This window comes from Mesoplodon bidens, assembly GCF_964165515.1.
Source record: "Mesoplodon bidens genome assembly, chromosome: 10".
NCBI classification, from domain to species: domain Eukaryota; kingdom Metazoa; phylum Chordata; class Mammalia; order Artiodactyla; family Ziphiidae; genus Mesoplodon; species Mesoplodon bidens.
Window position 1 is genome coordinate 5,238,537 of NC_138172.1, and position 215,642 is coordinate 5,454,178.

The 215,642-nt window shown below is 45.1% G+C and overlaps 4 protein-coding genes across 7 annotated transcripts; 2 read left to right on the forward strand and 2 right to left on the reverse strand.

The window, feature by feature from the left end:
- The first annotated feature begins 10,035 nt into the window (after window positions 1-10,035).
- On the forward strand, window positions 10,036-82,362 carry RAF1 (Raf-1 proto-oncogene, serine/threonine kinase). Of its 2 annotated transcripts, XM_081246003.1 has the most exons (17): window positions 10,036-10,381; window positions 52,064-52,296; window positions 59,965-60,077; window positions 62,836-62,938; window positions 63,231-63,388; window positions 64,997-65,095; window positions 66,786-66,939; window positions 70,053-70,080; window positions 70,188-70,315; window positions 70,669-70,786; window positions 76,765-76,849; window positions 77,630-77,806; window positions 79,034-79,080; window positions 80,238-80,356; window positions 80,735-80,866; window positions 81,000-81,134; window positions 81,357-82,362. In XM_081246003.1, the coding sequence occupies exons 2-17, from the start codon at window positions 52,090-52,092 to the stop codon at window positions 81,498-81,500; spliced, it is 1,947 nt and encodes a 648-aa protein (XP_081102129.1). In that variant the 5' UTR covers window positions 10,036-10,381; window positions 52,064-52,089; the 3' UTR covers window positions 81,501-82,362. The 2 variants fall into 2 exon arrangements, with proteins under 2 accessions (XP_081102129.1, XP_081102130.1); XM_081246004.1 differs by lacking the exons at window positions 10,036-10,381; window positions 59,965-60,077 and having other exon boundaries at window positions 52,092-52,296.
- A 138-nt stretch (window positions 82,363-82,500) lies between these two features.
- On the reverse strand, window positions 82,501-117,965 carry MKRN2 (makorin ring finger protein 2). Of its 2 annotated transcripts, none has more exons than XM_081246005.1 (8): window positions 117,851-117,965; window positions 97,328-97,456; window positions 96,205-96,386; window positions 94,900-95,204; window positions 93,781-93,995; window positions 91,997-92,107; window positions 83,783-83,927; window positions 82,501-83,603 (listed from the first exon to the last, which is right to left on the reverse strand). In XM_081246005.1, the coding sequence occupies exons 1-8, from the start codon at window positions 117,874-117,876 to the stop codon at window positions 83,466-83,468; spliced, it is 1,251 nt and encodes a 416-aa protein (XP_081102131.1). In that variant the 5' UTR covers window positions 117,877-117,965; the 3' UTR covers window positions 82,501-83,465. The 2 variants fall into 2 exon arrangements, with proteins under 2 accessions (XP_081102131.1, XP_081102132.1); XM_081246006.1 differs by lacking the exon at window positions 117,851-117,965 and adding an exon at window positions 117,596-117,668.
- Window positions 117,966-128,287: 10,322 nt separating this feature from the next.
- Window positions 128,288-134,308, forward strand: MKRN2OS (MKRN2 opposite strand; the record flags this gene model as incomplete). 2 transcript variants are annotated; one of them, XM_081246676.1, is made up of 4 exons in its annotated part: window positions 128,288-128,595; window positions 131,774-131,823; window positions 132,822-132,984; window positions 133,781-134,308. In XM_081246676.1, the coding sequence occupies 4 exons, from the start codon at window positions 128,297-128,299 to the stop codon at window positions 134,019-134,021; spliced, it is 753 nt and encodes a 250-aa protein (XP_081102802.1). In that variant the 3' UTR covers window positions 134,022-134,308. The 2 variants fall into 2 exon arrangements, with proteins under 2 accessions (XP_081102802.1, XP_081102803.1); XM_081246677.1 differs by lacking the exon at window positions 131,774-131,823 and having other exon boundaries at window positions 128,538-128,595.
- A 7,395-nt stretch (window positions 134,309-141,703) lies between these two features.
- On the reverse strand, window positions 141,704-176,296 carry TSEN2 (tRNA splicing endonuclease subunit 2). The gene is made up of 12 exons (XM_081247425.1): window positions 176,222-176,296; window positions 174,593-174,807; window positions 173,017-173,098; window positions 168,509-168,545; window positions 161,372-161,897; window positions 160,111-160,188; window positions 154,149-154,199; window positions 151,916-152,054; window positions 145,560-145,596; window positions 144,099-144,210; window positions 142,970-143,059; window positions 141,704-142,083 (listed from the first exon to the last, which is right to left on the reverse strand). Exons 1-12 carry the CDS (start codon window positions 176,232-176,234, stop codon window positions 142,024-142,026), a joined length of 1,440 nt encoding a protein of 479 aa, XP_081103551.1. The 5' UTR covers window positions 176,235-176,296; the 3' UTR covers window positions 141,704-142,023.
- Window positions 176,297-215,642: the final 39,346 nt, after the last annotated feature.

Here is a 215,642-nt window from a genome sequence, read left to right on the forward strand (position 1 = left end):
CTAACTCAATGGTTTTAAGATCAAAACAAGGGAATATCACGCTGCATGAAACTGAAAAGCTCAGGTCTGGTTGGTTTCAGTGCTCAGCAGAGGTCAGCAGGGCCCTGCAGGACTCCGGGCTCAGCTCTGTAAAGGTAGCTGAGGCATCTCCAGCCTTCCCTCGCCTCAGGGTTCAAATGCAGGCAAAAACTCAGAAGATGTATATGGGAGCTTCCTCAAAAATCCTGAGATTCACTTTGATAGGATCCAGTTGGGTCATATGTCCATCCCTGAACCAATCACAGTGACCAGGCTGAGTCAAGTGCTCTGGGAAAGGTCAAGCCCCGTACACACTATCATGTTTGAGTTGCTTGCATGTGGCTGTATTTCATTTGTTCCTCCCCCTCCCCCAACTGCACAGTAAGCCCCTTGAGGGCATGGAGCACTCTGGGCATCTCTACATCTCCAGTGGCTAGCTCAGCATGTGGCCCCCATCACGCTCAGTAAACAATCATTGAAATAAACTGCACTGTAGGTAATGGAGAGTGAACTGGAGAACTGAGATGATTGTCCACATGATTTATGCAAAACAAAGCAACACAAGCACACCCGTGGTCCTGATTATCTGGCTTTCATTCTCCCTTTAGAGTCAGCCAACCCAAGCCAATGAAGAAATTGTACCCATTTTAGACTCTGGATAATGGTGACAGTGAAACAACCTGAAATTAAAGTTTTAGTCATCCAGTAAGTCTTGCTCCTTTAGATTTGCCTCAAAGCTGGAGCCACAGTTTCTCTTCTGTCTTAATGAATAGTGAAATTGGTGAATATTAAGCACCAATTGTGTGCTCAGTGCTACACGCTGGGGGATCAGGGTAGTAGAATATTACAAAAATAAATAATTAGGTCCTTGTTCTGGAGATTGAGAGAGACCCGAGACACTTCCATTTTTTGAAGCTCCTGTTATTTATAGTTTTAAATGTAGAAATGCCAAAGCAGATATTAAAAAATGGCAATGATGTGTTTTAAATGCTCATATTTAGCAAATTGCTTTATTGAATATAATGAATACGATGCTTTTAAATCATAATCCCGTTACAAGCATAATACAAACTAATGATGCTCTTCACAAGATAATCACAATTTATTTTAAAACTTAAATCATAGTTGTAGCTGATTGTACTTTTCAAAGATGGCTGCAACAATATCTCCCATTGCATATGAGTTTCTATCACCTTGTCAGTCCCCCTTCAAGAGATGGAGTCTGTGTTCCCTGCTGTTGAATCTGGGAAGGCTTGTGAATACTTCAACCAGTGCAGTACACCATACGTGACCCTGGGTGACCAGGTCATAAAAGATGGTGCAGCTTCTGCATCTATTGCTGGTGCTCTGAGCTGCCAGGTAGGAATTCCGACTACCCTCAGGCCGCCATGCTGGAAAGGCAGGAGGTGCTCAGGCAGACTGTCCTGGCCAACATCCACCACCCACCCACTCCCCGACACACACACACACACACACACACACACACGCCTTCCAGACATCCCCATGGACGTACCAGACATAGGAGTAAGGGAACCATCTTGGAAGTGGACCCTCCAGCCCCAGCTGGTCCAGCCCTCAGCCATTCAGATCACCTCTAGCCACTGGAGTCCTTCGTCCTGAGGTCCCAGAAATTGTGGGACAAGCCATCCCTGCTAGGCCCTGTCTGCATTCCTACGCCACAGAATCTGTAAGCATAACAAAGCAGATCACGTTTACACCCCTAAGTTCACAGTGGCTTGTTACACAGTGGGGCGACTGGAATGATAAACCAGCATGATGCACTGGCAATTTTTAAGACCCCTCCAGGGCCATATAACCCTGCTGGCCTCTCTCCAGGGTCACCTACATAATTTCTGGGGCCCAGTGCAAAGTGAAAGTGTGGGCCTCTCGTTCATGAAGCAGGAAAAGTTGCCATTAAAGGTACTAAAATGTAGAACTTTTTCCTTTCTCTAGACCTGTCACTGCGTTCTGTATCTGCTATTAAACACCGGGCTCCCTGAGGTGCGGGGATGCTCACAGCGTGAGTGCAGACCCCAAGAGAGGCCCACGTGGGCCTCCTGGCTGCAGGGTCCATTGTCCCATCAGATTCACTTACCGAAACACAGATTCAGAGATGAAATTATCAAGAATTTCAAGATGGGGCTTCCCTGGTGGCGCAGTGGTTGAGAATCTGCCTGCCAATGCAGGGCACACGGGTTCGTGCCCCGGTCCGGGAGGATCCCACGTGCCGCGGAGCGGCTGGGCCCATGCGCCATGGCTGCTGAGCCTGTGCGTCCGGAGCCTGTGCTCCGCAACGGGAGAGGCCACAACAGTGAGAGGCCCGCGTACCGCAAAAACAAAAAAAAAAACAAAACAAAACAAAAAGAATTTCAAGATTAAAAAAAAAAAAGAATTTCATGATAGAGACCACAGAGCATTAAACCCCAAGTGCTGGGCCTTCTGAGTGCAAGGGGCCCTGTGTGACTTCCCCAATCTCATGCCCATGCCGCCCACCCTGCCCCTCATAAACACAAGATAAGATGCTTTAATAAGGATGTCAGCCTCGCCCAAGCCCTGTGAGGTGGGCCTTTATTATCCCCGTGCACAGATAAGAAAACCTCTCAGAAAGGTGTATCTGCTTGTTTGCCTGGCCCAGAGTCACACAGCTAAAAGGATAAGGAGATGGAAATTCAGTGTCTGGTTCCAGACCTCAGGCCTTTTCTGCCAGTTGAAGCAGTGAGAGCCTGAGAAAAGGCAGCCTGATGAGGTGTGGGGCTGAAGCAGGAAGTGCACAAAAATGCAGAGAAAGGACAGAACGCTGAAGGTTGCAGGTGCCAGAGGCGGCTCTGTGGAGACGGGGCCCTGGAGCTGGGATGGAGAGGAGGGAAGAGCGTTTCCAGCAGAGGGAACAGCACGAGCTGCTTTGCCATGTGCTCTGGTTTCCACAGGCCTGAAAGGAGAATGGTGGCCGGTCCTGTGACAGGAGACGTCAGGCAGAGGCAGAATTTCAACAGGAAGGGGATGATGCCCTTTACCAAACGTCATAAAGGGCACTGAGGCCTGGGCTTGGGAAAGCCTCCTGGAAGGCGCGCTCAGTGACAAGGAGACCGTGGGGCTTCGTGGAAGGACGGGTGAGAAAATTGAGCCTGAGTCTAGACCATTTTTGGATAAATTTGACCCTAAAAGGGAAGAAAGAATTACGGTGGTAACTGGAAGGGGGAAAGGGACATTTGAAAGTACGGGTGTTTTCCTTTTCCAAGACCTGGCAGACTTGTCCATTGAGGGCAGAAAGCAGGAAGTCAGGAAGAGGTGTGGGAGAGGGGATGAAGGGCAGTGCTCCCTGATCACCCACTGTGTGCCAGGGTACCTACTGCGTGCCACCTTCCCATTTCCTTTCTTCCCAGTAACCCTTGAAGGCAAGTGTTTCTACTCCTACATCACCTGAGGGAGGTGGTGGGAGAGGCCCTTGGAGGCTGTGTGACGGCCATGCTCAAAAGGCAGGTGGACACCCCAGCAGACACTGTAGGTGTGGCTGTGTAGGCAGGGCACCTTTTATCTCCAGGCCCTGTAGCTGAGGAGCTAGAGTAGAAAAGTATGTGGTCCTGGGAAGTGTGGAGAAGCTGGTCAGGCATCCAGGGGCCCAGGCATCCCAGAGGGCACTGCCTCAGGCCTAGCCCTAGAGTCCTGGGTGATTGGTGTCCTGGTGAGGGTCACGCTGAGTTTGTGGGTGGTGGGGAGTGTGAACAATGGAGAAGGTGGTGGGGCTGCCGGACACACTGTTGACCCCCTCCATCTCTTATTCTCCCATTTCCAGTGTGGACCATTCCATTTGACCTCCAGACCTGTTTTTTTAATTAAATTTTTGAGTGGGTAACATGCTCACATGGTTCAACAATTTGAAACTATAAAACGTTTAAGAAAAAAGATAAGAAAACTAAACAAATAAAAATAAGATATACAAAAGAGGGGCTTCCCTGGTGGCACAGTGCTTAAGAATCCGCGTGCCAATGCAGGGGACACAGGTTCGAGCCCTGATCAGGGAAGATCCCACATGCCGCGGAGCAACTAAGCCCGTGCGCCACAACTACTGAGCCTGCACTCTAGAGCCCGCGAGCCATAACTACTGAGCCCGCATGCCACAACTACTGAAGCCCGCGCGCTTGGAGCCCATGATCTGCAACAAGAGAAGCCACCACAATGAGAAGCCCATGCACCGCAATGAAGAGTAGCCCCCGCTCGCCGCAGCTAGAGAAAGCCCGCGCACAGCAACGAAGACCCAACACAGCCCAAAATGAATAAAATAAAATAAATTTATAAAAAAAGATATACAAAAGAAACCAAAGATTAAATTAAAAAGAAAAAACAAAAAAGTAACAAAAAAAGAAAAAGAAGGAAATAAAAATTATAAAAAGTTAGGCAGTGAAAACAATTTTTTCCGCCCTGGTACTTCATCTACTGGGATCCCACCCTCCCCCTAGCCTGTGATCACCAGTGGTAGTATTTTGTGTGTCCTTCCCAGGTAATTTAAGCCTTTACCGGCAAATGTCTTCCTTTTCACAAAAAGTGGCATACAGTTCATGCTGTTTTGTCCCTTGGTTCTTTTTCTTTTTCTTTCATTCAACCGTATTTCTTGGACATCTTTCCATACACACATCATTTCACACGTTTACAAGTCCCTCTGTAGGATAAATTCCCAGAAGGAGAATTTCTGGGGCAAAAGGTTTACGCATTTGTAATTCTGATATTGCCAGACTGACTTACGTAGAGATTGTTGCAGTTTATAAGCCCCAAGTAATCTCCGAGGGCGCCCAGGCCTTGATTGTTGCTGGCTTCCAAGGTGACTGCACTAGGCTTTCCTGCATGTGACTCCACAGCGTGTACTGTGGTTGACCCCCCGAGGAGGCAGCTCCTTACCTCCCCATTACAGACTGCCCTGTTATGGCCTGTGGGAGGCTGACTCTGGCCAGACATCCTTTGCCCTCCAGGTCTCCCCTTCACCATTCCCTCTGGGCACTCCGCCCCACCCGAGGGCTGCTTGCGGTTTCCCAAACTTAAGTCACACCTCTACGCTTTGGCCCACATCGTTCCCACCTCCTGCCCTGCCCACCCTCCACTCTCAGTCTGGAAAATTCTGACTCTTCCTTTAAGACTCAGCTTCAAGGTTGCCTGTGCAGAGGCCTCCCTGACCCTCCCAGGCAGAACTGGTCATTGCCCCCTTCCCCTGGGCGCCCTCCCCCAGAACGCGGGCAGCTCCTTGCCATTCGAGCACATTTGGACCAGCCGGTGGGGTAACTGTCTGTTTACATGGCTCTGTCTCTCCAGCACCCAGCCCAGGCTGGGCGCACACGTCCAACTCATCTATGACTAAAATTAAACTCGCTGGAGAGGTAGGATGGCATGGAAAGGGCACAGGCGTGGGAGTCAGGCTGCTGTGACTCCATCCTCTGTCCAGTCCCCACTGAGCCAGCCCCAGCTCCCCCTCCTTGGCTGTGTTCTGACCACACTGGCCTACACTCCTTTCCCACTCATGGCCCTTCACGTGCTATTCCAGCTGCTTAGAGTTCTCTTCTCCCGGCTCTTTCTCACCTCCAGTGCCTAGCTTAACTAACACCTCCTCCTGAGAAAGGCCTTCCTTGGCCCCTGAGTCCAAAGGCACACCGCCCCCCATTCCTTCATTCTCTGGTCATTCCCTTCAGGGACTTACTACAATCCTGAGTCTCACTTTGATATGTTGGTTTACCTGTTCGCTGCTTGTCTGCCCCGCTGTGACCCTAAAGGCCTTGAGGGCAGAGACTGTGGCTTATTCGCTGCTATGGGCCCAGAGCTAACATGGGGCCTGGCACATAGTAGGCACAACAGAAATCTTCAGCAACTGGATGAGGAATGAACAGAGGAATGGGTCCTGACCCCCACTCCACCACTTCCCAGCTTTGTCCGTAGATTAATTACCCTCTCTGAGGGGCTCCTCATTTGAAGATCAGGCCTTTTAAGTTGTGATGTGTATTGAAGATTATGAGAAATGCCTGATTACATGAAGAGGCTCCATAAATGGTAGCTGTTATTTGTGAAGTTTTTCTTTCTTCTGAAAAATGCACCCTTTTTGGCCAGGTTTGGAGACCTTATCGCCCATCTTTCCAAAGAATTCTGTAATGAGGTGTAACAAATGTATAGAAAACTACATACAGCCATTTCTACATACATATGTATATCTACACACTCATGTAACCACGTCCCAAATTAAGAAGTAGAACATTCCAACACCCAGGAAAGTTTCCAGGTTAGCCTCCTCTCATCCCCTTCCCCCCACCAATGGACCCCTCCCATTCTTTCCCTGTTCTCTTTGACCTGAGCTCACGGCATGTCCATTCTTCAAGCCGTTTCTGACTCATTCCTTTCCCCACTTCCGTTCGTCTTCTGAGACCTTTCCTAGTAACTCTAGCTCCCCTGACTTCTCCTATCACCAAACCAGAGGTCTGCAAAGTAGGGGACATGCAACCCAGTGGAGTGCAAGATGGCCCAGCAGTTCCACTCCTAGGTATATGCCTGAAAAAAACTGAAAACACTTACTCAAACAAGTACATGTACACGCATGCTCATAGCAGCACTATGCACAAGAGCTTAAAGATAGAAACAGCCTAAAAGTGTCCATTGATGGATAATGGATAAACAAACTGTGGTATATACTTACATACTCAGCCATAAAAAGGAATGAAGTACTGCTATGTGCAACCACGGGGATTAACTTGGAAAACATTATGCCAAGTGAAAGAAACCAGAGCAAAAGGCTATGTATTCCAGGATTCCATTTATATAAAATATCCAGAACAGAGAAATCCATAGTCATAGAACACATAGTGGTGGTGGTCAGGGGCTGGGTGGGGATGGGAGGGGGAGAAACTGCTTAAAGGGTAAGGGGCTTTACTTTGGAGTGATGGAAATATTTTGGAAGGAGAGGTGGTGGTTGTATAACATTGTGAATGTACTAAATGCTACTGAGTTGTTCACTTTAAAATGGCTGATTCCGGGACTTCCCTGGTGGTCCAGCGGTTAAGCCCCCGCCTTCCAGTGCAGGGGACGCAGGTTCCACCCCTGGTTGGGGAACTACGCTCCCACATGCTGCAGGGCAACTAAGCCTGTGCGCTGCAACTACTGAGCCCACATGCCACAGCTACTGAGCCTGAGCGCCACAACGAAAGATTCCGCATGCTGCAATGAAGATCTTGCATGCTGCAACTAAGACACGATGCAGCCAAATAAGATAAAATTTTAAAAAATGGCTAATTTCATGTTATGTGTACTTCATTCACCTCAATAAATTATTTTTGAAAAAATGTAGTAGCCACTCTTACTGGTGAGCTGGGAAGTTTGAATGAGGCACAGACTCCAACTTTCTAAGCTGTGAAGTGCTGGGCAAATACCAGCTGGGGGTGGCTGAAGAAAGGAATGGCCTAGGGGTCAGGGGTCGGCAAGTGTGGTTTGCTGCTCTGCCCTAAGCAGTAATGATAGGATGATAAGAGTTAACTGTAATAATTACAGCTAACACTAATGTTTAATGTGAACCAGGCACTGTTCCAAGTGCTTTACATCTTAAACTCACTAAATCCTTACAACTCGTAAGAGGTGAGTGCTATCGCTTTTTCATTACAGATGAGGAAACTGAGGAACTGAGGTTTAAATGACTTATCCAAGTCACAGATGAGGAAGGGATGGGCCCAGATGAGAGTCCAAATTTGAACCTTGGCAGTCAGCCTCAACCCCCAGGCTCTGTGCTAAGTGCTTTTCATGTTTTATCTCATTTAATCCTGTGAGGTACGTATTATTGAGACAGGCTGGGACATGTGATCTGGGACCTGGGACCCTTTGCTGCAGTACACCTGGACAAAATACAAAGAAACTATAAGGGACTAAAAATAACTGCGTGCATGCAGTTGGGGCAAATTATAGAGAACAAGATACAAACGACCAAAAACCCAGCTGCGGCTTCTGAGGTGTCGGGAGCAAAAGCAGGGTACTTCGCATGCCCTCTGCATACAGCACCACGAGCGGGGCGGGCAGACCACCTAAGCACCCCTCCAGCCTCACCCTGGACCCGCCCCTACCCTCATCCCTTATAAGGAAACAGCTCGCCACCCCCCTGGGGAGCGAGCCTGTTTTCACTCCCCCTTGCTGCAGCAGGGGCCCCAATAAATCCTTGCCTGAATTTCTTGTCTGGCCTCTGATCAATTTCTATTGATTAAGGAGGCCAAGAACCCTGGCAGGTAACATCATTATTCCTAATTAAAAAAAAAAAAAATCCCTTCATGGTCCCTACATGTTCAGTGCCTTCCAGTCTTTCCCCTGCATTTATGTATATTTATGTGTATTTACATATTTATGTATTATTTTATTATTATGTATTTATATATTTATGTATTTATATATAGGTCCAAATACTCCTGTCATTATCTCCTCTTCATCTTCATTTCCCTTTATTTATTATTATTTTTTTGTGGTACGCGGGCCTCTCACTGTTGTGGCCTCTCCCGTGGCGGAGCACAGGCTCCGGACGCGCAGGCTCAGCGGCCATGGCTCACGGGCCCAGCCGCTCCGCGGCATGTGGGATCTTCCCGGACCGGGGCACGAACCCGTGTCCCCTGCATCGGCAGGCGGACTCTCAACCACTGCGCCACCAGGGAAGCCCTATTTATTTTTTTAATATTTATTTATTTGGCTGTGTCGGGTCTTAGTTGCCACACGTGTGAATTTTCCTTGCAGCACGTGGGATCTTTCGTTGCGGCGCAGGCTTCTTTCTAGTTGTGGCATGCAGGCTTAGTTGCCCCGTTGCATGTGGGATCTTAGCTCCCCGACCAGGGATGGAACCCGCGTCCCCTGCACTGGAAGGTGGATTCTTAACCACTGGTACACCAGTGGGAAGGGAAGTCCCTTCATTTCCCTTTATACTGTACATATTACTACCTGAATTTATTATTTATATTTTCTTTGGGTTTCCCATCTCTGCAAAACAGAGCTTTTGATTACTGTTGACTTCCCAATACCCAAAACAATGTGTGGTACATAACAAGCTCACAATAAAAATTTAAATGAATGACTTGTACATGGTATTGGGTAGCTTTGTGTGCCTGTGTTTGAATGAATAAAATCATTCTGTACATGTTCTACTTTTTAAAATTTAATGTCCTGGATTAAAAAAAAATCAGTACATAAATCTAGCTCATTCTTTTTAACGGATGGATATCCTGTACTGTGGAGCTAGCACCCTTTATTTAACCTGTTTCCTATTTAATTAATCCACATTTTTTCCAGTGTTATCTCTAACACAAACAACATGGTAATAAACATCTTAGCAGGTGCCTTTTTGTGCGTATGTGTACCTATTTCTCTAGCATGAGTACCTAGAAGTGGACTTGCTGGGAGGAATAGTATATACATTAAAATGTCCATAGATAACGCCGAATTGCCCTCCCGATATCCATTCCTGCCAGCGTTGGATGAAGGTACACGGCAGGTTTTCACACATCTTGCACCAGACTGGATATTATCAGTCTTTTAAAGTTTTTGCCAGTCTGACGGGGGAAAAGGAACCCTCAATTTACAGATGAGGAAACTGAGACTCAGAAGTTTAGGGACTTTCCCACATGATGGGTTGCGATTTGCCACTTGATGTGTCCCACTCCAGGGAGGACGGGCCAAAGGTGGACACGGTCCTCTATGCTATGTGTCCTCGGGCACGTCTGGTTATCTCTGGGCCTCGAGATGCCGGCAAGCTGGCCTTCCTCCCCCCGCCAATTCTCAGGCCCCTTCGGTGCAGCCAAACCCTAGCCCTTCCCGATTGCCAATCCGGGGCCAGGGAAGACCCGCCCTACTGCCTTGGGGGCTCCGAAATGGCGACCAGCGAGATGGCGAGGCCACGCCCCTGGGAGGCGGGGCCTGAGTTCAGGCCAGAGCGGTGGATACCCGAGCCAAGTTTGAAGTCCGCCGCCAGGCGAGCTCGCGCAGAAGCAGAAAGCTGGTGGCGTCGCAGGTCGGGAGGAGGAGCACCGAGTGGAGGGCTCGCTTGCCGGGGCCGCCCGAAAGCGTCTTCAGTGCGGGCGCTGGGGCCGCCATCTTAGATGGCGGGAGTAAGACGAGAAAGAGCGTGAGAAGCGAAGGCTTCCCTGCCGCTCTTCTTGGGCCCCGAAGAGGGCCAGCTGGCCGGGCTTTGGGGTGTGTGCCCTGAGGTGCGGAGGCGAGAGCGACGATGCGAGGGCTGCCCGGGGCCCCGTCCCCTGGGCTGGGGACGCGCCGAATGTGACCGCCTCCCGCTCCCTCACCCGCCGCGGGGAGGAGGAGCGGAGCAGACGCCACTGCCGGACGACTGGACACAGAGGCGGCCGGGCTCCCTCAGGTAGGCTGCAGGGCCGGGCCCGGGATGCCGGGGGAGCCGGGCAGCGGCGGGGCTGAGGGGGCCGGGTTACTCGGAGGCCCGGCCAAGGCGGCGCTGACGGAGCGGCCCCGCGGCTGCCGGGCGGAGGGCCCGGGCCAGGCCGCTGTCACCCCGGGTGGCGCTGGGCGGGCGGGGGCCCTGGTGCCCGGTGTCATGGCCGGCGAGCCGAGTTCCCCACATCCCCACTCAGGTTTCCTTGTGTTCTGGGGAAACGTGCCGGCACTACCCCTGTACCCGGTGCACATTCCTTATATTTTGGCCACGGGAAAAACCGCCCAGAGCTGTCTCGGATCTGTGTTGTTACTCAGATGGGCTAATGTCTTTTTGGCCGCGGAGTGGGGGACCCGGGCTTGCATCTTCTCTCAAGTGACACCCTTTTCCGGAAGATGAGAGCAGTCGGGGACGGGAGGAGGAAATAGGTCGATGCCCCACCACAAAGGCATAGGGGCCTCCCCTTGGGTCTCAGGACTCTGCGGGTACCTAATGAGACGTTTGCGGTGCTTATACTGACGATTGGCCCCCGGATGCTTTGGAATGAAGATCCAGGGCTCTTGTGTGTGAAGTGAGAGCCTCCAGGACGCTTCAGTTCTGCAGCTGCAGAGGCTCTGCAGAGCTAGTCGATGCCCAGAGAGAGGAGTTTGGACATCAGGAGAGGCGAGGCGGCTGTGTTCATTCATTGTTCTCTTTCAAGGGCTCTGGGTGTGCCCCCTGGTATTCATTCTCTGGTGGGAAGAGTGATAGGGTGTCCTGTGTCTCCTCGAGATGTGTGGCCGGGTTCTAGAGGATCACCCAGTCTAAGTAGGGAATGGATTCAGCGCACGTTCATCATTTCTGCTTGATTCGTCCTCTCCGGGCTGGAGGGAGTCTGCCCTCTGTTAGCTCCCGAGGCATGAACACAATGCGCTGTGATTAGGATGGATTTACCAAGTGTCTTGGGAATTTGGAACAACTAGTTTTGCCTGGGGGAGTTGAGGAAGCTTGTAGACTGGAGGGGACTTCTATGCTGAGGTTTGGGCTGATGAGTAAGTGCTCATCAGGTGAGGAGGAGGGGAGAGCATGCTAAGTTGAGGGAACAGCTGGTACAAAGGCACGGAGACGTGCCGGAGTTTGGGGAGCAGCAAGCAGTCTGGGGTGCAGGAAGGAAGTGGTGGGAGATTAGGGTCTGATACAAAAGTTGGCTAGCTTGTGAAGGATCTTTGTTGAAGATAGTGAACTAGTTGATTTAATTGGGATTATTTTAAACGAGTGTTGCTAATTCTCTTTTCTTGCTGATAACTTTATTTCCTCCTTCTGTTGATGTTAAAGCTGATAGTAATTGCACAGATTGACTTTGTTAAACCCAGTTAAGAACATTTTGATAAGGGCTTTATGTCAAATGTTTTGTACTTGCACTGTGGTGAACGAACTGAACTCATATTCCTAGGGATTCTTGCAAACGTTTCTTCTAAAGTTACACTTGCTAACAAAAATGTTGATTTTATAAATGTAGTACACTCTACTAATGCTACATTTTCAGTGGCTGTTGACAATGTAAACCATGCTCCGCAGTCATTTAGAAATTGGTAGATTATATGAAACATCTGAAAAATTGTAGAATGTAGAGTATTTTTAGTTAAGTAAATGTTTTATATAGTAAACTGTTTCTTTGGATTGATTCCGTGGATTCCAATTCTGTTATAAAGTCTTTAACTCTATGAACATAATTTCCCCCAGAGATCTGTATTGTGATTAATGTTTATGCTAAAGTGGTTATTATGGTATTAACAGACTTAATCTAGCAGTTCCTAAACATTTCTTGGGTCGTAATGATTATATACCACTGGAGAACCTTTTGGCTTGTTTTCACCCTTATCACTTCAAGGGATAAGCTGTTGAAAATGCAACAGAGACGTTTGACCCAGTTGAACACTGGATACTTGGGAAAATTAACCTGTTACTCTTTCTGTTGTAAAAGCTTATCTTTTAGGTATGCGGTGTTTGTGATCGTAAGGTTGTAGTGGAACTGCTTAGTCTTGTTAAACTCTTGTCAAATTGTTTAAAAGATGTGCATGCCTTCAAAATAGAAGGCTTAAGTGAAATACATTAGAACATATTTTATGGGATTTGGTTTAGCAGAAGAAAACAGCGAGAAGCAGGTTAAGCTGGTCACTTATGATGAAAAGTATCTAAAAGATGAAATGGAGAAAGGTTAAACATTAAGTATTGTTATTGTAACTGCTTTGAGACTGGTTCCTTTTAGTTTAAAACATGCCGTTTGTGAAATCCAAAGTAGGAGTTTGCTCTGAAGATGAAACAACTTCTTGGAAGTTGAATTTGACTTTTCCAGAAGCACCAGATTATTTATTAAATGGAAAATATAATTAATAACTTGAAATTACTATTTCAAATAGCCTGTTAGTAGTAGGTGCATGATTCTATCACATTTTAATTCCAGGTAAAACTTTGTTAATAACCTATTGCTTAAAGTAGAAAAATGTTACATGGGAGAGTGCTTTTGTTTGCATGTTAACATAGTAGGCCATATATAATAATCCTGGTCTTGGGAGGAGCTTGTTAGTCAAACAGCATGCCTCAATGTTGACTTGGAGAAAAGACTTTTAAATATTGCCTTTGAAAGGCAGTGGACTAATGTGACAGCGGGACGGGGGTTAATGAAACCACAAAATTGAGCTTTGACTTATTAAAAGGTCTTCTGTTTTTTAAATTGTGCGTGTCATGGAAGTCAGTTCTCCATAACAAATGTCTGTAGTTGGAAAATTGCTCACCTTGGCTAAATTAATTGGGAAATCGAAGAACACTTGGGTTCATTTAGGATAAGGTTGTTTAGGATTTAGGTTGGGGTGTGTGTGTGAGGGTGTGTTTATATTTATGTATGTGTATGGATGTATAAGAATGCTTATTTGCTAAACTGACCAGGTTGAAAATGTGATACTAGATATTTGTGTTATAATTCAGTTAGTATTTCTGGTATAGGGCTTAACTACCTTGCCTATAATCCTCAGGATAGTAATGTCTGGGTATTTTATTCTTGCCTTAAAGTTGTGAGTAAAAATTCCTTAATTACATATCAAAGTTTTCATCTTCAGTTTTACAGTGGTTGAGTCATTCTGTTCCTCCGTTTCTCTCAGAATACTTGTGTAGCTCGCAATGATTTTAGTAGTTAACTTCAGATCTGTTAGCTTTTCTTCTAAAACAACTCCTAGAATGTCAGTTTAACCAAGGAATATGTCAAATGGGTGTTGTTCCTTTCTTACTGGTTTTGGCCCAGGCTATCTCAAGTCTCTTTGGCAAATCACTCAAGAAGTGTGTTAATTGCTTCACATTCCAATCAGTGTACATAGTTTTTCTTGAGGAACACTTGACACAGAGTTTTATTTTTAGATCAGATTCTAAGGGATTTTACTGGGTGGGGATTAACAACCCTAAAACTAGTTTGGAATCAGAACTTTTGTGACTTAGAAACTGTTTACATTTTTGGTTAATGAATGGGAAGCCGCAGGCAACGACAGTGTTTTAGGGAACCAGATATGGCTAATTGCTTCTGAGGACCCTTGTAGACTATACCGATGGCATCTTTCTACCTGTTGGGTTTCACTTACTATGATCCAGTAGCAAGAGTAAGTACATCTTTACTGTTGTAGTCAAGATGTTGTCTCCTATTTATTTTCTTCCAGCCTGCTAGGCAAGGCAAAAGTAGTCTGATTTCTTTGAAGCTACTTCTTTCTAGGCATCATATTTGGACAAAGTATTTACCTTTCTCCACCCATAAACATTTCTGATGGAAGAATCAGGCTAGTTAATGTTTAACTTTGTTAATAGGTCTTTAAAGTTATGACATTCTTAATCTGGGTTTTATGGAGGCATACTTTTCAATCAGATAGCTTTTAACATCTGTCCTTTACCTAGGTTTGGGGTAGATGAAATACTGAGTTTTCCTTAGAAGAACATGATTCTTGTTCTCTGTGGCAAATCTCATTAGGAGGCTCAGAGTTTTGGGGAGAGGCATTTCCCTGGATCCAGATAGATCATTCAGAAAGGAACTCCCATTTGCATTTAAGAAAGTTTGTTTACAGTAGAAAAAAACTAGAAAAAGTTCAAATGTACAATAATAATAAAATGATTAAGTAAACTGTGGTACAGCCACTTATGGGGCCCTATGCTTTTCATTAACTGTGCGTATATGAAGCATTTATGACACGGGAAATGCTATATCCAAATGATTACAGTTGTGTTAAAAAACAAAACAATACAATGGAATATTACTCAGTAATAAAAAGAAATGATGTACTGATACATTCTCCAACATGTATAAACCTTGCAAACATTATATTAAATGAAAGAAGCTAGTCAGAAAAGACCACATATTGTATGATTCCTTTTATATGAAGTGTCCAGAATAGGCAAATCTGCAGAGAAAGTAGATTAGTGGTTGCCAATGGCTGGAGGGAGTGGGCAATGGGCAGTGACTGTGACAGGGGTTTCTTTTTTGAAGTATTGAAAATGTTCTAAAATTGATTCTGGAGGTGAATGCACAACTCTGTGAGTATAATAAAAGCCATTGAATTGTACACTTTAAATGGGTGAGGTGTATGGTATGTAAATTATATCTCAAGCTTTTAAAAAAAACTCAAGACCTACCCATTGGAAGAAAACACATATAGATGTTAACAGTGGTTGTTAAACAGTAGAAATACGAATAATGTTCCTCTTTATACTCTTCATATTCTCTGAATATATTGTCTTATAATAGAAAAATACATATAATAAAGTTAAATTCAGTTCATGGTGTAGGCCCTTATGTCCCTCCAAACATTCAGTCACTCTCAGATTACACTGACAACTATATTTTTGAGCTTCTTTCACCTGTTTTCTACTTCCTCCAGATTAGTTCAGGCTTTTGTGCTGTATTTGCCTTGACTGTTGTTAGAACCTCTGAATTGAACTCCTTTTTCTTATTTCTTCCCATGCCAGTACACTTTTCACATTATTGCCAGATTCACTTTTTAAATGTGTAGAATCTTAAAAATTGAGTTTCACTAATTTTTTATATAGATAGTACAGTCACATGCTACAAAATTCAAAGAATACAGAAAGTTATGCTGTGCAGAGTAATTGTGCTTTCCCCTTTGTTTCCCAGATACCCAGCTTTTTTTCATGGAGGGAAATATGTTATGGGGTTCTTATGTTTCCTGTTTTGTGATGATACAAGAATATTCAAGTGTAGATGTGCTGGCCTTTACTTCCTTTGGCAAATTGTCCAAGAGTCTCCATTGCTTTTCAGACTGAGCATACAGTTCTTGCTTCTATGTCTTGCTAATGTGGATTCCTCTTACTATCTTCAGTGGAATTCAGAAGCCATTTTTTTTTTAGCACCTAAATAGGTGCAGAAGGCTAGTGTGGTGGAGGGTGAATTAGGCAAGTTCCTGCCTTCAGCGACCTTATCTAATGAGGAGAGATTCACAGGATTTCCTCACTTTTATCTGTTCCTCTTTTAAGAGTCATTTTGAACACCATCTTCTAAATATCATTTCCCGATCTTTTTCTTTTCTTCTCACTCATTGTTTCCTTCTTTGAACCCCACCTTAAAACCCTTGCATTTATTTTTCTTATGGTCTTTATCATATAGTCATTTGTGAGCTTATCATCCCATTAGGTTATCAACTCAAATTAATGCTTTCTAGTCAACATGCAAGTCCTTCTTTATTGATATTTGTGAAAAAATTTGAGAGGCTGAGGGACCAGGCCTGTGTGCTTTGGTGAAAGCATTGAATCTAAATTACCACATTTAATATTAGGATTTATAATAAGACCTTTTATTTAAACTTAACACGGTTTGTGTATGTACTTTTCGGTACCATGCACTGTAGACTTTATATGTATTTATTGTGACGTATTGATATTTTATTAAAGTATTTGTTTACCTCTCATCTTTTCTCAGAGGACCGTATCTTAATTATCTTTGAATACCCAGAGTTTAGCAGTGGCTGGCCCCCGTGATTTCAGTTCAATTTGTTGAATGTAAGGTGCTAAATAATGTTTATTGAATTGAATTTTTTGTATAGATTTCTTACATCTCTGGCTAAACTTAAGCTCCTTAGAGCTGAGCCATGTCTTGTTTATAAATCTCTAGTTCTTAAAACTTTCTCTTGATTATGTAATAAACATTAATTGCATGAGTAGAGATTCACAGGTTAATCACCTGTGGATTTAGTTCCTTCCTACTGCCCACCACACACAAATGCTTGCAATTAAAAGGGTATACTACTTACTAAACTCACACTCAGAACTTTGTAACTTAGGACATCTGTCGAAGGACTTACCTTGTTTAGCTTTCCCTTCTGTTTTGCTTTATCAGTAGAATGCTCTGGGTTCTCACTGCCAGCTCCTTGAGGACATTTGCCTGCTTTGGCAGCTCACTCATTGGTTCAAGCCACTCTTGCTATACTGGCTATTTTCTTCTGCATTCATAGGCTTTATACGTGGAGGAAAGTTTTAGCTAGAGAGAATGAGGGGATAAATGATACTCTTCTACCTTCCTTGATCTTAGTCTGGACTGGAATTAGAGAAGTGTGAATGTGAGAAAAGATATGTCCTTCATGACTAGTATTTATCTAGCTGTCTGACAATGCAAAATGGACCCTTTAGGCTTTTTTGGGGGGGGGTGGCGGTGTTGGTGGTAACTTATACAAAATATAAAATATACCATTTTAACCATATTTAAGTGTATTGTTCAGTGGCATTAAGTGCATTCATAGTGTTGTGCAACCATGACCACTAATCTTTTTCCAGAACTTTTTTATCATCGCAAACCGAAGAACCCTGTAACAATTATACAATAACTCCCCATTCCTCCCTACCTCCACCCTCTGGTAAACTCTGTTCTACTTTCTCTCTGTGAATTTGCCTACTCCAAGTATCTCATATAAGGGGAATCATACAGTATTTATAATTTTGTATCTGGTTTATTTCACTTGCTGTGTTTTCAGGGTTCGTCCATATTATATTGTGTGTGAGAATTGTATTCCTTTTTATCGTTGAATAATATTGCATTATGTATGTGTGTGTGTGTGTGTGTATGTATGTGTATGCTCCCATGTGTGCACACATAAAATATTTTATTTATCCATTCAATAGTTGATGGGCTCTTGGGTTCCACCTTTTGGCTTTTGTGAATATTGATGCTATGAACACTGGTTTACAAGTATCTATTTGAGCCTCTGCTTTTATATACCCAGGAGTGGAATTGCTGATCATATGGTAATTCTGTTTAACTTTTTGAGGAACTGCCAAATTATTTTCCACAGCAACTGAACCATTATATATTCCCACCAGCAATGCATGAGAGTTTCAATTTCTCTGCATCCTTTGCTAACACTTGTTATTTTCTGTTTTTTGATAGTAACTGTCCTAATGGATGTCAAGTGGCTCTAGGCTTTTTTCTTACTGCTGATTAGATCGAATGGTCAAACCAGAAGGTTAAGAAGTTGGCTGTATTTGCATCGGATGGACTTTTTCCTTCCTTATAAATGTATTTGTATACAATGTTCTTGAAAGATAAATTAATTACACAATTAGTGACTCATTTTTTGAAAAAAAAGTTTTTTGTTAAGCTGGTACATATAGTTGTTGTAATTACCTTCTTTGTACCCTTATTCCCCCCCACTTTTTTTTTCTTTAATTTTCTTGGCGGCCGCGTGGCATGTGGGATCTTAGCTCCCCAACCAGGGATCAGACCCGAGCTCCTTGCATTGGAAGCGAGGAGTCTTAACCACTGGACCTCCACGGAAGTTCCTACCCTCATCCCCTTTTAATCTAAAATGTATTCAGTTTCAGTTAGTCCTGGATGGTAAGATATATTAAGTGAAAAAAGTAGGGTACTAAAATATGTACACTAAGACTCCATTTTTATAAAGAAAAACATTTACATGTGTCTATTAAAATGCTACCCCTTCCAAGTTCAAATACTACAATGAAATCATTCTTTATTGTCTACCTCTTCCTCCACTTGAGCTATAAGTGACCTTTCCACGCTCCGAATTCTTATAGTTTTCTTAAGAAGTTACGCCTCTCCCCCACCATCACCACAAAAAAAAAAAGCTCTCACATCTTGTTGTAGGCCTCTTTGTCATCCTGAAAGCTCATAGCACATAGTCTTTGGGAAATGATGATTTTTTTCTTCTACTTTAAAAACTCTTGGAAGGCAGGGTCTGTCTTTCTGATTTTTATATTCTTCGAAGCAACTAGCAGTTGAAATAGATTCTTAGAAATTGTTAAATGATAGTGCTCCTTATACTTTTCCACTCAGTTCTCTGCCAGGTTGCAGTATACAGAGAGGCATTCTGGTTCTTTAGATTGTATATATCAGTACTTTTATGTGGTAGATAGTGATTCAATATCCATGGAAAAGAATTAGGATAAATGTTGTAATTATAGCTTTTCTCCTTTATTATTATTATTATTATTTTTTTTTTTTGCGGTACGCGGGCCTCTCACTGCCGTGGCCTCTCCCGTTGCGGAGCACAGGCTCTGGACGCGCAGGCTCAGCGGCCATGGCTTACGGGTCCAGCCACTCCGCGGCATGTGGGATCTTCCCGGACCGGGGCACGAACCTGTGTCCTCTGCATTAGCAGGCGGACTCTCAACCACTGCGCCACCAGGAAAGCCCTCCATTAATATTTTATTCTGATACTTAAGCATCTAACTTTGTGCGAGGTACTATACTGGATGATGGACTATAACAAGATATAGGAAATGCGTAGACTTCTTTTCCTTAAGGCATTCAGACTTTGGTGTATAATTACATAGGTTACATTTTCATATTTTGTTTTTTTGCTCCTGTGGCAAAGTAGCTGGGTATAGTTTAGGGCTTTAATGAATCAATGGTCTAATTTACAGAGAAAACTTCTGCACATTTCCTTAAGAAAATTATTCTTGAAAAGTTGATTTAAAATATTTTCTGAGAAACAAGTGATACTATCAGTTTTACAGGTATACCTTATTGTAATTGTTACTAGTTCTTAAAACAAGCAAGGTGATTGATTACCTTTGGGGGTATCATTGAAGACTAGGGTATCTTTCTGTGTATGAAAGCCATTGACTCCAGAAGGAATTGTAGGAGAAATGGCCGAATCAGATGGTTACTTCTTGAAATAGCTTTGGCAAGATTGTAAACCTGGAGGAGTACCTCCTATCTTGAGGATAAATCTCAGTGTCTGCCCAATTGAGAGATGCTAGGGTGCAGAATAGTGGATTCACTTATTTTATATTTCATGTCTTTATTTTTGAGGAAAGCTAATGCTGTTTTTTAAGTCACTTGTTGATTATGCAGGACTTGCCACTGAAATTGATGCCTTTTATGTGGAACAGAAATTATTGGTACAAGGTTAAGTCAGTGTTTCCAGGCATTAACTTATTAGCAGGATGAGATGTCTGCGTGGTTTTTATTTCCTCTCCTTCCCCTTCCACTGACTAGGCGTTTTTTACTTCATTATTACCCAGCCATCAGAATGATCATTCCTAAGCCATATTTTATTTGTGCATTGATGCATTTTCATGCTTGTGTTAATAGTTTTACTTTGTAAATGGCTCTGTTCATTTAAAAATGAGCAGTTGCTGCCTAAATGAAGAAGCAATGACTCATTTGGAGATGAAAAGTAAAACTTGGGTTAAAAAAGAGTTCAGACAAAGTGACTTAAAATGAAAAACTAAGAGTTAAAAATAAAATTGGCTCCAGATGTCTTTCATTGTGGAACTGATTGCTTTAACGTAATTGTTTGGACTAGCTGATTAACTTGTTTTGAAATTAATTATCCTTTTAAAAAGTTAGACTCTTTTCTAAACTCGGGCGGCCCTGCTTGCTAACTATTAGAAGGGTAGAGTATCACATTTTTTCATGTTCCTGTATGCTGGCCAGTCATCTGATGAAGTTACCAGTTTGTGGTCAGAAATTGAGAAAGAGGGGTGAGGAAACTCAAAATATTGACACACACACCACCTTGCAGTGCATCAGAGTGCCCTTTTGAACTGGTTGGGAAACTGTAGCTAAGCCATTTCCAAACTAGACATATTATTGTTTCCTAGCTTGGACAAGATAACATTTTACTTTAAGTGTTTGAGCGTTTCTGTTCAGCAGAAACTTTTTATGTGTGAGGGTGGGTTTTTTACAGTGTTGTGTGACCAACTGAATTAAAACAAAACAAAATAAAACACTTAATCCTTAAAGGAAGCTTGGAGTAATCTTGAAAAATTGATCACCCAGTCTCTCAGATGGACCAAGGCTGGATTGAACAAAGGGAGGAGCTTAAAGGAGAAATGAAGAGTGAAGTCGCATTATAAATACATTAAAATACGAGTAGGAAATTACCTGGTGGTCCAGTGGTTCGGACTCTTGCTCTCTCACTGCCCAGTGTTCAGTCCCTGGTTAAGGAGCTAAGATCCCACAAGCCACATGGTGCAGCAAACACAAACAAACAAAACAACCAAACAAAAAATGAATATTCATCTATGTTTTTGCCCTGCCAAAAAAAGTGTTTTAATAATGCAGGCAATTTTAGCCACCATTCCTCATACTGAGTCTATGTTCTTGTGAGATTTTGATTGCATTTGAAGAAAGTGAATCTATTCTTTTGTCATTTTCAGTTCTCCCAAGCCTTATAGTTTGACCATCTCACAATTGAGTGTGATTGTTGTGTCTAAAGATACATTTTTAAAAAAAGGTCCCTAAAGATAATAGCTTACCTTTATTGACTTAACTACTATATGCCAGGTTCTTTTGAGAGTTTACCTTAATTCATTTAATCTTCCCATCAGCCTGAAGATGTAGGTACATTGTGATCCTTATTTTAAAGAGGAAGAAACACAGAGACGGAGTAAATACCCTAAATATAGGCCATCTACTTAAGGAGAGATTAAAGAGAGATTTTCTGGGTTAGTTTTGACTTCATCCTACATCCTATCAACACCTTAGAATTTAAATTCTAGATGTGATGCAAACTTACTGTTCTTGTTAGGTTTCTGGGAATGCTGTCTGCCTTATAATTTTCTTTATGACTTAGAGTAGTTCCATTTCCTTCTTATTATAGGCCTTATATGATTAACCCCACTTCATCCCTGTATTACTTCTTCATCTAAATTATAAATTTATTGAGGGCCGGAATCAAGTCTTAATCAAATTTGCCTCTCCCAAGTACTTACTTTTCATAGAGCCTTCAGAGGTATCCCTTCTGAAGAGTTGTCTTTCCTAAACTTTTTTTGACTTGAGTAGAAATAATTCCATTACTTTTGTTCTGTAAGTTGATAAGGAATCACTTTGTTATGACTTTGTATGTGAAAACTTTTCTTCAAATCTTACATATTTAATTTAGGGATTTAGTTTAAAATAGCACTTTAAGAAGTATTCTTCTTGGGGCTTCCCTGGTGGCGCAGTGGTTAAGGATCTGCCTGCCAATGCAGGGGACACCGGTTCAAGCCCTCGTCTGGGAAGATCCCACATGCCGTGGAGCAACTAAGCCTGTGTGTCACAGCTACTGAGTCCGTGTGCCACAACTGGTGAAGCCTGCGCGCCTAGAGCCGGTGCTGCGCAACAAGAGAAGCCACCGCAGTAAGAAGCCCGTGCACCGCAATGAAGAGTAGCCCCTGCTCAATGCAACTAAAGAAAGCCCGCATGCAGCAATGAAGACCTAATGTAGCCAAAAATAAATTAAAAAAAAAAAAAGTATTCTTCTTTCCAAAATGTGTTTCTCTCCACCACTAATCAATATTTCATAAAGTTCTAGGACCTTTTAATCACTTGTATAAAACAATTGTGGGCTCACACTGAAGCCTTTAATCTAAAGTTTGGAGTGATTAGGGATACCCGTCTAATGTTTTATCTTAAACATTTACCATTTAATGGGGAGACTTCCCTCTCTGGAAAGTTTTCTGTGCAGATTTGCCAGTTCTTATGAGAATGTTTAAGATGCTTAGAATTTTATATGATAGGTAAATATTCTGAAGAGTGAGCTTAGTGGAAAGAATTCTGAAATGATTTATTGGCTTTTCTAATTTTAAAGGTTCATTAGACAATTAAGTAATCAAAACTGAGTAGACACAAGTCTTTGGAATAGTGTTAGTGTTCTGATCAGAATGGCTGTTGGACTTATTAAAAATTAATGAACTAAATAAGTTTATTTCATTGCTACCATTTCTGCTACTCTATACTTAGCCTATTTTCTAATTTTCTGATTTACCAGGAAGATACAGAGTTAGAATATTTTAATTAACTGATTAAAATATAAATTGACATATACTTCAAATAAAGTTGTATACCATATGTAGTTAATAGAGCTACTTCTAATTAGCTACTTCTAACTGTATTTTACTTAAAGAACAGTGAAATAGGGTATTCTACATGTCTTTTAAGCATTGTCACTGTAAGTTGTACATAGCATTTGATTTATTTGTCTTTGATAGGAAATCTTATAAATCTTGTCTAATTTCTCCTATCATGGGGAAAAAATAGGCTTTTTGAGGAAATGATAAATCCAAGCAGAGAGAGAGGTATTTTCCAAAAAGTTACATTGGTTAATTGTAGGTAATTTAGGAGCGTGCGATGTTACTCACAGGTTCCGAGTTATAGACTAATGGGTAAAGCATCTGGAATTATTACTCCATGCAGTCTCTGCAGAGGATCTCTGGGAATATGGAGACAATTTGCAAAGATCAAATGAACAAGATAGCATATGGCCAGTGTTATTCCCCCAAGTAGTGTGAGAGCTAAACAGTTGATCTGTATTTTGGAACCTGGGACTTAATTTTGGAACACAGTACCAGTAGCGGTTAAGAGCTTTAGGCTTTGAACTCAGAAAAACCCAGGCTGGAGGTGTAAGGGCTATCTAGAAGAGTTCCTCTTTGTTGTATATCATGATAATAGGGAACATTTACTGTCTCAGGCCAACGCTGTGTGTTTCACGTGTTATTTAATCCTCACATCTTATAAAACATGCTGAGTAGAGGAGAATGAAATACAAGTAAATCTTAAGTTTAGGTGTCATAAGTCAAAGGCTGCTTAAAACTATAGACACCGTAGTGGATTCAGGTCAGGTATACCAGTCGTAGTCTTTTAAAGCTCTTGCTACCAGTTCCTCCTCCTCTCTCTGCTTTCAAACCAAGGAGAAACTCGCAGCAGCTAGATAGTATTACAACAGAATTTTAACTCTAGGGCAGTGCCCAGGTTATTTTGATGTATAGGAATTCTCTTGTATTGACTAATCTTCAGAAATAGTGAGTCATGGTTTGTAGTTCAGAAATTCAGCAGTCTTCTAATTACATGGAGATTTTATTTTATCTAAGCTGTATTTATTACCAACTCTGGGGAGAAAAATTTTGGATTGAAGATAAAGAAGAATGACTTAAAGACAATTTACAAGACCAGTGCTCTAACCCCTGAGCTACAGAGCTGTAAAAAGCAATTTAGACTTCATTATTTTTGTCTTAAATCCTTATCCATTTGCTGCAGATTAAAAGAGTTAGCTTTCTGAATAAAAGATTATATATTTCATACATTCTCTATTCTGTATCATTTAGTGGATAAGAAGAAAGGTCATGTGAGAAAAAGCATTAGTAATAACAACTGCTCTAAGGTAAATCATTTATTATTTAGAAATGACATAAAACTCTCTTAAAAAATCTCTAGTAAATTTAAATTGCTTATGATATATAAAACATACTTTCCTTTCTTCCACATACAGGTCCGATGCATTACTTATAAACAATAAACAGTAATTATTTCAAAGTAGTATAATAGTAACAATGTTAAATAATTATTTTTTGTGTTTTAAATCAGTGTGTTAACATAGAGCTGTAATTTAAGAGTCTGAGGACCTGAATTGTTTGTTTTGCTTCCCTTATTGTCACTAAATCTTTTGAACTTCACATTTTCTTTATCTACAAAGAGGAATAATACCTGCTTTTAGCCTGTTAATTCTAACAGCACTATGAGATAGTGGAGAGGAATAAACTGTAAAGTTCTGTCAAATTTTAAGTTGTCCTGTTTGAAGTAAACTATCTGCAATCAATCTCAACCACAGAATGCATTGCTACATTCTCAGAAACTAGATTTTAGGTAGATTAAGAATTTCTTTAGGGCTTCCCTGGTGGCGCAGTGGTTGAGAGTCCGCTTGCCGATGCAGGGGACATGGTTCGTGCCCCGGTCCGGGGGGATCCCCACATGCCATGGAGCGGCTGGGCCCATGAGCCATGGCCGCTGAGCCTGCGCGTCCAGAGCCTGTGCTCCGCAACGGGAGAGGCCACAACAGTGAGAGAGGCCCGCGTACCGCAAAAAAAAAAAACAAACCCAAAACAAAAAAAAAAAAACAAAAAAAGAATTTCTTTAAAATCTCATTTAATGCCAAAATGCTAGCTGCCATAGGTGTTTTTTGCTCTACCACTTTAATTTTTTTTTTTTTTTTGCGGTATGCGGGCCTCTCACTGTTGTGGCCTCTCCTGTTGCGGAGCACAGGCTCCGGACGCACAGGCTCAGCGGCCATGGCTCACGGGCCCAGCCGCTCCGCGGCATGTGGGATCCTCCCAGACCGGGGCACGAACCCGTATCCCCTGCATCGGCAGGCGGACTCTCAACCACTGCGCCACCAGGGAAGCCCCTACCACTTTAATATTTTTAAGTGAAATAAAAGATAGTAGTATTTGAATAAAAACTCAAAAGCGAGGGCTTTTTTTAGACTGATTTTAAATACTGATTTGCTGAGGCATTTTGAAGAAAATTCAAAATGTCTCTGTGTGAAAATATTTACATTGTTTTTGTGTGTGTGTGTGTGTGTTTCCCTAGTCAGGAAGGGGTAGTAAAATTTATTTGGCTGTTTGGCTTGGCTGAGGTAGGGAGAGGGTGAAACAAAGTCAACCTTAGCCCCAAGTTTGCCCAACTGCTTCTTGACTCTTTTAGGCAGAAGTTTTAGGACTTTTTGATTCTTGCACACTGAACTCCTGAAGAGCTTCCTGAATTAATCAGGGTTGTTATAATTGGTTTTTCTTACCATGGTCCAAAGGCGTCTAACCCTTCGGGAGAGTAACTGTGACAAGACAATGGATGAGGAATGTTGAGTGAGTGCCCTGCTGAGGTATCTCCAGAAGTTGATAGAAAAACATTTCCAGTCAAACATGTATGCCTCAGATTAGGCTTGGTAGATGGAGCTTAAGCATAGGACTCAAATCGCTTAAAAAAATTATACCCTAAGTAGTGGTGTTTTCATAATTGTGGTCTTATCAGGTTTGACTTGTCCTGGGGCTCTTTAATAGTACTTGGTACGTGTGCTGCTCCCTAATAATCTTGCACCTGAAACAGTCTTGCTTTCAAAATGTTTTTTATAGCATCTGGTAAACTAAAAAAGCAAAAAACAAGACTCTCCCAGCATAATGAATCTCTTAATAATTACTGTTTTATTAATCTGGTGCTATTTATTCATTTTTAGAAATGCCTCTGAATGCAGCAGTTCATTGAAATTATTGCTAGAGCTGGGTCACAGGGTGAGAAGGCTGAAATGAATGTGTTGCGTTTAAAATGCCTTATCACAACCTGGTATTCTGGATTTTGAGTTTAGAATAAACTATTCAAGTGTCCTTTGTAATATCACTTGTTAGGAATTGTACTAGGAAATAACTTGATTTCTCTGAAATTTTTAAACAAGTCAGTTTTCACAAACATAGTAGGACCCTTATATTTACTACTCGCTTACTTTGTTTGCATATCCAAGAGTGTCCCTTCCTGCTATAACCAGTTTCTCAGTCACATGGTGTTTTGTGTAGATTGGGGCATGAGGATTGTGGAAAGAGTGCTCAGAACTCTGCAGACTTTGGTAATACAGTAAAGCTTTTTGCCTTAGCTGAGAGAATGTTTGTGACTTCTCTGTTAATGCCTGGGAGTTGAGTGGTAGGTACCGTGCTCTTACTGCCCATTTGATTTGTTGCCTGATGACAAAAGTGCAATATTATGGGGAGGATTTGTACCTTGCTTTACCAGTGTTTAGACTTTTAAAAAGATAAACTTATTTCTTGAAAGTGTAAGATGAGAATTCTGTTCTCTTTCTTCAGAGCTTTCTGCTTGGCTGTCCTGGTGCATATTGTTCATGGAAACCCTCAGGAATGTGTTCTTGATTTTAAGAAATATGAATTTGCTGTAAAAGCTGAGTTTTTTTTTTAACATTCCTATATTTGAATTATTTAAAAAAGAGTTTGAGAACTTTATCATTTTAATCATCTAATTAGCTGTGGCATGTAAAACTTGTTGACATTCAGCAGTCGCTTGTTTTTTATTCATTGAGAAATCGGCTTCATCATTTACTAAGATGGAGACTTATTTTTAGGGCTACAACCTTATGGCCTGTGGTATTTGGCCCATAGCAAATACAGAGAAAGTGGTGACTACTGTCTGATTCTAGAATCATTTGCAAACCTGATGTGAAAATGTAGCAGTTTTCCCAGATTTTAGCTCTTGCATATTCTGAAATTGCTGAAAACTAACAAAATTTTAAGTTTGTTTTTCTCTTTAATTTTGCTGATCGGTTTCATGGTTGACAACTTATGTATATGAAGAATATTTTAGATTAATATCCAAGAATCTAAACTATAATTTGGTTATGCTTAAGAGAGTATTCTTGTTTTGAGACATGTACTACAAATATTTGTTAATTATTGTATTTCCTTTAAGCTGAACAGTCCCCTCCTTCCATCTGAAATCCTCTTTCTACACATTCTTTTGCATTCTACATGATCTTAGGCATGTTTAAAAACACACTTCCACATTTCTTTAGCAGGGGCACTGTGGTTTAAAACGACTTTTTATTTTCAGTAGTGTATATTTAGGGCAAATGGATGTGTGTGTAGGTGGAACATGTTTATAGTTTCGTGTGACAGAGCAGGTGAACAAGAATGGTGCTTGGTTTTATTTATTTATTTATTTTTTTCTTTTTGTGGTATGCGGGCCTCTCACTGTTGTGGCCTCTCCCGTTGCGGAGCACAGGCTCCGGATGCGCAGGCCCAGCGGCCATGGCTCACGGGCCCAGCCGCTCCGCGGCATATGGGATCCTCCCAGACCGGGGCACGAACCCGTATCCCCTGCATCGGCAGGCGGACTCTCAACCACTGCGCCACCAGGGAGGCCCTTGGTTTTATTTTTAAAATAAAACAACTATGAAGAAAAATGCCAAACAATACTAGTAAATCAAACTTTGGAAATAACTCAAGCATAGTAGAATTACATAATGGCTTCAGCTGGCTCTTATCAGCTGGTTTTTGTCTGGGATTTGTCTGATGGAGCTGCTATAATGAATTTAGCTGACTGCCAGCCAGCAGTTACACTGTGCCGATTCTACAGTTGCAGAATTCCACAATTGTCAGTGTTCTAGTCCTAGGGTGTAGCCCCTCAGCATAGTGTGGTTCATAAATGACTGCACTGATGATTTCTGTTAGAACTCAGCACCCATTGGACCCAGGTGCCAGCATTTGTTACTCATTCAGGATGTGTCTTAACGGCCAGTTGTATGCTAGACACTGTTAGAGGTGATGGTGTTTTTAGGGTGAACTGAACTTAGTTTCTTGGAGCATACTATCTAGTAGGGTAGGCAGACAATCATTGGCTAGGCAGATATCTAATATAATTTCAAAGTATTAATTAGATGGTAATAAAGTATTACGAAAACAACAAAGCTGAGTAAAGAGAGAAGAATGATGGGGAGGGGCAGGATACACTTAAACAGAGTGGTCAGGGTGGTCCCCTTTGAGGAGTGACATTCGTGTGGAAACATGATTGACGAGAAGTGACTAGCAACGAGAAGGCCAATATGACAGAAATAAAGTGAACAAGAGAGAGAACAGTAGGAGATAAGGTGGAGAAAGAAGATAGAGGCCAGGTCATCACGTAAGGCTTTGTAGGTCATAGTTAAAGAATTTGGGTTTTATTTTGAGTGTGATAGGGAACCAGTCACACTTAAAATAAGGATTTTAGCGGAGCAATAGTGTGACCAGATTTGTGTTTTAAGGTTTCTCAGTAGAGAATAGATTTAGAGGCTTTGGGAGTGGACATCGTGACTCCTGGTGTAATCTAGGCAAGAGAAGATGGTGCTTTAGGTTAGATTGGTTGGGTTGGGTTAAAGTAGTTGGATTTTGGAGGGTCTGACAGTACATGATGGATGATTAAATTTGGTGGGTGAGGAAAATACTAAAGGAATCAAGGATCATATCTAGGTTATTTTGTTGTGTGGATAAGCACTGTTATTACCGAAAATAGTAATATAGCTATCATGTGGTAATAGCTGTCATGGATTAAGTGACCACTGCGTACCAGACAGTGAATTTTTCATAGTTTGTAGTTTTACATTTACTTCTCATAGCCACCTCTTAAAATATAGTTGTGCTTATTTTACAGATGAGGAAATTAAGGCTTAGATGTTTTTTGCCTAGGTTCACACAGCCAAAAAGGTTACTTATCAACAGGTCTCTTTGACTTCAAAGTGCAAGCTCAGTTTATTTAGTCATTCAACAAGTACTCTTCTAGGAGTTAAGTGTACAGAGGTTATCAAAGCTGAGTCACTGTTCTCATGGAGTTTAAGAATTTATAATTTGGGTGTTAAAAAGTTTTACCGTAAGAGTCTGTACAGTTTTGTGGACCAAGTGTGTAGGAGGACCTTGCTTATGGGAATGTTGGATTTCTGGTAGCCTTAATCTTCTGGAATGTAGCTTTGACCATGCACATAAGCCTGTCCTGAAGCCTTTTCATTACTCTGTAGGCTAGGCCCTTTCTAGCCAGTAGGCTAGGTTCTTTCTCTTCTGTTGTGCTCCTTAGTACACAGGCTTGATTATCTCTCTTTCTCATATCGGGTTGTCCATAGCAAATGCTGAGGAGTAGGGGAGTCCATAGAGGTATAAATACTATCAAGGCAGAAGTGGCACTGGAAACCAGAGTGTAAGAAATACCTGAAGAATAGAAAGGAGACACAGAACTCTGTTGTCTGTTACATTCATTACCATTATTGTTTTGAAACTTTTCCATCAAACTACCACTAAAATTAGATTAAATGCCTACTCTTTAAACCTGAAAGTTCTTTGAAGTTATGTTTTATCTTAAATCTTTGGTTTTTGAATTTTACTTCAAAACAGGTGTATTATAAAAATATTTTAAAATATTAGTTACTTTATTGACCTCCCTCACTCAAGTCTGAGTAAAATTGTTTTCTTAGGAAAATCTACTATATTTATATTCTGTAGATAGCCAGAGGTTACTCATAGTAATTTATAAATCATTAAGAGAAAGTTGAAGTATAGTCTGTTTGGAAAGCTAGGGAAGGATATTCTATATCAGAAAAGTTTAACATATGTTAGATTTTCATGGCACTAGAATCATCATAATGTGTTAGAGCTAGAAGGCTCACTATAGGTCATCTTTTCCAACTCCATATTTTGCAGAGGAGGCAGGTAACTTGAGGTTATGTGGATTAAATGAAATAACATATAAACACCTGTGTGCTCAGGGTGTTGCCTAGCTCATAGTAGATGCCTAAAAGATGCTGGGTTTTGTTTTTCTTTATCTGTCAAGTCTGTTCCTTTTTTTTTTTTTTTTTTTTTTGCGGTACGCGGGCCTCTCACTGTTGTGGCCTTTCCCGTTGCGGAGCACAGGCTCTGGACGCGCAGGCTCAGCGGCCATGGCTCATGGGCCCAGCCGCTCCGCAGCATGTGGGATCTTCCCGGACCGGGGCAAGAACCTGTGTCCCCTGCATCGGCAGGTGGACTCTCAACCACTGCGCCACCAGGGAAGCCCAGTCTGTTCCTTTTATATTTTCTCATATTTCACTTTCTGGAAATTTTATTTTCCTGGTCCTAGAGATAGATGTGTTCCAGAGAAGCCACTGAACAAGAAAACATCTGGTATCTTGTCCCCTGCCTGCTCAAGTGTCTTCCCTTGAGACTTGCTGAACAGAGCTACAAGGGCTTAAGAAGACCCATGTTGCTTGCCTGATTGGTCACGTGTGTGTGTTTTATAAACAGTGGCAATGTCTGAGAAGCTTGAATTTAAATGTATCACCTGAGTTTTGATTGTACCTTTAAGAATATGTACAGTAGGTCAGTTTAAGGATTTCTTTAAGTGCCTTCCTTTAATCCCTTGATCTTGGTGATTGTCACCTGTAAACCAGTGAACACCTGTTAACCAGTGAAGTGAACACCTGTTGTTTGTTTCTGTTTCCCCCTTTCATTGTAACTGTATCCCATATTTTTCTCTGAGGAACTGTCAGCCCTTATTCCTTATTACCTAGCCATTCATTTGAGCCATTTTAATGAGATTGACCCCCATCTTTGGCTCTAGTGGAGAGCCTGATTAGCTTCAGTCAGTCAGTAAAGGCCAACCATTTGGACATAATGATTTGTTCAGAGTGACTCACTGGAGGCCGGTGAGATGTGAAGTCATGTTTGGGGCTCCTTACTCTGAAGAGCTTCCCTGGGAAATGCTGTTTACCTGAAGGCATTACCAGAAAGTTCCAAAAAGCAAAACTTGAATTTGTCCTATCGGCAACTATTTACATAGCATTTACATTGTATTAGGTATTGTAAGGAATCTAGAGATGGTATAAAGTGTATGGAAGGATGCGTGTAGATCATATGCAAATACTATGCCATTTTGTATAAGGTGCTTGAGCATCCTTGGACTTTGTTATCTGCAGGGGGTCCTGAAACCAATCCCTTGCAGATACCTAGGGAAGATTATACCACATTTTAGTTATTCATTCATCAGTTGGTGGGCATTTGGGCTGCTTCTACCTTTTGGCTATTAGGAGTAATGCTGCTATGAACACTCTGATGTCCTAAGGTTCTAATAACCTGCAAGTCTACCCTGAAGTCCTATAATTCCAGTCTGCAGGAGAGAGAGAAGCCTGATGATTTTTGTTGCTCTGGGCAGACTTTTGAAAGGTTAAAGAATAATTTATTAGGTTTTATTTGGAAATATTGAAATAGAAATAACCAGAGTTTTTTTTTTTTGGCTGCACAGTGTGGCTTGCGGGATCTTAGTTCCCCTGCCAGGGATTGAACCTGGGCCCCCTGCAGTGGAAGCACAGAGTCCTAACCACTGGACTACCAGGGAATTCCAGGGAGGATTTTTTTTTTTTTTGCGGAACGCGGACCTCTCACTGTTGTGGCCTCTCCCGTTGCGGAGCACAGGCTCCGGATGTGCAGGCTCAGCGGCCATGGCTCACGGGCCCAGCCGCTCCGCGGCATGTGGGATCTTCCCGGACTGGGGCACGAACCCGTGTCCCGTGCATCGGCAGGCAGACTCTCAACCACTGCGCCACCTGGGAAGCCCTGTTTCTTGTATCTTTTTTGGAAAAATGTGCTGATCCTTTACCTGTTTTTAAATTGTGTTGTCTTTTTTATTATTGAGTTCTAAGAATTCTTTATTCTGTAGTCTGTAGAATATTTGTATTCTAAATGCAGGTCCCTTATGAGATACCTGATTTGCAAATATTTTTTCCTCATTCTTTGGGTTGTTTTTTACTTACTTTATAGTGTTCTTTGAAGCAGAAAAGTTTTTAAGTTTGTTGAAGTCCAATTTACCTTTTTTTAAAAAAATATTTTGTTTACTTATTTATTTGGCTGTGCTGGGTTTTAGTTGCAGCATGCATGTGTGATCTAGTTCCCTGACCAGGTATCAAACCTGGGTCCCCTGCACCGGGAGCACGGAGTCTTATCCACTGGACCACCAGGGAAGTCCCTATCTGTTTTTCTTTTGTTGCTTGTGCTTTTAGTGTTACATCTTAAAAACTACTGCCAAATTCAAGGTCATCAAAATTTACTCCTTTGTTTTCTTTTAAGTGTTTTATAGTTTTATGGTTTTAGCTCTTACATTATGTAGGTCTTCATCCATTGGGTTAATTTTTGTATATGCTCTGAAGTAGGGGTACAGCTTCATTCTTTTGCATGTGGATATCTGAATTGTTTGGCACCCTTCTCAGTTCTGTTCTGCTGATCTATATGTCTATCCTTATGCCCGTTCCACACTGTTTTGATTACTGTAGCTTTGTGTAATAAGTTTTGAAATTGGGAAGTATGAGTCCTCGAATTTTGTTCTTTTTCAAGATTATTTTGGCTGTTTTGGCTCCCTTGAATTTCCATATGCATTTTAGGGTCAATTTCCATCTGCATTTTAGCTTGTCAGTTTCTACAAAGAAGCTGGTAAAGAAGCCTATTCTGTTAGGGCTTGTATTGAATCTATAGGTCAGTTTGGAGAATACTGCTGTCTTAACAGCAAACTTGCTTTTACTGCTTTGGACATCCATGGACCAACATTCTTATACCTGAGTTTATATGTTCTCTTATTCCTGAGTTTATATGTTCTCTCAATTTCAAATCAAGTTCCCAGCTTGGATCCTTGCTTCATTCAGTTGTAGTGGGTTCTAAAGGGGCAGGATCATGAATATAAACATGTAAACATTGCTGCTCAGGGCTTATTCCTATGGGTGAAGGAAGGATGTTCTCAAAAGAGGAGTGTGGGATTGGGAGAACAGCGTAGAGTTGTCCACCACACTTTTCGTTGATGGAGGCAATGTATGTAGGCAGGTTGGAAAGGCTGTGGAACACTAAGAAAGTATAGCGACATAGAAGCCTTGAGGTACATCCATGGTTGGAGCAGGAAGAAGACTAGAAGCTAATAAACAAGGTAGAGGGGATACAGTTGGAGACAGAAGAAACCGCTGCAAGTGCAGTATAATCAAAGTCTCTTTAGGAGGAAGGGAGAAGGAGCATTAGGCTGAGAAGCACTCTAGGTTTGATTACTAGGATTTTATTGATCAGACTTGCTTAAAAGCCTGATAGATAAGTAATGGAAGAGTACAAGGTCATTAGTTTAAAGAATGCATTGTCTCTGATAGGCGGAGTCCTAACCACTGGACTGACTGCCAGGGGATTCTCTGGAACTTTAAAAAAGGTGAAGTAGTTTGAGGCTGTTGAGTTATAGAGATAAAGCCTGGGTGATAGCCTCATCCTAAATTGCAGGAGCAAAGCAGGTGCAAGCTTCTTTGCTGGAAATGTAGTGATGTATCATGCATGTTGTGACTCACTCTCTTGTGTTGACTTCTTTTGCACAAAAGTGGAGAGAATTATGTTATAAGCACCTCCAAAATACACAGTCAAAATGAATCCAGAAGAAGCTGCCAGGAGAATAGGAATCACATATAGTACTAGATTCCTTTGCTGCTATTTTAATAAAATAAAACCAGTATTAATTTGTAATTAGATATTAGGGTCTGTAGTGGCTTTGAGTTTGAAAACTATATTTTTTAATTAAAAAGGGAGATTAAGAAGTGTTATAGAGGTATTAAAGATACCAAACTGATAATTCTTCCTTATCATAATCTTCATCTGATTGATTTAGTGTTATTTTATGTCATGTCCACAAATCCTCTAAAATTATTTTTGTAAACCATGAATAACGTATGGCCCATGCTTTGGGAAACCCTATACTGCTAGACTGACTATTCTGTTCATGTTGATCAACCACCCAGAATATCTCAAGACCCAGCACAGGTCTCACTAACTCCTCTACAAGGGAGAATGTGCTTAAAGGGGTATAGGATCATGTCATAAATTGTACCGATGTTTTCTTAGGTCAGTCTCCCAAGGCAGTATAAATAAAAGGAAAAATAAACGGGAGCTAATCAAACTTACAAGCTTTTGTACAGCAAAGAAAACCACAAATAAAACGAAAAGATAACCTACAGAATGGGAGAAAATATTTGCAAATGATGCGACCGACAAGGGCTTAATTTCCAAAATGTGTAAACATCTCATACAACTCAACAACAAACAACCCAATCAAAAAATGGGCAAAAGACCTAAATAGACATTTTTCCAAAGAAAACATACAGGTGGCCTACACGCACATGAAAAGATGCTCAACATCGCTATTTATTAGAGAAATGCAAATCAAAACTACAGTGAGGTACCACCTCACACCGGTCAGAATGGACATCGTTGAAAAGTCTGCAAATAACAAATGCTGGAGAGGGTGTGGAGGAAAGGGAACCCCCCTACGCTGTTGGTGGGAATGTAAGTTGATGCAGCCACTATGGAAAATAGTATGGAGGTGCCTTAAAAAACTAAAAATAGAGTTGCCATGTGATCCAGCAATCCTACTCCTGGGCAGATACCTGGATAAAACTATAATTCAAAATAATACATGCACCCCTATGTTCATAGCAGCACTATTCACAATAGCCAAGACATGGAAACAAACCAAGTGTCCATCGACAGATGAGTGGGTAAAGAAAATACACACACACACACACACACATACACAGTAGAGCAATAAAAAAGAATGAAATGTCATTTGCAGCAACATGGATGGACTTAGAGATTATCATACTAAGTGAAGTAAGAAAGAGAAAGACAAATACCATATAATATCACTTATAGGTGGAATCTAAAATATGACACAAATGAACTTACATACGAAACAGAAACAGACTCACAGACATAGAACAGACCTGTGGTTGCCAAGGGAGTGGGGGAGGGATGCAGTGGGAGTTTGGGGTTAACAGATGCAAACTATTGTATATAGAATGGATAAACAACAAGGTCCTATTATATAGCATAGGGAACTGTATTCAATATCCTGTGATAAACCATAATGGAAAAGAATACAAAAAAGAATGTATAGATATGTATAATTGAATCACTTTGTTGTATAGCAGAAATTAACACAACATTGTAAGTTAGCTGTACTTCAGTTAAAAAAAGGAGAGTATAGGATCATGTAAAACTTTAAAAATGTGAGCTGTTTCCTTCCATCCCTTCTCTCCCCCCACTTCTCTACCCCCCCTTTCCTCTCTCCCCTCTTTCCTCTCTCTGTCTCTGAAGAAAAGAAAAAGGCATCGTCTAGGTGAGTGTTGTTGGTGGTAGTTTGAGGTTGCTAGAAAGGGTCACAGAATTATGGATTCTTGTCCTTGATGCACAGATGTCATCCAGAGATTTCCCTCCACTGACCTCTTGGGGATTTTGTTAGTTTCTTTCTTGTGTTGGATCCCCTTTTTCCTATATGCCATCTCTTTCTTGATTTACTCTTATTCATGTAAAAAACCCCTTGAGACAGGGATCGTGAAGGGTAAAATATTTTTGGTAATGAATGGCAGAAAATATCTTTCTACTACAATAGTTTTGCTGATTATTCTAAATTTGAAATACTTTTCCTTCAGAATTTAGACGACTTTGCTTCATTATGTCTTCTAGCTTCCAGGGTTGAGAAATTTGAAGCCATTCTGATTCCCGATCCCTTTTTCTTTTCCCCTGTAGAAGTTAGTAGAATTTTCTGTTACCTCATTATTGTAAAATTTAATGTGATAGGCATTTGATGGACTACGTTCTGGTAATTCCAGTTAATCTGATAGTTGAAGTCATTCAGGTTGTGTGTGTGTGTGTGTTGCCTGTGTGTTTTGGTCTTTATCATACATGTTAGAAGCTTTCCTAAAATGTCTTGTAATCCTTGGCAGTCTGTCTATTTTTATTTTTTTATTTTTATTATTTTTTTTTGCGGTATGTGGGCCTCTCACTGTTGTGGCCTCTCCCGTTGCAGAGCACAGGCTCCGGACGCGCAGGCTCAGTGGCCATGGCTCACAGGCCCAGCTGCTCCACGGTATGTGGGATCTTCCCGGACCGGGGCACGAACCCGCGTCCCCTGCATCGGCAGGTGGACTCTCAACCACTGCTCCACCAGGGAAGCCCCGGGGCCACCTTTTTAGAAGGGTTTCAGAGAGCTCTTTGGGAATTAGGCTGTTGAGTTCTACTTTTCTTCGATAGAGTATTAAAAAACACAAAATAATCTCACTTAACACCTAACCTGCTGTTGGAAAGCTGACCCAATGTGAAGTTCTTAAAGTTACACCCACTGGTGTTGCCTTTATCAGTCGGTATCTTTACCCTCTCTAAACTTCTAGAAACCTTTGTCACTTCTAAGAAAATGAAACAACACAATCTTCCTTTTCCTGGTTAAACTTACCTTACTCTCCTGCCTCAAAAAAAAAAAAAAAGATCAGAGAAAATAAATAGCAACTAGTTGCTTCAGCAAATAAGCTTATCTTAAAACAAAAATTCACCCCAGACCAATTTTAAAATATTGAAAACATGACAGTAGCAGCACTCATCCCTAATTCTTATCTTTTGACCCAGTAATCTCATACCTAGTTGTTAAGCAAAATACCTGTATATCTGACGTGTTCATTTAAGGTTCTCTGTTAGGATAAATAAGGCACAGCATTGTTTTTAAGATGTGTTCTGATTTCAGAGATTTTAAATGTGAAAAAATATGTGACTTAAAAATAGGTTAAGGATGCATATATACAATGGAATATGTACTCAGCCATAAAAAGGAACGAAATTGAGTTATTTGTAATGAGGTGGATGGACCTAGAATCTGTCATACAGAGTGAATTAAGTCAGAAAGAGAAAGACAGATACTATATGCTAACGCACATATATGGAATCTAAAAGGTACTGATGAACCTAGTGGCAGGGCAGGAATAAAGACACAGACATAGGGAATGGACTTGAGGACACGGGGAGGGGGAAGGGTAAGCTGGGACGAAGTGAGAGAGTAGCATTGACATATATACACAACTAAATGTAAAATGGATGGCAACTGGGAAGCTGCTGCGTAGCACAGGGAGATCAGCTCAATGCTTTGTGACAACCTAGAGGGGTGGGATAGGGAGGGCGGGAGGGAGGCTCAAGAGGGAGGGGATATGGGGATATATGTTTGCATATAACTGATTCACTTTGTTGTACAGCAGAAACTAACACAACATTGTAAAGCAATTGTACTCTAATATAAAGATATTAAAAAATAGGTTAAGGATGAATTACATCCAACACAGTGGGGTATGATTAGACAAATAACTGTGAAATATTTAAAATTGGAAGGAGAATAATGTAACATAGGATTTGGATTGAGACTGCAGTTGTGTACATGTACACATACGGACAAGGATTAAGGCCGCAATTAGCCCCAAAGACACCATTGCTAAATAGCAAAAGGTCCATAGCTCAGCTAGCAGGACTGTCCCCCTCATGTGATTTAGGAGAATCCCTTTCTTTTAGGCTGATGCTGTCTGTGTACAACGCACATTGAGGCATAGGCTCATTTTCTACCCTCTCATTTCCTATGCTGAGTGTCCTTGTCTAAGGCAGAAGCTATAACAATATTAGTGTCAGGCACAGTGCTAAATGCTTTACAAACATTGTTGAACAATTTTCATGACAACTCAGTATTATTATCCCTTTTTACAGTTAATCCTTCAGCGCAGACATCTTCTGAACTCCGTAATTGTGTGTCTACTGCCTACGTAGTTTATTTGCAATATAGCAGCTGGACTAGTCCTTTTAAGACCTTAGGCAGATTGCGTGTCTCCTCTGCTCAGAACTTTTCAGTGGCTTCCCATTTCAGTCAGTAAAAGACAGAGTCCGTACAGCGGTGACCTGCAAAACAGTATGTTCACCACATTGTTCCTCCTCCCCCAACTGTACTCTCACTTCACTGAACTCCATGATCTCTTTGCTATTCCTTGTACACAGGACACTCCTGCTTTAGGGTTTTCACTGGCTGTTCCTTCTGCCTTGAGTGTCCCCCCCAGCTACTTGCAAGTCAAACTCGTGGACTTGTGATCTCAGCTCCTACCTCCTCTATGAGGCCTACTCTGACCTCATTATGTAAATTGCAACTTGTCTCCTTTCCCCCAGCACTTATCATCCGCTGTCATGTTACATAATTCACTTCATTGTGTGTCCTCCACTGGAAGATATGCTTCTCCTGAGATCAGGGGTCTTTGTCTCTAATTCACTGAATTAACCCAAGCATCTAGAGTAAAGCAGTGTCTGGTACATAATAGTTGCTCAGTAATGTTTATTGCATGAAAGATTGAGTGAGAAAATAGGTGTGGGGGAAGTTAAGCAATTTGGCAAAAGGCCACACAGCTAATAAAAGGTGGAAGTAGATTTTGAACAGATACCCATGTATTGTGCTTCTAATATTAGAAGATGATATCCAAAAAATGTTTTGTTAGGATGAATAAGGTTATGGATAACTTTTCTCCTCTATTCCCCTGCCCAAATTTAATTATATCATCTTAAATAAAAGTGTAATAAAAACAAATGACCAGAGTGGAAGGAAAAAGCCAGTATCAGGAAGCTAGAGCAGGCAGCCACAAGGTTGAAATCTGGCACCTCATCTGAGCAACAGCCTGTCTCACAAATGCACTGATCTTATCTGCCTTAAGAATAAAGAATGATGGTGTGATAAAGCTCTGTTAAAACTTGTGAGTGCTTTTTAATTTTTTTTTATTTTTATTTTTGCGGTACGCGGGCCTCTCCCTGTTGTGGCCTCTCCCATTGCGGAGCACAGGCTCCAGACGCGCAGGCTCAGCGGCCATGGCTCACGGGCCCAGCCGCTCCGCGGCACGTGGGATCCTCCTAGACCGGGGCACGAACCCGCGTCCCCTGCATCGGCAGGCGGACTCTCAACCACTGCGCCACCAGGGAAGCCCTGTGAGTGCTTTTGACCTTAGATATTCTGTCAGTAATCTTGGCTCTCTAGCTTACTGTGTAATCTTGGGTAATTTTATTTAACTTGTGTGGTCTTCAGTTTCCTCATCTCCAAAATCAGAATAATAGTATCTTTCATAGAGTTCTTGGGAGGCTTAAATGAGATACTATGTTTAAAGAACTGATACTAACATAATGATATGTTCAATATCATAAAATTCAATATTATTATACATACTGTAGTATGTACTCAGTAGTATTGTACATACTGAAATGTCAAGAAGTCAGTAGCTGTTAGCTAATATTACTATCATTTTTACTATTTAGTTGGTACAGAATTTTAAGAAATTAATTATTTGGTGACTGTATCTTGTTTCCTAGTGAGTTTTGGCAGATGTCAAAACAGCAAACCACTATTGTTATTGTTCAGATAGCTAGTCTTTGTTAGTATTTGTGTTTTTCATGAATGCTTGCTTGTGGTTATAATTTTATATTACATATTAAAATAGCCATTTTCCTTAATAATTTACATAAATTTAATGTATTATGGATTCTGCAACTACCATCACATTGGTTTTGAAGTCTTGGTGAATAACTCCTGTGAGTCACATGTCCTGCTAAGTTCTGGGGAAACAAAGGAAAACAGAGAGGCATGCATGTACTCTATCCTCAAGGAGCTTATAGTCAGGTAGGGAGGCAGACATGTAAATAAATAATTACAGTTCAGGGTGGGAAGGGCTATTAATAACATACATGTGAATAACATAAAAAACAGGAAGGAGCGGTAAATTCTTTATGAGTAGGGAGCAAAGAAGGGAGGCTTTATGGGGAGAATTTTACCTGAAGAACATCACAGAGGACCCAAAGCCTCAATAGAGGTGTATACAGGGAGATCAGCTCGGTGCTTTGTGACCGCCTGGAGGGGTGGGATAGGGAGGGTGGGAGGGAGACGTAAAAGGGAGGGGATATGGGAACATATGTATATGTATAACTGATTTAATTTGTTATAAAGCAAAAAATAAATAAATAAATTAAAAAAAAATAGAGGTGTATAGAATTCTACTCAGGGGCTGCCCTCAAAAGAAGACTTCCAGAAACCTACTTTGTACCTTTTAAGGTTCTCATGCTATACAGAGACTGGATCTCTGAAGATCCAGAAGAGAAGGTTAGGGCTTCCCTGGTGGCGCAGTGGTTGAGAATCTGCCTGCTAATGCAGGGGACACGGGTTCGAGCCCTGGTCTGGGAGGATCCTACATGGCGCGGAGCAACTGGGCCCGTGAGCCATAACTACTGAGCCTGTGTGTCTGGAGCCTGTGTGTCTGGAGCCTGTGCTCTGCAACAGGAGAGGCCGCCATTGTGAGAGGCCTGCGCACCGCGATGAAGAGTGGCCCCCGCTTGCCACAACTAGAGAAAGCCCTCGCACAGAAACAAAGACGCAACACAGCAAAAATAAATAAATTAATTAATAAACTCCTACCCCCAACATCTTCTTAAAAAAAAAAGGTTAAAAAGAAAGTTACAAGACTGTGAGTGAGTATACTCTTTGTTGTGTGCACTTTGGAGAAGGGTTTAAATTGGGAGTGGCATCTACATTAAGTTTAGTGAAATAGATGTAACATCACACTCTTACTTGGTATTTTCTTTTAAAAGCAGAAAAGAACAGGAAACAGAAGACCTTACAGCAATAAAGATCATTATAAGAATTGATAAATGAAAAGGTAAAGAGGAATGGCTATTTTGAGAGAGAAGGAAATGCTGGAACTTCTACATAGGGTAAAATAATTTAGTAAATGAGACGTCATAGTGTGAGAACCATGGGTATATAAGTTCTGTGCCTTAAAAATGTCATATTTAAAAGTTAGTGAACTATGTAACCTAATCAGCATTAGAGAATGGTCTCAGGTTACTGTCAGTGAATCCATTAAAGTAGATATCGTCACAGTAAATTTGAATGATAAAGTCACAAAATAACTAATGGTCCCTGAGAAAAGAATGAAAACTTAGTATACTGAGTTTTTTTGAGTCTACTTGGCAATGAAATATGTGCAAACTGGAAGGAATCACATGAAGTAGCAGAAACGATTATTTTTTCATATTAATCTTTTATTTTTATTTATTTATTTATTTATTTATTGAAATTTGAATTTTATTTTATTTATTTTTTTATACAGCAGGTTCTCATGAGTTATCCACTTTATACATATTAGTGTATACATGTCAATCCCAGTCTCTCAGTTCATCCCACCCCCCCGCTTGGTGCCCATACGTTTCTTCTCTACATCTGTGTCTCAGTTTCTGCCCTGCAGACTGGTTCATCTGTACCATTTTTCTAGGTTCCACATACATGCGTTAATATACGATATTTGTTTTTCTGAGTTACTTCACTCTGTATGACAGTCTCTAGATTCATCCACGTGTCTACAAATGACCCAATTTCATTCCTTTTTATGGCTGAGTAATAGTCCATTGTATATATGTACCACATCTTCTTTATCTATTCATCAGTCGATGGGCATATAGGTTGTTTCCATGACCTGGCTATTGTAAATAGTGCGGCAGTGAACATTGGGGTGCATGTGTCTTTTTGAATTATGCTTTTTCTGGGTATATGCCTAGTAGTGGGATTGCTGGGCTATATGGCAATTCTATTTTTAGTTCTTTAAGGAATCTCCATACTGTTCTCCATAGTGACTGTATCAATTTACATTCCCACCAACAGTTCAAGAGGGTTCCCTTTTCTCCACACCCTCTCCAGCATTTGTTGTTTGTCGATTTTCTGATGATGCCCATTCTAACAGGCGTGAGGTAATACCTCATTGTAGTTTTGATTTGAATTTCTCTAATACTTAGTGATGTTGAGCAGCTTCTCATGTGCTTCTTGACCATCTGTATGTCTTCTTTGGAGAAATGTCTAGGTATTCTGCCCATTTTTTGATTGGTTTTTTTTTTTAATATTGAGCTGCATGAGCTGTTTATATATTTGGGAGATTAATCCTTTGTTGATTTGTTTGCAAATATTTTCTCCCATTCTGAGGGTTGTCTTTTTGTTTTGTTTATGTTTTCCTTTGCTGTGCAAAAGCTTTTAAGTTTCATTAGGTCACATTTGCTTGTATTTGTTTTTATTTCCATTACTGTAAAAGGTGGATCAAAAAAGATCTTGCTGTGATTTATGTCAAAGAGTGTTCTTCCTATGTTTTCCTCTAAGAGTTTTATAGTGTCTGGTCTTACATTTAGGTCTTGAATCTATTTTGAGTTTATTTTTGTGTATAGTGTTAGGGTGTGTTCTAATTTTCATTCTTTTACATGTAGCTGTCCAGTTTTCCCAGCACCACTTATTGAAGAGACTGTCTTTTCTCCATTGTATATCCTTGCCTCCTTTGTCATAGATTAGTTGAGCATAGGTGTGTGGGTTTATCTCTGGGCTTTCTATCCTGTTCCATTGATCTATATTTCTGTTTTTGTGCCAATACCATATTGTCTTGATTACTGTAGCTTTGTAGTATAGTCTGAAGTCAGGGAGTCTGATTCCTCCAGCTCCGTTTTTTCCCCTCAAGACTACCTTGGCTAGTCGGGGTCTTTTGTGTCTCCATACAAATTTTAAGATTTTTTGTTCTAGTTCTGTAAAAAATGCCATTGGTAATTTGATGGGGATTGCATTGAATCTGTAGATTGCCTTGGTAGTATAGTTATTTTCACAATATTGATTCTTCCAATCCAAGAACATGGTATATCTCTGCATCTGTTTGTATCATCTTTAATTTCTTTTATCAGTGTCTTATGGTTTTCTGCATACAGGTCTTTTGTCTCCCTAGGTAAGTTTATTCCTAGGTATTTTATTCTTTTTGTTGCAATGGTAAATGGGAGTGTTTCCTTAATTTCTCTTTCAGATTTTTCATCATTAGTGTATAGGAATGCAAGAGATTTCTGTGCATTAATTTTGTATCCTGCAACTTAGCCAAATTCATTGATTAGCTCTACTAGTTTTCTGGTGGCATCTTTAGGATTCTCTGTGTATAGTATCATGTCATCTGCAAACAGTGACAGTCTTATATTTTCTTTTCCAATGTGTATTCCTTTTATTTCTTTTTCTCCTCTGATTGCCGTGGCTAGGACTTCCAAAACTATGTTGAATAATAGTGGTGAGAATGGACATTCTTGTCTTGTTCTTCATCTTAGAGGAAATGCTTTCATTTTTCACCATTGAGAATGATATTTGCTGTGGGTTTGTTGTATATGGCCTTTATTATTCTGAGGTAGGTTCCCTCTTTGCCCACTTTCTGGAGAGATTTATCATAAATGGGTGTTGAATTTTGTCAGAAGCTTTTTCTGTATCTATGGAGATGATCATAAGGTTTTTCTTCTTCAGTTTGTTAATATGGTGTGTCACATTGATTGATTTGCATATATTGAAGAATCCTTGCATCCCTGGGATAAATCCCACTTGATCGTGGTGTATGATCCTTTTAATGTGTTGTTGGATTCTGTTGGCTAGTGTTTTGTTGAGGATTTTTGCATCTGTATTCATCAGTGATATTGGTCTGTAATTTTCTTTTTTTGTAGTATCTTTGTCTGGTTTTGGTATCAGGGTGATGGTGGCCTCGTAGAATGAGTTTGGGAGTGTTCCTTTCTCTGCAGTTTTTTGGAAGAGTTTGAGAAGGATGGGTGTTAGCTCTTCCGTAAGTGTTTGATAGAATTCACCTGTGAAGCCATCTGGTCCTGGACTTTTGTTTGTTGGAAGGTTTTTAATCACAGTTTCAATTTCATTACTTGTGATTGTTCTGTTCATATTTTCTGTTTCTTCTTGGTTCAGACTTAGAAGGTTATACCTTTCGAAGAATTTGTCCATTTCTTCCAGGTTGTCCATTTTATTGGCATAGAGTTGCTTGTAGTAGTCCCTTAGGATGCTTTGTATTTCTGTGGTGTCTGTTGTAACTTCTCCTTTTTCATTTCTAATTTTATTGATCTGAGTCCTCTCCCTCTTTTTCTTGATGAGTCTGACTAATGGTTTTTCAATTTTGTTTACCTTCTCAAAGAACCAGCTTTTAGTTTTATTGATCTTTGCTGTTCTTTTCTTTGTTTCTATTTCATTTATTTCTGCTCTGATCTTTATGATTTCTTTCCTTCTACTAACTTTGGGTTTTGTTTCTTCTTCTTTCTCCAACTCCTTTAGGTGTAAGGTTAGATTGTTTATTTGAGATTCGTCTTGTTTCTTGAGGTAGGCTTGTATTGCTATAAACTTCCCTCTTAGAACTGGTTTTGCTGCATCTCATAGGTTTTGGATCGTCAGAAATGACTATTTTAAAATGTAAGGTGGAATTAGCACACACATAGAGTTTATTGGTAGAGCTAAGAAAGACAATTTAAGACTAGATGGATCCTTAAAAAAATTTTATCATTCAAGTGCAAGAAGATGTCTTTTGTGTGGGTAAATGCATTTGGGAAATCAGTGGAAGCTCTGATAGGAATTCTGAGCTTTAGAATGACATGAATTGCTTTCAAACTTAGTAGTGTTCCACACTAAGGAATACATTTTATAATGTGTGTGTACCTGAATTAAAGCTTTCTCAAAATAGTACTTACCTGTACCATGTGGATATATTGTGCTCTGCCTTATTTTTTAAGAAGGCTGGTCCTGACTCACCACAATGATTTTCTGAACACTTACGGGTCATTCTCCACAGCTTGAAAAAGTGCTGAGTTACAGTCTGGGAAAGAAAGAGACTTGAGTTTTTGAAGTCTTCCTTGAAGAAGCTGGCTATTAAGAAGGTACTTATTCTGTCCTTGTTTGAAACATATTGGGTGCTATTTTAGTTATATGGTAGTTCCTCCTTATCTGTGAGGGATGCTTTCCAAGACCCCCAGTGGATGTCTGAAACTGCTGATAGTACTGAACTGTGTACTGTTTTATCCTATACATATATACCTGTGATAAAGTTTAATTTATAAATTAGGCACAGTAAGAGAATATCCGAATTTCCAGCATCACTACCCTTGCACTTTTGGGCCATTGTTAAGTAAAATAAGGGCTGCTTAAACACATGTACTGCCATACTGAGACAGCCCATCTGATAACCCAGAAGGCTGCTAAATGACTAAAGGGCAGGTAGAGTATACTGTGTGGATGTGATGGACAAGGGTGATTTACATCCCAGGCAGGAGGGAGCGGGTTGGTGTGAGTTTTCATGACACTACTCAGAAATCAAAAAGCTTAGAAAAGCATGCAATTTAAAACTTAGGAATTGTTCATTCTGGAATTTACCATGTAATGTTTTCAGACCGTGGTTGACCACTGGTAACTGAAACTGCAGAAAGCAAAACTTTCTAAGGTGGAGCACTGCTGCACCAACCAAAAGGGCCCAAAGAAGGCAACTGAAATGGATCTCAAGATTCAGGGGTTTGGTCTTTGACTCTTCCTTGAGTCCCCTTGCTGCATAATTCAGGGCTATGTGTCTTTCTATTTTGGTTATTTTGTTTGCTCCCAAACTCAGTACTATTTAGAATTTATAAACCACTTTTTAACTTAGATGTAGAAAAGGTATCATTCTCTAACTTTCTAAAAAGGAATATTTATGTAGAGAATAAATGAGGTTGAATGATTATGAGAGGTGAACTATGATAATAAAACAGACATTTTGATATAGAAAGATGTAGCTTTGAAAAAGAGTTCAGACTGTAAAAAATCATGAATTACATGGCTGAAGTGAATGTATCTTCAAACTCCAGTGTGACAGAATGAAGCATGAAGTCAATAAAAGGCAAACTTCGGTGAACCTATGGAACCTGCCAGCTTCAGAAATTATGCTAGAAAAAATAAATTTAGAGAAATTTTGATCTACTCATTATTGACAAATGTTGAGTGGGTGACTACAGAAAGCTAAGGTATCTAGCAATTAATGAGTTGTCCCTTTTTCTGTCATAAGATATCCATCCCCTGGTGTCTCTCAGAGACTGAATCTGGGGTTAAGCCCATTGTGGCACATCTTTAATGGAAGAGTAGTGGAGGAAGCAAAGTAGAGTAGGATCTAGGCTTTTTGATTTCTGAGGTGCTCTGGAATGGGGTGGTTGGAGGAGAGGAGGGCTGAACGCAGAAGGAAGCAGCTTGAAAACCAGTTGAGCCTAGCCTATTCTAGAGTGTTTTAGAATATCCTATTCTAGAATAGGCTAGAAGAATTCATGTTAAGTAAACTGTAGACTTCCTAAATTTATAGAATTTTCCTATCATAATAAGTGAAATTATGAGTATGCTGTGTTCTTTCTGGTAAAAGGTAAATGTGTAGTCTGTTGAATACAAATTCTCAGGCTGTCTCACCATATATAACTATAAACATGTAAGTGTTTAAGATCAGCGAACTTTTGTCATAATAAAGCTACTGTTTTGTATATGTGAAGAGTTATTTAAAAAAGATTACTTTTTAATTATTGGACAGAAAAGAGCTTTTAAAATTAGATTCCATGTAACTTTTTGTTACCAAAGTTATCTTTTTTAAAAAATTGCTCTGAACATGAACAATTTCCTCTTTTTATTTGTTTGTTTGTTTATTTATTTATTTATTTTTGGCTATGTTGGGTCTTTGTTCCTGCGTGTGGGCTTCCTCTAGTTGCGGCGAGCAGGGGCTACTCTTCATTGTGGTGCACGTGTTTCTCATTGTGGTGGCTTCTCTTGTTGTGGAGCACAGGCTCTAGGCGTGTGGGCTTCAGTAGTTGTGGCTCACGGGCTCTAGAGCACAGGCTCAGTAGTTGTGGCGCACGGGCCCAGTTGCTCCGTGGCATGTGGGATCTTCCTGGAGCAGGGATCAAACCCGTGACCCCTGCATTGGTAGGCAGATTCTTAACCACTGTGCTGCCAGGGAAGTCCTGCTGTATGGTATGTATGTATTTGTTTGTTTATTTTGCGTTACGCGGGCCTCTCACTGTTGTGGCCTCTCCCGTTGCGGAGCACAGGCTCCGGCCGCACAGGCTCAGCGGCCATGGCTCACGGGCCCAGCCGCTCCGCGGCATGTGGGATCTTCCCAGACCGCGGCACGAACCCACGTCCCCTGCGTCGGCAGGCGGACTCTCAACCACTGTGCCACCAGGGAAGCCCTGCTGTATGGTTTTTAGAAGATACTTCTTTCTTGTTTTTAGATGTGTACCCTTTCTTGTTAATTGATTACAGAGTACCTTGCCTTAGAGCTTCCTATGATAAACAGGTCAGTCCTGGGGCAACTGGTAGGGGCCTTGGCCTTTCTGGGCTTGTCTGCTTATGTAGGCATGCCTTACAAATAGGATCCATCATTTTCTACGAGTGAAATGAAAAAGGTTGGGAGGCACTGCCTTAGTGTGCTTCTCAGCCTGTAAGTGGTCTTGATATAGACATGGAAAATTAAAAATTATGAATGGTAAATAATCAAAAACTTGAGAATTAAGCTGGATTTGCATTTTTTAATCAGTTTTTATTAACAGTTATTGTAGTATGTTCTCTCCTACGCACCAGCACTGTTATTTTCCAAGTGCCTACAAAACTTAGAATTTGTCATAAAATAACTATGGTCTTGGACTTAGTCTACAGTTAAGTCTTGTAAGTGGGTTCTTTAACCAATAGATTGTAATAGTCTTCCCTCACAATTAAATACAGAATGCAATTTATTGCGGTTTGTCTTTTGCTGAATAATAGGTATTTTTTAAAGGTGTACTACCAACTGGAGATTTAATTCACATTTACTAGTTCTTGACAGGTCTTTTCTATTAAAAAAAATTATATTTTTTGCAACATTATTCTGGCTCGTAGCTGAATTCATTTAATAAATATTTGAGTGCTTGTGTTCCAGGTACTGTGTATTAAGGGCTAAGAATACAGTAGTGAACAAGATTGGCAGGAGGTCCTGGCAAGCTTGGCATGGAGCAGAAAGGGGGTGGGAGGTACTGACCAAAATCTGTAGACAGTTAACATTAGTGGTAAGTGGCATGAAGAAAATAAAGGTTATTTGATGGAGGTAGGGGAGTGGGGTCTTCTGACTGGGTTGGAGAGAGAAGATGTCTCTAAAGGGATCTTTTAGGTGAAGACCTTAAGGATGTGAAAAAGCCAACTTGCTTGTTTTTGGAGGTTTTTGTCTTCTAGATGAAGGGAACAGGAAGTTCAGAAGTGCTGAGGTGTGAAGCTTGGCATGTTCAGAAAGAAGTTTAGCTTTTATTCTGAGTCTTACACAGGGGAGGGAAATGATAAGTTGCATTTTTAAGATTGCCCTTGCTGCTTCTATGAGCCACATCATTTCAGGCTAGTGAGTTGTTCAAAGGAGTCTTCCTCTTTAATTGGGGAAAAAGGTCTAGGGAAAAGAGAAGCTTGTAGATGCCCTTAAAAAGTGACCTCATGGTAATGAAGGGATAGAGTTAGGAGTGTGTTGGGGCTTGGGTAGAGGTGCCAGAGATGGGAGGCAGTGCGTCATGGCCCTGCCACTTGAAGGCTGTAGGATTTTGTCCTGCCCCTCCCCCTTGCATAAATAAAATAGGCTTATAGATGTTTGTAGTAGATAGTAAAATAAAAAAGCAAAAAGTAAATAGATATGTAAAAAGTAAAAATTCCTTAATCATCTTGCTGAAATATTGGTACTTTGTTTATTATTCTATATTTTCTCACTTCTTTATTTTTATTTTTTTAATTAAAAAAAATAGGTTTGTGTTACCTTTAAAATATATATATTTATTTTACTTATTTTTAAATTTTTGCCTGCGTTGGCTCATTGCTGCGCGCAGGCTTTTCTCTAGTTGCGGCGAGCGGGGGCTGCTCTTCGTTGCGGTGCACGGGCTTCTCACTGCGGTGGCTTCGCTTGTTGTGGAGCACAGGCTCTAGGCGTGTAGGCTTCAGTAGTTGTGGCACGCGGGCTTAGTAGTTGTGGCGCACGGGCTTAGTTGCTCCGCGGCATGTGGGATCTCAGACCAGGGCTCAAACCCGTGTCCCGTGCATTGGCAGGCGGATTCCTAACCACTGTGCCACCAGGGAAGCCCCTCTCCCTTCTTTATGATTCTAGATTTCCCTCCCTCTTTCTAGATGAGTATGAAAGAGGTTCAAACTACATTTGTCATTTTTTGTTTTGTCTTGGGTAGCTTTTTCCACCTTTGCACCTACAGATCTACTTTACTTATCACGTGGGAATTAGCATGATTTGTTTAATTCCTTATTGTTAAGTATTTGGTGTTCTCCCCAATTTTTTAAGGATATGAACAATGCTCTAATGAAGATGCTTATGCATATATCGTTATACACTTGCCTTATACTTCTGTAGGATAAATTCCTAGAGTGACATTGAATTACCAGATCAGTCTTTAAGAACATTTCAGAACTTTAATAGTTTCTTACCATATTCTCCTCCAAAAAAGTTGAGCCAAGACTGTGAGAGTAATGCCAGGTAGTGATCTTAAGTCTCTAAACTTTTCTAGTTTTCTCAGCTGTCAGCTAAGAATAGTTATATGTATTGTCCCCTTTTGCTTCAGGCATGTGATGTGAGAAAGAGCATAGTACATAGTGGGTATTCAGACAGAAACTTCTGGTTAAGAACAAGACATTTGGATTAACTCTAGGCCATTTTAGCTCTGACTAAATGATTTCAAGTGTCAGTGTTATATATGAGAAGGTTAAGGGCTTTGGAGTCAGATAGAGCTGCGCAATTCTGAATCCCACCTCTGCCCGCTAAAGCTCGACTGTAAAAATGGGGATGTAATTCCTACCTAGAGTATCCTCTAAGGATCAGGTTGGGTAATATGAGTGGGCTGTATGCAGTATATACTGTTTCATAATAGTAGGCACCTAGTAAATGGTGACTATTGTTAATAATGCTAATAATAAGATAAAACAAGTTTCTGAAGGAGTAAGGCTTGGGAAGGATGGGATTCCCTGTCAACCTCACTGTTTTCTACAGGAGGAAATAAATACCTCTCACTTCTGCATGGTTGCTGACTCCCAATCAGCGTCAGGGCATTGCACGTCCTCACTGCAGAGTATCTGACTTATTGTCATTGTGTGACGATCTATGGACTTTCATTGCAGTTTTCTTGTTGCCCGATTAAAACATTTGATTATTTTTTGTTAGGTAACTGTCTCTCCTTGCTTCGGTTTATAAGCTTTGTTTCTGCACTAAAACTGAACTCCGAATGTTATGTTGGAAAGTTCATGTACTTTAAATATAAACAGATACAGAATCTGGTTATTTTACCTATCTCCTGGGTGTTCTTGGGCAAGTAGCATGGTTTTTCTGTGCCTTATTTGTTTAAAAAATAAAGGGTGGTTGGAGGAAGGGATTTAAAATCTTTTGGGGTGCTTACACAGATTAAATGAGATTATATATTAAGTGTCTAACACACATCCTAGAATACTAGTTTCTTTTCCTTCTTCAAAGGCAGAAAGTTATGGCTTACACTTTTTTTTTCTCATAGTACTAATTGTTACTCATACTCAAGTATAGTTGCTCATACTTAATATACAGTAACAAAAGAAGGAGAGAAGTGGAATTGAAAAAGTATTGGGTTGACCAAAAAGTGCTTTCGGTTTTTAAGTAAGAGTAAAAGATAACATTTTTCATTTTCAGCAAGAACTTTATTGAACGGCATATTCACCCTTTTGTTCCACTACCTTCTGCCAGTTTTTCAGGCAACTTCATAATTGCATCTTCCCAAAACTCTTTATATTTCTGAGCAGAGAACTGTTCCAGGTGCCTTTTACAGTCTTTCAGGGAATTGAAATTTTTTCCATTAAGAGAATTTTGTAAAGACCTAAATAAATGGAAATCTGAAGGTGAAATGTCTGGTGAATACAGCGGATGAATCAGCAGTTCCCAGCCAAGCTGTAACAGTTTCTGCCTGGTCATCAAAGAAACATGCAGTCTTGCGTTATCCTGATGGAAGATTATGCGTTTTCTCTTGACTAATTCTGGACGCTTTTTGTCGAGTGCTGGTTTCAGTTGGTCTAATTGGGAGCAGTACTTGTTGGAATTAATCGTTTGGTTTTCCGGAAGGAGCTCATAATAGAGAACTCCCTTCCAATCCCACCATATACACAACGTCACCTTCTTTGGATGAAGACCGGCCTTTGGTGTGGTTGGTGGTGGTTCATTTCACTTGTCCCACAATCTCTTCCATTCCGCATTATTGTACAGTATCCACTTTTCATTGCCCGTCACAATTTGTTTTAAAAACGGAACGTTTTCATCACGTTTAAGTAGAGAATTGCATATGGAAATATGGTCAAGAAGGTTTTGTTCGCTCAACTTATGTGGAACCCAAACATCAAATCGATGAACATAACCAAGCTGGTGCAAATGATTTTCAGTGCTTGATTTGGCTATTTTGAGTATGTTGGCCATTTCCCAGGTGGTATAACGTTGATTGTTCTCAGTTACTGTCTCGATGTGATCACTATCAACTTGAACTGGTCTGCCCGACTGTGGAGCATTGTCCAGTGAGAAATCGCCAGCATGAAACTTCACAGCTTTTGACATGCCTGATCAGTCACAGCACCTTCTCCATATACTGCACAAATCTTTTTTGGCATTTCAGTTGCATTTTTACCTTTTTTGAAATAATAAAGCATAATATGCCGAAAATGTTGCTCTTTTCCTTCCATCTTCAATATTAAAATGGCTACACAAAAATTCACCAATTTTGATGTCTTGTTTTAAACGCACGCTGATATGACAGCTGTCACGTACAATCTAACAAAATTGTTTCGAATGACGTTAAAGACAACTAAGTGCCACTAGAGCCGTCTTATGGAAAAAACCGAACGAACCTTTTGGCCCACCTGATATTAGAATAAGAAGTCAAGAGACCTGGGCTTATAGTTCCAGGTTGGCTTTTAACTGGTGGTATAACTCTTGATGAATCTTTAGACCTCTAATCCCCATTTTGTTAATTTTTGAGTTGTCTATGAAATATTCTATGGAAATATACTAAAATAGAAGTTTTCTGAGTAATTTATTTAAGCAGATGTCACCTACAAGAAAGCCCACATACTACTGTTTTCACAATTACTCTGTATATTGTATTGTTGAGTTAATTACTTCTGTTCAAGAATTCTAATTATTTGTCTGTTTATTTATTTATTTTTACCAGGTTTAAGTATTGTGTAAGCTGCATCAATGGAGCACATACAGGGGGCCTGGAAGACGATCAGCAATGGTTTTGGATTCAAAGACGCGGTGTTTGATGGCCCCAGCTGCATCTCCCCTACAATAGTTCAGCAGTTTGGCTATCAGCGTCGGGCATCAGATGATGGCAAACTTACGGACCCTTCTAAGACAAGCAACACTATCCGTGTTTTTTTGCCAAACAAGCAAAGAACAGTGGTACGTGAACATTCCTCTCAGAAAATGTAGTTGTCCATCACCCTATAGAAAACGTTATGGATCATGTTGCCCATCTTATAGGCAGGCAAAATCTTCACTGTCATTTTGAGTCTTTATTTATTTAAAAATTTTATTTTAGTGTTTTGTAGTTGTACCTGTTTTTGTTTTGTTTTGTTTTTAATTGAGGTATAGTTGATTTACAATATTGTGTTAGTTTCAGGTGTAAAGTGATTCCGATATATATATATTTCAGATATTTTCCATTATAGGTTATTATAAGATATTGAACAGTTCTTTGTGTTATACAGTAAATCCTTGTTGCTTATCTATTTTAGGTATAGTAGTTTGTGTCTTTTAATCCCATACTCCTTATTTATCCCACCTTTCCCCTTCGGTAGCAGTAAGTTTGTTTTCTGTATCTGTGAGTCTATTTTGATTTTGTGTATAGATTCATCTGTATTATTTCTAGATTCCACATTTAAGTGATATTCATATAATATTTGTTTTTTCTGTCTGACTTCACTTGGTATGATATTCTTTTTTTTTTTTTTAAGTATTTATTTATTTGGCTGTGCTGGGTCTTAGTTGCGGCACACGGGATCTTTAGCTGTGGCATGTGGGATCTAGTTCCCTGACCAGGAATTCAACCTGGGCCCCTTGCATTGGGAGCTCAGTGTCTTAACCATGGAACCACCAGGGAAATCCCAGTATGATATTCTTCAGTGACAATATTTCATTTCTTTTTTATGGCTGAGTAATATTCCATTGGTGGGCACTGGGCTTGTTTCCATGTCTTGCCTATTGTAAATAGTGCTACTGTCAACTGGGGCGCAGGTATCTCTTCGAATTAGAGTTTTCATCTTTTCTGGATAGATGCCCAGGAGTGGGATTGCTGGATCATATGGTAACTCTAGTTTTAGTTCTGTTTTTGTTTTTAATACATTTATTTATTTATTTATTTATTTTTGGCCGTGTTGGGTCTTTGTTGCTGCATGCAGGCTTTTTTTTTTCTAGTTGTGGCGAGCGGGGGCTACTCTTTGTTTGTAGTGTGCAGTCTTCTCATTGCAGTGGCTTCTCTTGTGGAGCGTGGGCTCTAGGGCACGCGGGCTTCAGTAGTCGTGGCGTGCGGGCTCAGTAGTTGTGGCTTGAGGGCTCTAAAGCTTAGTAGTTGTGATGCATGGGCTTAGTTGCTCTGCAGCATGCGGGATCTTCCTGGACCAGGGCTCGAACCCGTGTCCCCTGCATTGGCAGGTGGATTTTTTTAACCACCGCACCACCAGGGAAGTCCCTAGTTTTAGTTTTTTAAGGAACCTCCATACTCTTTTCCATAGTGTGTGCACTAATTTACATCCCCACCAGCAGTGTAATAGGGTTCCACTTAGAGTCTTTGTTAATTGGCTTTCCAGTTGCAGATTTTATTGCTTTATGTTCCTTTCACACCCCTTGCTTTATCCCAGCTCTTGGCCTTCATTCTGTTATTAGTCTTGCCTGAAATGTCTTCTTTACTGACATTTCCTCTAAACATATAGTACATTCTTCTTTTTTAAAATTTATTTATTTATTTATTTATTTATTTTTTTTGTGGTAAGCGGGCCTCTCACTGTTGTGGCCTCTCCCGTTGCGGAGCACAGGCTCCGGATGCGCAGGCTGAGCGGCCATGGCTCACGGGCCTAGCCGCTCTGCAGCGTGTGGAATCTTCCCAGTCCGGGGCACAAACCCATGTCCCCTGCATCAGCAGGCGGACTCTTAACCAGTGCGCCACCAGGGAAGCCCTTTTTATTTTTATTTTTATTGGATTACAGTTGATTTACAATGTTGTGTTTGTTTCAGGCGTACAGCAAAGTGAATCAGTTGTACATATACATAGATCCACTCTTTTTTAGATTCTTTTCCCAGATAGGCCATTACAGAGTATTGAGTAGAGTTCCCTGTGCTATACAGTAGGTCCCTATTAGTTACCAATTTTATATACAGTAGTGTGTATATTATGTATAGTAATGTGCATATTTCAATCCCAGTCTCCCAATTTATTCCTCCGCCCCTTACCCCGGTAACCATGTTTGTTTTCTACATCTGTAACTCTGTTTCTGGTTTGTAGGTAAGTACATTTGTACCCTTTCCTTTTTTTTTCTCTTTTTTTGCAGTACGCGGGCCTCTCACTGTTGGAGCCTCTCCCGTTGCGGAGCACAGGCTCAGCGGCCATGGCCCACGGGCCCAGCCGCTCCACGGCATGTGGGATCTTCCTGTACCGGGGCACGAACCCGTGTCCCCTGCATCGGCAGGCGGACTCTCAACCACTGCGCTACCAGGGAAGCCCTGAACTCTTTTTTTAGATTCCACATATAAGCAATATCATATGATATATATCTTCCTCTGTCTGACTTACTTCACTCAGTGTGATAATCTCTAGGTCCATCGGTGTTGCAGCAAATGGCATTATTTTGTTCTTTGTTATGGCTCAGTAATATTCCATTGTATATATGTACCACATCTTCTTTATCCATTCCTCTGCTGTTGGACATTTAGGTTGCTTTTATGTCCTGGCTATTGTAAATAGTTCTGCAATGAACATTGGGGTGCATGTATATTTTTGAATTATGGTTTTCTCCAGATATATGCCCAGGAGTGGGATTGCTGGATCATAGGGTAGTTCTATTTCTAGTTTTTAAAGTAATCTCCATAGTGTTCTCCATAGTGGCTGTTCTAATTTATATTTCCCCCAACAGTGTAGGAGGGTTCCCTTTTCTCCACGCCGTCTCCAGCATTTATTGTTTGTAGATTTTTTGATGATGGCCATTCTGACTGGTGTGAGGTGAAAATAGTACATTCTTATGGGGATATATTTCAAAGGGTTCTTTGAAAAATTCTGTTAGACATTTCTGGTGATTAAAAAATTGTTTTGTTCTGAATATTAAAGCAAACTGTTCATTTAAAAATTTTTTGATATTACAGGTATATTGAAGGAAATAAAATTACCTAGGAAAATTATTTTGGTAAATTTCCTAGGACTCGTGGCAAAGCTGGAGGTAGCTTAAAAATCACAGCTCTGGGCCTCCCTGGTGGCGCAGTGGTTGAGAGTCCGCCTGCCGATGCAGGGGATACGGGTTCGTGCCCCGGTCCGGGAGGATCCCATATGCCGCGGAGCGGCTGGGCCCGTGAGCCATGGCCACTGAGCCTGCGCATCCGGAGCCTGTGCTCCGCAACGGGAGAGGCCACAACAGTGAGAGGCCCGCATACCGCAAAAAAAAAAAAAATCACAGCTCTTTTCCAAGGGCACTAAACTAGCCAGTTATTCCTGCATAGTTTCTGACACAAAATCTCAACTTTTCTATGAAATTACTGCTCAAAAAGTTTCTTACTATCCTGGGAGGGGAAAAAAAAACACCTGGTTGAAACAGAAAAGTGAAGTTGTGCTAATTTTGCTTGGCGTGGGACATTTGAGAAAACCTTCCTTCAAAACGTCCACACCTCCTCCTTTCCCACCCTCTGTTTTTTGTGTAAAAGCAGTGCATTGTGTTTATTCTGTGTACCTAGGTGAGGCAAGGTTCCAAGGTTGGCAAGTACAGTCCAGAGTTTTCTCAGTTTGTTTCTAACAGTTCAACTCTCTCCACTTTACTAAAACTTCCTTTATACTTCTTTTGTGACCCTAAAGAGCCTTCCAGTGACAGTGTTGTACATTTAGGTACATTCTGAACTGAAGGCAAAACTCAAAGGCATTTTAAAGTGTGAGTAAATTTATTTTTGTTCCCTTTCCTGAAAATGAAAGTTTAATGGCTGGCAAAATAAATAATCCCCTTATATTTCAACAGTAGTCTTTCATTTGCAAACTGATTTTTACCCATTATTTTCTCAATAATTTTCTTTCTTACCTTAAGTGGAGAGCCCAGATGGGAAGTCTGAATGTGATGGGAAGCTGAAGATCATCTGGTGCTGCTTCTGGGCGTTACTGCCACTGTCTTCTCCACCCCCATCTACTAGTTTGCCTGGAAGAGTGGGAAACTTAGTTTGGCTTAATAATTAAGTGTATGGGCCTTTAAGACAACAAGGCCCAAATTTAAATCCCTGTATTGCCTTTTATAAGCTGTATCATCTAAACAAATTACATAATATTTTGAGCCTCTGTTTCCTGACCTTTATAAAATGAGGCTCATGCTGACTACAGTGGCTAGTTCATAAGTAAAATGGCAGTTATGATTATTTCTGAGTGTTTTCTATATCTGTGTATACTTTTAAAAAAATTTTTATTTTTGGCTGTGTTGGTTCTTCGTTGCTGTGCATAGGCTTTCTCTAGTTGTGGCGAGTGGGGCCTTCTCTTGTTGCAGAGCACGGGCTCTAGGCACGTGGGCTTCAGTAGTTGCAGCACACGGGCTCAGTAGTTGTGGCACATGAGTTCTAGAGCGTGCGGGCTTCAGTAGTTGTGGTTCGCGGGCTCTAGAGCGCAGGCTCAGTAGTTGTGGCACACGGGCTTAGTTGCTCCACGGCATGTGGGATTTTCCAGGACCAGGGCTCGAACCCGTGTCCCCTGCATTGGCAGGTGGATTCTTAAACACTGCGTCACCAGGGAAGTCCGACATGTGTGTATACTTGACAGCCTTCATTTGAGCACAACTGGTGGTTGGGGATGACTGATTTGGAAGCTTGACTTCTCTCTTGACAGCTTTTGAGAAGGTTCTGTCAGAGAAAGTTAGTTTCTTCTGTTTCTTTGACCAGAGATGGACTGTTGTGTCTCTGGAAGAACCACCTTCTTTCACTAGGCACCCAGCTTCAGGGGAGCATTGAAGGAGGAAGGAGTCATTTGCTGGCCAGCATGGCCAGTCAGCTGTTTCTAATCATCCCCAGATTGCTTCACTGCTGGAGCCCAGAATGACTGTCATAATCACTTAGTGGGCTCCAGAGATTAGTCAGATTTAGCTGATTACAACCTGTGTCCGAGGGGAGTTGTAGAGAGAAGAGTGATAGAGAGGATCTACGTCTGATTTAAATAATTTTAGAATAATTAGTAGTGGCTTGTTTTTTGAATTTTTCTTGTCATTTGTTTTGTAAACATGTGTCTCTTTGACTAACTGCTGCTGCTAATTATTATTGGATGAGTGATTGGATCATAGCTGAGGCCCATTAATTACCACTGGAATCACCCGAGAAGCAGTTTAAAATACAGATTCCTGAGCTTCATTCAAGATGACTGAATCAGATGGATGTGTTAGAGGGGGCAGGCCAGGAAAATATATTTTCACAGGCTCCTCAGATGATTCTAATACCAGCCACGTTTGGGAACCCCACTGGGTTAGAAGATATTTAAAGAACTGTCTACCTCTTGGAGCTGTGACTTTTAATGAAGATTAAATAGCACAGATACCACTTTACAGTTTTCAAAGTACTACTGCACAGTATTTGATACAGGTCATGTTTCTGTTAATGTGTGTGTTGATTTACTTTTTATTGTCCTCATTCTTGGTGTATTCATAGTTCAGATCATTCTCTCTCCCTTTACTTTGTTGTTTTGTGTCTGGAAGCTGGAAGTTAGTGGGATATTTCTAAGGGTATCACTGCTTCAAGAAACCTTTAAAATAAACTTGTGAAACACTGTAAATGAATACTTAAAAATATTTTAAACCTTTAAAATAAGTACACACATCACTCACCTCCCTCTGGGAAGGGGCTGGGTTGACCACTGTCAGATGTCACACTTTCACCCGGTGGAAGGACTCTACTTGGGGCAGTTTGCAAGCACTGCTGATCTACATTCTGCTCTCTCTACAGCCCATACTGTCTAGTTGCCTTACTTTTGATTAACTTTATTGGCTTTAAAAACAAAATGTATAGAGCTTTTATTGAAATGCTTAAGAGCTTAGGTGAAATTTTTATATAGCTGCCATTATTAGCACTCTGGCACTCACACTTTATGTTAGGCTTTTTTTTTTTTTAAGATATATTTATTTAGTTAGTTTATTTTTGGCTGCATCGGGTCTTAGTTGTGGCATGTGGGATCTTCATTGAGGCATGCAGGATCTTTTTATTTTTTATTTTTTAATTAATTATTTGTGGCTGCGTTGGGTCTTTGTTGCCACATGCGGGCTTTCTCTAGTTGTGGCGAGCGGGGGCTACTCTTCGTCGCAGTGTGTGTGCTTCTTGTTATGGTAGCTTCTCTTGTTGTGGAGCACGGGGTCTAGGCACGCGGGCTCAGTAGTTGTGCCTCGTGGGCTTAGTTGCTCTGCGGCATGTGGGATCTTCCTGGACCAGGGATCGAACCCGTGTCCCCTGCATGGCACGTGGATTCTTAACCACTGCACCACCAGGGAAGCCCTAAGGCATGCAGGGTCTTTCGTTGCAGTGTGTGGGCTCTTCGTTGCGGCACGCAGGCTTCTTCTCTCTTCTCTTCTCTTCTCTCTCTCAGTTGTGGGGTGCAGGGTTTTCTCTTCTCTAGTTGTGGCGCACAGGCTCCAGGGCGCGTGGCTTCCAGAGCCCGTGGGCTCTGTAGTTTGCAGCACTCAGGCTCTCTAGTTGAGGCGCATGAGCTCAGTAGTTGCGACGCGCGGGCTTAGTTGCTCCGCGGCATGTGGGATCGTAGTTCCTGCGTCCCTTGCATTGGAAGGCGGATTCTTTTCCACTGGACCGACCACCAGGGAAGTCCCTCTGTTAGGCTTCTGAGTGCCTGCTGAGTTTTTGAGGATTGGGTACAGGGGAATGTGAAGGGGCGTATACTGCTAAGGCTGTCTGGAATGGGTGTGCAGATTTATTTAAACTAGCAGTGATGTTTGTCCTGACAGCAGGGCAGAGGCTTTATTTCCTCCACTTCCTGCTTGCCCTCCCTAGTCTGAAGTGCATGTGAGATGGAATTTTTGTTAGGAATATCAACCATTTTGTTGAAAATAGGTTGAAATACAAAGTTTTGATGAGAAGAACTCATGTTTGTTTATAGATTGGGTTGGCTTATTTTCCTTTCTGGTGGATATTTATGCTTGCATGAACATTTCATTGAGTCAAACAAATTAGAGATGTAGAAAGGGAAAGTTGATCATTTCTCTCTCCCAACCACTTTCTCATAGGGGTAACAGCTGAGTGTCTATCTTTTCACACTCATATAACATATATAGGTTCCCCACCCTTTAAATAATCTTACTCTTTGTATTATTCTGAAAAATATTTTCCCCCAGTTAATATGAACACCCTCTGATGAGTCATTATAAGTAATATATCAGCAGCACCGTGTGACACATACAGATGTTCTGTACTTTATTCAAGCACTTACCTATTGCTGGACATTCTGGGTGCTTCCTCTGTGTGTGTGTTTGCCATTATTGTTGACCCTTGGATACCTCAGGGGGTTATGGGCGCAAGCCCCATGTGCACTTGAAAATCCGAGTATAACTTACAGTCAGCCCTTGGTATATGTGCTCTGTATCTGCTGTTCCATATCCTCGGATTCAACAAACCACAAATCATGTAGTACATGTAGTACTGTAGTATTTCCTATTGAAAAAATCCACGTATAAGTGGACCTGTGCAGTTGAGAGCCGTGTTGTTCAAGGGTCAACTGTACAAGCAATGCTGTCATAAAATCTTCTACATATACCCTTACAGACTGATGGATTTATTTCTATATTCCCCTTTCCAAGGGATGTGCTTGTGCAACCTGTGTTGGTTCTAAAGGTGACCCTTTGTTTGTAGGTCAATGTGCGGAATGGAATGAGCTTGCATGACTGCCTTATGAAAGCTCTCAAGGTGAGGGGCCTGCAACCAGAGTGCTGTGCAGTTTTCAGACTTCTCCACGAACACAAGGGGTAAGAACTCAAAAGTCAGCCAGCTCTTCCTTCATACTAGTAAGGATTTCCTAGCTTCAAATAATAACTGTTTTCATAAAAAAAAGTTGTACTAGCTTCCTATAGAATAGTGAATATTTGAATACCCTTGTTTATAAAGAGACAGTTCAGAAAAATAAGATACCAAGAACTTGAAAATTTTGCTTGAACATTGCATTGGAATATAAAATACATGTTAGTTGTTGGATAGTGTTTCCATAGAAGGAAACAGTAATGTCAGCTTTCTCTAGAGCAAGATTTTTGTGTTTGCTATATTGCAGTTAACAGAGTGGGTACTCAGAAAGTGTTTCATTATTATTTATAGTTAAAGAATACTGTCTTTAAGAGATTAACTTTTATAATTCACTCATGTTGATTCAGTTAATATTTACTGAATCCCAGCAGTTTGACAGACACAGGGCTAAAAGATGCAGGAGAATTTCTGCTTCAAGGAGGATCAGTGTAGTTCATCCTATTCCTAATGGTGGTAGCAAGATAGAGGCATTGCCTCAAAGTCTAGGAGTAATAATACCCCGTAACATCAGAGCCATCTGTGACTATCTGTTACTTGTTACTGTTTCCCCCCAAATCTGGGATAATAACCTTAATTTTACCTTCTTCTTGGAAAGTACTGGTTCTGTTATTGATCTTTAGCTTACATCTTTTATATTTCAAGGGGCTCCCCAGCTTGAGAGACTAGCCTAGGGGATGAGTACTCAAAATGTTGCTGGAATTTGGCTCCCTGTTCACTGATGCCAAGTAAAAATACGGAGACAGAGATTTGGAAGATAAGAAATAGAGAGGCTTTTTATTTTCTTTGCCAGGCAAAGGGAAGACACAGCAGGCAAGCGCCTCAAGAACTGTGTCCCCCTGTCCTGGGGATTTACAGGGGGTCTTACAGGTGGAACTAGCAGTCCAGGGTAAGTGATAAGGATGAAAGTGGTGAAGGTCTTTTATTCTTCTTCTTGCAGTATTTTAAAAACAGTCACCCTTGGCATCAGGCAGCCTGGTAATTGGGGCCATTTATCTTTGGGTTATCAGCCGGGTGACCTTCTTTATGAAATGTAAACAGCTACAAGGGGTGATTTGCTACAAGAGAATGCAGCCAGAATAAATGCCAGGTGCAGGGAACAATTCATATGGAATAAGAGAGTAATTAGCTTTGTTTAGTTTTGTGAAGGACAAGTCTAGCTACAAGTGTTTGTTAGTAGTAACGGCTAAAGAATAACCAAGATTGCTAACTCTTTCAGGCCTGTTTATGCTGTTTCCCCAGCCTGTTCATTGTTTATTTTCCTTGTTTATCAGAAAAGTTTCATTTCTATTTTTGCTGCAACAAAAAGGGTGAGCATAAATTCATCTGTTTATGTTATTCCTATCAGCTTAGGGTTTTTTTTTGCTGAAGTGCAAATCTTTGAAGCAGATGCCAGTTTTATGTGGGTACAGTCCCAGGTTGGTCCCAAAGCCAGTGCCTAGTGCTCCCTAAAGACTAGAGAGACTCTGAGACAGTGAGGGGCTTGAGCCACTCTTGTCCACGGCTGTATTTGTTTGGAGCTACCCTAGGTTCTCTTTTGGATGGATGGCACCTCAAGACTGATCAGGAAACAGGACTCACCCTCTCCCTCTTCATTAGGGCAAAGCAGGACTTTGGAGTAATGTTGGGTTTCCCAGACCTTGTATAGGGAATTATATTAAGGGATGGATTATTTCCTGCCATATAATCAGAAAGATGGCTCTAATAGGCTTCTCGTAGGTGAAAGGAGAGGTTAGAATGGTGCTGTATATGTGGTGTTCTCTCCCTACCTGAGAATATTCTTCCTTCAGGAGTTGGGCCAGATAAACTAGATAAGGCATGAGAAAGGAACTGGGAATTAATTTTTACTTAAATGTACCCATTTTTCTGTCTTATTTAGGCACAGAAAGAGTGGTTTCAGAGTAAATTTTAAGACAGTTAAGTCTTTCATCAATTTATATGTATAGACTCTGCAGACAGTTCTACAGATTTGAGCCCAATCGTCATAGAAAAGTGCATTTTATTTGTGATTCCTTTCTATTTATGTATTTTCTAGATTGAAGTAGGCTAGTGAAGATTAAATTTTGCTACTGTAGCAATATTTATAACCCATTTTATAGGATTTTAGGATTTTTATAGGATTTTAATGTTATAAAGTCCAATTTATTGTATATTTCCTTTATCATGAGATTGTTTTATTTCATTGTTTAAAAAAGCTTTATTCTAAGAGTACAAGCTTTGGAGTCTGACTGACCTGGATTCCAAATAGACCGTTACACTCTGTGTGTGGCCTTGAACAAGTTACCTTCTTAGAGCCCCATTTCTGTCATTTTTAAGATGGGAATAATAATGCCCACTTCATAGGTTTTTTGTTTTTGTTTTTTTTCGTATTTATTTGGTTGTATTGGGTCTTAGTTGTGGCAGGCAGGCTCCTTAGTTGCGGCATGCGAACTCTTAGTTGCAGCATGCATGTGGGATCTAGTTCCCTGACGAGGGATCGAACCCGGGCCCCCTGCATTGGGAGCACGGAGTCTTATCCATTGCGCCACCAGGGAAGTCCCTATAGGTTTGTTGTATGAATTAAATGTCAGTGTTGTATGGGATTTAAGTTAAGTTTTATGTTTATGTAGCATGAGCTAAATGGTAGCTGTTGTTATTACTGGTATTCAACTCTTTCACCTAATTTAAGTATTCCCCTTTCATATTATGTTTTTTTTAAATCCTCTTCAGTAAAAAAGCACGTTTAGATTGGAATACTGATGCTGCCTCGTTGATTGGAGAGGAACTTCAAGTAGATTTCCTGGATCATGTTCCACTCACAACACACAACTTTGTAAGTTGCAGATCTCTTCTCTCTTTGTGGTGTGCTGGGTGCTTTGGCTGGCACAATAGGAATTTCTCAGAGATAATAAGTATATATGTTGTTGGATTGTTTAAAGCTGTGCCATTGTTTACAGTAAAGCAATTTAGGTGTCATTAGATCACAGATGTACTTTAATTTCTGTGTATGAATTTTACAGATGTTGGAAGTATGATTCTTCATTCTAATAAAACCTCTTGGGGGTCAAGAAGGAAATTATTTTGTTTTTTATTCAGTATAATTTACACCTGTGTTCTTGTTCCAGGCTCGGAAGACCTTCCTGAAGCTTGCCTTCTGTGACATCTGTCAGAAGTTCCTGCTAAATGGGTTTAGATGTCAGACTTGTGGCTACAAGTTTCACGAGCATTGTAGCACCAAAGTACCTACTATGTGTGTGGACTGGAGTAATATCAGACAACTCTTGTAAGGCATTGTTCTTTTTTCAAAGAATATAAGGGGGCAGGGAGATATAAACCCCTTTTGAGGATGCATACTGTATATTTGACAAGTCTGGGTTTTAGACTTATTAAATGAATTGTCATGATCTGGAAACGATCTACTTTAGAAACATGACAGCTCCGAAACTAGCAAGTTTTGAGGTGGTATATAACACTCTTAAACGAGCTGGTAGGAGTATTACCTGTCAAATAGAGATTGATATACTGTGCTTCAGTAAGGCAAAGAGCAGAGGGATATGAAACCCCCCCCAGACTTTTTTTTACTAGGTTGCTAGTAGACACTACTCTGTCTACTCTTGAATAACACCGAACAGACCTCTGACATCAAGAAGGAGCAGAAAGTTGGTGCTGTTTTCTTCACCTCAAACTAGGGAAAACATTAATCTTAAAATGATATTACAGTAAACCTTAAAAAACACATGTATCGGGGCTTCCCTGGTGGCGCGGTGGTTGATAGTCCGCCTGCCGATGCAGGGGACACGGGTTCGTGCCCCGGTCCGGGAAGATCCCACATGCTGCGGAGCGGCTGGGCCCGTGAGCCATGGCCGCTGAGCCTGCGCGTCCGGAGCCTGTGCTCCGCCACGGGAGAGGCCACAACAGTGAGAGGCCCGCGTACTGCAAAAACAAAACAAAACAACAACAACAACAACAAAAACCCACATGTGTCCCTCAGGAGACAAAACCAGTTACTAAAATATATTCCATATAGACAAACTGGTTTTTTTAGTAAGGTTTCAATTAAAAATTACATATTCCAAAGAACCTCTTAAAAACTATTAACAGGGATATGAAAAGTCAAAGGTGAACTTTTATCCTATTTTGAAGGTACTAGAAAAACTAAGGGAATGTTATCATTAAACTACCACGGGAACATCTTTTTTGCTTTCGTGGTAGTCACGTGTTGCTTTTGCAAAGAGAGCTTGGGTAGCATAAACAGCACAAACTTGGAGTCTAGCAGAAATTGGTCAAAATCTCAATGTTGCCATTAACTATCTGTAATCCCCTCTGAGTCTAAGCTCACTCATCTGAAAAACGGGGGTATTACCATGGTTGCAGTGTTCTTTGGAGGCTTAACTGAGATAACATGTGAACTTATCGGGCACCAAGTGCTCATCTCATGGAGGGAAGATGCCCAGTTAAAGTTAATATCACTTTTCCTCTTATTTATGACTTTTGGTGCTGAAGGTGATCTATCCTTCATATTTCTGTCTTCTCATTTGTGCGTTTCCAAGACAATGTTTCTGAAAAGCTCTATGTGATTTAGGTTATAAAGTGCCCTACTCTAGCTTAAAAGAACACATTATTTTGATATGGCTGGACATTGGGCCAGTATTTCCTAGAAATGCATACTAGAGACTCTGTGCTCATTGGCCCGTCAAGACTGTTCACATTCTGTAGTCATTCAAACCCAGTCACTTGGGTAGCCCCTTACCCTGGGTAGCCTGAAATGGTCCAGGAAAATGTGACTAGGAAAAGTTGAGTTTGAGTAGCTGTGAGTTTGCAAGGCCAGGCAGGCTGACTGTAAAATTACTACTGCAAGTCTATGAACCAGTCTTCCTCTGATTTCATTTAGGCTGTTCCCAAATTCCACTGTTGGTGATAGTGGGGTCCCAGTACTGCCTTCTTTGACAATGCGTCGGATGCGAGAGTCTGTTTCCCGGATGCCTGTTAGGTATTTTTTTTACCTACTGCTTTTCTTTTGGAAAGTTGTATTGGGGCAGGTGGGATTGAAAGCATGAATACAAGAGTTCCCTTGCGTTCCCTCCTTTCTCTGTGTAAACCCTTCGCTGCTTCTGTGGAACTCAGCATTGGCGTTAGAGCAAAACTCTAGAACTTTTTCTCTGTGGTCCTCTAGTTCTTAAATTCTGGAAAGTGACTCTGACTACAATTTATTCTATTATCCTAGCATGTCCCTTGTATCTCATTACATTTTAAAGAGTTTGAGATTTTGCCTTCCTCAATATGCAGTGAGCCTCAGGGAGAGCATCCTAAAACGATATACAATGATTCGGTAAAAATAAAACCCTCAACTTTGAAATGCTTATATATGGCCTTGCATTGCTAAAACCATGGTATTGGGTTGGCCAAAAAGTTCGTTCGGGTTTTTCCATAACATCTTACGGAAAAACCTGAACGAACTTTTTGGCCAGTCCAATATTGAATAAACTGCTATCTTGAAAAGAATCTAATTAGATTTTTAATATAAATATCTCTTTTAATGTGCCTGTGAGTTTGCACATAATTTGTCTTTACTCTGTGTTCCAGCTTTAAAATCAGAGTTTTGTTGAGTTCACATTCCTTACTGTTACACATGAATTTGGAACCTAAAATAAATCTACATCTTTGTCCAAAATATGTGACTTTAATTTATATATAATCATATAATATTTACTGGCCTTTGTAAGACTATCATGGAAATTGTTAAAGGCAGTATATCTCAGAACAAGGAATTTGTACTGAAGTGATACCTGGATATATTTGTATATGACTTTTATTTTTCTTGATAATTTGAAAAGCAAACCTGACCGAAAAACTGTACTTGCTTCTGAAGATTTAGGTAGAAGAAACCAGGCCTCTGAAGGCATTAATGTTGAATTGCCTGGAAAGGCAATTGCGATAGAGCAATTTCTCTTAGAAGAAAAGTCTTTTATCTCTTGAATCTATGCATGGTGCTACTTGAATTTAAACAAAACTCCGAGTAATCTTTGGAGCAAATAATGAAAATGTTATGCCTAATGCGTGTTCCCAGTTTGGTTGGTGGGAGAGTGGCGTTGGGTAGAAAAAGCCAGTGATAAATTTCACAGTTAGGTATTGAAACCTAAAAACTGAATTCACATTAATTGATTTTGTGAGCTGTTTATGGGGGGAGAGAATGCACAGTGGATAAAATGCTGGCCTGTTTGCAGACATGCTTGGCAGATCTAACCGTCTATCAAAAAATCTTCCTTAAAGTTTTCTAATTTAGTCTCTAAATTAACCTGGGCAAGTTCCAACTAGCTTTAGTAGGGGGTCGTATTGGTTGACAAATGCTAATCTGTTCTTTCCCAGAGATGGTCTAAAAATTCGGAGTATCCTGTAGAGGTGATTTATTCAATAAAAGAAAACTTATAGCGTATCATTTCTTTTCACATGAATTCTGAGCACATATATTATTTACTTTTTAAAAATTTGCATGCAAAGGCATCTAAACAGAAGAAACATTTTAAGTGGTGCCTATTGAAAGAAAGGAATATTTTTGTCAAAGTTTGTAGTATAAGTAGGGTTTGCCCCCAAGTATCTTAATGAAATAGGTAGTTGAAAGACTTTACCAATACGGAGGCCTGAGTGTCAACCATGGAATTTTCTTTCTCCTTCTCACCTAGTTCCCAGCACAGATACTCCACACCCCATGCTTTCACATTCAACACCTCCAGCCCCTCCTCTGAAGGTTCCCTCTCCCAGAGGCAGAGGTCGACGTCCACACCTAATGTCCACATGGTCAGCACCACCTTGCCCGTGGACAGCAGGATGATTGAGGTAATAGGGTCCTTTGCGGGTGGTGAAGAGTGTCAGTTAGTTAGTCGGGTGGGGTTGATGGTTGTGTCAAGAGAGTTTTGGGTTTCAAACCTGATAAGGAATGTTGCAGCACTTTGTCAGGTCTCTGGACTTTTCGAATTTCTTATTCACTGCATCTTGAGACTAGCTTAATTAATCTGGTTGGTATATCATTCAAGTGGAGAACTGAAATTTCCTGAAGAAATGTTAACATTTGAACTGATTGTTTCCATGTTAGATTTGAATAGGATCTCATTGAGCTAGTGAATAGGATACATAAAGAGTAGTTTCTTTTTCATGTGGCAAAGAAAAGAATAGTGATAGAGGACTACAAACTCTCTGAAAGACTTTAAGTGATTTTATTTAGAAATAAGAGGGTGGAGTCACAGGATTTTAATAATCAGGTATTTAGGGAGATATAAATGCGCAAAGCTAGTGTTTTCAAACTGCTTTTTCTTTTCTTGGCTTTATTGTATGTTCTGTTTGGTTTGCTTTCTAGTTCATCTTTATTAACAACTGAATACACTTAAAATGCTTCCTTTGTTCTTTATTCTTCTTATTTCTCATTGCTTTGGACTAGAATAACAGCCTGAATGCCTCTCCCAGGGCGTGGTCCAGACGATTTTGTTTGAGGGGAAGAGTAGGTATTCTTCTTCATGCCTTTGCTTTCTTGTAAAGTAGCAGGATTGCTATAAGACTGTCAGACAGTAGCCTATCAAAAATGAAACAATCACTAAAATTTATGTTTCTTGTCAGACTTGGTCTCATGTTTTCTTTTTTGGCCATAGCATATTTGGGAGTAAAAAAATAACTTTATGTGGTATTGCTGATAGGTGAAATCAGTTTCTCAAGTGAGATATTGAGGCCAAGGGTATTAAAAAAATTTTTTTAATCATTTTCAACTAAAGACTAATGCTAGATTTGTTTAGTTGTTACTCAACAGCATCACTATTCTATTTATATTTTGCTTAGAAACAAAGTGTCAGTTTGGTTGGTATGCCTTGAAAATCCTTTGATAAGCTTTTATCAAAGACAGCTGTGCTCTATCTACATCATGAATTGTTCCTTGAAAAACCTCAGGGCCACCCACTACCTCAGGCACAGCTTTACGTACCTCACTCAGACCTCAGATCATTTTCAACATACTTGTCCTACTGATCAGACATGGGAGGGGCTCAACAAAAGAGTTGGCTTTCGAATGTGGGGCCTAATATGGTCATTTGGGGGCACATTGGTTATCACAAGATTATTGTGAGGGGGTCATGTGTATGCAAGCTATGAGTTTTATTGTCTCTATTGTATTGTCACTAGCCCTGATGATAATACAGTAATATACCAGTTACTTTTCTTCTGATATATGATTTAGTCCTGTATAAACACTCTAATACTTAGAGGGAACATGAAAAGTGAAAATTCTTGAAGTTTTATTATAGAATAACTGGCACATCTGTGGTGCTTAATCCTCTCTGTACTTTAGAAGCAGACCAAATTTTGATTCCTGTTTTTTAAAAATCACATATGATTCAGCATTTTAAAAGTACACTTTCTTGCTTTGTTTAAACCATCTTAGTTCTCTTTAATATTTAGATTTCGAGATGATGATAAATCAGTCCAACTGTAGAAATTAGCACAGAATTAAGTATGAGGTATGTAAGTGGATACAGGGAAGAAAATTATGATGACATTAAAAAATCCTAGTGCATGGGAATGTACTTCTGGCCAGTAAAAATACATTGTGCCACGCTTTGACTAAAAACAAAGAATAGATTAGTTGAATAATAAAGCTACAGCTGCTAAATATTCTCCTGAAATTCAAGTTATTTTTGGACAAAGTTTTGTCTATCTGGCAGTCATCCTGTCATACTTAAAAGCATGCAGATTCCTAGGTTTCCCGCCTTCCCTCCCAGACATATTTCAATCAGTCCTAGTGAGGTGGAGGGGCTTGGGAATCTGTATTCTTAAACACCTCTCCTGGTGATTCTGAAGACTGGCCAGGTTTGAGAACCCCAGAACCAGGCTTTATTGGTAAATTCTGAAGATGTTTGGGTGGGGCTGTGAAAGTGGGGGAGGGGCAGCTTGGCCTGTGATTCTTCTTACCTCTTGTAAAGATGTCATAGAGTGTGAGCATTCTGGTAACAGTTGTGTGAAAAAAAGGATCCTGTCTTTACTGTGGTTACACAAAGAAAACAGAGTAAGACTTTCAAGAGAAATAATCCTCTTTGAGGATATGGGGACCAAGTGTTTTTCTGTTATTGTTATTTATATACTCCAAGTGAGGATTTATAAAAATGAGGATTTAGGTCTCATGGAGAGCCCTGTGATTTAAACTGTTGCAACTAAACAGTTTAATAAATTCTAAAGGTAGCCTTTGACCTCTCACCTGAGTAGAATGTAACTAGTTTCAGAGCTTACCCATAAGATCTGAGGAGCATTTTGTGATGAATGAGCTCATGGCTGAGATCCGTGGGTGGTGATTTTTAGTTCTGTTTCTGCCACCTACTGGTTGTGTGACACTCGCCGTGTTCCTTTATCTGTTCACATGTGTTTTCTTATATGTAAAATGTAGGTTTTATATTAGGGGATTTATGGTCCTTCCAGCTTTCTATGATTTTAGGTTTGGATAAAATATGTAGTCGTGGTGCTTACCCATAGCAAATCCAACTCCTAGAGGAGTAACGGTGAACTTGCCACTGAACCCCTCATTAAAAATATTATTATTTTTTTGAGCTTCAGTGGAGCAAGATCCCCAACCACTGGAAGGATCTCAGCTTGACAGTAACTTTGCCAGCCTCCCTTTAAAGAGTATCAGTCTGCAGTGTGCACTGCTTTCTAGAGAGAAAAAAGAATGCTGCTTTATTGTATATGAGAAATTAGCATCAGTCCTCCTAATATCTGATGATAACAATCTTGGAGATATTGGCCACAGACATTTGATGAATTTAATCAAAGAAAAGTTAGAGTATGTAATTAGACCTTTTGTGTTTTAGAGATTTTATAATCCACTTTGCTCCTGTAAATCCTTCTCCTCCCTTTCCCTCCCCCAGAGAACATCTTTTCTAGTGCAGAAATTGACCAGCTTTCCTTTTCTGTTTCAGGATGCAATTCGAAGTCATGGTGAATCAGGTACTTGTCTAAGTCATTTAGCAAATAGTCATGGGCTTTTTCTCTTTATGCTGTGCATCTTCTGTTGGCTTACCCATGTGTGAATTCTGTTTGTCTTGTCTATTAAGCCTCACCTTCAGCCTTGTCCAGCAGTCCCAACAATCTGAGCCCAACAGGCTGGTCACAGCCCAAAACCCCTGTGCCGGCACAGAGAGAGCGGGCACCGGGATCCAGCACCCAGGAGAAAAACAAAATTGTGAGTGTGATCAACAGTACCTCTTGCATGTTAGGGTTCAATAAGAAAAGCTTAGTCAGAAATGAGAATGCCTTTAATTTTAGGGTTGGGGGATTCTAATTAAATGAATACATTATAAATGTCAGTGCCATTTTTGGCATGCTTACATTGGAAAACTTGCTGGGTTGTTGCAAGGCAGGGCACAACTAAAATGGTATTTTCTCAAAAGACAAAAACTAGAATTATAGTTAATATGTCTATCTTTGAAAGATATGGGAATGGATGGAGCTGGGTTGATCTTTTCTTTGACACTCTCGTTAAACAGACTTTTAACAGTCCATGGAGTATATATCAGTGATCTCTGCTTGTTTTAGAGGCCTCGTGGACAGAGAGATTCAAGCTATTACTGGGAAATAGAAGCCAGTGAAGTGATGCTCTCCACTCGGATTGGGTCAGGCTCCTTTGGAACTGTTTATAAGGGCAAGTGGCATGGTAAGTTTGGGGCCCCCCCTTTACTACCAGGGTGAAGTCACGTTTCAGTCCAGAGAGGGCCAGGCAGGCTCACGGCAGCACTCTCCAAGGGTACTTGATTGCATCTGAAGATTGAACTTAATGGTATCTCAGTGACGTTTCATACTGTTCTTTCTAAGACTCAACAGTGCTATAATTGGTATGAAAACGTTTTCAGGATAATGAGAAATTGGTGGAAAAGAGTTGAGCACCATAGTGAAGTGTCACAGTCTCTTATAAACTGATGAATGAATACAGTGTGCGCCCGGGAGGAACATGCTTTGAAGCTCCTTAAATGTGTTTAAGAGTCTGTTGCTTTTAGGAGGGGCATGGATTCTGGAAACTTAAAACTGGAAAGGACCTTAGAGATTTTATATACCAGAAAACCAAGGTCCCCAAGAGGGGGAACTAACATACCCATGGTCAAACCGTTGGGCACAGGAAAGCCAGGAGCCTCCTAAAACAGATTTTCTTTGCTCTGCCCTGGGATGGATTGGTTGTGGGAATCTCTATCAAGCAGGAATGCACAGACTTAATTCTTGAATCTGTGGGGAGTTGACATTCTTATTTTAATGGAAACACTCTGTCACTTGGAAGAAACTTTCTATTTTAAGGTCTGTAGCCAAAGCTTCTGTATTTTGTCAACATACTTAACATTTCTGTCAGGTTTTTAATGCCTCTGGCTTTAGGATGTCAGCCAGAAAATAGACTGTTTTCTGGAAAATGCAACATTGTTCCCCAAAAGACATCTCTTCTAAATTCAGATTTTAATAAAGCAAACAACAACAAAACCATACACAAAACCTAAAGTGCCTAGATGCCTGTGTTTCTACTTTGGATGCCACCGTATTTATCTTTATACATAAATGGACAAAGTTATGAGCGTAAAATACATTAGAGCATTAAAATTCAAGTTGTTAAAAACTGAGAAACACTGTGGGTTTTCCACCTATAACTAATCATCTGACAAATTTCTCGTTCTTTGCAGGAACTGGCAAAGGACTGAACATTTGTAGATACATGTAGGGTGATTCCTTTACTTTCAAAAATTGCATCTAATATACTACTGGCCTGCCTCCTGGGTCACTGAGAAATTATGCTGTTGCAGAATATTTTCTAAATAGATGTCATAAATGTCTTGGTGATCCCTTAGAAAAGAAAAACACAATTTTGTGAGATTGCTTGTATCTGAGACAAGAAGGCTATAAGTAATTGCAGGAAGTGGAGCAGAAAACACTGCTTTTAATGCTTCTCTTAGGAGCATTTTATCATTTTTATCCGTTTTTAAGCCTCAGCTAAAAGCCAATACATGCAGTTTAAGCTGCGCCCAAATTTAAGCTTCCTCTGATTGAGCACTTTTATTTGGGGGTTCATAGTTTTTCAGAGCATTAGATTTGCCACAGTACTGCCTTGAGCTTCCGTTTTGTCTCAGTCTTGAACTTTTAGATTATGGTAAGGAGATGTATTTGCTATAGTGTTACTTCCATAAAGACAACTGTCAGGATGTAGCTAACATCTAATGCTTTAGGATTCTACTTTTTCTAACTTAAGAGTGTCAAAAGTTGGAGGAGTGAGGAGCAGTGGACTTTTAGCCCCTCAGAAAGCAAGCCGTGGTATGTGAATGAAAAGGAAAATGAGAGGGAAGGAAAGCGTAATTTCTAGATTGAGTATTTTGTGCTATATTTGCTTCCTTTTTTTTCCCCCGTTGCTTTTCTGATTCCTATATATAATAGAACGTTTTATTCAATTTCTTAAAAAATACAGCTGTTTTGGTGATCTCCCCCCCCGCCCCCACTGATTCTGCCTGTAGGCTGTGAACAGAAAAGGTCTTAAAGCAGCCAAAGTGGAGGCCTCAGATCCGTGAACTAATAAGTGCACTCACTTTATGTACAGAAGAGACCCTTTTGGGCCCAAGTGCAGAGTGCCCTTTTGGGCATGAATTTGGGGTCTGATTTGGCAGCCTCTGCTAATTACAAACAACACATTAAAAGAGATGAAGATAGCAGTTGAAGCTGTCAGACTGTTAGCAGCGAGGTCACTTACAGCATGAGAAGAAGGCAGCAACCCCCTCAAGAGCAGATCCCCAAACCTGAGAACACTCTTGGGCCACAGTGTGAAGTCAGCAGCCTGGTATAACCATGTATGGGGATCCCCAGCCCAGCCTAAGGCTGAGGTTTGTCATTTTGACTGAGTCAATAAGAACTGGAGGAATGGCGTTCATTCTACTTCTGTTCTAGAAAGCAGGGGTGTGTATAATAAGTTTTAGACAATCTCAGATGATTAAAGCAGGGAAATTAATTGGTGTTTAAAAAGGTAAAAACAGGGCTTCCCTGGTGGGGCAGTGGTTGAGGGTCCGCCTGCCGATGCAGGGGATGCGGGTTCGTGCCCCGGTCTGGGAAGATCCCACATGCCGCGGAGCGGCTGGGCCCGTGAGCCATGGCCGCTGAGCCTGCGCGTCCGGAGCCTGTGCTCCGCAACGGGAGAGGCCACAGCAGTGAGAGGCCTGCATACTGCAAAAAAAAAAAAAATAAATAAATAAAGGTAAAAACATTGGAAATTCACCAGTGATAGTAGCTCTTCCTTCTTCAATGGTAGATGAATAATATTAACTTAATATCTTACTAAAAACATGATAACCAGTAGCCATGTATCTTAAGTTGCTTGTACTACATTTGCCTCTGACTTTACTATGAAGGGAAAGTAAGAAGTTCTGGTTTGACGAATAATGAGTGCTTCATGTAGTTATTAAGCAGTGTTACTGAATGCCTATTGCACGGAATGCTGGAGAGGTGGACTTAGTCATGATGTGCTTGGCGCCGAGGACTGCTGAGCGACTAAGTCCCCGGTATTCCCTGCTAGAGGCTGTGCCCACTTCCAACTCCAGAGCTTCAAACAGATAGCTTTTCAATTCATAACTTGCCTTGCTGACAGTTGCATCTTAGAATTCACTCATTTCTTCAGCCAGTGTTTCCTGAGCATTCTTCTAATACCGAGCATTTTTCTAGGGGCTAGGAATGAAGTCCTGAGCAAAACAGATAAAAATTCTTTCTCTTACGGAGTTGATATTCTGGTGGGGATAATAACCAAGAAAAGCAAAGTGGATACTGTGTGCTAAGGAGAAGAATGGAGGAAAGCAGTTATAGAGTGGCAGGCCTGGTTCATAGTTTTTAGTAGATTGGTTAGGGAGGAATCTGCTGAGGAAGTGGCATTTGGGAAGCAGCAACAGCAGATGCAAAATGGGCCACTCACCTGGCCTGTCCGAGGAACTCAAGGAAGTCTGAATGGCTTTAGTAGGATGAGAGAGGGAGAGGCTAATAGAAGTGAGGTCTGGGGTGTGGGTTATAGGGTACCATAAAGACTTTGGATATCATTTGGGTGAAATGGGGGTCTCAGATTGTGCAAGACCTTTAGGAGGTTTGCCCAGCCTTGGCCTGAAAACCAGAGTGATAGGGAGCTCATGAGTTACCTGCAAAGTCATTCTAGTTCTGGGCATTTCCTACCAGTAGAAAACTGTTCTGTATAGGAGTTGAAATTGGTTTTCCTATGGTGTTTGCCCATTGTTCCTAGCAGACTGAGTCGCTGGTATGGCAGTCCTTGGAGGGTACACATACAAATGAGGGTGTGCTGTAACGCAGAGTATGGTCTCTGGGTTTCAGTAAGAAAGTGCGCATAATCTGTTACCATAACTGTTAACCGTGAGCTGCCTGGCCTCTGGATCCCTACGGTGCTGTGGGCTCTGTTTTTAGTTTGACCCTGTTCAGTCTTCCCATCAGTGACTTGCATGACTCAGGTATTGTGGATGACTTACACAGCGGTGTCATGCAGATTTGGATAACAGGATTTGGATTTAGAAAGATGGGAGGATTTGAAGTGTCTATGATGATAGAACAAAGAGAAGATGAACTTTTAACAGGAATAAGTCTTGTTCACGAGTCCAGAAAGTAGATGCTAGAGGTGGAGGATGTTCAGCTGACAGCAGGTCAGAGCGAGTCACTGTGAACAGGCTTTGGCTGCTGATGGATCATCTGAGGTCTGAGGGAAGGACTTGCAAAACTAGGCTCATGAACTAGGAAGCAACCCCTTCTGAGGGACCACCCAGCATCTCCCCAAGTCTTTCTTCTGCATCCCTGTCTCCAGCCTGTCCCTTTAAACCTCCATCTGATGCCTGGCCATCTGGCCCTTCCTGTCAGTTGACTGCCACATTGAGTCAGTTCACCTTCTCAGGGTTTCTTGCCTCCATCTCCTCCTTTTTATCCCTACAGTCACCAATGTGCCTGCATTGCACCTGCGTTCTTGTAGCAGACTCCTCCTCCCTGGCCTCCCTCCTGTCCTACAGGTGTCAGATCACATGCTATGTTAGAGTTTCCCAAACACAACTTGGCGTTTCTCTCATCCCCCTTACCTCACCCCTGTTCCTGGTGTACCAAGTCTAGAATAGCCCCTTCCTTTGGCTTATATCCCATTTCCTTCAGAAAACTTTCCTATATCCTCTCTGCCAAGATATTGACTCCCCTCCTCTGTCATCCCCCCACCCCAGTCCTGTCTTGGCTCAGACTGCTCCAGAATGGGCAATTATGCAGAAGACTCTTGTCCCTCTACTCAGTCATAAGGAACTTGAGGTTGGGGCTGCATAGTTTACCAGGTCCGTCTTCCTAGATATAAGGCAGCTCTGAATATAGCAGCAGCTCTGCCATCCAAAGTCAGCAGCACCTTCCAGGCAGCCCTGGGCCCTCAGTAAGTTCATGCGCCAGTGAACTGGATAAGAACCAATTTGGAAGCTGCTGCTAAGTGGGGATTTTAGCTGTAGATGATACAAACAAGAGATCACAGGGCAGCAGTTAGGGACCTATCATAAGAACCATCTCTGTACCATGTAGTGCTCCCCAAAAGTGGAATGAGTGCTCCAGCAGGCTGCAGGGGGGTGCTGCCAAGGGCACATGCTCAGTTGTGGAGGAACTAAGTAAGTCACCTCCAAGTGCCACTGAACTTAACTCCTACTTTTGTTTGACCATTGTATTTAGTAAAGTTATTTGTCATGAAAAGCTGAGGTCCTAATAGGGCTTCAGGTAATTTATTATCATTACAACTATTATGAGTATGACATAACACTTCTGAAAGTGGCTTCTAAATCGGTAGCACCTATAAAGTAGAATTGATCTCTGGATGTTTCTGAAGTTTCATGAAGAGGCTGGTTTTTACTCACAGTGATGACAGTCAGTTACTAGTCAGTATTTAGTTAGAAGTACAGCTCTTGGAGTCAGACTTAGGGTTCTCATCCTAGCTCCAGCACTTTCTTTTGGCTATATGACTTTGGCCAAGTAACTAAACTTCAGTTTGTTGCTTGTAAGATGAGGACAACAGTATTAACGTCATAGAGCAGCTACGAGGATTAAAGGAGGTAACACCTGTGAGAGCAGACAGTGCCAGGGTATAGTAAGCAATCAGTATTAATCATTAGGATTACTTTCTAACGGCACTGAAGGCCGAGAGGCATAATTTCAATATATGTCTTTGAATTTGTACAAGGGAGCTTCTCAGGTCTCATTGAAATGTGGCTGCTGAGTTTAGCATCAACTGCTTACTAACTGGCCTGCTTCCGGGCCCCAGCCTCCTGGCCCCGAAGACTCAGTATTTGCTGGGCCATTCATATCCATCTGCTGATGTCATCCTCACAGGCCCAGGTTTTGACCTGTCACACATGACCTCACCACTGGGGATGCCAGGCTTGACAGGAACAGTTTAAACCAAGCTGGTTCAAGGCCTGTGGGGCGGTATTTTAAGGAAAGTAGTATAATCTAATCTTTTAAGCTACTTGATAATTCAGAAATTTGCATAGTATTTGTTCCATCTGGTATATGATTTTTGAATAAGTGATTAATTATATCTTCCTCAGAACTAGTGTACATGAAAAATAACAAAGTAAGATCATTCAACTGCACTGACTGTAAACTAATTTGCAGGAGACGTTGCAGTAAAGATTCTAAAGGTTGTTGACCCCACACCAGAGCAGTTCCAGGCCTTCAGGAATGAAGTGGCTGTCCTTCGGTGAGTAGAAAGCTGGCCTGTCCCTTGGTGTGGCAGGGGCGGGGTGTGGATGCTGGTACAAGCACTGTAGAGGAAGTAGGCTGCGTGGCATGACCTGTCTCTGAGGGCTGATGGCTGGGACTGGTGGTGAGTGTTCACTGTGGAGTCCCGTGGTTGAAACAACTCCCTCATGAGTGAAAAGGAGCGGAAGGTTTCTTCCAGCTTATGCGCTTGTTAAGCCTTTAGAAGAGCCCCTTTTGATGAGCATACCCCCTTCCACGGCCTCAGGTCCCTGGGCTCACCACGCTGATAGAACAGCCCAGGTTCTATCTCTGGGTTTTGTTTTGACGTAGGGAGAGATGGGTTCTGTTTTCACATTTATTTCTAAGAACTCTTTATAGCTAAGTTGCCTTAATTTGGACTTCAAAACCGTCAGCTTTGAAGTCTTTGAGTCACTGTTTAGACTTGTAGGAATAAACTGAATGATGATGGATTCCATAGATGAGGGGTCCTTGTGACCCCTGTGGGGAGATTGGTGAATATATGCTGATGAAAGAGAACGTCCTCTGTACGATCAAGGCCAGCACTGAGGGCAGTGATGGCAGCCCCTTTGTCAGCTCACAACACCAGCTGGATCATCAGCAGTCGGCTGTGTTTGCTTTGCCAGCCCCTGGACTGTGAGCATGGGTGGTGTCAGGAACATGCAGGGTCTGGTCAGAGACAGTGGGAAAGCAGACTAGATCTCCCTATTCTGCAGCAGTGGAAGGTTCAGAGCCTTTTCTTCTCTCCTCCCCTCTCCAGCAAAACCCGGCATGTGAACATCCTACTCTTCATGGGGTACATGACAAAGGACAACCTGGCAATTGTGACCCAGTGGTGCGAGGGCAGCAGCCTCTATAAACACCTGCACGTCCAGGAGACCAAGTTCCAGATGTTCCAGTTGATTGACATTGCCCGGCAGACCGCTCAGGGAATGGAGTGAGTGAATGGCCTGACGCATAGAAAATCTGGGGTCCAAGGATCAACTTGTCCCTAAATCAGAACCAAGATTAGGAAAAGCCAAGCCCATTAAGTGACTTCTGTGATATTTTTGCACAGCGGGAAATGAACCTGTGTGGTGGGCCAAAGGAACAAGAAATTCAGGTTTATTGCCCACGCTGAGGCCTACCCCCTTAGGGCTCAGATTCAGGTTCCAGCAACTGCCCTCAAAATTCAGCCAGATACTCAACACAGTGCGGGTTGCCACCTTCTGATGGGCATCGTGTCTGAGGCGTAGCCCATCAGGTGTGCTTATTCCACGTAAAGGTTTGATCAGATGTCACATTCTGTGTAATTTTTCCTTTTGGAGAATGCTTAAATTAAGGTGATCCATAGCACCTCCATTAACTACTATCGTTTTGGGTCTTTGTGCTTGACACATTTCTCTGTGAAAGGGGTGTGCGTGTGCGTTTCATTCTTGGCTAAGCCAGGGCAGTGCTTCTCAAACTTTTCCTTTGAAGTACCCCTAATGGGGAGCAGGGGGAACTCCTCATACCCTCCGACGACTAGGAACTTAACTAAAGCTGTGCTTGCAAGTGGCTTATAAAACCTCATGTTGTATTTTTAAAATTCATATGGAATTTGCATTGTATACATTTTCAGAAATGACTAGTCAGTTATTTTTTAGAGATGAAATTCACTTTTAAAATTCACTCCTTTAAAGTGTACAATTCAGATTTTTTAGTATATTCACGGAGGTGTAAACCATCGCCACTGTCTAATTTTAGATTTTCAAGATACTAGATGAAGCCTTTTGTGTCTGGTTTCTTTCACTTGGTGTGTTTTTGAGAGGTTCATCCATGTTGTAGTGTGTATCAGTATTCCATTCCTTTCTGTGGCTGAAGAATATCCCATTGAATAGATATACAGCGTTTTATTTGTTCATCAGTTGATGGATATTTGGGTTGTTGGAATTACTTTTTGAATAAAACTGATGCTTAAAGAAGACCTTCCCTGTTTGTGCTGTGGCCTCACTTTCAGGTGTAAGTCCTGGCGTGGACCAGGCTGAACCAGTGCAGGGCCAACCCCCGAAAGTGAAAAAACTAGGAGTTTTTTTGAGAAAACTAAGAGTCAGGCCTTGAAGTGTTTTAATTCTTAGATGTAATTTGAAGCTGCTTTCTACCAATGTCTCAAACTGGTTTTAATAGACTTATTTTCCCTTCACAGCTACTTGCATGCAAAGAACATCATCCACAGAGACATGAAATCCAACAGTATCCTTTGGTGGTAGTTTCATCTGACTGCTCAGTTCTAAATTTAGGACACTTTTAAAGTTTACCTCAGCAAAAGTGACTCTGGAAAGAGTTCCACAGAAGTTGAGATACCTGTTTGGGTTATGCTTGGAACAGGCCTAATTTTTAAATGCTCTTTATTACTAAATTTAACTTGGGAGAATGGGCCTTTTGTCTTTTATGCTTACTTCTAGTTTGTGGACTGTATATCTGGAGTTGCAAGATTTAAAAAATTACTACTTAAAATTGTGTTTCTTGAATGCACAGAAATGGTTTCCTTAGAGATTACTGTTGGAATCAACCTTTTCCAAGACTTAATGCGCTTTTACGGAAGGGGAATGAATAAAGGTTTTTCTTGCCGTAGGGTGTGACATGTAACAATTTTATGTCCGCCTCCCTCCCCGAGCCTTTCTCTTTGAAGGGAGTAATGGCATTACAGCTACACTTTGCTTCTTGGCCAGTGAGAGCCACAGCCGTTGTGTTGGGTCTCATGATGGGATGTGGCCTATTCTGGGCATGGGTCTGAGACATAGGATACCTTTTAGTGGTGGGTTTCTGGGGACAAACATACCACGAAGGCAGACACCACCGATTTTAAGGAGGTATGAATTACTGGGCATCAGCAGATCACACAAGTCGGCTTTAAACCGCCTGGCTTCTTTACTCAGAACTGAGGTGTTTGGTTTTGATTTCGAAGTCACCAAGTGGTACCTATCCTGTGAGAAATGCCTTCAGGCAGACAGCATTCAGGACTCAGGGTGTTTCCGTTAGCCATTGGAGGGCAGGAATCAGGCAGAAATGGATGTAAGCAGTCAGTCAGCAGGCCATGCTCAGAGTCTTGGGGCATAAGGCACCTATGTTATGTGGCAATGTCACAAGGCCAGAGACCTGGCTCCTAGGTGTGTAAATGGAGGGAGCAGCAGCAGCGGGGGGCAAACCGGCTTGTTGTGGCTGGAGCCAGAGAACCTGGTGCCTGGAGCACCTCCTGGAAGGAGCTGCGTTCTAAAGCACTAGCAAATCCAGTGCAGACAAGGCTGGGGCAGATGGGAGGCCGAGATGGTGCTAGTAAGAACTTTGGCAAGTTTTTCAGAAGTAACTTGACCATTCTTTTAAAACCAGAGTCCTTAACAAGCATTGAGATATATTTCTCCACGAAGGCCTGACGGTGAAAATTGGAGACTTTGGTTTGGCAACAGTGAAGTCGCGCTGGAGTGGTTCTCAGCAGGTTGAACAACCCACCGGCTCCATCTTGTGGATGGTGAGGTGGCTGGGCTCCCTCCAGCAGGGTGCAGGGCCAGGATGGGTGATGGGAGGTCTGTATGCAGGCTTCAGGCATTTCTCTACATTTCCCGACCACCTCGGTGACACCTGTAGTGTTGGCAGCCCCTGGGCAAATTTGGGTTTCCTGGAGGAAGCTGGCGATGAGGAAGTGCTGAAGCACAGCTCGGGGGAGTTAGGTGATGGAGAGTGCTGGATCTCAGAGACAGGATTCCTGAGCTCCTTTGAGCCTGAGAGTGGGAGCCCTTTGGGAAGGAGCAGGGCTGAGGTGGGGACTTTCATACCCAGCCCAAGGGACAGCCTGGCTCCTGCATGTCTGTGGGGCGCAGATGGTGACAAATGCACTTTGCCCCCGTAGGCCCCAGAGGTGATTCGAATGCAGGACAATAACCCGTTCAGCTTCCAGTCCGACGTCTACTCGTACGGCATCGTGCTGTACGAGCTCATGACGGGGGAGCTGCCCTACTCCCACATCAGCAACCGCGATCAGGTGCGTCACTGGCGCTCAACAACCCGCTCGCCGTGGAAGCCCCCGGGCTCTGCCCGTCTGAGCAGCACAGGGTGAGGTGCTGCTTTCACTGTTGTTCATCTACCTGTTCCCTCAACTGCTTTCTCTCCCTTAGATCATCTTCATGGTAGGCCGAGGGTACGCCTCCCCAGACCTTAGTAAGCTGTACAAGAACTGCCCCAAAGCAATGAAGAGGCTGGTAGCCGACTGTGTGAAGAAAGTTAAGGAAGAGAGGCCTCTTTTTCCCCAGGTAAGACGTGGCTCAAGGTGCTAGAACTGATTAAAGCAGGAGTTCTGAGTGATACAAACAAGAAGTTTCTTGCTTTTTGTTCTATAGGGAGGGGCTTGTGTTCTCCACAAGGTGATGCAGGTGGGGTGGGGAGAACGGCCTGTGTCTTTGGGCCAGATTGAAAGCTGCTGCTGCAGAATGCCCCGCCCCCCACCACGAGACCATTTTATGGCCTTGTTTCAGATCCTGTCTTCCATTGAGCTGCTCCAACACTCTCTACCGAAAATCAACCGGAGCGCTTCTGAGCCATCCCTGCACCGGGCGGCCCATACCGAGGACATCAATGCCTGCACGCTGACCACATCCCCTAGATTGCCTGTCTTCTAGCTGACTCTGCACCTGCACTCAGGCCACCAGGTGGGAAGGGAAGTGAGCAGGCATCACCTTTCTGCGGGGACAGAGCTCGTCTTCAGAGAAGCTGCTGCTAAGGACCTTCTAGACCACTCACAGGGCCTTAACTTCACGTTGCCTTTTCTACCCCTCTGGCCCTGGGAGGAGGAAGCCATTCGCAGTGTTGGTTTGTCCTGCTCCCCCGCAACCCCTGTGCTCATAAGCCGAGCCTCCTTTAGATGCACCGGGGGCTGCTGATGGCAGTACATGATCTGGGGCCCCAGCTGTTGGCTAACGAGTATTTTTAGGGCAAGAAAAAGCACTCAGAGGGGAAGTGCAGGTAGCAGGCAAACCAGCCGTGACGTGGGGACATGTGGATTTTGGAAATCAGCTCCTATGAGGAACGCTTATACAGAAGGACTTCTCTTCAGAGATACGTGGTGTGGCACCAAACAGGTAGTTTTGCACATAATGCACCAAACAGCCCAGGACTGTCGAGACTGTGGCAGCCTGGAGGAGCCTGCTTTGGTACTATGGACTTGACTTTGGGGACACTTCCTTTTCTTGAAGGTCTCTAGTGCTTTGGGATGGTTTTCCAGAAGAGGTGCTTGGCCTGCCCCTCCCAGTCTCCGCCCTCTCAGGGAGCAGTCTTCCATTGTGCTGAATTTGTCTTCCAGGAGCTGCCCCTATGGGGCGGGGGCGGGCCCCCCCACCCCCGCCCTGCCAGCCTTGTCCCTACATCACATCCTGTATGCAAGGAAGCCAGGTTTTCTTGGGTTTAATTTTGTTTTTATTGCGCCTGACAAAATACAGTTATTCAATTTGTTATTTTAATAAAATAAATTAAATGTAGGTTTAATGGCTGTTTCCTCCTTTTAAAGTAATCCTGAGCTCACAGCTTGAACTCCATTTGTTCATGCCTTTGGGAGCAGAACTCAAGAAACAGGAAATGGGCTCAGAGCCTCTGCTGGGAATTGAATTCAGCCTTTGTCACCCTTCAGAACTCCAAACTCAGGTAAAGAGTTTTGCATTTTATAAAACACTTGGTGTCTACAGCTTTCTATAAAAATAGATAATTTAGGCTTGGATTGCCTTCTGATTCACAAGGTTATGCTCCTTCAATTAAAATCACTACAGAAGACTTGTACTCAGTTCTCTTCAGGACCACCGCTAGGTAAGAACCAGAAACTGTTCTTGGGTGCTGTTTAAAATTTCAAATCAAAGCCAGGTTCTACAGATAAGAACACACATGAGCCCTCGGGACACAAGCCAGCAGGTGAGAGTTTCCCTGGAGGCATGTGTGCAAGATTACTCCGACTGTGACCCTAACACAAACCGGAAAAGAGGGGCCATATCTCTGCTTCCTGCTACTTCAAGAGCCCCACCCCCACCCCCAGGTAAGAAGGTTTATTATACCTGTCTGCTGAACGTCCTGCAACAAGACTTCGCCCCTGATTTGGGACACTGCGGAGCCCTAAGTCAAGTTTTGTGCTAAGGTGTGCAGCACTCACTTGGTTTCTGAAAAGCAATATACAAATCCAGTGTTGACCACACTATTTCAGTATACTAGGGAGGTTCACCACACAGGAATCCTTTGGTAAGATAAATGAATCTGCTGCTTTAGGGGCAGCTGCACGGTCCTCGAGGACCGGAGCCAGGCTGGTCTGAATCAATCAATGAAAACTCTGGCTGGTCAGCTGGCCCCCCTGAGGAGTTTGAGGTGCCAACAAAGATAAACAGCAACTAGGGAAGCAGCAACTCCATATATGTGTTCAGGTTATTTTATATCCTCACCCTTCCCATGGCTGTAATAATGGAGTGGATGAGACCAAGGTTAAATACAACCCCACTCAAATCCAAGTGACGCGCCACCCCAGGCTGCCGTGAAGGAAGCTCTGCACACCCTGGCGTGGGGGAAGGCTCAGCTGGTGGAGCCGAAGACGCAGGGCGACCACCTACTCTTCAGGGTTCTGATGACTCCACTCCGGAGAGGTGCATGAAGAGGTCCCCAAGCTCTGTCATGTCGACGTCTTCAGTGTTGTGGACATGCTGGCTCTCTCGGTTCTCAATGAAATCCCAGAGGCGCACTGAATTAAAGAACTGCAAAAACAGCCAGCAAACATGCCTGGTTATTGCTAAAGGCAACGTGAAAGCTGAGTAGCTTCTACTCAGCTTTGCCTACCACACGCCCTTCTGCCAAAGCTACGAGGAGGGGCCAGGAGCGGTCCCCAGAAATGCCTACAGGTGGTGTTCCTGACTAGAGATGGCGAAGTCCTTACCCTCACGGTGCCTTCAGAACTGAGCTGTTTCCGAGGTTTCTCTGGTTCTGCTAGCCGCCCATCAGGGTAAGCATGGCGGTAAAGGCATTTGCTTCCAAATGGGCAGGTCCCTTTGCCTTGCTCAAAGTATTTACAAGCTTTTTTCCTGAAAAGCAGAAAGAAAGGATCAAAAGAACAGTGGGAAAATCTGGGGTGCAGATGAACCACTGTCTTCCTCCATCCCTACCAGAGCCAGGTCAGCCTCAGGTCAGAGGGGCTGAAAATGAGGCTCAGAGAGGGTGGATGCTGACTTCCAAGCTGGACGGTACTTACACCACGATATGCTGCCTCACGTGGAATTCAACGTGCACGGGGCCCCCACTGTGTTCTGAGCCTGCAGTGCTCCAAAGGCCTCCAGGGGCAGGTAGGCCTGAGCATTCCTCTGGGCCAGCTGTCTGGGCTCCAAGGTTCTGAAGCTGGGCTACTTGCCTCAGCTCAAAGTCCTAACAGGAGCTTCACCCAGGAAAGTTCCCCTTCCTCTTGGCCAGCAATGACGTCAAGGTGACCACAGGAAGCCTTCACTTAGGAGTCAAGAGGGAAAGCAGCAGGCTTTAGCAGCTGCCTAAAGTTACAAGTCTCATTCCAATTTTCCTTGGTCCCCACCCTCCAGAGCAGGGCTTCTTAACTCTATGTGCTACAGAACCCTTCTCGGAACAATGTTTTTAAATGCATAAAAGAAGACACATAGGTCTACAAAATACAGTTATCAGAAAGTTAAAAAGATTTTCCCCCCATCTTCAGTTTCTAGCTACAGACCCCTATGTTACGAACCCCTGCTCCTGAGGAAACGCAGAACCAAACAGAGAACCAAACAGACAATTCCCATTCCTTCTCGCTGAAATGAAATTTGGCTTATGTAATCGCAAGTGATCCCACGTTGCACAGGAAGAGATGCCCGAGAAGCCAGAAGGGCGGGGAAGGTGCAGAAATGAAGCCAAATCCCAGCAGAAAGGGCAGGCTGCCGCGGGGATGGGGTACGTGGCGGTGGCAGACAAGGAAGGGACCTTCTTGACGTCAGTGTTCCCTGTTTTCTCAGACGAGGGGACAACGGCAGAGACGGTGGTGAAAGCCCCTGAGGCAGGCCTCAGAGCAGCACAAAGAAAAGCTCCCCAGCAGCTGTCCACTCCCACCAGGTCTGACTCAAGCACAGGTGACTGGGGAGTGGATTTGAGCAGAAGTCTGTGGACCAGACGCCATCCATGGCCCACTGTCCCCAAGGTTCTGAGCAGATCTTCAAATGACCGCTCAAGTGGCGAGTTCTTAACAGGGTCTGCGGCACGCTGGCTTTAACAAACTCGTCAGGTTCAAAACATTATCTGGTCCCCACCCCAAAATGATTTCCCCCCCAGCCTTATCTGGTTACCAGGGACCTAAGCCTCCAGATCACTCCGACTCCATCTTTGTTCTCAGCGCCCACATCCAATTGTTACTTCTGCCTACAAAGCACCTCCCCAGTCGACCATCCTCTCGGTTCCCACACCGTTGACGCATTCAGGGCACCGTCCTCTGTTGCCTGCCTGCCTGCCATGGTCCGGTCTCAACTGGCCTCCCTCTCACCACCTTCACACACCTCAGAGGAGCTTCCCCAGTGTGTCCCTTGTCGTTCTGTTCTTAAAGACCACTCAAGGCCCCTTCAGACTTGTGCCTGTGTCCCTGTAGGTCCCACGTCCTTCGACACACTTCTTTCAACCACAGGGACCACGCCCACTGCTCCCCAAACACAAAATCTGCACCATTCTGCATCCATGTCATCCCATCTGCCATCCCAGCCCCCAACCCCGACGCACGGAGTATTCATGCTTCAGGGCTCAGGGTGCCATTCCCATCCTGCTTTTCCCTGACACAACCAGGTGGATCCCAATGCCTTCTCTATTGTGACGTCTGGCTAGGGCCTCTCATGATGAATCTGTCACCAGATAACCTGTACCATAACTGTCCTTCTGTAATTTCCCATGAAATTTCTGATTTTTACTCTATATCCCACATTGGTGTTTAGCTTGAGGGAACCTGGCCTGCAGCTCAGTAAATGTCTGTGGAATGCATGAAAACACTGTCATCAACAGAAAGCAAGGCCAGGAAGACCCAAACAGCAATAATGTGACTTTTCGGACAACCGCAGCAGAGCGCCTTTCTGCAGGCTGGACCCCTCTGCCTTGCCACTCCTGCCCTCTGGTGGACACACAAGAACATCGCAGGAGGTAAAAATGGTAAAACAAGATATCAGCCTTTAGTAATCAATATGCAACTTAAAGGAACTATTTAAAAAATATACACAGAGTTTCGCTTTTAGTACCCTTCCTGCAGATGAACTAGAAATACAGACACTATTAAAAGACCTGAAGGCACTGGAGAGTGAACAAAAGGATTCTTCAAGAGATTAGACACCTGGAAGAATGGAATGGCAAGAGACTGAGTTATCTTTTTAAGAAGAAATAGCACTTAACCTAGAGCAGGCTCCAGGCAAGTATCTACGTGGGGTGGCTAAAACTCCAGTGGAAAAATCAAGTCTTTCTGGCCTGAAGAACAAAAAGACAGAGTTGGTGGAAATCAACCATTGGGAGGGAGGAAACAGTCCCCCAAAGAAAAGGGCCTGAGAGGGACCCATCCAAATACTGCATACTAACTCCTCCCAAATCCTGGACCAGTCCCTAACCCACACATCAATGCAGCAGGCTCAAGGCAACTCAGCTAAGGATAAAAAAACTGAACTGAGATTTGAACTGCTGCCCAAGAGTTTGAGTCTAAACAATTTCTCTGCCTATTAAAACAAAAACATTAATGTTTTATAAACGAACCTAACAGAATCCAGAGTCTCTACAAGGTAAGATTTACAGTGTCTAGGTTACAATCCAAAATGACTCAACTCCATGAAGAATCAGTAAAATGTGACCCATTCTTAAAGGACAATCAATTAACAGAGTCTAACTTCAAGATAACAAGGATTTCAAAGCAGCTACTATACATGTGTTCAAGAACATGAGCAGAGAGGAAAAAAGATTGAAAGAAAAAAAAAAAACAGAGCCTGAAACTTATAGGACAATATAAAAAAGTCTATCACCTGTAATTAGAATCCCAGAAGAAAAGCAGGGTAGTAAAAAATGTGATGAAACAATGGCCAGAATTTCTCTAAATTTGGTAAATAATATAAACTTACAAATTCAGAGAAAACCAAGCAGTAAAATATGAAAAAAATCACTCCTAGGCAAAGTATCAAACTGCTGAAAACCAGGATAAAGACCCAGAAAAATGACATACTACAATCTGCATCACACACGACTTCTTATCAGAAACTACAGAGGCCAGATTATATAGTGGAACGACATTTGCAAAGTGCTGAAAGAAGAGGGGGGAAAACCCCAAACTATTATCTCAGAATTTTACTCATTGAAAGAGGAGGCAAATGTGAATAAGACCAATTAGACCAATAAATTCAATGAAAATATCCTTTAAGAATGGGGGGGGGCCTCCCTGGTGGCGCAGTGGTTGAGAGTCTGCCTGCCGATGCAGGGGATACGGGTTCGTGCCCCGGTCTGGGAGGATCCCATATGCCGCGGAGCGGCTGGGCCCGTGAGCCATGGCCGCTGGGCCTGCGCATCCGGAGCCTGTGCTCCGCAACGGGAGAGGCCACAACAGTGAGAGGCCCGCATACCGCAAAAAGAAAAAAAGAATGGGGTGGGGAAGCTATTTCTGATGAAAAGAAAACCTTCAAACTCATCACCAGCAGATCAGCAAAATGATAAAGGCAGTTCTTGAGGCTGAAGGGCAACTGTATCAATTGGAAGGAATTACATACCAAATGAAAAATTATATATCTGAGTAAATATAAGCAACTTTTTTACTCAAAAAAATACACGTTTTAAGGCAAAAGTTATTATTACCTTGTGAGGTTCTAATGCATGTAAATATTACATCCCATACATTACAGTAAAGTTGCAGGATACAAAATCAATATACAAAAATCAGTTGTTTTTTCATATACTAACGATGATGTTGTTACATCATGATGTTGTTACATCATGATGATGATACTTTCTGATGAAGTATCATCAGAAAGAGAAATTAGGAAAACAATACCATTTACAATTGCATCAAAAAGAATAAAATACCTAGAAACACCAAGGAGGTGAAAGAGTCATACACTTGGAAACTGCAAGACACTGATGAATGAAATCAAAGATGACACATAAATGGGAAGATACTCCATGCTTATGGATTAGGAGAATTCTGTTAAAATGTCCATACCACCCAAATCTCTACCAAAATTCCAATGGCATTTTTCACAGAAATAGAAAAAACAACCCTAAAATTTGTACAGACCCACAAAGTCCTGAACAGCTAAAGCAATCCTAAGAAGAACAAAGCTGGAGGCACCGCACATCCTGATTTCGAATTAGCTTACAAAGCTATAGTGATCAAAACAGTATGGTACTGAACCAGACACACAGATCAATGGAACACCATAGAAAGCCCATAAATAAACCTGTTCATATATGGTCAATTAATTTACAACAAAGGAGCCAAGAATATGCAATGGGGAAAGGACAATCTCTTCAAAAAATGGTGCTGGGAGGGCTTCCCTGGTGGCGCAGTGGTTGAGAGTCCGCCTGCCGATGCAGGGGACACGGGTTCGTGCCCCGGTCCGGGAAGATCCCACATGCCGTGGAGCGGCTGGGCCCGTGAGCCATGGCCGCTGAACCTGCGTGTCTGGAGCCTGTGCTCCGCAATGGGAGAGGCCACAAAAGTGAGAGACCCGCGTACCGCAAAAAAAAAAAAAAAAAAAAAATGGTGCTGGGAAAACTGGACCACAATCTTGTACCACACAAAAATTAACTCAAAATGCATTAAAGGCTTGAATGTAAGAAATGAAACCATAGGCAACAAGCTCTCTGACATCTGTCTTGGAGATGGTTTTTTGGATTTAACACTGAGAGCAAAGGCAACAAAAGCAAAAATAAACAAGAGGGACCACATGGAACTAAAAAGCTTCTGCAGAACAAAGGAAACCATCACAAAATGAAAAGACAACCTACTGAATGGGAGATAATATTTGCAAGTCACATATCTGATAAGGGGTGAATATCCAAAATATACAAAGAACTCATACAACTCAGTAGCCAAAAAAAAAAAAAAAAACCAATCAGATTTAATGGGCAGAGGAACTGAATAGACAGTTTTTTAAAGAAGACACACAAATGGCCATCAGGCACATAAAAAGATGCTCAATCTCACTAATCATCAGGGAAATGCGAATCAAAACCACAATTAGATATCACCTCACACCTGTTAGAAGAGATACCTGCACCCCCATGTTCATTGCAGCATTATTCACAATATCCAAGATACGAAAACAAGTTGTTTAACAGATGAATGGATAAAGAATATGTGGTGTGTGTGTATATACACACACGCAAACACACACACACACAATGGAATATTATTCAGCCACGAGAAAGAAGGAAATCCTGCCACCTGTGACAACATGGATGGACCTTGAGGGCATCATGCTGAGTGAAATAAGTCAGAGAAAGACAAATACTGGACAGCATCACATATATGTGGGAATCTAAAAAAAAAAACCTCATAGAAACAGTAGAAAAGTGGTTGCAAGAGGCAAGGGCGCAGGGAAAATAGGGAGAGGTTGGTGAAAGGGTGCAAACTATCACCTATTAAGATGAATAAAGATAAAACATAGTGACTGGTTGACAACACTGTATTGTACAACTGAAATTTGCTAAGACAGAAAAAAAATATGTGAGGCAATGGATGTGTTAATTAGCTAGATGGGGGACTCCTTTCACAGTGTATATCAAATTACCATGATGTACACTTTAAGTATTTCATAATTTTATTTGTCAATTATACCTAAATCATAAAAAATTATATTATTACCTTGTGCAGTTCTAATGTATGTAAACATAATGCATATGCATTATATCTGTAGCACAAAGATGGTAATGAGGAAGTAACTGCATATTATATAAGGCAGCAGGAACATTAATTCTGACTTAAATATTAGGAGTATATTGTAATCCCAAGAAAAAACCATTTTAAAAAAACCGATAAGCTAAAAAGCTGCAAGTTAAAATGGAATTCTAAACAATATTCAAAATAGCTAACACAGCAGAAACCGCAGAGGTATCCATCAACAGGGGCACAGATCAGCCGGGGTAAACAGGTGGCACTTGCTTTGCAAGGTTCTGATCATGTGCTATGGTCTGAATGTTTGGATCCCCCTAAAATTCATATACTGAAATCCTAATGTCCAGTGGGATAGAATTAGGAGACAGGTGATTAAGTCATGAGGGTGGAGCCCTCACAAATGGCATTAGTGCTCTTGTAAGAAGAGAGCCCGCGAGCTCCTTCACCCCTTCCACCATGTGAGGACGCAGTGAGAGGATGCTGGCCCTCACTAGAACCCGACCATGCTGGCACCTTGATCTTGGACTTCCCAGCCTCCAGAACTGTGAGAAATAAATGCCTGCCGATTAATGGGGAGACCCTTACACGAGAGTCAGAGGGGAGAGAGAGACACAGAGCAGACAAAGGCAGAGACTGGAGTTACGCTTCGCCCAGAAGCCAGGAGAGGGGCCTGGAACAAATTCTCCCTCAGAGCCTCCAGGAGGAGCCACCCTTGCCCACACCTGGATTTTGGACTTCCAGCCTCCACAAGTGTGAAAGAACAGATGTCCGGTGTTTTGAGCACCCAGCCTGTGGTAATGTTTACAGCAGCCACAGGAAATGAATCCACCATGGTTTCGTTAAGTGCCACTGGTCCCCCAGCAACACAGTTCAAATCTGTCATCACAACACACAACTGTGAGTGACCATGTGAAGCATACACTGTCAGCTCTTCAGTCCAAACCATCATACGAAGAACACAGGTGCACCATGGTCAGTGACTGACCATCTTAACTCTCCTCCCAAGTCTGTCGGTGACTGGTCACTGTGCATCTGTTATTCAGTGGAGCTGTGTTGCCTCCTTGTTTCCCAGTGATACATCCACAAGACATTTTACAAAAACAGATAACTGAAAGAGGAAACTGGCCAACAAAGTAGAAGTGCAGCAAAGAAATGAAAAGTGGTAACACTGGAAGTGAAATCGGAATCCTCCACCCCTCCACCGTATTCAACGCATCAGCAAATCCATCCCAGTTCTTCTAAACAGATCCAGGATCCGACCACTTCCCATCACCTCCATGCCTTCTACCCTGGTCCAAGCCGCTGCCACGTCTCGCCTGGACTGTTGTAACAGCCTGACTGGTCTCCCCATTTCCACTTTTGCCTCCTCTTTCAATATATTCTCAGTGGTTCAGCCACAGTGGTCCTTTCAGAATATGTATCAGATCATGTCACTCCTCTGGTCAAAATCGTATGGTGGCTGCCCACCTCAGCCAGAATAAAAAAGCTAGTCTATCCAATGACCTACAGAGCCCGACACAATTCACCCCACTCCCCCTGTCCTCGTCTCCAGTGTTCTCTGCACCTGCTTCTCTCCTGCAGCTCCGCCTTGCTGTTCCGAACAAGGCAGACACGCTCCAGCCTCAGAGCTTTCTCTGCAGTGACAGCCCCCTCCCCCTCCCTCTGGAGCGCTCTTCTCAGTCACATGGACATGGCTCGCCGCCTTGCCTCCTCGAGGTCTCTGCTCACAGGTCGCCTTACTGACGTGTCCTCTGGGCTCCAGCATGGAAACTGCAATCCCCTCATTTCCTATCCCCATTCCCAGGCTTATTTCACTCCTTAGCCCCACCATCTAATAAACATTTTCCTATTTTCTTGTTTGTTTCTTCTTCTTCTTCTTTTTTTCCTTCAGTAGAATGTGAACTGTGTGAGGGCTGGGATTTTTGTCTGATTTGTTTAATGCTGTATCTCCAGCAACTAGAAAAGGCCTATCAGACAGATCTTTCATCTCTATTTGTTGAACGAATGATCAGAGATAAAAAGGCTATCTTAGCACTACAAGCAGGATTTCTAAGGGATACTGCTCAGCTTAAGAACTGTTAAGCAAGTCCACTTCACCACGGCCTTGCTTGCTCATCTCTGTGTCCCCAGAGCCCAGCACGCTGCCCAAGAGAAAAGACACTGAGTGGCCTCCCCACAGGGGAGGCCCTGCATGAAGCAAAGACAGAAACAAGAGCCAGGCCCGCACCAGATCACGCTTGAGCACAGAGCACTTACCCCATCCCCTGTTTGAAAGCTTCAATCAACTCGTTCTTTTTATTCTGATCTTCTACCCAATACACACTTGGAATCACAAACTCTGATATCACACGGCACTCTGGACAAGACCTGAAATAAGAATCGGGTTAGTAAGGGAGAGATTCAGTTACAAATCCTGTGCACACTCCACCACTAAGCCTTGTGCTCAGATGCATGACTGCTCCAGGTGTTTGTTTCCCACCCCGGAATTCTAAAAGGTACAAACGCAATCCTCTAACCTAATTTACTGTTGAAACATGCTCTTCTCAACAATGAAAAAGACAACCTAATTTTAAAATGGGGAAATGATTTGAGTAGGCGTTTCTCCAGAATGGCCAATAAGCACAGAAAAAGATGCTCAGTACCATTAGTTATCAGGGAAATGCAAATCAAAACCACACTAAGGCACCACTTCACACCTGCTAGGATGGCTGACATCAGAAATCAAGACAACTAAGTGCTGGCAAGAATGTGGAGAAACTGGAATCCTCCTATGTTGCTGATGGGGATGTAAAATGGTTCAGCCACTTTGGATGGCAGTCTGGCAGGTTCTCAACATGTTAAGCACAGAGTTCCCATATGCCCAGCAACTCCACTCCTAAGGGTATACCCAAAAGTTCTGAAAATAGTGTTCAGACAAATACACAAATGTTCATAGGCACACTAGCCATAATAGATAGCCAAAAGGTGGAAACCACCTAAATGTCCATCAACTGATGAATGCACAAACAAAATGTGGTCTAGCCATACAATGGAATATTATTTATAGTCACTAAAAAAGAGTGGAGTACTGATCCATGCTACAATATGGGTGAACTCTGAAAACATGCTGAGTGAAAGAAGCCAGACAGAAAGGCCATATACTGTATGATTCCATTTATATGAAATTTCCAGAACAGGTAAATTCATAGAGAAAGGAGATCAGTGGTTGCCAGGGGCCGGAAAGAGGAATGAACAGGCAGTGACTATAGGTAGAGGTTTCTTTTTAAGATGATGAAAATGTTCTAAAATTAGACTACAGTAACAGAAGCTGCACAACTAAGAATATATTTTAAAAAAACCCTGAATTGTACATTTTTATCTCAATAAAGCTGTTATTTTACCACACGAATGTGTGACTTCAGGCAAGTTACTTGACCTCACCATACCTGAGTTTCCCTACACATAAAATGAGAATGATGATCAGAGGGTCTCTGAGAGAATTACAACTTCATGTATTTGAAGTTTCTGACAGTACACCGCACGTGGTAACTTCTCACTATGACTTAGCTTTTCTCCCACCCCACTGCGGAAGTTAAGAATTCTATGATGTTATGTGTCAGTTATCTCTCAGTAAAGATGGGGGATAAAACCCTGTGTTGGCTCACTGAGTACATCCCATGTATCAGACATTACGTGAAATGTGTTACATGCACTATTTCATTTAGTCCTCAAATAAGCCCTACGTTACAGATTAAAGAAAAAAAGGCAACCGGCCTACGGGCGGACCACCAGTAACTGTGCCAGAGTCAAATGGGCCTTCTCACAAAGAGGATCCCTGCGGAGTGTCCCCCCAACACCCTAAATGCCTGGCAGGAATTGTCACCCGCGTTTTAAAGGAAAAGGCAGTTGGGCTCAGGGAGGGTCTGCGACTTGCTCAAGTCCTTGCTCAAGGACTCACCACTCACCTGTGGAGGACAAGGGAAGGCTTCCCTGTGGATGGAAGAAGATCCCAAATCAAACCTTCTCCCAGATTCTATAGGTAAGATCCCTGCTGCACTTACTTGATGATTGGGTTCTCAAACTGCTTGGCACACCTCCACTGCCGGATGCAGGACAGGCAATACGTGTGGTTGCAGTTGGAAAGGATCCCGAACCTCCGCTCCGAGGCTGACGCCTTCTCGAGGATAACCTCCATGCAGATGCTGCACACTTTGTCCTGACTCGCCTGGAAGGCAAAGGCCTTCTCCATCTCGTGTTCGAATGTTGACATGCAGATCTGAAGTACAGGGAGGGAGGAAGGAAACCTTTGGTTCTGGGCTGGGGAGTGGTGAGAGCCCAGCGTGACTGCCAGCCACACAGTACAACCAGGATCGGGAAGGAACGGGGACTGTGGCTGCTTCAGGCAGGCCCGGCCATGCCCTGCATTCGGGACACAAAGCTCTCTCAAGACCACCACTGGCTCGCCCCCCTGCCTGTCGGCACTGCTTCACGGTCACTTCCAACTTAAAGCCGAGACCAGAGGCCCAAGAAGATTAGAGGGCCACTGTGGGGTCAAGGAAGTCCCAAAGACTGGGACCCTGGTCTCCTTGCCCCTCTGGGTACCGCCTTTCCCAACACCAACGCCGTTAATGCCAAATAACCCTTAATCTAAAACACCAGGCTGACAGGCCAGGGTCAGAGGTCAGCAGCATCACTTCTTTCTACGAGAACCAGTTACTGAACGAATCCCTTCACTCAGGAGGCAGGTGAACAGAGCATGTCCCCTGCGCAGCACCATGCATCAGGCACCAGAGTCAATGCGAAGGACCTAGGACCCAGGCCCTCGCACAGTGGATGCACACATGAGCTGAACCCACAGCACAGCACCCGGATGTCACGTCCCTGGGGAGGAGGGAAGCTCTAACCTGTGCTCACCTGAACACCCCCCGGGAGACGGCAGAGGGTTCAGACAACCTCCACAGCCCTGTGCTGAGCAGAAGCCCACACAAACACGGGAGCCTAATGACCTGCAAGGTCCCTTCCAACACTGAACTCCTCAAATTCTCCAGAACTCGGCCTGGCTGGCCAGGTACAGAATGCAGGTATTACTGGCAGAAAGATGCTTACAGAAGTACCGATTTTGTCACTTAGTGCACTTCAAATTCCTTAAAACGAGTTCACATAAAGGCTTGCAACTGTACCTTCTCGTGAGCTTTCCTTTGCTCCGGGTCGAAGGGGTGCAGGACTTGTAACCTACAGATTTCACACACTTCCCCATGCAGGTAGACACAAGCATCCCCGAATCGGCACTCCCCGGCAGCTGCATAGGGGCACAGCTGCTGCTCGCTGCTGTAGGAGCTGCTAGCTTCTGAGCTGTCCAGACCACTCCTGATTGCTTCTAGGTAGGAATGCGGCTTCAGCTCCGGGCTGCTGTGCGGGTCACTGCAGCCTCCGGGATTACTCACCACACTTGGGCAAGTCTTTTCTTCAGCCATGCCAGAGAGATCTTAAAATAAAACACACAGCACACACACACACACACACACACATGAAAACTGGCCCAACCTTTCTGGTAAGCAATCAGTCAAAACCTGACAAATTAACCCTGACTTTGGGAATTTCACTCTTGGGATGTATGGGAAAAAACAGGCCAAGAGGGGAAAAATAAAAGGAAAAAATGTTCAGAGTGATATTACTTAGAATCATAATAAAAAACAAAGAAACATAATTGGCAACATAGGGAAATAGCAAACCAGACCATGATATGTTTATATAAAATAACACTAAAGTTCCTTTTTAAAAATGCCAAGTATGCAAATCTCAACACATGGACCAGTTACACTTAAAAAAAAAATTTTTAAGAAAACAAAGTATAAGTCAAAAGGAATTCAGAAAGAGGTCAATAGAATACAGTGGTTTCCTTTTTACCAGTAAAGTTACCAATCCTTTTAAAGTGAAGGAGAATGAAAATCTGGAGCAAGTCTCTGGGTCCTTCGGCTAGAGTCAAACTGTCCTTCGGCCACCCACCCGCTTCTCACTCGGGAGCTGCCGCCTACCCATCATGCTTCTAACATTTACCCTGCTCCAGGGTACAGATCACACCCCAAACCTGAACATGCTATTCTATTTCCAAAGGTGGAACTGGCTCAGCCTAAGAACTAAGACTATGAACTGACCAAGAAGACAAACAGTGAAACGTGCTCTTCAACAAAATATGTAGCTTTGAAATGAACAGCTTGGTGCTTCTCAGAGTTGGGCAACCACGCTATGCAGATGACAGTTACATGGTGACAAAAAGGCCACGTTCAATGTTTTGCCAGGCAAACCTGGCGCTCCGCCCCGCCACGGACACGAGGCCTAATGCGTCATCTGAACGCTCTGCAGCCAGATGAAGCCTGTTCTCAGGACTGTTCTGGGTATGAGGTTAGGAGCCCCCTTGACAAGAGAAGGCCAAGGAAAGCAAGAGTGCTATTCAGAAAGGCAACAGAAGGATTCTGCTCACTCACTTCGGTCTCTAAGTACCAACGTCCTCTTTTCACGTTTCCCAGGCTCGTGTAAGTTAGTTTTCACGATTGATGCAGTGAGGTCGGAAGGAGGGTGAGGACTGTGGAAACCCAGGGAGGGCACCCCGTGGGGAACAGTGCCCACGGCCCCACCAGTTGCAGCAGAGGGCCTCGTGTGATCGTATCTGAAAACACACAGCAGATGCGTTACGGACACACCACACGCACGTGCCTCCCGCATTCCCCAGACCTGGAACATCCCTCCTTCTGCTCCATCTGTAGACGTGGACAATGAGACAATCATTTCCCGTATTTTAATTGATAAAAGTCTTATCAATTAGTAAGAATTACCTGGCAATTCAGAGTGAGTAGTACACTGCTGTCTATCACCTCCACTTAAGTGTCCTGTGGGACTTGAGTGGGACAGATGTACTGCCCAGACCACACAAAGAGAGCCCGACGTTTCCGGAGATGCTGACTGACTGGCTTCTCCTGGACTGTCTCTTGGGGGCGCCCACTGGCAGGGGGAGGGCAGAGTGGGCCAACTTCCCACATCCCAGGCAGCACAGAGGAAGGACTGAAGGGAGCTCTGCAGCCCAGGAAAGCAGAGCAGCCCTTCACTACAACACCACAGGAACAGGTTTTGGAATGTTCTCCTGTCTAGAAGTTACAAAACTTGCCTACAGATGTCGGTAAAAAAGGAAGATTCTACATGCTCATAAATGTTCACTGCACTCATAGCAAAAAATTGGAAGCCCCTTAAGTATCTAATAGAGGGACAGTTAATAAAATGATGGTACATCAACATTATGAAGAATTATAAAATTACAGGTAAGACATAAAGTAGCAGCACTGGAAGGAGCTTATGACATGTTAAAAAAAAGGCAAGACAGAAAATCTTATGTATACTGTGAGGGCAAATTTATAACTATAGACTCATAAGAATAGGCATGAAAAGTGACTTTGAAAAATTAAAATTATTTTTATGGTACTAAATTTGAAGTTTCAAAATTATCTTTGTAACATTACTTTTAAACTAAAGTTTTCCCATCATCAAGACCCAGGATTTAAACCCCTGAAGGTAGTGAACTCAGTGTAACAGCTGGCGACAGAAGCGGGTTCTTGCCTGCAACGAGTTCCATAGGCGCAACAGCCCTTCTGGTAGTATTTGCAGATGGTAGATGGCTTGCTGTTTGCCAAGTCATGTGAGAACAGGCACTGGTTTCCTTCACGACACACACCATGCATAAAATACCTGATGAGACAAGCAGAGGCATAAAACTTTTTTTTTTTTTTGCTGTACGCGGTCCTCTCACTGCTGTGGCCTCTCCCGTTGCGGAGCACAGGCTCCAGACGCGCAGGCTCAGCGGCCATGGCTCATGCGCCCAGCCGCTCCGTGGCATGTGGGATCTTCCCGGACCGGGGCACGAACCCATGTCCCCTGTATCAGCAGGCGGACTCTCAACCACTGCGCCACCAGGGAAGCCCCGGCATAAGACTTTTAGAAGCACACTTTGCTTTATAAAATCACCAAATTCTTGAACCCAGCATATAAACACACACTGTGCATATGCTATGTATCAAGGCTCTACTGGGCACTGGAGATACACTTATGTCCTTGTCTCTAGGACAGTGATTTTAGATGCACCGCATCTATTTCAATGACAGCTTTTCTGGAAGAAAAATGATCCCATGCATTTGTCTTAAGATATATCCTCTTGATTTAAGATATGCCACATACGTAAAATGTGAGCCTCAGGATTGAGAAAATGCACACTGAAAGACTGCTCTGTTCTCGTGGATTTTAAAGGGTATGGTTGTAAAGGAGTCAGAGACCTGGGCTCAAGATCTAGCTGTGCCACGTGTAAGCAAGTCACAAAACCAACCTCCCTGGGCCTTCCTACCTTCACCTATAAAACAAAAATTACACTGCCTACTCTACTATCAACTGTGGTGAGGCTCAAAGAAGACAGTGGAGCACCAGGAGACACGTGTAAGAATGTTCCACTTAGTTGTCCCATTCTGGCCCTGAAAGAACAACTGGGAGGCAATCTAGTTCTGTCCAGCCAGAGCAGAGAGGCCCGGCTGAATACTCAGAGGAAACTGTAGAGGGACATGCCTTGGCATTAAGGGTAAACAAGTCCCCAAGTAAAGAGATTTTAGACCTGCCCTAATAAAGTTTTTTTTTTTTTAAAACAAGCTTCAACACGATCTAGCTGATAGCAAATAACTTATTGTCAACTAAAACAAGCTTTAACATTCTTTGAAGGAAGACAAAAAAATCCAAATGCTCAAAAATACAATGTTTGGCATCCAATCAAAAATTACTAGACATACCAAAAAGCAGGAAAATGTGACCCATAACCAGGAGAAAAATTAGTCAATTAACAGGAATGACAGATGACGGACTCAGCAGACTAGGACTTTAAAACCAGCTATGACAGGCTATCATCAAACAATCCACAAACAATAAATGCTTGAGAGGGTGTGGAGAGAAGGGAACCCTCTTGCACCGTTGGTAGGAATGTAAATTGGTGCAGCCACTAATGGAGAACAGCATGGAGGTTCCTTAAAAAACTAAAAACAGAGCTACCATATGACCCTGCAATCCTACTCCTGGGCATATATCTGGAGAAAAACATGGTCTGAAAGGATACATGCACCCCAATGTTCATTGCAGCACTGTTTACAATAGCCAAGACACAGAAGCGACCTGAATGTTCATCGACAGAGGAATGGATTAAGAAGATGTGGTACATGGAGGGATGGGATGGGGAGGGTGGGAGGGAGGGAGATGCAGGAGGGAGGGGATGTGGGAACAGATGTATATGTATGACTGATTCAAGAAATAATAAATAGAAAAAAAAAAGAAGATGTGGTACATATATACAATGGAACATTACTCAGCCATAAAAAAGAATGAAATAATGCCATTTGCAGCAACATGGATGGACTAAGAGATTGTCACACTGAGTGAAATAAAGTCAGACAGGGAAAGAGAAATATCACATAATATGGCTTATATGTGGAATCTAAAAAGAAATGATACAAATGAACGTATTTACAAAACAAAACAACCCACAGACTTAGAGAATGAACTTATGGTTACCAGGGGGGAAGGATGGAGGCAAGGGATAGTTAGGGAGTTTGGGACTGACATGTACTCATTGCTATATTTAAAAAGGATAATGAACAAGAACCTACTGCATAGCATAGGGAACTCTGCTCAGTGTTATGTGGCAGCCTGGATGGGAGGGGAGTCTGGGGGAGAACGGATACACATATAGGTATGGCCGAGTCCCTTTGCTGTGCACCTGAAACTATCACAACATTGTTAATCGGCTATCCTCCAATATAACATAAAAAGTTAAAAACGAAACAAAAAACCCCAGCTATTACATATATGTTTTATATAACCCAGCTATTACAGATATGTTCTATATGAAGATTTTAAGGAAAACACAAAAATAACATGGGAAGAAATGGACGATATAAAGAAGAACCAAATGGAACTTCTAGAAGTGAAAGCTACAATATATGAAATGAGAATTACATTGTAACGGCAGATTAGACGCTATATAAGAAAATCTCAGAAAACTTGAAGACAAAGCAATAGAAACTATTCAAACTAAAGTACAAGAAGAAGAAAGAGAAAGAACAGATTTTGGCTTCTAGCTTTGGAGGAGCATGGAACCTGCCCTTCCACTGTGAAAAACTAGAAAACAGAACAAAATATATGAAACAACTGCTTTCAGACATGGACAAAAGGCAACACAAGACTGGCCCTTGAAGAGAAGGAAACCAAGGGAGGCGGCCGGGCTTCCTGCCTTGAGGCATATGTTGGACCTTGGTGCAGTCTCACTGAGGTGAAGAGACAGAAACTGGAGCTCAAGGAGGCTGAGGAAAGCTCTTTAAAAAGCTTGTCAGTAGAAGCACACATGCACGATCAATTAACTTTTGATAAACGTGTCAAGGAAATTCAACAAATGATGCTGGACCCAGTATCTATATGGAAAAACAACAAAAAAAAAACCTCACACATTACATATCTGCTGATGTTACCCAACATGAATGAAGTATACAACATAACCTGCCACGTATCCTAGCCGAAAACATTTAACTTGAATCCAACAAAACTTCAGATCTAACTTCTAGTTTATAGGAAATACAGGGGGATTGGGAACAAGCTAAAAGACCTCATGAGGAAGCACCCAGATAAATATAAAAGAAGAGGCAGTATGTGGGCCAGATCTCTTTACCAAGGAAGTGTCGTGGAAAAAAATAAGGGGAGGGGACCCGGGTTTGGAAAATGATTTGGTGGTTTCTTAAAAACTTAAACATAAATTTACCATATGACTCAACAATTCCAGTCCTAGGTGTTTACCCAAGAGAAATGAAAACATATGTTCACACAAATACGTGTATAATACGTGAATGTTCATAGCAACATTATTCAGAATAGTCAAAAAGTGAAAACTGACAATTCCATCAACTGGTGAACGGATAAACAAAATGTAATATATCCATACAACGGGGTATTATTTGGCAATAAAAAGGAATGAATAATGATACATGCTACAAGGATGAGATGTAAACACACTATAGTAAGTGAAATAAGTTAGACACAAAAGACCACATGTTGCATGAATCCATTTACAAGCAGTGTTAAAAAAAAAAGGGGCAGGGCTTCCCTGGTGGCGCAGTGGTTGAGAGTCCGCCTGCCGATGCAGGGGACACGGGTTCGTGCCCCGGTCTGGGAGGATCCCGCATGCCGCGGAGCGGTTGGGCCCGTGAGCCATGGCCTTTGGGCCTGCGCGTCCGGAGCCTGTGCTCCGCAACGGGAGAGGCCACAACAGTGAGAGGCCCGCATACAGCAAAAAAAAAAAAAAAAAAAAAAAAAAAAGGGGCAAATCTATAGGAACAGAATGGTCCTTATAAAGACTATTATACAGCCTATATAGGCTACATATAGACACAGTCCCTACATATGGTATGTAAATTATACTTCAATAAAGCTGTTAAAAGAAGAAAATTTAAAAAGGAGGAAACTGCACTAGATTAGTAGACAGAATAAGGTATGTAATAACCAATGCAATATTTGGCCCTGGATTATATTCTGGTTTGGACAAACCAGCTGTAAGAAACATTTGTGGGACAAATGGGGAAATCTGAGTACAGACCAGGTATCAGATAATTTATTGACATGGCAAGTTGAAGATTATTAACTGAGAAAAGCATATTATATAACAGAATATACAGTAAAATGGTGTAGCCGCTATGTAGAACAGTACAGCGGTTCCTCAAAAAATTAAAAATAGAATTACCACATGATTCAGCAATTCCACTCTTGGGTATATACACAGAAGAACTGAAAGCAAGAACGCAAGTATTTGTACACCCCTGTTCATAGCGCATTATTCCCAGTAGCCAAAAGGTGAAAACAATCCAAGCGTCCATCAGAGGATGAATGGATAAACAAAATGTGGTCTACACGTACAATGGAATATTACTCAGCCTTAAAAAGGAAGGAAAGTCTGACTTGTGCTACAACAGGGATGAACCTTGAGGATGTTATGCCAACTGACGGAAGCCAGACACAGAAAGACAGCACTGTGTGATTCCACTTATGAGAGGTGCCTAGAATAGTCAAATTCAGAGAGAGGGAGGAGAACGGGTGTTGTCAGGGGTTGGGGGAAGCAGAATGAGGAGTTAGTGTTTAAAGGGGACACAGCTTTAGGCTGGGAAGACGAAAAGAGCTCTGGAGGTGGATGGTGGTGATGGCTGCACAACAGTGTGATGTCCTCACTACTCCTGAACTGAACACTTAAAAATGGTTAAGAGGGTAAATTTATGTTATGTACATTTTACCACAATTAAAAAATTTTAAAACAGCATGTACAGTATGCTCTCATTTTGGTAAACACTAACTACACACACGCACACATCTGCATTTTAACAATGTGGAAGGACAGACAATCGCCTTTTTAAGAGTGGCAATCCTTGAGGGTAAGGCATATGGTGTTTTCTTTTTTTTTTTTTTTAACACCTTTATTGGAGTATAAATGCTTTACAATGGTGTGTTAGTTTCTGCTTTTTAACAAAGTGAATCAGTTATACATATACGTATATCCCCATATCCCCTCCCTCTTGTGTCTCCCTGCCTCCCACCCTCCCTATCCCACGCCTCTCGGTGGTCACAAAGCACCAAGCTGATCTCCCTGTGCTATGCGGTTGCTTCCCACTAGCCATCCATTTTACATTTGGTAGTGTATAGATGTCCATGCTGCTCTCTCACTTCGTCCCAGCTTACCCTTCCCCCGTGGTATTTTCTTATTTTTGTTGAGCTGTACTTTCTAATATTTCTACCAGGAACATATACTGCTTTTGTAATAGTAAATGGTTGCTTTAGTTTTAAAACATTATGAAGGGCTTCCCTGGTGGCACAGTGGTTAAGAATCCACCTGCCAATGCAGGGGACACCGGTTCGAGCCGTGGTCCGGGAAGACCCCACATGCCACGGAGCAAGTAAGCCCGTGCGCCACAACTACTGAGCCTGCGCTCTAGAGCCTGTGAGCCACAACTACTGAGCCCGCAAGCCACCTACTGAAGCCTGCGCTCTAGAGCCCGTGATCCGCAACAAGAGAAGCCACCGCAATGAGAAGCCCGCGCACTGCAACGAAGGGTAGCCCCTGCTCGCCGCAACTAGAGAAAAGCCCGCGCGTAGCAACAAAGACCCAACGCAGCCAAAAACAAACAAATTTATTTAAAAAAAATTACGATAGGTATCGAATACTGGGGAGAGTATGGTTTAAAAACAACACATAAATGCTCAGTACAATACCTATCTCACAGTGGGTACCCCCAAAGTTCAGCTCTTATTAAAGTTTAGTAAAAAAACGCTGCCGATTAAGCTGACAGTTAGTTACAAGAGGGACCTGTGCCTTATCACAATGCACGCAGAGGGCTGAGGAGTCACAGTCCACGGACCGAGGCAGAGAGAAGGGGGCGCTGGCCCAGGGGCCGCCTCGCCAAGCAGTCTACAGAATGCCCGGGTGCCGATGGGCGGGAGGAGTATGTGCCAGAAAGACACAGAAAGGCAGGGAAGCGAGGCCCCATGAGGGTGCGGCAGGCCTGCTGAGACAGATGGAGGATCAGGCCTGACTGGGGCAGCTGGAATACTGATGAGTGCGCCTCCCAGGAAGGGACAAGGGGCCCAAGTCAAGCCCCGAGACACACTAAACCCCCTTCCTAGGCCTCTTGCAGAAAGGCCAGTGGAGCTGCAGGGTGAGGACAGACTGGAGAGGCTGGAAGTGCAGGTGAGAGGAGCCCGTCAGGAGGTTGCTCCGTAAAGGGGCTTTATCTGTGAACCCATGTTTTAACTTAAAAACTATACTATGGAAAGTCTCAAACATATACAAAAGCAGACAGTGGTAGGGCAACTCCCAAGACGTCTCCACGCCAGCTTTCACCGTATCAACTCCCAAGCACTCTGGTTTCACCCATTTCTCCCCTCTCCCGTATGTCTGTGACAGTTTATCGTTTTAAAGAGGGGAACCCACACCTCTTGAATGAAGACTTCGGGGCAGGGAGGGCTCTCCCTCCCTCTGAACAAGTATGTTATCAGAAATAATATATGAAACGAGGGAAAATACAACAGCTCCAACAAGCAGTACCATCAGCACTCTGTCTAGCACCTTTACTTCTTTATCTCACTGAATCCTGATACTACTCTGAGGAATGTTAGCTCTATACCCATGATGCAGACAGGAAAGCGGAGGCTCAGAGAGGTGTGATGCCTCAGAGAAGATCTAATTGCTGAGTAAGGGACCCCAGCTCTGGTCTTCCCAAGACAGCCCTGACCTTTTCCCACCAAAACTGACTTTCCTGTCACTCTGCCTCTGTCCATACCGTGGCCCCTTTCTACAACACTGTACCCCATCTTTCACTGTACTTAACTGTGCTAACCCACCTTCCTTCCCTCCCACCGCTCCAGCCCACAGCGTGCTTTCCTGGCGGCTCCACGGCATAGTGCTTCCCAACTTGGGGCCCCTGACCCAAGAGAGCTGGGGCTCTTGAACACATGGTTGGGAACACCTGGTTAACACCATACACAAAAATAAACTCAAAATGGATTAAAGACGTAAATGTAAGACTGGAAACCATAAAACTCCTGGAGGAAAACATAGGCTGAACGCTCGTTGACATCAATCGTAGCAATATTTTTCTGGATCTGTCCCCTAAAGCAAAGGAAAGAAAAGCAAAAATAAACAAACTAAACATAAAAGCTTTTGCACAGCAAAGGAAACCATCGACAAAATGAAGAGACAACCTACTGAACGGGAGAAAATATTTGCAAATGATTTGGTAGGGGGTTAATATCCAAAATATATAAACAGCTCACACAACTCAATATCAAAAAAACAAACCACCTGATTAAAAAAGATGGGCAGAAAACCTGAAGAGACATTTTTTTCAAAGAGGACATGCAAATGGCCAACAGGCACATGAAAAGATGCTCACATCACTAATCATCAGGGAAATGCAAATCAAAACCACAATGAGAGATCAAGTCACACCGGTCAGAATAGCTATCATAAAAAAGAACACAAATAACAAACGTTGGTGAGGATGTGGAGAAAAGGGAACCCTCCTACACTGTTGGTGGGAATGTAGATTGGTGCAGCCACTGTGGAAAACAGTACGTACGTTTCCCAACTAACTAAAAAGAACCACCAGCAATAACCCAGCAATTCCACTCCTGGGTATATAAAAAAACCTCCAAAGCACTAATTTGAAAAGTACGTGCAAAACACTAATCTGAAAAGATGCATGCATCCCAATGTTCACAGCAATATTATTTAGAATTTCCAAGATGTGGAAGCAACCTAAATGTCCATCAACAGAGGAATGGATAAAGAAGATGTGGTAAGATGGCGGAAGAGTAAGACGCGGAGATCACCTTCCTCCCCACGGATACAACAGAAATACAGCTACACGTGGAACAACTCCTACAGAACACCTACTGAATGCTGGCAGAAGACCCCAGACCTCCCAAAAGGCAAGAAACTCCCCACATACCTGGGTAGGGCAAAGCGGAGAGATTCCCGCACAGAGGATCGGTGCCGAGCAGCACTCACCAGCCTGAGAGGCTTGTCTGCTCGCCCACCAGGGCGGGCGGCGCTGGAAGCTGAGGCTCGGGCTTCGGTCAGAGCGCAGGGAAAGGACTGGGGCTGGCGGCGAGAACTCAGCCTGAAGGGGGCTAATGTGCCACAGGTAGCCGGCAGGGAGTCCAGGAAAACTCTGGAGCTGCCGAAGAGGCAAGAGACTTTTTCTTCCCTCTTGGTTTCCTGGTGCGCGAGGAGAGGGGATTAAGAGCGCTGCTTAAAGGGGCTCCACAGACGGGCGCGAGTCACGACTGAAAGCGCGGAGCCCAGTGACGGGCGTGGGACGCTGGGGCTGCTGCTGCCGCCGCCAAGAAGCCTGTGTGAGAGCGCAGGTCACTGTCCACACCGCCCTTCTGGGAGCCTGTGCAGCCCGCCACTGCCGGGGTCCCGGGATCCAGGGGCGGCTTCCCTGGGAGAACGCACGGCGCGCCTCGGGCTCGTGCAACGTCACGCCGAACTCTGCCGCTGCAGGCTCGCCCCGCACTCCGTGCCCCTCCCGCCCGCCCGGCCTGAGTGAGCCAGAGTCCCCGAAGAGGCTGCTCCTTTAACCCTGTCCTGTCTGAGCGAAGAACAGACGCCCTCCGGCGACCTACACGCAGAGGCGGGGCCAAATCCAAAGCTGAGACCCAGGAGCTGTGAGAACAAAGAAGAGAAAGGGAAACCTCTCCCAGCAGCCTCAGAAGCAGCGGATTAAAGCTCCACAATCAACTTGATGTACCCTGCATCTGTGGAATACATGAATAGACAACAAATCATCCCAAATTGAGGAGCCAGGAGTCAGTGCTGTGCCTCTGAGGTGGGAGAGCCAACTTCAGGACACTGGTCCACAAGAGACCTCCCAGCTCCACATAATATCAAACGGCGAAAATCTTCCAGAGATCTCCATCTCAACAGCAGCACCCAGCTTCACTCAACGACCAGCAAGCTACAGTGCTGGACACCCTATGCCAAACAACTAGCAAGACAGGAACACAACGCCACCCATTAGCAGAGAGGCGGCCTAAAATCATAAAAAGTCCGCAGACACCCCAAAACACACCACCAGACGTGGACCTGCCCACCAGAAAGACAAGATCCAGCCTCATCCACCAGAACACAGGCACTAGTCCCCTCCACCAGGAAGCCTACACAACCCACTAAACCAACCTTAGCCACTGGGGACAGACACCAAAAACAACAGGAACTACGAACCTGCAGCCTGCAAAAAGGAGACCCCAAACACAGTAACATAAGCAAAATGAGAAGACAGAAAAACACACAGCAGGAGAAGGAGCAAGATAAAAACCCACCAGACCTAACAAATGAAGAGGTAATAGGCAGTCTACCTGAAAAAGAATTCAGAATAATGATGGTAAAGATGATCCAAGATTCTATTTCCCAGATCCAAAATCTTGGAAATAGAATAGACAAAATGCAAGAAACAGTTAACAAGGACCTAGAAGAACTAAAGATGAATCAAGCATCGATTAAAAACACAATAAATGAAATAAAAAACACTCTAGATGGGATCAATAGCAGAATAAATGAGGCAGAAGAACGGATAAGTGAGGTGGAAGATAAAATAGTGGAAATAACTGCTGCAGAGCAAAATAAAGAAAAAAGAATGAAAAGAACAGAGGACAGTCTCAGAGACCTCTGGGACAACATTAAACGCACCAACATTCGAATTATAGGGGTTCCAGAAGAAGAAGAGAAAAAGAAAGGGACTGAGAAAATATTTGAAGACATTATAGTTGAAAACTTCCCTAATATGGGAAAGGAAATAGTTAATCAAGTCCAGGAGGCACAGAGAGTCCCATACAGAATAAATCCAAGGAGAAATACGCCAAGACACATATTAATCAAACTGTCAAAAATTAAACACAAAGAAATCATATTAAAAGCAGCAAGGCAAAAACAACAAATAACACACAAGGGAATCCCCATCAGGATAACAGCTGATCTCTCAGCAGAAACTCTACAAGCCAGAAGGGAGTGGCAGGACATAATTAAAGTGATGAAAGAGAAAAACCTGCAACCAAGATTACTCTACCCAGCAAGGATCTCATTCAGATTTGATGGAGAAATTAAAACCTTTACAGACAAGCAAAAGCTGAGAGAGTTCAGCACCACCAAACCAGCTTTACAACAAATGCTAAAGGAACTTCTCTAGGCAAGAAACAACGAAGGAAAAGACCTACAATAACGAACCCAAAACAATTAAGAAAATGGGAATAGGAACATACATATCGATAATTACCTTAAATGTAAATGGACTAAATGCTCCCACCAAAAGACACAGATTGGCTGAATGGATACAAAAACAAGACCCATATATATGCTGTCTACAAGAGACCCACTTCAGACCTAGAGACACATACAGACTGAAAGTAAGGGGATGGAAAAAGATACTCCATGCAAATGGAAACCAAAAGAAAGCTGGAGTAGCAATCCTCATATCAGACAAAATAGACTTTAAAATAAAGACTACTAGAAGAGACAAAGAAGGACACTACATAATGATCAAGGGATCGATCCAAGAAGAAGATATAACAATTGTAAATATTTATGCACCAAACATAGGAGCACCTCAATACATAAGGCAAATACTAACAGCCATAAAAGGAGAAATCGACAGTAACACAATCATAGTAGGGGACTTTAACACCCCACTTTCATCAATGGACAGATCTTCCAAAATGAAAATAAATAAGGAAACACAAGCTTTAAATGATACATTAAACAAGATGGACTTAATTGATATTTATAGGACATTCCATCCAAAAACAACAGAATACACATTTTTCTCAAGTGCTCATGGAACATTCTCCAGGATAGATCATATCTTGGGTCACAAATCAAGCCTTGGTAAATTTAAGAAAATTGAAATTGTATCAAGTATCTTTTCTGACCACAATGCTATGAGACTAGATATCAATTACAGGAAAAGAGCTGTAAAAAATACAAACACATGGAGGCTAAACAAAACACTACTTAATAACAAAGTGATTACTGAAGAAATCAAAGAGGAAATTAAAAAATACCTAGAAACAAATGACAATGGAGACACGACGACCCAAAACCTATGGGATGCAGCAAAAGCAGTTCTAAGAGGGAAGTTTATAGCAATACAATCCCACCTTAAGAAGCAGGAAACATCTCGAATAAACAACCTAACCTTGCACCTAAAGCAATTAGAGAAAGAAGAACAAAAACATCCCAAAGTTAGCAGAAGGAAAGAAATCATAAAAATCAGATCAGAAATAAATGAAAAAGAAATGAAGGAAACGATAGCGAAGATCAATAAAACTAAAAGCTGGTTCTTTGAGAAGATAAACAAAATTGATAAACCATTAGCCAGACTCATCAAGAAAAGAAGGGAGAAGACTCAAATCAATAGAATTAGAAATGAAAAAGGAGAAGTAACAACTGACACTGCAGAAATACAAAAGATCATGAGAGATTACTATAAGCAACTCTATGCCCATAAAATGGACAACCTGGAAGAGATGGACAAATTCTTAGAAAGGCACAACCTTCCAAGACTGAATCAGGAAGAAATAGAAAATATGAATAGACCAATCACAAGCACTGAAATTGAAACTGTGATTAAAAATCTTCCATCAAACAAAAGCCCAGGACCAGATGGCTTCACAGGCGAATTCTATCAAACATTTAGAGAAGAGCTAACACCCATCCTTCTCAAACTCTTCCAAACAATATCAGAGGAAGGAACACTCCCAAACTCATTCTACGAGGCCACCATCACCTTGATACCAAAACCAGGCAAGGATGTCACAAAGAAAGAAAACTACAGGCCAATATCACTGATGAACATAGATGCAAAAATCCTCAACAAAATACTAGCAAACAGAATCCAACAGCACATTAAAAGCATCATACACCATGATCAAGTGGGGTTTATTCCAGGAATGCAAGGATTCTTCAATATACGCAAATCAATCAATGTGATACACCATATTAACAAGTTGAAGGAGAAAAACCATATGATCATCTCAATAGATGCAGAGAAAGCTTTCGACAAAATTCAACACCCATTTATGATAAAAACCCTGCAGAAAGTAGGCATAGAGGGAACTTTCCTCAACATAATAAAGGCCATATATGACAAACCCACAGCCAACATTGTCCTCAATGGTGAAAAACTGAAACCATTTCCACTAAGATCAGGAACAAGACAAGGCTGCCCACTCTCACCACTCTTATTCAACATAGTTTTGGAAGTTTTAGCCACAGCAATCAGAGAAGAAAAGGAAATAAAAGGAATCCAAATTGGAAAAGAAGAAGTAAAGCTGTCACTGTTTGCAGATGACATGATACTATACATAGAGAATCCTAAAGATGCTACCGAAAAACTACTAGAGCTAATCAATGAATTTGGTAAAGTAGCAGGATACAAAATTAATGTACAGAAATCTCTGGCATTCCTGTACACTAATGATGAAAAATCTGAAAATGAAATCAAGAAAACACTCCCATTTACCATTGCAACAAAAAGAATAAAATATCTAGGAATAAACCTACCTAAGGAGACAAAAGACCTGTATGCAGAAAATTATAAGACACTGATGAAAGAAATTAAAGATGATACAAATAGATGGAGAGATATACCATGCTCCTGGATTGGAAGAATCAATATTGTGAAAATGACTCTACTACCCAAAGCAATCTACAGATTCAATGCAATCCCTATCAAACTACCACTGGCATTTTTCACAGAACTAGAACAAAAAATTTCACAATTTGTTTGGAAAAACAAAAGACCCCGAATAGCCAAAGCAATCTTGAGAATGAAAAACGGAGCTGGAGGAATCAGGCTCCCTGACTTCAGACTATACTACAAAGCTACAGTAATCAAGACAGTGTGGTACTGGCATAAAAACAGAAAGATAGATCAGTGGATCAGGATAGAAAGCCCAGAGATAAACCCACGCACATATGGCCAACTTATCTTTGATAAAGGAGGCAGGAATGTACAGTGGAGAAAGGACAGCCTCTTCAATAAGTGGTGCTGGGAAAACTGGACAGGGACATGTAAAAGTTTGAGATTAGATCATTCCCTAACACCATACACAAAAATAAGCTCAAAATGGATTAAAGACTTAAATGTAAGGCCAGAAACTATCAAACTCTTAGAGGAAAACATAGGTAGAACACTCTATGACATAAATCACAGCAAGATCCTTTTGGACCCACCTCCTAGAGAAATGGAAATAAAAACAAAGATAAACAAATGGGACCTAATGAAACTTCAAAGCTTTTGCACAGCAAAGGAAACCATAAACGAGACCAAAAGACAACCCTCAGAATGGGAGAAAATATTTGCAAATGAAGCAACTGACAAAGGATTAATCTCCAAAATTTATAAACAGCTCATGCAGCTCAATAGCAAAAAAACAAACAACCCAATCCAAAAATGGGCAGAAGACTTAAATAGGCATTTCTCCAAAGAAGATATACAGACTGCCAACAAACACATGAAAGAATGCTCAACATCATTAATGATTAGAGAAATGCAAATCAAAACTACAATGAGATATCATCTCACACCAGTCAGAATGGCCATCATCAAGAAATCTAGAAACAATAAATGCTGGAGAAGGTGTGGAGAAAAGGGAACACTCTTGCACTGCTGGTGGGAATGTGAATTGGTACAGCCACTATGGAGAACAGTATGGAGGTTCCTTAAAAAACTACAAATAGAACTACCATATGACCCAGCAATCCCACTAGGCATATACCCTGAGAAAACCATAATTCCAAAAGAGACGTGTACCAAAATGTTCATTGCAGCTCTATTCACAATAGCCCGAAGCTGGAAACAACCTAAGTGTCCATCATCGGATGAATGGATAAAGAAGATGTGGCACATATATACAATGGAATATTACTCAGCCATAAAAAGAAACGAAACTGAGCTATTTGTAATGAGGTGGATAGACCTAGAGTCTGTCATACAGAGTGAAGTAAGTCAGAAAGAGAAAGACAAATACCGTATGCTAACACATATATACGGAATTAAAAAAAAAAATGTCATGAAGAACCTAGGGGTAAAACGGGAATAAAGACACAGACCTACTTGAGAATGGACTTGTGGATATGGGGAGGGGGAAGGGTAAGCTGTGACAAAGCGAAAGAGAGGCATGGACATATATACACTACCAAACGTAAGGTAAATAGATAGTGGGAAGCAGCCGCAGAGCACAGGGAGATCAGCTCGGTGCTTTGTGACCGCCTGGAGGGGTGGGATGGGGAGGGTGGGAGGGAGGGAGATGCATGAGGGAAGGGATGTGGGAACAGATGTATATGTATGACTGATTCACTTTGTTATAAAGCAGAAACTAATAAAAAAATAAATTAAAAAAAAAAAAAGAAGATGTGGTATACGTACATACAACGGACTACTACTCAGCCAGAAAAAAGAATGAAATCTTGCCATCTGGAGCAACATAGATGAACTTGGAGGGCATTATGCTAAGTGAAATAAGTCAGACAAATACTGTATGTTATCACTTATATGTGGAATCTAAAAAATATAACAAACTAGTGAATGTAACAAAAAAGAAGCAGACTCACAGGTACAGAGAACAAACTAGTGGTTACAAGGGGGGAGAGGGAAGGGGGGAGGGGCAATATAGGGGTGGGGGTTAAGAAGAACAAACTATTAGGTATAAAATGAGCTACAAGGATATACTGTATGACATGGGGAATACAGCCAATATTCTATAATAAATATAAATGGAGTATAATCTTTAACAACTATGAATCACTATGTTATACACCTGTAACTTACATAATATTGTACATCAAGTATACATCAAGGGGGGGAATAAAAAGCCTTGGAATAACTTGAGGAAGACGCCGCTGGAACATCACCAAATGCGACTGAACACGGAAAGCCTAAACCTAACCAATTATGTGGTTCTGCCTGGAACTGGAGAACGACTGACAACGTTCAAACGCTGGGAAAGGGAGTGGACTCTAAGGAAGGTCAGAAGGCCCGACTGTCCTTCCCAGAGAAAGGGTACCAGAGAACACGGGTGGCAATTCATGCTGCACCTCAGCCCTACAATGGGCCTGGGAGGCTGCTGAGCTGGAGGCCACAAGTTTTTAAGCCCTTCCATCCCTCCTTGCTCCCTAAGCATACTTCTAACTTTCTCCACCTGTCTTATCTCCCCAAAAGCAGAAGTGCTGACCAGGCCCAGCTGACAATTTCTTTTCTCCCAGGAAATGTTTGAAGGGTATACTCTACTTTGTATGTCAGTGTCTACTGAGTTTGGGTGGCATGAGCCACCTCTAAATACACCAACAGAATCAAATTTCTGAGCCTACAAAGATGACTGGACCTGTGATGTAAGTGACTATACTAAGGTGGCGTCCTATAGGGTCTTTTCTAGGTGGTCAGTTATGCTTTTCCCAGGCAACACCCCCTGGGAGTCTTCCACTAAATCAGGGATTGTGTAGTAACTTGCTAAAAGGCTGCTGTAGATTTACTTAAAAAGAAAGAAAAAAGGCTCAGAATCTGGCAAACGAAGGGTATTCTTGTTAGAAACTTAAAAAAAAAAGGCCTATATGAAAAGAATCTTGTCACAATACTGATTTAAAAAGTATGCAGAAGAGTTAATAGACCGGGTCTGAGCTTGCTTCCGAGGCAAGGCCCTGCTTACAGCACCTGGGACTCGGCTGGTAAACAGTTCCCTACGCTGATATAAACCATCTCTAAGTGATCCAAGTGGCTCACTGGGCCTATACTGTGTACAATGTGGTTTACGCTGAACGTCTGCTTTCCTTCTGGGAGCCTGGTTTGGGTACATGCTGGGCAGAGGGTGACTGTCCAGGGCACTGGATCTCTAGTGGGCTTCCCTGGGCACATGGTGCTGCTGCATTTCTGCTGCGGGAGGAAGAGTGTGCTGTGACCCTTTACGGGAGGAAGTGAGGGCACGAAGCCTGCACACGGGCTCCTCCAGATGCCGCCTGAGTCCTTCTCCCTCGTGGTCCATCTGTGAGTCCTCACTACTCACTGTGATAAATCTTCGCCTTGAGCACGACTATGCGCTAAGGCCCATGGGTCATTCTAGCCAATCACTAGCTGTAGGGGTGGTCTTGGGATCCTGGACACGAAAGTTTATTACGCTTCTAAGCAGTTTGGTAATTCTTCTTGAGAAATGCTACTCAACACTGTGACATTATTCCAATCAACCTCAAGTATGGTAATCTTCGAAGGTATAAAAGTAAAAAAATTAAAAAAATAAAAAAATAAAGAAAATCAGTGCCAAGAGGCAACTCCGATTCTCAGGATTAGTAAACTCATAAAGAGAGGAAGAGAACAGGTTCTAACTGGTTACATAAACAGTTTCACAAAAGAGAGATCTAACAAATACCTCATTAATAATTTCTTGTGGAGAACTAGACAGGATTTCCTGAAAGAATGAGGGTAAGAGACTACCAGAGCTCCTCTACCAGATACTACCTGTTAACCAGGCATGCAAGAGGAAGGACGTCAGTGGTGGCCCCACAGATGCCTTTTATAATTCCACCTCCTCCCGTAAGTCCTATTCAGAAAACTTGCCTTCCAAACTGCACTAATTATCTTTCCCATCAAAAATCCAAAATATTTAACCACCACCTAAAGCTTCTAGTTTTGTCACTTATAAGCTGGTGACTTCATGCAAGCCATTTCACTTCTGTAAGTGACTGAGCTGAAATTTTAAGAGGTTCAAAAATAACTTCTAGGCCACCATCACTGCCTTCAACAAAGGTGGGTGTGAAACAAGTGTTACAAGAGGTGGAGCCAGCCAGCCCTATTTTTGTAGCATATGTCACCATTTCCACTCCCCAGTGACAAACACAAAACTTCCTTGAGCGCATCCTGCCTGTCCTTCGGGGCATCTTTGTCATCTGCTTATAGCGATTCCTCAGCATCTAGGTTATACTAAGCTTAATCCAGGCCTTTTGCATGTTACACCCTGTAATAAATTTCCAACTGCTCACCCTACCCTATGGCCAAACCATCCCTTATATCTTCCTAGAGAGAAGACTGAGACATGAGCTGGGGAGGAGTGTGGGCTGTTGCTAGTATGTGGGGGCAAGTGCATGGCTGGAGACTCAGAGCAGGGAGATTTCTAGGGGACACTCCTAAGTCATCTGTTATCCTGGGTGACCCCAAAGACCGTTTCGCTGCTGCAAAGGATATGAGGTTCACTACTGGCCACAGAACCTCCAGCAGCCCTCGCTGTGCCTGACGGCTGAACCAAACAGAATCAGTCTGGTTTCCTGCAGGTCTTTCAATGGTGCCTGCCTCTAGCAAAACACTTTTGCAAATCGCTTCCAGGTATATGGGTAATTTGCATTCTCAGCGTCACCTTCCTTTATGTTTTCGCACATAATTTCACAGACTTAAATTTTATGGCTGTACTGCTTGTGACAAAAGATCCATCAAGGGGGAACATAGCTAGTGCGAGGCACGGTAGTAGGCTTGAAATAACTGATAAGAGGTGGGGATGAAATAAAGTACAGTGTAGTGGTTAAAGGAAGACTCTGAGGTCAGAGAGCTTCCTGTGACTTTGAGCAACTTAATTAAATCTCCAAACCTGTTTCCCCATCTGTAATATGATATAGTTGTACTTCACAGTGCTTAGCCTAACGCCATAAACGCTCTTAGGATGGTTACTCGTTGTTATCTAATCTCTTAACCAACGCTGCTGGTTAGGCATTACTATCCCAATTTTACAGATAAAGAGACTGTGATATCAGAATCAGAATCCAGAACTGCCCAAGTCTGGAGCTCAAGCTCTTCCTACCACTCACTGGCCACAAGATGCCCCATATTTTGTGACTTTCAATGAGTCAAAAGCTCCAGGCCCGACTCTCAGGAAACTGTAATTCTAGGTCTTGTACTACCGATTATAAAACAAAGGGACCTCTATCACATTGAGGAGGAGGACAAACAAATTGGTTACCAAGCAATAATAAAGGCCTGCACCAGGGCTTTGAAAACAGACTGGAAGACATAGGGAGATGGTTTGGAAAAAGAATCAGCAAAAAAGGATCCCCAGATTTAAATTCTGGATAGAGTGGAATGTCAAGAAATCAGGGGAGCTGAATGATAGCATAACTGTGTGAGGGGCCATTCTTGCATTCCAGGCAATAAATATGGAGTGTCTTTGTCATTAAGTCTGGGAATCCTAGCATTTCACATCCATCTCTCTGAGGGAAATAATTCGTATTAGAATGGAAGCAAAACAAACTCTCTGTTCAGCTGACATTCAGAATAAGCAAGTATATCACATCCCACAGCAAGGAAAACAAACCAAAAAACAGTTTGCATCCTGACATAAACCAAAAACAGCAGACCACCCAGTTTAGATCTGGTCCCCCAAATAAATCATACCTGGATCATTTCATGTAAGTTACCAATGTGTGGAGATATGACTTCAGTGAATAAGATAATCAAGTGAGAAAAGCTTTCCCATCACGAGCACACTAACGTAAACCTGGTACTCTTGGTAATACGGCCGTTTCTCCTGTTTAAATATGTGTTCTGTTTTTTATTTGGCGAGGCAGCCCTCGTGAGGCCCAACTCCTCCACATCCCTTTGCAAGTAACCTTTACTTTCCTTATGGTTTTGGTTGAGTTTTCTTTTCATATGACCATATTAAAAGATTTTGAAAATTCCTATAGTAAAGAAACTTTAATTTAGCATTTCCGAAACTTATCTGGAAGCCATAGGGTCTACAAGAGCATAAATTCTGACGCCACATATCTGCCACCTGGAAGCTGAATAACCTTGGCAAGTCAATGCCGAGGCTTGGTCTTATTATCTGTGGAATGGTGCATGTTGCTGGATTACATGCGACACGGCTGTAAAGAACCTCAAAGAGCACCCAGCACACTGCAAACCCCTGCAACGAACAACAGTTAGTACTTAAACAGAATTGATCCCTTCCCAACGTTCCAACCCACTCTAGTTTCTCTGCACCAACTTCCTGCAGGACACCCCTATTTGGGAAAAAACAGAACTAAAGCTTTTAGGTCAGGCCATCTCCTAGTATAGAAGGAGAAAACCCAAGATGATCCTGATTTACATTTTTGTTCCTGCAGTTAAATGTGAATTAGGGGCAAGGTTCAAGCCTGAGCACAAGGTTTCCTTATCAGTAAAATTAGATTATCTCACAGAGTTGAGATTCAGTTACAAAGCATCATATAAATGTGCACTGTTATGTGGCCGCATCTTAGTAGCAGTAACCAAAATTTGCTATACAGTCCACAATGACTAAGAATATTGCTCCAACAGGGGGAAATTTATACAAATAAAAATAAACATACACAAAGGTCTTCACAAAAGACCTTCTATTACAAATAACCTAGTAAAGCTCTTTTCTATAGACACTTAAGTGCAAGTTTCTGACAACTGCTAAATATACGTCACCTAGGCCTTGCATAAACTGGCTGAACAGTTAATAGAGACTAATGCTAACAGGAAACTTTTTACATTACACTGTCTCAACTATTCATACTAACGAAAAGAAGTAACAACACAGATGATAATTAAATAAACTGCTCATTACACAATCAAACCATACAACTGTGAGCTGTTTCCCCCCCCCCCATCAATGTTTCCCACACAGACTTAACTGAAACCAATTATTAAAAGAAAAATCGTACTTTGCAGGTCCAACAGGACTAGGATCCCAGTACCTTCAAGCCACATGCTTAGCAAAGAATGAGGGTGTTACTCATCTAGTTATTTGTATTTTAACAGGAGCAGTGCAGCCATCCGGCTTTGAATTTTCTACAACCAGCCAGCCATTAATGTTGTATTTCTCCACGGAAATGGGTCTCTCAGTAAGATGAGAGTCTCAACCTCCGTTAGCCTGAGTTTCCTGCACTGCAAAATAGGAATAATGTCTGCCTAGTAGTGAAGACTGGTGACGAGTACAAACGACTTGGGAATATGCGGGGCAATGAACAAACTTCCAGTAAATGCTATTTTCCACACAGCAATTCTTAACTCGCTAACTCTGCAAGTTTACGCTGCATCGGAATTCTCCAAACTCTTAGGAAACCAAGGCTGCTTTCCGGGCCCCAGCTTCTTTGAGGCCCTCACCGACGATTAACAGCCTACACCTGCGTGGTATCTCCATCTGTAAACCACCTCCTGGTGCCCCTTTACTCAACTCCAAGTCACCTTTTCCAGCTAAACCCTCCTGGCCCGGCCCCCAGGACCCCACCAGCACTCCTTCCTTCCAGCCGCACGGACCACCCCTGGAACTCGCGGCACAGCCGCCCGCGCTGGCTTCGTCCGGATGTCGCCACAAGGCTCGGCCACACACGGCCGAGCCCCAGGGTCCGGCCGCCGCGCCCTCCCCGCCTGGGGAAGCCGGACCCCGAACCGGGAGCCACTTTCCACGACCCCGCTCCGGCTTGTTTCCCTGGCGCAGGACTGGGGCGCACCCGGGGAAGGACCTGCGGGGCCGCGCACTGACCTGCAAGTGACCTGCTTGGTGCTCATGGCGGTTGGGTGGAAGGACCGCCGTCACGCCGCCGGCTCTCGCTCTCGTCGCCGCCTAGGCCTCGGCCCTGCCCATCCCGCGCGGCCGCGTCACGCCGGCGCACGCCGTCGTCCCCGTGCGGCACCTTTGTAGCGCCGGCAGCAAACCTCGCCACCCTCACAATTGGTTCCTCCCCAGGGGTGAGGCTGGGCCGACCGCCAGCTGACTCATTGAAAGCACTCCTAGTCCGGCATTTTCAAACCTCCTAGGCGGGGCCTGGCTAGCCTCCCAGTCCTGCGGGTTTTATCCCAGGTGCCGACTATTAGTTCCTATGGGTCTGCCCCTTTCTCCAACTGCATTTCTTAGCGGATTCTCACGGCCTAGAATTACCTCACCCCTCCCGAGGCCAAGCTCCCGCCACTCCTCTGCGCACCTTAATCCCAAGTACTCCTACCCACCCAAACCCTCCCTAGGCCCCTTTCTCAGACCCGGCCTCAGCTGTTCCTGCCAAGCCTCGCCTCCCACTTAAGTAATTCCTTAGCCCTCTCCAGGGCAAAATCCAAAGATTTTGCTCTTTTTCAAAATCTCCATTCCCACCCCAAGTTTTAGACCTCATTTTCTCTCCTGGCATTCCTCAACTGTTCATCTTCCATTTCCTCTGGTGGAAACCCCAAAAGACGTTCGTGACACTTTCCCCTGGTTGTCTACATCCTGCAGATCCTGCTTCCACACCCCTCTCCAAAGCTTCCCTCTTCTCTCCATTTCCACCATCATGGTTCCTGTCAAAGCAAGTGGCACTCCTTGCCTGGGCCCATGCACTGGCCTCTTAACTGGTCTTCTGGCTTCTGTTCCTGCCCTTTTCTAGTCTGTCACACAAAACCTGTTTTCTTTTGTTTTGTTTTTAATTAATTAATTTTACCTGATTTATTTTTGGCTGCGTTGGGTCTTTGTTGCTGCACGCGGGCTTTCTCTAGTTGTGGCGAGCAGGGGCTACTCTTCGTTGCGGTGCGTGGGCTTCCCATTGCTGTGGCTTCTCTTGTTGCGGAGCACGGGCTCTAGAGCGCAGGCTCAGTAGTTGTGGCGCACGGGCTTAGCTGCTCCGGGGCATGTGGGATCTTCCCGGACCAGGGCTCAAATCTGTGTCTCCTTCATTGGCAGGCGGATTCTTAACCACTGTGCCACCAGGGAAGCCCACAAAACCTGTTTTTAAAACATAAATTGGATCATGTCATTCACCTCTATTAACCTCTCAGTAGTTTCCCATTGCTTTTTTCAAAATTTCTTTTTTAAATTGTAAAAACTTGAGATAATAGTGAACTACAGGGAAGTGCACAAAATACATATATACATATGTGAATTTTTATGTATGTATACGCTCATGAAACCAGTAACTAGATCAATATAAAGAACTTTATCAACACTCCAGAGGGCTCCTTTATGCCACCACCCAGTGAATACCTCCCAATTGTTCAATTCTTTGAACAATTGTTTCAATTGTTCTTGACGTTCATATAAATGAAATAATTCAGTATGTACTCTCGTCTTTCTTCTTTTGACCAACATTCCGTGAGATCTACCCATGTTGTTATACACAGCTATATGTTGTTTTTACTTTGCTGTAAAAATATTGTCTTCTGATGAATGAGCATCGTATATACCTCCAATTACTTAGAACTTTTGAAATTTCTCTCAGAAACTTTGGAAGAATATTGGAAAATTTGTAGTTTTCAGTGTACAAGTCTTCAACAACTTTTATTAGATTTATTCCCAGGTACCTAGATGAGTTTTTTTGATACTGTTTTAAATGATATTTTTTAAAATGTCCTAATTGTTTGTTGCTTGCTCCATACTACACTCATGTATTAATTTTAATTGTTTGTTTTATATTTTCTACACACACAATCATGCCATCAACAAATAATGACAGTTTCACTTTATTTTCAACCTTCATATCCTTTATTTCTTTTTCTTGTCTTATTGCACTACTGAGAATCTCAGTGCAAGTGTAAATAGAAGCGGTAATAGTGGACACCTTGTCTTGTTCTTGAGTTCATGGAAAGTATTTAATATTTCATCATTAATTAAAATGTTAGCCCTAGAGTTTTTGAAACTACCCATTATCAAATTAAGGCAGTTTCTTTATCATTCTAGTTTTCTTAGAGTTTTTAATCATGAATATGTCTTGTTTTTTTAATCAAATCTGTTTTCCCCCCCATCTATTGAGAAAATCATGTCTTATCCTTTATTTGGTTAATGTGTTGAACTATATTGATTGATTTTTGAATGTTAAACCAACCTCAGATTCCTTGGCTATACCCCCACTTGGCTATGATATATTATTCTATAAATCCTCAGATTCTATTTGTTAATATTGTTTAGGAGTTTTGCAACCTTATTCGTAAGACATATTGGTATGTAGTGTTCTTTTTTTTGTAATATCCATGTCAAGTTTTGTACCTGAGATGTGCTGGCCTCATAAAGTGAGTTCGAAAGTCTTCCCTCTTTTCTATTCCTTGGAAAAGTCTGTAATATAGCTGTTAATTTTTTCCTTAAATATTTGGAAGAACATACCACTGAAGCCATCTCAGCCTGCAGATGTCATAAGATTTTTTATTAAAGGTTTAATTCTGTATTACATATAGGGCTATTCAGATTTTATCTTCTGTCAGGTTTGGGAAGCTTTTTTCCCCCCAAGTAAATTAGTCCATTTCATCTAAATTATGAAACATGGAGTTGTTAATAATATCTTCTTTAAAAAAATGATCTGTAATGGTGTCTCCTTTCATCACTGATATTAATAATTGGTGTTTAAAATCCATTTTACTAGAAATTTATCAATTTTGTTAATCTTTTCAATGGACAAGATTTTGGCTTTGTTCATTTTCTCTATTGTACATTTTTTTTTCTATTTCAGTGATTTCTGCTCATATCTTTACTATTTTCTTTTTCTATGTCCTTTGAATTCACATTGCTATTGTTTCTGGCTTCCTGAGATGGAAATTTAGATCACCAGTTTTCAAATGTTCTCCTTTTTTAAGTATTTAAAGCTATAATTTTCCCTCTAAGCACATTTTAATTGTGTTCCACAAGTTTTTATGTCGTATTTTCCTTATCATTCAGTTCAAATATTTTCTAATTTCCATTCTTTGACACGTATGTTACTTAGAAGGGTTCTGCTTAATTTCCAAACAACTGAGGACTTTCTAGTTATCTTTTCCTTACTGATTTCTAGTGTAATCCCATTGTGGAATTGTCTATTCTCCTTTTGGTTTGGTCAACATCTGATTTATATATTTTGAAGCTGTGTTTTAGGTTCAGACAAATTTAAGATTGCTTTAGCTTTTTTTTTGTTTCAACACATCAGTAAGAAATGTCCTTCTTTGTGCTTAGTTGCACATGTTAATTAGGGCAGTGTTATATCAGTGAAAGAATGTGTTAGAATGTGTCTAGAAATTCTTTTAATTTAAAAGTGTACTTTGTCTGATATTAATATAATCATATCAGCTTTCTTTCAGATAGTGCTTTTATGGTATATCTTTTTCCATCCTTTTATTTTCAACTTACCTGGTATTTTTATATCTAAACTGTATCTCTTGTAAATGGCATATAGTTGATTAATTTTAAAATCCTATCTGATAATCTTTGTTTTGAATTGGATTATTTAGACCATTTACATTAAATGCAGTACAGGTGGATTTAAATTTACCATCTTGCTATTAATTTTCCATTCATATCATCTGTTATTTATTCTCCTTTCTTGTATTCCTTTGGATTAAGTATTTTCATTTATTCCATATTTTTCTTTATTGATTATACACTTTTTTTTTTTTTGCAGTACGCGAGCCTCTCACTGTTTTGGCCTCTCCCGTTGCGGAGCACAGGCTCCGGATGCACAGGCTCAGTGGCCATGGCTCACAGGCCCAGCCGCTCCGTGGCATGTGGGATCTTCCTGGACTGGGGCATGAACCCGTGTCCCCTGCATCGGCAGGCGCACTCTCAACCACTGCGCCACCAGGGAAGCCCTGATTATACACTTTTAATTATCATTTAAAAATTATTCTTTTTAAAAAAAATTAATTAATTAATTATTTTTGGCTGTGTTGGGTCTTCGTTTCTGTGCGAGGGCTTTCTCTAGTTGCGGCAAGTGGGGGCCACTCTTCATTGCGGTGCGCAGGCCTCTCACTATTGCGGCCTCTCTTTTTGCGGAGCACAGGCTCCAGACACGCAGGCTCAGTAGCTGTGGCTCACGGGCCTAGTTGCTCCGCGGCATGTGGGATCTTCCCAGACCAGGGCTCGAACCCGTGTCCCCTGCATTGGCAGGCAGATTCTCAACCACTGCACCAACAAGGCAGCCCCTAAAAATTATTCTTTTAACGATTACCCTAGGGATTACAATATGCGTCTGTGAATTTACTAAAGTACTAGTGCCTCAAATTAGTACTAGTACCACTTCCTCAACAAGGCAAAAAACCTATGATAACTCCATTAACTCTCCTACCCCATTTTGTCCTATTGTTATCATATATTTTACTTCTGCATATGTTTAAACCCAACAACATATTGTAATGAATGTTGTTTTAAAATGTGGTATTCTTCATTTCTTTCAACCATTCCATGTTTCCATCTAGGATCATTTTTATTCAGCCAGAAGAACTCTTTTAGTATTTCTTATACTGAAGATCTTCCAATGATTAATTTTCTCAGCCTTTATTATATGAGGAAGTATTTGCTCCCTTTTAAAACATGCCTTTTATTTTAGAATAGTCTTAGATTTGCAGAAAAGTTGTGAAGATAGTAGAGACGTCCCATACACTTCACATCCAGTTTCTCCTATTATTAACATCTTCTATCAATATGGCAATGTATGTTGAAACACTAATGCGTCATTATAAACCAAAGCCCATACTTTATTCAGATTTCATTAGTTTATACCTTTTTCTGTCCCGGGATCCCATCCAGGACACCACATTGCATCTAGTCCTCATGTCTCCTTGGCTTCTCTTGGGATGGCAGTTTCTGAGAGTCTCCTAATTTTTGATGATCATGACAGCTGTGAGAAGTTCTGGTGAGATATTTTTCAGAATATCCCTCAACTGGGATTTATCTCATGTTTTCCTCATGATTAGACTGGGATTATGGGTTTCGGAGGTGGGGGAAGAACTTGGAGCTAAAGTGCCATTCTCTTCACGTCATATTTGGATTAGACACACGAACTACTGAAACTGACTCAAGAAGTAGAAAATATGAATAGATCTCTAACAAGAGACTGAATTAGTAATCAAAAAACTTCCCACAAAGAAAATCCCCAAACCAATGGCTTCACTGGTGAATTCTATTAAACATTCAAACAAGAATTAACACTAATCCTTTACAGATTCTTACAAAAAACAGAAGAGGAAATACTTCCCATTCTATGAGGCCAGTACTACACCTTGATACAAAAACCAGACAAATACATCACAAGAAAACTATAGACCAATATACTTTATAAATATAAAAACCCTCAACAAAATACTAGCCAATGGAATGCAGCAGCATATAAAAAGGATTATACACCATGACCATGTGAGATTTATCCCAGGAGTGCAAGATTCATTGAACATAGGTAAATCAATCAATGTAACTCACCATATAAATAGAAAACAAAAATATGGTCATTTCAATAGAAATGGAAAAAACATTTTGACAAAATCCAACACCCTTTCATAACAAAAACACTCAAAAAAACTAGGAAGAGAAAGGAACTTCTTTAATTTGATAAGATCATCTATCAAAACCCCACAGTTAACATCAGACTCCATGGCGAAAGACTGGAACTTTTCCCTCTAAGATCAGGCAGAAGATAAGGATGTTTACTCTTAACACTTCTATTCAACATTATACTGGAATTTCTAGCCAGGGCACTTAGGCAAGAAAAAGAAATAAAAGTTATTCAGATTGGAAAAGAAAAAGTAAAACTATCTTTACTTGCAAATGATATGATCCTGTATAAAACTCTTAGAAGAAAGCATAATCATAAATTTTCACGACATTGGATTAGGCAATGGATTCTTAAATAGGACAGCAAAAGCATAAGAAACAAAAGAAAAAATGGATACATTTGACTTCATCAAATTAAAAAAAATTTTTGCTTCAAATAGCACCATCAAGAAAGTGAAAAGACAGTATTTAGAATATATATAGTATATCCAGAATATATAAACAAACAAAAAAGACAAAAAAAGACAAAGATATATAAAGAACACAAACTCAACAATGAAAAAAAACAAATAACTCAATTAAAAAATGGACAAAGCATGTGAATAGATATTTCTCCAAAGAAGAAATACAAATGGCCAACAGGCACGTGAAAAGATGCTCAACATCATTAGTCATTAAGGAAATGCAAGTCAAAACCACAATGAGATACCAATTCGAAACCACTAGGATGGTTAAAACAAGAAATACAGACAATAACAAGTGTTGGTGATGTGGAGAATTTGGAACCCTCTTAAATTGCTGGTGGGAATGGAAAATGATGCAGCCACTTTGAAAAAAAGTTTGGCAGTTGCTCAAAATGTTAAATACAGAGTTCCTATGTGACCCAGAAATTCCACTCCTGGGTATATAATCAAGAGAATTGATAACATATGTCCACACAAAATCTTGTACAGTAATATGAAACTTGTTTATAGCAGTGTTATTCATAATAGCCCCCAAATGGAAACAATCCAAATGTCCATCAACTGATGGAAGGATATACAAAATGTGGTACCTCTGTACAACGGTATATTATTCAGCCATAAAAAAGGAATGAACAACCAATACATGCTACAACACGGATGAACTTTGAAAACATTATGCCAAGTGAAAGAGGCCAGATACAAAAGACCACATATCGTATAATTCCACTTATATGAAATGTCCAGAATAGACAAATCCATTGACAGGAAGCAGACTAATGGTCGCCAGGGGTTAGTGGGAGGGAAGAATGGGGAGTGACTGCTAACAGGTACAAGGTTTCTTTTTTGGGAGTGATAAAAACGTTCTGAACTTAGATTAGGTAAAAACCACAGAACCGTACACTTTAAATGGGTGATTTTTATATGTAAATTTTATTTCAATTTTTTTTAAAAAGTAAGGCATATTGTAGATAGAAAAAGGGATCCAACATACAGAGAATAGAATTTCATGAAGAAGAAAATCAAAACAGAATTGGGAGAGTGGACTGACATATATACACTAATATATATAAAACAGACAACTAATGAGAACCTGCTATATAGCACAGGGAACTCTGCTTCATTTTGCTGTACAGAAGAAACTAACACAACATTGTAAAACAACTATACTCCCCCCCCCCCAAAATGAAAACCAAAACAAAGGAAACAGAACAAATCCTCAAAATTATAATTTATGAAAAATTTCCTGAAATAAAAACGATACAAAACTGTATATTCAAAGAGCACCCCACAGAATACAACAAAAAGGAAGCAGACTCACAGATACAGAGAACAAACTAGTGGTTACCAGTGGGGAGAGGCAAGGGGGGAGGGGCAATATAGGGATGGGGGATTAAGAGGAACAAACTGTTAGGTATAAAATAAGCCACAAGACTATATTGTACAACATGGGAATATAGCCAATATTTTATAATAACTATAAATAGACGATAACCTTTAAAAAAATAAAGTTTTATAAGTTAAAAAACTACAAAGAACATACCACAAGCCTGAATAAATCAACCTAAAAAAACAACATCAAGACATACAATAAAATTACTGATCTTTAAAAAAAAGAAAAAGAAATATCCTTTGGGCATATTGGCAAAAAAGAACACGACGTATAGGAGAAAGAAAATTGTTTTGTCATCAGACTTTTGACAGCAGTGCTTTATACCAGAAGAAAATGGAATAACATATTAAAGAAAATGCGAGCCAAGGATTTTATATCCAGCAAAACCGACCTAAAGAACAGAGATAAATTATCAACATACAAGAACTCAGAGAGGGACTTCCCTGGTGGTGCAGTGGTTAAGAATCCACATGCCAGTGCAGGGGACACGGGTTCGAGCCCTGGTTCAGGAAGAACCCACATGCCACGGAACAACTGAGCCCGTGAGCCACAACTACTGAAGCCCGTGCGCCTAGAGCCCGTGCTCCGTAACAAGAGAAGCCACCGCAATGAGAAGCCCACGCATGGCAACGAAGAGTAGCCCCCACTTGCCGCAGCTAGAGAAAACCCACACGCAGCAACCAAGACCCAACACAGCCAAAAATAAATTTAAAAATTTATTAAAAAAAAAAAAGAACTCAGAGACTAGTCTTCCTATGAGCCCTTCCTAAGGAATCTTCTAGGAATGAACTTCATAATTACTAGAGAGTGAGGAAAGGACTAATCGTGAGCATGAAAAGATATTTGTGTGTAAAACGAAGCCTTAGCGAGGGCTAGAGGGGAGAGGTTATTGTTTACAATGGCAGATGCTCTGACAGTGAAGAGACAGGACAAGCGTTTAAATACATGAGAGGAAGACGGGGAGAGTATGTGCAAAAATTTTTAAAAACCCTCTAATCGTAAGTAGAGGTGGTGGTATTACTATTGCTACTCTGAGATTGTGTAAAGTGGGATAAAGCATCCTCTGTATCCTTGAGACCAAGGTTTTCAGTGTGGAGGAAAAGAGATACAAATGTAATATAGAAGAGATTAAGGAAAAACACTAGTCCTGAACTTGAATTGGAAACAGCATGTAATCTTTTTTTTTTTTTTTTTTTTTTGCGGTACGCGGGCCTCTCACTGCCGTGGCCTCTCCCGTTGCGGAGCACAGGCTCCGGACGCGCAGGCTCAGCGGCCATGGCTCACGGGCCCAGCCGCTCCGCGGCACGTGGGATCTTCCCAGACCGGGGCACGAACCCGTGTCCCCTGCATCGGCAGGCGGACTCTCAACCACTGCGCCACCAGGGAAGCCCATGCATGTAATCTTTATGTGTATGCATGTATGCATGTGTGTGTGTCCCTTTTTTACCCTGCTCTGTTCACTGAAAAGATCAAGAAACGATTTAAACAAAAGAACGCTAGCATAGTGAAAATGTTGATTAAGGCATGGTTCCTGTTTCTTTCTATAGGACTAAACATACCTCTTGGTATTGGTGTCATGAAGATGAATATATTCTCAGTTGAAAGTAACTTGGGTCACACAAACAATCGCACAGTAGCGGTGGTTTATATTAATAATGAACAATCTCAGATCCTTGTCACCTGAGCTGCGCGTCTAGCTCGAACCTGTCTGCCTTCGCGGTAACAAGAGAAAGTTGGTTGAAAGGGCTTCTTAGGCCTTTTTTATTGCTGTGAGTCTGATCATCATTCCATGTTATTACGCGGAATATGTGTTCTTCTGCACTTCAGCATACTGTACCTTATTTAAATGCACATTAAGAAACGCTTTTCTGAAGCGCCTTTACCTGCCGTGACACCTTCTCTGGGGGTCTTCCGTCTACGATCGCTCTTCTCTGGAACCACAGGCATCAGGAGGCGATGGGCTAAGGAACGTGTGTTGCCATCAAACTCTGGATTCCTCTGCAGGCATCTGAAAGGCTGAGCTGGAGCTATACAACCGATAGTGTGAAAAGGTCTCCAAGATGAGAGAAAACCACAAATTTCAAAACAGTATACAGTAAAACAACATTGGGGTTTGAAGAAAGTATGTGGAAATATTCACTTACTTTACCTTGCAGTTTTCTCCCGGGAGTACAATATGGTGGGTGGAAAAATGCTATGAGAAATGGGGGGCATTACCTTTCCACATATCCTTATGCAGCTGCTTAAAATTATTTTAAAACTGAAGAATCATAAAGTGCATATAGCAAAACGTACAGCTTGATGTGTTTTCACAAACTGAATATTCTCGTATAACCAACACCTAGATAATCAATCAGCACAACCCCAGACCCCAGGCCCCCCTCATGGCCTCTTCCAGTCAGCACCCACCACCTTGGGTAACCACTATCCCTATCCCTGTGCTGTTAATTTTTTATGAGCAAGAGTCCTTCTACAATATAAAATATCAAAAGAAAAATAGCCTCAAAGTAAGGATTCCATTTATTTATCCAAAACCAAAATGATATAACCTATTCTAGAAAACCAAAAGTAAATGTGGGTCACTAACTCCAGGAAGCTCACAAATTAAATAACAGCGCTGGTGAAAACAAATACAGTGCTGCCAGCGCAAGGGAACGCTGGGGGAAGCTGGGGAAGGTTTCACAGAAAGGTAGGGCTTTGGAGAATGAGGAGGAGCTATCGACTGTTGCAAAATGTACAAAGGCTAGAAAGAAACGTTGTGAGCACAAATGAAGCTGGCTCTTTAAGACACCTGTTTATGGGGAGGCCTGGTTACAGGTTAACCCTAGCTGCTTTGGCTTCTGAAGCCACCAGTCAGAATGACATCACTGGTATCGGGTTACCCGGATGGAGGGCATTTGCTGGCCATGTAATGAGGAAAAGGAAGTCCCGGGGAACGCACCCCTCCTTGCCCAGGAGGGGAAAGCCATGCAGCGCCCACAGGCCGGGAAGCCTATCATCAAATTCAACCACTGTCAGAAGGACATCTACAGCTTCAGTGTGCCGCCATGCTGCCCCCTCTGCTGGCAGGACGTGGGCTCCAGGAAGCTGGAGGAAGCACCTGTCAGCATCCCCAATCCGTTTACCGATGGGCATCAAGAAGAGTGTTCATTCCTCCTCAGACCAACTCAAGGGACGTTTCTTAGGTACAGTGTTTTATGTGTTGCATTGGATTGTGCAAAGCTTTCCTTCTCTGTTTTAGTCACTTAAACTTTCTTTTTCTAACGTGCTATATACAGTGTGAGATTTGGTGGATAATCTTTTCAGTGGTCTGGTGTTAAATCCTAAAATGTAGGCCTTTTTGTTTCATAAGAATAGAAGGGTGCATACTTTCCTGGAATGATAAGTGCAAGAATATACGAAGGTCAAACCTGCTTATACAATTTTAAGAGAGAGAAATCGATAGCCTGGAGATTTTTTTTTTACCCATAGATTTTGTGCTAAGAGGCTAACTGGGAAAATGACCCAGCAGCTGATCTCATCAAAATAATACCTTTACTTCGAGTTAGTTTGTAACATTTGTGACAAGCAGGTACCTTGCACAGAGCCTGAAGAATGGCCACGTACAGACTATTTTGCATGGAGGTGCATGAAGTTGAGACTAGAGCTGGTCTGTTTCAATGGCAGATGTCACCTGACTTTAAGAAATATTTCAGAAACCAAAAGAAAGGATGGTGCCTTCTTAGAGTCCTGAGTTTACAGGTGGAATTGGAACTGGCCCTGCACAAGCCAGGTTCCAAGAGAACAGTGATGAGTAATGGTGCGAGCTTTGGGAAGTGTGTCGTGCACACTATTGTGGTCTGATGCCCAGACCTTCCTGCCTCCTTGAAATATACCCTCCTGAGTCCCTCATGCCCTCTAGTGCTGGTTTGGGATAAGAAAATTGGAGTTGACTACTTCCCTGCTCGCTAACTTCCTTAATCAATTTCCTTCCAGTTCCTATGGGGATGAAATGAACCGACGTGTGTACAAGGCATTGGTCAAACACTAGGGGCAGAACAGACTGCACTCCTGACCCTTCCTCGGGGAGGCAGCGGGATGCAGAGGGGACTGTGCAGGCTTGTACGCCAAGAAGCCCCCCATTCCTACCCTGATTCAGACCAGTTCCAGGACCCTCTCCGAGTCTCTGGTTCCTCACCTGTAAAATGAGGACCCGCTGACCTTGCAGAGTTGTGAGGGTCAGCGAAAAGGCCTATAAAGCTGGCCTGGGTGCCAGGCACGACGTTGAACCAACACGCTCCTTCCTGTCCCAATATTTTCATACTCAGCTCAGAACGTGACTGGCGGAACCTTCATTTCTACCTTAGCCAGAATCATGAAGCCCGAACTGTTTTATAAGGCCCCTCATTCACGCTAACTTGGAGTTAGTAACTGGTTGGATTCCGAAAGCTTTTGAACAGAGGTTAAAATTCAGAATTCATTTCCTGTAACACTGGTTCATTCAACAGGTCCTCACTGAGCAGCTCTGTGTGGGAAATGCTAGGGATGTCAGAGTGAACAAGCTGCAGCCCTGCTCTCCAGAAATGACACAACACGCGACAGGCTTTCAGGCTAGCCCTGAAAAGCATTCATCTCTTCTGTGATGTGGTGGGGACACTAACAGGCCTGGCCTCTCTTGGCAGCAGCAGAAAGGAGGTGGTGGTGTTGAAATACATCGTGTACTTAGGCATCTTCCTACCCCCCTCAGGAACTCAGGCCAGGATCTGCAGAACCCAAGTAGCCCCCTGCCCACCAGTCCCTTGAAGGCCAAGTTCCAGACTATTCTTTTCCCTCTCATCCTGTTTCTAAACCCTCAGGACCAACTCCCACAACTCATCTTGAGACAATTTCATCTGCTTCATAAGAGAACCAGCAGTGACTCAAAGGAATCGCGGAGGCTCTGATCTAACTAGATGAGGATCCCTCAGGGCTGCCACATAGGGTTGTGCAGCTTGTGGACTGCACAAAGGCACCTGGCCAAGGCAGTGGCGGGTACTGAAATTCAGCCTGCATTCCCCTCACCCTGGGCAGCACCCTGGGCAGAGCTGCATCTGCAGGAAGAAGGAGCACCTTTTCTTAATCCGTACAAAACTATCATATGGGATAGGGGTGGCCCTGGCCCTGCCCCATCACGTGCTTCTGTAACACCTCTCAATCTATTAACAACTTGTTAAACTAAAACTAAAAAAGTCTTCTCTGGAAGCAGGCAAACCCTGTGAGGCAGGGACCTCACTTCCCGTTGTGTCACTAGCCCTTCACTTCAAATGACAGGCCCGTAGTTGACCTGTTACGTGAATGAGAAATAACTGAAGGAGAGGGAGGAGAGTGAGAGTGAGAGGGAACGCCTGGGATTTAGGCAGGAAACAGAGAGGCTGTACGTGCAGGGGGTGATCTTGGGATGGCACACATCCAGATCCAGCACCGTGACTGGCCACCCAAGACTTAACTGTTTTTCCCAGCTTCATTCTCAACCTCTGAACCCACAGGGTCTCAGAAAACTCACAGTGGCTGCAACAAGACGGCCTGGGGGGATTGCTCTGAAGAGGTGAGGCAGCCATCTGTGTCCTTGGCCATTGTAAACCCCAGGACTGCTTGCTTTAACGAGGGACCAAACGTTCAGAACTGTGGTCTGACAAAGGAGCTTCGTCATTTAAAAATTCCCTGACTTATCTGACACCTCTACATGGTAGCACTCAATAGGCATCTTATTCTTACAACCAGCTTGCCAGGAGGCTTATGCTATTTCCATCTTACAGGTGAGAAAGTCTCGGGGCAAATAAGTGATGGCCTGGGATCATATATAGAGGCTAAATTACCTGGAGTTATACAACTAATGCACAGCCTCGGGGGAAGGATAATTTCAGGAGAGAAGGGCTGTCCAGGAAAAGCGAGTGTGGCCACAGGCTTCAAGACCATATTAGTTTCAAAGGTCCAAGTCCACTAGGTGCTTTCAGGACCCTCTCACCCACGTTGGCCTGAGGAACAGGCTGCCCTCTCACACTTAAGGAGGAAAGAATCAGGAGTTTCCTCAACAGCTGACAGCCGGGTGGGCCCCTCTGCTGCAGAGCCAGGCGTCATGCCGACGTTACGCTCCAGCAGGGCTGGCCTTCCAGCACACTCACCTTTAGGACTGCGGGGGCCAAGAAAAGCCAGAGGGGGTGCAGGGCACCGTTTCCTGCCTCACATGTGCTCTTGGCCTTTCCACTAACCTGGCCTCTGGCACCGAGGCCGAGTTCTGGCACCGGCCAAGAGGGGAGGCCCACTGTTCTCCTCCCACTTTAAATACCAATTCTACACGCCTAGTGTGTGCAGATGAGAGGACAAAAACCCTCCTGTTTCTTCTAGGGAGTATGACGGGAGGTCTGATCTTCACGTGGGGATAACCAACACAAATGGTAAGTGCACTTTCATAGCTTAAAAAGTTCCCCCAATACCCGGTTAGAAGAGAGCAGTATTTCTAGAGAAAAAGTATTGTGGCAACATTTCTAACAATACTAAGTATCTGAAAGCTCTTTAATGTTTTCTCAGCCAAGAGCTGAGAAAACATTAAAAACATTGCAAACCTGTACGTTTTTTGTTAGTTTTTAAGAGAGGAAGAAACAGACATCCAGAGAGGTTGAGTTGTCCAAGACCTCACCTTGTGTTAAAAGCAGACGCTATGCTCCCAATGCTGTACTCAGCCCACTGCCACTGGGTCCTCATACTCCGGGGTCTCCAGGGGCCAGGCAGGAACACCAGGGATAAACTGGGGGGACCCAGCACCTGAGTGTGCAGTAGGGCCTGCGAAAGTTTGCTTTAAAAAAGCAGAAAAGCAGCACATTTACATAAAATGGTTCCTCTGGCCAGATGAAGCTTGGAGGGCACAGTCTGCAGGAAAGGGCCTGGGGAGTGCCGCCAGCACGAGGGTGCAGGCCCGGGAATGGTGAGCGAGGCCAGCCACTTGCGGCTGCGATCGGGTCCCACAGGTGAAGTCTGATTACAGCCCTTGCTGCTCCCTTAAGGCAGGAGAACTGACACTGTGAACAGAAACCTAGGACTGGGTTTTGAACTCAGTGACTGTCACGAGCAGGCAAACCTGCACCAGTCTTTGTCAGGAGAAACGTACTGCTGATTTAAGGGAATGAGACGGACGCCTCTGTAGACAGAACTTCGACAAAAATCTCTGGAGATGATCACCCCAGCACCTATTACTGTCTCGTTTCTCTGGGACAACCTCGGGGGCTGAGAGCAAGGAGGCAGAGGCTCCCTGGAGGAGGGGGTTCGAGAGCTCTCGGACTGCAATCGGGAAGTGCTGTCCGGGCTCCCGTTGTGTGCAGTTACCAGGTGGCTGCTGTCAGGTTCACCGGGGTGCGTTTCCCCTGACGCTGCCATGTGATTTTGGTTTTGGTGGCAGGAGTCGTGTATAATTACACGGTGCACGGTGTCCAGCGAGACGAAGCGGGCTGGGAGCAGAGTGTGAGCATCCCGCTCCTGCAGCCCGGCATGTTCGGACTGATGGACCAGTGGGACAAGTACCTGGAAGACTTCTCCACCTCGGGGGCCTGGCTGCCTCACAGGTAGGACAGGGCCCTCACTCACCACCAGGTGCCGTCACAGCTCACAGAAGACGCTAAGCTGCACTGACTTTCATGCTGAGCCTGTACTGAGATAGTAGCGTCTGTAACAGAATTAAGCAGGGGCTGAATTACTTGGGGTTTCTGCAGAGGTGACCTAGCACACGTTTCCCCAATAGAACCACAGCACTCTAAGAGCTGGAAGGACCAGAACTTAGTACTCTAGTTATTTTACTTATTTGACTCTTTTACACACTCGACATTTAATTATACGTACAGCAAAACCCACAGTATTATGTTCCCTTAAAACAATTTTAAATGAGGTTCAAAATGTAAACCTATCTAAAGCTCCCCCCTTTTTAAGTTTCAGCAATTTTGAAATTAATTTATCGATTCCTTGCCCCCTTATCACTGTAGAAGATATATAGCATACTTGTGGACTTAAATTGTTCTGATGCTTCCCTTGAAATAAGTTTAGACACTGTAGGATATCATAAAACTCAGACATGGAATTCCACTTTGAGAATCTAGAATTTCAGTGAAATTAAGTTCCCCATATTGGGGCCTATATGCAACTTGAGTCACCACTCTGGACATCTCGGTGAGTCCTGTCTATACTTAAGCTGCAAGCAGAAATAGCCCCAGATGCCAAGTGTCCCTCAGAACTGCATCTCTGGACACTTTGTCATCAAGGGGGCTAGCACACATGGGGGCCCAGCTTGCAGCGAGATTAAAGTTATGAAAGGCTTTGGGCAGCTCAGGGCTAAGCCTTGTCTTCTCGACGTCCTTGCCCCGTAAGGTACGAAGAAGACCACCACAACTGCTACAGCTACGCCCTCAAGTTCATTAACTGCGTCCTGGCCACACAGGGTGAGGAACGGCTGGACCGGGACGAGTTCACGGAGAAGTTCGTGATCCCGAGGACGAGGAAGGCTTCCAAGTACATCACGCTCTACCGCACGATAGAAGAGCACGGCTTCTACGCCATCGAGCCCCCTGGTCCCCAGAGAAGCCCACATCCGGGAAGCGGCTCGTGCTGAGCGCACATCGCGCCTGACAGCAGACAGGAAGGGATGTCTGGGGGTTCCTGCCTGGAACAGCTACTGGGCCTCTACATGTCCTCAACTGTGGTTAATAAAAAAGAGTTATGGCTTCCCTTTACGCATATTTCAGCTTACTGCAGTGTAAGAATTTACGAAATTAATAAAAATTGCCCTGGGTTTCCAAAATTGGAGGCACCACAACTAAAATTCTTTTCACAGTAGTTTGGGGTCCATGTTACAGTGTAAAGTGGCAGCGTCTTTTATTCACAGAGCAATGAGAACTTTTCCTATAAATTAAGTAGGGAACAAAGTCACCTTTCAATGTGAATCCAGAAATCGGGGATTTGTAGGAAGAGACCCTTACGGTTTATGAAGTAATGACTGCCTTCACCTCATTGTTTTTATACAAAAAGCACATGGTAACCTTTTGACAATCAATAATAGTTAAAAAGGGCTTCAGTGGTGGCGCAGTGGTTGAGAGTCCGCCTGCCGATGCACGGGACACGGGTTCGTGCCCCGGTCCGGGAAGATCCCACATGCCGCGGAGTGGCTGGGCCCGTGAGCCACGGCCACTGAGCCTGCGCCTCCGGAGCCTGTGCTCCGCAACAGGAGAGGCCACAACAGTGAGAGGCCCATGTACCGCAAAAAAAAAAGAAAAAAAAAGAAAAAAGAAAAAAGCTCTCAGAATCTGAGCCGGGAACCATGCACTCCCCCTGAGTCAGCCTTTCTGTGTCTACGTGCACAAACAGGATCGCCAATTCCTCAATCAACCTGCTTCCCTGGCCTGAGGTGGGGAGTTGGGGTGTTGGAGTTACCACAGCGAATCACCTCCTCTGCCCACTCTAGGTGCAGAATTCAGAAAGGACACAATGAAAGTCCGTCTTCTTTCTCTAATACCTTCAGGAGGAGGAAGGGGACGACTGAGATGAGTAACCACAAGGATTGTTAACAAGCACATTAGAATTTTTACACCCAAATAATCAGACTTTAAATAGCCAGTGAGCAAAACATTTCAGGATTCCTCTTTGGAAACTGCTTCCAGAACTCTTTGTTTTTGACCAAACGTGATACACTATCCACCTAATCTTATTCCTCAATGTGGGCACCGAATGATGTCTAATTTCCAAAAACCAAACCCATCTTCAAGGTAGCAATAGTTACTTAATAATAAAGATATTCAGAAAACTTGCTACAGATCCTTCAAGCTTGTTTCCAAAGAGGCACTGGTCAGTGCTGCACACCAGCGACTTCCGTGGGACAAAATGCAGGCAGCTCAACATTTGCATTTGTTAAGTTTTAGGACTGTTCTTTAAGAAATACAAAACTTCCTACCTAGAAAATGAGACCACCTTAAACAACCTGCCTGCTACTCTGTGTGTTCAAGGAATCATAAAGACCTCAGTGGGTAAAGATGAAAGGAGCGTGGGGTTTGGGGGATATTCCGATTTGCCCCATTCTCTTTACGCTCTGTCTTAGGACTCTGCTTCCCTGGTCCAGTTCTTTACCCTATTATTAGTAATCACAGCAGCTGTAATGAACGCGTATTCATAAAAGACTCCACACCAGAGTAAACACTTCTTACTCTTCCCTTTTAATCTCTGAGACCATTCTGCAAGGTAGGTACTGACATCATGCCCATTTTACAGATGACAAGGGAGACGGACTTGCCCAAAGGCACCCAGTGGCAAAACCAGGGTTCAGACCAGGTTTGACTGCAAAGCCTGTGCAGTTACCTGCAGCACCTAGCAACCCGAAAGCGACCAGTGGCACGTAGGGTGTACGGCAACTGGGTCATCAATTTGCCATCCTTAAAGAAGATAAGCATTCTGCTTTCATCAGCATTCAAATATGAACAGGAGATAAGAAACATGTCATAAAACAATTAAAATAAGAATTGTTGGGACTTCCTTGGTGACACAGTCGTTAACAATCCGCCTGCCAATGCAGGGGACATGGGTTCGAGCCCTGGTCCGGGAAGATCCCACATGCCACAGAGCAATGAAGCCCGTACGCCACAACTACTGAGCCTGCGTGCCACAACTACTGAAGCCTGTGCGCCTAGAGCCCGTGCTCTGCAACAAGAGAAGCCACGGCAATGAGAAGCCCACGCACCACAACGAAGAGTAGCCCCCGCTCGCCGCAACTAGGGCAAGACCGCGTGCAGTAACGAAGACCCAATGCAGTCAAAAAAAAAAAAAAAAAAAGAATTGTTAATATTAGAAACACTAATTTCATGCTACTTTCTCTAAGTGCGGCTTGACCTTGATTTTCAAACAAAGCTTTAACAATCCCCACTCCCTATTTTCGGGGCTGCTCTACACCCTGGGGGTGCCTTTGGTAGTGGTCAGCCTCGTATTTCTTCTTTCACTTCAGCAGGCTACAAGTGCCCTGCTCACAAAAGCACAGTACCAGCCTACAGGTTTTACCCCAGTAAAGGAAATGGGGCATCAGAATACCACAGACAGATGGGCGACGTGGCTCAGTTCTGCAGAAGTGTGAGCTGAGAATCCTCAGCACTGGCACCAACTCCAACCCCTGATGAAGTCTCAGAGGTCCACCCGGCAGCCCAAGTGCACTCCCTCACGTCAGCGGTGAGCGCAGCCCTGGGCACACATCTGTCTCCGTCAGCGCTCCTGGGATGATGGATGTCTGGGCTCCCGTTCACAGCAAGGCCACAGACTGCCTCAGAGTCACCGATTCGCAAGACTAAACTAACCCACACGACGGCATTTTCCCAAAGCCTCCACAGCGTGCGTGGATTACTCTTATAACCAGGAAAACCCAATAAACAATATTAAAAAAACAAGAAGCCACCCGCAATGGCTGCACCTCGTTCCCTTCGTGCAGGAAGTGCTTACCACGGTACCCCTCCCCCATCCCCAGAGCTGTCTTCACTATTTACCTCGAACTTTTTCTGTCACCTCCTTCTTCTGCACTGTGTTACCTACCAGGGCATAAAATAGGCTTTTTACTTCCTAGAGGAAATAATTATGTCAATGCTCACACTTCTGGTTCATCTGAAGGGGAAAAAAGCACACCTATAATGTGCCAGATCCTTTCACATACCATCTCATTTAGTCTGCAAAACAAACTCAGGAGCTAGTAATTATGCCCACTTCACAGCTGAGGAAACTGAGGTTCAGAGGGATTAAGCAATGTTCCCAAGGTCACCACTGTTTTCCTAGTGTAGACCTGGACTCTTGGACCCACGTTTTTCTGATTCCACTCTTTCTACTCTATCAGAATGTGCCATCTGAATGTTAGGAAGAAGAATACCTACCTTTGAGATACTGCTTCTGAAGATGGAAAGATTCCAAAAATTTTTAAATGCTAAAAAACTTTCACTTAAAAGAAATGTTAGTGAATTACTTTGAAATAAAAAGTACTGCCTTAGTTTAACAACTTCACAAATTTGCTTTTCCATATCATGTATTCTTAACTGAGGCATCTGTATATTTCACAAAATGGTAAAAAGACTAAACATTTTCAGCTTATATTTAAAAAACCAAAGATTTAAGATAAACTCATGGATTTAAATCTCTATCAATCAATTTTAGAAATGGGCCTTAGTTACAGTCCTAAGGAAGTTAACATTCATGGGATAATTACTTGAGTCTGTAATCAGGTTTTTTTTCTTTTTAATAAATTTGTTTCTTTTATTTACTTAGTTTTGGCTGCGTTGGGTCTTCGTTGCTGCGCACGGGCTTTCTCTAGATGCGGCGAGCGAGGGCTACTCTTCGTTGTGGTGTGCGGGCTTCTCATTGTGGTGGCTTCTCTTGCTGCGGAGCACGGGCTCTAGGCGTGTGGGCTTCAGTAACTGTGACGCACGGGCTCAGTAGTTGTGGCTCACAGGCTCTAAGGCGCAGGCTCAGTAGTTGCGGCTCACGGACTCAGCTGTTCCACAGCATGTGGGATCTTCCCGGACCAGGGCTCAAACCTGTGTCCCCTGCATTGGCAGGTGGATTCTTAACCACTGCGCCACCAGGGAAGTCCCTGTAATCAGGTTTTTAAAAATTCAATTCGGTTGGAAAAATCATAAACGGGAGGTGGGTGATGGGGAGGAGAGACATTTAATTTCTTTTTAGCCTAAGTACTTTCCCCACAGGGGAACACTAAAAACCACATTCAAGTAAAGAACAACGTTTTTTTAAAATGAAAATGCTTTAATAAAGGTAAAATAATTAAGATAAAATAAAAACTTTAACAATAAGTAATAATGAACTTTCAGATCTGTATACTACGCTCAAAAACGCTGGGAAACCTAACCAGGTCCACCCAGGTAAACCTGCCTAAAACTATGTCCCGTTCATGTTGGTTTAATCCGTGCCAAGTGTTACATATAAACTAATTATTTTATAGAATTGAATCTCTTTATGAGGGAATTTTAGAACACTGAAGGCACAGATATCACCATTTCCCCTTATAGTTTGGGGCTGAGGTCAGAAAAGGCCAGCCTCTACAACTGAAGGCAGGAGAATCAACCTACAACAATCACCCGTGTAAGCAGCGGCTGTCACAGGCAGTGTGCATCGTGGCTGTAAGGACATGGTGCTTCCTCCTTCCCCCAGATGAACCCTCACAGCTGCAGAGCTGAAGGGTGTTACTGGCCAGGCTCTGTGCTTAAGGCACCTTGTAAGGACCAGCCCACTGCATCCTCCAGCAACCCGCTGGGGGAACACTATTATTTTTTTTGGCGGTGCCGTGTGGCTTGCAGGATCTCAGTTCCCTGACAAGACGCTGAACCCAGGCCCACGGCAGTGCAAGTGCCGAGTCCTAACCACTGGACTGCCAGGGAATTCCCACTAACATTATACTATTATTTTTACTTTCTTTTATTGAGGTGAGAGTCATAAACAGTATCATCGGCCCATTTTAGAGATAAGAAAATCAACACTCATAAGGGCAAGAAAATCGTCCAAGGTCACATAACCACGAGAGGCAGAGCTGAGGTCTCAATGCTTCCTTTCTAGAAGGCTCAGTCCACTACACTGACTTCAGTAAAATTCTCTCTGGGGAAACTACGAGCTAAGAACCACACTCTGCACCGAGGTTCCTGACCTTGGATCCACAGAGGGTCCTCATGGAATTGGGGAACCCCTGACACTGTGTGCCAAGTGACATGGACCAGCACGGTCCTGGTGACAGGGGCCCCGGGCTGTACCCCAACCTTGAGGTGGGGACCACTGCCCAGCGTTGCCAGCACACCCCAGGCCCTGCCTGGAGTGGTGGGCAGCCTTCCCCTCTAACCTCCACTGGATGAGCCCTCGCAGGGCTGTTCTGTTGACTTCACATGATTTTTCTGGGCCGGTGTCACTTCAGCTGTGGTGACCTCACAGAGGTGCCGAGGGCTCTTGGATCAAGTCCCCCGCGTGGACATCCTGGCGGTGGCGTACGGCAGCCACACCTCTGAGCCGCCCTATTCCTCCTGTGGAGCGTCCCACTCCCTGAACTCAGAGGCTGCTACGGGATAAACAAGAACACAAAGGTATCTGCCCCATCTCAACTCTCACTATCCAAATATTGGCTGTAATGGTTTGCAAAAAACATTAGCCCATATTGGCTATCCAAGTGAAAAATGACAAATACGTAAGAGCCTGCAGCAAAATCACTCACGTTCTGAGTGTCTTAACCGAACAGAGGCCGCAGCACACGCTGCCGTCTTAGCCGACTGCCGGGAATGTACGCTGTTTAGGTGTGTAGTGTGTCATCAGCTCGTTTTCCCCACTTTATTAGGTGAAACTGTCTCCTCTGGAAGTGGAGAAGTCCATGAAGCAGGTGCGTTTCAGAGGCTGAGGAAATTCCCTCTGTTAGGAAAAAAAGCTGGAGCGACAGTATATTGAGAGGGGTGATCATATAAAAGATATAACCTTGGCCAAGTATGTGCGTCCCTTTCCTGTGCATGGTTTTTGCATTGGGTAGGTGACAAAGCACAACTTGTGAAACGCGTGGGTTCCACAAAGTCTCGCAGTCTTCTGGAGCATGGGAGCTATTTTTATCAAGCTAGTGAGATTCGTGTATGCAGGATGCACAGCCAGTCAGCGTGATGCCACTGAGCACATGCTGGTACAGATGGAGAGTTAGAAAAGTGATGGGGAATGAGGCTTTGGTGATGGACTTCGGTTTTAAAGCCAGCCTGGAAGGTCTGGGAGATTTATGTAAGCGTGACCGCAGCTGCATGTAAGGCTGCAGCAGCTCCCCCAGTGAACCCCTGAAATTCCCGAAGATGGCTGTACTGCAGGGCAAATTTCTAATCTTGATGAACCTGAGCTTTTTTTTTTTTTGAAAACAAAGCGCATGGCCTGCTACACGGTGTTCAAACCATACACATGACGCAGGAGAATCTTTCACACAAGGCTTCTTTGACAGAAGACGATGCTTCTAGGCATCCTTCTAGAGCTTTCTGTTACGGATAATAACTGTGGTCTTTCCGCTTTCACACACCTTTAATGTAGCCTTTATTCCAAGGAGTCACCACAACCTTCAAAGCCTATCAGGTGATGATACAGTACCTGGAGAGCTGATAGGGTGACTGAACTTTGACGAAGGATTCATGGCAGAGTTTTTACCATAAAGGCATTCGATGCACTGATTAGGCTTGGAAAGGAGTGTCATCACAAATGATGAATGAAATAGGAAAGAAACGGCTCTGGACATTTTTTTGCTGACTTTCAAGGTTTTGATAAAGTGATGATTCAAAGCCAAGTCTTCTGCTGTGTCAGGAGCCTGGAGTAAGCAAGGCGGACGGTAAAAACGCTGACCAACTACTCTCATCACTGATGAAGAGCAACAAGGCTACCACAGGCTCTTTCAAACTGAGGGGCTTTACTGGTCTGCAACAGGGAAGGAAGAGGAGCTCCACCACCTGGACGCCAAATCTTGAAGACGCAGATCATGCTGACGTAACGGTCTGGCTGCCAGAGCAGTATCGTGAGAAGAGAAGCAACCCCTTGAACACTCAACCTCAAGCAGAATCTTCCGGCATCAGGAGCTCTAAGCCCAAGGTCAAGGGAATGCAAATAGAGGCCCATTTTGGTTTTTTTCATCTCACAGCTTCCCAAGATGGTTCTTAGCCGTCCGCTTCTGGGGTACTTGGCGTCAAGGAGAAGGCTGCCCGCCAGTGATGTGAATCTGGGTGCTGGGTGGATCTCAGACATTGGTCACCGTCCCCTCCACCCATCGCCCCCACCCCCGCTGCCCCTCAGGCAACTCTTCATTGTCATCTAAACAATTTTAAAAGGGCTTCGTTTACTGTGTTTTACCAAATATTAATTGCATTCACTACATATCTCCATTCACTTTTTCACCACATATTTTAATTTTATAACGAGTTCAGTGAAGCAAGATACAATTCTTATCTAACCCTGTACAATATTGTTGTGTACTCTACATAATGTGCCCACCAATGAGTTCACTGAGAATTAAATAATGAGGTAACTTGTTTTAAAATGCTTCCTATGATACAGAAATCCTTGGTAGACAGTAAATGGAATTTCCCATGTTTGCGAAATTGGCTGAAGTTCCTGGAGAGCTGGAGACGTGTGGACAGAGACCCCTCTTCCAGGACAGACTGGACGTGGGTAATGAGAGAGGCAGGTGCACAGTGGTGCCCTGAAAACTGCAGAGCCGCCTGGAGAGAAACTACCATCTCAGGTAAAATCAGAGAGTAACGGAAGTGGCCTGTTGCTGAGAGAGTGCTCTTGGGACTGGCCTAGTCCAGCCCCCTCGCAGAAAGCACGAGGCCCCGAGGCAAGAGGCCTGGGGTCAGTGAGTGACCGATCCAAGGACAGAAGCTGCAGTCCCCGCACGGGGCTCTTCTTCCCTGTGTAATTTTAACTTTTAACACACTAACACTTTCCGGTGCTGGGAGTGCCACGCCCTTTAAAACTTTTACAATAATGGGCAATTACAACAAAAGGACTCTTTACCTCGCCCTGAACTTGGCTTATACAGGAGACTCAGTAATATTTGCTGGTGAAATCAGAAACCTGAGGCTGAGTTGTTAAAGTTCATCTTGATCGCTCCTCTCCCGTGAAGAAACCCAACGGCTTAGAATCACCTCCTGTAACCAATCCAAATACAAAGGCGACTGAATTTCAAAAACAGAAACGAACGAACACGAACACGCTAGGCATACAGCATCGCAGAGGCATTTTGTCGAGAGCTGTCTGTCCAAGGATGATACCTGCTCCCCATTCCTTCTAACTAAACATTTGGAGAAATGTGAATGTAGCAAACCTTATGTGGAAACATCTACAGCATCTACAGTAATCACCCCAAGATTTTAAGAGCTACCCTTGCTGTGGTTTCCTACCAGCACATTTCAGGAACAGGAGCACTGGTTCGAACCCACTGTTCAACACAGAACCAGGTCTGTGCCGGTGCCGGTGTGTCTGGGGCAGCACGGGGAAGGGAGACGTGGGTCTCGACTGGCATTTTATGAAGAGCTAAGCCAGTGGGTGTGAGCAGGATAAACAGGGGGACGAGGCGCTTGGGCCCTGGGGACCGATGGCTGGCCTGCTGCGGGATGGGCAACTGGATGGCGGATCGGTAGTGCCGGCAGAGAAAACCCCGCCAGGAAGATGCGGGAGCCTCAGCCCAACACAGGCCCCCAGCAGCCAGACAAGACGTTCAAGGAGGCGGCGAGCCAACAGCGACCCTTGTCGTTTCAGGGGCCGAGACCCGGGAGAGGTCTGGGCTGCTCCCGGCAGGCTGTGAGGGCAGTTTCAGCTGAGTGCCAGGGGCGGAAACCAGAGGACGTCACAGGACAAGGGGCCACAGGGTTAAGGGGGAGAGAGGCTGGGTTCAGAGGGGAAGGACCCGAGGGGGCTTTCGTCGCCGAGGCGAGACGCTCCTCCTGTCCTGTCTCGGGACCACAGGTTCCAAGGGACGCGATACGCCGGACAGAGCCTTTGTGACGACATGAATTTGTCTCCGAGTTCACCTACCTGAACTTTAATTTGCTTCATACATTCTGGTGACTCCATTTCTTTGTCAGTCATGGCAGAGGGTTTAATCAAATAGCACAGCATAAACTCCTATTGAGACATGAAAAACAAACTCCGTATCCCACAAAACAAATCCAAATCTGGGCAGGAAGCGCGGCCGTCTCCACCCCCTCTCAGTGTGTGCTACTCGAAGCTCACAAAGCATGTCCGTTTCCTCCCGGGAACATAACCAGGCCCCACTCTAGACCAAAGACCTGTCGTTCAGTCATCGTTGACATGGCAGGAGAATGCAAACAGAGCACATATGCTGATTATAAACACAGCATCTAAAATATTCAATACTGGAAACAGTTTAGACCCCTATTTCTCTAGGACAAAGTTACTTTCACAGGATAAAGCCTAAGCAACGCAGCCTGCACCCAGGCAGCTGCCTCTGGGCCCTGCTGACCCTTCCGGCCTCAACGCCCTGCACGCCTCCAGCAGCTGTGGGAAGGAGAACTCAGAGAATTACTGAGTAACAGAGAACACACACAACTTTCATTCTTTGTAGTCCTGGTATGAGACGAAATGTCCCTCCTAACTTGATGGCAGTGGGATATAGGAGAACACAAGCGGGGCAGTCACATGGCTCTGGCTTTGAATCCCAGTTCTGCTCATGAGCTGTGTGTTCTTGGATTGGTCACCCAACATCTCTGACTCTGATTCCTCACCCTTTGGATGAGGATGATAACAGGGTAGTGAGGAAAGACATAAGGTGTTTAGCGATAAATATTAATTCCCTTCCTCTCTCTGAGAGACCTGCTACCTATGAAAACAAACATGTCAATGTTTTTTGAGTCGTCTGTGAATGAGTGGGAGTGGCTTCTGAGCACGTGCTGGTTGGGCTTGCCCCCAGGGAGGAAGGCAATGCCCACTGACACCCATCACCATGGGAAACCTCGGAGCTCCATCCCTGGAGCTGTGCACCAGCTGGTGGGGAGAGAAACGGAGAGGAGGACCAGCTTCCAGAGCTTCGTTCACATAAATGCTCTGCGGTCCCTACACATGACTTTTATGCTTCTACCACAATTAAGACGAAAAATCCAACCATTTAAATGACACATGAACCCCAAAGCTGATGAGGTGTTACCTTGGAGACACTGACTGAAACTCTGCTCAAGGCAGCCAGGGACCGCCAGCTAAGAGGTCTGCGAGGAGAGCCCTCAAAACGGTCATCCACCAGCTCTATGATGACAGAGTAACTGGAAAACAAGGCAAGGGTGTTTTAAAAATAAAAAACATGGGCTTCCCTGGTGGCGCAGTGGTTGAGAGTCGGCCTGCCGATGCAGGGGACACGGGTTCGTGCCCCGGTCTGGGAAGATCCCACATACCGCGGAGCGGCTAGGCCCGTGAGCCATGGCTGCTGGGCCTGCGCGTCCGGAGCCTGTGCTCCGCAACGGGAGAGGCCACAGCAGTGAGAAGCCCACGTAATGCAAAAACAAAACAAAACAAAACATGAAGTCAACCCATTTAAAAAGAACAGTGCTTGTTGGGACTTCCCTGGTGGTCCGGTGGTTAAGAATCCACCTTCCAGCGCAGGGGACGTGGGTTCGATCCCTGGTCAGGGAACTAAGATCCCACATGCCGCGGGGCAAATAAGACCGTGTGCCGCAACTACTGACCATGTAGGCCACAACTAGAGAGGTTGTGTGCCACAACTACAGAGCCCACGTGCTCTGGAGCTCAAGCACCACAACTAGAGAGAAGCCTGAGCCCTGCAACGAGGAGCCCGCGCATTGCAGCGGAGGATCCCGTGTGCCGCAACTAAGACTCGATGCAGCCAAAAATAAAATAAATAAATATGAAAATAAAATAAAAAGAACAATGTTTGTCCTACCAAGAACGAAAATATAGAAAATAAAACACACAGCATCTGATCCTGAATTCCCCTAGACTACTACTGGGAAAAGTATTAACGAAAAACTCACACTTCACATTACAAACTATAAGCCTGATTCAGCACTTACAGGAAAGGAACAGAAATATTTCTCCCAACATGAAAGCCGTGAATTCACTCAACTGTTTAGATAATAATACTCACTGATATGAAGATGAATAATTAATGTATAGTAGTAACTACATAGATTAACTCAATGTTTAATGCTAAAACATAAATTATCCTGACCTATTTATTAGTTTATAGATAGTGTAACAACTTTAACTTATAAGGGACAGACATATAGTATCTATTCCTATGAAGCCAGGAGGAATTTGACTCTAATTATTTGTGTGCCTCTGAAAATTAAATTGGGGCTCAGAAATTTCCTCCTGTCACTTTAAGCCATTAACTTATTTACAAATCACTCCAATAAATCATGAGCTTGGGATGAACACACACACACTAATATGTACAAGACAGATAACCAACAAGGACCCACTGCATAGCACAGGGAACTCCACTCAATTATTGTGATAACCAAAATGAGAAAAGAAACTCAAAAATAATGAATATATGTGTATGTGTAACTGAATCACTTCGCTGTACAGCAGAAACTAACACAACACTGTAAATCAACTATACTCCAATTAAAAAAAAAAAATCACTCCAAACCTTGCGTGGTAAAACGGAGGGCCTTTTCGATACAACACTGCAAAGAAAAAGAAAGAAAACGTATAACCACTCGAAATCAAAGTCTCATTTTATACTTATAAAGTATTTTATTCTTCAAAGGCACACAAACACCCGGTGCTCTGTATGTGGGTAACCTGTAATACACCCTGTGGTCTATTTTTAAAACCCAAACTGTTTTTTCCCCTGGAACAAAAATTAGCAAAGCAAATCTGTTGCCAAGACCCTAATACCCTGGTCCCACCTGCACCCCACAAATGAATTCCAAATCCAAGTATAAGCAATTTTTGTCCTGTCTCTTGTCTTACACTCTCCAGAGAGAGAGTCTGAAATCATGTCAAGCGTCTCAAGTTGGTAAAATGAGGACCAACGTTCAGTCATTCCTTTCAAATCTTTTGAATCGTTATTCAGGGTCTGAGCTCCTCTGGCCGGTACAGGATAGGTGCTGGTGCTAAAGATGAATGAGACTCATGCCTACTTTTAGGAAATTCAAAGTCAAGTGGGGAAGAAGTCACATAAGCACACACACCACTCGGAGACCCGCCTGCCCACCTCATTCAGTCTGTGGAGCTCAGAGTGGCTGGCCGGGGTCTGACGTGGACCGTGGAAGTGCAGGAGAGCCCTCGGGGGCGCACAGCCTGTGGCAGGGTGCGGAGATCTGCCCACCAGATCTGTTTGCTCTCTCTCCAGGCACGTGAGAGACACCGTATCAGCCTCCCAAGCAGCAAGGAGTGGCTGTGTGTCACGGGGCACTTCCAGATTGGCCCAGAAAACCCTCCCAGGCACCGAGCCTGTGCTTGTTCCTTTGTGAGGCCGAGTGAAGCTCGTGGGACCACAAGAAGAAGCCGGGCCCCTGAAGTCCCTGTGGGAGTTGGCCTACCCACCGCTCAGACACTGGCTTTGGATTTCACATGAACAGAATTAACTTCTAGTGTTAATTAAGCCCATGAAATCTGGAGTTTATATGTAACTACAGCCGCAGGAATTACCTTGACTAACAAACAATTACATCCGTGAGCTTGTTCAAAAACCAAGGCAGAAAAGCTTTGTTTCCTTTGAGGAACGGGCAGCACTCTTCCTTTTGGGCATAAACCCGGTATTTAATCACGCTTCCCTTTAGCTCACGCACCACGAGGTCAGAACCAGTTTAGGACCCAATGGATGATACAGTAACCCTTCACATATATTTTCCATGGTCACCTTTCCTTCTTATGAACATACTTCCTATTTAAATTGTATTTAAAGTATTTGGCAAGTCAGCTCAAATTCACTGTGTGAGGGCCCACATTTAAGTAAATATCTAAACACTGTGTAAGGGCCCACATTTAAGTAAATATCTAAACACCCATTTCTCAATTTCTGGGGATGTGGTGCAGTGGACGGACACCCTGTACGGGGATGAGACTGAATTCGGGGTTCTGTTTTGGCCTTATCTCTGCCACTCCTAACTGTGTGGCTTTAAACACATTATTAACTTCCCTGCGCCTCAGTCACCAAAATCATAAAATGAAGACATGAGGGGAAATTAAAATCTTCTCTAGCCCTCATATGCTATTATCTACGATCAGTTACACATCTTTCACCTAAGATGCATCTGGAAAGTGACACAGCTTGAAAGCAGCTCCGACCCCCAATTCGGGCCATTCAGACGCCTGACTACGATGGAGGTGCAGCTTAGGGGTTAAAAGCACCAACATGGCGTCAGTCAGACCCCAATTCAAGGCTCAGCAGTGCCAAGACCATATGATGACACCTGTGTTTCAATCTCCTTATGGAAAATGGGGGTAATAATGCAGGTGGAGGTGCTCGAAGAGTTACCCATGACAATAGAGATTATGATGGTAACAGTGTATTCAGAGGGAAAAATGAAAGTTTTACAAAAATGCCTCCCAAGTAGAAAGATGAAAGCTTCAGAAGTCTAAGAAATAGTGGGTATTTAAAAATAAAGTCTGGGGCCTTCCCTGGTGGTGCAGTGGTTGAGAGTCCACCTGCCAATGCAGGGGACACGGGTTTGTGCCCCAGTCCAGGAAGATCCCACATGCCGCAGAGCGGCTGGGCCCGTGAGCCATGGCTGCTGAGCCTGCGCGTCCGGAGCCTGTGCTCCGCAACGGGAGAGGCCACAACAGTGAGAGACCCGAGGACCGCAAAAAATAAAAATAAATAAATAAATAAATAAAGTCTGAAGGAAGAGGGAGAAGAGAGGAAACATGCTGTCTTACACTAACACCAGACGTGACGTGCGGAAGGAATGCTTGAGTCACAACACAGTGATCAGGGCAATAATCAATTTGGGCAACCACTATAACTACTAGGGAACCAGATATTCAGTGTCACCCCACAAATGACTTGTGAACTACAAAAGGAAAAGTGCAGACACCCGACAATGGCTGCCCTAGCAAATGAATGGCATCACCAGCAGTAGGACAACCTGACATCAGGCGCCCCTGGACGTGGCCCAGTGACGACACACGTCACCCATGCTTGCAAAAAAACGGCACGAGGAAGTGATCAGACACACCTAGACTGTGGGACACCCTACAGGACTCTTCAAAAAAAGTCAACGTCACAGAAAACAAACAGGTGAGGGACTCTTTTAGATTAAAAAAGACTGAAGAGACTACAGTGGTTGAATGGTGGCCCCCAGAAGATATGTCCACACCCCAATTCCTGGGACCTGTGAATGTGACCTTGTTTGGAAAAAGGATCTTTGCAGAGATTGGAGGGACGCAGCCACAGCCAAGGAACAGCTGGCACCACCAGCAGCTGGAAGAGGGAAGGAACGGAGGGAGCACGGCCCCGCCAACGCCGTGGTTTCAGACTTCCGGCCTCTAGAACTTCTGCTGCTTTATGTCCCCAGTTTGTGGTCATTTCTCATGGCCTCCCTAGGAAACTTAAAAGTGGTAAATGCACTCAATGTGATAAGTGAATCTTGAGTGGAGCCTGTCAAAAAAATCAAAAACAAAACAGCCACAAAAGACACTGTGGGGACAAGTGGGAAAATTGAAATACGGACTGGATATTTTTGATGATATTATATTACCGAATAATTAATTAATGCATATTAATGAATAATCAATAATGAACTGTTAATTATTCTGATTAATAATATTAATGAATAATTCTGGTTTCTCTTAGGTATTATATGATGCCATAATTATGGAGGAGAATATTCTCAGGAGTTGCATGCAAAAACACTCATGATAATATGGATTATGTGTGCAAATGTGGAAAATGTTAACAAGAACATTTAAAGTCTGATTAGAAGAATAAGCCAAGAGGGTGGCTTGGGAAAGAACTGAAGAGGGGGATGGGAGGAAGGCACACCTCTCTGCTCTGTGAGGAGCACGGAGACCCAGTGCCTCTCCCCGGGGGGCAGAGCCGGCCACCAGCTCTGGGCCGGTGCCACGACCAGCGATGGTTCTTCTGCTCTGGACATCCTGTAACTCTGCTGGCTTCTAACGGCTCCCCACCTTCTACCTGTTTTGCAACTTCTAATTTGCAGGGAGCTGGGGGATCACATGATCAAACTTAGTCCACGTGAACCCAAAATTGGAATGGGTGGGAATGCGTGAGACAAAAATAGAAGCCTGGAGTTGGTTTTCGGCTTTCTGGCTGGCAATGTTAGTCAGGTGTGGTGGGAAGTACACAGAGCTGGGACCCAAACAGCCCTAATCTCTGTACTTAGCAGCTGTGGGACCCTTGGCAACTCCCCTGACCCTTCGAAACCTCTATTTCCTCAGCTACTGAAGGAGGTGAGCGCCACACGCCTCACGGAGCATGAAGATGAAAGAAGACGGGAGAAGAAAAGCACCAAGGCACCTGGTCACCATACGAGCCAGCAGCCACAGGAGCTTCTGGGGTGGGGGGGGATGTACGGAAAGGCTCCCAAGTGATTTCTGGCCTGGTTTTCAGCACTGGGCAATCAAGGCCAACTGGCCCGGCAGCTGTGCCTGATTTGAGATCTTATCACCTGTTCCAAGTGCTGCTCCTGGAATGAAATCTGATTGACAAGACTTAGTCAAGGGGAGAGTTTCCCTGATAAGATGTGAATTTCCTAACGGCCCTTTGTCACGAGTCATTACCTCTGTGAGCAGAAACAATTGTTAAGGGAGCACGTCCTGGGTGTGGCCTGTGTCGGCAGTTCTAGGGTATGTGTGATCACACGTCACTGGTCTTCAAAATTAAAATGATACTGTTAAGAGACCAGCAGCACCGTGTAGCCATGCCTGGAGAAGAGGTCAAGTTTAGGAAGCTGCTCCTCTTACCCCAGGCTAGCGCAGCTCCTGAATTCTCCCTAAAGCAGGAAATGTGAAGACAGCCTTCATGGCACTGCTGGGCCAGAAACCTGGTCTCACGCTAATCACACAAGCAGTTCCAAGGGCACGATACACCCCTCCTGGGGCAAAGCCCTTGAGGGGTTGGGAAACAACAGCTGGTGTATTTCTTTTCTTTTTAGAAGTCTGTCCATCTGCCTGTCCTTTCATCCAGCCTTATAAGGCAGTTTATTTTTAAATGAGGAAAGTTTTCTCTACTCACCATCCACAAATACGGCTTGAGTACTGAAAACACACGCAATCAGGTATGCTTCCAAGGCACTCAACAGAGGTCCCTTCCCCCGGCAACGTTTTGTTTTTATTTTTTATAAAGAAGATGCTGTCTTATAAAGATGCTGTTATCCATGTTACATGAGTGAACGGAAGCTCAGGGAGATGAAGTGACCTCCCTGAGGTCACACAGGTAGTAGGACGTGGAACCGGTGCGAGCCCGAGAGCTCTTTCCGTTACCCCCACCTCCTCAGAGCGCATCACTGTGGCCTGGTCGACTGGAAAGTTCTGCTCAGGTTTCGCCCATTCGGGGAGCACACTGGCCTGCCAAGCGCCCACACGGAGCGGCTATTCTCATGGGGCAGGGAAACGAGGGCAGGGAAACGAGAGCAGTGCGGGGAGCCAGTGACGGCAGTGCGACAGCTACGTCATGTACTGAAACGCTGTGACCTGTGGGCCACGCAATTATCTGGAAACCTGGCAAACTAATCTCGAGCTAGTCCCGATCATTCTGTCCGCAGGGCTGTTCAGGTCAGCTTCCCTAACTACTCTCTCTGCTTCCATTCCCGTCCCCTGCCCCCCGCCGTCTATTAGTAAGAAAGCACACAAAGGTCCCACTAAATCAAGATACTGAATATGTCACCCCTTTGCTCAAAATCTCCCAAGACTTCCAATAACCAGAATAACATCCCGAGTCTTTGTCCAGCCCCACGTGATCTTCCCCAGACATCACCTCACGTCACTCTCCCCCTCGGACCTCTAAGTTCTAGACGCACTGTCCTTGTGCTGCTCCTAAGTCCTGCCTCAGGGCCTTTGCACTGGCTGTTCCTTTGTGCCTCAGGTATTCTTCCCCAGACTGTCAAGTGACCTGTTCCCTCACTGTAGTTACCTTTCTGTTGTTGTTTGGGGCACATCTTTTCAGAGAGTCCTTTCCTAACCACCCTAACTTCCTTTTTACTCTCTGTTCCTTTACTCTGCTTTATTTTTCTTAGTACCCTGAAATTACGGTACGTATTTATGTGTTTGCTTGTTTGTTCCCCACCCCTGCCCCACCCCAGCATGTGAGCAGCTCCATCCAGGCAGTTTTGTCTGTCTTGTGCACCTCTGTGTTCTTGGCACCTAAGAAGATCTGGCTCACACAAGACCCTGAGCAATTATCTGGTGAATGAGGTGCTCACCGGGTCCCGACTCCCTCCTATAAATAAAGATGCGGGAGGCAGTACTGTGTAGAAGTTTCCAAGAGCCTGGGCTCCAGCATTCAAAGCCCAGGACTATGAGTTACTGACCCTGGAAACTTTTAGGGGCAAATGACCCTCTCTCTCACAACTTCAGTCTCCCTATCGGAAAAATGAGGATCGTGCGCACTGATCTCATAGAACTGCTATTAGAATTAAACGAGGTCGTGCAGGTCAAACGCCTCCTACGATGCTTGGCACACGTAAGGGCTCAATAAATGACAGCTGGATTATCACCGCAGTTACACAACGATTATTAATGGTATTGCACACAATCTGCCAGATGAGGCTACCCCAGAAGATAAGGGACTACCCTACATCACACGGTCACACACTAATGAGAGGCGGGGGTACGGGCTGTGGACTCTCTTCTAAGATCTCAGAGCGGAAAAGAGGGAAACATGCCCTCTACCTCGATCCAAACATTATTATCTAAGGCAGGAGGACATCCATCATCTCAGGAAAAAAACAGCAACAGCACATATAACCGATTCGATTTTCACCCCAGCATCTGATGTGAACCCTGGTGCTCACACCTGCCAAGCCAAGAATCACTTACGCAAATCTGTTCCGTACTTAAGTCCCGCTTTGGGCACCCAGCCCTTGCTTCGGAAGTGATGGTACGCCATGTACGTAGTCCTGAACGTAGGCTGAACTACGCAGAAGGCGTTCCAGAGCTTCACAATCGTTAAAGGCTCCTACAGTTGTTGGGGGAAAACAAAGCATTATGACATATGTATCCACCCATTATCCAGCCGGTGAATCAACAACATCTATACTAAGTGTGAGCAGAAGATAAACAAACATGGTGTCCACGACAAAGAGTTTAACCACAAGATCCAGACCCGCGCTGTCCAGTGTGGCGGCAGCCAGCCGCTCCTCTGAACTTAGATGTGCTGCCAGTGTAAAAAAAACCACTGAATTTCAAAACTGAGTATGAAAAAAAGAATATGAATTATCCCAGCAATTTTAAATATGTTGGGTTAAATATACTATGTAAATAATGTAAATCAATTTCAGCTGACTTTAAAAAAAAACCCTTTTTAATGTGTCTACCAGAAAAATTTAAACTATGCATGTGGCTCCCATCTGAGGCTCCCATCATATTTCTACTGGACAGCACTGCCCCAGAGGCCCTGTGAGAGGCCCCCTTGAGACCCTGCAAACTGGAAGCAGCCAAGCGAAGCGGGGGAGGGCAGCGGAGGGGCTGCTGGTGGGAGAACAGTCCCGGCAGAGGAATGGGGGCGGGCCGGGTGTCCACCAAAGCCAGAGGGCTCATGTTCCAGCATGCACAGACCCTAATGGGTAGCTGCGGTATGTCAGGCCACATTCAGAAAAGCCAAAAATAATTCTGTAAAAGTTTTTATAAAAAGATGCTCCATTTAGTCTTTGAAACTAGAACATTTATCGCAAGGCACAAGTTAGTAATCCAACTGCTTCAGAGGGAATTTTGTTTCTAAGGTCGGACTTGAAGACACTGAGAACGGTTCAGAGAACATTCTGATGTGTCAACAGAAAAACCAACAGGAAAGACCAGGGAAGCTTGGAAGGTTTTCCGCTTCATTTCAGCGCTGAGTAAAATGCCAGTCCTTCAGTTAGCTGGTTTACGGATCAGTCACTCAATGAGACTTGCTCAGTTTGTCTCAGCCTGAGGTTTTAACACCATAAATATGAGCTAGAGTTGGGTTTTTTTGTTTTTTCTTTTCTCCTTTAAAACAAACAAACAAACAAAACAAAACCGGTTGTTCCTAAGGTGGAAACTCCATATGTGTGTGGTCTTGAAATCCACCCCCCCTCCAAAGCAAGCAACAGTCTTGTGGAGAAGGCTGAACTTCCGGCTTGGACAGCCCACCGAGTTTCAGAGGCTGAGGGTTCTACGGAGCAGCTGGAACGCCCCGACAAATGTCAGTGAAGGCCCAGGGGAGGAGGTGGGGTGGGCTAAGGACGGCCCCCCTCTCAGACAATGGGTCACCCGTCGCCAGACACCCGTTTCCAAGCCACTGGAATACTCATGAAGGGGACTTACACAGTTAGAAGCAGATGAATGACAAAATACGTACCCTCAACAACAGAATAAAATGTATTTTCTCTGTTCTGATGTTCTGCTTACCTTTTTCATCTTAATTTTAATTTCACGTGAATTATTTTGAATAGGTATTGTGTTCACACGGGCCAAAATTCAAGAAGTACAAAAGTGTACAGTGAAGTCTTGCCTTCCACCCAATTCCTCTACCAGGAGGCAAGCATTGGGATTAACGTTCTGCTAAGGGCAGCAGGATACAGCACAAAATCATGGGCTTTGGAGCTGTCCTGACATAGGTTCAAATACTAATTCTAACCAGACCAGCTGTGTGACCCTGAGTGAGTTACTTGTTTCCTCAGCCTCAGTTACCTCGTCTATAAAAGTCTTTACAGGCGCAAGTGAGGACTAGAAGTACTGCATATAAAGTTCCTAACTCACAGCCTTTACTGAAGCAGGTGCTAAACATGGGTGGTTTCTACTTTTGCTGTTAATTTTTGGTACCACTCTGACAGATTTCCTGATCATTATAGAAGATACTGCTATCCTCCTAGTCTCTGGGAATGAAATTCAGCCTGAAAGGGTCAAAGCTGGCTTCTGCCTGAACAATCCCAATTCAGGACCCAAAGCCTAAACTTAGAGAAAAAATTCAATTCCAATTTTATCCAGTGAAAGTGGACACATTTGTATTAAAGCAATACGGAAATTACTACAACCTGCTTTTAACATCAGGAAAATTTTAAGTGGACTGTGTCTGAATAAAACATCCTACCTTCTCATAGTAAATACTTAGACATCCCAGAGCGTAGACCAGGAAGAAGGCCTAAAAACAGGGCAAGCAGAAAATGCTCATCAGAAACTGTTCCACGTGGAGAAATTATTTTACAGACTGATTTCTCTTTGCATTAAATACAAATTAATGTCCTTATCACCATCCAAATGGTCACATATTTTTAAACATAAATGGTTCATTCAAATTTCAAGGATTAAAATATGAACGTCATAAAATGGTTTAGAATCAGTACAAAACATTTCTATGAAAATTTCCATATATTTTTTCTTTATAAAAACCACACGGCTAAACTGAAAAATCATGTAAATAGCAAGAACAACAATAGAAACCTTTGCTCATTGGATTTTCCTCTGTCAAATAACCTTACTAAAGTAAGAAAAGAATTTATAGAAAAAAGTAAGTAGGAAATTGTGGAAAGTAGGCAACGCAGACTTGGTTTGTGTAAACCAAATGAGTTTCTTGGTCACTCTTGCCGTAAAGTGATTTCCAATCAAGTAAACCCCATCTTTCCATTAACTGCATTAAAAGGCACCATGTTTCACTCACGTGGGGAGGCAAGAGGAACGGCAGACAAGGTCGGGCCCAGTTGAGTAAAATCACACTGACGTGGAAATAAAAAACAAGACAAAAACAAGACGATGCCAAGCACTGACAACAGCAAACAGGCCCCGGTGTTGGCTCTGCCTGTAGAAGGGGATTAGGATCTCCGTTCATGCCTCAACAGCTCAGGTGAGACTGGTCTGTCGTAGTCAGTGACGAAGAAATGGTGGCTCTAAATGCTACTTTCTTTTTCAACATGAGGATGGAAGATGAGATTTCAGGTATCCTGGAGGGCCCTCTGGTGCAGCTGGCAGCAGGAAGGCGGCCCCTGCCCTGAGCCCTCAGGCTTCTGTTCCACCACAGTGGTGCTTCTGTTCCACCACAGTGGTGTCCTCCCCGCCCAGGGCTCAGGACGCAAGACTACACAGGCTGTGAAGGTGCAGGGCTTTCAAGCAGCAACAAGGTCCTGCTAAGGACACACCTTCCTGACCCTCAGGAATTGCCCCAGTCCACCCCACCATCATCCTCTCCTGGCCACCTGATGACACTTCTCTTTACAGCAGTGGTCCTTGAAGTGTGGTCAGTCTGGGGATCCGGGGGTCCCCATGACCCTTGCAGGAGCTCTCAAAGTCAAAACCATTTTGTGAGATCAAGGCATTGTTGGCCTTGTTCATACTCATTCTCCCCAGAGGCTCCAAGACACGTGACACCACAACAGACTGAGCGCACCAGCAGATGTGAGAATCCAGGGGACCTCTCTTAAGCCAGACCTTAAAGTCTTTGCGAAAATGAAAAACAATGCCGCTCTTTTCACTGGATTTGTTTTGTTTTGAAAGAATACAGTTATTTTTAATAAAAATATTATTTGTTAATGTACAGTGGGTTTATTATCATTATTTTAAAATGAGTTAGTAAACACATATTTAAGTTTTCATTTTAATTTATAATTTGGTAAACACTGACAGATAAAATCCATGTAAAAATGCTCCTTGGGGTCCTTCAGTAATTTTTAAGAGTACAGTGGTTTGAGGACTGCTTTATTTATTTATTAAATTTTATTGATTGATTGATTGATTTTTGGCTGTGTTGGGTCTTCGTTGCTGTGCGTGGGCTTTTCTCTAGTTGTGGCGAGCGGGGGTACTCTTCGTTGCGGTGCGCGGGCTTCTCATTGCGGTGGCTTCTCTTGTTGCGGAGCGCGGGCTCTAGGCACGTGGGCTTCAGTAGTTGTGGCTCGCAGGCTCTACAATGCAGGCTCAGTAGTTGTGGTGCACGGGCTTAGTTGCTCCGCGGCATGTGGGATCTTCCCGGACCAGGGCTCGAACCCATGTCCCCTGCATTGGCAGGTGGATTCTTAACCACTGAGCCACCAGGGAAGTCCCTGAGAACTAGTTTAGTTCCACCCAGATCCAAATCGAGAGCTTCTCTGAAGATGCAGGTGGTTACCTGCCAGGCCCGCTTCTCTGGGTCCAGCGCCCGGATCCTGGCCGCCGCTGCCTCCCGCCTGGACTTCTGCAAAGGCCTCTGTGCTCCGGCCCCGCAGCCCGTCCCCTCGGGCAGCCCGAGCTACCTTCTCAGCACATGAAGGCCCCTGGCTCCCAGGCGTCTCGTGGCGCTCTCCCAGCGCTCTCCCTAGATGGTCGCTTCACTTCCGTCCCCGGACACACTGAGCTCACTCCTGCCTTCGCCTTTGTAACTGCTGCTCCCGCACCCGGAGTCAAAGGTCACTCCTCAGAGAGCTCCTCCCCGACCACCCAGTTTGCATGACCCTGTCCCGACCCACCTCCTCAGATCATTTATGTTCGCCTGAAAGCATCTTTCTTAAGTGTGTCTCTCCAGCTAGAATGTAAACTCTGTGAGACAGAAACTCTGCCTGCCGTGCCCTTGACCTAGAAGGGGCTCAGTGCGTGTGCTGAAAGAATAAAGAAGCAGGTGTGGATCCCGCCTGTGGTCTGGAGCACGTGGCCAGGCCACCCAGGGCAGGTCTCTCAGCTCCGTTTCCTCAGGGTGGACACTGTCCTGCTTCTCCTTTAGCTACTGGTGACAGCCTGCCGCTTGCTCTCCTGTGGCCCACTACTTACTAACACAACACACTGCTTTTTCAGACGGACACAGATGGTGGCCAAAAGGTGCAACAGAAAAGAAAAGGTGGTTCCTCAAAAAGCCAAGTCCTTCTTTTCCTTTCGTTTTCCCTCAACTTTCCCTTCTGGGTTCACAGAGGCAGAACAGGAAGATACTCTGAGATAAGCAGACCTGGGCTGAAATCTCATTAGCTTGGAAGTGTCACTTAAACCCTCCCACCTCATCTAGAAAATGGAGATGATCAAGCCTTCTTAAAGATTTAATGAGGTTAGATTTCAGTGAAGACTTACAAAGACCATGCTGGGAGTTCCCTGGTGGTCCAGGGGTTAGGACTTGCTTTCACCTCTGTGGCCCAGGTTCAGTCCCTGGTCGGGGAACTAAGATCCCACAAACCGCAAGGCACAGCACCCCCCCCGCCCCCGATCCCCAAAAAGAGCATTCAAAGCACCTAACTGCTCAATTCATTTCATTTCCCTGCCTTTCTAAAAAGACACTGTAGCTGGGAAAGGTTCAATCCAGTCCTTGCCTAGGAAGAGATGACCTCCTGCTATCCATCAGAATCTAAGTTCTTCAGAAACTTTCCATTATTAGCAAACACACATTTTCCTAAGAGCTGATGAAACCAAAGCCTCGTTTTTTGTTTTTTTTTGAAGCCTCATTTTTAATTGGCCTAAAATAGCTTTTATGAACCTATGCAAGCTGCTCTTAGCACTTATTATAGATGGGGAGGATCTTAATCCAATGAAGTTGGCTTTGTTTAGAAATTAAGTCATCAGTAGACCGGGGAGGTCTGTGGAGGCTGGAGGCTAGACCCTCGAAATCTCACGGGTGAGTTTTTACTTTGATAGTACTAATAAGATGGACGGATGAGCTTAATGATGGTTTTAATGTCTTGTCACTAAATCCGGTCAGGGCCTGGAGCGTTAAAATGAAAAACAGCTCTCAGAGACAGATCTCTCAGTCAGCTCGGTGTCACCATTCTCAAAACCTAAGAACCGCTTTGAATCACCACAGCAGGGCTGCCCGTGTTCCTGAGGGACATTTATGGAAACATGTTACACTGTACGGGTGGTGCCATCAAACACGGGTGATTCATCCAAGGAAACCTGCCAAAACAGAACTGGGAAGCGGAGCCGGCTTTAACTGCACGCTCCCTGGAAAACTTCTGCAACATGTCTCTGGAATGTTCTCAGGAACCGAGCGGCCTCCAAGAACGAGAACCACCTCGTCTCCTGCCTCCCATTACTGTGGCATTTCTTCAGCGGGTTTTTGGGAAGAGGGAGCAGCACAGTCAGTGAAAAGCATCAGCTGGTCACCGCCTGGAGCAGTGAGGCTCAGCCCCCAGCTTCTGACACCGAATTCTCTCCCTCCGCCCGCTGCTGCTGCCCCTACAGCTGAGAGGCTGGCTGCCTCCTGACGGCTCAGCCCTCCAGCCTGCCCTCACCCGGATGCCAGCTCTGGTCCCTGCCACTCCCCTGCACAGCCACCTGCAGTGCCCCAGCGCCACCAGGACCAGGTCAGACCCCTACTCGTGGACGCGCCCTCCGTGATCTCCCCTCCTGGGCGGCCGCTTCCGGGACCACGTTGCATGCAAGGGCCTGCCATCCCGTGTCCACGTGGCAATCCCCTATTTACCCTGTAACACCTCCAGGTACCACCAACCCTGTAAAGTCTTTCCAGGTGGCTCGCATCCCTTTGGGACCCACCAGTTTCTGTGCCCATCCCACCTTGTACACATCCACTTGACAAGTAATTATCAAGCGCCTCACAGATGTCAGACATGGGGTACAAGAGGAGCAGCACTGGCACAGCCCACACACCACATGGTGCCCATCACACTGAAAATGCAATTTTTGGCTATCTTAGGACCAGAGCCACATACTGCTTACCTCTGTACTGTCAGTACTCAGCCCAGTGCCTGGCACATAGGAAGTCCCTGGTAATATTTTTGCTAAACACTGATTGCAAAAGGAAAGAGTTCCAAGCAGCCACTAAATAGCTTTTACAAGTGACTTAATAATGATGGTAATGACAGAAACAGCAGGCACGATGCTTACTGAGCATCTACGATACACCAGGCACGGTGCTGAAGCCATCACGTGCACTACTTAATTCCAGAACATATTATGAACAAGCTGTTACATCACCCTCATCTTACAGAGCAGAAATCTGAGGCTCAGAGAAGTCAAGGACCTAGAGGATGGTGTCCCCAGCGTTGTCCAACAGAGTAGCCACGGGTGCCTGCTGAGCGCCTGAAACGTGGCTGGCACAACCGAGAAAAGAATTTTTAATTTTGCACAATTTTAATTAAACAGTTACATGCGGCTAGTGGCTACTGTGTTCGACAGTAGACTAAGCTGTCTCATTTGTAAACTGAGGAGATGAAGTAAATAAATCCCAACATCCTTTCCTGCTCTGAGAGCCCGTTCTTTGTACCGCTGGCCTCACTGCAAGGAAGCAAGCACAGCCTAGCAGGTAAAGAGAATACAGAGACACAATCACTTCTCTGTGAACACATCTATGAAACGACCAGCGTGGACGCTTTCAACAAGCACTGCCTGAGACCAAAAGATACGCCAAGCACTGAGCTAGATGCTGCAGGAGCCTCCAGACAGGCAGGAGCACCCCTGCACAGCCAAGGACAGGAGACAGAGGAAGGGGCGCTGTCGTCAAATCCAGGTACAGTACAGACATAAGCAAAAAAGGGGGACTGATGGCCGCGTGAACGCAGGACAGAGGAACCCCAAATCAGACGGAAAATATGAGGCAGATTTAGAAAGCCACTTGCAGCAACTTTGGAGAACGCAGTAAAGGGAACACGTGTTAGTAATTCTGCAGAAGGAAATACCTAGAATCCATTGACGTAATTAGCAGTCACTACATGACTCGGGGCATGCATCGAAGCCTGTGAAAAGCTGGCGAAACTCCATGAATATGCTAAAAAGCACTATACACTTTAAATGAATGAATGGTATGGTATGTGCTCTGTGTCTCAATAAGCCTGTATGTTTTTTAGAAGCTGCTAAAAATTAGTAACACAATATTTGGACAATCTGAAACCTTGATGTGCAAAGAAGTGCTCAGACAACCCCCTTGAAACCTCTGTGGGATGATACGGGGCAGGCCCGCCCCAAATGGACATCTTAGAATCAATGAAATGAAGGCCGAGGAGTGAAATGCAGGCAGGCCGACTGTGGACTCTGCCTGCGGCGACCTCAGTACTGAACCGCACGCAGAACTGCATTCTGAGGTGGACTCATCTACGTGGCATTGCCCAGGCCCAGAGACCGACCGCTGAGAAGATGACATGCTGGGAACATACCTCTTCCAGGCTGAGCTGCAAGTACTCAAAGACCCTAAATGGATTTCTTCTGCACGTCAGTCTCTTCTTTGGCGACAACTGAAGAGAAAAATAAGATACATACTGAACAACTGGAGCACTACATGTTACCTGGAGGAGGGTGCATTTTAAAACGAACGTCTTCTTCTAAATTTCCCCGATTCACATTTGTTGGATTAATTCTGTTAAAAAAATTTATTTATGTAGAAAAGTAATTTATTATTTATGTAGAAAAATACGTTTTCATTTTTCTACTACAGCTGACCCTTGAACAACAAGGGGGCTGGGGTGCTGACTCCGGGCAGTCGAAGGTCTGCATGTAACTCACGGCCGGCCCTGGCCCTCCACATCTGCGTTCTTTCCTATCTGCAGATTCAACCAACCACAGGTCGGGCAGCAGTACGGTACTTACTACTGAAAAAAATCCTCTTTCATAAGGGGACCCACAGTGAAACCCAAGTTGTTCAAGGGTCAACTGCATTAACATTTTGACTTAGTTCCTTTCTTTTATCGCCCATGAACTTTTCCTGCAGTTGTGATCGTTTTGTTGGTCAGTTTCATGTGTTGCTTTTTTTCACCCAACTGCACCTCACAAGCATATGCCTATGTTCTTAATGAGACTTCATAAACTCCGCTCTAAAGGCGAGATATTTCTTCAAATGGGTGTTTCTCATGCTATTTAACTATTAGACTGTTTCTCACTTTTAGCTGCTACAGATGATGCTGGGGCAACTATCTTGTAGGTCCCTTAATGAAGCGGATCTAGTTCTGCACCCCAGCCTCCTGCTGTGAGGGCTGCCCGCTGCACCTGAGCCCCTGCCCACTGCTACACTCAAGACTGCGTAACTACCGTTGCATTTCTTCTTCTCCCTGGCAAGGGAGAGAATGTTACTGGACCTGCTTTACTTTATATGTTATGTTACATATTACAGATATGTTATTTAAATATTATATATATATATATATATTCATATACTTTTTTTTAAAGTTAGGCTATTCACAGACTTTAAAGTTTCAGTTGAAACAGCTCTCACGACTACTGAGCCCTTGGAGCTGGGACCCAGGGCTGGCTGGTGCCCTTGGAGGGTCTGCAGTGTGTGTCCTGCACCAGCTCTCACATGCTCCGGGTGCTGAACACGGGCCTGCTACCGGTTCCGAGTAAGGGACGTCCCTGTTGGCCAGCCTCTCCTCTGGGCCAGACACAGATGGCCCTGGAGGAGGTGACCTCTCTCCTTCTACTTACGTCCCCAGCTGGGGCGTCTTCCCTCTCACTCACGTCACACACGACTTCCTCCACCAGCACGTAGTGGTGCTCAGGCCCTCTCTCTCTGGCCGGGACCAGACCCGCTCTTTGGCTGCTGTCCCCAGGTTGAGCGCCAGAGCGCGGGAGGAGAACACCTTGTTTGCCGCAGTGCACGTGGGGCACAGGAGCGGTGACCTCCGCCACGTGTCCACCCAAGCCGTGGGCAGGGATCGGGTCAGGCCCGGAGCCCTGCTGCAGGCGGTCTGATCGCCTGCTGGGATCCTCTAGATTGCGCGACTTTCCTGCAACCCCGTTCATGGCAGAAAGTTTCTCTCTATCTTCTGTGCCTTCCGTTTCGGACACCATTTCAGAGTTCAGCTCATGACACGACTGGACCTCTTCATTCCTTTGCAGACAAAGATGCTGAAGGGGCTTTGTGTAATCCTCAAGGAGTCTACGCACTGTGCTCTCATCCTGGCCTTGTCTTCGCATGAGGTTTGTGGCCCATTCCACGCTACGCTGATACCTGCAAAGTAGAAATTCTGTTAGTAACAACACTTACATTTCAATATTTAAAAGACAGCGGAATGTGTGAAGAAGATGGGAAGGCAGTATGCCAAAATGTCTACAGTTCTTCTCAGTGATGGGCTATAGGTTGTTTTCTTTATACTTTTTTGCATTTTCTAACTGCTCTGCAATAATTATCTACTACTTTTTAAAAAAATTTTATTTTATTTATCTTTGGCTGTGTTGGGTCTTTGTTGCTGCAGGCGGGCTTTCTCTAGTTGTGGCGAGCGGGGGCTACTGTTCATTGCGGTGCGCAGGCTTCTCATTGCGGTGGCTTCTCTTGTTGCGGAGCACAGGCTCTAGGCGTGCGGGCTCAGCAGTTGTGGCGCACGGGCTTAGTTGCTCCGCGGCATGTGGGATCTTCCTGGACCAGGGCTCAAACCCATGTCCCCTGCCTTGGCAGGCGGATTCTTAACCACTGCGCCTCCAGGGAAGCCCTATTACTTTTTGTTTTTATTACACAGCTTTATCTCCCAGTTTAACAAAGTGTGAAAATTTATGTAATTAAAAACTGGTGGACCAAATGATTTAGGTGAATTTAAAAGAGAAAATGGCCATCCTTTGTCAGGGTTTGTTTTGCATTATTTTCAATTCTGGTTATCATGTTTTCAGATATGTATCTCAGTCATTAGCAAAAAGTCTTTGTTTAGTATTCGAAAGCAAAATGAGAATTTTAATAAACATTTTTCACAGTACAGTACTTACTAATGTCTCCACCGTGTTTGGAAAGAAATGATTACAGTTACATACACCCAAGCATCTTAATTAAAAATGGCCCTTTTTTCCATAATTTTCGAAGTATATTTTAATGAGAAAATGCATGCTTAGTTTCTTAAACTTGAAGGCAACCCCTGAACACTTCCCAAGTTATAAAAAGTTACAGGCAAGACAAAAGGATTCTTCCTATTGAAGCAGCGTCAACATCTGACAAGGCTGCTGGGATGCGTCATGTGACATAAGACGCCACACGGTGTGTGGAATCTGATCTGCAAAGGCGAAAGACATTGCAAAACTCGAGCACTTTTCACCTCCACCTACAGCAATCAGTCTGCAAAGCATCGAAGAAGACACGTGGCTTGTGGTAAGACAGATGTCACTTTTCTCTTCACCTTGAGTATCCTGCCTGTGTATGGATGATGGGATATGTCATAGTCTATAAACTGATAATCCCCTGCCTTGGCAGGTGGATTCTTAACCACTGCGCCACCACGGAAGTCTCATTCTGCTGTTTTTAAAAAAGAGATCTGTGGCTGTTTAACCCTGATTCATCAGAACAATCTCCAAGCTGTCCGCACCCTGCTTATCCTACATGGGGATAAGCATGCAGCTGTATATACTGGGGACTGTATCTTAGATGTAAAGATTAAGACCTGGCAAGGCTGCTCTACACCTACAAGGCAGGATGGTGCAGTGATTACACACGTGGACTCTGGTCCTGCACGTTTTGTGTTCAGCCCTGACTCTATCCCTCATAACTGGGTGACAAAGTCAATGAATTAACTGCTCTGTGCCTGTTTCTCCACCCCTAAGATGGAGACAATAGTACCATTACCTCATAAAGATCACGTTATGCGCTTTTTTTTGTTGTTTTTTTGCAGTACGCGGGCCTCTCACTGCTATGGCCTCTCCCGTTGCGGAGCACAGGCTCCGGACGCGCAGGCTCAACGGCCATGGCTCACGGGCCCAGCCGCTCCGTGGCATGTGGGATCCTCCCAGACCGGGGCACGAGCCCGTGTCCCCTGCATCGGCAGGTGGACTCTCAACCACTGCGCCACCAGGGAAGCCCCTATGTGCTCCCTTTTATAATCAGCATAAAACGTAGCTGCCCAGAGAGCAGCAGGATGTCTCCTCTCCTGCATGAAAGGTACAGCCTCTCTCATGTGCAGTTAGAAGGACTTTCATATGAGGGAACTAAAAGGATCTATGCTCTTCGTGTCACCTGTAACACTGGCTAAAGCCTTCATGGGTCTATGAATCTCCTGTGTCTGAACACAAATGTTCGTGTCATGTGTATTTTCCTGGGGAAGGGATCTACAACTTTCATCAAATTCCCTGATTTAAAATATGTGAAAGAACCACAGCATTAAAGGTTCAACAGCTCCCACTTCGAGCAGGAGATGTGCAACTGAGAGAGAGAGAGAGTGCGAGCGAGCACATGCACACAGGTCCCTGCTCAGCTTCTTAGCAGCAGAGTGGTCAAGGCAGATGTGAGCTCAAGCCCTCACTGTGAGCACGAGGTCCTCGAACCAGCTACGTGCCCTCCCCTCCAAGGCTCGGGGATAACTGTACCTGCCTCAGGGGGCGGTGCAAGGATGAAAGGAGATGAGACATGTGAAGTGCTCAGCACATAGTAAGTGTTCAATAAATATTTGTTACTGTATGACTGTGGGATTTTTCAGGGAGACTTGAAAAATAAAATCATTTTGACTCAATACCTATTACATTAAAAAATACAAATGACATTTTAACGGGTGGAAACGTACACCTTAACGAATAGCGCTTTGGGAGCAGGGGCCGCCGTGTGGGTTGACCACTGTACCAGATCTGGGTTCCGGAGCCGGCTCTTCCGTGACTCTGAGCTGAGCCACTCAGCATCTGACACCTTCTGCTCTTCTGCCGAATGCCGGGATCACACCGCTTTCCTGCCTCTGATGACCTCAGATGTTTATGGAAGCTTAATGTAACAGCGGCTGCTAAAGCCCGTGGAAGAAAGCCTCTGACTCAGCCTGTGATCGACACACGGCAATGGGGCACAGAGCAGAAGGTGTCCTCTCACTGGCTGGCAATGCCTTAAAAAGTCCTGCTGTGATTAACCCTGAACACTGCTGGAGAAGCAGCAGGAAGAGAAGAGTAAAAAGTAAAAGCTGGAAAACACGAGGGGAGAGCGGGAGGAGGTGGCAGGTGCGATGAGAAGCAGCCAAGGGCCTGGTGCTGCAGAGCCGTGCCGGGGCCCCAAGAACGCCGAGCGGGGCCGTCTGAATACGGCTCAGCTTCTCAGGTGCCTCTGCCCTCAAGCACACCTCTTCCATTTGTAGCGAACATCCTTCTTCACCTCTTACTGACTGAGGCCTATTTATTACTGGAAGTTCACAGCAAAACGGTCTTGAGGCAGGCTGCTTAGGTCCAAGTACTGACCTTGAGCAAGTTAATTCACCTCCTCCGGTGCTCTTTCCTCCCCTGTCCAAGACAGATGATTACAGCACTGACCACCTAGGGGTGATGTGAGGACATGAAAAGCTAATCCACAAAGCTGTTATGAACACAGTGCCTATTACATGGAATACACCCCAGAAATGCTGGCACACACAACTATGGGATTACTGCCCAGGCTCCGGAGTCATGCTTCCCGGTTCGAGCTCACGAACTCTTGGGCAGCTCTCTGCAGGCTCCCTATGCAAGTGATGGAAACAACTACACCCACCTCAAAGGTTTCTCCAGAAGACGAGCTGAGAGGATACGGGTAAAACGTGTGGACCGGTAACGGCACTGTTGGAGAATCAGTACCGATTGGCTATGACAACGATGCTGATGATGATGGCGATACCTCATCATAATATTCATCACAGAAGAGCTCATTTGTCTACTCCTCTTCCCCTCCCACTGGACTATAAATCCCCGAGAAGAGGACAGAGATCTTTCCTCCTCTTGTATCTCCAGCACCTACCCAGTGCCTGACACATGGGCACCCGCAGTAAGTGCTGGCTGGAGAGAGGACCACAAGCGAGGAGGGGGACCGGCACCATCCTCAGGGCTGGTCCTTCAGGACACAACCCTGCAAACTCCAGCCCCCAAGTGCATCCCCTGAGGGTCTGGATGCTCACCTCCAGAAAAGATCACACAGGAGGTTCTCAGCACCCAAGGACGACTACTGTTGGAAAAAGGCCAATTAGAGTGAATCCACTGGGAAGAGGAATCCAAATTTCTGAGGAAATAAACAATTATAACAAGTACTTAAGTTGGAAAATTAACCTCAAGGTATGAAAAAGAGTCCATTTTTCTAATATTTAACAAAATTTAGATTGTGACTGCAAGTTTTATGAACTGATGATGAATCAAGTATTGACGGGGGTGCTGGGGAGGGCATACTTTCCTGACAGAACTGTCAGATGTGCTGAAGTCCTACCTCTTGGCACCTGCAAATGGGACCTTATCTGGAAACGGGTCTTCTCAGATGTAATGAAGTTAAGATGAGGGCAAACTAACTGGGAAAAAAGGGAAATTTGGACACAAACACAGAGACACACAAGGTGGACCACCATGCGACGATGGAGGAAAAGACTGGAGTGATGTGTCTACAAGCCAAGGAGGGCCAAGGACTGCTGGCCACCACGAGAGGCTAAGACGAGGCAGGAAGGACGCTCCCCTAGAGCCTCCTGAGGGAGCACAGCCCCGCTGACACCTTGATTTGGGACCTCTGGCCTCCAGAGCCGTGAGAATAAATTTCTGTTCTCTTAAATTGCCAAGTTTGGGACTTCCCTAGCGGTCCAGTGGTTAAGAATCCACCTGGCAATGCAGGGGATGCCTGCTCAATCCCCGGTCGGGGAACTAAGATCCCACGTACTGTGGGGCAACTGAGACTGCACGCTGCAACTACTGAGCCAGTGCCGCAATTACAGAGCCCACGCGCTCTGGAGCCCATGTGCCACAACTAGAGACAAGCCCACACACCGCAACCAAAGATCCCACCTGCCACAACTAAGACCTGATGCAGCCAAACAACAACAACAACAACAACAACAACAACAAAAAATCGCCAAGTCCTCAAGTACATTCTCAAGTAGGTCTGTGTCTTTATTCCCGTTTTACCCCTAGGTTCTTCATGACATTTTTTTTTTAATTCCATATATATGTGTTAGCACACGGTATTTGTCTTTCTCTTTCTGAGTTACTTCACTCTGTATGACAGACTCTAGGTCTATCCACCTCATTACAAATAGCTCAGTTTCGTTTCTTTTTATGGCTGAGTAATACTCCATTGTATATATGTGCCACATCTTCTTTATCCATTCATCCGATGATGGACACTTAGGTTGTTGGATATGGGGAGGGGGAGGCGTAAGCTGTGACAAAGCGAAAGAGAGGCATGGACATATATACACTACCAAACGTAAGGTAGATAGATAGTGGGAAGCAGCCGCAGAGCACAGGGAGATCAGCTCGGTGCTTTGTGACCGCCTGGAGGGGTGGGATGGGGAGGGTGGGAGGGAGGGAGATGCATGAGGGAAGGGATGTGGAAACAGATGTATATGTATGACTGATTCACTTTGTTATAAAGCAGAAACTAATAAAAAAAAATTAAAAAAAAATCGCCAAGTCTGTGGTACTTTGTTACAGCAGCCCTAGGAAACTGACGCAAGGGTCAACAGAATTCCTGGAATGTTGCACATTCTACAGAGCTTACCGAGGGTTAACCTTCAGATGGGGTGGGGGGGACAGCGGCAGTCCCCCACCCCCCAGAACCTCACATATTTAAACGGGCTTGCTGCCGTGTCATCTGTCCTGCCAGCCCGATCGGGGTGCGGTTCTGAGGGACAGGCTTCTGCTGTTTCTGCATCCTAGTGTTGGCTGCAGCAGCCTGTCTACACTGCAGCCCCCAGTGCAATAAGGGCTCGGCCAGGTCCTCTCAGGCCCTATGCCGTCCCCCAGCCTGCGGCTATGGCCAGAGCAGCCCCTGAGATCTCCCAGGTGCCACTGCCTCTCAGGCACTCCCTGGTCGTGGGGTTTCAGAGCCTGAAAAGGAGCTGTCAGATTCTGCCAGTATATGCCAGAAGCAAGAGGAAGAACCACTGTGGGCTTGAGCGGTTTCAGAAGGCTTCACAGAAGAGCTGCAACTTGAGCTGTCCCGCAGGGATGACGGGCGTTTAGAATGAGGAACATTTACTCAACAAAATCCTACCAAGGGAGCGCTGGGTGTGGGGCTGCAGAGGGGAACCCGGCATGGTCCCCGCCCTCTGACAACTGACAGTCTAAGTCCAGTGTGTGAGGTATGGCACAGCGACAGGCGCCAAGGCAGATTCTGCGGGGGCAGCGGAGGAAAGGGCGGCGCGGAGACGCTCCAGGAAACTGGCACGTAGGCTGGACGTGCAGGAATAGGGAGGAGTAAACGCGAACAGCATAAGCAAAAGCCCAGAGGAAGGAAGGGTCATGGCTGTGTGGGTGGTCTGTGTGAGAGCCTCTGGGAAAGCGGCTTTCTCTGGCCCCGCAAGTGTGGAGTGATGAAAGAGGACAGGGCTGTTGACGCCCACACAGTGCAGGAGGCCAGCTCCAAACCTAAGTACCTTAGTGCTGACAGACAATATACGTTACAGGATTACTGTTCATATTTTGGAAGGAATTTAACTGGCAAAGGTTTTGGTTTAGGATTATTTTTAAAAATAAACTTACTTAGTGCAATTCAAATATGATTTGATCCACATTAAATTCAGACATAATTTTCAAGCACACACCTACTACCACCACCACACACACACACACACAAAAGTGTGGACAACCACATCAGAAAAGGCTGCCTGAAAACAGATCGGATTTAAACCCTAATTTTGCCCAAGGTCAAAGTCCACCAAGACTTACTTTTTTGACGTGATTACAGGCATGTCTGTCTTCATATCTGCAACAACAAAGAAGTGCTATTAGTTTAGACAAATTTTCCTTAAGGGGGGAAACACTGACAACCTAGAAATGAAAAAGAATTTCAAGATTCACAAAATCTCACATCCAGAAGGTTGAATGAATCCTGTCCAAGCAGCCAAACAGGTGCTTTATACACCACCACTCCCTGCACCCACGCCCTGGCAGGCATTGCTGACCTGTCAGGGCTCTTGCTGGCCTGAGATGTGACCTCGGAATCCTTCTCAACACTCCAGCTAAGCAGCGACAGCGTGGAAGGGGAAACTCTGCCACCTCCGAATGCTCGGGCCCTCAACTTCTCAACTTCTAGGCGAGAGTACCGAAGCCCTAAGGTTACACACTTTACCCCCGTTCTCCGTGTTCCATGAAGCACCTTCTGTGACAGCTGCTCACACGCGCCTAAGGAAAGGGTTGTTGAAGTAGATCTCATGGCGGTGTTAGCTCTGGACGTGGGTTTGGGAGTCCCAGGCTCTAGTTCCAGCTCTGGGCATCTGGCTGGAAGGGTCTTTCCACTTAAAGTGTTGACCAGGTCACTGACGGGGTGGGTTTTTGTCCTGCTCCTCCCTCACCCTGCCTTTGGGCAGCTCATCTTTCCCTTTCCATACTCAGCTTCCTCTCTGGTGCTCTAAAGGCCTGGAATTGATGCTGTTCGGCTTTAAAATCCTAGGGAGGTGAGTTCACAGACTCCTATCTCCTTAGTAATTTGACCTAAGGAGACCTCCCTCCTCTGGTAATTTAACAAGCAGCTACAATTTAGCAAGTTTCACTGACAGCCTTCCACGTGCCCAGCACGAGATATACAGAAGTAATAAAGCAAATCCCCTCTCCTTGAGATATTCACACGCTAGCTGGGGAGACAGACCAGACATGATGGATTCTAACCCAAGCTGATTCTAACCCTTCTTGAGCAAGGACAGTACGTACTGTAAAGGGACTGGCTTACTTTACCTGGAAGGGTTAGGAAAAAACACAAAGGAGGAGGAGTAATCGAGTGGGGCTCTGAAGAATGAGTAAGAGTTCGCCAGGCGGACCAGGGGAAAAAGGCAGAGGACACCATGCACAAAGGCTGGGGATGGCAAATGCATGGCAGTTCACACATCGGCCAGCAGCCCAAGGTGGCCGTGGTACCAACAAGTAGAAGAGGGTGGGTGGAGAGGGGGTGGAAGATGAGGTTGAAGCCAAAATGTGGAAACGGACATTTGAGATCTACTTCCTGAGGGCAGCCCACAACCTTAATCATCTGTTTCCTTGGCCTAGATTCATTTCCTTCAAATTTCGACCCTACTTAAAACTTAGTTACTACATAGATCAGGAAAAGATTCTCAACTGTTAAGACCTTTACTCTATGTGAAAACTTTCTATTTTGGGGGGGCCAAATACTAGTAACTGCTGAAGCTGGGTGCTGGGGACAGGCAGGGTCATGATGCTACTTGCTCTACTTTTTTTCTCCCTTTTAAAAACTCGATGAAAAAATTGAAAACATACAAAAGCAGAGAGAACAGTCTAGTAAATTCCCAGGTTCCCATCACTCAGCTTTAAATTAACTCACGGCCAACGGGGCTCCACCTGTTGCTCTGCCCAGTCCCCTGGCCCCCACATTATTTGGAAACACATCCCTCGTATCACTTCATCTCTAAATGGTTCAGTACATCCGCAATCACCATGAGAACATGCCCGGGCTGGCCTGTGGAGGACGACATACCCGGTACCCTCCCCACGTCATCCCACCTGAGGCCATCCTAGACCAGCTGACAGCCATCCAACAGACAACCCGACACCAGTGAGTCCAGCTACATCCATCACTGGACTTCTAATAGTGCAGCCAGTGGATCCATAACTAACCAGATGGATGAGCACATCCAGCCAAGATCAGTGGACCTACCCAGCAAACCCGGAAACTCAAATGAGCAATCTGGTTGCTGTTGAGAGCCACTGAATTTTGGGGTGGTCTGTTAAACAACACTGTGGCAGGAGATACAAAGTCTATCCCATTAGGACTGCACAGTCAAATTACCATGTTTTAAAGTCACTCAAAATAGCTTCCTCTGTGGCTACATCACCTTGTTGTCATGTAATACATTTACAAGGTTCCAAGGTCAAATCTACAGTCTCACCACTCTCTCCATCCTGTTCCATCCCTTGCCCATAGGCATTAAAAAAACTATTGATTTATCCTTCCTTACATTTCAAAAATATATTTATATTCCCCTCCCTCTAGATAAGCCACAGCATACTTTGCTTTACCTTGCTTTCTTTGCTTAGAAATATATCCTAGTGATGTCCCATTCCTACCTCAGCTCCACAGCATGTCATTATATGAATGTTCTATAGTTCATTCAGCTGGGACCCCCACCCTCCGTGGACATTTTGGTTGTTTCCAGTCTTTTAACATTAGAAACAGTGTTGCAATGAATAGACTTGGGCTCTTTCTTTTCATATTTTTGCCAGTGTATCTTTATAAATTCCCAGAAGTGGAATTGCTGGGTTAAAAGTAAATGCATAGGGGCTTCCCTGGTGGCGCAGTGGTTGAGAGTCTGCCTGCCGATGCAGGGGACACGGGTTTGTGCCCCGGTCCGGGAAGATCCCACATGCCGCGGAGCGGCTGGGCCCGTGAGCCATGGCTGCTGAGCCTGCAAGTCCGGAGCCTGTGCTCCGCAACAGGAGAGGCCACAAGAGTGAGAGGCCCCCATATTGCAAAACAAACAAACAAACAAACAAAAAAACAAAACAAAACAAAAAGTAAGTGCATATATTGGGCAACTGGATATCCACAGGCAAAACAATGAAACCGGACCCATACCTTACATCATAGAAAAACTAAATCAAAATAGATCAAAGATCTAAACTTAAGAGCTGAAACTATTAACCTCTTAGAAGAAAACACAGGGAAAATCTACACAAGCTTGGATTTGGTAATGGTTCCCTAGTATGACACCAAAAGCACATGAAAAGAAAAAAAAATTAAAACGATACATTAGGGCTTCCTTGGTGGCACAGTGGTTGAGGATCTGCCTGCCGATGCAGGGGACATGGGTTCGTGCCCCAGTCTGGGAAGATCCCACATGCCGCGGAGCGGCTGGGCCCGTGAGCCATGGCCGCTGAGCCTGTGCTCCGCAACAGGAGAGGCCACAACAGTGAGAGGCCCGCGTATGGCAAAAAAAACGATACATTAGACTTCATTAAAATGAAAAACTTTCACCACTTCACATCCATTAAAATGGCTATCATCAAAAACAAAACAGAAAAGAACAAGTGTTGGTGAGGATGTGGAAAAATTGGAAAACCTTATGCATTGCTGGTGGGAATGTAAAATGATGCAGGTGTCATGGAAAACAGTTCGTGGTTCCTCAAAAAATTAAAATAGAATTATCATATGATCCAACAAGTCTACTCCTAGGTATACACAGAAGAGAAATGAAAACATATGTCCACATGGAAACCTGTATGTGAATGCTCACAGCAGCACTACTCGTAACAGCCAAAAAGTAGAAACAACCCCTGGATAAATGGATAAACAAAACAAAATACATCATACAATGGAACAGTATTCAGGATAAAGTTCTGATAAATGCTACAGCATGGATAGACCTTGAAAAAATTATCCTAGGTGAAGGACACAAAAGGTTTCCACTTATATGAGATATTTAGAATGGGCAAAATCAAAGACACAGAAAGCATATTAAGGTTACCAGGGGTTAGGGGGAGAGGAGGATGGCGGGGAGTAAATGTATGTATGATTTTTCGAGACAGTCAAGTCCCCTTTGTAATGGCCATACCACCTGCACTCCCACCAGCAACGTGTGAAAGTGTTTCTCAGGGGCTCACCAGTGGGGCACATTGTCAGACTTTCTGATTTGTGTCACTCTGATTGCTGAAATGGTATCTCAGTGCAGTTTTAATTTGTATTTTTTCTTGCAATAAAATGTTTTAAAAAATCCTTTCTTATTCTGTTTTAACCTGCTGGTATTGGTTATGTAATTACCATGAGACTCCCTTAGAAAAATACACCCAGATGAAAGATTTATAAATTAAAAAGGAACAGCAAATGGGAACCATATACATTAGTATGTTTTAACAAATACATCAATGTCATGGTTATTGTTGTAAATTCCAATTCTAGAAATAAAATATAAAACCCACATTGCATACAGGTGAGGAGGCACTTAATTACTAGTACCTTCCACACACACAGGATTCTGCTGAGCAATGCCTAACAACAGAAAAGCCTAAATAACACTTTTGATAATTCCAGAAATTAGACAAAACACATTTTCACCAATCATAAGAACCCTTTCACCTTGATTAGAATTATTCTAGTTGCTATTTTTACCAGTAAAGCTGCCAGTGGCATGTTACTTCTCCTCTAGAATTTTACTGTATAATCTGGTGTTAGAGCTAAAAATGAAGAAAACGATAATTTGCCAAAAGAACTGAATGTTGCACAAGTTTACCTTTCCATTTAGCAACCAGCTTAGGATCTGAAATTGTGAAGTTTGGACGGCTTCTGGACAGGATACCTTTTCCAAAATAACCCTTCCAGGAAGAGAAAAGATAGAGTTAGTTCAGGTTTAGTTATCAGTTTTTTAGCTGAGGGAGAATAACGACTTGAGTTAACAAGACAGTCATTGCATTTTTCACAGCCTGACATCTTCCCTCTGATTATAGCTAATTCACGACTACTAGTGAACACCTTAGCGTTTTCTCTCTCCGATCGTTTGAAGGGAGCTGGGAAGTTTCCGGTGCGCCTCGCTTGTCTTGGGAGTAGTGGTCTCAGCCCAGGCCTGGTAAGCTGGAGGTGAAGGGCAGGCAGAGGCAGGATCTCCTCTGCGCACGTGGATCAGGAACAGTGGCCTACAAGCAGGAGCCAAGTCCACCAGGAACAAAAAGCTTCTCGGATTCTCTTGTACGCAGAACTGAAGTACTATTCTCCTTCCCGCTGACTCCAAAAACACGGATTCCCCATCCCCCATTTCTTAAAATTAGAAAATATTTAAACCCATAGAAAACTGAAAGAATAATAAAATGAACACCCTATACCCTCCACCCAGATTGACAATCAGAAGAAATCATGTGTCTGGCGCTTCACAAAGCCTCCGCTTAATGTTACATATTGAGAATGGGGCGGGGAGACTGTCCTTGGCCTAGACGCCTGTCTCACTGGGGTCAGTGCCACCCACTGTATCCCACTTTGGGAAGGTGACTACAACACATATTTTATATAAAATGTCTAGAGAAGGCACATTACAGAAACAGGAAGTGGATCAGCAGTGCCTGGGCTGGGAGTGGGGACAGGGATTAAGTACAGTGAGTATCAGGGGACCTTCTGTGGCCATGGGGAATGCTCTACAAGTGGACTGTGATGGTGGGTGCACAGCTCTATGAATTTATTACAGTCATTGCATCGGGCACTTACAGTGGGTGAATTTTATGGCTGTAAATTATACCGCAATAAAGCTGCTTTAAAAATGCCTCCAGTGTTGAATTGGCTATGGGGGAAAAAATAAGCAAGCTTCCAATCTCATCCCAAACCTATGGCTGATGGAAAAAGCAAAAACTGGAACTCGTCCTCATGTAAGAAGAGGTCCTCAACCAGGAGAGCGAGCAAAGGACATGCTGAAGCCCCATCTGGTTTGTCCTGAGCCAGAACAATCTGCCACCCTACGGTTACCTCTGGGGATGGAGTCGCAGTGAGGGGGAAATTTTTACTTTTTACCCATTACATTTCTGTAAATTGTTTGAATTTTTTTTTTTTTTTTTTTTTTTTACAATGAACATGTGTTGCTTTTATAATCAAAAAACAAGAAAGGTCAATGCACTGACTCAGCTTCACTGACGAAATGTGGGTTTGTGGCTGGGAGCTGTCCTCTGGGCTTATGGCTTCGGGGCACCTGATTCTGTTCCTACATTGGACTAAACTGCAAGGAAAGCGTATGGGTCATTCGTGGTCTGTTTCTGGGGGTGGATGGGGAGAGAATGGCTGGCTCAGGGCTGTCAGGAAGCAGCAGAGCTGAGGCTGCCCGCACATACCTTCCCATAGAGCTGCTCCATATCTTCTGCATTCCTCACAATCACATTGTTGTTTATCATCTCGGCCCGGAATATTCTAAAGTCCTTCTTAGGACCACAGTCCTGACCGAAAGGGATCGGCAGTGGAGACTCATAGCTCTCATACACTCTTCTTTTCCTCTTTGGGGGGCGGAAAACTGCCTCTGCCATTTCCCAAGGTAACTGTTCTTTAAAGACTGTAATAGGGAGAAAGAAACAAGTCAATCAATAACTGTACTGACCAAACATGTGAATACATTTATATCCAGGCTCAGAAAACCTTGTGGTCTGTGGGGAAAATATTTATAAAGCAGTGAACAAAAAGACAGAGTAACGAAAAGATTTTGTTTGCGCAGCACAAAGCCTACCCACCTAGGGTATCTCGATTACTTCCCACAACAATGCCCTGGTACCATTTCTCATTACAGCTGACAAGACTGAGGCCTAGCGACACGTCCATGGTCACAATGCCACTCGTAGGTCTCCTGACAGCGAGCACAAGAGGATTTGTGCCCATGAGGATTCCTCCCATCCTCTCAAGCGGCCGACAGACATTTACCGAGCAGCCACCAGAGGCTCCCAATCATCAGAGGTGCGAGGGATACAAAGAGAAAACCAAAAGGACCCTGTCCTCAAAGAAGTAAATATAGTGAGCACCTCCTTTTCCAAAAAAGGACCTTAAAATACGTTCCAAACATTCGGTCAATCATCTCCCAGTTTTTCAGGTAAATTAATACTAATAACAACAGCAGCAGCAGTCATCATTTAAGGGTCTATTCCTCAGCACCAAGCGTGAGTGGCTAATAGCAGGAAGTGTCAAGCCAGAGGGCAGGGATGGGAATCGGCTTCACCACTGCCCAGCTGTGTAATCTGCGGCAAAAGTTACTTGATCTCTCTGTGCTTTGGTTTCCCCATCTGCAAAATAAGGATAAATACAGACTCCATCTTATAGTTTAGACCCACAGGAGCTTAGAACAGCCCCGGCACGCAGCACTGAGCGCTCTGCACGTTCACCGTGATTCCTATTATGGCACTATTACTATTAGCACTAAGAACACCGTGTGACACATGAGGAAACAAGAGCCAGGTTAGACGGATGTTGTCAGAGGCCTGGAGGGTGGTGGCCCTGGATGACCCCGGGTCTGCTGAACGCCAAAGGCCACGCTCTTCCCTCTGGGTTCTGCTGTGAGCACAGGCAGCAGCTGCCTCCTCTTGTTTGGAGGCTCACTGTTTCCCCAGGTTAGGGGCTGAAGGGTTACAGAGAGTTATGGAGAATTATGGAATTACCATGCGCCCAGCACTACGAGGGAGGAAAGGAAGGCGAAGCCAGTACCTCTCCCTTCCAGGCCTTACCCTCAACCCGAGGAGACAAAACAAGGACAAGATCAATAACAGCTGCGGGAAGGAAGTCAAGTTGAGAGCGTTGTACGATAAAGACAGAGAGCCACAGCAGATGCATTTAACTCAGGAAAACTCAACCACATGCAAGGGGGAAACACAGACAGTGCAGGGGACTGGGTCAGGTGCTCCACTCATTGGGCAGGTGCCCTGGAATGAGACAGGGGACCTGAATCTGCTCCGCCCTCAGTCCCGGCTCTGGACCCGAGTTACGTGGACAGCACATCTGGTGCTTGAAGATACAGTGGAGCTGTATCACACACGTGTTTAGCCTCCATGGCTCCAAACCCTCACAGGGGAACAAGTACGACTGATTATTTAGGTGCCTCCTGCACTCAATACCAGCATCCTGTTGGGCAAAGGATGTAATCAAGCCTGAAAGAGCCAATGAAGGCGGCCAAAGCTGAGGCAGGAAGCTGAGTGGCTTTCGGGGTTTATGCCCATTAAAAAGAAATCAAAAGCTCTGTCCAATGTGTAATGATTCCTTTACCCACCCTCGCAAAGATGTTGAGGACTTAAATGAGGACAAAGAAAAACAAAGACCAAGGAAGTTAGAGACATTGATAAATCAATTACAAAAGTCACAATAAAAAGTAAGAATCAGCAAGTTGGAACCATCATAGGATTGTCAAAGTATTCCAAGCAGCAAAATGCTAAAATAATTTAATTTCTAAATAAGAGTCCTTCAATGGAATTAAATAATGAGCACAACTGTATGCATTTTACATACATCTATGTGTGTGTGTATATATGTATATACATATACATATATACACACACACGTATCGCTATATAGCGTTCATAACAATACTATGAACACCACATGTTAATGGGCAATTAAGATTTCCTCCCGAGAGCATTTAAAGTAGATTTTCACTTGCCAATTTATCACTCAACCCAAGCAACCACAGTTGACCCCTGAACAACATGGGATTTAACTGCATGGGTACACTTACACCCAGATTTTTTTCAAGAGTAGATGTTACAGTACAGTTGGTCAAATCCACAGATGCAGAACCTCGGATATGAAGGAACCAGGGATACAGAGGGCCGACTATAAATTACACTCAGATTTTTTTTTTTTTTTTTTTTTTTTGCGGTACACGGGCCTCTCACTGTTGTGGCCTCTCCCGCTGAGGAGCACAGGCTCCGGACGCGCAGGCTCAGCGGCCATGGCTCATGGGCCCAGCCGCTCCGCGGCACGTGGGATCTTCCCAGACCGGGGCACGAACCCGCGTCCCCTGCATCGGCAGGAGGACTCTCAACCACTACGCCACCAGGGAAACCCCAACACTCAGATTTTTGACTGCAGAGAAGGTCAGAGCCCTGACTTCCTGCGTTGTTCAAGGGTCAATTGTATTGCATTTAGCATTCAATTGAAGAAACGGCAATTGTTCTAACAATTAAAATGATGCTGTATTGGCTTTTTTGAGGCAGGATGTGGGTCTCTAGTGAGGCACCTTCTAGGGATTTCCAGGAATAATTCGAACTTTTATGATCATTGCACTTTTATAACTTAACCTCTGGTGAGTATTCGATTTGTATATATTACATTTGAGATTTTTAAGAAAGAGAAAATTTTAATGGCTAACTTCAACAACTTCCAATTAAATTCTCTCAAACAAGTGAAACAGTTCTGTTTCAATTTGCCTGGTTTGTTTAGGATTTTCCCTTTCAGATTGCTATTACACTCTCCAAAAAAAAAAGGCAGAAATGAGCTATGACACTTGACGGCAAGAACCCTGTACTCCAGCCCAAGTGTGCATGACGGAGGCTCCTGCCACAAGATTCCCAGTTTTTCACAAAACCTCAAAATCCCAGGTTCAGAGCCACCTCTGCACATGAGACAGCAAGCACGTCAAGAATTTGGCTCTCAGTAGGCCTTCCATAAATGCAAAGCTGCCATTACGATCATGTGACTTTCAACACCCCACGTAAAGCTCCCTGAACCCAGTTTCTTCATCTTCAAATTGAACAGAACTAGAAAACAATCTGGAAGCCACTCAAATGTTAAAACACTAAGTAACCATATGATCCAGCAATTCCACTCCTGGGTAGATAAAAGAAAACTGAAAACATGTTCGTACAAAAATTTGTACACAGGACTTCCATGGTGGTGCAGTGGTTAAGAATCTACCTGCCAAGGCAGGGGACACGGGTTTGAGCCCTGGTTCAGAAGGATCTCACATGCCGCGGAGCAACGAAGCCCGTGTGCCATAACTACTGAGCCTGCACTCCAGAGTCCAGGAGCCACAACTACTGAGCCCACATGCCACAACGACTGAAGTCCGTGAACCTAGAGCCCGTGCTCCGCAACAAGAGAAGCCACCGCAATGAGAAGCCTGTGCACCGCAACGAAGAGTAGCCCCCGCTCACCACAACTAGAGAAAGCCCACGCGCAGCAATGGAGACCCAATGCAGCCAAAAATAAATTAATTAATTAATTTAAAAAAATATATGTACATGAATGTTTACAGCAGTATTGTTCATAACAGTCAAAAAGTAGAAACAACCGAGATGTCCATCAACAGATGAATGGATCAACAAAATGGGTTATATCCATATAATGGAATATTATCAGCAATTAACAGAGGAACGAAGTACTGATACAGACCATAACGTGTGTGAACCTTGAGAGCATTATGTGGAGTGAAAGAAGCCAGTCACAAAAGACCACACATTGTATAAGACCATTAATATGAAACATCCGGAACAGGCAAATCCAAAGGGCAACACCAAGTAGATTAGTGGCTGCCAGGTGCTGGGGGAAGGGAGCTATGGGGAATGACTGCCCATAGGTATGGGGTTTATTTTGAGGGATGAAAAAGCTTTACAATTAGATTGCATTGATGGTGTTGGCTGCATAACTCTGAATGTATTAAAATCACTGAATCGTACATTTCACAAGGGTGAATTTTATGGTATATGAATCATCTCTCAATAAAGCTGAAAAAATTCAATAGGACAAACCAGAAGATCTCTCGTGTCACAGTTTCATACAAGAGTTGCCTTGTGCAGAACTTGGAAGGCAAAGCAGGGGAGAAAGGATTGAGTTTGTTATTCTCCATATCTGCAATAGGCATTTCAGAAATGTTTCTTCAGTGCCAAGATAGGAGACCAGCATGACGGGAGATATGGGATGTGAGTACAATTACAACAGCTAACCATCACTGGGAGGTACAACATGCCAGGCACTGACTGTGCCAACGCTACACACGTGGGTACCGCTACCCGCATTTCACAGATGAGTAAATGGAGGCTTAGAGAGGGCAGGTCACTTGGCCACAGCGCCGCAGCTGGGAAGATGAGAGGCCAGTAAGGCAGGGAGACAGGGCACGGTGAGAAGACTGGCTTCAAAGAGGACCCCTGTCTGAAGCACACACAAATGTACAGGAAAGACTGGGCCATTGGTCAGGGGGTTTGGGATGTGAAGGCTTGATGCCTGTGCAGCTTCTCAAGCCGGGAAGGACAACTGAAAAGATTAAGAGGGAATTCCCTGGCAGTTCTGTGGTTAGGACTCCATGCATTCACTGCTGAGGGGCCGGGTTCAATCCCTGGTTGGGGAACTAAGATCCCACAAGCCACTCGGCAGGACAGAGGGAAAAAAAAAAAAATGTTTTTAAAGAAAAGATTAAGAAAATTAAACTGGGGTCATATATAACAGCGGCTCTCAAGGCTTGGCTTCCCTTAGAATCACCTGAGGAAATTCTGAAACTTCCAATGCCCAGGCCTTACCTACAATTACATCAGAAATTCTGGGGTGGGACCCAGGTGATTTCAATATGTAGCCAAAGTTGTCAACTACTGGTGATAGGATGGCCTATTCAAACTCAATGCCAACAGCCATCTCCACTGTACAGATGAGGAAAGGGACTCAGGGGTTGACTGCTACGCACATGTAAGGAAGGAGCTGTTCCTTTTCCTTTTCTAAACCTGGGCATACCAACTCGAGGCACCAATCGTGTTAAGTACATTTACTTTTCTATCAAAATCAGGACTTGTTCCTAATTCTTCCCTTGAGCGGATAAGCTAACACCTTTTAGGTGTTCAGTAGATGTTTATTCCAAACAAAACAAAGTAAAACAAAAAAGGGGGGAGGTAGCTTCATTTAACTTTCCAACCCTGTGGGCCCACCTTGCCAAACCAGCCTGGTTAAAACCTCCCACTCAGCAAAACTCACATTCACCCAATTAAAAAACCGTTGAAGCTCCAAATGCGTACCTCCTGGGCCAGGGGAGGCAAGGATTAAACGGAGAAGGCAAACAACCCTGCCTCTGGGGAGCTTTCAGGTTAGAACCCGAGACTAGACATGTAAACAAACGATAAACCTTTGCAAGCTGTGGTGAGGATTAGATGGGTAATTGTGCGAAGGAGCCTGGTACTGGGCTTACCAGGTGAAGTGCTAGCCCGACGGAAGCTGCAGCTGCAACTAATGATCACGAAGTGTTAAGGGCCCAACAAACCCGCAACTCCTACTCATTACGCATCCCTTTGCTGGTTCCCTAGAGTGGCGCCCCCAGCAACCCTACTAGCGGCTGAAGCTCCACTCGGGCAGAGCCGGTGTCAGGTGCACCTCGACGTCCTCTGCCCCCAGCACTGGACGTGGCGTCAATGTTTCCAGAAAGAACATAAAAAAGAGGGCTACAGGTACACGGAGAAGGGGAAAGGGGCTAATTCCGGTGGAAGAAGGAAGCCAGGCCCCGCGTCCCGGCCCAGTCTGGTGCGACTCTGAGACCCGGGGAACGTCTGTGGGCCGTTTCCGTTCTGGCCCCGGAGGGCTTCGAAAAAGGCGATGTCTCCTCCCGCGGCGGAGACCCCTCCCTTGTGCTGCGGCACCGCGCTCAGCTCCCCGGGACGCCACCTGCTCCCGAACCCCGGAGCCTTACCTTCCTCTGCCCTACGCGCTCGCCGTTACCCCGGCAACGCCGGCCGCTGGGGGCGGACACCGCTGCCGTCAAGCAGTGCGGCCGCAAAGCCGGACGACTGCGCAGCCGCAGAGCCCGAGGGAGGGCCCGCCGGGTGTTTGCGGAGCGCACCTGCGCAGGGCCTTAAGGCGGGTCTTCGGTGGGTGCTGCTCTTTCCTCGCGAGGTGTAAGGCAGAGGCGGCGCGTCCTCTTTCCCGCCTTCCCCGCGATCGTAGCGCTACCGCCCTGCACACATGCTGTTCTCGTTTAATCCCCACAACAATCCCGCAAGGTCCATTTTACAGATGAGATCTAAGTTAGTTATCCAATGTCACGTAGTTGGGAGGTACTGGAGTTAAGAGTGATAGGACTAGACTCAGAACTCAGGTCTAAGGACTTGGGGTCCTCGCCCCTGGGGAGATGGGACTCTTGAAGCGACGGGACTTGATATGACCCCAGCCCCGAGGAAGCGGGGTCCACTGAGCTCAGCCCGCAGACCTCAGCTTTCTCAATGCTTTTGTATAAGTGCAGCATGCAGGGAACCTGTAAGAAGTGCCCCCTCGCACAGGGCACTGACCAAAAGCCAGTGTGGGCACTGGCCGCCCTGTGCAGCGTCAAGGCCAAGTCAAGGACAACAGGCCGGGAGTCAGACCTGCATGTGCATCCCTACCTCCCCGCTCACTGGCTGTGTGGTTAGTCTTGAGTGAGTGACTTAACCTTTCTGAGCCACAGTTTCCTCTATTGAAAAATGGGTTGTCAGGATTATGAGGGAAGAACAAAACAGAAGTGCCCTGGGAATTGTAAACGTTTCTCCCACCTGGTTATTTTAAAGGAGGCCTGGTAGGGAGTCCGATAAACACCTTCCTAAATATGAACCCCAGGGTCCCCAGCACACATACCACACATGCTGGGCAGGTGGGGAAGATGGGTGACAGGGAAGGGTGGCAAATTGTGCCAGAGAGATTTATGGGGCTAGGTGAGACAGGCTTTGAAATCTGGACCTTTCCCAACTTTCTCTTGTCTCCAGGCCTTCCCACACGCTGTTGTCTCTACCTGGAACATCCTTCTCCCCTGTCTGGAGCACTGATTCCTGGTCACCCTTTAGGCCTCAGCTCAGATATCTCTTCCTCAGACTTCCTTTTGCTTCCCCAGGCTGGCTTGGGTGACTTGCCTCTGTGCTCCCACAGTAGTCTGGTGGCCCCTATGCTGTCCCTGATTCCTGGTCCTCCTTAACTGGACTGTGAGCTCCTAGTAGAAAGAGCTCAAGACGTGGCATTAAGTGGGTGGTCTGCCTGCAGGGGCCTTAACTGCTTAGCTCAGGAGTTCAGATTTTAGAGAAATCAAAAGCCGAATAGCTTCCTGGTTAGAATGCTGAAAAAAAGGGAGAACTTGAGCAAGAGTCACAGAACAGTGGTATCGGGATGGTTTGGGTTGGGAAGAGAGAGGTGGAGGGAGGCTGTAATATTGCACCAGAACATGCCAACGGAGGAAGTACTGGATTTAGAATGAGAGGCTTTTAAAAATGAAAGGGAACTCCGAGGATGTCCAGTTCAACTTCCTTACTTAACTGATAAGAAAAAAGGATCAGAGGCACGGTGAGTTGCCAGAGGTAACAGAGCAAGTCTGAGGTGGCGCTGAGACTAGAGCCAGGTCTCCACAACCTCAGCGGGTGCTCGGCACTCAGCTTGGGATGCGCCCATAAGGGGATCTCAGGGGCCATCATCTGGAGCCCTGTCCCCACAGAGGGTCCAGAGTGAAAGCTAATGAACAAGATATTCTTCCCCCAAGATTTTCTCCTTGGTGTCCCCCCCCTCCCCGCTGCGTGGTGCAGCTTTCGGGAAATCAGTTCCTTGACCGGGAGTTGAACCCAGGCCACAGCAGTGACAGCGCGGCATCCTAACCACTAGGCCACCAGGGAACTCCCAACAGTGTGTATTTTAAACCTTTTGTTATGGTCCTTTTCAAACATACACAAAAGTAGATCGCTTCCAGCATCTTCAACCTTTGGTATCTTGTTTCTTTTACACTCTCCATAAATACACCTTTCCCCCACTGCTGGTGTATTTTAAAGCAATTCCAAACATCATAGAATTTCACTCATAATATTTAAGTATGTGACACTAACAGGTAAGAATTTAAATTTTGTTACATATATATCTATATAGTTGATTCTTGTTATTCACAGAAGCTCTACAGAGTCACCATGAACACTGAATTGGTGAACACTGAACCATTGCTTCTAAGGGAATGCAGGTTGGTGCCTGGCAGCCTCTGGTCGCAACATTTTCATCAACCAATCGATACACAACCTTGTTTTATGTGTGCTTTCTTTTAAAAACACTTTATTTAATGTCTGTTGTAGATTCATGAACATTGAACTCATGGCCCACATCAATATAACTCACACCTGAACAAATCTCATCTAACAAGTGTATTTTCTCCGTAAGGCACGTCACAGCATTCTTGGCTTAGGGACACTAGACAGCACTTCAGCACTCTGCTTGGGGTTCATTTTATTTATTTTAAATTTTTTACATTTTTTATAAATTTATTTTATTAATTTTTTTATCTGTGGCTGCACCGGGTCTTCGTTGGGGTGCGCGGGCTTCTCGTTGCGGCGGCTTCTCTTGTTGTGGAGCACGGGCTCTAGGTGCGCGGGCTGCAGTACTTGTGGCTTGCGGGCTCAGCAGCTGTGGCTCGTGGGTTTTAGAGTGCAGGCTCAGTAGTTGTGGCACACGGGCTTAGTTGCTCCGCAGCATGTGGAATCTTCCCGGACCAGGGCTCGAACCCATGCCCCTGCATTGGCAGGCGGACTCTTAACCGCTGCACCACCAGGGAAGCCCCTTGGGGTTCATTTTAAAATTACCAACACAAATCACAAAAACATGAAAAATGTGGCACTAACGAGATGGCAAAAAGCACAGTTGTTTATGATATGAGAGCTGAAACAAGACAGAGTATCACCGGTTGACTTCAGCTGAGAACATGCATATTGGGAGACTCAAATTTTTCTCCTGTCTACGCATGTGCGTGTCTGTAAGTGATCCAGTACTGTGAATATTGGTTTTGGCATTACAAATACATTTTAGCCAGGAGGTGAATTTGCAAATGCAGAATCTGCCAATAATGACGATTGACTGTATATGTATATTCCCAATATCATTAGCACATCTAACAAAATGAGCAATAATCCTTAACATCATGTGTCTATGAAGGGTAACAGAACCTGCATGTACTATTTAGGATATACTTATACTAAAAAAAAATTCGTTTATCTGAAATTCAAATTCATTTGGTATCCTGTCTTTTATGTGACCACCTAACAACTTATTGGGCCTTCATATGTGCCAGCCACTTTGCATCCAATCTTGACTCTCACCACAGTCCTGTGAGATAGGTGTTCTCACCAATATTTCACAGTTGAGGTTCCCTCCCTGCCCAAGTTCTCAGAGCTAGGAAGTAGTGGAGGCCAGGTGAGGATCCAAATCCACGGGACCAAGGGGCTTGCATCCATTTTCATCTATCATGTTGGATACGGGAGGGCAGTGCATTGACAAAGCACAGCTTTAAATATGGAAATACAAAAATGACCCACAGCCAAGTTTTGGTGGGAGGTCAGGGAAGACCCAGATGGGTGGAAGGACCCGGGAGGCTTCCGGGAAGAGGTGGCCTTTGCGCTGAGCCTGGGGAGAGCGTGGAGGAGGAAGGAGACGGCAGTCGGGGGCACAGGGCAGGCCCACGTGCTAGGAGGTGTGGGCCTGTCGGTTCTGCGGAGGGAGGAGCCGGGCTTGGCGGGTTAGGAGGTCGAAGACGCCGATAAGGTCCGATAGGCAGGGCGCGGCCCGATCGTGCAGGCGCTTGAATTGCAGGCTTGGCATTTGGACTTTACCCCGTAGACAATGGGGAGCCACTGGCGTTTCTGAGCTGGGCTGGGCGGCCTCCGCCGTCGCCTCATTGTTTTTCCCAGACGGGGGCCCGAATGAGCCCTGCAGTATTTCAGCGAGGCCACTAGATGGGGATATTTTAGCAAATTTAAACCACCCAGCCTCCAATTTCCAGCGAGGAAAACAAACACAGGGACCCAGCGAAAGGCTCCACGCGTTTACCCGCGGCACGCAACGCAAAACGCAAGGGCTGGAAATGAAAATCAAACGAGGGACACAGTTCAGCTTCTCCCTGCCGGCGAGACGAAACCTCAGATAATTTCTCTGCTGTGAAGGAGAAAGGGTCCAGGGCGTGCAGGAAAGGTCATTTCCATTTTAACAACTGCCCTGCAGACATTCTCTAGCATTTAAGCCTCACAACAGTCATTCAAAGCAGGTGTTATCATCCCATTTTACAGGCGAGGAAACTGAGACGCTGAAGGTTACATTTGCTCAGTTATTTACGGAGGTGACACCAGGCTAGGAAGGGAGATAGAGTTGGCAGCAGGTGTAAGGGGTGGGCTGGGCAAGACCCCAAGGCAGTGCTTTGCTGGGCCCAGAGTCCCTAGTGCAAAGGGCGGGGCACTGCCTTTAGATCCTACTTTGGCTGCTAGAAAAACCTGTAGCGTGGATGGTGGGAGCCGCTGGACAACTACCATTTGCTCAACTCCCGCTTCTTTTTAGAGATAGTCTCACTTAATTCTCTGACAACCACTCAGTGAGTTAGGGGTTATCACACACCCATTTTACAGGTAAGAAAACCGATTCAGAGCGGTGACGTGACTTGCCCAAGGTCACACACTGGGGTTAAGCGCTGGAGGGGGAAGGGGATCCCAGGTATGCCTACTCCTCCCTGTGATTAATCAAACACATTCGACTTCTGGGTAAACTTCCTAGAGAAACTTGGGCAGAGATGCCCAGGGAGACACATACAAAGATTTTCCTTTTTTTCTTAAATCGAAGCATGATGGTTTCTAATAAAAAAGGGAAACAACATAAATGTCCATCCTTAGAAGAATGGACATATAAAATGTGGTATGAAGGATTCATAAAGTGGAAAAGTATTCAGCAGTGAAAAGCTAGCTCTTCTATGATTATCAACATGGATAGATTTCACAAACATGTTTGCACATCAAGGCCAGAAGCAGAACCATATGAATCCTATGAAACCTTTTGTATAAATTAAAACACACCCCAAACAGTATCAAGTCCTGAGTGTATGTATAGGTATGCTAAACTATTTTAAAATAACAGGAAGGTTATGCACCAAAGTCATTAGTTATCTGTGGGACTTGGGTAGTAGATAAGGGGTTTTAGCTTTACATTTTATTTCTTAAAAAAAAAAAAAAAAACTAGAAGCAAATTTATGGTTGGGACTATAGGTGACTGTTAAATTATTCATTGTATTCGTTTCTCATTTTAATTTTTGCACAAAAAGATGCTTCAGTCAAACCAATAAATACAAAGATAGAAAACTACAAAACCAAAATAATTTTCCTATTTAGGATCAACGGTTTGAAGATGGGGGGGCAGGTGCCAGTACTCTGGGAGGGTTGGAGAGGAACCTGGGAGAAGGCGATCAGAGGAAGTGGCACACAGGTTAGGCCGGAAATGCACAGGCCTGGCTCTGTTGTTATGGGAATGTGGCTGGTGGGGTCCAGTTCGCCAGCGTTTCCAGAGGAAGAGCCCATCCTGGCATCACACAAGTGGTCCCACCACCCTGTGACTGTTGTGCCTGCCAGGGAGCAGCAGGCGGCAGGTAAGGCCATGGGAACCCTGTGAGGGGGCCAGAGAGGACCAGGACGGGATGCAGGGGTCCCGGGAAGATGTGGCTCCTGTGTGCGAGAGAGGTGGCTGGAAGCGGTTACACCCTCCCTTTCCTCTGGTCATTTTCTCTGAACTCATGGTGACATGGACCATTTAATGTGTGGCCTGGAGGGGTCACGCCCACTTTCCAGAAGCAGGTGCTGCAACCAGAAACTAAGGGCAGTTCTCACTCTGTCCACCTCCCGGGGCTGCAGTGACCAGCATGGGAGGTCATGAACTCTAACTATCAATCGTTACAAAGTAATAAAGTCTTCTCACTTTTCCTCTTCTTCCTCATCCTTTACATTTGTCATAATATACAAAATAATAAGACATACAGGTAGAGCCTAGCATTTTCCTTATATTGGCTCATTTTTCCACTCACTTATTCCTCCTTACAGCTCTATTAGTGAATACCTTTATACTCCCCATTTTGAAGGTGAGGAAATTGAGTCAGAGAAGTTATGTAATTAACCCAAGGTAACCCAGTGAAGAAGTGGCGGAGGTAGGATTTAAACCCAGGTCTGCCTGACTGCAGGGCCACTGTGCTGTACCAATACAGTAAGTTTGATGGTCTCGTATCTTATCCTAAAAAGGAGGTAAAGAGAACATTTTGTGTTTTGTTCTGTTTTTCCTCTTTCTCATGGAAATTTTCTTTGTTCCAAGTTGCTTTTGTCTTGTGTGTGACCCCCTGCAGGTCATCCCCATCTGAGCTCAGGATTGTAATTTCCGGGGTGGTTGAAGAACTCTTTGGTCTGTTCACAGGAGAGACAGGAGAAGAGGCCCAACGTGGCCCAAATCTGGCTTTCCTGCTCTCCTGGGTATGTCCGCCTCAGATGTCAAAAGGCCTGAATTCCAGGCAAACCAGGAATAATGCCCCAGTCATCAAATTTGAAACCAAAATTCAGCAAAGACGTGTATTTGCTGCCAGAAAGCAAATAGCTTTTTCTTTTCTTTCTCATTTTTTTTTTCGCCCAAACAAAACATCCTCTTATGAAATATGTCCAATTTGCAATATTTACTTTCCCTTTATTTAATAACAGGAAAGGGTTTGCTGGACTTTTGTTGATTTTCGCATTTCTTATTAAAATTCTTAAGGGGGTTTTGGGGGAACTTAATCAGCAAAAAAAGGAGAAGGAAAAAAAATCTCATCTGCATTCCACAGGCCTTATTAATGGAGGAAACTTGCTGTTTGTTTAAGAGCATTTTCTGATGGGAGAAAGCAAATCATCATGTGTTCCAGAGCCTCTGACTCTTATTCTTGACTGTGCTTCCTTCTCAGCTGTCTCCAGGGCTCTGAATCCCTTGTTCTAAGCTTTCTGCCCAAGACGATGGGGCTGGGCTTCATGCCCCCCTGCCAGGCTGGGAGGGAAGCTAACATTCCTTCAACATCTCAGCACAGTTCTCTGCACCCACAATCTCAGTTCACCTCAAGTCAGCCCTTGTGGCAGCCCTCACTCGGCCGATGCGGAAACGGAGGCTTAGAAGGATGAAATCCCATGTCCAAGCTCCCTTTCTGTGTAGCTTACACTCCTTGGGATGAAAAGGAAAGGGGTCCTAGTATTCACGGAGTCCTACATCCAACTGAGTCCTCACTGAGCAGCTCTCTGAGATAACTAGACAATCTCCACCCTTCAAGGCTCAGAGAGGTAAAGTGACTGGCTTGAGGTCACACAGCTGGAGGGTTGTGGCGCTGGGATTTGAGCTGTGCTCTGCCTGACTCTCACATCCACGTTTATTTTGCTTCTCTACACCTCCTCTTTGGGGCCATGAGCAGCATAATTTTCTTGTAATGAAATACCTTGCTCCCCAAAAGTTAAAACTCTCTCCCCCTGAGAGGTCTTGGTCCTGCCTTCCTTGGTTCTATAATTAGACTGCAAGTAACTTCAAGGACTTTGTTTCTGCATTTTCATTCTACCAGAAATATTCATGTACATTATTATTGCATACATTATATAATTATTATAATATGTTTATTTCTAGAATAGTGCCTGACGCAGAGGAAGTCTTAATCAATGGCATTGCAGGTAGTTGGGTCCCCATGTTCTCCTTCTACGGAGAAGCAGACTGAGGTCTCGAGAGAAGAAGGAATTTGCCCAAGGCCCCAGAGGTCCAGAGCCAGGTCCAGAGCTCCCTGTTCTCTGGGCTTGGTGCTTCCCCATGAGCACATCTGCAGCAGCCGTCTTCTTGTTCATCCAGCCCCTGCTCCGTGTGGCACCGAGCTGGAGGTTAGGACCCTCAGATAAACCAAATGTGGTATCTGATGTCAGAGTTCTCAGGGTCCAGCAGGAGAGGATGCTTGGAAAAGCTACTCTCGTAAATGCGGTAAATGCTATTACCACGAAGGGTTTGAAGCAGGGGAGGGGGCTCAGGAAAGACTTCAGGGAGGACCGGACATTTGAGCTGGGACTTCTAGAATGAGGATGAATTGGCCAAGTCAGGAAGGGTGTCCCAGGCAGAAGGCCCTGCCTGAGCAAAGGCCTGGAGGTGTGAACACACATGGAATATTCAGGAACCATCCAGCAGTCTAATGGGGAAGAGAAGCAGGCCTGGAAAGGAAAGTGAAGGCCAGGCTGTGAAAGGCCTTGACTGCTCTCCATGGGGACACAGGAAGGGTTGAAGGAGGGGAGTGGCTCGGTCAGATTTGGTTTCGTAAAGTTACTCTGAGGGCCGGGGGTAGAGGAGGATCGAGAGGGCCGAGAGCCCCCTGGAAGGAGGCTGCTGCATATTCCAGGCCAGAGATTCCCAGGCCTTGCCCACCTAAAATCCTCCATGTCCCCTCGCCCTCGAAGGAAATCTTCCTGTCCTTCCTGCTCTAGGCACCCTCCCAGACCACACGCTTGCCTGGAGCCCCTCTCACTGGTTTCTGGAGTTCTTACTCTTTGGGTAGCTGCTTTGCACTCTCAGGGTCCTCTCTAGCCATGGACCTTAACCTTGCGGCGGTCAGAGAGCTCTAGGAGAGCCGAAGGAAGGCTTGGAAAACTGCTCAAGGATAGAACTGTTCCCAGCGTGGAATGTGTGTGGAGTCTCACAGACCCCCTGAAGCTGCTTTCACTTACGGGAAGGGGCAATTCCAAGACAACGAGAGAGGCAGAGAGAGAGGCAGACACCCTAAAGTTTACCAGCTACACTCTGTGAATCCCTGGGGAATGCGGAGGCGGTCCAAGGAGGCAAAGGAATTAGGAGGGAAGACCGCCTTGAGAGTTCAAGCATTGACCCAGGAGGGCTCCGAGGCCAGAGGGAGCCCAAGATGAATGTAGTAATTTCTAAATAGTAATGTTTCTAAAGAGAGAACGTGTCTATCTGAAGAAGGGCCAGGCAGCCGGGGAGGCGGAGGACAGAGAAAGAAGGACGCCATCCCGGCCAAGGATTCGGTGGACCCCGGCAGCAGGTCTAGCTTGCTCTGGTGCCCTGAAACCCTGGAATCGCATAACCAACCCCTCTCTTCTCTCATTCTGTGCTCACCAAGCATCGTTCTGATTAGAATTTGGCCTCCTGTGCAGTGTGCCTACAGGGAGTAGGGTGTTGGCTGGAGGACACGTGTATCCGGTCCCTTTGGCAGTTATATTTCTTGTTGTAAATTAGTAAATTGGGAACAGACAATTCACAGAACAAGCAATACAAATGACTAAGAAGCACATGAAAAAAATGTTCATCCTCACCAGTATTCAAAGAAATGTAAATTCAAACCAAAACCGAGATTGTTTTCTACCTACTAAATTAGAAAGGATTTCTTTTTTTAAGTGAATACATATTGCTGGGAAAGGGGTGATGCAAGAGGCACCCCCATGTGCTGCTGACGGGAGCCTAATGCTACCTGCTGGGCTCTTTAAACTCCTGCAGCAGACAACCATCAAGCCCATCGTGGAAGGAGTGGCTGGAGGGGCTCTGCATGAATCTGTTTACCAAATGTTTACTGAGCACCTATTATGCACCAGGCTGAGGAGGGGTCACACGGAAATCTTAGCCCAAATGCCAAACGGTCCCAGACCAGGAGGGAGGCTGGAGGCCAGTTCCTGGTGGGCCGGAGGAGGAGGAGATGGAAGGGAAGGTGAAGGGGAGAAGAATCAGCTTCCCCCTGCCCCGACCCTGCCCTACAGTTCAACTCTCTCCTCTTTCCAGGTCAGCCTCAGGCTCTCGGTGGACCACTGGGCATTTCCTAGAACTCCCACCCCTGAAGATTGATTTAACTTGTCTGGGATGGGCCCCAGGCAGTATTCCAGGCCTTTCAGATGTGCGGCCTGGGCTGAGAACCACCGAGAAAATGGAAAATAAGAAACGCATACAAGTCGCGGTTAAGAGCTCAGGCTTGAGGGCCCCCAGACGTGGGTCAAGGGCCGGCCACTCACTGCCTGGGTCACCTGTGGCAGGACGCGCCCCCTCTTTGGGCCGCGGTTCTCTTCTCTGTCAGACAGAGATCAAATATGCCCTCGTGGGCTTCCCTGGTGGCGCAGTGGTTGAGAATCTGCCTGCTAATGCAGGGGACACGGGTTCGAGCCCTGGTCTGGGAGGATCACACATGCTGCGGAGCAACTAGGCCCGTGAGCCACAACTACTGAGCCTGCGCGTCTGGAGCCTGTGCTCCGCAACAAGAGAGGCCGCGACAGTGAGAGGCCCGCGCACCGCGATCAAGAGTGGCCCCCGCTCGCCACAACTAGAGAAAGCCCTCGCACAGAAACGGAGACCCGACACAGCCAAAAATAAATAAATAAATAAATTTATTTAAAAAAAAATGCCCTTGTGGGGAGGACTACACGAAGCAACGCGTGTAGGGCGCTCGCCAGGCTGGGTGATATTCACTGTCACGGCGCCTGATCAGCCAGAGCCCATTGCACGCCGCCCTCTGGCATGAACGAGGGACACGGGCTCCCAAGGCCTCTGAAAACCGTGCGGGAGGAAGACTTGAGACCGAAACAGCTCGGACCGAGCACCTGATATCTTTTCTGTGAACTGGGAGACAATCCCCGTGGATTCTACTTGAGCTCCAGGAATTCTTGTTCCAGCTGACTGTGCAGCTCGGGAAGTAACAACACGATTCTAGCCCAAGAGCCCTGAGGCAGGAAGGGATGGAGCCGGGACTGGGCTGGCTTTCCAGAGCCGAGATCTGCTGTCCCCACTTCTGTGAGGACGGCCACCAAGAGCACCGGCCCTCAGACCCGAGTCGGCCAGTTCCACCTCTCACTAGCTGTGTGACCTCGGGCAGGAGGCGGCTTCACCCCTCTGAGCCTCAGCGTTTCCTCTCTAACGTGGGAGTAACACTGGTCGCTGCCCCGGCTGGCTCTGGGGGAGGATGAACGGGGTTGACGCCAGCACAGCTCTGAGCCGGGGATCTGGTGCAGGCGAGGGCCTCTGTGGACGGCGGCCACGTGGGCCTCTCCCCAGCCACGACCGGCCCTCCCCACACCAGTGGGATTCCCTGGAGGTGCTCTCCCCACACGTGGTGCTTAGGGTGTAATTGTTCCTGTGGGTGTCTTACCAGGGCCGGGGCTGATTTACACGTTCCTCTCAATGCTGTGGTTCACCATCGTATTTAGCTGCTGCTCAGGGAACCTGTGGGGAAGTGAACTGACCCCCCTTCCTTCCCAGAGGAGAAGATGAGGGTTTACCGAAGGGCGAGAGTGGGGCAGCTGGTCACGTGCTGGCCGCTCGGCTTGCTGGCTGGGGAAGGCCTGGCCAGTGAACTTTAATGGGGGGCGGGTGGAGGGAAAGGTGGACACTCCCAGGGACACCAGCCGGCGGTGGTGAGGCTTGGCATGTGGCCCCAGAACCAGGGTGAGCAAGGGGAGGGGAGGGGCCGAGCAGGTAAAATTCATGCTGTTGCCGGTAGAGTGACTCATCCGTGCCAACAGGCTGGTGAGACATAGAGAAACTCGGGTACAGGAAGATCAATGGGATAAACGCGTTAGAAAGTTCTTTGAAAATGGTAAATTGAAGGGATGTGGGAACAGATGTATATGTATGACTGATTCACTTTGTTATAAAGCAGAAACTAATAAAAAAAGAAAGAAAGAAAGAAAAGGGTAAATTGACCTAAGATCAAGGGCTCTGGCTTCAAACAGAATGGGATTCACAGCCTGCTTCTGCAACTCTCCTGTGACCTTGGGCAGGGGCTTAACCTCCTGGGGCCTCAGTTTGCTCATCTGAAAGGAGGGGGCAGGAGCGGGACTGCCTCCGAGGGTTGCTCTGAGGATTAAACAACGTGTGGATAATGTGCAGGGCATGGTGTCTGCCAGAGGACCACCCACGGCAGCTGCGGTGCCGGTGAGGAAGCAGTGGGGCAGTCGGCCAGGATGGCCTTCCTCACTGAGTCTCCCCAGCCAGTTGGTCTCCATCCTTCAGCCCTGCCCGATTCCCCTGGACGGAAGGCCCTCTCCCTTCTCCACACTCTCAGGACATGTATCTAAGCCTCTCCCACAGCCCTTATCAGCCTAGGCCTGGCATGCGCTGCTGTTTAGCGAGCACGCCTTAGCCTTGTGAAGACCTGGTGGCCTGGCTCTTACTCAGCTCTGTGCCCACTGGACCCAGCACTCAGCCTCCAGCCTCTCCAGAGAGCCTTCAGCCTCTTCAGAGAGGCAGAGGCGGCAGCTGGGGGGTAACTGTCCGTGTCCCGCTACCAGAAAAGAGTAAGTCCTCTGCAGTAATGAAAAGAGGAAAAAAGGAATTTGTAAACGTGTTTTCAAAAATTCTACAGACTTCTTTTGATTGGTACACTTGAATTCATTTTCAAAGTGAATACAGTTTCCTGTTTCTTTCGTTTTTAGGCTGTGATGTAAATTCAGTGAATGAGAACTTCCCACAACCCACAAGATGATAAGTCCACCTGGAATGTTTGTTAAAGAGCCGGGCAGAGAAAGCTGGCTCAAATGTAGAAAGCCTTATCCGCCAGCCATCAGCAAAGGCCGAAACAGATGAAAAGCAAAAACATCCACTCTCAAAGTCTGGAGAATTCTTGGGCTCCCACCTGTGTGCCACTGGGGTTTTCTTCAATAAGAAGGTTCTGGGGACTTCCCTGGTGGTCCAGTGGCTAAGACTCTGGGCTCCCAATGCAGGGGGCTGGGTTCGATCCCTGGTCAGGTAACTAGATCCCACATGCTGCAGCTAAGACCCAATGCAGCCAAATACATGAATAAATATTTAAAGAAAAAAAAGAAGGTTGTGGAACTACTCTGAACCGAGCTGAACCTCTGGCTTGGACCATTATGGATGTCTCCAGAAACCACCAACAAACCAGGAAATAAGACCACTCATCTACCAAATATTCACTGAGCTGAGAAGACTTTCTTCCTTCCTTCCCTGCCAGGCTCCCCACCCCTCCCCTCCCCTCCCTCCCATCTTCTCTCTCAGGGTGGTTAACTTTCTGCCGGGTAATCTTCTAAACCGAACTCTTCAGGTCAGAAACGCCCATGGTGTTTCTGTCCCCTTCTCCTTGCCTGTCACGGGGTAAAACCCCTGCTCCTCTGAGCTCCTGATCTGCAGCCAGTATAACCGGCCTGAGGGTCACGGGGTGAACAGCCCAGCTCTGGCTGTCGGCCCTCGGGCAAGCCCTGTGTCCTCCCCGCCCTCTGCTTTCTCCTGGCGCAGGTGCGGTATGGGCAGGGGACACGCCAGCCCTTCCGGCTCTGCCATTGTGATCCCGGCGAGGCCACCTGTGGGTCTGGAGCCCAACCAACTGGGGTCCCTTCCCTATTCTACACTTATGGCTGGGTGGCCTTGAGCAAAGTACACAACCACCAGTGGGTACCCGGGGGTCCCCTGTGGGGTCGTGGTGGGGATTAAGTGAGATGCTACAGACTAAGGTTTATTCTGGCGCTGGCACAAGAAGCGCCCCATAAATGGTCTGTACTATTCCTGTCACGCAAAAGAGGGTGCGCACCAGCACGTCAGCCCCGTCTGATGGTGGGGTCCGGCCCTGGGTCTGCTCTCTGCCAAGTCATCGATGTGGCAGCTCTATTTGCCAGCCTTGGGGCATCTTATGATCGGACACCGTGAAAGGGTGAGGTGCAGCGGCTTCCAGAGGCGCTCAGTCCAGGGCAGGGTGATGTCCCCACTACCCTGGGCGCCCAGGGGTCCCCCAGGCTTGGTACAGGGGTGGACACATCAAGCCGAGCAGGTTGAGTAAACAAGTCAGTCCTGAGTGCCTAACAGGGGACTGGAGAGCACATGTCCAGCCTACAGGCAAAGAGATCAAATAAGGTTTTCAAACGCTGCCAGCCGAGCAAGATTCCACAGCCCGATCTGATCTGCAGACCTAATTACGGGGCTCCTTACCCTGGGTGCGTGCTTCTGTCGGGCTGGAGTCATGGTCCTCCGCACCACTGTGTAATTCACATACCACACAACTCACCCTTTCAAAGTGTATGATTGTTTTTTAAATATATTCACAGAATTGTGCAACCATCACCACAATCAATTGTGGAACATTTTCACACCCTCCAGAGAAACTTCTTACCCAGGAGGAAGATCACTCCTCATTCTCTCCTCCCTCTCACCCCTGGCAACCACTAATTTACTTTCTGTCTTTGTAGATTTGCCTATTCTGGACATTTCATAAAAATGAATCCCACAAAATACGTGGTCTTTTGTCACTCCCTTCTTTCACTTGGCATAATGTTTTCAGGGTTCATCCATGTAATAGAACATCTACTAGGACTTCATTCATTTTTTATGGCCAAATAATATTCCACTGTATGGACAGGCCACATTTTATTGATCTGTTCATCTTCTGATGCACCTTTCGGTTGTTTCCACCTTTTGGCTACTGTGAATAATACTACTCTGAACATTCACATACATGCCTTTGTGTAGATATATGTTTTCATTTCACTTTTGAAAGTACACAGGGGGCTTCCCTGGTGGCGCAGTGGTTGAGAATCTGCCTGCTAATGCAGGGGACACGGGTTCGAGCCCTGGTCTGGGAAGATCCCACATGCTGCGGAGCAACTAGGCCCGTGAGCCACAGCTACTGAGCCTGCGTGTCTGGAGCCTGTGCTCCGCAAAAAGAGAGGCCGCAATAGTGAGAGGCCTGCGCACCGCAATGAAGAGTGGCCCCCACTTGCCGCAACTAGAGAAAGCCCTCGCACAGAAACGAAGACCCAACACAGCCAAAAAAAAAAAAAAAAAAAAAAAAAAAAAGCCAAGCATTTGAAGCCCTTTAAAAAAAAAAAAAAGAAAGTACCCAGGAGTGGACGGCTGGGTCATAGGGTAAAGTGTATATTTAACTTCACAATACACTGCCAAAGTGGTTCCGCATGTACCATTTTGCATTCCCATCAGGAGTATATGAACGATCTAGCTGTTCCACATCCTCACTAACACTTGCTACGGTCAGTCTTTTTCGTTTTAGTCATTGTGATGGAGGAAGAGGCAGCTGTTGCTTTACCTTGCATCTCCCCATCCTCACTCTGGATCACATGGTCAGCTGCCTGGCCAGCGTCAGCCCCCAAGGGGTCCACAGTTGGTGTCAGGGCCTGAGAGACTGCATTACCTTAGGTTCAAAGCCTGTCTCCACTGATCCCTTGGGGTAAACAGAGGCGAGTGGGTGTTGGTGGTGGAAAAATCAGGCAAAGAAAAGAGTGTCTGGGTGGGTGGGGGAGCCGGACGGAACGAAGTGAAGAGCTGACTCAACTCTCAGTTTCCAGGTTGGCTGCCTTTGTTTTTTCAGCACATTGGAATCTCCTGGCTACTAGTCTTTTATTTCCTTTAATTAGCCTTCCCCACTGACAGCGACGGGTCAAGATTTCTAGGAAGTGCTCTAGACAACTCTGCCTGACAGACATCCATCCCAAGAAGTTCATTCCTTAGAGCTGAAACGCATCCTCTCTCTCATCCTCAGAGCTGACTTCAGAGGCTGGCAAAACAGCTGTACTTTGGTGCTCTGACTTTTCATTGAAACTTTACCTCCAACACAAAAGAAGCGTATTATTTACAAAGTATCTCTATGGCCTAGAAAATCCCTTCCCGGGAAGAATTAAACAGTTACACATGAGAACCTCTTAAAAATGCAGGCACGCATCAGCTGCCTTTAGTTCAGACTCGTTGGGCATCTATTTGGTAGAAAAACAAGCTTCTAAAGCTTGAAGGCAAAGTTGGCTTCCTTGAAGGACACTTTGTTGTAAATCTGGGCATCCTCGGGGATTCCTTAAAGAACAACAGTCCACACAGTTACCACTGTAGGGAAGGAAATTTCCTAAACGTGGTGAGGAAATTTTAAGAGTTTCGAGCAAAATAGTCAGGAATCAATTCCGAACGGACTGAGCTTGCCTTCCCAGGCAGGAGACAGCTCTATAAAGAAGTGAGAAGACAGCGTGGTGGCTGTCATGACAGAGGGGACAGGGCACCGTGGAAGCACAGAGGAGAAAGCAACTGTGTGGAGGAGGCTTAGGGCTGTCTGACAGAAAAGGGGATGTTGAAGTTGAGCTCTGAAAGATGAATAGAAGTGTGTTGGAAGACAAGAGAAGGAACCACCTACCTGTGAGAAGAACATACCTAAGGCACCAAGATGTGAAACCATGTCCAGGGCTCAGCCGAGATTGCAACCACCCAAACGCTCCAGGCACCACCTCCTTGGTACTCGAACCTTTCACGACCCAGTGGCCTAAGCCTGGTTGACAACCCAGCTCCCCTAACAGCTATGTCACACCCTGGGAGGCAGGCAGGTCAGGGCTGGTTAGACCCTTGCTTTTCCAGAGGAGGAAAACGAGATATAGAGAGGGGCCGGGGCTTGCCCACGCCCACAGGATTCAGAAAGGGTAGAGTCAGGACTCGGATGAACGTCTCCAGGTGCCCAAGTCGCTTTTCTAAGGTGCTTCTCACAAAGGGTCGGGAAAACAAACGCTAGGCCGTGTGTTAAACGTACATTTTCTTACTTGAAGTCTCAAGACTGCTCCCATTTTGCAGATGAGGAAACTGAGTTTGATTACATGTAGCAAGAGCTCTGTCCACCTGCGGCCTCGCACACGCACCAAGCTGCCTTCCCATATCTGAAAACAGGCTGGATCAAAACTTCTTTCCACACTGGCAATGGTCAAGGCTGCTTTGCTGAGCAAGGACTGATGAAGACACAGGCCTCTGGAGACGGTCATATTTTCTGCATCGACGTGGCAAATCACTTGCAAAATACCACGGTATTGAGTGGGCTTTTTGCAACAGAGCTCTTGTGACAAGGCAAAGAGGCCATAACGCTCTGGGACTTGTGCGTCTTTTGAAAAATCAATATTTTTTTCTCTTTTTGACAAATAACTCAGATCCCGGGCCAGCGTCAGAGCAGCCAGGGGAAGTTGCCCTTCCCCCTGGCGGCACCCACTTCCTCCCAGGCCCAGGAGAGCGCGGCCTGGCTGCTATCTCCCAGGCCGCCACTCTGTGAGGCGGTCCCAGGTACCCGGAGTTTGTTTTATGGATGGGTCTGTCGTGAGTCAATATGATAATGTTTCCTGTGAGAACTTTATTTCCCTGCATTGTTTGCAAGGCCTGTGTGTGTGTCTGAGCACGTACTCCTCATCACCACAGAGGCTGTGCGCCTGTGCCCCGGCGACGGGACACCTCTGGGGGTGGGGGGTAGGGGCCCAGGGAGACCAGATGCGGGTTGTCCCCGTCGCCTCTAGGGCCGTCTGGGATGCTTCTGAATAGTCTCACTAGGGCTGGAGACGACCCTCTCTTTCAGCTTTTAGCTCCTTGATCTGCAGGTGGGGAAACCCACAGAAGTCGCAGGACTTGTCTGAGCTGAAGCAACCAGTGGGGAGGCACGTGGTACAGGCAGGGAGCTCGCTGGTCCCGGGTTCAAATTCTGACATTGCTACTTGTCACTGGGCAAGTCACTCTCAGCAGTTCAGACTGCCAAATGGGGTTAAGACTCGCCCCACAGACCAGCAGTGAGCGTTAAATCAGAAAACAGGTCCACAGCAGGGGCCACGGGAGGAGTCTGGAAAGGATTCTTGCTTTCCCCCATTTTCTACGGAATACAAGTTGGGGCTGGAGCTGCAGCAAGTGCTACACAGCAAACGCCTCAGGTGGGCGCCGGAGGACCCCAGAGGCATCGGCGCACCTGGCCCACAATGGTCCTCCTCGGACCATTTCATCAAAGCCAGTGGACCCCTGAGGCTTCCAGAACAGAAAGGAAATGGCCTGAGTGCTGAGAGATGGCTATCAGGATTAGTCAGTAGCTTGGCCAAGAGTTTTAAAGAAGAAGAAACTATAAGTTGCCCTGGTTCTCCTTAACTTCCTAGCCCGCCGCCTACTTCCTTCTCTGCCCTCTGGCCCCTCTCCCCACCGCCCCGTACCTGGCGCTCAGTGATGGCCCCAGGTTCGTGGTGCTGAGCTGCCCTGCCTTGCCTTGGTGGCCTCCCTGTTAACTCTTCCAACTCTCATTTCCTTCTTTTGCAATTAGGGAAATTTTCCAGTGGATTTCGGTTGTTTTGATCTGCCCAGCATGTATCTCCCCTTCTTCTAGAAGCAGAACCCAGTTTGGCTCTTGAGCCCCTCCCTGCCTCACTAAAGCAGTCTGTTAATGGAAGTGCCCCAGCCAAGCCAATCAGATGCCCTTCTCCTGGGGTCTGCATCTCGAGGGGGAGCAACACAGGGAATGAAAATGGTTACAGCGGCCTCGTCCCGTAGAGGCTTCCTAAAGAGATGAGCTGGGTCTGCTGCGTAGACCCGGGACCCGTCCTTCCCATGGCATGAGCTGCGAGCTCCCCCCCGGGCCTTCCCAGTAAATTTCGTTTGCCCTAAAGTTACATCCTAAGTAATACACAGTGTGCATATACACTGTGCGTCCGACGCCATTTAGGTCTGAAAACAAGTTGATGTCTTGCCTCCTCAGCTTGTCCCCTGAGCAGGCACTGAGCCATTTATTCATTCACTTTTTAAATTAATTCAACAAACCCTTACCAGGTACCTACTCTGTGCATCCGTGCTGGGAGTTAGGGTTCAGAAATGAAAACATGGGACTTCCCTGGCGGTCCAGTGGTTAAGACTCTGTGCTTTCACTGCACAGGGGGCTGGCACGGGTTCCATCTGTGGTCGGGGAACTAAGATCCAGCAAGCCATGCAGCATGGTGAAAAAAAAGAAAACATGATGCCCTCCTCCAAGCAGCCCCAAGTTGGGTGAACACTGACACAGGCGACCCTCCTGCCACGCACCGACTCATCTCATGACTCCCAGGGTCACCTGCTATGGGCCACGTGCTGGGCTGGGGTGGCAGCAGAGAAGGTGGCATGCCTTTCCCCACAGAACCCACAACCGGCTGCGCAAAGTGAACTAAAATAACCTCAGAATTCCACAAGGTCAGAGTCTGAAGGCCATCCAGAGTCCATGTGGCCCGATGGCTTTCAAACAATCCTGTGGGGTCCTGGGGGTTGAACGTGGCTGTTTCATGAAACATTCTAGTTCTTTACGGCTTGATTGAGGGATAATTTACATACCATAAAATTCACCCATTGTAAGTATACAATTCAAGGCCTTTTAGAAAAGACATCACCACAATCCACTTTTAGAATGTTTCCCTCACCCTACAAAGTTCCCTCCTGCCTGTTTGCAGTCCATAGCTGCTTGAAGCATTCTATTGTTTTAAAGAAAGCTAAAGGAACATTTGAGAGCCAGTGATCCGTTCTAAGCCACTGATTCTCCAGGTGGGGAAACGGAGGCCCAGAGAGGAGGCAGGGCCTCCTGAGGACACGGAGCGAGGCAGGAGCGTCGCTGAGATGCAACTCCAGAGCAACCTGATCTCAAAGCCCAGGTTGTCAGCCCTCGGTCAGCGCGGAGCGGTGGGGAAGAGTCCCGGAATCCCGCAGGCTGAGCTCACATCTTGGCTCCACCATTCCCAAGCCCTGTGACCCTCTGGACCTCAGTGTCTTCCTCGGCAAGTGAGGGGAAGAACGGCGCCTAGTGCAAGGGTTGGGGTGTGGGTTCCCCGAGATCTCGCACGTAAGGCCTCGGCACGGCGCAGGGCGCGGGGTGAGCCCACAGAGAGAGTTGGCTAATGATGATCGTTTCACCATCTCGCTGTCTCCCAATTTGCCCTCAGAGATTTGGAAGTGAAAAAGACAGTGACTAAACAAACCAGCCCAGGCCCCAGATGGAAATGCCTGTACATAGGCAGCTTTCTAAGAACATGGTGCAACACCCGCCCTGGGGCATCATCGCCCTGTTTGCAGATGGAGCAACTGCCAGGGTTAGGGGGTTGCTCAAGCAGCCTGGACCCGGCAGGGAGACGCAACGCCTGCTGTGCCGTCCTCTCCGCTCTCAGCGTTTCCCAACAGGCACAAAACAGACACATTTCGTCAGCGACCAGGGAGCCTGGCTCCCCGCCCACCCCCTGCCCAGAGGAGCCAGAGGTGGGCTTCCGGGGGACCTCAGGAAGGACCGGGCCGTGCCTCCTGCCCCGCCTCAGCCATCGCGGGGGCCTCTGCACCATATGGAGACGGGGCGGGGCACCCAGGAAGGAAGACGACGTATCACCAGGGCGCACGCGTTGTGTGCGTTACCTCTGTCAGCCCAAGAAGGAAGCTATTAATATCATGCCCCGTAACAGTTGAGGAAATTGAAGTTCAGAGAAGAGGGCTGTTTGCCCAGGTAGGGAGCTTCCATGAGAGGTGGGATTAGGTCCAGGTAACACTGCTTCTGGGAAGCAGAGTGATTTGTTTTTTGTATTTTGGACACATTGGAAAGAGTTCTGCCTTTGAAGCTAAGTGGATGCGACTTTCGGGCGAGTTGCTTAACCTGAGACTTCATTTTGGGGAAAGCACTGCCCGGGTTGCGAGGTTGCCATAGTGATGAGCTCCTGTTTGTAAAAAGCATCTGGCGCAGTGACTGGGTATTTACTGAGCTCCTCTGAGGGCAGGGCATGGAGGATTCTCAGCTAAGACAACACCTCCAACCCGGGAAGGTCCAGTCTGTGACGGACGGCCAAAACCCTATGGGAATCTAAGTTCTATTTTGATGAGGATTAGAATAAAAGTGCCATGGAAGAAGTAAGGACAGACCCAGGGAGGGTTTGGGCCTTGAACGCCGAATGGACCGGGGACAGCTGGAGAAGGCTTCGTGGCCCTGTGTGGCTAGACTGGGAGGTGAGGCTGGAAAGGCCAGCTGAAGTCAGACTGTGAGGGTCTTCAATGATGGTTAAGATTTGTAATCTTATCCTGGTGGTCACAGGGAGCCACTGAAGGTGTCTGAGCAAGGGAGTGACCTGGCCAGAGGGGCCTTGATCTGCTGGCAGCTACACCGGAGTCGACAGGGAAAATGGGTTTCCTTTAGGCCCCTTCCCTGAGTTCTCCGATTGAATGAAAGTGCAAATGCCAACTGAGAACCCGCGATGCGCTGGGTACCTGCTGGATTTAGAAATGACTTAAATATACGCAGAGCTTTTACAAGGTGACTCAGTTTTCAGAGAGCAGATGATGATTCAGGGAGCGGGGAGCACTGCTGAAACCTGACCCTCAGGAGAGGTGCAGCCACCAGCAAAGAAAGAAGCAGAGGCACCACAGGCCAGTCAGGGGAAGGGAGAAGTTCACTTGTCAGGGCCACTTGGTTTAGGGGCAGACAGCTCTGCACTAGCCGCTCTGTTGGGGTTCATCCTGATGACACTGGCAATGAGAAAAAGTCACCGATGGTCTGGACACCACGTTTGCCAAGGCAGGGATTGCTCATTTTGCGGCTACCACGAATCTAGATGCAAAGAGCACATAAAAAGAAAGGGGACAGAAGCAGTTCCTTCCTCTGGGTCCTTCCTCTTGACTACCTGCTGTGGCCTGAATTAGGCTCCAGCTAAACCAGATCGACTGGGTGAAGCCACAGGAGGGGCTGGGGCACCGAGAAGGCCACTCTTTTGCCACTGGGGTCACTGGGTTAGCCATCGGACACCCATCATCCACCTTTACTTCCTTCAGATGCTCCAAGACCTCCCACATCTGTACCGCCCGGTCCTGGGCTGCCTTGCACAGGTGGTGTTGCCACTAACCAGGACGCTGGCTTCCGGCTGCGGCCTCGGGCTTGCCCGCACTCCAGATGATGCTGGAGCTTCTCCGGGTTTTCCCCACCACTCCACGGCAGCCACAGACACCAGGTCTGCCCTTAAGCTCGGGCTGACACTTGCTGCTCTGGGCCCACACACGCACCCTAAAAGAAGCCTCTATGTTGCACCAATGCAGATGAGGTTTGGGAACAGATGTCTTCCATCTAACTTCCTACCTCTTGGTCAAGAGTGGCTCCTGCTAAGTCCCTGGCCGCTTCCTGCCGGGATTCACCAAGGGCAGACGCAGCGCCTGAGCCCACGGCGCTTGAAGACCAGCCAAGCCCAGTGTACACAGCAGTGACCCGAGTCACCCCGTCTGGAGGCCCTGCAGTCCGGGATCCTTCAGCCTTAGGAGTTCAAAAGAGGGCAAGGCCAGCGAGGGCTGGGGTGGCCAGGAAAGGAGAGGAGAAGGAGAAGAGCTTGAACAGGAGAGAAAACATTAAGGAGAGGGGGAATGGAAAGAGGTTACAGAAGAATGCCATTGTGTATTTGTTTGGTCTGGGTATCTGCTGTGGGCGGGATACCGTGTGGGCATAGTAACTCCTGACTTGTTCTTGCTCCTGCAGGAGATTCAAGGAGGAAGGAGGGGTTGCATCTCCGCCCCTCCACGTCAGCTTCTCCCAGAGGAGAATTTACTGGCCTTTTCTCCCCTAGAGCCTGTGCTCCCAGAGGTGACGGTGCTGGATGGCTCTGGATAGAAGGGGTAGAAATGGGAAGGACGGGGCTGTGTCCCCAGAGACTGGGGACCTGGGAGGTGGCCTGGAGGCGGCTGAGCTGCTGATGGGCCTACGGCACGGAGGCCGGGGAGGAGGGGTGGATGCTGGAGCAGTGACTGTGACCGGGGTTGTGGGGGGACCTGGGTCAGGGAACCCTTCCACTCTGGCTGGGCCTGCAGGTTCAGAGCCGCCCGCCTCTGAGAGACCAGCGAGTCCTGCACACGTGGCCACGGGAGCGTGAAGACCAGAGGCCCTGCCTCCACTTCCCATGTTCGCCCACCCTGAAAACATCCTCATTGGATTTAGAGAGAAAACGTATCGACGCTTATCCTCAAGCACTGTGGCACAGCCTGGCCTGCATCACTTACAGCAAAGGAATGTCGATGGAGAGGAAATCCCCACCAAATGTCGGCAGTGGTGGCCACGTTTGCTTTTGTCCTGTGTCATCCACAGTTTGCGCTTTGTCTATCACGAACAGGAATTATTTTTGTCATAATAGTTTTTTAGATGATGAAGCAGGTTTCCAAACAGCATTTTGGTAAAAAAAAAAAAAAAAATTTATGTAAAGGTACGCATGTGTCCACTTAGACTGGGAGTTTGGAAGATGTGAACGGTGCTTGTCTCTCCATGTCATGTTGTGGTTCATTCTTAACTTCTCAGTTTTCATTTTGAAATGACTATTTGAAATACATAGAGAATTTCATTCTCTATTAACTATGTATTTTTTTCTAAAATAAAATGAATTGCATAGTAAAGAAAAATAAATGAAAGATTGTTCCCTCTAGCCCCAGAAGAAGGACACAGGCGTGGGGATGATCTAAGTCCGGGTCCAGAGGTGATGTGGAGCCCGGCCAGGGCTGAGGTGGACAGTCCCCACGGGAGCCTGTGTGGAGCAACGAGGTTGGGCCAGCCAGGGAGGGACCGGATTCCAGCGGCTGTGTATCCAGCAGCCCTCATCCTTCCCGGCATGAGTGTTTGCATCAGACCTGGGAGAAAGTGCCCTTCTCTGCCTCTGCAAAGTACACACCCCGAGGCCTAAGCAGACCCCCTCCTGAACGTCATATGTCACGGCCTGAGCTGGGATGCTGATCATTAGTCAACAGGCATTTCTCGGGTCCCTGTCGTGCTGGGCCCTGGGATGCAGAAATGAACGAGGTAGGTTTGGTGGAAGGAGCTGGGCTTAGAAGACCCACTCCACCTCTCCACGGTGTGTGTGCAGCCTTCCACAAGTTACTTCACCTCTCTGGGCTTCAGGGCATTTCTCTGTAAGAATGAGGAGAGTGCCACCGGCCAGCAGAGTCAAACGGGATCACAGCATATGCGAAGCCCCCAGCGTGGATATTGGCACAGAACGGACGGGTCAGCAGAGGTCAGGCTCCTCTGTCCTCCTGGGTTTCCTGCAACTTCAGAGCCCGAGGGAAGAGACGGACAGACAAAAAGAATATTTGCATAACAACAGTAACAATGCCGGCAACCATGACAACGATGATACCATTTATCACCCATTTAGTTTGTGTCAGTTCCTGTGCTTGGGAGTATGAACAGCATTTCGTTCTCGTAATGACCCTGAGAGGACCAGGTTACCATTCCTATCTTCAGGAAATGATGCTGACGATCAAAGAGGTGGAGTCACCTGTCCAGGGCCGCTGGAAAGGCAGGGGTGGACTGGACTCCAGATCCGCCTTGCTCTTCGCCACGAAACTATGTTCTTCTCCAACCCGATCAATGCTAACACGGAGGTCTGTCCAGGGCGTTAAAGGAACACAGAACTGAGAACGTGGTGAAGGGGGCCGGTGGCATCAAGGGCGGCTTCTCAGAGGTGATGACGTTTACGCGGGGCCCTGAGCCGTCCGTTGGAGTGCACCAGGCTCCGTGTTCAGCAGATGCGACGGTTAATAAGATGGTGACTGTCCCGCTAAGGGGTGCCCAGGCTCTAGTGGAAGTCAAGATCCCGGCTACGGAGTACCTGAGCCACATCCCCCTTTCAGGGCAGCCCGCAGCACAGATTCTTAGGCTGTTCTAGGTGGGAGGAAACTGAGACTCACACAGGCTGAGAGGCTTTGCCCGAAGCCACAAAGCTTGCACGTGGCAGCGCTTGAAAGCTACTCTCTCAGACACCTAATGGCCCATATTTAACCCCTGGGTGAAACTGCAAACCTGGACGGGTGCTGCATGAAGGACCCTGTGGTCAATGCAAAGAAAGGGCCTCCCCTCTGACCACGCACCCTTGGGGCAGAGATCCCCGTCCTTAGAACAGAGGCGCAGCCTGAGGAGGGAGGGGGTCTGAGAGTCCCGGAGCCCCGAGTTCCAGTGCTGACTCAGGCCCCTAAATAACCGTGACTTTGGATGTCATCGCCCCCCTCAGCCTCAGTTTCCTCACCTACAAGAGAGATGACGATACCCCCCCCCGTCCCAGGAATGCTGTGAAAATATGAAATAATGTATATTCGGCGCCCTGGCCTGTGGCTGCCACTCAGCGGATACCCAATAAACGCTTGTTGTGTTTGTATCTAAGGAGCCCAGCACTGTTTATCGGGGCCTCTGACTAGCAAACCCTTGACCCAAACCATTACACAACATCGGTCCTGATCATATGAGCCTTTGCACCAGAGCTCAGGTCCCCTGAGTTCCCGTGGCCTTATCCTAAGATGCTGAGCCCCACGTGTGTGGCAATAACTGTCTCACGTGGCGGCCGCCCCTCTTGCAACGGGGGCGGTGGAGACAGCCAAGAGCTCCATGGTGTCACCACCGCGTGCTCCGTCCCAGAGCGGCCGGCCCTACCCGGGGATTGCTAAACACGCCCCGTGTCCCTGGCACCATCCAGGGAGCTCAGCCAGGGCTGGAGGGGGCTGGAGACAAACACGGTCCCCAGAGCCCACCGCTGGTAGGGGCACAGACGTTCGACTCTACCGTCTTCCATTCGTCCACCTTCTACCCTGCATGGCCTTCAGGGTCAGAGAGACCAGGGTTCAAATCTAGGCCCCGCCACTTCTTAGTTCTGACCCTGGACAGCTCAGTTCTCTTCTGTAAAACGGGGGTTTATCATTCCTACAGTTCAGGGTTGCTGTGAAGACTAAATGGCACGATGCGGGTGAAGGTTCCCGGTCAAGGCCTGGCTCAAAGTGGGTGCCGAGTTTGTGTCAGTTTCCCAGGGACCTTAGATAACCCTCTTTTCTCTCTGGACTCACTTTCTTCACGTTGGATGTGAGACTAGACGGCCTCTCGGGGTCTGCCCAGCTCTCAGCCTCCAGGCTTGTCCCAAACTGGACCAACCACCTTGGGTGGTGTCAGTCATTGGGCAGGAAACAGAGGGCAGAATCGGCTCAACGTCACCCGGCCACTCGGCTAGAGGCCCAGGACCTCCTGCGCCCAACTCGCAAGCAGTAAGGAACTTCCCCTTCAGGTCAGAACAGGGGCTCAGCTGGTTCTCTGCCTGCCACCAAGGCGTCTGGACTACCTCCTGGGCCATGTTGAGCTCCTTGAGCCTATTCATTTATGGTTCTCTTGACCACTAGCTTGTACTGGCCTCTCCTTATTAAATCTCTATCTTAAATTTCCAAGAATAATGTGAGCCCTTGGGGGTAGGGGCTGCATCAAGCCTTGCACGATGCTGAGACAGTCAACGCTCGCCAAACACTAACTGGGTGGCTGTACATGCCAGGCTCTGGGCAAACACTGTGGTGGTAGCCAGCCTCCAGGGTGACCCCCAGTGATCCGAGCCTCCTGGTATTCATGCCTCGTGTAGTCCTCTCCCATGGTGAACAGGGCTGGCCTGTGTGACCAGTAGGATCTTGTGGAAATGACAGAATGTGACTTCCAAGCCTGGGTGATAAAAGGCATTGTGGATTCTGCCTTGTTCTTTGGGATCCCTCACCCTGGGGGAAGCCAGCTGCCACGTTGTGAGGACACTCAAGCAGGGAGGTCTACATGGTGAGGGGCTGAGGCCTCCTGCCAATAGCCATGTGAGTGCACCATCTTGGAAGCAGATCCCACAGCCACAGCCAAGCCTTCCGAGGATGCAGCCCAGCTGACACCTGGATGCAACCTTTGAGACAATCCAAGTCAAAACCTCCCAGCTAAGCTGCCTCGAAATCTGACCCACAGATACTGTGTGAGACAACAAATGATCATCATTGTTTTAGGCCACCGGATTTTGGGGTCATTTGTTATTCAGCAATAGATAGCTGACACACTCAAGGCACAAAATGATATATCAGCGCAATCCACCACTCATTCCCTCTTCTGAGGGACTCTGACTCGCTCACAGCCCCCAGTACCTAAAACATAGTGTTTGATCCTGCTCGGAAGTTTGCTCAATTGTGGATTACTGACCGTCTCTTTCAGGAGCACCTGGGATGTGCACCTACAGTGCAGGTTTGGGGCTGCACACAAGACCCCTTTGGCAGATGCACATGTACCTGGTGCCCACGTCACATCCCAGGCCCACTTCTAATCAGCCACAGCTGTGGGGATGCTTTTGTGCAGGCTCAGACTCACCTTGAGCTGTCAGAATCCCATGTCTGGTACGTGCAGCACATCTTTCCACATTCTGCCCCAGGCTTTTCTCCCAGGCTGTGGGAGACTTTGAGACCCACATGCACACACAGTCAGGACACCCCCAGGGTCAGTCCTCAACCAGTGGGGGATGGGGACTGCGCTTTCGGTGAACGATCTTGGGAGTATTTATCTACTGAGAGGCTGGCAACGTTGCCACCACACACTTACACTGACTTTTTCTCCTTGCCTGTCTGGTTCTCCTCACGCCCTCACTGCTGCTTCCTGTAATCACCTCCCCCCGATACTACCTGCACCCAAGGCCCAGGTGAACCCATTTTAAGACTTACCGAATCAGAGTCTGGACGCGTCCCGGGAAACGGCACTTGTGCAAGTTCCCTGGGTAGTTTTCAAGCACCCTTAACAGTGAGAACGCTGCTTGCAGTGGAGTTCCCCAGCATGAGGACCAAGGGCGCTGCTTTCAAGAGTTGCTGAGCCATCAGTGTGCTGGGCACCTTCTATCTGCTTCCCTAGATCCACACCCCACCTTTCTCCAGGCTGGAGGCTGACCTGCGCGGTTTGCATGAATAGACATCCTCGCCCTGTGGTTTCTGGCCAGCTGTAGTCAACGGGACACACACCTGAGACAGAGGGAGAAAGAGAGCAGGATCAGGGCTTATTCCCCTGGTTCCTGCCCTGTCGGGGCCCCGTGAGCTGGCCACCTCCCTGGACCAAAGTCACTCTCTTGCCAGGCTGTCTTCTCCCCACAGCTTACTCTCCCTCCAGGTTCTGGTGACCGTTGTCTCTCTGTCACTAGGCCTTGCCCTGGGTCTGCACTGCCCCTTGTGGTCTCTCTACACTCTGTCCACCCCTTTAGAAATAGACCCCTTTATTCAGCCCTCTTCAAACTGCTCAGCCTGAGCGTGCCTGCTGTTTTCTGGCGGGACCCTGACACAATTCTGTATGTGCTCCACGTCTTGTTGTGGATAGAATATATCACGTTTCCCTCACACGACTGAAGCCGTCACCAGCTATTTGCTCCTCCAGAATTCACTTCCTTTGCCTTTAGCAACAGCTCCTGGTTTTTGTTTAGAGATGTCCTCACCTTCCCAAAGTGCTGGACGGGGGGGCTCCATCCCCTGCTTCAGGGGTGGGCATGAGACACAGGGATAAGCCCATTGGCTTTTTGTGTCCTCCTGGATGCAGGGATTGGGTAGCTGGTGTGTCATGCGACTTTGGTGGGCCAATCAGGTTGAGGTTCTAGAGGTTGGCAGGTGCTACCTGAAAACACTGGCTGTCCCTGGTCTGGGGGCTGCCTGACTTCACTGGACTTCTTGGGAGTGTCAGAGCTTCACCTGGGGCTGAGGTGCAGTGTGGGAAATTGGCTCACCCCTTTCTCTGTCAACTTAAAAGCGTGCAAATTACTTAGCAATTCTGAGCTTCTCTTACGTCTTCTTAGAAAGGGACATAGGAATTTTACAAGAGCCCCGTTGGATTCTTGTAGGACTCAGCCAGAGAACCCATGAAAAGAACTGGGAACAGAGGTTTATTAAAGAAGCTCTTTTAGGCTTAACCCAGAGGTCTCTTCTTTCCTAGGACCCAGATATAAGTCAGTGGAGCTGGGCCAGGGAGAGATTTCAGTGACCGTCCCCTGCTGGGCTCAGAAATGCACCTCCCCCACTGAAGACTCTGTTGCCCAGTCAGGCTCCTGATCCCAATTCACAGGCTTCTCTGTTGCTCACGGAACTGAGTTTCTGTGGCTCCAATCCACCCGCTCACCTGACGGGCTCAGGAATGTCTGAATCACCTCTCCCCCATACCCACATAAATTATCATCAAAATCTGATTTTCCCATATTTCCAATAGACAGGAATCTCTGAGAAGAGTGGGAGCCAGGCCTGAGCGGGAGGGGCTTTCAGGGCTAGCTTGCGCTGGCCAGAGAGGGGAGCCCGGCGCCGCCCCGCTTGCTGCCTTCTGTGCTCCAAAGCCTTGAGTCCCTCTGCAAAAGGCCATCTGGTCACAGCCAGGCCTGGACCAGCACTGAAGCAGGACAAGAAGCAGTGAGGACCTTGCTTTGCACAACGGCTCCTCTGGTGCCTGAAATACACCTCCATTACAGCTTCATTTCCTCGGCTTAAACATTGCCCTCTTCAGATTCTCTTTGAAAAACGCAAACGGAAAAATAAGAGGCCTTTTAGGATCTGGATTCGGCTTCATTTCCCAGTGCTGTTTCTTATGAGCCGTGTCCCATCCCCAGTGGACTACTTAGTGTTTCCAGAGCCAGGCCATGCTTGACTCTGCCTTCACCCATACCTTTCCTGACCCGGAACACCCTTGCACACTTTCTCCCACGGGACTTCTAAGACCCAGCTTACTGGATGCCTCTCCCACGCTCAGGCTGAGTTAGGCGCTCCCCACTGTGTGGTCACAGCAGCCTGGACCACATTCCGTCACTGCCCGCATAACTCTGACCGCTAACCATTGGTTCGTGTGTCTGTCTCCCTCACTAGACAGGGCGTTTCTTGAAGGCAGGGCCCGTGACTGGATCCGTCCAGTGTCCCCCGCACCCAGAGCCTGGTATTCAGGAGGCGCTCAGGGCACTCCCACAGACCGTGTGGACGGATGGGTGAACGCCACCGTGCTCACTCTGGCTGCCGTTACTGTTAACGGGGTGCCTTAGTGTGGGCCCTCCACAAGCAGACCCTGAGCAGCGCTCTGCGCGGACGCCAGTTACTGGGAGGTGAGGGGAACACTGCAGGCGGGCAGCTGGGGGAAGAGAAGTAGGCCCCCAAAAAGCTGCGCTTTCGAGCCGTTTACCATGGCGGGAGACGTCATCTTAATCCCACTAGGAAACCCTGGGAGTCCACACCGGAGGGTGAGGGAGCTGGGTGTTTGCCCCCGACGGCCATCAGCCCTTGACTGCGGGCTGCTCCCAGGGAGCAGGAAGACCCCAGAGACCCCAGCAAAGCCCATCAGGCCAAGTGGGCGGCCAGGTGCGAGCAAGGGGTGAGGGCGAGGGATGCGCTGGGACCCCTCCCTCTGCTTCCTGCAACGCCCCCCAGACGGTCTCCGGAGCACCTTCTAATTCTGACGACGCGCTCCCTGAGGGCAGAGACGGGCTCATTCGTCTCTGTCCGCAGCAACAGGGCCAGGCTCAGAGAGGATGCTCTGTGGGCCCTGAAGGAACACTTGAGTGGGTGAGTGAATGAGGGATGGATGGGCGTGATGACGGGGTTAGCAACTTTCTCCCTCCCTGGCGGGAGAAATGCGGTGTCTGGAGATCCCTGGAGCCCAGGGAGAACGTATGTGGGGGGGGGGGCAGGAGTGGTGGAGGGGGACAGTCCTTGGGAAGGGGGAAGACTTCCCGGTGGCTTTGAGGCCGGCCGGCCAGGTGGCCGTGAAGACAGGCTCGGTTCATGTATTTTACAGGGTGGGGAGGCTCCCAGCCCGGCCTCGCTGCTTCCGCCCTGGGCCTGTGGGGTTGCGTGACTCCTGAATGCTGGGCCCAGGGCGTGGAAGCGAGCAAACGCCATGAGCCGTATCAGTGATCTCCTGGCGCAGATATGGAAGTTTGAGGAGGCCCAGCGGGCTCTGCCCGACTGTAAAGAGACGTGATTGAGGCGGGTCACGGGGAGGTGGTGGTGATTAAGGGGGGCTGAGTCCCGCAGACTTCCTGCTCAGCAGGTAGTAGGAGACCCAGGGAGTGAGATGGGCTATTAGTCACAGTGTAAACCCTCTCTGAGCTCATAAAACCTGGGCAGAGGCTTGGCTCCCATAGCTCCAGGGACAAAAGCTGATTCCCTGGGGTTGAACCTTAGCCCCTGGGCTTATCCTCCTCACCTCAGACCTCTTGCTTGAGTCTTGAGAGCTCCTGCCTTGGGGCTGGACTCGGGGAGGCAGGTGGGGACACGGCTCTAAAACGAGTGGCAGTAGCTCAGGGGCCCCATGACTTCTAGTTTTTACAGTGTTTGCAAAGCACTTTCTCCTCCCGGTATCTCATTTGATCCTCCAAACAGCCTTTCTCCATCTGTAAACTGGCAATCATGTCCATTTCACTGATGAAAAAACTGAGGCCCCAAGGTTTCAGGCCTGGAAAAAATGGGGTGGAAAGAATACCCAGGGAATCAGATCAGGGGCTGAATTTCAACCACGGCAAGTCTAGTCTGGGGCTCCAGCTGAGGTCCAGGGACACAGGCTGGGGTGAGGCTGGACGGGAGGGGGGTTCTCCCAGGCTGGGAACTGGAGGAAGAGCAATCTAAGAGTGAAAGGACTCTGGCCCTGGGCCCCGCCGTCTGCCTGGGCCACGGCTTCCTGATAATAAAACTCTCTCTAAAAGGAGAGCTAGGAGCTCAGGGGAGGTTTCTGTTGAGTTATGGGAGAGTACTGAGCCCTACAAAGGAGCCAGAGCAAAGCATCTATTAAGTGGTGTTTCCGTGTGCAGACGCCCCATGGAACGCCCACGGGGACCCGTGCATGCAGCCTCTAACCCCATTCCTGCAGGTGCGAGTGAAATGGAAAGAATACTGTTCATCCCTGACGGTCACTCTTAGGGGAAATGGGATGGCGTGTGACTTTGCCCACGGGAGGCTCTGAAGAACTGGCCGTTGAATAGAATCCTATTTCTCCAACGGCCCGCAGCACGTAGGAGGCACTCAATAAATATTATGGAGCCAATGGATAAAAAGAAAACGGAGAAAGTCAAGTCTCCCATTGACCTCGGTGGGAAACCAGGGCTTAGGGAGTCAAATGGATTTTTGGAATATTAGTTGGTCTCCTTTCCTGTTGCTGTCCTGTGGCTGTCCTCACCCTCCTCCATCGCGCCCACGAGGCCCCCCAAGCCCACCTCCCCGCTGAGCTGCAGACACCCATCTATGTGACAGCTAATGAGCCCTCCCCGCCCCAATGACTAACAAGTCCCCCCCATCACCACCGCAGTATTTCTAGAACAGAGCTTGTGCTCCTTCCCGCAAACAAGCCCCCATCTCGATAAAAAGCATGTCTTTCTGTGTCACCCACGTCAAACCCTGAGAATCACCCTCTGTCACTCCTACCTGAAGCCGAGCCTGGACTGGTTCCCAGGCCCCTCCTCTCCTTCTGTCCTCATGGCTAATGCGCCCCCCTCACTTGGACCACCATCTCTTCTTGTCTCATAACTGTCATAGCCTCTAGAGGTCTCCCCACCTTCCCATCAGGTCCCATCGCCTTGCTTGCTGACAGAGGGGTCGCTAGAGTGAGTACCTCAACTGCCACCTCCCTGCTTAAACTCTCCATGGCTCTGCGCTCTCCCTGGGATGAAGTCCAAACCCCTCCATCTGTTGGTAGAGGCCCCGCCCTAACTTGATTCCAGCCATTTCTCCTTCCCCGCTCTGTTCCACCTACACCAAAACACTCACCCTTCCCAACATGCCACTCGCCTTTGCCTAGACAACCCTCCCCCGTCTCCCTGGACGACCCTCGTAAATCCTCTCAGTCCATCTCAGAGGGCACCTCCTCTGTGAAGCCTTCCCTAGTCACCCCCGCCCTGGGCAGAGTTAAACCTCTCCCACAGCTCCACGGCAACAGAAACCACAGAGCTCAGATCACCCAGGAGATCTGAGAGGACCTCTTTTGACGTCGGACCAAGAAATCCAACTTTTGGTTGGGAGAGAGCGGCTGTCCCGTCCAGCCGTGGCCGCACAGCCCTCCAGCCCAGTTTCTATTATCGTAAAGAGATGACAACCGATTCACGTGTGCTGTCAGTTAAGGTGCTGCCACGCGGCGCTGCATGCTTCTTCCCACTCGCTTTATGAGGTGGGCAGGGGCTTGCCCAGCTGTAAAAGAGGAATCAGAAACCTAGGAAGGCTGTACGACTTGCCCAAGGTCATACAGCCAAGAAGGGGCGAGGCTGGGGCTCTGAACCCACCTGCCTGCCTCCCAGCCCTTCTACTTCCTGCCACTTGCCTGGTGGGACTGGAACTGCCAGCTTCTATGCCTGTCTCCTCGGGTTGTGAGCTCCCTGAGGACACGAGCCTCACCAGGCTTCTCTGAGTGTCCCCAGAGCTGGGGACAGAGAACCCAGTGGACATATGCTGACACCGAGCTCAAATCTCTTCCCCCTCCGCCCTCTCAGGCCGACCACTGGGGACCACCTCCCCTTTTGAGACTGTCTCCTGGGCTCCACTTGGCCCGGTTTCCTTTCTCTCAACCATGCAGGGAGCAGGGTCATGAGATTCCAAGTATGATTATTAGCTGTGTGATGTTGGGCAAGGAACTTCTTTCCCTAAAGGACTTCTCTGTGCTTCTCACAGTGGGGTACACAGCCTTATTTTAGGGGCACCTGAAGCCAGAGAAAAGTGTAGTACCCCTCCCTGGAGGGCCTCTTTCTCCTTGAACTTTTGGGGTAGGTAGCAATAAAGTAACATGGTTTTTTTTTTTGCGGTACGCGGGCCTCTCACTGCCGCGGCCTCTCCCGTCGCAGAGCACAGTCTCCGGACGCGCAGGCTCAGTGGCCGTGGCTCACGGGCCCAGCCGCTCCACGGCATGTGGGATCTTCCCGGACCGGGGCACGAACCCACGTCCCCTGCATCGGCAGGTGGACTCTCAACCACTGCGCCACCAGGGAAACCCATAGTAAAGTAACTTTTAAGTTACTTTTATTTTAAACAATTTAAAATAAAATAAATATATATATTTGTTGGAGTAAAGTATAAAGTTTACGTTAACTTTAGAGATAAAACATGCATGGGCTGCTTTAAGCTACACTCCTCAGGGTAGCTGAGGGAACATCATGGAAATGGGTTAGGAAGCATTCAGTGAGATGGGCTGGGTTCCCAGATACCAGGACACCCTGGCTAGGAGATGCTGAATGAATCAACCCTCCCGTCTTCTTGCCCTGGTCCCCTCGGTCTGCTCCCACAGCTGGTCTAACACAGTGGAAAGAACTGGGGCTTTGGAGCTGGACACACCAAGTTTGAATCCCAGGATGCGCAGTTACTGTTCTGTGACCTCAGATTTAAGAGTCTCTGCTTCCTTTTCAAGCATCGTGGGCTTAATGAAACCTCCCACCTGGGCTGGATTCTATCTGCCCTGCAGGTTCACCCCCGACCCACCCCCTTCTCTACCCTGCCTGTGCCCCAGGGGCTGAATCGTAGGGATCCTGAGTCCTATCTGCGGGCTCTTTTGTTCTCTGGCTTCCGGTAGGATGTGGCCTATGGGAGACTGAGATAGGAGGATAGGAGGAGAGAGGGGACAGGGTCCTTATCCCCCAGCTGCTCTCTGCCCTCTGGCGGACTCAGTGATGGGGCCCCTCAGTTCCCTGGGCACAGGCTCCTGCAGGGAGCCCTCTCTTACAGCTGCATTTCTCGGGTTCTAGTAACCTTCCCCCTTCCCCTCGGCCCTGGCTAGCCTTGGGGTATCTCACCAGCTTTACTGGTTTCCCATAACACCGCCCACCCCCCTCAACTTTGCAAATAGTCCTGCACGAAACTCTCCCCAATGGTCCCTTCTGAGTGAGCTGTTTATTTGCTGTGCGGCCCTGACTCATAAACTACCTCACTGGGTTTCTGGAAGGATTAAATGGCTGCAAAGCAGTTTATAAGTAAAGCTTGCATGGGTGAGAGGAATAATGACCATCATTAGGGGATCTAGCGGGGAGGCGGGGAGGGCAGAGGTGGCGCTGGCCAGGATCCTGCCTGAAGGAGGCCGCTCCTGCACCGACAGCTGGTCCCCCCGGAGCCCTGGGAGGCCTGGCTGGGAAGATGCTTTTTCGGGGCCCGGTTCCCGCTGCCGCTGCCGTGGCAGCAGCGGCA

Coding starts and splice junctions, on each gene's coding strand:
- RAF1 (XM_081246003.1), top strand. CDS start 52,090: ATGGAGCACATACAGGGGGCCTGGAAGACGATCAGCAATGGTTTTGGA. Junction 62,939..63,230: donor CACTCACAACACACAACTTT/GTAAGTTGCAGA, acceptor TTCTTGTTCCAG/GCTCGGAAGACCTTCCTGAA. Junction 76,850..77,629: donor AATGAAGTGGCTGTCCTTCG/GTGAGTAGAAAG, acceptor TCCCCTCTCCAG/CAAAACCCGGCATGTGAACA.
- MKRN2 (XM_081246005.1), bottom strand. CDS start 117,876: ATGAGCACCAAGCAGGTCACTTGCAG. Junction 96,387..97,327: donor GCCTATGGAACTCGTTGCAG/GCAAGAACCCGC, acceptor GTGTGTTTTCAG/ATACGATCACACGAGGCCCT. Junction 95,205..96,204: donor GTTGGTACTTAGAGACCGAA/GTGAGTGAGCAG, acceptor TTTTATTTTAAG/ATCTCTCTGGCATGGCTGAA.
- TSEN2 (XM_081247425.1), bottom strand. Junction 173,099..174,592: donor TGGAGCAGCTCTATGGGAAG/GTATGTGCGGGC, acceptor TCTTCCTGGAAG/GGTTATTTTGGAAAAGGTAT. Junction 143,060..144,098: donor TTTCAGTCAGTGTCTCCAAG/GTAACACCTCAT, acceptor ATGTCTCAATAG/GAGTTTATGCTGTGCTATTT.